This window comes from Crotalus tigris, unplaced genomic scaffold, assembly GCF_016545835.1.
Source record: "Crotalus tigris isolate CLP2741 ecotype Arizona unplaced genomic scaffold, ASM1654583v1 scf7180000024375.2447938, whole genome shotgun sequence".
In the NCBI taxonomy this organism is placed as follows: Eukaryota; Metazoa; Chordata; class Lepidosauria; order Squamata; family Viperidae; genus Crotalus; species Crotalus tigris.
Genome location: NW_024100545.1, coordinates 1,781,460 through 2,032,795, shown reverse-complemented (window position 1 = coordinate 2,032,795; position 251,336 = coordinate 1,781,460). Strand labels below are relative to the sequence as shown.

At 41.8% G+C, this 251,336-nt stretch overlaps 3 protein-coding genes across 9 annotated transcripts; 2 read left to right on the top strand and 1 right to left on the bottom strand.

The window, feature by feature from the left end:
* Positions 1–36,281: 36,281 nt before the first annotated feature.
* S1PR2 (sphingosine-1-phosphate receptor 2) lies at positions 36,282–129,888 on the bottom strand. Of its 6 annotated transcripts, XM_039328325.1 has the most exons (4): positions 129,300–129,888; positions 128,484–128,667; positions 43,815–43,932; positions 36,282–38,275 (listed from the first exon to the last, which is right to left on the bottom strand). In XM_039328325.1, the coding sequence occupies exon 4, from the start codon at positions 38,158–38,160 to the stop codon at positions 37,108–37,110; it is 1,053 nt and encodes a 350-aa protein (XP_039184259.1). In that variant the 5' UTR covers positions 38,161–38,275; positions 43,815–43,932; positions 128,484–128,667; positions 129,300–129,888; the 3' UTR covers positions 36,282–37,107. The 6 variants fall into 6 exon arrangements, with proteins under 6 accessions (XP_039184259.1, XP_039184256.1, XP_039184261.1 ...); XM_039328322.1 differs by lacking the exon at positions 128,484–128,667; XM_039328327.1 differs by lacking the exons at positions 128,484–128,667; positions 129,300–129,888 and adding an exon at positions 120,133–121,089.
* Positions 129,889–188,868: 58,980 nt separating this feature from the next.
* On the top strand, positions 188,869–200,253 carry MRPL4 (mitochondrial ribosomal protein L4). The gene is made up of 9 exons (XM_039328319.1): positions 188,869–189,027; positions 191,196–191,280; positions 193,520–193,688; positions 194,164–194,215; positions 195,406–195,523; positions 196,682–196,788; positions 197,513–197,622; positions 199,605–199,675; positions 200,022–200,253. Exons 1-9 carry the CDS (start codon positions 188,980–188,982, stop codon positions 200,165–200,167), a joined length of 906 nt encoding a protein of 301 aa, XP_039184253.1. The 5' UTR covers positions 188,869–188,979; the 3' UTR covers positions 200,168–200,253.
* An 11,599-nt stretch (positions 200,254–211,852) lies between these two features.
* On the top strand, positions 211,853–235,518 carry LOC120301285 (contactin-5-like). 2 transcript variants are annotated; one of them, XM_039328320.1, is made up of 5 exons: positions 211,857–212,185; positions 221,747–222,007; positions 226,323–226,616; positions 234,017–234,277; positions 234,583–235,518. In XM_039328320.1, the coding sequence occupies exons 1-5, from the start codon at positions 212,128–212,130 to the stop codon at positions 234,678–234,680; spliced, it is 972 nt and encodes a 323-aa protein (XP_039184254.1). In that variant the 5' UTR covers positions 211,857–212,127; the 3' UTR covers positions 234,681–235,518. The 2 variants fall into 2 exon arrangements, with proteins under 2 accessions (XP_039184255.1, XP_039184254.1); XM_039328321.1 differs by lacking the exon at positions 221,747–222,007 and having other exon boundaries at positions 211,853–212,185.
* Positions 235,519–251,336: the final 15,818 nt, after the last annotated feature.

The following is a 251,336-nucleotide window of genomic DNA, read 5'->3' as shown; positions in this document are numbered from 1 at the left end:
ATAGATTCCTTAATATATTTGGACTGTATTTGACTAATAGAAAAGAATATATGTACTTAAGAACTGAACTGTAGAATTTTTGGTGCTCTCTGAGCTTGGTTAGTTGCAGATATTTCATTACTAGTTCATTATACCCTGAATTATGGACCTCATCAATCTGTCTCACTACCTATTTTCAGTGTGATGGACAAATATACCAACAAATCAGAGGAACACTCATGGCATCACCACTCATCAGAGCCCGTAATGCAATCTCTAGATATAGCATTCCAATGCATAGAACTAAAAGACTGGACCTGACACCCTTGTCATAATAAAAAAAGAACAGCTAGAGAAGACACATGGAAAAATCAACATTTTTAAAGGAATAAAATTCACAAGTAAAGAAGAAAACAAGACTCTTCCTGGATATCCTCATAAGCAGAGGAAATGGCAGCAGATCAGAAATACTATTGAAAAATGACCCATACTAACCAAGTGCTCCATTATCAAAGTAACAATCCACCATAGCACACAAATCAACTAAAGCCCTCCAGAACATCTTAAAACCAAAAGACCCAGCAGCTCAAGAAGAAAAAACATGAGCCATTTACAACATACAGTTTAAGAACTGTAATAGCTGCTATGTAGGACAGACAGGCAGAGGACTAGCTGAGCACATCCATGAACATCAACTAACAGTCAGAAGACAGGATAAAAACTTAATTTCACAATACATGGACAGACTTAACCATAGTTTCAGCTAGGAAACTATCAGCATCCAAGACAAAGCTAAATACTAGGGAATTCCTGAAAATTTAGCACAAATTTAGCACAAACAACACCACAAATCAGCCATTAACAGGCACATAGAGATTAACCATATTTATGCAACATTCAAAAGAGACAATAAAAAGCTAAGAAGGAAACAAAAGACCAGAACACATCCTCTCCAGCAGCCAACACCCAGATAAGAAAGGATTAATACTAGACAAACCATCAGGCAGAAAACAATACCCTAATCAAGAAACTACCAAGTAGGCAAATAGTCAAGCAGACAATTGGAGAACAATACTCTAATCAAGAAACTACCAAGGCGACAACAATATCCCACCCACACTGGCAGGCCAAGCTTCTATATATAAATGGAGCAAACCCCACACTTACTAGCATTGATGAAATGTTACCTAATCAGGTAATTAAATGCTTGCAAACAAACAATTAAGATCAGAGCACCAAGAATTTGATACTGCCTTGGATCAATAGTGAGACAATTCACCATTCTGGATGCATCGGATTTGTTCTTTGCCAAGGCATGAGCTCCCAGTTAATTTCTCATATAAGCCAAACAGCAATTTTGACTTTTACAGCTCATCCCAAGAAAGAAGGTCAGAAGGCCCTCCTGGGCCTGTCAGCATTTTAATTTTTCTTTAGGCCTCTCTTTGTGTCTCTCCCACCCTCCCATTTATGTGGCAACTGGTAAAGGAAAGGGCAGGGTCACCATAGGCAAAATTGAAGTCTAATTGCAGTACTGTACTGTATAGGCTCAGGAATTCTGGGAATTGAAGTCCACAAGTCATAAAAGAGCCAAGGTTGCCTACCCCTGGTATAGGCAAAAGAACTATGTGAAGAACATTTCTCTACCCTCCAACCTCCCTGGCCTACAAAGGTTCAAGTAACAAAAGTAACTTAATCTGAAGATACTAAGCTAGCAATTGTTTGTTTATATGGGATGGGGTAACTCTGATCAGATGGAGCAGCACAAGAAAGAAAGCATTGAAAGGGATCACTAGCCACTGAGTCCAACCCCCTGCTCGGTTCTGGAATCCAAACTCAAGCATGCAGACAAATAGTGGGCTAGCCTTCACTTGTATAACTCCAGTGAAAGGGAGCTGACTACTTCACTAGATAATCAATTTCACTGTCAAAATATTTCTAGCTTGGGGAAGTTTTTTGGGTATTTAAGGCAATCTTACTTTCCTGCAGCTTAAATCCCTTTTTATGAGTCCTGTGTAGCCTTCACTTTTTTGACATTCTTTCCAATTTTAGGTTACTTGTATATCTTCTTCCTTGATGGTTTGTCCTTCTTTTCTATCTTCTGCATGTTTCTTTTTCATTCTCAGATCTTCATTAAAGGAAACTGAAGAGAACCTCCCTAAGATCATTAAGCTTAGTTATATATAAGTTCACATGAACTAAGATAACTTTGATGTATATCAGCAAGGACAGAACATGAACTGGATGTATGTTGTAGTTTCAGAAATATAACTCATATAGGCCAAGTAATTCTATACCATTGTGTTCCACAAAAAAAGTCAATTAAAAAGGAAAACTATGTAAGTGTTCTTAAAATAATGCAAAGGTGGATGTTACCTAACTATAAGAAAGTATTCTTTAAATTCAGACAATAAAACTGTTTAAAAGGAGAAGCTGACAAAATCTCACATTTAAGATTGTAACTCTGTCCAAGCTACACATTAAAAAGAAAAAGTAAGAAGAATATAAATGAAGGATCAGTTTGGTCCAGTCAACAACACACAGTAGAATAGACTATGTTTGGGGGAATCTTGGAGTCAACTGAGTAAAACTACACTTGGTCCAGAATTCACCAATTTAGGTAGTTTTCATGCTCCTTAGTCTACATGTATACAGTAATATTATTACTTCTGGATGCAATTTAAGTTGCTGGTTGTCATCTCTAAAATCTTTCATGATTCAGGGCATCTATAGAACTGCTTTCTCCCAATAAAGTTTGCTTCCCAATAAGATCAGGTGGAGTAGATGCTCTGTGCCATCTTGCTCAGGGAATACCATCTACAGGGGCTACAGAAATGAGCTTCCTTCCTTCCTTCCTTCCTTCCTTCCTTCCTTCCTTCCTTCCTTCCTTCCTTCCTTCCTTTCTTTCTTTCTTTCTTTCTTTCTTTCCCCAGAGGAAATAATAATGTCTGTCTCCCAGATAGTGGAATTTTCTTTTCTTTGTGGTGGGGCTGATTGGGTTTTGCTCCCAGGGATTTAGATGTATAATTGTAGGGATTTGGGTTTTTTTTTTTTTTGCATGTTTGGGTTTTGTTGTTTTTATTTTTATTTATTTATTTTTATCCTGCATTATTTTTACAAATAACTCAAGATAGTGAACATAATCATTTTAACTTAAATTACCAGGGGGTGGGCAAGGGAATTGTTCATCATTCAGAGCTGGTTGTGATTTCAGTAGCTGATAAGCCGTGTAAAATAAATACATAAATTATGAAGCTTTATTCTGCTCAGGAACTAAGTAATAAAATTGCTCAGTGGATTATGTGCCAGCAGTCACTGAGGACTTTTAGCAACCACAGAGATTTTCTCCAGTTGTTTGGTCCTCATTCTGGTCCTTTAGATTAGATGTTCAAGTGGTGCACCATCTCTGTTGTAATTGATTCCATTTGTCTTGTTGCTGGTTCTCTTCTCTTTCCTTCCACCAGTACAGTGTATTGTAGATTTCAATCTTTGCATCATGTATCGAAAGTATAATAACTTGATTGCAGTCATTTGTGTCTCAAATGGAAATTCTGGATAAAATGTTTTATTTAGAGGGATCTTAAAATATCAGATCCTTGCCCTCGTATCTGGCTTATCCAGTAATTAATACAGTAAGTATATGCAAATGTGTTTAAGAATGAAAATATTTATTAAAATGGCCTATCTAAACTTACGGCTTTTTTTTACAGAGAGTCCTACAAAAATTGATGTTTTGTAGATAGTATTTATATTACAATCTGATACAACTAATGATTTAAAATTCATCTGAGTGATCCAGAAACTCCTAGGAGAGGAATTTTTTTTATTTATGAGCCATAAATGGCAGTATAAAACACTTCTGAATGAATTTCATAGTACACATATCACAAGGAGATTTACATTTGGCATATAATATTTTAGTATAGCTTCTTTTTAAAGGTATTTATAGGAGAATATCAAATCTTGCTAATACTGTAATGTAGTTCTCCTTTGTGGAGGCATTAACAGAGTTGTAAAATAACCCCTTTGTTTTTCTCACTCTGAGATTGAGATGAGCGATACCTAATTTGTTTTATCGTAAGTAATAAAAAATGCTCAGAAATCTGAGGTAAATATTTCTGCCTATCATTATCAATCAATCATTCATTCAGATGTTGTCTGATCATGGCTTTGCTTTTGAGAATCTGACATCACGGGAACAAAGTGGCAGTGCCAGCAGAGTTCAGTTTTTCACTTAAAGCTCTTTTCTATGATGAATTAAATATGTCTGTTAATACCAACAGAGGAGACTATAAGCAGTTCAGGATTGCCCTGTAGAGCAGTGGTCCCCAACCTTTATGGCTTGGTGGCCCAGTGAGGGGGGAGAAGGGATCCAGCCTGCGCAAGTCGAGCTGCATGTGTGTGCCTGCCACCTTCTTGCATGGCCCATTTCTGAACAGGTCACGGCCTGGTAGTGGGCTGTGGCCCGGGGGTTCTGCTGTAGAGTTCCTCAGTGCTCTCTGAGCTTGACTGTTTGCTTGCAAACATTTTGTTACCTAGTATGGTAATGAAACATCTGAGAGCACTGAGGACTCCACATAACAAGACTGACCTAACAGGATGAATTAATTATTTAAGGCAGTAATTACATAAATTCACATTTGTGTCGCCAGTTTGCATAATCTCTCTTTAAGGCAAAGGGAAGTGTTTTGTCAGACCCAGCGTGATACCTACCCGGCTGTATTACAATATCCGGCGTTGCTTGAGCTGACGGTCGAACCAGAAGCTTCCAGGCAGCCCTGATGGAATGGCAAGCTACACCGTCGGCGTTATTCCTGCGTGTGGTCAGCAGATGGATCACGTGATCCCCTCACGTGGAGAGCAGCGCATGGTGTGGGAGCGGCTGTATTGATTGAGAGCAATGAGATACTGTTTTGAAAGAGACGCTGGGTCTGACAGGGTTTAGTTTTTGCGAGAGGAGAGGGACTGGTGGGTGGAGTTGTGCCACAGGGTCTGATGGTGTTTGGACTGATGGCGGAGAAACTACAGAGGGACTGAGGGGTGGAGTTTTATCACAGGGTGAGGTGGTCGGGCGTAGCATGGGTGGGGCTTCCTTATAAGGGATAATTAGGGTGTGTGCGGTGGGCGTGGCACGGTGCTGTATTTAGAGTACTGGGACGGAGTTTTTCCCAGGGCAAACTTTGTTTCCTACACAGTGTATTAAACTTTGTTGGATCCTGTAACGTTCCTGGAGTGTTGATTTTCCGCTTAACTAGGATGTTCCTTACAATAAGTTTGCCCTCAACAAATCCTTCCCGAAGCCAGCTGTCTGTAGCGTTATGGCGGAGGGAACGCAAGGGGCGGACCCGGTAGAGGCTGAGGAGGCGACGGAGCCCGACGAACAGCTGGAGAGCCCGGGCGTAAGTGACGCAGCAGGTACGCAGCCGGTGGTTCGACCGAAGGAGAAGGTTCGCATTCCTGTGGCAGTGGAACCAGGGTCCAGGCTGCAACGCTCGGTGGGTGCCGAGGGCGAGTGGTGGCTTAGCTCGGCATTGGAGTTTCCAGAGGACAGCAGGGGATGGAGGTTGGCGCCGAGTTTCACTGGGTGGAGAGAACGCCGGGTGACCGGAGACCGGGAGGAGGAATGGAGCTGTTCCACGGCTCCAGGACAGTATACATTAGATGTCCTTAGAGAGCAGTTCGGGGAACGTCTTCATCCCACTACGATCCGTAGTCCCGCTAAGGGCAGCCCGTCCTATTCCTCTCATTTCCACTTGTCGAGTCCGGAGATTAAAATGAAACCAGGTGACCGCTTTACGCTTCAGGACCCGGAAATGGGGCAGGCTGAGACAGAGCGTCCCCGTTATGGGCTGGGTGCGCAGGTGACGGGGGTTCAGCCGACAGGTCCTGATAGGCACGGGACGGGACCCATGGGAGCAGGATCCCGCCCTATATTACACCCAGAAGCTGCCCCGTACGGAGGCCAGGTGCCAGTCCCATGGCCCCAGAACATGATATGGAACCCCCCCCAATTATACTCACATTCGATGGTGACCCAGATCGCTTGACAGTATTCCTTAGCCATGTGCTCAATCATCTGGACCGCTATACCACCCTATACTCCTCCAATTGGGCAGTGGTGGTGGCGGTGACAGCATGTTTGCAGGGAGAGGCTGCTGCTTGGGCCGCTGACCTATATAGCGACCAAGCTAGAGAGCTAACTGATGTAGGTCTCTTCCTCAAGGCATTAAGGGCGAGGTTCGAGGACCCAACCCGTCTACAAAGGGCTGAGGCCCAGTTGGCGGGCTTACGGCAAAGGGGTAGGCCAGTGCAGGTCTATATCCGTGAGTTCCAAAAGGTGGCCGGGAGACTGAGATCGTGGCCGGATTGTTTGTTGATCCATCATTTCCAGGCTGGTTTGGATACGGACATACGTCGAGCCTGTGTAGTTAGAGGGGTCGTAGGGCGCCTGGTTGATTGGTTCAAAGCTGCTATGGAGTTGGAGTTTGGATTGAGGGATCGTCCCGGCGTACGTGAGGACAAACCGCAAGCATGCTGGACCCAAGACCAGTCCAGGGGCAGCACTAATCAGACCATACCAGGTACCGCCCGCCCGAAGCCCGTTTTCAGATGCTTCCGCTGTAACCGACCAGGCCACCGGGCTGCGGAGTGTGGGGTACCCGACATAACTGAGCTGACTGGCACACCAACGGCAATCGGTAGGCCAGGCGCTACGCCAAAGAAAACGGTGGACAAGTCACGAGTTGCCTACCAGACGGGTCAGATGCCGATCCAGCAAACCCCTGGCGATGCACCCCCGGCGCTCCACGAATACGAGGAGGAAGGTCCGGTGGAAGATCCGATGGTAAGTGAACCTATAGTCCCTTTTAATATCCCGGTAACATTAACAAGCCCGGTTACCGGGGAGTCGAAGCCCTTCCAGGCGCTGATTGATACCGGATGTACCAGATGTCTTATTAGCAAGGGGGTGGTGCAGCAGATGCGGATCAGGGTGACTCGACTGAAGTCTCCAATTCGCTTTGAGCAGGTGGATGGTTCCTTGTTAGGGGGGGCCCCGACCACATTAGTGACCGAACCCGTTAGAATGGAAGTAGGTACACATTGGGAGGTCTTAAGATTTATAGTGGTTCCTTCCATGTCCGAGCCCATGATTCTGGGGTTGGCATGGTTGGACAAATGGACACCAACTATATGGTGGGCAGATGGGTCCCGTCACCTAAGGCTTGCAGTAGGTCCTCAACCGCCGCCCCCAGAGCGGTATAACAGCGACAGGAAGGTGGAAACAGCAGATTCGCTACAGGAAGGGAGTCAGGCCAAATATCTATCGGTGTATGATGATCTCGCAGCGGTTTTTAGCGAACAGGAGTGCGACAGTTTATCTCCCCATAGACGGACAGATTGCGCAATTGAACTTATTCCTGACGCCAAACTGCCAAAGTCCCGAATGTACCCGATGACATTCGCGGAGCTACAGGAGATGAGGAAGTACGTGGATAAGAACCTGGCCAGAGGCTTTATAGAACCGGCACGGTCCCGGATGGCCGCTCCCGTATTGTTCCAGGGGAAAAAGGATGGGGGCTTAAGATTATGCGTGGACTTTCGGGGTCTCAATGCGGTGTGCATAGAGCAGGTTTATCCCCTGCCACTTATGAAAGACCTCCTGACCCATTTGGCTACCGGAAAAATCTTTACAAAGCTAGATCTCCGTGAGGCGTACTACAGGATACGAATTAGGGAAGGAGACGAGTGGAAAACAACATTTAACTGTCCGTTAGGCAGTTATCAATTCAAAGTGATGCCTTTCGGGTTACAAGGGGCCCCGGCTGTATTTATGCAGCTAATCAACGAAGTGCTGCACGACCATCTATACCAGTGGTTCTCAACCTGTGGGTCGGGACCCCATTTGGGGTCGAACGACCATTTCATGGGGGTCGCCAAACCACGTTGTCCGCCATTTTTTTCCCTTTTCCCTAGCTGACCTACTCCCTCTTATTGGTGGCCACACCCACTTGGGGGTCACCACAACATGGGGAACTGTATTCTGGGGTCACGGCATTAGAAAGGTTGAGAACCACTGATCTATACAGGGGTGTTCTTGTGTATCTGGACGACATACTGATCTATTCACAGACACTGGAAGACCATGTGAGATTGGTGCGCACGGTATTGCGAAAATTGTTAGATGCTAAACTCTACTGTAAGTTATCGAAGTGCGAATTCCACAAGGAACGTATTGATTATTTAGGATTCAGAGTTTCGGCAGCAGGGATAGAGATGGATCCTAGTAAGGTGCAGTGCGTGTTGGAATGGCAAGCCCCAAAGACCCGTCGTCAGCTACAGCGGTTCTTGGGGTTTGCTAACTTTTACCGACAATTCATCCCCTCTTTCGCTGATGTGGCCCTGCCGTTAACTCAATTATTGCGCACCAAGCATATAGCTGGAAAACCTCGCCCGGGGCAACCTCTAGCCTGGACTATAGCCTGTCAACAGGCCTTTGAGTCCCTAAAAAGACTATTTGCACAAGAACCCGTACTAGTGCATCCTGACCCGGGTCGGCCATTCGTTGTCCAGGCCGACGCCAGCGATGTCGCCGTTGGAGCAATTTTATTGCAACATAATGCTCAAGGTATGCTACAACCATGCGCCTATACCTCCAAGAAGTTCACTGACACGGAACGGCGGTGGGCAGTGTGGGAAAAGGAGGCGTTTGCTGTTAAATGGGCCTTGTCCACCTGGCGCCATTTGTTGGAGGGCGCACAGCACCCCTTCGAGGTGTGGACGGACCACCAGAACCTAACAGTTCTCCAAACACCAAGGAGATTGGCACCCAAACATGTCCGATGGGCGCAATACTTTCAACGATTTAGGTTCCACCTGAAAGTCGTTCCGGGAGGAAAGAATTTTCTAGCAGATGCACTGTCCCGGCTACCGCAGTACGATAGCAGGAGAGAACAGGTGATTCACGCCATCATACCTCCGTGTAGTCCAGGTTCCACACGGCTAGAGATGAACGCACAACTGATAACCTTCGAAGATGAGCTGAAATCGGCCTTGTTAACAGATCCGTGGATCCTAGCTAACCCCGGAGTATTAACTCGCCGTAATGGTTTGGCCTGGTATGGAGATAAGCTATATGTTCCACAGGGGCTAAGGAACCGGGTATACCACAGATGCCATGACTCTAAATTAGCAGGCCATTTCGGGTTTGTGAAGACGTTGCATTTAGTGAGACGCCAGTTCTGGTGGCCAGGGTTGAGGAAAGACATTGAAGAATATGTAAAAGGGTGTCATGTATGCGCACAGGCGAAAGTAGTACCGAAAAAGCCAATGGGATTGCTACAGCAGGTATCCGACCCAAACCGGCCATGGCAGGACATCGGGATGGACTTCATCGTAGACCTGCCAAATGTAAGGGGCTACACGGTTATTTGGACGGTAGTCGATCTATTTTCGAAGCAGGCTCACTTTACCCCCTGCAAGGGTCTGCCATCCGCGAAAAGGTTAGCGAAAATGTTCGTGCAACATATCTACCGACTGCATGGGGCGCCCCGTCGGATTATTTCAGATCGTGGTGTTCAGTTCACGGCTCGATTCTGGCGCCGCTTTCTAGCAAGTATTGGAACCACACAAGGGCTAAGCTCTGCGTACCACCCTTGTACCAACGGGGCGGCGGAACGGGCTAACGCAGCTATTGAGCGGTATCTACGCTGTTATGTGTCTTACCAACAGTCGGATTGGGTAGAGTTTGTGCCATTTGCAGAGCTAGCTTATAATAATGCAGTACATAAAAGCACCGGTTTGACCCCCTTTCAGGTGGTTTATGGGCATGACATGGTCCCCTTACTCAATTGTACATCACAGGACTCCCTCACACATCAGTCAGAAGACTGGTTGTCTCGAGCGAGTCAGGTATGGCGCACGGTGAAACAGGCGCTGGGCCAAGCGGAACAGGCAGCTAAATATCAAGCTGATAAGGGTCGTCGACAACCAGTCCAGTTACGAGTGGGGGATAGAGTATATTTGTCAACCAAATATATTAAGTTACAGGTACCATGCAGGAAATTGGCACCAAAATACATCGGGCCCTTCCGCATAGTGCAGGTCATCAATCCTGTAACGGTGAAGCTCGAATTGCCGAAACTACTAGGTAAAATACATCCAATCTTTCATGTAAGTTTACTAAAGCCTGCGGGAATAGACCCCCATGAAACCCCACCAGGTCCCGTCGCCCCAGGACGGTATGAAATACAAGACATAATTGACTCACGGCTGCGGGGGGGGGAAAATTGTATTACTTAGTCCTATGGAAGGGGTACCCCTTGTCCGATGCCTCTTGGGTACAACGGGAGGATGTGTTCGCCCCTAGCCTGGTCAGGAGATATCACAAGAGGTTACTGTACGGGGCGAGGAAAAGGAAAAGAGGGGGGGATTGAGTAGCGTATTACCCCCATAAATTGGACAGTGTGATTCATCGGTTACCTTCCATTTCAGGGGAACTTGTGGTGAGGGGAAGCCGAATGTCAGACCCAGCGTGATACCTACCCGGCTGTATTACAATATCCGGCGTTGCTTGAGCTGACGGTCGAACCAGAAGCTTCCAGGCAGCCCCGATGGAATGGCAAGCTACACCGTCGGCGTTATTCCTGCGTGTGGTCAGCAGATGGATCACGTGATCCCCTCACGTGGAGAGCAGCGCATGGTGTGGGAGCGGCTGTATTGATTGAGAGCAATGAGACGCTGTTTTGAAAGAGACGCTGGGTCTGACAAGGTTTAGTTTTTGCGAGAGGAGAGGGACTGGTGGGTGGAGTTGTGCCACAGGGTCTGATGGTGTTTGGACTGACGGCGGAGAAACTACAGAGGGACTGGGGGGTGGAGTTTTATCACAGGGTGAGGTGGTCGGGCGTAGCATGGGTGGGGCTTCCTTATAAGGGATAATTAGGGTGTGTGCGGTGGGCGTGGCGCGGTGCTGTATTTAGAGTACTGGGACGGAGTTTTTCCCAGGGCAAACTTTGTTTCCTACACAGTGTATTAAACTTTGTTGGATCCTGTAACGTTCCTGGAGTGTTGATTTTCCGCTTAACTAGGACGTTCCTTACATGTTTGGCCTACCTTGGGCCATCAGAGGTACCACCTCCTCCCTCTATTGCATTGGTTCTCAATCTTTTTAATGCCGCGACCCCCAACCGGTCGTAAGTCAAGGACTAGTCAACTGGTGCAGCACCATTTGCAGAATGGGACTTTTGGCAGGCTCAGCAGGCAGAGACAGCCTGGACAATTCCTATTGGCTTTTGAAAGCCAATAGAATTAGACTCTATTCAAGAGACTCTATTCTATTGGCTTTCACAAGCCAATAGAATAAAAGGGAGTAGCACAGCTAAGGAAAATGGGAAAAAAATGGCGGACTGCATTGTTTGGCGACCCCCGTGAAATGGTCGTTCGACCCCAAATGGGGTCCCAACCCACAGTTTGAGAACCACTGTTCTATTGTTTGGAGTGCCCCCATAAGGCCCAAGAAGGAACCTGAATAAATAGTTGACCTTGTGGTTTCAAAGTTTAAAAGTTGTTGGGGCAAAATGCTTAACATGAGCTAAATAAAATTTATGAAAGGCAAACTCCTTTGACAGTGGCTTGATGATTTTACTTTTTTACCAAATGTAAATAATATTACCCCAGTTAGCCAAAATTGGAAATGCTTACAGGCGCTATGCAAATATACCTTTTTTCCCTTGTATACTATATAGGGAAAATATATATTCTACATATAGAGGGTTTTCATTTTTTCCCAGCAAGATAGCTCCAAAAGTAAACGCCTTGTTCCTTTAGGGCAAAACCTATGGGCTCAAATCCCATTAAAGGGATGAACATAGAAGGTATAGAAAGGTATAGAAGGCATGGAAGCTTCCTATGCCTGAATAGTCCTCATAAGGAGGAAGCCAATCATGTAGTGCCTGCTACTAGTCAGGATTTAATATAACACTTTTTTTCCACAATCCTTTTTGTTCCTTCAAGTTACTGTTGACTCTTGACAACTGCCTGAACAAATCCCTGAAGTTTTCTTGGCAATATTTTTGGAAGTGACTTGCCCTTGCCTCCTTAGGGCTGAAAGAGTGTGACTGGTCGAAGGTCACCCAGATGGCTTTGTGCCTAAGGCAAATCTAGAACTCCTGATCTCCTGATGCCTTAATTGCTACACCAGGCTGGCTCTCCAAAATGCTTATTTAAAAATGCTTATTTTATCTCAGGGTCACCTGTTACACTTACTTTACTGGAGTTTCCTTATGTGATCTGTTATTTATTTGAATGGCCTCCTTGTTGCTGTATCTGTAAGGCTCTTCACTAAGCAAGGAGACGCTTGGGACAACATGGCGTCATCATCACAGATGGATGAAATCTTGAATTTTATTTCCAAGAATGTCTTTAGGATCACATGTTGGCAGATGCAGCCAAAGTCTTGAGAAGGGGATTAAGCCCTATACAATGGATGAAGGGACCATGGAAAGAAGGGCTCCATAATTGAAATTATTAGATGGGGAAAGGCTGTTAATTCAAGCAATAAATATTACTGTACAAAATATATTCCGAGGAAATTTCAGTATTTGGGGTTTTCCCCACAAACTTTCACTTGTTGATCATTCATGCTAGCAGAGCAGAAAAAAAGATACATTGATAGATGATATAATGAGAAGAAAATAGGTAGAAGAAACTCAAATGAACATTTTGGCATAATGCTCACATCATGCTTAATCCATAATGTGGTTTCTTTGGTTTTGAGTTTAGCATGTTGGGTAAGTCCACCCAATTGTGGTTTATTCATGAACTGTCATTAAGCAACCATGAGTTGAATACATTATGTGAATTTAACTGGTATCTTGTAAAAACTCTGGCAAAGCTTACTGCCTTGTTCTGAAGCTTATCTAACTGCTCAAGAAAAAATATCATAATATCTAGATGGCACTAGGCATAACCTAAGATCCTGGAAAATGTATTCAAGAGGCAGTGCCTGGAAAGAGAAGTGACATGGTCGGTCTTTGCAGTTTGTGTTTTGCTGCTTTGGTTTTTTGTTTTGTTTTTTACATGTTTTGACTGTATATCTGGCATACACTTTCTTTTGTTTTGCCCTTTTTCTGTTATGCTGGTTTTATCTAGATTCTATACGTGACAAATAGGATATATCTGCAATTGTAAGTGGTGGTGGTGTCCCTGCTTTTATTTGTCTTTGTAGAGATATGTAGTACAGATGGATCTTTTACATATGTGTATATCTACAGTTCTCTGAGCATCATTGGGTCTCTGTGAAACAGATAATTGAAATTCAAGTCTATCCTCTGAATTTAGGGGGAAAATTCTTTGTTTTTAAGTCTTTATTTCAGGAAAAAGAGTGATTTGGGCCCACCTATCTTTTCCCAGTGTGTCTTTTAAGAATGTCCAGAACACAAGTTCCAAATTCCTAATGTTCCCACTGGCTCCAAAAGATTGGAATGCCTGTATTTTGAAGTACAAAACTTAAGGAAAAAAAGTTATGAGGCATTATATAGGAGGTATTATGTTATATCAGACATGTCGAACACAAGGCCCGGGGGCCAGATGCGGCCCGCGAAGCGGGGGCCATTCCCTCACTCCTGGAAACAGTGAGGGAACGGCCCCCGCTGCCTTGGCCTTGGCCCTGGCCCAGGCCGGCCGGGAGCCAATGTACAATTTTGTGGTGGCCATCTATGCTGAAATGCATTCAGTCTTAGCTCCACAAGGCTGTCTAGAAACAGTGAGGAACCAGCCCCTGCTGCATTGGCCCCGCCCCCTGGGTGCATGCTGGGGAAGTATTACCCTTTGTGAGGAATGAAGAAATGGACTATGCCTTGACGCTTGCCCCAGTCCCACCCCATTCTGCTAGAGACCCTCAGATGTGTCCCACTCCTGCCCAGGCCCCCACAGGCACTCTTGACGCGAATGATGTAGAGCTGGCCATGCCCACCCAGTAGGCCACACCCACTCCATCCACGCCCACCCAGTAGGCCGCACCCACCCTGGGCACCCCCCCATCCCCCCAAAGGCAACCACAATGCTGATGCGGCCCTCAATGAAATTGAGTTTGACACCCCTGGGTTATATGATGGCTGTGTCATGGAGAGTGGTAGTTTAAATTTTGTAGCATTAAAACAGTCACAATGTGAAAAGAATACTATTGCCATTTCTACACTGTTGGTTTAATGCACCACTCTCCACTTCCTATGTGGTCAAAATCAGGCTGTTATAAAAGGGATGTGTGCATCACAAGCCCATCCTATGGCTATTGACATATTCTGCTTTGCAAATGTGCTATTCATTTCTGGCATGGCGATTGGTTCCTACCATAGTTCTGGGTTTAGTTCCCACCTCTCCTGTGGCACCAAACCAGCCAGCATGGAGAAACCTATTTAACAGGGAGATGTAATGAGAAAGGGGCAGATTGAACAAGAACAAGACAATGTGTCTCACCTCCTGAAGACTCCGAATTGTAAGCATGTGTTTAAATAAGGTTTTAAAATAACTAAATTGAGCCAAACAACCTGTAATTTGGACATATATATTTTGATACGTGTGGAAATGCCCACTAGGCGAAAAAAATATCAGAGGCCTGCTCTCGTGAGATGCTGCTGTCCCTAAAAGCTAACTAAATGAAACAGGATGACCACTGGGCAAAATATGAATGCAACTCCCAGCGGGAGAGCTGTACATAATCCAGAAAAGTACTTGGAAGCAGATGAAATTCAAAGCTCTTCTAATCCCTCCATTCTTTGAGTAAATATCTGTTCTTATTTTCAGAATGCTGCAAGAAGGAGGATTAAGGCTGGTGCCATTATTTTCAAGGTTGCATATATCTGTTACCCCCTTCCACCCAATATAATATGGCACAGAATCCATGTGGATAGTTTTTTTTAAAAAAAAAATAGTGATGTCCAGAAGAGCTTAGGATCTAGCTAAAAATGAATTGGCTGGGAGAGAAATCACTGAGGCTAGTTGATGAGCAGAAAGAAGGAGAGTTTGCACCTCCTGACCTGCTAAAGGCATGTTTTTGTCACACTTGCAACGGATTTCCTGATCTCAAATTTTGCAAAAAATGGCTGAAATTGCAAGCAGAGAAAGGGCCACATTTTGAACATGTGAAGATAGATGGGAACAGATTTATTTATTTTGTTCATTGCTGATGGAACTATGAATTGTTGTGGGGAAAAATAAGAGGGGGAAGGAATTTTAGGTATGTCTGCAGCTTTGACTTATTTATAAAGTAATAAAGGCACAATAAATAAAGTAATAAAATTTTGTCAATTTTTATTGGTATTGTTTGAAATAGAAAGAGTAGTTTTGGTAAAATTATTCATTTTCACAGTCGCTATTCTTCCCAAGATTGATAGTTGTAGATATTTCCATTTTTCCAAGTCTAATTTTATTTGTTTTAATAATTTTACATAATTATCTTCTTTTATTGTTGCACACCTTGCTGTTAGATATATCCCCAAGTATTTAACTTTCTTAGCTACTTGAAGGTCTGTTTTTTCTGATAATTAGTTTTTTTTTTGTTTATCTGTGAGGTTTTTAACTATAACTTTAGTCTTTTCTCTATTGATTTTCAGTCCTGCTACTTCTCCAAATTCTTCAATTTTTGCTAATAATTTAGGACTTGTCTCTAATGGATCTTCCAATATAAATACCATATAGTCATCTGCAAATGCTTGTAGTTTGTACTTTTCATCTTTTATCTCCATTCCTTTTGATCCTGTCTAACATTCCTGTTCAACACTTCCAGAGTTAAGATAAATAATAGTGGGGAAGTTGGTGCTTTCTATAGCATGCTGGATCAAGAGCCCTTTCAGCATTCAGTAAAAAAGCATTTACTGATATAAGCATGTTGCAGTTATACTTTATTATACTGACAGAGTTTTCAGATAATACAGTATATGTGGGCTCCAGAGTTGAAAAAGCTGCAATATTGTTTTGCCATCAGAAGATGGGGCTATTAACTTGATCTTAAAACCTTGAATTGCTAAACATTCAAATAGCATATATTTCTAGAAGAATTATGAACTAATGTGCTTTTAAGAAACTCTTTGCTTGTGGGGAGAAAAGGAGGAACATTTTAGAGTTTACTATTGGGGGTTTTATTCCCTTGTATAATTCTATCCAAGCTGGATACATTAGAGCTAAGAAATGGCATAGGAAATCAAAGAGAAGCTTGAGGTTTGCTACTGCTGAAACCAGCCATAAAATCTGAGTTAGAGAAAATAACTTTCATTCATCTTTCATTGATTAGGATTTGTTTTCTCTTTTCTTTTGTAAACCCACTTGGACTTGACTGACTGCATGGACAAATTTTAGGAATGGAGGGTTTGCAAATGTTCATTTGCTATATGTAAATGTTCAGATTATTATTTGTAAAATAAGAGCTTTCACACAATTGACTGTTTCCTGAGAGATATGGTAATGGCCAAGATTTCCCCAAGGGTACTGGGTTAGTTAAGTTGCTAACAACAACAACAACAACAATAACAACTTTATTTAATTTGCATGCTGCCTGACTCCCAGGACTAGGGGCGATTCTACAGTACAGCCAGCAAGCCTGGATTCCCAGGAATTGGCATTGGCTCTGAGAAATTATCATATGGCCGTTAAGAGGAATTCTCAAGCTGTAGTTTTTCCTATTAAAACACTTATGGGCAACTCAAAGCCCCAGCCACATGCAATCTCTTTTTTATATCTGTCCCCCAGCTAGAAACCCTTTTCAATGGATTGCTGAACATCCATGTCCTCTATTTTGAGACAGGAAATACATTAAACTGTTTTGTAAACTCTAGGCTTAGCACACTTTTAAAAAGATAAAGGCCACCCCACCCCTCAAAAGAAAAATACAGCTAATCCTAGCTCCAGTCACATGCATGACATGGCCCTGTTTGACCACCCCCTCTGTGCTGCTGCCTTATTTATCACGTACTTCTGAAAATTACCAAGCCTGCTAGAATAACAGATCAATTCAAGGAGTTGCTGGTGAACATCAGTCAAAGGTCCTCTAGTGTATCATCAGCAACTATGCCCTGGGAATCTATGAACAGTTGGGACAGGTTCACATCTTTAATGCCTTTGACAATTTTATCAGTGTTAAACTAGATATAGGATAGAGAAATTTATTATGGTTCAAGACCAGTACAAAAGTAACTTAACCAAGCAGGATCCAAAAGTACAATTAACAGTTTAGTAGCCTAATTCATGGAGTCCTTCTGTTAACAAGGCTAGATATGACATACCTTTATGGCTAAGGCATGCAATTTATCTATTAATGCACATATGGCATTATGTCAAGGTTGCTTTTTTGTAACGTTATGCACATACAGTCGTAACTGACAAAGAAGAAGAGGAATGCAAATTAATGGCAAGGAAAGAGAATCCATAAGAAGCAACCTGTTAAATCAGGTTGTGATTGGTTAAACTGATCTAGTATTTGGTGTTCCTAGAGTGGCCAAACAAATGCATTCTAGAAGCTTAGATATATGGCCAGGAAAATGCCAACCTTTTTCGTTGTCGCTTCCTAACAGCTGATATATAAAGCATGTTGCCTCTGATTCCCTGCATGCTCTGTTTTTTCAGTCCTAGAATTTTTGAAATTCTCTTGCTTCAACTGGGATAAGGATGTTTAATAACTTAAAGGTCCATGGGCTTCTAAGCAGGATAAATCTATGAGACAATGAGGATAACCTCATTCAGAAAATATCACCTATCAGAAGCGTTTTGGTTCAGGTCTAATTTAGTCCTGTCATTATGATATGGCAGTGGTTCTCAACCTGTGGGTCGGGACTCCATTTGGGGTCGAACGACCATTTCATGGGGGTCGCCAAACAACGCAGTCTGCCATTTTTTTCCCCTTTTCCTTACCTGTGCTACTCCCTTTTATTCTATTGGCTTTTGAAAGCTAATAGAATAGACCAGTGGTTCTCAACCTGTGGGTCGGGACCCCATTTGGGGTCGAACGACCATTTCATGAGGGTCGCCAAACAACGCAGTCTGCCATTTCCCCCCCCCCCCTTTTCCTTAGCTGTGCTACTCCCTTTTATTCTATTGGCTTTTGAAAGCCAATAGAATAGACTCTCTTGAATAGAGTCTAATTCTATTGGCTTTCAAAAGCCAATAGGAATTGTCCAAGGCTGTCTCTGCCCTGCTGAGCCCGCCAAAAGTCCCATTCTGCAAACGGTGTTGCATCAGTTGAGTAGTCCTCGACTTACGACTGGTTAAGTAGTCCTCGACTTATGACCGGTTGGGGGTCGCGGCATTAAAAAGGTTGAGAACCACTAGAATAGACTCTCCTGAATAGAGTCTAATTCTATTGGCTTTCAAAAGCCAATAGGAATTGTCCAGGCTGTCTCTGCCCTGCTGAGCCTGCCAAAAGTCCCATTCTGCAAACGGTGCTGCACCAGTTGAGTAGTCCTCGACTTACAACCGGTTGAGTAGTCCTCGACTTACGACCGGTTGGGGGTCGCGGCATTAAAAAGGTTGAGAACCACTGTGATATGGAAAAGGAGAGAATATTAAAGTTCACTGGTGTATAATCTTCTAGAAGTCACAGATAAAAGTAAGCATGATAGGCTAGTCAACTAAAAATCCTGACATGACCTAAATTTTGCCTGTGGGTAAGTTCTTTTCTATTCCAATTTCTTCATCCAGGAAGCTTTATGTAAAATTCAAAGGTTGAGGTTTTAAAACTTTGTGTCAAAAGTCCAGAAGTATCTACCTTAAATCATAATGGATATGGCCTACATCAGAAGAAACAAGTAAACAATCAGATAGTTTTATATATGGGAATAAACCAGTGAAATCAGAGGAAATGGGGAATACAACAAAGAAACAAAATCAGTGTTAAACTAGCCTTCCCTAACCTGACATCATCAGATGTTTTGGCCTCTGGTTGAGAAGGATGGAAGCTACTTTATATATCTGAAGATACTAGCTTTGGGAATTAGAAACTAGGTTGTGTTTTCCATCCTAGTATTTATCAGTTGCATTTGCCATCTTCAATCTTTGTTTTATTTATGTTTATTTTTTCTCCTGTGTTGCTTTACAATTTATTTCATTCTGAAGGTTTCTTTGTCCAGAGTGTGGTGGTTTAGAATGTTGTGTCCAGTTCAGGCCACATCCCTCATGGCCACATGAGCTCAGCATGGTCCTGGCTTGACAGAGGTTGAAATTAATGAAGCTGTGTAAATTGCCAATGACAAAAGGGATGGAGGGTTTTTCAGAAATAAAAAAGTACCTGGCAACTCCTCTGTCTTTGTCTGAACTACATAAATCCTCTTTTTAATCTCTGATCAGTCATTTCACATGGTGAAGCTTCATTTAGTAAACTACTCTAAAAAACATTCTGCCTGGTTTGATTTGTGAGTCAGAGAACATGCCCAAATGAAAGGGAAATTCCAGTGAAGGTCCTGATTCTTATTCAGAGTCAGAATTGAAATTAAATCTTAATACAGCCATAACTCTTGCTCCTTCATCAAATCTAAAGGAGCAATAGTTTGGTGAAAATTAATTTAGTGTTATGATTTTTGTTTCTTTTTTTCTATTTACATGTTTTCTTTTGTTGTGAATTAAAGCTGTAAAATCATCTCTTTTTTTAGAGTCTTTCTGGTCAAATGCTTCAATTTTCTTGCTGCTTTTACTTAGTTCATTTAAATTTTCTGAACTCATTTGTAGACAGCCAATCTGGCATTTTCCATAAGTGTTAGCTCCCACTCATCCTCCTAAAAGCATGGGAGTGATGAGAGTTGTAGACCAACACAGCTGGAGGATGCCAAGGACTTGAAAAAATATTAAACAAATGGCTGGCATGTGGTACAAAGAATGAGACTTGTGTACCTGCATCAGATGTCATTACCTAATTGTGACATTGGTGTGATGACATCATGGCACGTGTGTCATCATTTCGATTACTATAGATGCCTATAGCATATAGCATCCATATAGCAATGGAGATCAACTACAACTACAACCAGCTGCATTTTATCAAAGCATTATTTTCTCCTGTAAGAAAAAATTGCATGACTTACTAGGATGGGGTCCAGTTCTAGAGTACCCCACAAACAGCCTTGGGGTGAGGAATGATAGTCCTGATCTATACCTCCCAGCAGCCTCAGCATGGCTAATAGTGGAAGATGATGGGAGTTGGTGTTCAGAGTCCAGAGATTAATTTAATGGAATTGCTGTGGTATATTGCTGAAGATTTCTCCCTCAGCCAACTAGCTGTATTTCTCAGTAAGTGGCCAGCAAGCCCTGCCCTGTCTCCTCCCATCCCCAGTAACCTCAGTAGTTACCAGTGTCACAGTTCTGGCACCTTATCTGCTGCTGTCATCTGGGTCCCAGCTGCTCCCAGTTTGGTGAACTAGCAATTGCCTTTCCCTTAGTTGTCTGATGAATCACTAATGATAGCACCAGCCTCAACCATTCATGACTATATTGGCTTCAAGAAGAGATGATGTAGGGCCAACCCTAGACAGGTTGGGGCCTGAGAAAAACCCAACTGGCCCATTGCTCCTGGCTAGTTAAGACAAGGCACGTGACCATGCTCTCCAGTGGCTCTTGAACATTTTTGTGAGGCTTGCAGCAAAGAAGGTGCTTGTGCACTGAGCCCATCCATGGGTGCAGTCAAATGGTAGAACTCAAAACCTGGGTATTCTCCTAGCTGGAACCCTTCTTAGCATAACGTGCCCAATTCTTTGATATAGTTCCTGTGTTTTGAAATGAGCTGGCAGAGCATAAGCTTTGATTCAAAGCCAGAACGTTCAACAATTGAAAACCCTGGCTCAGTAGAAACACTGGATGTTTGAGGGCTTTGCCAGCAAAGAAGTCAAACTGTTTGACTTGGAGGCACAGTATTTTTCTTCTAGGCAAAGACATTTCCTGATCATTTGCATCAGGTGCTACCACACTAACGTTGGCAGCTCTCCATTCATGAGTCATTCATTCTCCATCCCCATTTTTCACCCCATGCAGCAATGGAGCAGCCACCAAGCAGGGTTAAAATAGGAAGCAGTCCAGTCATATTATGAAATGAAGCAATTAGTGAAACTGAAAGGGGATGACCTCTTTGGCTGCTTGTTGTTCTTTGACCTCTTACAACATGTAGTTAATGGGACTGAACGTCAGCATGCCTGGTAAGGTCTGTGAAGTGAAGAAATTGCCTTTGACCTGCATAACTCCTTCTCCTCCCTGACCACAACATTTAGCATTGCTTTGAGGTGATTCCACTGATCTGCAAGATCTACTTTATTGTTGTTGCTTGAAAGAGCAAGGAAATACTACACAGAACTGAGGTCCCCAAATGGTTAGATTTGGCTGTGTTAGTAAAACTGGCGTATTTAATGAATGCACTCATTTGGACACTTGAAATAGTTTTAGTGATACATCATTAAAAATCTAATGACAACATGTCCACTAAGAATTAAAATTGAGTAGAGAGGATGATGAAAGCTATATGCAAACTAGCGAGTTCACCCATATACCAACTCTCTTCAAAGTGCAAAAATTTGGCCCCAATGTAACTCTGTTGGCACTTCTCCATGCTAAATGTTATGTCTAACATGAGTGCAAATTTTTTTTTAACCATTGCAATGACTTATTTCTTGAGCTAGTCCTGGTTAATTTGGTATGTTATTGCTTTTAAGTTGGAAATAGATGGATTTGTGAATTTTATTTTGATCTATTTTACGTCACCCGAGATCTTTTCCTCCCCTACATGCTGATGTAGAATGTGTTGTAAACATATAAGAAGGGGGAGGAGTACAGCATGATCAGACTGGTGATAATATTACTATTTATTTAGATTTGTTATAGTCACCCACACCAGCAGAACTGGACAATTTATAAAATTCAAAACAGTAAAAACAATTAAAATATAAAGTAATAGAGACAGCCCAAACTAAAACAGCCATAACAGTAACAGGAAACCACAATAGGCCCTCACAAATGCATTAACCCACACCTGGGACCAGAGTCAGATCTTAAGGGGTTTCTAGAACACAAGGAGAGAAGGGTACCATCCATATATCTGTGGGGATGCTATTCCAGAGGGCAGGAGCCATGACAAGAAGGCACCCCTCCTTAGTCCTACACAATGACGAAAAATTAATAATAGAAGGGACCTGGAGGGCATCCACTCTGCCAGAATGTTCTAGGCAGGCTGAAACAATCGGAGATAGGCAGTCCTTAGATTCTGTTATTACACCCAATCTTAATAAAACTAGTTTTAGCCTTCCTATGGCATTGATATCCTAGTCTGGTCAGCCTTAGAGGGCTAACACCAGGAAAGAACAGATTTTTTCCAGCAACAGTTTCCTTCCTTCCTTCCTCCCTCCCTCCCTCCCTCCCTCCCTCCCTCCCTCCCTCCCTTCCTTCCTTCCTTCCTTCCTTCCTTCCTTCCTCCCTCCCTCCCTCTCTCCCTCCCTTTTTTGTTTTGGAATATTGAGCTTGGGTTTCTTATGAGAGAACAGCATTCCTTTTAGATGGCTTTGCTGGAGTTTAAATTTTTCCATGTAAGATGCTGGTCAGCCTTCTTCTCCACCCACCCCCTGGTTTTCTCCCTGTGTGAAAAAACACTAGGCAGGCAGGAAGAGGAGAGGATGAAATTAACAACATAGGCAATACCACCCTCTGTTGCAGAAAAGATCCCAGAGAGAATAGGTTAAAACTGATCAAGGTAGAAAATGGAGGAAATCGCTGCTGGGCCCAGACAACAGTGGTTGGTGTTTTTGCCAAGAAATGGACAGGATAGGCAGCCAACATTTGCACAGCTTAAAATTTCTTTATTTTCCCATCTTTAGTAAACATTCTACCATAGTGCACAAATTCATTGTTCCCTTTTTTTTACAGTTCATATATAACGTACAATTGTTTACTCCATTTTCCTTGTCAAACAGAACTACTTTTTAAAATTATCACTGCATGATACAATCTGTTCAGCATTTATTGCAAATCATGTTGTTCTCAGCCAAAACCAGGGGATCATTGGTATACAAAAGTGGATGTCCCCAACCAGTACACCTGTAATGTCACCACAAGCTCCTTATTAATTTCTCTATAAATATATTAACCAAGTAACAGGACTTTATCCATCCTTGTCAGAATGCTCAATGCTGAGCCATTCATTAAACAGTATAAACAGTAAAAATCTGACATGTATACTATTGTAGTCTGCAACCAACTTTCATATTCATGCAAAACATTCCATTATTCAAGCCAATTCACTTTTTCACGTCTTTTTCTAAATTAGCAGGCATTCATACCTTTTCTTGCATGCGTACATTTCTCAGTGATCTGCTAAAAAACAAAAATTGGGTCTGCACACTCATTGCCTGGCATAAAGCCACCCTGCCCTTTCCAAATTTTATTCATTGCCATCTTATATTTTATTCATCAGAATTCTGCCAAATACTTCTCAAACTGATCCTGCTGTAATTGCTGCATTTACTTTTGTTACCTTTCCCTTTGTTTAGTAGAACAATAATAACATTTGTCCAATTGTGTAGCATGGGTGCAGTCTTCATAAACTCGTCAAACAAGTCCCACAGCTACTCTCTAAAGAAGCCATGCTATAATTTAATATTTCACTAATTAAACCACCTAAATCTGCAGCCTTACTATTTTTCAACACTCTCACAGCATTTATGAATTTCTTTGCATTAATTTTTACTAGGACATTTCTAGCATTTATTTCAATGTCAACTTCAACATATCATTATCATTACCTGCCTATTTCTGCAGTAGCATTTTGTCACTCCAGTTTCATCCCAAATAATTCCCTTACTTCAGTGGTAGGATTCAAATGTGTGAACAACTCTGTGTGGATGCCGCTTCTGGAAGTCCATTCTGGGTCTGGGCAACAAAAAATTAGCTACCAGTTCTGCCAAAGTGGTGCGAACCAGCTGAATCTCACCACTGCCTTACTTTTATTTTTCATTCTGTTGAAGTCTTCTCGGTTAGCTCTACTTCCAAAACAGTTTTTTAAAACATTCATTAAAACTTGCATTTTCTCTTCCTCTTTACATTATAATCATTTCTTTCTTTGACAACTTTCTTTGCAAGTACCTTTTTCACCATATAAATATTTTACAAGATCTTTCACTCATCTTCATTTTTTTTCACTCTCAGCTTTTTTCATTTCAACATTCCTCAAATATCCTTTTCCATACTCCCATTAACCTAACTCTGTATGCTGCTGTGGCATTCTGCAACTTATTATTTTTGTTCTGTCCCTTGAATTTTCTATGTCCTCTTTCCTTGTGTTCAGTTCTCATTCATTATTTTGGAAGAGTCATCTTCTAATTTTTTTTATTTAAGATTTATATTTTGTTTTTCTGTACCCCTCCCCTCCCCTTCCTTTCCCTTCACTCTTTTCCAAAAATGTATTAATACCAAATCAATCTTCAAAGAAAATCTAGGTACAAAGGAAATTTTTCATGAATGAAATGATAAAATGCCTATTAGTATCATAAGGTGGAAAGAAAATACAAAAATAATTATTCATTCTCCATTATTCTGTACTTGCATTGAAATGAAATTTAGCAGAGCATCATTTACTTCAGAGACTTGCTATAAGAGACTTGCTATACGACTTGCTATACTTGTTTTTGTATTCCTTAAAAAGGCCTTGTATTGAAAAGATAGATAGTTAAGGAACAATTGAATACTATATACACATACACACAACCACATACATATACATACATATACATTACATATACATATAGGTCATCGGGTGGGAGCAAAGTGGCCCACATAAGATGTCAGATTTTTCTGTAACATTAAGGACTAGCAGAATGAAGTACTTCAAAGAAATCTTGTCCTTTTTTTTTTAACCTACGAAACTTTGGGTGCTAGATTCCTTGGCTGTGGTCCTAGAGTTCTGGAACCCAGGGATGGTTAAAAGCAGGGAGAACGATCAGTGCAAGCATCCTGAATAGGACTGACTCTTGGGTTGCTACAAGAACATACCATTGGTAGTTTAAAAAGTGACATGTTTATCATATGAACAGTTACTTATTGAAAAGTGAGATGAAATGTTTTTATCAAGTGTTATCAGCTATTGGTGCATGTATTTGGGGATGGGGGTATGAATAGGTAAACATCCCCTCCTTGCCCAGATAAAAGAAAATAAACAAAAACACACTGTTGCTCAGAGAAAGAAAAACAAGTTTTCTTGCTGGTCTAAGCCATATGTTGCCTGTGCAGTCAGGAAGAAGCCAGTGACCCTTATAGCTTTCCAGGGAATGTTTGTCTTTGGGGCTTGATTTTCAGCATAGCTTTCCTGCACTGAAGAGTGAAGACCTCTTGTTCAACAATCACAGTCAGGCAGAGGAGATGGGAGAGGCTGGAAGGAGGCAGCCTGCAAAAGCTGGACTGTCATTTACAAAGTGTGTCCCATTTGACCAATGTTCTCTCCACAAAGATTGCTCCGTTATTGCTGCCCCTGCTTTTAACCATCCAGCAAGCAAAGGGGAAGCACATCAAAGTTTCTTGCATGAGAAATATCAGTCAAGAATCAGTCATCTCAAACAAAGCAATAGATGAAACTTCACAAAATCCAGGAGCACATGTTGCTTTTTAACAGTAAAGATGTTTGGAGGATGATTATTTGGGAAATCTGAACATTAACAAAAATGGAAAAGTCTGTGGGCAGTCAAATGCCACCCTTCAAATATAAACTTGGGGAGGAGACTTGCAAATACCTGTTGCAAAGAAACAGGAATACTTTTGGATTTAGTGGGACATGTGACAGCACCCTACAAGCTTTCTTCACTTGCCTGCCTCCTCCCAACCTACTTCTTGAAAGGGGCATTCCTTTTCAAAATTAAGTAATCATAAACTTCTCTCTGTGCAGAAATCAGAGCATCAGACATTGTGACTTCTGCACAGAGCAGCCTCCATGCTGAGCTAGCTAGCTTACCTGGCCTTACATGAAACAGAAGCTTCTGGTTGACTAACCCAGTGGTCCCCAACCCCTGGTCTGTGGACCGGGACCGGGTGATGGTAGGCCAGCAACCAGGCCAGGCACACAAGCAAAGCCCCATTTGCAGGATTCAGGCAACATGTGAAACCATGCCCCTCCAGTCCACGGAAAAACCTCTCTCCATGGAACCAGTCCCCGGTGTCCAAAAGATTGGGGGCCACTGGACTACCCTGTCAGGGGCCATAGAGCTGTTCTGAACAGAAGACAGAACACAGGGCACTCAGTAGAGGACTCTGTGTTTGATATACTTTGTGGTGCCATATGCTGCCTGCTTTCTTAAAAAACAGGCTACAAGATTGGTCTTAAGCAGGGGTGGTTCTAGGCTAAGACCAAAATAGACAATGTCCTATGGGACCCAAATTTTAGGGGGTACTAAAATTGAAAAGACTTCTGAAAAACACAATTAAAAAGCGAAAAGCAATAACGATGCACTTTATGATCCAGCACACCTTGCTTAGGGGTTAAATATAATTTTGCAGAATTGTTGCCATATGCAAACAATGGGTGCTGATCTAATTAAAATTACTTACTGTATAAATTGCTTGAAAATGTCCCCTGAAAGAAAAAAAATGACTTGGGCTAAAAATCATGTGTGTAAAATTCAAAAACTGAAAGAAAGAAGAAAAAAAGAAAGTGGAAGGCATCTTTTAAAAATTGCTAACAATATTAGAAGATGAACCAAATCATAAGGAGGCACCAGAATAGGACTTTGTTTCTCTCTCTTTCTCTGTATATGCTTATGACTGTATTTAAAGAACATGAAAGGTCCAATGACTTCAGAAATGATGCTTTATGATTCATAAGGCACTTCTGGCCCTTGTAAAACTTTGTTTCCCCCCCCTTCCCCCCCAGCTTCATTATGATCTGGGTGCTGTTTACATTTACAATTTGCTAAGCACCCTGCAATCATGTAATTGCCATTTGCAATTTTCTCTGCTGGCTTTTCCAGAAAGTCAGTGGGAAAGCCAGCAGAGAAAGTTGCTAGCTGCTGCCCCCTGCTGAAAGGACTTCCTCTCATTTCTGGGGGCTGGCAATATGGAGATCTGAACTTCCTTCAATGGGGTAGAAAAATAAAGCTCAGATCCTGAAGATCTGAGTTCAGTTTCTGCAGCCTGCTAGAGGAGTTCCCTTCTGCGCATGGAGGGGAGCTGAACTCACCTCGCTGGTGCAGGAACAGAGCTCAGATCCTGAAAATCCAAGCTCTGCTCCTGCAGCCATCGGAGCAGGTCCCTTCCATCCACAGAAGGGAACTGTACTCAGCAGGCAGCTCTTGCGCTCCATCCACTTAACTACCCAAGACGTCGCTTAACAATCGCAACTGGGTGTACCAAGATTGTGGCAGTTGAGTAAAGCAGACACATGGGCATCTCACTTAACTAACTTAATTGCTCAACAATTGAAACTTTGGTCCCAATTGTAATAAGTTGAGAATTGTGCATGCCTATTAGGGTGTGCACATATCATACAGGTAGTCCTCGCGTTACGACCACAATTGAGCCCAAAATTTCTGTTGCTAAGTGAGACATTTGTTAAGTGAATTTTGCCCCATTTTACGACCCTTCTTGTCATAGCTGTTAAATGAATCATTGCAGTTGTTAAGTTAGTAACATGATTGTTCAATTTAATCTGGCTTCACCCATTGACTTTGCTTGTCAGAAAGTGAGCACATGATCACACTGCAGCCGTCATAAATATGAATCAGCTGCCAAATCTCTGAAGTTTGATCACGTAAATGTGAAAAACGGTCATAAGTCACTTTTTTCAGTGCTATTGTAACTTTAAATGGTCACTAAACAAGCTGTTGTAAATTGGAGAAGTACCTGTATGTGAAATCTCCAACCCATTACATAGCTTGCACTGAAAACATAGAGCTCAAATAGCTACCTAATCATATCCAAAAACTGCATCTGTAATTAGAGGTGGTCTTGCTCAATTCTGGCTGATGCCAATATGGATGTGGTCATTGAAGTTATATGAAGCCTATTATTCTAATGTTGCTTAGTTCAGGGTACTTAAAGAGCCATTTGTTCTTGCAGAGATGTCCAGAGGGAAACTGTTTTACTTCCCATCTAACTTTTTGAAACTAAGTTGGTGCCTATGTCAGGGGTAGGCAACCTTGGCTCTTTTATGACTCGTGGACTTCAACAGCTGGCTCAGGAATTCTGGGAGTTGAAGTCCACGAGTCATAAAAGAGCCAAGGTTGCCTACCCCTGGCCTATGTGGGTGGCTATGGTGGCCTTTTTCATAGTGTTGCCTGAGAACTTTAGTTGGTTCCTTGACAATAAAAATATATAACTGTATAAATATGTTAAACATAACTTTAGTGTTTAGCTTTCCTTCTTAACATTGCTTTTAATGGTTCTTTGAGGAATCTATTGTTGTGCTTTATGCTACAGAAACAGAGAAATGTCTGTGGAGATTCTCAGTCATCCGGGTCATCGTCCCAAAGATGCTTTTTCATGAGGCAACTGGACTTCCTTGTTTTTCTTTGAAGATGATTCACTTCTCATCCAAGAAGCTTCTTCAGCTTCAACTTCAAGAATTTCAGCTTCAAGAGCTGAAGAAGCTTCTTGGATGAGAAGCGAAAAGATTGCCTTCCTTGATTGCCTATTCCTTCCTCAGGGTAAGGGAAGGGAGGAAATAGCCTTCCTTTATAAGTGCTCTTAGCGAATGGAATGCTGCATTTTTTCCCTCACAAACCCTGTCTGGCTCAGGTTGTGGGAGCTAAACACAGTTATATCCAGGGGGACAAAATGATTGCGAAAGACTTCTCTTTCTATTTAAAAACATGCCACTGCCCCCGTCTCCCTAGAGAGATCTAAGTAAAAATCCTGCTGAGAACTGTGCTTTCCTTTCCTTGGGAAGGCTAACTTAAGAAGTTCAGTTTAAAGTGTGGGGTCAGGAGGGAGTGGTGGAAAATGACAGTTCTGTTGATGGAAACCAGGTTGGAGCTATCCAGAATCCTTGTGATGCAGTCCTTCAAAGGTGTCCACAATCCTCTCAGTGCAGTAGTTGGGTTGTCTGGTAATTTGATTCTCCACTAAGAACTTTAGTACAGTCATGCATAAATGAAGTCAGAAAATAGCAAAGGTTGCAAAGTTGGTTAGTCAAAGTAGGGAGGCAGGCAAATAAGAAAGGAACATTTCCTTTTTCTCAGTCTTTGCTGCATTAGAGTTCTTGGGTTTATGTGTGGGTTTATGCATGCAAGTATCTTAGGCAGGCAAACATCTTTTGGGGCTGGAAGTTTCCCATCCCAATATAAATCAGTTTCCTATTTCAGATATAAAGATATAGATAATGTATGGTCTTCCAGAGTGGCACGATGGCCTAGTGGTGAAGATGGTCACCTTCCATTCAGAGAGTTGAGAATCCAATCCTAGGTAGTCTTCCAGAGTGGCATGGTGGCCTAGTGGTGAAGATGGTCATCTCCCATTCAGAAGGTTGAGTTCAATCCTAGGTAGTGGCAGATGTTTCTCTCTCAAGAGCACAAAAAGAAAATATCTGCTGTGAACTCCACATAAGAGTCAGGAAGGGTATCTGGCCAATAAATGCTCCGCTCCATTTAGTTGCCCCAACTCTACCCCGAATCAAGGGATTATTGTACAAGGTCATAAAAAGGAAAGAAAAATATGGTCTTCCAAATACTAATTAGTCCGAGCCAGTAAAGTCAACAATAAGGAATAATGAGAATAATAATCCAAAATCACTCACCTACAGTCCCTAATGAAAATAGTGCTCGAAAGCATGATGGGTACAGCTTTATTAACATGGGGCACTGCTCATATTGTGTCATGGAATCTTACAATATAATCTTTTATATTGTGAGAGATGCATTTTCTAGTGTTGTATAAAAAGGAGTCCCTTGGGGAGGGGGCAGAAGGAACAAGGAGTAGTGGGTGGGTCCTTGAATATTTTATACTCTTAGAAGGTTGGCTACATTTTCCTACCTATCATCAGAAAGCAGGAAAACATGGTCTTCTGGATGTTGCTGGTGTAAAATCCTTAGTAATCTTAACTGGTGCAGCCAATGATGGAGAATGCGTATATTCATATCATAAACACTATGTTGTATTCATACTGTCTGCAACATTTATTATATTTGGTTTTCACTGTTCAGTGCTGTGAGCCCATGTGGAATGTGATGGTCTAAAAATAAAGTAAGCAAATAAAGAAAAATCAGTAAAGAAAAAGCAGCATCTCTAGACCATTAATTCCCCCGGCCTTTCCTTATTGCTTTTCCAAATGAGTGTATCTTCTGCAATGTGCACAAGGAGAAAAATACACAAGGGCCCAATTTAGAAGCAAACATTTTAATACACACATTATCTCCTTTAATAGGGACAGTTGTGTGTCTCTGTGTGTGTTTGTCTGTGCATGTGTGTATTAAAAAAGTGTTTTCACAGGGAAGATTCTGCTGGGACAAAGATGTATTTTGTGTATGTTTCAGAGACTGAAACATGGTGATATGAATGATGGATGCTCTTTGCTGCATTTGCTAGGGTAAACTTTGCTCCACAGACTGGCCCAGGGATTTCCAACTCTGTAGACAGAATTTATAGCAGAATCAGAATAATAGAGTTGGAAGGGATCTTTTAGGTCATCTAGTCCAACCCCCCCCCCAAGCAGAATACCCTAAACCATTTCTGACAGATGGCAGTTCAGTCTCTTCTTGAAAGTTGAGGTTGACCCCCTCTGTGACAGCCCCTCAAATATTGGAACATTGCTATCATGTCTCCCCTGGCCCTTCTTTTCACTAGACTAGCCATGCCCAGGTCCTGTAACCGTTCTTCATATGTGAAGCATAAATTATGTAATGTCTTTTAACTATTTGAAATTATGAGTGATTGCACAAAAGCTTGGAAATTTATTACGATTAGGTTAGTTGGTATACCACAAGATCTTTCCATATACCCTCCCCTGCCACCTCTGACTGCAGGGTTGCTACACTCAAGAGTGGGGCATGCTCTTCCTGTTAAAGGGATATCCACAAAGCAGCCGCCTGCAGGCTCAAGTGTGCTAGCTTTGTTTCCAGCTGTAGCCTTTCTCTCTTTATTTAATTTATATTTCACTTTATATTGAACAATTCAAAACAACATATGTGATGCACCCTCCTCCTGTTTTCCCAACAAAAACAACCAAGTGAAGAAGGCTGGGCTGTCACCCAACGGTTCCCATCCTTAAAAGGGGACTTAGAACTTGAGGTCCAGATGTAACCACTATACAGTACCAGAGTGGCTATCAGTAAGTCAGCATATGAAGGAACTGCTACATTCATTTTATGTGGGTGGAATGGGAAAACAATGAGCCACAGAGCATGGAATGAATGTATAGGTACTGTATATTTCAATTTGGGCATAGATTATAACGGATAGGGAGATATTTCATTTTTTCTCAGACTTGCTTTTTATAAATTTTATAATTTTTTAATAAATGTTATAAATTTGTCAGCTTCTCTGATTCTTGGTTTTTGCGGATTTATCAAACTTGAAAGTTTTTTCCCAAGTTTCCATCAAAAACTGAGTGTAGTTTAGTATACATTTATCCGATTTTGGTTGCATTTGGTTGATAATTTTGCCTAATGTTACATAGCTTCTACAAAAAACTTTCTTAATAAGATAAATTTGCGTACATCATTTTCATGAATATATGCATAAATGAATATGTACAAACTTGTGGCACCACAACATTTTTAAAAAGTGCATTTTTAAAACAGTTCAGAAATGTACAAATTCAAATGATAATGAAATCTTGGTATATTGGTTCAAAACATAAAAAAACCACAAATTGTTAAATTTGTACTGTATGGAAACTCAACTAATCAGGGATTGAGGATGGAGATAATAGCAAAGGATGGGTAATTTAAGATAATCAATATTACACATGAGCCTGTGTGCAAACATACACAAACACATACACACAAACACATTTTGCTCTATTAAAACAAGTTTTTATAGATTTTTGGAGATCTACAAGACCTCGAAAAATCTACCAGCAGAAACAGTGGATTAAATGGTTACAATTTGAGCAATACTTGTTCTTTGTCACTTTAAACTCTCAATCATATCAATAAGTAATTTTGCTTATATTTTCCTTTCAAGATCACCTGCAATCAACGGGAACGTGATTGTTACTGGTAAAAAATGGAGTCGGTTGCTTGGGAGGGGTCTTCCCCCCATAAAGGGGGAACATCCAATGATCAGTCTCTGATGGAAAGCACCCAGAGGTCTTACCCCAGATTTGAACCCACAGGAGGAGTGAAAGCAAGAAGGCAAGTACAAACTCTAGCCAAAGGAAGAGAGAGTCAGACATCTGGTGCATAGCATCCCTTCACGTATACAGAAATGTAATAGCAGAGCTCCTTCTTGCCAAAGGTGGGCATTATGCCATTCCCCTTCTCATAAAGACAAATAGGCCTAGACCCCAGCCTAAGTGTAGGTATGGGTGGCATTTATGTACATCATCGTATATTGATGTCAATGCAGGCATCAGGAATACCTCACAGAGAGACTATGTCACATATCCACATCAACTGGAGCTCCTATATTAACAATTACACACACACATATACATACATACACAGGACAAACATGGTGATACTTCATGGCTACGACAAGCAGCATAAACATACATGGTTTCATAGTTTAAGATTGCAATAGGACTCCAATACTCTGGAGTCCTATTGAACTTAATGGGACTTACTTTAGAGCAAGCATGTCAAAAATCTGCTTACGCATGCATGCGCATACAGAGAGACCTATTGTTATCCCACTTTATTTAAATCATTTCTCATATAACTGCTAAAGGTATATCAACAGGAAGGTAACTCATAATTCCTTGTTACTCTACCCCTGGACATTTTTCCTTGCCTTTCCGAACACCCCTATATGATACCCGTCGTTTGTAACATCATCTTGTTTAGCAATCATTTGCAGCTACAATGTTGATTAGGACTAATTCTTGCATTTATGATCTTTGCAGGTCTGTAAAGCAAAGGAAAGCTGCAGTAAGATCATGAGCACATTTGCAGTTTCACTTAGCAATGGCTTCACTTAGTGACCCAATGCCGGCCCCAGTTGTGGTTGCTAAATGAGTTGTTTGCAGGAACTCACTCCTCTAGAAGACTACTGTAGAGTGGGTGGCGGGTTCTTTAAATTACCTCCTCCAGAACTTTGGACTGCACAGCCTGTGCCTGAGGAGGGAAGAGATTCCCACGCCTGCACCTCATTCTGATTCATAAAAACATCCTCCTCTCACCCTCTTATGGCATGTTCCTACACATCATGCTGGGTGAATCATGGTTCCATGCTAGAACCAGCCATGCAAGCAGGAAACACCCACTTCTGGCTTTCTCCTTAAAGGCATTGCCTCCTTTCCTGCTTTTCATCACTTCTCTTAGAGATGCCCCAACCTCAGAAATCCACTCCCTGCAAGCCCCCCAGCACTCCTTTGTTTCCACATTACAGCTTGTTGTTGTCATTGGGACAGAAGTTAGAAAGCCTCTGTTGCAGACTGGAATTTCAGGTTGGGACAAGGATACTTAAGACAGACTGCACTGGTGTACAAACCTAGTCTCTTCACACAAATGCATAGGGCTAGTGATTATTCCGATGCAAAATCTTCTCTCAGAATTAGTGTCCTGGGGCATGGGGGTGGGAACCAGGGTATGCCTAGAAGTTGCTGCCAAATGCAGCTCTAGAACAGTCTTCACATCACCATTTCTTCCAAAAGGGACCAACCGTGGGCTGGTCATACACTTTCAACATGAACTGTCAGCAAGTCCTGTTGCCACCATCAGATTACCTCTATTGCCAGTGGGCTGGAACTTGGGGACTTGATCCTGCTGACAGAGCCATATTTGTTTCTAAAGGTCCTAATTGCTGATTTTCAACTGCAGATCTACTGCATAATCTGAGAAGGGATGTCCAGAATGTTAAGCTGAGGCCTCTCTGAACTCCATGCACACTAGGAACTGACAAGGACTTTGGATAGATGTTCTCTTAAGCATGTAATGTCTCAGCAGTGATTTTGTTCCCTGAGGTACCATCCTAATACGAGCTTTGGTTTACTCAGTTCATTGAGACAGCCATATGCCAAACTGGGAGTATGTTAAACTAAACATAATGGGGCTTATTTTTGTGCAGGCATACATACAATTGCAAAGTTTAAGAAGCTTTGGGAGATTTTAGGAACCTTTGTCCTGTCAATGCCTCTTAACAATACAGGTAGTCCTCGACTTATGACCTCAATTCAGCCCAACATTTCTGTTTTTAAGTGAGGCATTTGTTAAGTGCGTTTTGCCCCATTTTATGATCTTTCTTGCCACAGTTGTTAAGCAAATCACTGCAGTTAAAGTTAGTAACACGGTTGTTAAGTGAATCTGGCTTCCCCATTGATTTTGTTAGTCAGAAGGCTGCAAAAAGTGATCACATGACCCTGGGACACTGCAATCGTCATAAAAACGAGTCAGTTGCCAGGTGTCTGAATTTTGATCACGTGACCATGAGGATGCTGCAATGGTTGTAAAGTGTGAAAAATGGTCATAAGTCACTTTTTTCAGTGCTGTTGTAACTTTGGTCACTAAACAAACTGTTGATAAGTCAAGGACTACCTGTATGTGGGCGCAAAGGTACTGATCCTGGAAAGGAAACAGATCCCCCTAGAGGAGATGGGAAACTTGCTTCAAGGAAGTTTTCCTCTAGTTCTATAGAGCTGCAAGACAAAGTCAAAGCCTATGAAAATGCTGGTCCCAAAGTTGCTGGTCTGATTTTTTTTTTTTTTTTTGGTATTTCATTTCGGTATAATATATTTAATGTTCCTGAATGGTAATGTATTATAGTTGGTCTTTCTCATATTTTTTTTTAAAAAAGGCTTAGAGTCAGTAAGTGCTCATATTTGAATGGTATAAATTCCATTCATTTCAATCATGCTTCTGCAGGCAAACTTCCTCTGGACTGCATCTTAATAAATTAACTAAGGTTGGCACTTGCTTATAGGATCTCAGGCCAAAGCTGCCTATCTGCAAAACGGATTAAAATTTGTCTGTTATTAAAACTTTTTTGTTTGACTCCCGAAGGAAGATCAAAAAGATTAATCACTAATAATGACATCCATGCTGAAAACATAAAATGACAGCAATCATACATTGATGGGTTTTTTTTCACCAAGAGTTCTAGCAAATGCCAGCCTCATTTCAGCAACCTCTAAGTGAAAGAATAAAATTAAAACAGAAACGTTCCCTCCCTCCATTTAAAACATCGTTTTTTTTTAAGTCCACCCTTTCTTAATATGCATTAAGTCTATTCATACAAGAGAGCAGTATGGGTGAACACAAGCCTGCAGATTCAGATTGCTTGTGCAGGTGATGTTTTCAGGAAAATATCCCCTTAATTGCTCGTATGATTATATCTCAGTGTAGCTTCAAAAAGACAAGCTAAGGAAGGAAATCGGAAACCTACTTCAGGATAGGAAGGGGAAGGGGTGGCTACTGAAAGGTGGAGAAATGCTTTGTTATTGCGTTTGAAAACATTTTGAGCCAGATGTAAATCCAGTCCTGGAGAACATAAATGCATTCTGTTCAGTGCAAAATATGAAAAACTGAAATAATAAATTTAGTAGGGATTATGATAGTTTTGCAATTATTTCTCTTCACTATCCACAAGAGCTTGTTATGCATTTTTGTGCATTTATTTCATCAATGTGTATAACCTTTAGCACTTTTTTTCAACTTTTTTTTTTTCTTTCAAAATTTATTTGGCTTCCAGGTTACAGTAGAGGAAGAAGACTTTTTAAAAAAGAGTGATAAAAGTATCTTGGCAAAGATGTAGAGAACATATAGATTGGCATCTGTGATGTTATAGACAACATTAGCAGATATGTACCCCAAAAATACTTACATACATCTTTGGAACCAGCCTTTGCATCCCCCTCAGAAATTAATTTCATATTTATTTCATATTTCCAGCAGCAGAAGTATAATCAAAATACCCTCCATGCTTTTAAAGATAGGATTGTCTTCAACTTCAGTCACTATAGGTAGTCCTTGACTTACGACCACAATTGAGCCCAAAATTTCTGTTGCTAAGCAAGACAGTTAAGTGAATTTAGCTCCATTTTATGATCTTTCTTGCCACAGTTGTTAAGTGAAGCACTATAGTTATTAAGTAAGAGGGTTGTTAAGTGAATCTGGCTTCTCCCACTGACTTTGCTTATCAGAATGTCACAAAAGTTGATCACATGATCCTAGTACATTGCAACTGTCATAAATATGAGTCAATCGCCAAGCATCCAAATTTTGATCATGTGACCCTGGGGATGCTACAACGGTCATATGAAAGATGGTTATAAGTCACTTTTTTATGCTGTTGTAACTTTGAAGAGTCACCAATTGAATGGCTGTAAGTCAATGACTACCTCTACACAGGAAACCTAGGGTTCAAGTGGCTGGGATTATGAGCCTTGTATAGTGGTGGGATTCAAATATGTGAACCACCAGTTCTCTGTATGGATGCCACTTCTGGAAGTCCATTCTGGGCCTGGGCAACAGAAAATTAGCTATCGGTTCTGCCGAAGTGGTGCAAACTGGCTGAATCCCACCACTGGTCTTGTAGTCTTGCGTGCCTCAAACTGAAGACTGGTTTAAATCAATGAAACTTGCAAAGGGCTTAACTGATCAGAGCAACCAATTGCTTTCCCAGGAAGTGTGGGTGAATGTTTTTTGCAAAGAGGAGAAAGAATGGCTCTGAGATGTAGGACCCAAAAAATAAAATAAATAAAAAATGTGGGTCCAAATACAGGCAAGGGCAACTTTTAGAAAAGAGGAAAATTGTACCAAATCAGAATCTTGGTAGCTCAGCAGCTACCCACCGTCCCCATTTCATGTCACTCAATCATTCAGCAGCCAATCACTCTGTCTCACACACACTCCTAACATAAAATCATAATACTGTGCAGGTCTAGTGAACAAATGGACACCTCCATGTAAGTCCAAGGCAGGTTGATTTGACCACCAGGACAATATATTCATCAGGTTTGTACCGCTTTCTTAGGTCCAATCCCGTTCCCCTCCCCATTCTTTGCCATTGCCTGGCTGTTCCATAGTTCCTTTCTTTGTGTCTTTTTCACACAAACGTGGAATGTTCCTTCATGAAAGATAAAGTGGGAAGATCCTGTTTCGGAGTGCACCGCTCCAAGGAACTGGAACTGCGGAGAGGGATCATGCAACGCTCTGCCGGCTTTCCATGTCCCATCATCCCCCAGCAACAAAGCACCCGTAGGAACTCCTTCCTCATGTCTTTGCTGCGAAGGGTATAAATGAGGGGGTTAATGGCTGAATTGAGGGTAGCAAAGGCAAAAAAATACTTTGACTGGTAAAGGATGGGACAAGACTTCCTGGCGCATGAAGCGTCTATCAGGAGGATGGTGAAGGCAGGCAGCCAGCAGATGATGAAGGCCCCCAGGACAAAAGTAACTGTCCTGAGCAAGGCCATGGTCTGGGAGCTGGCTTTCTCAGCATGGCTGGAGCGGACAATGCGGTAGATCCGAACATAGAGGACCACAATGGAGAAGAGGATGACAGTGAAAATGGTAACCACGAAGACGATGTAGCTTTTAGAGTAAAGGGGCAGAACAGTGGAGCATTTCTCAAGATCAGACATGCAGTTCCAGCCAAGGATGGGCAGCCCCCCAATGGTGGCTGAGATGACCCAGCAGGCCCCAATCAGCAGCAGCATCCGGCAGTTCTTGTCACTGCTGTAGACCTTCATCTTGGTGATAGCCACGTGTCGTTCAATTGCAATGGCTAACAAGCTGAAGACCGAAGCGGCCAGGGTGGTAAAGGCAGTGCCTTCTCGCACAAACCACTGTATTGGAGTGAGGCGAAAGGTGGCTGGGCCCGAGAGCACGATGTTGGCAATGAAAGCCGAGCCAGCCATCAGGTCCGAAAAGGCAAGGTTGCCAATGAAGATGAACATGGCGGAGTGGAATTTCTTGTTCCTCCAGACTGATATGAGCACCAGCAGGTTCTCCAGGATAATGAAGCAACAGAGCACAATGATGAGAATGGCCGTGGGAGTCAGTGGAGACTCCTCGTCTCTCTCCAGCTTATCCTTAGTGTAGTTGTAGTGCTGGAAGATTTTGTCCTTGTTGAAGTAGTACTTGTAGACATTTCCCATGGCTGGTTACCGAGGTGCCCCCCTGGGGAGGTCTCTCTCAGAGGACATTTGGATAAGACACCAGCAGAAATGAGTTCATTTGGAACAGAGGAACCAAGAACCAACTAGGTGAAATCTGAAGATGAAAAAAAGACATAACAAATTCAGTCAGGCTGTTGCTTAAAACAGCAGGTGAAAAACCAATGTAGAACAGGCGAGGGAATAGGTAGAGCCATCTGTTTTAAATATGTTCATCTCACTTCATCAACATGGCCATCATATGAAGAGGTCTCCCTGTAGAATAATCCAGCCCCCACCTCAATGCTCAGATTTCATCTTTTGTTTTTTAAAGCAATCTTTTGGATTAATGGAGATGTTTGAGGTAGTTGCTAGCCAGTTCATCAGTTGAAAAACCTGAGCCTTGCTTTCTACCAAATTAATGACGTTGGAGTATACATAATTAAGTACTTTGCTGATTGGTGTACATTTCTTCTTAGTAGATGCAGTTTTGTATGCCATAGTTTTGCACAGAACTAAACGGCAACATTTTGAAATTATGAATTGTTAGGGACAGCAGCGTTTTGTTTCATGCAATGTCTAAAAGGCTCAGGATGATGTATAAAGTTTTACAAAGCTTAGGTCTTAGCTACTACAAGGGCTATCTCCTTCCCCATAGATCACCCTCACGCTCATGAGAGTGCCTATTGCAGGTCCTAGCAGATATAGGTATTGATCAGCAGTTCATTCTGCTTTTTTCAGGAAGGGTGCATGATGTTGTTGAACTTGTTACTGGAGTTTTAGAGGGAGTCAGAAAATATTCACAGAGGCCTTTTAACAGATTAGTGTTTTAATGCCAAGATCATGGTATTTGTATGTTTCTTGTTTTATCAATTTTTACAAGAGCCTGGAGCTGTTTTTCAGGAATGGGTGGAGTTAATATATAAATAAATACATGTTGCTATCTTTGCATCAAAATGGGCACCCAGAGCCTACTCATTTTAATATAGGCTTCTGCATAGCCTATCTCAGGCCTGCACAAGAAAATCATTTTCTGTCTATAAGCCCAATTCTAATACTGCAGTTATTAATAACTGGAAGGCAAAACTCCTTGGTCTACCTTAAATTTCAGGGCAACTGGTATGTTCAGAATCTGACCATCAGTCTCCTCTTTAGTTGATGCCTTGCCATCTCTCAAAATGGCAAACTCTTAGCAATTCCAAGTCAAAGGCTGACAGGCAATTTTTGTTCCTAGGATTGAGAACCGATATATTTCCGGGGCCTCCGAAAGTGCACTGAATCCTACAAAAGACTTAAGGATGAAATGTGCACATATGATTAGGAGCTTTCCCACTCTAACAGCAAGCATCTTTTTAAAGAACCATAGAACAGAAACATCCCTCTGCACAGGCATTACAGTACATGTACTTAAATACATCAGATCTTGGATCAGCCTTCCCTTCAGGTACCCATGTTGGATGGGAATTCTCACAGTGGCTGGCCCAATAAATCTGGGGAAGGTTGCCACAGAAAATGCTCATTGCACTTTAAAAACATTTGTCTTGGCCAAAAGAGCAAGGAAACTAGTAAACTATCACTTTGTTGATCTTTATTGATGCCTCTACCATCACTCTTGCCTTATCTACAGTAGGCCTCAGGCACAGCCTCCCTTGCAGGAACCTCCAAGGTTATATTTCACGTACCCCTTTGTGTCCCATCACTTCATAATGGTCTGGGGGTTGTTGTTGTTTTTGGGCTGGATCATATAGTTAAATTCATCATGCTTATAATTCCAGACACTAGCTGGGCATTATTATACCAGGACAGGTAGTTCAGTAAGCACTGTGCAAACATGGCCCAATAATCATGAGTATCCCTGAACTTGGCTTGATGCAATCTCTCCCCAGAAATGTCTAATCTTCCTCCACCAGCACAGGGGAAATCAGGGGCTTTGCACATTTTTGTTCAAAAGGCTCAGAGAATCTGATATTTGAAAGATAAAGGACAAAGCTAGAGAGATATGGCACAATGTCCAAGTAAAATAAAGTCTTCCATGAATCAAGTTCAACTTCCACTCATAACCATATGAAAGTGATTTGCTACTATTGCCTTCTTATGGGGATTCTTTTTTTTTTTTTAACTTCCCAATTTACAGTAGCCTACAGTCTTGGGATGTCATGAGGTGTCCCCTATTCAAGAACTAATTGTGTTCTGATATTGCATAGCTTTTCTGAGATCAATCAAGGTCAGCTACATGCTGCTGTGAGAAAGTCACGGGAGTTATAAAAGTTGACCAGTAATTATCTAAATGCTTCATGCATATTATCTCTGAAATCATCCTTGCAGCAGTGTTGCAAGGTAGGTCAGTGTTGTTATTTCCTCATTAGGCCAACTGTGAGAAAAATGTGGGTTAACTAAGGACACAGTTTTGGTGTGACTGGCAGTACAAACTTCCTGGTTCAAAACATCTCGGTCTCTTGGGGAAGATTTGCATCTGCTGTTAGAGGGCAAAAGGAGAAGAGGCATCCTGCTATGGCAGCAAGCTTCTGCACCATCTCTTCCCATTTCATGTGGGATTATTTATAGACCAGCTATGATTCCTTATTCTTGTTCAGACAGCGAGTCCATCCATGCATAGGATGAAGTCAGAAGAGGGATTTGTTTTTCAGGCCACATCAGCTTTAAGAATATATCCTTATTTCAGACCAAAAAAGCCTCTTCTCTAGAACTTCCAACAAACTTGGAATCTTCAATATGCAAAATATAAATTCTGCACTGAATTATTTCCATCAAACTGTAGCATTGGGGAAGGAAAAATCTCCCAAACACCTGATAGCATATGCTCAAATAGGAATGACATAATTGGTGTTCCAAGGAAAAAGCGATTTGCTACATTTGGCTGCTAGCTTGAAAAGAGGTCTAAAGCTTGGATTTATGGCATCATTTCCCCATTCTTTTAATAACTTTGACCCAATAAAGTCTCTTTTTTGAAAGGAAATGGATTAGGAACTAAAAACTAGATCAGGCATGACTAATATAACCCACCAATATGGTAGCCTTCTAGTAGAGTCTTGGGACTCTGGTTAGCTAAAAGTGTGTGGAGATTGTAAAGTGTCTGACCACTGTGCATGGCTGACAGACTGCATTGGCTCAGTAAACCAGGCCCAAGGCTTGAGGAAAGATTAGCAGAACTAAGGTTCAGATACTTAGGTCTGCTGAACACAGATCTAGCTAAAGAAGCACCACAAACATCACAAACTTTTAAGTTCCAGTTTCCACAACTCATGGCTTTGTTGTTTTCAGTCTGTTTTTAGACAATATACAGTAGAATGATAATGAGATTCCCACATTTAATCAAACATCTGTATAACAATTAAGGTGTGCCTTTGCTTACTTAAGGATATAACATGGTTGTCAAAGAAACAAGGCAGATATTCAAGTAATACGTTGCCCTTTTTCCCCTCATTAAAATACATTGTCTTTCAACTTTCACTTAAGTAGTAGGTTGGGAGCCCCACCTTCCCTTGAAACATAAGTCTCCAAAAGTTAGAGGCCTGAACCCCAGGCAGATTTGGGAGCAGCTCCTCACTCTCACTGTGTGTGTGTGGGTGAGTGTGTATGGAATACAAAGTGAAATTGCTTCCCTCCAACTTAAAAAACTAGGCAAGCCCTCTGCTTACTTTCCACCCAAAATTATTAATTACTTAAAAAGCAACAAGACATCAGCCCCTCCCAAGGTCTCTGGAAAGGAGGACGCCTGCTGGGATGGGCAGCACTGACGATGGGACAAACTGGTACATAAACAAGTACTTTCAGGCAGTTCTATCGCCTAAGCAAGATGATGTCATGTATTGCAAGAAGCAATGAGAATTTGGTCACGTGCACCAAATATTGACACAGCTATTATAGGAAACATTAATCACAGCTGGTAATTCATTTCCTTTCAGCTGTAGAAACATTTACCGTTCTGGATCTCTATTCCTTCATTTCACTAAGTTGCTGAACAAATCTGATTCATAGCAACAGGCAGTTTCACTGTATAACAACAGGAACAACAGGAGCCAAGTTGGCCCTTAGAAATTCTTCACCAAAGATGTGGGCAGAGAAATTGGGTGGGCAAGTTCTTCAAATGGCTCCAGACGGAGAACCTGTCTCAAAGATTTCTCAAGGGCAGGATTCCTTCTTAGCGGGGATGGTTGCACTGCTACTTAAGATGTTCTCCGGAGACGTTTGCTCATGATTACCCTTCCCCTATGATTGCATTAAAGTTGGGAAGTCAGGGAGGCTGCAGACCACGGGCTGAGATAATTGTAATGTATTGGTAGATAATGGGAAGGCAAACTACTCCTCTTTCTTGCTTTTGTCATTGCCCAACTCTTGAGTATGGCAGATAAGAAGAAAAATAGCAAGCCAAAGAAGCAGTAGACTCTTTTTGTGGTCCTGGGCAGATTCCTGATGAAGCAGAGCTCCGATAATGAAACCAGAGTTTTCAAGGACAATTTAAACGTTTCTTCACATCCTTGGATGGGGCCTTCTACTGAACCCTAAGTGTGTCAGGTACTACTCACCCTTGTTAAACGTTTCAGGTCATCCCAAAGGTGTCTCTTGAAGAGCAAGAGAGGCCCAGTAAGTCACTTGACAAGTCCTGCCTAACTTCTTGAAAAACTTCCAAGTCAGGCTTGCTCTACAAAAGAGATGCTTCACTCCCTGGGTCTTACAGGTTTGGATGTCCATGGGGATTCTCAGTCACCCAGGTCATGGTTGTCTCAAAGGTGCTTTTTTCAAAAGGCAGCTGAACTATTAGTTCTGGCTGGACAAAACTAATTAGACTATCAGAAAAATTACTTGGTCAGAACTAATTCTTCCATTCCCCCCCCCCCACCGTATCCAGCCAGAACTGATGAAAAGCAAAATGTCTTCTTCCTCAAGGAAAAAGAACACAGTCTTGTTGCCTTTTGAAAAAGCACCTTTCAGACATTACAAGTTTGAATATTTGAAAACTTCGTCTTTGTCTAGCTATCTCCACTCAGTGGCTGGGTAGAGGAGAGAACAGCAACTATATTGGATGGAAAGGATCACCTATTGCCCCTAAAAGTCAATGGCAGGACAGAGAGATTGGATGAATACCCATGGTAGTACCCACTGATGAAGAATACAGCTAGTTTTCTATGTACAACCATAATGGGATGTTGATTAAGCCATGATGAGATGTGTGGAGGAGGGTTTGGGATCCAGTGGGGTAGGAAGCAGGCCCAAGGCCTGTGGGCATTCAGATAGGGTGGGAAGTAGAGCGTGAGGTGCCAAGCACCACAATTTTATTCACTTGACTGTGGGAGTGCTGCAGCGGATATAACTTTGGGCAGGACTGTTAAGTCGCTTTGTTCAGAGCCATTATAATTTCAAATGGTCATCAATTGAGGACTACCTTCCTCTGTATCTTTAACCCCCTTTTCCCCCAAAGAGTCCCAAAGAAATGATAAAAAATAGTCTAATTCAGAAGACCTCTGTAGGAACTACAACTCTGGCCATATCCAGCAAATGGGGGAAAACAATTCCAACACTACTCCCCCTCCTGAAGGGCATCAGGTTGCATTGCCATTTGGATGATCGTGGGTAATTAACACATGCATGCACACATGCACTGCAGCAGTTCAGCCAATAAAAAGAAAGCAAGTTACCTGGGGAGGTCCTTAGTAAGGTGTGGAGGGACAGCTTGCTGGCCTGATTCAGAAAACCCAGGATTCATCTCTAGTTCGGATTCCCAGCCTTTTCAGCAACAGTCAGCATTACATTTTTCTGAGGAAATGTACAGAAAGCAGAAGAATTAGCAGATGGGTCATTCTGTGTCACTTCCAGCTTCTTACAGTCAGAAGTTACATTAAATTTCTACTTCACTATTAAACCACCTCATTGTAAAACAGCATACCGTATAACTAACTGAAACAATAAGCACTGAATAAAGATACAAATTCTGACTGTTTAAGATTATTGCCGTTGACAGCAAATATATGAGATCCCATAACTGAGCTGCAGATTGACATTAGTACAAAACTCCAGGTTTGCATCTTTAAACATGGCTTTTCTCCATTTCTGTGTAATGCAGAGAGAACTGCACGATGGTTTAGAGCAGAGTTCCCCAACATTTCCAGCTTTGTGGACAAGTGGGGGGGAGGGGATGGTTAACGCAAGTGGCTGGCAAGCGCATGTGTGCACGCAACTCCATTTCCACAAGCAGCGTGCATGCGCACCTGCCGCTCACAGAAATGGAGCACACAAGCACATGCTCACCTGCTGCTTGCACAAGTGAGGATGCGCATGCCCATGGCCCAATTGCAAACCCCTCACGGCCCACTAGTGGGCCACGGCCCACGGGTTGGGGACCCCTGGTTTAGAGCAAGATTTTTCACAAGGGCTTGTGATTTAGTGTTTCATGAGAACTTAACGGAGAAAGAAGAAAGTTCACTGTGTTGGTCAATCTTCTATCACTAGAGCTTTGTCTCTTGATTAGGGAATTCCTTTTTAATCAACAGGTTCCAAGGCCTGAAAAAGTTTAAAACCCACCTGTTCAGGGCACTAAAAAACCTTAAGATTGAATTTCTGCTTGATCCTTCCTGAAGATCATCTATAACTGAAGATCTTTGCTGATTTAGTATTCTAAGCAGTATGTCTCTCTAGTTCACGAAATGTTTACCTATAACACGTACCCTTCTGATTTCTACAAAATTGCTGCTGTTTTGATTTGAAAGATCTTAGCTCTCCATCATTTTAAGCCAATTTCCAGTCCATTTGACTGCAATTTACGCAGAAACATATTTGAAAATATACTGGGGGGGACCTAAAGGCAAATGGGAAACTAGACTTTTGAAAAGATAAAATCTAATGAGCAGGACTACAGTGTCTTCTGGTGTTCTTTCTTTTTATCCCTTGGTAGAAAAGGGGCGTTGGTCTTACCTGAACGCCTTTTCTCAGTACGGAGATGGATAATCCATGGATGGGTTTTCTCTGTCTGCCTGCTCTTGAGACCAAGTAGCCAAAACTTGACATGCCCCCACTTCCTGTGGAGTCCATTCTTAACGAGGGCGAATTGGCTGATGATTGACGAGGTATTGGCTCTCAGCTCCCTACTAGCGGCCTGCTGGCCTTGGGGTGGGTGTGGATTATCCATCTCCGTACTGAGAAAAGGCGTTCAGGTAAGACCAACGCCCCTTCTCCAGTACAGGAGATGGATAATCCACGGATGGGACGTACCAAAGCCTCACTGTCCCAAGGGGTGGGAAACAGATAAGGCCGGTAGATTGATCTCTGAGACAACTTGCTGGAGGACCCTCCTACCAAAGGAGGCGTCCGCCGATGCAAAGCGGTCTATCTTGTAGTGTCGTATGAACGGGGAAGGCGAGGACCATGTCGCGGCCCTGCAAACTTCCTCGATTGACACCTGGGTAGCCCATGCCGCCGAAGTTGCAGCGCTTCGGGTGGAATGGGCTGTGAGATGACTTGGGGGTGGCAGGGATGATACATTGTAAGCTTCTGCGATACAGCTTCGGATCCACCTTCCAATGGTGCCCGCGGAAACTTTCCGCCCCAAGGTGCCCGCTTGGAAGGACACAAATAGGGCCTCCGATTTGCGGAAGGGTTCTGTACGCTTTATATAACGCCGCAAGGCTCTGCGGACGTCCAATGTATGCCACTGCCGCTCCCGGTCATGTGTTGGATTTGGACAGAAGTTTGGGAGAATTACTTCCTGTGTCCTGTGAAAGAGTGAATTCACCTTCGGTATGAAGGAAGGATCTAACCTAAGGACCACCCTGTCCTTGTGGAAAATGCATAGGTCGTTTCTGAATGACAGTGCGGCCAGTTCCGAAATTCGTCTGGCCAATGTGATGGCAATCAGGAACGCCACCTTTAGCGACAGGTGTCGCAAGGAAACGGTCGCCAATGGTTCAAATGGTGACCATATGAGCGCGTGAAGGACTCGCGGTAGTTCCCAGGACGGGTACCTGTGAACTACTGGAGGTCTGGTGTTATAAGCGCCCTTGATAAAGGCGCGGATCCTGGGGTGGTGAGCTAAGGGAACTGAATCCGTGCAGGTGAGGAAGGTGGACAAGGCCGCCACTTGCCTGCGGATGGTCGCGGGGGCGAGGCCTCTGTCTAGTCCCTCCAAGAGGTAATCTACTATCTGAAGGATGTAGAATTTGTGTAAGTCAAAGTGCCGTTCCCTGCACCAAAGGCAAAATTTTTTCCAAGTGGAGTCGTAAATGTGGTTTGTTGCCGGACGGCGTGAAGCTTGAATTATGGTAATGGCCCCGGGAGAGAATAGTTCCTGTGCCACTATCTGGCGCTCAAGTGCCAGGTGGTCAGTTGTAACCATTGGGGTTCCGGGTGACTGATGGTTCCCTGGTGTAGGGACACTTGATGAGGGGGAATGTTCCATGGGGGCGACTGAGACAGGTTCATCAGGTCGGCGAACCACGGTCTCTGTGGCCAATATGGTGCTACTAGGATCACTTCTGCCCGCTCCTGAATCAGCTTTCGGATGACCGCCGGTATGAGTGGTAGTGGGGGAAAGGCATAAAGCAGACCCTGAGGCCACTGAGTTCTCAGAGCGTCCGTCCCCTCTGCTCGCGGGTTGAAGTAACGAGAGTAAAATCTGGGGAGCTGGGCATTGTCTGATGATGCGAACAGATCGAGGATCGGGTACCCGAACTTGCGGGAGATGTCTAGGAACAAGTTCGGGTGTAGCCCCCACTCCGAAGGGTCCACTGTGGTGCGGCTTAGGAAGTCCGCTTGCTGGTTGTTGACCCCCGATATGTGTTCCGCTTTTAGTGACTTCAGATTGGGCTCTACCCAGCTGAATAGGAGTCGTGACTCTGTCATCAGGGTTTTTGATCTGGTCCCCCCCCTGCCGATTGATGTGCGCCTTGGCTGCTACGTTGTCTGTTAGGACTAGAACGTGGTGGCCTCTGATTCTGTCTTTGAATTGTTGCAAGGCTAGGTGGATAGCCCTGAGTTCTAGCCAGTTGATGTTGTTTCTCAGATCCGTGGCGGACCAACGTCCCTGTACAAACTGGGAGTCCAGATGGGCTCCCCAACCATACAGACTGGCGTCTGTAGTGATGGTAAGTCTGACTGGTTCCTTGAAGGGTGACCCCTTGGTCACGGCCCGAGAGCACCACCAGCGTAGCGCCCTGCGGATTTGTGCCGTGACCCTGACTAGGTGGTTGGATGCGCTGGTGTTCTGCCGTTGGTAAGGGAGTAGAAACCACTGTAGTTCCCATAGGTGGAGCCTGGCCCAGGGTACAATGGCTATGGCCGATACCATCTTGCCCAATAATTGGGAAAGTGTTAGTATCGGAACTGAACGCTGCCTGTGAACCCAGCGAGCCAGTTCCCTGATACCGGCCACCCGCTCTTGGGAGAGATAGACCATATAGTTGGTTGTGTCTATCGTGGCCCCCAGATGCAGCAGCCTGGACGAGGGCACTGTCTGGCTCTTCCGAAAGTTTACTGAGAATCCGTGTAATTGGAGGACGCGAATGACGGTCCTTACGTCCGCCTGAGCTGCCTGTAGGATGTTGCTTGGATTAGTATGTCGTCTAGGTAACATTGGACGCGTATTGGGATTTTTCTCAGTTTGGCGGCTACCACTGCTAGTATCTTGGTAAATACCCTGGGTGCCGAAGATAGACCGAAGGGGAGGGCTCTGTATTGGAAGTGTTTTCCCCCGTAACAGAAACGTAGGAACCGGCAGTGGTTTGGGTGGATGGGGATGTGAAGGTAGGCTTCCGTGAGGTCTATCGATGCCAGGAAGTCTCCTTCTCTGATGCTTCCCAGGATGGACTGAAGGGATTGCATCTTGAATTTTTTGTATGTGATGTAGCGGTTGAGGTTTTTAGGTCCAGGATTGCCCTCCATCCTCCTGAAGTCTTTGGAACCACGAAGAGGATGGAGTAAAATCCTCTGCCTCTGTATTCCGCTGGGACCGGTTCTATGGCTTGAATGTCCAACAGGTGTTGGATGGCCTCCTGCATGAGTTTGCGTTTGGTGGGGTTCCTGGAGACCGAGCAGTTGATGAGTCGGTCTGGGGGTGTGACCAGGAACTCCAGGGACAGCCCGGACTGGATGGTTTGTAGTACCCAGTTGTCCGTGGAGGTCTGCTCCCACTGGTGGAAGAAGTGAGCTAGTCTTCCTCCAATGGGTAGGTCTATGTAGGAGTCATTTTGTCTTCCGGTACGGACGACCCGTTCCACGAAAGGGTCGTCTCGACTGGTTTTGTTGTCTGGGCTGGAACCCCGGTCTGTCGTAGGGGCGGCCGTACGGTTTGTTCTGCCTGGGAGTGAATGGCTTGGGTGCCTGACTGATAGGCGTGGTTGTCGGTTGGTGAAAGGACTGCCTACGAAAGTAAGGTGTGGTACGTTTGTCTGACCTTTTGTTCAAGTGTGCCATGACCTTCCGCTTGTCTTTGTTCTCTACAAGATAGGGGTCCAAGGCCTCCCCAAACAGACCGTTGCTTGAGTAAGGGGCGGTCGCTAGCCACCACTTAGCCTTGGTGTCAGCTTGCCAGTGTTTTAGCCATAGCATTCTCCTGGCAATTATGTTGGATGCTATGGATCTGGATGAAAAAATGGCCGATTGGAGCGTTGCGTCTGCAGCGTATTCCGTGGCTGCTACCATCTTAGCTGGGTCCTGGTGTGTTCGTATGTCATCCATAGGAACTATGGTTTGTAGTTGTTGCAACCAGATGAGGGTGGCCCGGACAAAAAAGCAGGCTGAGGTGGCTGCTTTGATGGCCCATGCCGCTGTCTGGTGGGTTTTGCGAAAGGCTTGTTCCCACTTTTTGTCATCTGCCTTAAGGGCCTCCACTAGGTCCCCAGCCATGGCTGTCTGGGAGACCAAGGGGGTCCAGGCTTCATCTACTTTAGGTATTTCTAAGGCCTCATTGAGGTCTGTGGCAGTGCTGTATAATTTTTTGTCCGTACCACTCACTGATGGGAAGGAAGCGGGAGAGTCCCATGGCTTCTTGATCCCTTTCAGGAAAATGGCGGGGCAAGGTATATGGTACTGTGTCGTCACCTTTTCTACGAATACGGGTCTGGATGTGGTGGCCGGTGTCGCTTGCAGCTGAGAAAACTGATCCGTCCCCATGTCCGCAATGGCTGTGGCCTTGCGTAGTATCGTGAGGAAGCGGTTGTGATTAAATAATCCCCCTGAGGGGGGCTCAGGAGGAAGCTCCTCATCCTCTGACATAGAGATCCCAGGTTGATCCTCCTCTTGTGGTGAAGAATAACCACTCATGGAGGACTGGGCCGGGGAGACGGGTTCCTGAATGCCTGAGGACTCTGAGGGGAGTTCCGAGTGTGGCATGGCTGAGATGGAGGGCCCCTGGTCGTGGTGGGCGGAGCGCTGTGCTAGGGCTCGGTCCACCACTTTGGTTAATAGGGCCTCTAGCCGTCCATCTGCCCAGATGTCCCCTATGTCATTACCTTTGGGTGTGGTGGCCGCAGGTGGAGAGGTGGACTCAGTGGTTGTGCCTGCCGCCGTGGTTGTTTGTTGGGCTGATGTGGATGGCGAATCCAGTGGTTGCGGTGTTCCTGGAATGGACCACGCGCTCTGGGTTGATGTAGATGGACCCAATGGTAATTCCATCTCGGTGGCCGCCATTTGAACCAATTCCAATTGGGCCTGCCTCTGCGCTCTGGAGAACTCCTTCTCCAGGGCCTGGTGCCTACGGCTGCCTTGCTTTTCCGCCAACTTGGAGGGCCTCTTGAGCGAGTGTTTTGTCTTCGCTTTGCACTTGCCTGCCGCCTTCTGGTCAGAAGGTGTGTTGCAGCCATAATTGGGAGATGGAGGGGTCGTGCTCATGGATTGAGGCAACGAGGGTCCCTCCATTCCGCTTGAGCAGTCCCAGAAAAACTGAGAAGACGCTCAGGCAGGCAAGTATTGGCAGGAGCGAAATTGGAACAAGTATCAGGACTGTTCCCCTGATCACCCGACCACAACAAAAATATTCTCTCTGGGCTAAGGTCACGGTAGCTGAGGGAGATACTGAAGGCACGTTTGGAACCACTCTTTGGGTTCCGCCCGGAGGCCTTAGGTGACCAGGCAACGTGCACCAGTAGAAAAAGGAAAAGGGAGGCAAAAAATATCAGTGCCGACCTCAAAAGGGTCTGTAGGCCTGACTTAATACACAACAAGGTATCAAATGGCGGTCACCTAGAGCGGAATTTATTCTTATTAATATTATTACTATTATACTAATAATAGGAACAACAATAATAATAATAAAATAATAATAATAATAATAACAACAACAACAATAATGGTGATGATGATAATATTGTGTGTTCTGCCTTTAGGCCTGTTGTCCTTGCAGTCGCTTAATTTTTAGCTTTAATTAATTTTTTTTATTTTTAAATTTATTTATTTATTTTTATTATTATTATATTTTGTCCTATTATTATATGTGTGTATCGGGGGTGGAGCGCTGGCTGTGTGCTCCTATTCCGCCTCTATCAGTGCTTCCAGATATGATGTGGAGCTTCCTTAAGCTCGGTTTGCCTTCCTCTGGCAAGAGATGGCGGCCGCGGCTCGTTTCTCTCTGAAAAAGGGCTTTGCGGATCCCAGGAGGGTTCTCTAGCCCCCGTTTCTTAGTTGGGGCTTACTCCCTTCCTGTGCTTCAGCTTTTTAAAAAGGAGGGTGGCCGCGGCTCGTTTCCCTCTGAAAATAAGCTCCGCGGCCTCCCAGAAGCTGCTTGTGCCCGGGGATTTAAATTTGGCGCGCTGGTGACATTTTAAGGGAATCCCAGTCAGGGATTGCCTTTGTTGCCTGAAAGCGGCAACTAAAATGGCGCCCGCGGTTGCCCTGGGCTGCTAGGGAATCTCCGACGATCCGAATTCAAGTTTGAATCCGGACCTGGAGATTGTTATTTTTTCTCCCAATTTGAGGAAAAAATCCCTTGGAAGGTTGGGGAGAAAAGCTCAGCAAGTGGTCTCTGCTGATGCCTTCTTCCCCCCTTTTCCACCTCCAGAGTTCTGGGGCTGGCTGGGATCCGTGGGGAGTTTCCCCACCCCCACCCCCTTTTCCAATTTTAATATAAGATCAGGGATGATCCCAAGGAAAAATTAGTGGTTGGGGAAAAGGTTAAGCAAGTAGTCTCTGCTGATGCCTTCTTCCCCCCCTTTCCACCCACCAGAGCCCTGGGGCTGGCTGATATCTGTGGGGAAGTTTCCCTCCCCACCAATCCCCTTTTTAATTTTAGGTTTAAGATCAGGACTGATCCCCAGAAAATTTTGTGGTTAAATTCCTATAGGTGGCAATTTTTTTGGAAGGGAAAGCCAATTATCAAGGGATAATCAATCAATGGATTTCTTTGTCTAATCTGATAAGCTGAGAGCCACGCCAACGAGTCTTCTCGAGCAGAGACCAAGTTAAGAATGGACTCCACAGGAAGTGGGGGCGTGTCAAGTTTTGGCTACTTGGTCTCAAGAGCAGGCAGACAGAGAAAACCCATCCGTGGATTATCCATCTCCTGTACTGGAGAACTAGCCAAAGTCAATTAGATAAGATAGTAGAAAAAGAGGAAGCCTCTTACATCTGCAGAAACATCAGTCTAGACTAGAGTACTTCCATTTTGAAAGCATCTCCAGATTTCTGATTTCATATGTCTGTCTTAAAATATGAAGATGATGTATTTCTGGTTCATGTATTTGAAAATGCAGTAAAAACGGCCTTTCTTTAAGTCACTGCCCCTCTATAGGGTTTGTGTAAAGCTCAGCCTCCCATTTGCAGGAACTTCTACTTCAGGGGTGTCAAACTGCCGGCCCGTGGGCCGGGCGCATCACATGGAAGCCGCACCCACCCCATTGCCAGCAATGGCAAAACCGGCCCAATACGTTGCGTGACATTACGTGCCATCGTGAGTTTGACATGTCTGTTCTATTTTATCTTATGATGTTTTGCATGCCAGGGAAGCTGGAACATGATCATTATATCATCATACAAATAATGCAGCTTACATATTTGCATCAGGTGTCATGACATTATTATGTAATAATGCCAATTAAGCAATGGCATGATGGCATATCTTATTATTTTGAATTGTCATGGTTTCTGAAAGATGCCATTGCTTCCCAGATTTTTTTTTTTTTTGCAGTCAGACAAATGCACAGCACATCCAAGTAAAAATATGGACATTTGTGTGTGTGTGCCTACACAAGCAAATTGCTTTATTTCTCTTTTGTATGGTATAGCAGTGAGAAGATCTTTATTATAGCAGTACTGAAGGCAGCTTGGGGATTTCTGCTGGGTTTTTTTCCCCCAGATGGGCTAAGTTAGCACATTTGAAGAGAATTGTGGGTTCCTCTTCAAGTTATTTTTGTGTGTTTGTGGACTAAGAAGCAATGCTACATATGGGCAACATACATAAATCCTTTCCTTCCCATCTCAAAATCTGTACATTTGCAAGAAAACACATGTAGAAGTTGAAGCTCTGTGCAAGTTCCATTTGTGTAAAAAGATAACATGAAAAGTTGTCTGAACCACTTCACTACATTACTGTAGTAATCTGTCTGTGAGGCAAGAATACTTGTGTATACTTCATGCAGGAGGGTAATGGTGCCAAATAATAATGAATTTGCATAACTAATTCAGCCATTCATGTAGGTAATTACCCAAGTTACATACCTTCTAGAACAGTGTTCTCAATCTTTTTAATGCCGCGACCCCCAACCGGTCGTAAGTCGAGGACTACTCAACTGGTGCAGCACCGTTTGCAGAATGGGACTTTTGGCGGGCTCAACAGGGCAGAGACAGCCTGGACAATTCCTATTGGCTTTTGAAAGCCAATAGAATTATTCAAGAGAGTCTATTCTATTGGCTTTCAAAAGCCAATAGAATAAAAGGGAGTAGCACAGCTAAGGAAAATGGGAAAAAAATGGCGGACTGCGTTGTTTGGCGACCCCCGTGAAATGGTCGTTCGACTCCAAATGGGGTCCCGACCCACAGGTTGAGGACCACTGTTCTAGAAACACATGCATTTTTCAGTCTAGTCCTAAAAAATGTAAATCATTAGAGGTTCACAGTCTGGGACAGCAAATGGCTGATAATACATAAAATAACAAAGTGTGCACTGATGCGAGTCTGCTAAAAAAAGCAGAAAACAGAAATCACGGAGGAAGGAAGCATGTCGTAAGTAGTTAATGCCCACATTTTCATTTCTACTTGTACTGAATTGGAAATGTTTTGCTATCTCTTCTCTCAGCTTAATAATTATGCTAAGCACAAGCTCATAGACAAGAAAAAAGAGAGAAAGAGCGCTTTTCTTCCTTCCTCTGTCTAGAAAATTCTAAAGAATGTAATTTAAGCTTTCACGCCGCTGTTATTTTACTACTAATTCCACTTCCTCTTAGGAAGATCACTGTCATTTTTTTTCTTTTTTAAAAAATAATGTTAATATTTTTACTATATGAGATTGGTTGCTTGCAAGATTTAGGGATAGTCTTCCCTAATGTCATGTCCTGGAAATGGGTTGCTCTGTCATATTCCTCATCCACAGCCAGCAAGCCGGTAACTGTGGGTTTTAAGAATTATAATCCAACCCATATGAAGGGTATTATGTTAAGGCTGATAGGCTCGATAAAGTCTGATAAGCACATTAGACAGGAAGGATAATGTTTTTCATGCTTTTCAATTGAAAATGTCAAAAGAAATCAGTTCAGAGCCCCATTTTTGCAAAATAGCCTTCTACTATCTGCTTGGATTTGTGGAACACTCGGATTTTATTTACATCTAACGTATCCCCACTGATGGCGGACATAGGACAAGGGAAATGAAAGAAGTGATCAGCCATTTTTTTGTCTCGCTTAAAAGGGTGTCCTTTTACCTTAGAATGTCCATCTCACAACAGACAACTCAACAAGTGTTTCATTTAACACTGAAAAACAGGGACATGAAATCATCTTCATAATAAAAGAGCAAATGAGCCACAGAGGGCATGAACACTTCTTCTTGCCCCCAGTTCAAGGGAAGGGAAAGTTTCGAGAGCAGGGGTCTTCAAACTTGGCCCTTTTATGACTTGTAGACTTCAACTCCCAGAATTCCTCAGCCAGGGACGCTGGCTAAGGAATTCTGGGAGTTGAAGTCCACAAGTCATAAAAGGACCAAGTTTGAAGACCTCTGTTTTAGAGGCACCCTTATCCCAACCTCTAATCTCAAATCCAGAACAATGCTTTGAGACAGCCTAGGGCAGTGGTGGCGAACCTATGGCATGGATGCCAGAGGCAGCACTCAGAGCCCGCTCTGTGGGCACTCGTGCCGTTGCCCCAGCCTCGCCTCCCCTCGTGACCCCCTCACCAGCAGCTCCCCTGGAGGGGAGTCTCCCTTGAGCGTGGCCCATGCAGAGCAGTGCAGCCAAGGACATGGCAGCCAGGCAGCGTGGACAAGACTCTACCCTCACACCCCATCATGCACAGTTGATGCTGCGGGGGCGCAGGCAGAGGCCGTGGCCTCCATGGTGCTACTGGGCTGCCGGGGCGATCTGTGACGGGCCCTGGAGGCGGTGAGTGGCCCTGCGGACAGGCAGGGTGGGGCAGAGCGGGGGCTGGGCAGGGGGTGGAGCAGGGGTGGGGCCAGTTTTTGGGCACTTGGTCTCTAAAAGGTTCGCCATCAGTGGCCTAGGGTATCCTTTTACCTTTGTTCAAAAGTGGCAATAGGGATGGTCACAAAAGCCAAGTCAGATCTACAGAACCTAGGTTTTCAATGGGAGGCCAAGCCAAGCCTTTTGTGCTGTAGAACAAGGCAGGAAGTCATCTCCCTCAGCTGGGAACAGTCAGCAAAGCTCACATCAAGTGCACAGCAAATTTCCCAGGTTCTTTTTATACCATCACAATGTGAGCTGAAATAAACAGCTGATTGCAACCAAAGACACACACTAAACTCAGCAAATCTGGAAGGGAATAAATCCATATACTATCCCAGAGTCAAGTGGAAATTAGTATCTGTGTATATTGTTTGAGTTTGTGAAAAAGTGTATTCTGTCATGGTGGCCAGGACGCCTAATTTTTGGTAACCCTAGCTCTAATTTGGCTGACAGTCCCTTAAAAATGGTTCTTCCACAAAATATAAGATGTACTGCTACCTACCACACTCTTATCAGGTTTATCCTTGCTTAATTCTTAATCTTGTGCCTAAGCCCCACTGAATTTCATAGGCTTTACATCAACACTAGTAAGGAGAATATTTGTAGCTCAGGGTTGAAATGAGGAGTCCTTGGTGGTCTCTGAGCTTGGTTGTTTTCTTGCAGATGTTTCATTATCCAAACTAGGTAACATCATCAGTGCACAGTACCCTAGTTTGGGTAATGAAACGTCTGCAGGAAAACAACCAAGCTGAGACAGCACCAAGGACCCCTCATTAACAGAGTACTATAACAATACAGTTCATCCAACAAAGCTATACCTAGAAATACGGTAGACATAAAGGTTGCTATCGTGGAACATGATCTTGTAGTCAGGTTCTGTCAAAAGTAACCAGTTTTCTGTCCCCATGGTCATCAAGCTAAATTTGTGGACATAAGAATGGCTTCTCCCCAACGTTTAGAATTTTTAAAAGGGATTTGGTTGAAGCTTCAGATAATTAAAGAATATGAATAGGTTTTTTTATTATAGTCTCTGACCAGAACAGGAAACAAAAACGCATTAAAAATAAAAATACAAACAAAACAAGATAGAACATTACAATTGGTGGAGGGTTCTTTAGTGGATAATCAAAGCCTGACCAATTTTATAGGTGGTATAACAAAAGTTAGCTATGTTCAAAGAAACTGAATCATACTGATGGGGCGTTGTCTTACCTGAACGCCTTTTCTCAGCAGGATGATGTAGAGTCCAATGAATGGGTTCTATGACAGCCTTCCTGCCCGGCAGACTGGGTAAAAACTTTGGCCACACCCTTCTTCTGGGCGTGACCCCAGTTTTGACTGAGGCGAGAACCTTGTTGGGATTGCTGTGTTAGCTCCTTGTCCTACCTGCCTAGACCTAATATCTGGGGGGGCTTGGACTCTACATCATCCTGCTGAGAAAAGGTGTTCAGGTAAGACAACGCCCCTTCTCCAGCAGGATGGCTGTAGAGTCCAATGAATGGGACATACCAAAGCCCTCATGTCCCCCTGGGAGGGAGTGTCTAGGCCACCGAACCTTGAGCAGATACGACTTGCTGTAGCACTCTCCTACCAAATGCAGCATCTGCTACAGCGAAGGAATCTAAACGGTAATGTCGGATGAAGACGGAAGGAGAAGACCAGGTTGCAGCCCTGCAAATCTCTTCCACCGACACCTGTGTTGACCACACCGCTGAGGTAGCCGCGCTACGTGTTGAATGAGCAGTCACATGTGCGGGCACTGGAAGTGCCTGCGAAAGGTAGGCTTGGGCTATGCATGCCCTAATCCACCTACCTATAGTAGAAGATGACACCTTCTTTCCCATAGTTGACGGTTGAAAGGAAACAAATAATGCTTCCGTTTTACGGAAAGATGAAGTGCGCTTCACATAGAAACACAGTGCCCTACGCACGTCCAGCTTGTGCCACCTACGCTCCAGTCCATGTCTGGGTCTCGGGCAGAAATCAGGGAGGATCAGTTCCTGAGATCTGTGGAAGATGCTGTTTACCTTCGGGACGAAGGCAGGGTCTGGTCTGAGAACTACCTTATCTTTGAAGAAGGTGCAAAGATCCTTCCTCACTGACAGTGCTGCTAGTTCCGAAATTCTCCTTGCTGAAGTAATGGCTACAAGGAAGGCTACCTTCAGCGATAGGTGGTGAAGAGAGCATGAGTCAAGGGGCTCAAAGGGTGCCGATGTCAAGGCATGAAGAACCTTGGACAAGCTCCAAGACGGGTACCTGTGTATAACCGGGGGCTTAGTATTCGCCGCCCCTTTTAAGAAGGCGCTAATCGCTGGATGTTGCGCCAGAGAGGATAAATTTTCATAGGATATTACAGTCGAGAGAGCCGATGCCTGTCTGCGAATCGTGTTGACTGACAGACCCTTATTAAGTCCTTCCAGTAGATAATCTAAGATATTGGGAATGGATACTGCAGTTGGATCTAGGTGAAGGTGGGCACACCACCTGCAAAAGCCCTTCCACGTAGCATCATAGATCCTGTTTGTGGAGGGTCTTCTTGATGCTTGTATGATCGCTATCACCCCTGCGGAGTAAGCTTGTTTGGTTAAGCTTTGCCGCTCAAATGCCAGGCGGCTAGTTGCAGCCATTGCGGATCTGGATGCAAAAACTTGCCCTGACTGAGAGTTACTCGGTCCGGGGGAATCCTCCATGGGGGTGATATCGAAAGATCCACAAGGTCGGCAAACCACGGGCGCCGTGGCCAATGTGGGGCAATGAAGATTACCTCTGCGCCTTCCCGGATCAACTTTCGTATGGTCGCCGGTATTAATGGCAGCGGTGGAAAGGCGTACAGGAGTTGTGCCGGCCACCGGCATCTGAGCGCGTCCGTTCCTTCCGATCCCGGGGTCGGGAACCTAGAAAAGAACCTGGGGAGTTGTGTGTTCTTGTGAGTGGCAAAGAGGTCCAGATGTGTCTGCCCGAACCTCCGAGAGATCTCCCCGAACAGAGCCGTATCCAGTCGCCACTCCGACTGGTCCACCTTGGCTCTGCTCAGGAAGTCCGCCCGGAAATTCGTCTCCCCTGAGATGTGTTCCGCCCTGATGGAGCTTACGTTGTTTTCTGCCCACCGCGCCAAAGCCAACGCCTCCTTCATTAGGTCCGCTGAGCGTGTACCTCCCTCTTTGTTGACGTGGGCCTTGGCTGCTATGTTGTCTGTTAACACGAGAACGTGTCTTCCTGATACTAAATGGGAGAATTGCCGTAGAGCCAGATGAATGGCCTGAAGTTCTAGCCAATTGATGCTGTGGGAAAGGTCCTTCTGGTCCCACTGGCCCTGTGCTATCTGGGTTCCCAGATGGGCTCCCCATCCGAATAGGCTCGCGTCTGTTGTGAGTGTGATCCTGTCCGGCTCCCTGAATATATTCCCCCTGCATATCATGGGAGATATCCACCATCTCAGTGACCCCAATACCTGTTTTGGTACCAATACCCTCCTGTTGGAGGTGCTGAGGTTCCTCCTCTGGTAGGGTAGAAGGAACCACTGCAACCCCCTCGAGTGAAGCCTGGCCCATGGGACAATGCCCATGCAAGATATCATCTTTCCCAGGAGTTTTGAGAGCTGAACCAAGGGCACCCTCCTGCTTCTCTGGACCTGGTGGACTAGCTTGGAGATGCTGGTCTGCCGCTCCTGGGACAGGTATACCCTGCACTGGTCCGAGTCTATCACTGCGCCTAGGTGCTGCAGCTTCCTTGAGGGGGTGAGGTGGCTCTTGTTTATGTTGACTGAGAATTCGTGCGCCTGTAGGGTTCGGATTGTGGTCTGGAAGTCTACTTTTGCTTGCTCCTGCGAGCTGGACTGAATCAAGATGTCGTCCAGATAAAACTGTACGCGCACCGGCGTCATCCTGAGGTGGGCCGCTATTACAGTTAGGATTTTGGTGAACACCCTTGGAGCCGAGGAGAGGCCAAAGGGTAATGCCCTGTATTGGTAGTGCCGGCCCGCGTAGGTAAATCTGAGAAACTTCCGGTATCTGGGGTGAATGGGAATATGTAGGTACGCCTCCGTGAAGTCTATTGAGGATAGGAGGTCGCCCTTCCTGACACTGGTTAGGATGGATTTTAAGGACTGCATCTTGAACCTCCTGTAGTTCACGTAATAATTCAGACCCTTCAGGTCCAATATTGCTCTCCACCCTCCGGATGCCTTTGGAATCGCGAAGAGGATGGAATAAAATCCTCTTCCTTCCTCTCCCTTGGGTACCTTCTCTATGGCCTGAATTGACAGAAGGTGGGTTATGGCCGAAGTTACCAACCTTGCCTTGTGTGCCTTTCTGGAGATGGGACATCTGATGAACCGGTTTGGTGGGGGAGAGCAAAAGTCTAGGGTTAGGCCATGCCTGATCGTCTCCAAGACCCAGGCGTCGGAGGTGGTCTGCTCCCAGACCTCGATGAAATTCCCTAGCCGACCCCCTATGGGAGCGTGTTGTCTGGCGTCACTTGGTGCGTTTAAAGGCTCTACCTCCCGATCCTCTATAGGGACGTCTGGATTGGAATTGGCCTCTGGCTCCCGTGTTTTGGCGATCCTGGGGCCGATCCTGCCTCGGGTAGAAGGATCATGAGCCTCTGGGCCAGTCCCAGGATTGCCCTGACCGAAAGGGCTGCCTCCAGTCCCAGGGGCTTCCTGGACGGAAACCCTGCCTCCGAAACTCCTGATTGTCTCTCCTGTCTAACTTCTTTGATGGGTGTACTAGAATCTTTCTCTTATCTCTACCCTCGCTGACATGTGGATCCAGTATGGATCCAAATAATAATGCTCCACTGTATTTGGACATCGAAAGACGCCACTTGGACCTCAGGTCTGTCTTCCAATTTTTGAGCCACAGTAGCCTACGCGAGGCCACTGTGGCCGCGATGGATCTTGCCGCATACTTTGTTGCGTACAACGAAGCATCAGCCATAAATTGAGAGGCCGCAAGGATCTTGGCCAAAGTTTGGTGTACCCTGACCTGATCTGGAGGCACAGTGTTTTGCAGCTCCCTCAGCCACATGATACAGGCCCTCGCGAAGAATGACGATGAAGTTGCTGCTTTGGCTACCCAGGCTGCAGCCATGTGAGAACGGCGGAGGGAGTGCTCAAATTTCTTTTCCTCAGGTTTCAAGGCCTCCGCCATGTCTCCTGGAATCGCAGAAGTAGAAAATAATGAGATCAAGGGGTTATCTACCGTGGGCACCTCTAACATATCCGAGAAGGAAGGAGAGACATTGAACAGCTTCCTTTCCACGCTATTAGGTGCCGGTGGGCTTGCAAGGGAAGACCATTGTTCCTCTATCGTGGTCAGGAAGACCTCCGGACAGGGAATGTATTTGTCCTGTGGGACTTTTTTGGCAAATAGAGGATTGGCCTCCTTGCTTGTAGAAGGATTCTCTTCCTGTACTGATGTCAAGTTGACCGTAGAGACTGCCTTTATCAAAAGTGATTTGAGTAGCACTGGATCAAAGAGGCCAGAGCTCGTCGCCTGCTCAGGTGCGGTGCCCTCGTCCTCTGAAAGGGGCATGTCTGACATGTCAAGGTCTAATGAGTCTACCTCTCCTATCTGAGAGGAAGTCTCAGAAATGTTAGTAGGGGGCGGCCTAATTCGTCCCTTATGGGATGTGTGGAAGGCCACCTGTCCCCTAGAAGCCATGAATTGGGAAAAGGCATCCTGCATGAATGCCTGAAATTGTGCCGACCATATGTCCTCCTGCGCTCTGTCACTGGACGTGGCTGCAGTGGGAGTATGGTCAGGTAAAGATGCTGGTGAGGAGGGATTGGAGGAATCCAACTGTTCAGTTTCCCCAGGAGGAGACCAAGTTTTGAGAACTTCCTGGGCAGAAGGTTCTGCCGTGGGTGCCGCCAATGGGACAGGGGAAACCATACTTGTCACATTGGAATTGGACCTCTGTGCCCTGGCAAATTGTCGTTCTAGAGCCAAATGTCTCCTCGAGGCCTCTCGCTCAGCCGTTTTAGATTGTCCCTTTTGAGTAAGATGCTTTGTTTTAGCCTTCTTTTTTCCCCCCACCTCCGGCTCAGAGGATCTGCGTTTTTGTTGTTGTTGTGGAGGGGATAATTGAGGGACCTGCATGGCTGAATACGAGACATTGTCTGCCATTGTGCCAGGTACCCCGAGTAGGCAATACCTGGAGTGGGGGAATAAGGTACGCAGATCAGTTGCAGATAATTGGGACTAATGTCCTCTTCTGCGTATACAAACAATGGCCGGACAGACAGGATCCTTTGGACAGGAAGATTCTGCAAGGCAGTGACTAAAGGTCACTATAGGAACAGTCAGAGAGAAAGTATTCCTCCTCACCTCCTCACCTAGTCCAGACCTGATATAATCACGATATGACTGGTGACTTTATTTCCCCCAATCTGTGGCTGTGAAAACAGACCACGATCAAAAATGATGGCAGTTCGTCTATTTCCCCCTCTTCCCTCTTCTTTGTTACAAAGGATTGTATGTGATCTCCGTCAGGCAGTTACTACAATTTTTCCTCTTCGTAATCAAGGGAAAACAACTCCGGATGGTAGACCCACCCACAAAAGGACGGCGGGTTAAATCCGCTTGTTTAAAATGGCGAATTGGAGGAAGCCACGCCCCCCAACAGTAACCGATGGAAGCCACGAGGCTCAAAATGGTGAATCTTAACTGCCGGCTCTGCGGTCTTTCCTATCCTCCCTGGAGCGCCGGTAGGAGGGAAGAGGAAAAAGCGCCGGTTAAGCGGCCCTTTCGGGCTTTAAAAGGCAGCGCCTCTCCGCTGAAGCGGCGAATGGCGCTGCGGCTCTGTCGGCCGATCAGGCCGCAAAATTCTCGCGCCGATCAGCTGCCGCAAAATTCTCGCGCCGATCAGCTGCCGCAAAATTTTCGCGCCGATCAGCTGTTTAGCGCCGAGCGGCGCCGTGGCTCTATCGGCCGATCGGGCTGTAATCCCCGTGCCGATCAGCTGATTAGCGTGCTGGAGATCGGCGAGCGATCCGGTGAGCGACCCGAACCCCCTGGCTAGCCGCCCTAGACCCTGGGGATACTCTCACCACTCCGACGATCCTCCGGTGAATGGAGATCCGGCAATGGCTCAGAGCCCCGAGCCAGCTGCTAGAGAGATTTTTCTATCTGCCAATTTAGGGAATCTAGGAAGAGGGAGAATTGTCTTTTCTAGGATGGAATCTTTCAAGAGCTGATTCTCACACTGCTACTGGGCTTCGAGACTGAGTCAAAACTGGGGTCACGCCCAGAGGAAGGGTGTGGCCAAAGTTTTTACCCAGTCTGCCGGGCAGGAAGGCTGTCATAGAACCCATTCATTGGACTCTACAGCCATCCTGCTGGAGAATTGCTAACAACTGTACATAAAAAATAACAGCATTTCCCTGGTGTTTTATCAGATAAGGAGTTAAAAGGCAGGTCATTGAGTCTTCATAGATGCTACACTATAGCAGGCCATGAGCTGGAATTTCTATAGCCCCTTGACCACAGAGATACAGACTTAGGTCACAGAGATATTTTTGTAATGGTCCTCCAAAATTGCTGCAGAAAGAGCATTGAAGTGTATTCAAGTTAGTGCTCTTCAGAATTCGGACACAGTTATGTGGTGTGAGTATCTTACTGGTTTTGTACAGAGAGGCTTGACTGCTCAGAAAAACATTCTTCGGTAGAGCAGACTGATCTGACAGGCTTCCAGTTCTTTTTGTTATGTTATTTAAATGCACCGAGTGCATACCCACCATCCATTATTAGGAATACCTCCCTAGAAAAGTCAAGATGTTGAAGTTTTTCTGAGATTGTTCTCAACGATATTGATTGGTAATTATCCTTAATAAGAAAATAACTCAAACCTATGGGAAAGAACAGTCATAGCACATTGGTTGCGCTCTCTCTCTCTCTCTCCTTCTCCCTCTCCCTCTCCCCCCCCCATTCTTAATACTACATTTGGAACACCTGGAATATAGCTCTTAAGAATTTAGACTGGACCCTTTCCAGAAGAGTAAAGGTAATGGAAGGTGTTAGCTAGGCACCAAAAATTAGTTGTGTACAATCCTTAGCTGAATGCTGCTAAGATATACTATGTTCCTCTGGCGAAGTGAAGAGTGACTAGCAGCTAGTGTTTTGACCATTTTGTAGGACATAATTTTGGAATAGACTATGTTTGGTGCACATATGGAAAAACATGCCCAAAAAATTAATCAGGGAATAGTGCTCTTTTTTTAAAGTAAAGGATATAATAGTAAATACATCCATATCATAGATCATTTTGAATACAAAATATATATATTTTCCTCTGTGCAAAACATCTATAGACTTCAGAATTTTGCGCCAAGAACAATTAAATTATTCAAACAAAAAACTCTGATCCAAAATACAATGAAAGTAAAGTATCTTGAAAAGTATTTTATGCTTTCCTTCTTTTTATCATGTTTGGCAATTTCTCAAGTTCAAATGTTTTAAGTACTCTCTTATTACCCTTAGCCAGCATTGCCAATTGTAAGAAAGGTTGCTAATAAATTTCTCCCATTTTTAAAGTTTTAATATGATTGTATATTACAGGGAAAAATGGATTATTATGCTAAATATTTCATGATAAATTATTTAATTTTCATTTCTTGTAAAATAAAATCTTATTCAGAAATATTACCAACAAATGGTATCCGAATTACTCCCCAAATATTGATCAGAATCACTCTTCAATTTGAAAACGTGCCAGATTTATAGAACTTGTATTCCACAGCATGAGCGAAGATGAGGGATGCTCAGGACTGTAGTTTATTTATTTTATTTGTATCCCACCTTTTCCTCTTCTTATTCCCCCCCACCACAATTCTTTGAGGAAGGCCCAAAGTCACCCAGTGAGCTCTCATAGCTGAGGGCAGACTAGAACCAAGTCTCCCAGCTTCTAGTCCAATCTCTTAATCATTATACCACCTGCTTCTGAAATGTATTTATGTCACATTTGAAAAGCTACAGGTTTTCCATTACTGCCTTAAAATAATCAAATTTCAAGTGCTCCAATTTACTGTGCTAGAGAATAATAAAGCTGCAAATGAATTGCTTGGACTTAAATTTCTTTTCAAACTTCAGTAATTTTTTAAATCTATGTACAGGCATACTAATGCATATACATAAAAAACACACAGAGGGTACACAAAATGTACTAAGCAGAAATGTGATTTTGTTTTGAATTAGTATGCTGTGTGGAATCCAGATTCTGTAGTTTATTAATCATGGTTTATAGCTCAGTAGGACTCAAGGGCTTGTTTAATAAATAACCAAAGGCATAATGCATATAGAACCATATAGAAGGCATGAGACTTAACTTTAGGATACATGCTGAGATGTATTAAGACATTAATGGTGGCTCTTTGGTGGATGCATATTTAATGCAATTGATCAAAATGGACTCCACATAGGAAAAAAAAAATAGCAATTCAGAAAATGCCAGCTGGCTATAGTTTTTATTGGCCAGATCAGGAAATTCACCTTTCCTCCCAAAGGAGTATTGCAACTCCTTCCCTTTTTCCCTTCCCTCCACATAATTCAGTAATAAATGCAAGTAAGTATTAGGACATACTGTGCAAGAAACTGAAAACTAAAGGACCAATTTACCAGAGGCAGGTGATCAACGCTTAAGACAACGACATCAACATTTTACAATGTGATGATAATTAATGGGGAGGGGGTAAAAACATACAATTTTACAATGTGATGATGATTAATGGGGAGGGGGTAAAACATACAGTTCACTTCTAATTTAATGTACAGATGAACCTAACCCTCCCCCCTTTCTGTGAACATTTGCATCAACAAGAAGATTTTGGCAGGCACACAAAGTAGCCTGATAAAATTCCACTGTACAGACTCCAATGTTTCAGTTCCCTTCCCTTTTTTTCAGACTGTAACATTGATTAGATTATCCACTGATTAGACTTTAATTTGATTGCCCATCTGACATCTTTTGCTATCAACTTTGTAGCGGAGAACATCAGTATAGTACTTGGTTTGACCTTAGTTTAATGCAGCAAATTATACAGTATAGAGTATATTACCAGTAAGGTGAAATCCATTGTATGGAAAGGCAGAAGAAAAAAATACATTAAAGGGTGTATAAACAGCAGGGTACACAATTATTACTTCTGCTATATATAAAAATGTATTCCATCTCCCCCTACCCTGCCCCCCCATTTCCTAGATGGTGCACATCTCAGCCAGTAACTCCCCACAGCTATGATGTCATAGCCGGGACTCCGTTTTAGCAGCAGTTATAGAATGAAAGAGAAGAAATGACTTCTGATGGTGGTGGTCTATTGGTTTTGACAGGTTGTTGTATAATCTTAGTATTGCATATTTCTCCCCCAAGGGACCAGCTTTAAAACTTCAGATTAAAGTGCTGTTAGGTTAAGTCAATCATAGGGCTTATCCACATTGCCCTCTTAAGCTGCTTCTATCCTGCTCTTGTCAGATTGATCCTGAAATGATTTAAGACAATCATTTCTAGACTTTAGCAATAGCTTGCAAGGGACTCAGTCTGGACAACAGGTAACCCCATCCTCCCACTGGACAACGTCCCAACTGATGTGCTTGTTGTGCAATTGTGGGTCTTCCTAGAGACGTATGCTTTTATGTTTGTGTATAGATCAGTGATGGCGAACCTTTTAGAGACTGAGTGCCTAAAAACTGGCCCCGCTCCCGCTCCATCCCCTGCCCCACCTGCCCGCAGGGCCACTCACCGCCTCCAGGGCCCACCGCAGATCGCCCAGGCAGCCCACCAGCGCTATGGCAGTCACGCTCTCTGCCTGCGCCCTGCAGCATCAACTGTGCACGATGGGGTGTGAGGGCAGAGTCTTGTCTATGCTGCCTGGCTGCCATGAGGGCCACGCTCAGGGGCGACTCTCCTTCAGGGGGGGCTGCTGGAGAGGAGGGGTCATGGGGGGAGGCTGGGGCAATGGCACGTGTGCCCACAGAGAGGGCTCAGGGTGCCCCCTCTGGCACCTGTGACATAGGTTCACCACCACTGGTATAGATGCATGTATGTGTCTGTGTGCACTGTGTACATATGGTTAATAATGCAAAATTAAATTGAATTTATATATACCGTACAGAAGTGAAGCATCAAAATTTATATAACATGAAAATATAACGATCAGCTTTAAAAAAAATTTCTTACAGCCTTGTTGGTCTCTCTTGTCTACTCGAGCTACTCTATTTAAAAAACACAGGGAAAAGCAAAGAAAAATAATTATAATACATAGACATTTCTGTTGGGTTTTCAGCTAGGAAACTTAGAAGGCAACTCTTCCATTGTGGTGCTATTAAAGCATGGTTGGCAAAGGTACCCCTAGAAAACATTAGAGACCATATTAACCAAAGACTTAACTGAAGGAACATTCCTACCATTGTACTCATTGTATTCAACTCATTGGTTGAGTATAGAGCAACACTGTTCTTCTTGCCCTCCGAAAATGGTTGTTGGTCTCTTCAAGCTATGGGGCAAATGGGCCATGTAGATAAGCCCATCTCTTCAAAATAAATCAGTAAGCATTAACCTATAAATAACGTCATCTTTTTATATCTCAGCCTAGGATTCCCTGCAACATCAATTCCCTGAAGAGAGAGATGGAAAACAACTCTTGCCCGAAAGTCTGTGGAGATTTTTAATTATCGAGGTCAGAGTTGTCTCAAAGTTGCTTTTTGAAAAGGCAACTGGCTGTTTCTTCTTGCAGAAGAAAACAGTCCAGTTGCCTTTTGAAAAGGTACCCTTAAGACAACTCTTGCCCAATATATAGAAATATCCTTGCTTTGTGAACTGGGCATTATTATTGGCCACAGAAGAGGAGCTTTCTCCAGACTTGAGTTAATATGACACAACACTGATGTCCCAAGATTCTCCAATACCAGAAGAACCGAAGAGCCATAGGTGTTCCCATATTTGGACAGCCATCCAAATTGCTTCCAGCTTTGTTTTGTTTATAGATGCAGCTGACTCCAACTTTGCTATTTCTTACAGCTGCCAAGAGCTTGCTTGGCTTATCTTCATCTACCCACAGAGAAAACATTACTCTGTCCTAGCAGAGACTTGTGCTTGCACATATACACACCCACGCATGCACACACATACTTCCACAAACACTCAGTTTCATAATTTTGGAAGCCTCCTCACTCAGTTTCTGAGAATCTCCAGGGGCAACTAGTTTACTTGCATGCTTCAGCTCAGTTCATGGAGCAGAGGGGGAACATCTTCAGATCAATAAATTATTCACAGTATAATTTGAGTATTTATGTCTGGTAGAATTTTTTAAAAAGTCGGCAGTATTGCTTATTTTAACCAAACTGAGTTTATGTGGGTAAGAAGGCTCTGCAGTGTTAAAATAAAATATTTAGGTCTAGTTTAATGGAGAAAGAGCAAGTGAGTTACAATTTCTTCCATGTAGCCACTAGTCTTGCTCTTCCTATTCTTTGCAGAAACTTTGTGCTATTGTGCAAATATTCTTGCTGCTGCACTCCATCTTCCCACTGAGCCAACCAATGCATTGAAGCTTCCATATCTCTCTGCTGACAACCCTGGACAATGAAGGTAGCAAAATCAATGCCCAGGAGCATTTGATCCGATTTCTTCCTTACCATATTTGCTTTTCATGGTAAGGAGAAAAAGGATGGGGAGTTATCATCCGGCCATTCTCTGAGGGAGCAGCAAAAGATGCCCTCAGAGTTGACTGAAGAGGTTGGCAAGGTTCTAGGACAGACCAAGGCATTTTACAGTGTCCGGGCCACATCCTGCCCTTTGGCTGTTCCTGTCTGGCCCATGTGAGGTCAATCGGAAATTAGAAATTAAATGTAAATACGCCTATGCCATGTGTGCAGTGTAACTGCATTGCTTTTATTTGGAAGACTGCCATTTCTTTTGGTTTAATTTACGTGTGTGTGTGTGTGTGTGTGTGTGTGTGTGTGTGTGTGTGCGCTCACACACATTCACAGCCTTATTGGTTTGACCACTACAACAATCCCATGTGGCCCCTTGGGAAAATTCATTGCCCACCCTTGTTATAGGTGGCAGAGGGAGAGGGAGTTTCTGTCAGTAGAAAATCCAAGAGAAAGAGAGAGAGAGAGAGAGAGAGAGAGAGAGAGAGAGAGAGAGAGAGAGAGAGAGAGAGAGAGGGAGGGAGGTAGAAAGAGAGGGAGGGACTTATAATGAGAGAGCAATAATATTGAACTGTGTCTTGCAGGAACCTGAGTTCTATGGCTTTGTGGAAGTAAAAAAAAATGACCAAGAATGTAGCAATAGGCAAAGATCCAGTTTTTCAAGAAGCTCAGTTTTTATACAATAGCAACTACGGGAGAAACAAGTTTGTACCTCCTATGGCTGGAGATATGTTCCAATTGAGTGGGCAATGCCTACTGAAATCTCCAAAGCCAGAGGGATAGCTCCAAAGGGCCAGAGTAGTAAAACTGGAATCACACAAAGGTTCCCAGGCTGCATCATAGAGAAAGGTCACAGAATCCAGATTTTCAGGATTTAAAAAAGAAAACCCACAACTGAACCCAAACAGGTTTTTAATTACATATGAAACACTCAGAATACAGAAAATAGCTTTTCATAAACATCTGATATATTTGGAGGCTATTATTCTGGCATAAAGGACCAATGAGAATCACATACGAGCTTTCAGAACCCGAGTAAATTTCCTCAAGAAGCAGAACAGAGTCAAAACTGCATTTAGAATCGGAAACTTTCCTAGTCTTGGACAGCCCCAAGACTACCGTGATGCAGAGCAGGCATCAATGAAAAGCAAGATCTGAGTTGCAGAAGCTGGTGAGGCTGGATACTGGCAGCCCATCCCACAAAACTGGCAGAAGGCCAGGAGTCCCGACGGAGTTCCCAGGACGGTCAAGGGAGGCTGAAGGGAACTCCCAGTGTGCCTTCTTGCTTCTTACAACTTCAGACAACCAGCAGACATCTTGTCTTCAAATCAGTATCTAATCCAAAAGAAGACAACCCTGAATTTAAGAACTCTAGTCCCCAAAACCAGGAAGAGAAGGCAGAGAAAAACATCACCAGTCTCTATTACTGTAGCCAGTACATCTAAAGACAATCTTCTCCTTACAGGTAAATTATCAGAGAAATATTCTTTTCAAGTAAGTGAAGTATTGTTCTGCATAAAACATTTCATAGCAAAGTTGCTCTTGGCTTCTAGCACTCTATGGCAGTTTTTCCCAAACTTGACAATTTTAAGGCATGAGGACTTCAACTCCCAGAATTCCACAGCCAGCAACGCTGGCTGTGGAATTCTGGGAGTTGAAGTCCTCATGCCTTAAAATTGTCAAGTTTGGGAAACACTGCTCTATGGCATTCACACCTTCCTTTCAATAGGGGCTACAGAAGAAGGAATGTCCATGGGCTTCACTCACTCTTCCAAGGCAAGAAAGAGGGACAAGGATTCTTTGACCTTGCTCTTTCTTAGAGAGCACATATGAGAAAGAGCTCATCCAGCCCCACCATTAGGTAGAGTGAGGCTACTCATTGCAAGAATCATAAAAGGGCCACAAATTGCTTGTCATTCACCATTTTGTTAGTATTACATTTTGATATGCTGGTCTATGACCATAATAAAGATTTGATTTGATGTTCAGCGAAGGAGAGGACTTTAAATTTTATGCTTCAAATTAATTCAAGTTCTAAGGCAGGGCTTTTCAACCCGTGGTACGGGTACCACCTGTGGTACATTGGCACCTGGCAGGTGGTACGCGACCATCCTAGAAAAGTAGCGGGGGAGGGGAATGAGCTGAACCGGTGGCAGCACCGCACAAGCCTGAGCGAGAGATGGCTGGAGCTGCAGGGCTGTCAGGGCTCAGCAGAAGCACCAGGATCAGTGCCGCTTTCCAGCTGATTGGTGCTTCTTTGGGGCTGTCAGGGCTCAGCCTGGAGCTTGGCGCTGACCCTGGCACTTCTGCTGAGCCCAGAAGAAGCGCCGATTAGGTGGAATGTTGCAGCTCTCCAGGGTCTTGTGATTTACATTCAGATGCTTGGCAACTGATTCATATTTATGACGGTCACAGTGTCCCAGGGTCATGTGAAGTGACCAAAACCTGCTGCAACCACCCAGCAGATGGGGAGAATAAAAACCAAACACCCCCCACCCCACTCCTGCTGCCAATCCTCAACAGAAATGCTCACAACAATGGAAACCTCAGACAGGAGGAAGAGCACCACCAGGTGGGCAGGCAGGTGTCTTGCTCGGCTGTGGCTTGGGGGGCACTTTTTTCAGTGCCATTGTAACTTCGAACAGTTACTAAGCGAACTGTTGTAAGTTGAGGACTACCTGTACTTTATCACTTTTTTCCCTTTTTTGGGGTCAAGTTTTTGACACCTTGCTAGGCGATGGGTGGTATTCGGATACTGCCATATCCTAAAAGTGGTACAATGGGTGAAAAGGTTGAAAAGCCCTGTTCTAAGGAACCTAACTATGGGAATAGGCCATTGCCTGTTCCATCCCAGTCTGTCCATCTTAGGGTGGCCGCATGAGTTAGCCCGTCACTTAGCAGAGGCCAAAGTCTCCTCGTTATCTGCCAGCTGCTAGCGATCATTGTGGCATTTTTCTTTTCATGTGCACCTCAGTCTTTTGCTCCACATTGCCCACACATTTGCCTTGCGGAAGTCAGCCAGCCGCCACTTTAACTGGAAAACAAAGATGTCTTACTGGAAAAAGGGGGCTTTATGAAAACATGTTGCTCCGTGGGGGGGAGAGGACTGTTGGGTCCCTCCAGGCTGAATGGAGCACTGCTCATAAAGAATGCTCTCCTTTCAAGAGGCGCATGGCGCGCTCCAATAAAGCCATGAAGGATATTAGCTCTTCCAGAGTTCTTTAGGCAGAATTGTCTTGTGAATGAGAGGTTTTGTTTGAAAAGAGTGCAAGACTAGTCCACAAAGCACTCCATTGTTTAGAACTGGAGCCTTATGAGTTCAGCATGCCGACTGATTCTTCCTTTTACTCAGGAAACAAGAAAGGAAAATAAGTAAAGGAGCCAAGCATCACAAGGCAAAACCAGGGCTCATGAGTTTAAGTTCGCTTCAAAAGAGCCACATGAGCAAAAAACGGGGCCAGGAGAAAATTGATTAAGGGTGATGAATATTTCCCTTCACTGTCATTTTTCCAGGACATATTCTTCCAACCATTTTAGCTCATTTTTCCACAAGCCGGATGCCAAAATTATCAATAAGTGCAACTGGGTGAAAAATAACATAGGGAAGGGTTTTGAATGGGTAAGTATACAAGTGTCAATGACTCCGCCTTCCCTAATATATGCCTTTCAAGTTTAGAATAAAACATCTAAATCAGGCAATCTTAAGTCAGATTTTTTTTTTTTAAATGCCCAGAACTAAAGCCAATTGCTTTCCTCTCAATTTGCTTCCTTAAAAAAACCTAGAGTTTGTTTGGGAACAGGAGAGAGGCTTTTCTGAGTGAAAGTGTACAAGGGCTTGCAGCTATTTCCAATTTATGTTTTCAGGAGTTATAATAATACTGTGGGACTGGCCAATATTGTTGCTGTTTTGCAGACTAGGGGTTACAGGAGTGGGTGTTGTGGTGTAGACTGAAGCTGACACAGTATGTTTTTCTAAAGTAACTGAATGAGTTTATGACTGGCAGGTTTTTAAAGGAAGGATTTGTCAGATCATGCAATGCACCTTTTCATTTCTTTAGAGCCGTTTATGCAAAGTGAGTCACAAAAGGCCTGAGTAAGAACTTGATCACTGAACAAGGAAAAATGAATAAATTCTTCTTGTACCTGCCATACCAACTGTATTCTCTATAAAGTCTAGCCAAAAGTAATAAGTTCTCAAGTTTCACTCATGGATAACTAATCCCTCCCATCCAAAGATGCTAAAGAATTAACAGTCCTGGACTATCACAGAGAGAAGAAAACAGCTGAGTATTAAGAGCTACGGTACTGGAGTGGCATACTCATAGCCACTAAATTGCAGCTTAAATGTGTTAAGTTTTGAATCACCATTTCTTAGCAATATTATCCTATTTATCTCTTGCTCAGTGTCACTGCAGACTTAAAGTCTGCTTTTATCTAGTTTAGTTTTGCTTGAGATATGAGACTTTCTGCCTTTTCCATAGAGTTGCTTCAGAGATAACAATACAGAGAAGATTTTGTTCAAACCTTCCCAAGATTCAAGCCCATTGCTATCTGGGAGCTGACTATGCACACAGAGAAGAAAGCCCCATTATTTCCTTGTCTTCACCCCAAGCACTTTTTCCATTCCAGATTAGACCATGCCCAACTATACATGTAGACATCTGCACATACATAGATCATGCCTCCTGAAGGCACTGGGGTTGATACAAATTATATCAGCACCTCCTCTCTAAATCAGATTAAAAACAGGAACAGAAACCCAACTGGGAGTGATACAGCTATATAGAAGGAAAAGATGTGTGGATAGAAGTGGGAAGAGAAGATGAAGAAGCTTAATAGTAGCATCTGATAAATTAACACACCTTTTTGGATAGTATCTAGCTTCAGGTGTACCGTACAGTACATCAGTTTGAGGTTTTATTTGGCTTTGCATGAAATGTCAAAGGCTTCATTAAAGTACAGAGGGACAGAATCAAAGTCAGTCAGTTTGATTCAGGGCACAGAGGGGAGTAAAGTGAAGAAATTAATGTCTTAAGCCTCTGCAAGACTTATTTTGCATCTTAACCTACATAAATGGACCAAAATTTGGAACCGAGATCATTTTAGGGAAGCTGTTCTTGGGGCCACAACAGATGGAGATGAGTTACTGGAGACCTATAAGATGCATTTTTGCACCTTGAATAGCCAATAAGATCAGGCATTCTCTCATTACTTTTTCACTAATATATAGCTGAACAAGGAAAAAACACAGTCTTCTACTAAAAATAGACCACTGACTCTCTAGATATCTTTACAACATACAGTAATGGCAATTTTATATGCACACTCATTTGGGTACATGTGATGATGAATAGGTAACACTGCTTAACATTTTTAAAATCAAGTAAAAAAAATGAGTAACAAAATGAGGAGGAGGAGGAGGAGGAGGAGGAGGAGGAGGAGGAGGAGGAGGAGGAGGAGGAAGAAGCTGAATGTCGAAATGCATTTCTGAAACAAGGAGCATCAGAAAAAATACAATACAAAACAGGGAATATCGGAAAAAATACAATATTAGGAAGAACAGAAGACTTAATACTAGGACTCCAACAAACAAACAAACAACATCAAGAGCTGCAATAAAGCTTTCTTACCACCAGTCTTTGGCAATTTAAAAACCCTGGAAGTGATGTGGGGGAGGCATTACCTTTTGAGGGGTATACAGATGCATGTTCTTTCCCCACTGACCACCACTTCCCCACCATTTTGCAGGTTTCCAAGCTCTGAAGTCTTGCCAAAGCAACATCGTACACCGAGGGAGAATGCCTGCCCAAAGGAGTGTAAATGATCTTCAGCTCACTAAAAGTTATTCCCAGCTTGACTGAAGCAGCAAAAATAAGTATGCTTTGTTCACTCCTTCATACTAGCAAAATAGGTAAGTGGGTGTGTGTGGCTATTTTCCATGCTCCTTCCTTTGCAGTTTTGGCAGGGATCATCTGCTGTTTCCATAGCATATAAGAGAAAGAGCCTAACATAAGCACCTTGTCTCCAAGAATGAATGCCACATGGCAACGGCTTTATTGGAACCACATTTTCCAAATATTTCCAATGCCCTTATCTAAGCCCTTGGAACTGCAGACTGAGACAGCGAGAAGCTACTACTCACATACTTTGAGCAGAAGGCAGCTCGATTCTCCACACCCATGTTTGTCGTCTCCTAGAAGCAGTGCATTGCAGACTCAGGTACACATCAGTACTTAAGTCCAAAAGAACAAGTCTGTTTTGCCCATGGAGACACCCACAAGTTGGGAATATTCTTTTTGTATGCTGTAGTAGCTGAATAGAGTCACACATATTTTGGTTGCAATTCACTAAGAGTGCACAAAGCAGACTAGATCTATATTTCATTTAAAGCTTTAGTAGAAGGAAAAGAAAAGCCCAGATTCCCTTTTTGTCAGAGTTTACACCAGGTACCACAGTTAAGTCCTGACATTCAGCCTTGTATTCAGGATCTTGCCTATAGCTGAAATTTCACATATATGAATGGGGTAGATAACTTGTTTTGTTGCAGACAAGAAAGACATGATATACCGTATACCTATACACATAAGAACTGCTTATTACAGCACACCAAACTCAAGCCCGAGGTATGTGCTAGTCCCAGGGCTTAAATTCTGCCATCTGCACCATGATGGAAAGCCTCTGCTTTCCGGTCTTAGCTCCCACCACTTCATAAAAACAGTGTATTACAAGCAGCCTTTTCCAGGATGATCTCCACAAATGGATTGCAACTGGCTGGGGTAATTGTTCCTGTAAGTCTTTTGGTTCATTGATCTAATACAGTGTTTCCCAAAGTGTGGTGCGTGTACCCCCAGGGGTACGGGAAGAGTTTGGTGGGGGTATGCGTTGCACCGGAGTTTAGTGGGGATCACATGGGAATATCCACTGCACCGTGCTTAGCTGCGCCCACAGAACAAAGAAAGAAATAGGTGCGTATCGCAGTTTTTACACGGGAACTGGGGCCATCATACATCGTATCGCAACTCATTATGACGGGAACTTCTGCGCATCCTTCGCGCAGCTCTGGTTCGGCCATTTTTAAACTGCGGGAACATTAACAGTTAACGTTGAGCCTCGGAGCTGTTTAAAAGCCGGAGAATTGCAGTGTTATCAACGGTTAGACAGTCTTGTGAAGCGTGACACGGCGTGAATATACTGCACTTCGTTATAGAGACAACTTACTTCTTTAATAGTTAGTTCCGGGCGCCTGTTATCATGCTTTAGTAAGTTCCACTGATTTTGATTATTTTTATAAAATACAATTTTTATCCCTAACAGAGATTATGGATCGCTGGTTGAAATCTGGAACTACTAAACCGAAAGAAAGTAATGATTGTAATAGCAATCAACGAACAGGAAATAATGAAATTAACGACGAATCAATTTCAATTCTGAAAGAACCTGTTAAGAAAAAAGCAAGGAAAACTCGCAAGTACGACAAAGAATATCTTAAATTTGGATTCTCATGGACTGGAGATGAAAATGAGCCTATTCCACTTTGTGTCATTTGTTTTGAAAATCTAACAAATGAAAGCATGAAACCATCCAACTTAAAGCGCCATTTTGAGACAAACCATAATCAGTACAAAGATAAACCCATAGATTTTTTTGAAAATAAATTTAAGGGTTTAAATCAGTCTCGAAAAGTAATGCAGGGTTTGACGGGAGGTGACAATCAAAAAATACTAGAAGGGGCGTTGACTTACCTGAACGCCTTTTCTCAGCACGGAGATGGATAATCCACGCAGTGGGTTGAGACTGTATTCCTGGCCAATCAGATCAGTCAGCCAAAGTTGCCACGCCTGTCCTGGACCATGATTCTCCAGTCTTGACACGAGCGCAGCCATTGACTGACAGTAAGACGTTTTGGCTCAACTAAATATACCCTATTATCCTAGTCTATAAGGGTGGGTGTGGATTATCCATCTCCGTGCTGAGAAAAGGCGTTCAGGTAAGTCAACGCCCCTTCTCCAGCACTGGAGATGGATAATCCACGCAGTGGGACATACCAAAGCCTATTGTCCCTTGGGTTGGGGAATAGACTGGTCCCGTGTGTAACTTTGATCTAGAACCTGCTGAAGAACCCTCCTACCGAAGGAGGCCTCTGCAGAGGAGTACTTGTCGATTTTGTAATGGCGAATGAATGGAGAGGGCGAGGCCCAAGTGGCTGCCCTGCATACTTCTTCAATAGAAGCCTGCATGGCCCATGCTGCTGAGGTGGCAGCGCTCCTTGTGGAGTGGGCCGTGATATGCTTGGGGACTTGCAAGGACTCCGCCTGGTATGCCCCAGTGATGCATGCCCTAATCCACCTACCGATGGTAGAGGACGAGACCTTCCGGCCCCTAGTAGCGGGGTGGAAGGATATGAAAAGCGCTTCCGAGCGTCGGAATTCCGCTGTGCGCGAAATGTAATGTCTTAGTGCCCTTCGTACGTCCAAGGTGTGCCATTGTTGCTCCAGGGGATGAGCTGGGTTTGGACAGAAGTCTGGTAGGACTATTTCCTGTGATCTGTGAAAAAAGGAGTTGACCTTTGGAATGAAGGAAGGGTCTATTCTTAGGACTACCTTGTCCCTGTGAAAGTGACACAGGTCCTTCCTCGTTGAGAGAGAAGCTAACTTGGATATCCGTCGAGCTGACGTGATAGCTACTAAGAATGCTACCTTATGGGTCAGGTAGCGAATGTCACATGTTTTGAGTGGTTCGAAGGGCGCTCTGGTAAGAGCTTGTAGTACTCGTGGTAGTTCCCACGATGGATACCTGTGCACGGTTGGCGGTCTGATATTCGCAACCCCCTTGAGAAAGGATCGTATTAAGGGATGCTTGCCCAAGGATTCACCGGGGCTGGCAGAAAGTATAGTTGAGAGGGCGGCGATTTGCCTGCGCAGCGTGTTTGGCGAGAGGTCCCTCTCTAGGCCATCTAGTAAAAATTCTAGGATCTTGGGAACTGTGATCCCTTCGAGTAACAATTCCTGTTCAGAGCACCATGATTGGAAGCTTCTCCACGTGGCCTCGTAGATACGGTTCGTGGAGGGGCGCCTTGATGCCTGTGTGACCCTAATTACATCCTGTGAGCAAGCCCCCTTGACTAAAATTGACCGTTCAAGAGCCAGACGGCTAGTTGTAGCCATTGTGGCTCTGGGTGGGAGATCTCCCCCTGTTTGAGGGAGATCCTCTCCGGAGGAATCCGACATTGATTCGTGCGGGAGAGACTCCTCAGGTCTGCGAACCAAGGTCTCCTTGGCCAATAAGGGGCCACAAGGATTACCCTGGCTCTTTCCCGCAGAATCTTGCGTACTACTGCCGGAAGGAGAGGTAAGGGTGGAAACGCGTACAGGAGTCCCCTTGGCCATGGGTTCCGTAACGCATCCGTCTGCTCTGCTCCCCTGGATGGGAATCGGGAGAAGAAGCGAGTTAGGTGGGCATTGGAAGGAGAGGCAAATAGGTCCACCTGGGGAAGCCCGAAGCGGTGACAGATCTCCCTGAAGATCTTCGGGTGTAGTTGCCACTCCGAGTGATCTATTGTTGATCTGCTCAACAGATCTGCTTGGATGTTTGCCTCCCCCGATATGTGGTCAGCCTTTATGGAGGCCAGATTTTGTTCCGCCCAGGCCCCCAGTAGGAGGGCCTCGGCCGAGAGCGAGCGAGAGTGTGTGCCCCCCTGACGGTTTATGTGGGCCTTGGCTGTCACGTTGTCCGTCAGGACCAGTACGTGCCCACCCTTTATGCTGCTGTGAAAATGCCTTAACGCTAGGTGAATAGCCCGTAGCTCGAGCCAGTTTATGTTGTGTCGGAGATCCACCGCTGACCAGCGGCCCTGTGTCCACTTGGTCCCCAAGTGGGCTCCCCAGCCAAATAAACTCGCATCTGTTGTGACTACTACTCTGTCTGGTTCCCTGAAGGGGGACCCCCTGAGGAGAGCTGGAGATAGCCACCACCTGAGGGAGTGTCGTACTCTCAGAGGTATGCCTACCCTCTTCCGGGATGCACTGATTTGCTGTCTCTGAAACGGGAGCATGAACCACTGCAGTTCTCTTGAGTGCAGCCTTGCCCAAGGAACTATTGCTATGGTCGATATCATCTTCCCTAGCAGCTGGGAGAGGCAGACCAGCGTCACTGACTGACCGCGGCTTACCTGTTTTACGGCTTTCCTTATGCTGCTGAGGCGTTCCTGTGATAGGTACACCTTGCACTCCTGTGTGTCTATGACCGCTCCCAAATGGAGTATTCTCGTAGTTGGGGTTAGGTGGCTCTTTGGAAAGTTCACCGAGAAGCCGTGGTCCTGCAGCAGCTTTATCACTAACTTTAGGTCCGCTTGAGATTGCTGGGCGGACGATGACTGGATTAGAATATCGTCCAGGTAGCACTGGACTCTGATCGGGACGTTTCTTAGGCGTGCTGCCAGAACCGCCAGAATCTTGGTGAACACCCTGGGCGCTGATGACAGGCCGAATGGAAGTGCCCTGTATTGAAAATGGTGCCCCCTGTAGGCGAACCGTAGAAAGCGGCGGTGAGCCAGAGAGATAGGGATGTGCAAGTATGCCTCCGTGAGGTCGATCGATGCCAGAAAATCCCCTTTCCTTACGCTTCCAAGGATGGAGCGTAGTGTCTGCATTTTGAATTTGCGGTATTTTATGTAGAAATTTAGCCTTTTTAGATCCAGAACGGCTCTCCAACCCCCCGAGGGTTTTGGGACCACGAAGAGGATAGAGTAAAACCCCTGGTCTCTCTGGTTCATAGGCACCGGTTCTACGGCCCGTATGTTTAGAAGGTGCAGAACAGCCTCGTTCATGAGCCTTCTCTTTGTTGGGTTCGTGGGACAGGGGCATGGGCGGAAGCGGTTCGGGGGCTTTGAGAGAAATTCTAGAGATAGACCGTGACGTATGGTGTTCCTGACCCATACGTCCGTGGTGGTCTCTTCCCACTGGGGAGCAAACCCTGCTAGTCTGCCCCCTATGGGAAGGTCTGGGTGGGAGTCATCTGGTACGGCGGAAGGGGCGGTTGTTCCCCCGAAAGGGCCGTCTTCCCTGTGTTTGCCTATTTCTTGTGTTCTGTCTGTCCCCCTGTCTTTCCCTATCCTGTCTAGCTTGGAAGGGTTGGGAATTTTGGAAGTAGTTGACCCTGGTTTCCGTATGAAAGGATTGTTTCCTTCCCCAGGAGCCGGGTCTCTTGTCCTGCCTTTTAAGCATGTGTTTAAGGACCTTGCGCTTGTCCTTGTTCTCTGTCAGGTATGGCGTTAGTGCCTCACCAAACAGCTTTGCCCCTTGGTACGGAGCCGAAGCCAATTTCCACTTGGATTTGGTATCCGCCTGCCAGTTCTTTAGCCAGAGGAGGCGCCTGCTCGTGTTGTTTGCTGCCATTGCCTTGGCTGAAAACCTGGTCGCCAAAAGTGTCGCGTCCGACGTATATTCCGTGGCCGCTACCATTTTGCTGAGTTCCTGGTGAGTGCGTATGTCCTCCATGGGAACCCGGCCCTGTAACTCACGGAGCCAACAGAGTGTGGCTCTGGTGAAAAAGGACGCGGAGGTAGTCGCCCTGGTAGCCCAAGCTATTGCCTGGTGCGTTCTCCTGTAGTTGGACTCACTCTTTCGGTCCTCGGCTTTAAGAGCCTCAGCAAAATCTCCTGATATGGCCGTGTCCGATATCAGGGGACCTATGGGTTCGTCCACCACCGGCACCTCCAATGTTCCCTCTAGCTCCCTTGCTACGTTAAATAGCTTCCTCTCTGCATTGCTAGGAAGCGGTAGGGAGGTTGGCGCTGCCCACTGTTTCCTTACTGTGTTTAGGAACATGGTCGGGCATGGTATGCGGTATTGAGTGGTTACCTTTTCAGCGAACGTTGGCTCAGCCTCCGTGTCAATTGTGACAGGCTCCGCTGGTGTCCCATGCCCCAGATGGGCTGTGGCCTCAGCCTTGCACAGAATGGTAACAAAAAGAGAAGGGTTAAACAGGCCGCTGAAGGACGGCCCTTGAGGTGAGGTGTCCTCCTCTTCCTCAGACATTTGAATCCCTTGTGACGTACCTGGCTGGTCCAGGTAAGCTTCCTCTGAGACCGACGAGTCTGAGAAGGAGAGGTCCTGATGGTCCCCGTTTCCTCCCGATGCCTCGTTCTAAGTCCTAGAGGCTTGGCTTTGGAAGTTTGAGCCCTGGCCTCAAATGCACGGTCCACTGCCTGTGCTATTAGGGTAGCTAGCAGATCCCCCGTCAATGCAGGAGGAGTAACCATTGCCTGCGACCCTGCAGGTGCTGTGGTTAGCATGGTCCTCGGGGTTTCCTGTAACCTCCGTGGGGAGGGGGATCGGGAGAGCGATGAGAATCTCGCCTATCCCGCCCTCTGTTTGGGACTGTGATGAGTTCCCTAATGACCAAACGGCCCGTGGGGATGTAGGGAGACCCAGTGGTAGATCGGGACCTATCCCCCCATTCTGCCTATTTTCAATTCTGGCCCTTTTCTGGGCTCTGTTGAACTCCTTTTCTAGGGCTTGGTGTCTTCTGATTGCCTGTTTGTCAGCCTTCTTTGATGACTTCCTTGCAGCCTTTCTAGGGGCTGCAGAGGATTCCGAATCCTCTGAAGCAGGTGCTCCAGAGGATGAAGGCAGGGCTCCAGTGGAGGGAATGATTGCTTCCTCCATTCTCCACTAACGCCGGGCCGCGATAGGGGGGACCCAGGTAGTAGGAGAGCTCCAACTTTGAGTAAGGACAGGCGCACTACTGGGGGCGTCTGGAACTCAGGAGCAGACTCTGCAAAATTGTCAGAGTTAGTCACTGTGCACGGATAAGAACAGGCACGCTAATGGGAATGCCTGGAACCCGGCTTGACTATGGTGGGTAAGGACAGGCACGCGACTGGGGATGCCTGGAACCCACCACTAAATCCAGAAGCGTACGGGCCACTAATGGGGGACCCGAAGTCCGGAAGGAGCCAAAGGCAACTAAACACAGTTAGTTATGAAAGGTTCTTATTTACTTTGGATTGTAGACACCAAGTCCTGGAACAAAGCAGCTATGTGTCTGATTTGAATGTCTCTAAATGAATAATAGATGCTCTAGCACCCTAGTACTGCTTGCCTATTCATTTACTCCAGTGGCTGGACCTAGACTTCTCAGGGAGCCTTGGATCCCCTGCTTGCACAAAATATGGCTGCCGCTGCCAGGAGACTACTGCACATGTGTTAAAGAAGCAGGAGACTACTTTGCCTGTGCTAAAGAGGCTGCTGGTGCCACGTGCGGTTGTAACAATGAGCCGCGCGTGCTCCCAGCTGCTCAGACAATGGCGCCTCGTTTAAAAGACCCTGAGCAGCCTGGTGAGTGAAAGAAACTGCTCCTTCGCTCGCCAACTGTTCCCGTAATCAATCTCCCTCCCAGCATGCATCCCCTTTGTCCTCCGCTTCCCTCGCTAATTGCTTGTCTTTCTGTCTTTTTTTTTTTTTAAACGCGAGGGGTTGCCCGAGCCTCCCCATTTGTTTAAGGCGGCTGCCGGCTGCTCCGGCTGTGGGAAGGTGGTTGGGGTTTGGGTGAGGGAGGGGAGTTAGGGATTTCCCCCTTTTAAGTGAGGGTGGTTTCCCCTGTAGGGAATCTGACTTCCTGAGTCTTACAATTTAGCAAGGAAATTTTAGAGTAATCTATTAAATTGAATTAAATTATCTCTAATTAACTTTTAAACTAAGCAATTTCAGCTACTAGAAAAAAAATTCCCCCAATGGAAAGGAACTATACCTGCCCAGGAGCCAAAGTTGTAGGTCTTTCTGTGTGGCCAGATCAGTCAAGACTGGAGAATCATGGTCCAGGACAGGCGTGGCAACTTTGGCTGACTGATCCGATTGGCCAGGAATACAGTCTCAACCCACTGCGTGGATTATCCATCTCCAGTGCTGGAGAAGCTTTGTATCGAGTGTCACTTTTAATTGCCAAATGTAGTGCAGCGGAAACCATTGGCAAAATTTTAATCAAGCCTGCAGCCAAGATAATGGCAGAAGTAATGATAGGAGATAGAGCGAAACAAACTTTTGACTGCGTTCCTCTCTCAAATAATACAGTTCATCGACGAATCATTGATATGTCTAATAATGTAAAAGGGGCGCTGACTTACCTGAACGCCTTTTCTCAGCACGGAGATGGATAATCCACGCAGTGGGTTGAGACTGTATTCCTGGCCAATCAGATCAGTCAGCCAAAGTTGCCACGCCCTGTCCTGGACCATGATTCTCCAGTCTTGACTCGAGCGCAGCCATTGACTGACAGTAAGACGTTTTGGCTCCACTAAATATACCCTATTATCCTAGTCTATAAGGGTGGGTGTGGATTATCCATCTCCGTGCTGAGAAAAGGCGTTCAGGTAAGTCAACGCCCCTTCTCCAGCACTGGAGATGGATAATCCACGCAGTGGGACATACCAAAGCCTATTGTCCCTTGGGTTGGGGAATAGACTGGTCCCGTGTGTAACTTTGGTCTAGAACCTGCTGGAGAACCCTCCTACCGAAGGAGGCCTCTGCAGAGGAGTACTTGTCGATTTTGTAATGGCGAATGAATGGAGAGGGCGAGGCCCAAGTGGCTGCCCTGCATACCTCTTCACCAGAAGCCTGCATGGCCCATGCTGCTGAGGTGGCAGCACTCCTTGTGGAGTGGGCCGTGATATGCTTGGGGACTTGCAAGGACTCCACCTGGTATGCCCCAGTGATGCATGCCCTAATCCACCTACCGATGGTAGAGGACGAGACCTTCCGGCCCCTAGTAGCGGGGTGGAAGGATATGAAAAGCGCTTCCGAGCATCGGAATTCCGCTGTGCGTGAAATGTAATGTCTTAGTGCCCTTCGTACGTCCAAGGTGTGCCATTGTTGCTCCAGGAGATGAGCTGGGTTTGGACAGAAGTCTGGTAGGACTATTTCCTGTGATCTGTGAAAAAAGGAGTTGACCTTTGGAATGAAGGAAGGGTCTATTCTTAGGACTACCTTGTCCCTGTGAAAATGACACAGGTCCTTCCTCGTTGAGAGAGAAGCTAACTCCAATATCTGTCGAGCTGACGTGATAGCTACTAAGAATGCTACCTTATGGGTCAGGTAGCGAATGTCACATGTTTTGAGTGGTTCGAAGGGCGCTCTGGTAAGAGCTTGTAGTACTCGTGGTAGTTCCCACGATGGATACCTGTGCACGGTTGGCGGTCTGATGTTTGCAGCCCCCTTGAGGAAGGATCGTATTAAGGGATGCTTGCCCAAGGATTCACCGGGGCTGGCAGAAAGTATAGTTGAGAGGGCGGCGATTTGCCTGCGCAGCGTGTTTGGCGAGAGGTCCCTCTCTAGGCCATCTAGTAAAAATTCTAGGATCTTGGGAACTGTGATCCCTTCGAGTAACAATTCCTGTTCAGAGCACCATGATTGGAAGCTTCTCCACGTGGCCTCGTAGATACGGTTCGTGGAGGGGCGCCTTGATGCCTGTATGACCCTAATTACACCCTGTGAGCAAGCCCCCTTGGCTAAAATTGACCGTTCAAGAGCCAGACGGCTAGTTGTAGCCATTGTGGCTCTGGGTGGGAGATCTCCCCCTGCTTGAGGGAGATCCTCTCCGGAGGAATCCGCCATGGATTCGTGCGGGAGAGACTCCTCAAGTCTGCGAACCAAGGTCTCCTTGGCCAATAAGGGGCCACAAGGATTACCTCGGCCCTTTCCCGCAGAATCTTGCGTACTACTGCCGGAAGGAGAGGTAAGGGTGGAAACGCGTACAGGAGTCCCCTTGGCCATGGGTTCCGTAACGCGTCCGTCTGCTCTGCTCCCCTGGATGGGAATCGGGAGAAGAAGCGAGTTAGGTGGGCATTGGAAGGAGAGGCGAAAAGGTCCACCTGGGGAAGCCCGAAGCGGTGACAGATCTCCCTGAAGATCTTCGGGTGTAGTTGCCACTCCGAGTGATCTATTGATCTGCTCAACAGATCTGCTTGGATGTTTGCCTCCCCTGATATGTGGTCGGCCTTTATGGAGGCCAGATTTTGTTCCGCCCAGGCCCTCAGTAGGAGGGCCTCGGCCGAGAGCGAGCGAGAGTGTGTGCCCCCCTGACGGTTTATGTGGGCCTTGGCTGTCACGTTGTCCGTCAGGACCAGTACGTGCCTGCCTTTTATGCTGCTGTGAAAATGCCTTAATGCTAGGTGAATAGCCCGCAGCTCGAGCCAGTTTATGTTGTGTCGGAGATCCACCGCTGACCAGCGGCCCTGTGTCCACTTGGTCCCCAAGTGGCCTCCCCAGCCGAATAAGCTCGCATCTGTTGTGACTACTACTCTGTCTGGTTCCCTGAAGGGGGACCCCCTGAGGAGAGCTGGAGATAGCCACCACCTGAGGGAGTGTCGTACTCTCAGAGGTATGCCTACCCTCTTCCAGGATGCACTGATTTGCTGTCTCTGAAACGGGAGCATGAACCACTGCAGTTCTCTTGAGTGTAGCCTTGCCCAAGGAACTATTGCTATGGTCGATATCATCTTCCCTAGCAGCTGGGAGAGGCAGACCAGCATCACTGACTGACCGCGGCTTACCTGTTTTACGGCTTTCCTTATGCTGCTGAGGCGTTCCCGTGATAGGTACACCTTGCACTCCTTTGTGTCTATGACCGCTCCCAGATGGAGTATTCTCGTAGTTGGGGTTAGATGGCTCTTTGGAAAGTTCACCGAGAAGCCGTGGTCCTGCAGCAGTTTTATCACTAACTTTAGGTCCGCCCGAGACTGCTGGGCGGACGATGACTGGATTAGAATATCGTCCAGGTAGCACTGGACTCTGACTGGTACGTTTCTTAGTTGTGCTGCCAGAACCGCCAGAATCTTGGTGAACACCCTGGGCGCTGATGACAGGCCGAATGGAAGTGCCCTGTATTGAAAATGGTGCCCCCTGTAGGCAAACCGTAGAAAACGGCGGTGAGCCAGAGAGATAGGGATGTGCAAGTATGCCTCCGTGAGGTCGATCGATGCCAGAAAATCCCCTTTCCTTACGCTTCCAAGGATGGAGCGTAGTGTCTGCATTTTGAATTTGCGATATTTTATGTAGAAATTTAGCCTTTTTAAATCCAGAACGGCTCTCCAATCCCCCGAGGGTTTTGGGACCACGAAGAGGATAGAGTAAAACCCCTGGTCTCTCTGGTTCATAGACACCGGCTCTACGGCCCGTATGTTTAGAAGGTGCTGAACGGCCTCGTTCATGAGCCTTCTCTTTGTTGGGTTTGTGGGACAGGGGCACGGGCGGAAGCGGTTCGGGGGCTTTGAGAGAAATTCTAGAGATAGACCATGACGTATGGTGTTCCTGACCCATACGTCCATGGTGGTCTCTTCCCACTGGGGAGCAAACCCTGCTAGTCTGCCCCCTATGGGAAGGTCTGGGTGGGAGTCATCTGGTACGGCGGAAGGGACGGTTGCTCCCCCGAAAGGGCCGTCTTCCCTGCATTTGCCTATGTCTTGCGTTGTCTGTCCCCCTGTCTTTCCCTATCCTGTCTAGCTTGGACGGGTTGGGAATTTTGAAAGTAGTTGACCCTGGCTTCCGTACGAAAGGATTGTTTCCTTCCCCAGGAGCCGGGTCTCTTGTCCTGCCTTTTAAGCATGTGTTTAAGGACCTTGCGCTTGTCCTTGTTCTCTGTCAGGTATGGCATTAGTGCCTCACCAAACAGCTTTGCCCCTTGGTACGGAGCCGAAGCCAATTTCCACTTGGATTTGGTATCCGCCTGCCAGTTCTTTAGCCAGAGGATGCGCCTGCTCGTGTTGTTTGCCGCCATTGCCGTGGCTGAAAACCTGGTCGCTAAAAGTGTCACGTCCGACGCATATTCCGTGGCCGCTACCATTTTGCTGAGTTCCTGGTGAGTGCGTATATCCTCCATGGGAACCCGGCCCTGTAACTCACGGAGCCAACAAAGTGTGGCTCTGGTGAAAAAGGACGCGGAGGTAGTCGCCCTGGTAGCCCAAGCTATTGCCTGGTGCGTTCTCCTGTAGTTGGACTCACTCTTTCGGTCCTCGGCTTTAAGAGCCTCAGCAAAATCTCCTGATATGGCCGTGTCCGATATCAGGGGACCTATGGGTTCGTCCACCACCGGCACCTCCAATGTTCCCTCTAGCTCCCTTGCTACGTTAAATAGCTTCCTCTCTGCATTGCTAGGAAGCGGTAGGGAGGTTGGCGCTGCCCACTGTTTCCTTATTGTGTTTAGGAACATGGTCGGGCATGGTATGCGGTGTTGAGTGGTTACCTTTTCGGCGAACGTCGGCTCAGCCTCCGTGTCAACTGTGACAGGCTCCGCTGGTGTCCCATGCCCCAGATGGGCTGTGGCCTCAGCCTTGCGCAGAATGGTAACAAAAAGAGAAGGGTTAAACAGGCCGCTGAAGGACGGCCCTTGAGGTGAGGTGTCCTCCTCTTCCTCAGACATTTGAATCCCTTGTGACGTACCTGGCTGGTCCAGGTAATCTTCCTCGGAGACCGACGAGTCTGAGAAGGAGAGGTCCTGATGGTCCTCTATTTCCTCCCGATGCCTCGTTCTAAGTCCTAGAGGCTTGGCTTTTGAAGTTTGAGCCCTGGCCTCAAATGCACGGTCCACTGCCTGCGCTATTAGGGTAGCTAGCAGATCCCCCGTCAATGCAGGAGGAGTAACCATTGCCTGCGACCCTGCAGGTGCTGTGGTTAGCATGGTCCTCGGGGTTTCCTGTAACCTCCGTGGGGAGGGGGATCGGGAGAGCGATGAGAATTCGCCTATCCCACCCTCTGTTTGGGACTGTGATGAGTTCCCTAATGACCAAATGGCCCGTGGGGATGAAGGGAGACCCAGCGGTAGATCAGGACCTATTCCCCCATTCTGCCTATTTTCAATTCTGGCCCTTTTCTGGGCTCTGTCGAACTCTTTTTCTAGGGCTTGGTGTCTTCTGATTGCCTGTTTGTCAGCCTTCTTTGATGACTTCCTTGCAGCCTTTCTAGGGGCTGCAGAGGATTCCGAATCCTCTGAAGCAGGTGCTCCAGAGGATGAAGGCGGGGCTCCAGTGGAGGGAATGATTTCTTCCTCCATTCTCCACTAACGCCGGGCCGCGATAGGGGGGACCCAGGTAGTAGGAGAGCTCCAACTTTGAGTAAGGACAGGCACACTACTGGGGGCGTCTGGAACTCAGGAGCAGACTCTGCAAAATTGTCAGAGTTAGTCACTGTGCACGGATAAGAACAGGCACGCTAATGGGAATGCCTGGAACCCGGCTTGACTATGGTGGGTAAGGACAGGCACGCGACTGGGGATGCCTGGAACCCACCACTAAATCCAGAAGCGTACGGGCCACTAATGGGGGACCCGAAGTCCGGAAGGAGCCAAAGGCAACTAAACACAGTTAGCTATGAAAGGTTCTTATTTACTTTAGATTGAAGACACCAAGTCCTGGAACCCGCAGCTATGTGTCTGATTTGAATGTCTCTGAATGAATAATAGATGCTTTAGTACCCCAGTACTGCTTGCCTATTAATTCACTCCAGCGGCTGAACCTATGCTTCACATGGAGCCTTAGATCCCCTGTTTGGACAAAAATATGGCCGCCGCTGCCAGGAGACTACTGCGCATGTGTTAAAAGGAGCAGGAGATTATTGCGCCTGTGCTAAAAAGGCTGCCTGTGCCACGTGCGGTTGTAACAAAGAGCCGCGCGTGCTCCCAGCTGTGCAGACAATGGCGCCTCGTTTAAAAATCCTGAGCAGCCTGGTGAGTGAAAGAGACTGCTCCTTCGCACGCCAGCTGTTTCCCTTAATCAATCTCCCTCCCAGCATGCGTCCCCTTTGTCCTCCGCTCCCCTCGCTAATTGCCTGCCTTTCTGTTTTTCTTTCTTTCTTTTTAATGCGAGGGGTTGCACGAGCCTCCCCGTTTGTTTAAGGCGGCTGCCGGCTGCTGGAAGGTGGTTGGGGTTTGGGTTAGGGAGGGGAGTTAGGGATTTCCCCCTTTTAAGTGGGGGTGGTTTCCCCTGTAGGGAATCTGACTTCCTGAGTCTTACAATTTAACCAGGAAATTTTTGAGTAATCAATTAAATTGAATTAAATTATCTCTAATTAACTTTTAAACTAAGCAATTTCAGCTACTAGAAGAAATCCCCCCCAATGGAAAGGAACTATACCTGCCCAGGAGCCAAAGTTGTAGGTCTTTCTGTGTGGCCAGATCAGTCAAGACTGGGGAATCATGGTCCAGGACAGGGCGTGGCAACTTTGGCTGACTGATCTGATTGGCCAGGAATACAGTCTCAACCCACTGCGTGGATTATCCATCTCTAGTGCTGGAGAACAGATGTTATTATCTGATATTTCTCAAAGTCGTTATTATGCATTGCAAGTCGATGAGTCCACCGGCATTGCAAATTTTGCAAATCTTATGGCGTTTGTTAGATATGAAAAAAATCAAGAAATTCATGACGACTTTTTATTTTGCCAGCCTTTATTAGTTCACACAACAGGAGAAGATATCTTTAATGTTATGAATACATTTATGCAAGAGAACAAAATTGATTGGAATAGATGTGTTGGAATAAGCACAGGTGGAGCAAAAAGTATGGTCGGAATTAATAAAGGACTCGTTGCAAGAATTCAAAATGTTGCTCCAAATGTCATATCCACACATTGTTGCATACACAGAGAGGCTTTGGCAACACGTAAGATGCCCGCTGATCTACAGAAAGTTCTGGATGAAAGCGTGAAAATAATTAACTACATTAAAAGCCGCCCTTTGAATGCACAACTTTTTTCGCAAATATGTGAAGAAATGGGAAATAGTCATACCCAGCTGCTTTTTCATACCGATGTTCGTTGGCTATCTCGGGGAAAAATTCTAAACCGATTGTTCGAACTTAGACATGAACTTCAATGCTTTCTTAATGATAGATTTGAGTTGAGAAATTGTTTACATGACTGGAAATGGCTTTGTAAACTAGCATACTTAGCAGATATATTCTCTGTTTTAAATTGCCTCAACTTATCGTTACAAGGCAAAGAAATTTCATTGTTTCACTTCAAGATAAAGTGAACGCTACCATCGCAAAACTAAATTTATGGCAAAAGAGAGTTGGTAATGGAGAAGTAGACTCGTTTCCCTCTCTTCATGAGTTTATAACAAGTTCGGCTACTAAAATTGAGGCTGATACTTTGAAATGCATAATACAGCATTTGGAGAGTTTGCAAGTTGGCTTGAAAAACTATTTCCCTGATTTAAACAAAAATATTGAATGGATAAGATATCCGTTCAACATTAACACAACATCCATGCCAGAAGGTTTGTCGCATGCGGAAGAAGAGCAATTGTTGGAGTTAGCTTCGGACGGATTCTTGAGAAATAAACATAAGGAGTGTACTTTAACATCATTCTGGTTACAAATGCAACATGTGTATCCGGTTTTAACAGAAAAAGTCCTGAAATACATCTTGCCTTTTCCAACTTCATATTTATGCGAAGTTGCTTTTTCTGCATTTGTAGACATTAAGTCGAAAAAAAGGAACAGACTATTGGATGTGGAACCGCATCTCAGATTAAAATTAAGAATCAGGGAACCAAATTATGATGATCTGTCATCTCAACATAAACAATTTCATCCTTCTCATTGAATCAAATAAATGTTCTTTATAATATAACTTTCGTTTATTTTGTGTATGTACAAAAAAAAGAAAAAATAAATATATTTTGATTTTTATTAAAGCATATGTTTTTTATGAGGGGTACTCAGCGTTACGAAAATTATAGAAGGGGTACACATATGTCAAAAGTTTGGGAAACACTGATCTAATACTATAATCCAATATGTACCTCATATACCAAGATGGGGTATGGGGAAGCATTCCGGGTCTAGAAGCTGCCAACAAAAGGCCACAGGATTGATCAATGCGGTTATAGGAAAGGATCCAATAAGTTTGGCACCCATCTCTTTAAAATATCTAAGGGGAAGAAAATAGGTACAAAACCAGACCAGAGGTCTTCAATGGAAAGTGGTGATGTGGATGATAGTTAACAGGCCTTTGCATAGTCCAATTGATCCTTAAGGAAGTGGAAAATGAGGAGAAAATGAGGTCTCTGGAATGGGAGAAGGCCTGAAAGTATTTCCAACGGGAGTAGGCAATAATTATAGATGGCCTAAACCAGTGTTTCTCAACCTTGACAATTTTAAGGCATGTGGACTTCAACTCCCAGAATTCCACAGCCAGCATTGCTGGCTGTGGAATTCTGGGAGTTGAAGTCCACATGCCTTAAAATTGTCAAGGTTGAGAAACACTGGCCTAAACTAATGGCATCTAAGTAGAGGTATGAACTGAGTTGTTATAAGCAAACTGAACAGGAGTTAAAAGATCAAGCCAATTATCTTTCTGTACATAGCAAAGAAGGTATTGTTTAAAGATGCATTTACACTCTCCGTTTTTCAGTGTGATTGAGGGAGAGATCAGATAGAACCTCAATACAATAGCTCTTATAAAGAAGTTTGACAAAATTTGTTCATCATAGATAGGTCACCCTGGGACAACTGTAGCAGCATTGCGGTCTGAGAAGAAGCACAGGAGGAGGTAGAGTAGTGAAGGCATGATAACAAGTGTGCAAGAAGAAATATGCTAAATTTTCTTAGTAAGTTGAATCAAGATTAAGAACAAATTTATAACAAAAATAGGAAAACCTTAGAAATACTTTATGTCCCTGATACTGCAGGGTTCCAAGAAAGCAAAATAGATTCAGCGTTAGCTGGATCCATTCTCAATTTATTTCAAGAAAATGCAGTGGTCCAAATAGTCCAAACCAAGTCTTAGATCAAAGACACATCTTTTGAGCTGAAACTGGACAGAAGTCATAACTGCAATTAACCAAATATTCTCAGTGTGGAGGACAAAGCCTTTGGTATAAATGAGCAAGTTGTCCAAATGCACAATAAAACAATTGTACAAATTCATAAAAATGTAATTAAAAAATCTTAAGAAGGCTAGCAGGCTGCATGCCAATCTTAACAGAATTACTGTAGTATATATTTGTATTTCCCATAATAAGAATCGAATGCAGTTAAGTCTTGTTGCCTGTCTTTAATATAGATTAGATCAGGGCTTTTCAACCTTTTCACCCATTGTACCACTTTTAGGATATGGCAATATCCGAGTACCACCAGTCGTCTAGCAAGATGTCAAAAACTTGATGACTAAAAAAAAAAAAGGAAAAAAGTGATAAAGTACAGGTACTCCTTGACTTACAACAGTTCGCTTAGTGACTGTTCAAAGTTACAATGGCACTGAAAAAAGTGCCCCCCAAGCCACAGCCGAGCAAGACACCTGCCCGGTGGTGCTCTTCCTCCTGTCTGAGGTTTCCATTGTTGTGAGCATTTCTGTTGACGATTGGCAGTGGGGATGGGTGAGGGAGTGTTTGGTTTTTATTCCCCACGTCTGTTGGGTGGTTGCAGCAGGTTTTGGTCACTTCAGATTACACAGGGACACTGTGAAAGTCATAAATATGAATCAGTTGCCAAGCATCTGAATGTAAATCACAAAACTCTGGAGATGCTGCAACATTCCAGCTAATCGGCGCTTCTTCTGGGCTCAGCAGAAGCACCAGGATCAGCGCCGAGCTCCAGCTGGAGCCTGGCGCTGATCCTGGTGCTTCCGCTGAGCCCTGCAGCTCCAGCCATCTCTCGCTCAGGTTTGTGTGATGCTACCACTGGTTCAACTCATTCTCCTCCCCCGCTACCACTTTTTTAGCATGTTCGTGTACTACCTGCCAGGTGCCAATGTACCACAGTTGGTATCTGTACCACTGGTTGAAAAGCCCTGGGTTAGATTATAAGCTCCCTAACACGCACGTTGTTAAAAATGTGCACCTTCTGCAGCCATTCCAATAGTTCAGAAATGTTGGGAAGGTGATAATAGTTAATAAGAGTTCAGGAGCCAATAATTATGGTCTCTCTATATGTGACCTATAGATAGAGGAACCCTGGTGTGTGTGTGGGGGGGGGAAGGGAGTAGATAAAGCCTTTTTAAAGTTCTCACTTGGCAGGCCAATACTATATTGAGCATTGGGTAAGGATATTTTGTGGGAATTTGACTTCTAGAAGGAGTTTGATAGTACAGTCACCGAACTGTGGAAGTGGGCAGGTCAACTGATCTTGTTTCCAAATTGATCAGTATAGTCCCCATATTTGGCACACAAGGCAAGAGAATAGCGAGAGATGATCCCAAAGCTCTATGTGTCTGAGCACCATTTGGTTTCTGGGTGCCCAGACTTCTAAATGATCGATTCATTTCCTAACAGGACAGATATGGGGCATCTGGTTACCAAATTCTTCCTTTCTCCACGATATGTACTTAATAACTTCAGAAGAAAAGGCAATTTCTTATCATGGCACTTACATGCAAGTGGCCAGGTTTTCCGCCAATATAAATACAGAATTTATGTCCAGGTAGTCGTCAGCTTATGACAATGGGAACTGAAACCTCCACTGCTAAGTGATGCCTGATTTCACAACCTTTTTTTGCCATCGTTGATAAATGAAACACCATGGTTGTTAAGCGAATCTGGCTTTGTTTGTTGGAAGTCCCCTGGGAAGATCACAAGTGGCTGTCACATGATCCCCCAAGGATGCTGCAGACATTGTAAATATGTGCTGATTGCCAAGTGCCTGACTTTCGGTTATGTAAGCCCCCAGGATGCTGTGACAGTCATACAATGTGAGGACTAGTCGTAAAACAGTTTTTTCCAGCCCTGTTGAAACGTCAAACGGTTGTTAAATGAATGGTCACAAATTGAAGACTACTTTTATGTCAGTTTAATTTTCATCAAGTAAAGACTTCTACTATTTCACAGCTCTAATGTCTCCAATATGTGGGGGAGGGGATGGAATAGAACAGAAAATGATACTTTCCTTTCCTATCCAGATTCTTTCACAACATCTCAAGCCTTTCACTGATATGCAAGCAGACATAAGTTAGGGCAAAGGCTTTGGAGTTTTTGAAAAATGTGTTTGCCTCATATTTCATTTTACAGGTAGTCCTTGACTTACAACCATTCATTTAGTGACTGTTTGAAGTTACAATGGCACTGAAAAAAGTGACTTATGACCATTTTTTACACTTACCACAGTTGTAGCATCCCCCATGGTTGAGGCACTTGGCAACTGCATGTATTTGTGACTGTTGTTGCATTGTCCTGAGGTCATGTGATCACCACCATTTGAAACCTTCCCAGCCATCTTGTGGAATGCAAAGTCAGCAGGGGTGAGGGGAGCCAGATTTGTTTAATGAATATGTGATTCTGTAGCGATTCAGTTAAGAATTACAGCCAAAAAAAAAAAAAAAACCAACCGAGGCAAAACTTAATTAACAATTGCCTTGCTTAGCAAAAGGAATTTTAGGCTCAATTGTAGTTGTAAGTCAAAGACTATCTGTACGTTTGAGTTCTGATATTCGGGCAATATTGGTGACTTGATCCATGGTTAATGAGGTTTGAAGAAGCTATATGTAACACAGACCACCCTTCCATAGTGATGCGATCATTGGCATGCAGATCTCATTCTCATTTTTATACCAGAGTTAGCAATAAATGTTACCCAGGATACTTGAGGAATTGCCTTTTGCTAAAAGTCTCTACCTGCAGATCCTGGCCGCTAGTGGAGACCAGAAGATGAGCTTTTTCTACAGCAGCCCCTACTCTATGGAACTTATTCTTCCTTTGGAGATCAGGGTGGCCCCAACCTTTGTTAGCCTTTCAAAAGGCCCTACAAACCTGGCTATGTTCCCATGTCTGGGGGGGCCACATGTGCCCGGGGCCCCGTTTCCTGGCTGTATTGCTAACTGGCCAAGTATCTCAGTTGCCAGGTCTATTTAGTCTGGGTACTTTTATTGTTTTTACTGTTCTAAAATGTTTTTAATATTTTTAATTGTAATATAGTTTTTGAATTGTAAGCTGCCCAGAGTCATTGACTGATATAGAAATTTATCTATGGGATTGGTTTGGTCAAAACTCAGCAGCACTTTTTCGTGCGGCTGCTGATAAAAACAGGATCACCAACATGATTGCCAACGTCGTGGCACAAGAAGAAGAAGATAGAAATTTAATTAAACAAACAAAGAAAAAAATACTACAGAAACTGAATTCTGTGTCCAAGAACTTGCTTATAGCAGAAGCCTCACATAAAACGTGTCCAAGTAAGTTGGTATATTGCAGACATGAAAATATATCTATAATGAACATGTCAACATTTACTCCCTTTCACAGATACTTAACAGACTTAACCTAGGATGGGATTAGTTGATGCATTCACTTTACTTTGAGGAATGATTCCTCTTTGGGGCTTTTTAAAAAATTAAAAAGGTTTCAAGTTTGTGATATGACAACAGCAGTCTTTATTTACAAAATGAATTAATATTTTAAGGAGAGGAAGAGTTTTTTTCTTTTCTTTTAAAGGCAGTGATACTTGTGTTCTTTTCGAATGTGCAATAGTACTCTGACTCACCCAAGGTTACCCCTCTTCAGAATACAACTTTTGAATTGTAATTACTTCAGATATCATGAAAAAATCCTGTTTATTACAACTTGAATACTAGAACAATTACAGTGTAGACTAATACTAGACTACGGTTTTCAGATTGTACTCCATGGAATTTGGTTTTCCCCAAGAATTTGATAGGCAATTTGATGAAAGACTAAGGGGGAAAAAAAATCACTCAAATGAAGGCAATTTTCTATTACGGTACTAGAGCTTTGTTTCTTAGAAATTTTTGTCATCTTTTTTTAACTATCAGGTTCCAAACCTCTGCACTAGACCTCATTTCCTGTTTTTATTCAGCCTTTTAGCTAACGTTTTGCTTTTGCAGGCAATAGAAGTGTAAAAGCATCAAGTAACTATCAGATTCCAGTTGCACAGTACTAAATATTTACATATAGGATACAGGGCATTGCATAGGTCTACTCAGTGGTACCCACAAGGAGGCTCAAAAATGAAGGTGGCACACATACAAAAAGCACAGGGCTTTGATTGCATTGCTATGCCCAACAACTTTACTTTTTCAATCCACATTTCCCATGGACGTTGCTGGGTTTACTCTGCCTTCAACATAAGAAAGGCAGGCAGGTTCTTGACATTCATCTCAAGGATTCTGAGATTATTGTAAGCTAGGAAACAGAGAGAGAGAGAGGGAGAGAGAGAGAGAGGGGGGTATCTGCATTGTGGCTATACTGTAGGCTAGTGTTTCTGAGGACCTCTGGGGTTCCCCCAAGGCCATCTAAGTGGTCTGCAAAATCAGAATTATCTGCCAGATATTGAAGAGATTTGCAAAAATTTAAAAGAATATCACTCCTCATTATGTTTTATTTTTTTAAAAAAGTAATCATAAAAATGTTATGAAAAAAGTAATCATTAAAAAAGTTGTCATTGAAAAACATTGTATTTATATTAACATCTAATGCAGAGGCACCCAACCTTTTGGGTACCAGTGACTGGTTCTGTGGAGAATTTTTTTCCCATGGACCGGAGGGGGCGTGGTTTTGTGTGCTGCGTGCATCCAGTGGATGGGGCTTCACTTGTTTGCGCAGCCTGGTGCCAGTCCACAGACTGGGGGTTGGGGACCCCTGATCTAATGGGTTTAACGTCATTTTTACATGGTTCAATACATACTCTGTAAATGCATCAACCTTAGTTTTTAAATGTTATAAATAAATGCTCTTTTGGAGCCCTCCATAATTATTAAAAGTGGGAAAGAGGCCCGAGAGCAAAACGCTGCTATAGATGAACTAGAGTCTCCAAATCCATAGTTCATGCTCATAACTGCTATGCTTCTCTGGCTCTTAAAACTGCCAAAATCTGAAGGATGCAAGAGGAAAAAAGCTCTCATATATGTAGTTGAGAATAATTGTATCTAGCCCAGTCTATTGGAACATGAAAGAAAATAGGAATAGAATGCAACAGTAGAAACCAGAATGTTCTACAAGTAGTTGAAGGCAGCTTTGGACAAATAAAACCATTTTGAATTCACTTGCCTAACAGCTGTATAACTGAAGTAGAGCTTGTTTGTGCAAATATCTGTCTATAAGGGAACATCAGTTTAAAATTTGCAGCACTAGGAACAGCAGATTCTGAAACTAAAATATCAAAATAAGAAAATGATTAACAAAAAGCCTCCAGGAAAGTCTGTGTTTGAAGCAAAGGCTGCCAAGAACTGCAGTTTTTGGAAAGGCATGAATATGAGATCTTGCACCACAAATGAAAGAAAGACTTTGAAGAAGCAAAAGAAGCAAGTAATATCCTGAATAAAATTTATATACTCAGAAAAAGGGTTATATATGAAAAGCAAACTGAGAGTCAAAGTGAAGGAGAAAACACAACCCTGTGGATGTGAAGGTTATACAGATTGCTTATTACAACACAGGATAAAATATGAGTGAATCTAAGTAAGATTACAAAGAGAATTCCAGTTCATACATTTGGCTCCGTAAATGATTAGATTTGTATAAGAAAAGTAGATATCAACATATGGCACCGATAAATGCATATCCTTCTTGGCATCCTTCCATAAATGGGGAAAAAATCACTTCTACATCCTAGAACTTTGCCATATAATTAGAATCCAGGTAAAAGAATGAATCTACGCAGTGAAGATCCATCCTTCCTCCCTCCCTCCCTCCCTCCCTCCCTTCTCCCCTCCCTTCCCCCATCTGATTCCAAAATAACTCTAGGTACCTTATATCAAATAGAAATAATAAAGAAATAATAATAACATGAAAAATCAATATCAGTCCTTCTTACAATGACATAAGTTACAAGGCTCCACTTTGAGAGATCTTATTCAAAAGGGCTTATTCTACTTGTGGTATGAATAAATATCTCAATAAAGTTAGAGAGAACATCATTTAACCATGGCACAAAGAATGGATATTTATTTATTAAACTTATATGTTGCCCATCTCACTGATAAAGCGACTGTGCATATTGCAGAGGAAGTGGCTACAATGTAATTGATAGGGATGACATGAGCAATTCAACACTGTAAAACTTCTTGCAAAGGCATTAACAGAATTACTCTGTGAGGGAGATGGGCACTTTCTAAATTTGGTACATAAATAAATAACTAAAATAAATTAAGACAGTGTACTTGAGAATAAAGACAACCCTCTTGGAAACAAAAACTTAGCAGTTAAAACTGCTACAGAAATAAGGGGTTGAAAGAAGATATAAAATGCATGATGTGATTTATGTACAGTAATAAAACTGAAAGTGTCAACTGTAATTAGCAACAAGAAATTCAGAACAGCTGAACTGTCCAGAATAAAACAATGACCCAGACATAGAGACTTGGGCCCTTTTCTGTTGAACCTAATGATGGGCATTAATTTTTCTTCCACTGTGTCACTGTTAACTTGCCTTCATCTCATCCTTGGCCCTTGGCCCTTAAAGGCAGCGGTCCCCAAACTTTCCACCTTGGCCCAGCCTGGTGTGAGGTATGTATGTGTTAGTGGCAGGCGCGCACGCTCCACTCTTGCAAATGGAGTTTTGCACATAAGCGAAGGGTGCTTGTGCTCGTGCATGAAACTCCATTGGTGCGAATGGAACTTTGTGCATAAGTGCCCTCCACTCATGCGAGTGGAGTTTTGCGCACAGGTGCAAGGACGCGCTGCTCACCCGAGTGGAGCTTCATGTGCGCATGCAAGCGCCCTCTGCTCACATGGCCTGGTTTGAAACAGGCCGCGGCCCGGTAGTGTCCTGTGGCCCCGGGGTTGGAGACCCCTGTCCTAAGGTGTTCTGAGGTCAAAGTAGCATTTATACTCGTATTAGGCTTTTTTCCCACTACATTGTTTTCCTGTATTTTTTTTCCTTTCAATTGTTTCTATTTACAACTTTGCTTTACAGAGGAAAATTCAAGAGCCCAAACCAAGAAAAACTTTACAAAACTGCACATTCTAATAAAACCATCTACAATTAAACAGCAAACTATCTACAATTAAACAGAATAAAAAAGGCAATTCAAATTCTTAGTTTTCAGATGAATGCAAATAATTATGCATGTAGTGATACCATTTGTATGGTAAAAGTTAAATGACCAAAATAAGGGACAAATAACATTTAAAAAAAAAAGAAAGAAAAGGAAGCTTTCTGAACTTTATAATAATGGACATGTAGTCAGTACATCTTACAGGGGAGTTAGGCATCTTCAGAAATTTTAATTAGATAGGGTAGGGATCCATGATAGGGATAGCACATTTATATGCCAGTATAGTTTTCTTCAGTTTTGAGGGTGGGAAAATAATACTTTAATTTGCTAATGGCAAAAAGCCACAGGAGTCCAATTTTGGCTCCCAAAGGGTAATATATGGAGCAGAAGAGCTGGGAACTTTAGTTTGTTCCTCCATTGGTTACAGGAGCAAGGAAACCTTACATGGTTTGGTGTTTTTGAGTCTACCTATCCCAAGTATGTTTTACTTCCCCAAACCAGGTGACTAGAGAAAACTTGTGGAGAGTTTCCTTCTCTGGTGAACTATAGTGGAAGGAAATAAAGAGATTAGCCAATGCTTGGTGGCAGCTCTACTCCTGTAAGGCAGCCTGCTCTGGAAGCCAGTGGCTCCTAAAAAGGGCTGGACCTGGCTTTTTCATAAAGTCTTTGGAGACTGAATTACTGAAACAGTTCACAAAGGGCCTTTGTACCTTGCTTTTATCCAAACTAAAATTTAGAATTAAAATACTTTATTTGGCCAAAGTGACTAGACCAGTGATCCTCAACCTTTCTAATGGTGTGACCCCATAATACAGTTCCCCATGTTGTGGTGACCTCCAAGTGAGTGTGGCCACCAATAAGAGGAAGTAGGACAGCTAGGGAAAAGGGAAAAAAATGGCGGACAGCATGGTTTGGCGACCCCCGTGAAATGGTCATTCGACCCCAAATGGGGTCCCGACCCACAGGTTGAGAACCACTGGACTAGACACACAAGGAATTTGTCTCTGGTGCAGAGGCTCTCTGTCTACATGTAAAGCAACAGAGTAGTAATAATCATAATAATCATACCAATAAGAAGGGGTAGTAAGGAAGATAAGAAGGATACTACTACAGCCAAACAACATGGATAAATATACGTAGACATTAGATAGTACTGTGAGAATTCACTGTTTCATTTCAAATTATGGTATTTCATTACTCTTACTCTTGCACTGTATACTGCTTACAGCCCTAAGTAGCAAAGTAGTGTAAAATTCTTAAAAACAAGCAAAACAAATCATGGCCAAGATCAGAATGGCCTTGAATTCCTTTGATTACAAACCTTTTGCTCATTCAAGAGTCCCAGGACTAGGTCTGCTAATTTCAGCTGCCATGGTTTAATTGTTTTCCTGTTTTGGTATCAAGAGTTGGATGGTACATTTATTGCAAAATCCATTGAATTGGAAGAACCAATATGGCCCATGAACACACACAGAAAGATGCACTTTTATACACAGAAGCCCTTTCTGTGGATCATGTTGGTGATGCCTCTGCTTACAATTACTGAAAAATGGAATATCCCAGGTCCTTCAATCCATACACCTGAGATAGCTGTATTTGGTTTATACCATCGCTCTGTTCTTATCTATATCAACCATATCAATAAAGTTCTTTTTCTCCAAAAGTTTGCTCCAAAGGATCTAGAGCCAATTTGGTGAAGTGGCTACGAGGCTAGGCTGGAAACCAAGAAGAGATCTTGAGTTCCAATTTTCTCTTAGGCATGAAAGGCAGCTGGGTGATTTTGGGATAGTCACTCTTTATCAGTGCAACCCACTTCATAAGGTTGTTGTTGTTGTGGGGAGCTGGAACATTTAGTTATGTATGTCAACTTGAATTGATTAAAAAAGGTAGAATAAAAATCTAATAAATGAACATTACAGTTGCTGGCACAGAAAATGTTTTTTGTTAGATATCAAGCAAAATTGAACTATTAAAAGAGCAGTGGCTAAAAACAGAATGTTGAAGAATCACTAATGGTGCCTACAGATGTCAGTATTACAGAATAAAAAGGACCCATATAAGACTTTCAATGCAGTGACAAATTACTAAAAGGATTGTATTGAAAATGGTTGGCAATCATCACTTTTTCCATTACAAAAACTGCTGGAATGACTTTTTTTCATCCTTTGCACAACAAATGTCTGAGTATCCATAATGGATTGTAACACTAATCTTACCAGCATCTGAAAACCTTTGGTATGAGGGCAAGGGGCAGTGAAGAACTTGGGCAAAATATATCTGATGATGAAGGTTCAATTATTTATTTATTAAATTTATATGCCTTTAGTTCCAGGAAATGCAATGGCCCATTGATATAAATAGGGAAGATGCTATAACAGAACTAGATTAGTAGACCATTACTGTGTCAAGGGACATGGCCCAGAGCAAAATTCACCTGATTACATGCCAGACGGATTTTCCTATCACTCAACTTCCTAAATGCTAAGGATGTAGAAATGGCTTGGAAGATAGTATATCAGATCACCTAAGACTAGTTTGGTTAGCTTGAATTTCTTCTTTGGAAGCAAGTCCCACCCACTCGTTGGGTGAAACTGTCCTCAAGAGTCTGGGGGAAATGTAAAGTTAGACTTCTGTAGAATCCCAAAGAGTTGTCCTATTAGTATAATGGAAGATTAAAGTTCATGATAAGATTACCTACAGTATAGTAAAGTAAAATCATTGTTTTCCTTTGTTTTAAATTGCAATTATTCTTTTTTATACCTCTCTGCTGGATTCTTCTGAATCAATGATGAATTGAAAATACAGATGTACCAATAATAGCTAATAGGAATCCATAACTATATAAATAAAAAAGTTATAAGAATATTTAACTAATACTCAGTCCAGGTTTGCATGATATTTGATTCAGTCTATCCCACCCCTGAGGAAAGGACTTCCCCAGTGGAATCAACTGGAATCCATACCTACCCAAATTAATGTCCAGAGCAGTTATCTTTGCAATTAAGGCAGCCTTATTTGTGGAAGTTGGCTAGCTACCTTTTTAAAGTTGACATTATAATAAAAGTAGACTTTAAAATATAGCAACCTTATACATATATGACTTTCTAGCTATTCCCTTTCAAGGTAAGCAGTCCTATTAACTCTATCCAGCCACTCAAGCCTTCCCCTCTTCTCAACCGAACCATCTTCCTTCCTTCATTTATTTTGCAATTCAGTCCGCATATTTTTTTCTCCAGATGATCAAATCACTTCAACATACTTTTTTTTTAAAAAAAAAAAACAGAATTAAAAAAATTATGTTCATTCATTTCAATCCACATTCATTCTTGAGCCCATTTCTTGCTTTATCATGAATGGTTTCTAAATAGGTTATTCAATTTTTATGCCTCTTGTCAAACTTTCACTTCTGTGTAACCGAACTAGAAGAAACACACTTTTACACATAGAGATATTGTTTCCTTCATTTCCCGTAACAGACCACATGCTGCCTTCTCCTCTTTTATCAGCATTTGGACATCTTAAAAATTCATTTTTCCATTTTTAGTAAACATCATATACAATTTAATATAGATGCTCTGGTTTTTGCCATGTATATATAAATTATGCTTGGTTAATAACACTAAAAATAGCTTGCTACTACACCTCAGTTAACCCAGAGTGGTACATGTGACCATCTTTTTTTTTTTTTTATTGAAAGTTTTATAAATTTTACAAAAAAGGAAAAATAATACAAAACAAGACAGAAAAATAAAACTAAACAATACATATATTAAATAAAAAAAAAAAAAACCCATCCCCCAGCCCTCCCAAAAAAAAAAAAAAAACCCTCCCTTCCCCCCCCCCTGAGCTTCCCAGAGCAGAATATAGGCTTAAAAAATAAAAATTAAAATTAAATTAAAAACTTTATATTTATATATATAAAAAATTATCTATAATATATATGAAAATAAAACTTATGAAAAAACTATATAATATTTTTGTATACCCAATCTAAATTGTATAAATTTTATCCATTTATCCCAAACAGCAAAAAACTTCTCTTGCGTTTGTTGCTTTAAGAAAGCCGAAATCTTTGCCATTTCTGCCAGATAAGCTACTTTAAGAAACCATTCCTGCAATGTAGGCAAAGATTCCTTCTTCCAGTATTGTCCTACTAACAGCCTAGCGGCTGTGATCAAGTTTAACATCAATACAACCTCCTTTGTATCACAATCTGTAACAATACCTAACAAAAATAATTGCGGAGTAAATTTTACCCTCCTTCTAAAAATTCTCTGGATATTCCACCATATTTTAATCCAAAATGCTTTTATCTCTCTGCATGACCACCAAATATGATAATAGGAAGCCTCCTTATAACCACATCTCCAACATTTGGGTTGCACGTCAGGATACATATAAGACATTTTTTGTGGATCAAGGTGCCATCTATAAAACATTTTATAAAAATTCTCCCTTAAGTTCTGTGCTTGAGTAAATTTGACATTTCTCACCCAAATAGTTTCCCAGGTGTCCAATGAAACTGGCTCACCAAAATTCTGCGCCCATCTAATCATACAATCTTTAATTAGTTCCGTTTCTGAGTCCAATTCAACTAAAACCCCATAAATTCTCTTAATGTGGGTTTGTCTTTGATCCTTCAGTTGCTTAATAAGATTTTCATCTTCTCTAAGAAAACCCACCTTACAATCCATCTTCCATCTATCTAATAGTTGCCTATATTGGAACCAAGAATAAGTAAAATTTTCTTGTGCTAACTCTTCCCGTGATTTTAATTGCCAGTTTTGTCCATCCCATTTAAGTAACTGTCTATAAGACACCATATCCATTTTAACCCCTCTTTTTATTCCTTCTATCGCATGCCAAGGTATAGCCCATAATGGTACTTTAAAATCACTTTTATAATATTTTCTCCAAATCCTAAGTAAAGAAATTCTTAAAATATGAGATTTAAAAGCCCAATCTATTTTTTTATTAAATATTAAATAGGCATGCCACCCATAAAGTAAATCCCATCCCTCTAAGTAAAGTATCTCAGAATTTGTCAAATTTACCCAATCACTAATTAATGTTAAAACCACCGCATCATAATATAATTTCAAATTTGGTACCTTAAGTCCACCCCTCTCACGGAAGTCTTGCATAATTTTAAACTTAACCCTTGGTTTTTTCCCTGCCCAAATAAATTTGTTGAGACCCTTCTGCCACTCATTTAAATTAATCTCATTTTTCAAAATTGGTAACATTTGAAACAAAAAAAGAAACTTGGGTAGAATATTCATTTTTATCACTGCAATTCTTCCCATGAGGGATAATTGCAACTTTCCCCAATTCTTCAAGTCCTTCTGTACCCTGACCCACAACCTTTCATAATTATTTTTAAATAATTTTGCATTAGAAACAGACAGCATCACCCCCAAATATTTTACCTTATTAACAATCTCAAAACCCGTCAAGTTGACCAAAATCTGCTTCTCCTGACTCGACATATTTTTAGGTAAAATTTTAGTCTTATTTACGTTAATCTTAAAACCCGAGACCAAACCATAATGATGAATCAACTGTAATAAGTTTACTACAGAATAATCAGGTTGCGACAAAGTAACAACCAAGTCATCCGCAAAAGCTCTCAACTTATATTCTTTTTTATTAACATATATTCCTTTAATTTCCTGAGACTCTCGAATTTTGATCAATAATATTTCCAATGTTAAAACAAACAACAATGGCGATAAAGGACACCCCTGTCTAGTACCTTTCTCTATTGTAAAAACCTCCGACAAACCTCCATTAACAATAAGTTGTGCCGTTTGTTTTTGATATATTACCGTAAGGGCTTGTAATATCTTTTCACCAAAATTCATTTCTTCCATTACTCTTAACATAAAATGCCAATTCAATTGATCAAATGCTTTTTCAGCATCTAAAAATATGAGCCCTGCAGGAACTTGGTTGTTCTTGTCTAAATATTCTAGTAAATTAATAATTTGTCTGACATTATTTTTCATATACCTTCCTGTTATAAATCCTGATTGATCTTTATGCACAAGATGATGCACCACCCTCATAAGCCTATTTACCAAAATTTTTACAAATATCTTATAATCCACATTTAAAAGAGATATAGGCCTGTAATTTTTTGGTAGGGTAAGATCTTGATCCTCCTTTGGAATCAATGATATAAAAGCACTACGCCATGAAGGAGGAATCTCTAAACCCTGTAAAATACCATTAAAAAGATCATGTAATGGTTGGATCATCTCCTCTATTAGAACTTTGTAATAAACAGCTGTTAACCCATCCGTACCCGGTGCTTTCCCTAATTTCAATTGTTGAATTGCTGAGGTAATTTCCTCCTTAGTAATTAAACCATTAATTTCATATTTCTGATCCTCAGTCAGTTTAGGAAAACTTGCCTCAGCTAAATATTTATTTATATCTAGCATTTGTATATTAGTAGATTTATATAGGTTTTGATAATAATCCAAAAAAGATTTTTTAATCAATTCCTTCTGAGAAACTAATTTACCCTTATAGTTTATTTTCTCTATTATTCTTTGTCTCTGTTTCTTTCTTAATTGATAAGCCAACCATCTCCCAGGCTTATTGGCATTACAAAATGTATTTTGTTTCATAAATAATAAGTTGGTTGCAGCTTGGTCTGCTATCAACATATTAAATTGTGACCTTAATAACTTTACAGATTCTTTAATACTCTCATCAGAAGGATTTAAAATCAAAGCCCTTTCTTTTAATTTAATTTCATCTTCAAGTTCTCTACGTTTCTGAATCTGATTTCGCTTATAAAAATTATTCATTTTTATCAAAACACCGCGCATAAATGCTTTACCTGCATCCCATACCATTGACATTGAAGTCCCCTTATACATATTCAAAGCAAAATAGTCCTTTAAACACTCCTTTAGTTTTTGAACATTCTTTTCTTGTCTAAACAAATTTTCATTAACTCTCCAAGATCTTCTTTCCTCTTTCTCTTGAATCAGCTCCATCCAAACTGGACTATGATCCGTCAGTGATCTAGGAAAAATCTTTACATTCTTTACTTTATTATACAAGTCCGTGGTAATCAAGAAAAAGTCAATTCTTGAAAAAGATTGGTGTCTATCAGAAAAAAAAGTAAAGTCTCTCTCCTCTTGATTACGTTCCCGCCAATAATCCCTTAATTCCCAGTCTTCTTTCATGTCAAAAAAGGCTTTAGGTAGCCTTGCTTGTTTAAGAAAAGGAGAGGAACCTTTCTTATCCCTTAGTGTATCTAAGACACCATTCCAATCACCCATTAATACCACTGATCTATAATCAAGCAAAGTTATTTTTTGATGTAACTGTTTATAAAATTGTTCCTGTTGTTGATTTGGAGCGTAAAGTCCAACTATAAGTACTTTCTTACCATATATACCAAGTTCAATCATCACATATCTCCCCTGGGGATCTGATTCTACCAGACAAGCTGGTAGGTTTTGTTTAACATATATAACAACTCCCCCTTTCTTCCCAGGAGCAGGAGATATAAAATGAGATCCCAAACGAGCATTAACTAAATATTTCTGGTCTTTAAGTAAAATATGAGTTTCCTGTAGACAAATAACATCATTGGTATGTTGCTTCAAATAATAAAAGATTTTTTTCCGTTTCTGAGGAGAATTCAATCCATTAACATTCCAGGTCAAAAACTTTGCCATCTCCCTTGGCACGCAGCCTGGAGAAGACACCATCAAAATCTGACAGAGCTGCGTGTGTTGCATAACTCTTGGGTCTTGCTCCTCCCACCGGCGGTGAAGCACTTCCAGGAGAACTCTCTTTGGGCTCTTTTTTACGTTGCTCCTTCTCTTTACGCTTATAGGCTGCACGAGTCATCCTCTGCTCTTTAGCCTCCGTCTGGCGTTGCTTTGCCGCTTCTATCATCCCTGCGGAAACCAAATCTAATGCCTCAGATTGCTGCTCAGCTTCCTTACCACTCAAAGATTTCCGACCAGATGAAGTTGAGCCTGCACCCAGGACCGAAGTATAAAAATCTCTAGCTTTATCAACTGTGTTCAATCTGTAGCGTGTCCCAGCATGGCTCAAAACAATACCCATCGGAATTTCCCATCTAAATGGCATCGATCTAGCTTTAAGCTCATTGGTTAAAAAAGCAAAGTCTTTTCTACTTCTTAAAATTTTGGATGGGATTTCCTTTAGAATGATGACATCTTGGGCGGCAATCTGAAATCTTTTGTTGTAAAAGGCTTGTATAATCTCATTCCGCAGGGACTTCTTTGTAAAGTAAATCACCACATCTCTAGGCAAATTCTTCTGCTTAGCAATCCAGGAGTTGAGTCTATAAATTTTTTCCACTTCTCTCTGTAATTCTCCTTTATCCATATCCAAGGCCAGCGCCAGATCAGTAAGGACCACCTCCACCAAATCTTGATTGATATCTTCCTTGAGGCCTCTAATCCTCAGGGCATACTCCATCTGTCTGTACTGAAACATCAAAATATCTTCTTGTGAGGAGTCCACCTTCCTTTCCACGTCTTGAATTTTGTCATCCAAAGAGTCAACTTTGTCTTCCACTTCCTCAAGCCTTGCGTCGAGCTTAACCACCACAGTAGCCAAACCTGAAACAGCTGCCAATATATCTTGTCGTAGTTCATTATTATTTTCTTGCAATTTAGACTTTATCCCCGTTATCTCTTCTTTGAGATCAGATTTAATTTCTGATTTAATCTGTGAAACAAATTGATTCATTTCCTCTCTCATTTGAACTACAATCTCTCCCATTATGCCTCTAACCTCTTGTACTGAAAGTCCAGGTAGAGGAGGGGAGGGTGGTGGCTGAGCCGGTGGTACATGTTTAGATTGTTGTTGTAGCTGTGCAGTGGAAGTTATAGGAGAAGAAATAACCTTAGGTGCTGAGGAAGGCTGCTGCCTCTTTGAAGCCATTTTAAAAAGCACAATTGTCACTTCCCTTTCCCCTCCAGCCAAAAAGGGAGGAGGAAAGAAAAAAAAAATTTTTTTTAAAAAGAGACAAACTATAGTCATTAAAAGTCCAGAGTAAATCCAAAGAATAAGTAGTAAAAGAGCAAACAGTTCAAAAGAAAAAATTCTAAACCAAAAGCAAAAGCAGAAGCAAAAAACAGTCCTTAGAAAGGGAAAGTAAAACAAAAGAGAAAGGAAAAAAAACTCCGACAGTTTCAAAACGCCATCTTAAATCCTTTCACTAGTATAACAAAAAAAAGGAGGAAAAATAGTAAAAATCAAAAGATAAAAAAATAAACACCTAAAATATAACAAAAAATCCTTTAAACTGCTCCGTCCGTTAGTACATGTGACCATCTTGACAACAGTTGGGCACAGGGGGGAGGTACTAGGGATGAAAGGGAAAACACTCAGAGAGAGAATAGTCATGCAGATGTGGATTGGGAGAAGGAGAAATGCAAACCACTAGATAAATCCGAGGGAGAGAACAGAGATAATCAGAGAGGCAAGGAGGTCGCTCTACCTACTTTAGAGCTCAAAGAAAAGAAGGCAAATGAGGACACACGCGGGGAAAAAAGGGGTGCAAGAAGAAACGAATCACCGGAGCGCAATCCAACCAATTAGGTCCGATGACGAGATCGAGGAGCCGGGCGCAGACTTTGGCTTGCTTATAAGAGACTCTCTCACTCCCTGGCGTTTTAAGCTCTGAGGATGCTGGCAGGTGACGGCGAAAGCTTGGCGTTTTTAAATTAAATTAAACTTTTATAGTTTTATTACCCTGGTGCTCACCTTATTTTGAATATAAAATTATGCTTGTTCACTACATTTTCTCTGTCCAACACATCTGCTTTAGTTTTTTATACATTAATTTTCAGATCCATAACTCTAGTTGCATCATGTGCTCTAGCATATCATTCAGTTTTCTGAGGGAAGAACATATTATCATATACTAGTAACACCTCCACTTACCCAACCAACACACTTCATGGTGTTAAATACAAGTATTCCTTACACATTTACAAAAAATACATTTTTATATTTTACATATTTGCATTGGCTGCTCAGTATGCACTACTGCACAATCATTTTGTTTATTTATTTCTGTATGAGTTTCATTGTATACTCTCTCAGTCAGCCACTTATCCTCCACTCCAAAGTCATAGAAAATATTCCATCATTCAATCCTATTCATCTGATCACATGGTTTTCTAAATCAACAACTATACAATAAACTTTCTTCCTTACACTCGGCAGTAACTTGATAGAGTAACAATTACCTGCACAGATTTCCATCCTGCATGGCCCAGGTACTGCTCACTTTCTCCTCTCATACCTTTTCGATCAGGAAACTGCCAAATGCCTTCTCAGGTACAATTAATAGCAATATGAAGAGCCCTCAGACTTATACTGTTTCATAGTGCTTTATCTCTAAGCAGTCAGCATATTGCCCCCAACAATCTGGGTCCCCATTTTTCCAACCTCAGAAGGATGGAAGGCTGAGTCAACCTTGAGCCAGTCAGGATCAAACTGCTGGCAGTCGGCAGAATTAGCCTGCAATACTGCTTTCTAACCACTGCGCCACCAAGGCTCCTATTAACATATTAAATCAATTAACATATTAAATACAACTAACATACTAAATCTCTCTTGTGGTTCCCCCCCCCTTTTCCACTTTTCTCTTTGTACATGGGAACAATAATTGATTCTTCCAAGCATCAGATACAGCTTTAGTCTTTAATGTTGCACAAGTCATGTCATTCAGTTAGCAAACCACATCCATATTTAAACATTTCTCCAGTTACACCAGCTGCACCTGTAGCCTTATCATTTCTCTCACATTCTCACAAAGGGAACCCACCTTTGAGCTTCTTGATCATATATGGAACTCTATGAGAATTATATGGGCACCCACAAAATGTTTCTAGGATCAGATAGCAGACAAAAACCTAGATTACATTTCATTTTTTAGAAACAAAAAATGAAATGGACTCTAGATTGGTCCCAAAGACACTGCAGAAGAACAAATTATGCTTGAGGCTAGTCCTTTGCAGAATGCCAGCTTATTTATCTCTTTTTAAAAAATGAACTTAAAAAGATTAGAATAATTCAAAATCTGCAGATTAACAGTTCTGTATAAAATTGAAGACAGGAATTGAATGGAGTGCCACAACAATCACTCTTCTACTGTTCAATAGTTTTCCTGATGTTTTAGATGAAGAAGTGGAGGAAATGCTTGTCAAATTTGCAGATACAACATAGGCAAAATAATAATAGTAAGAGGCACCTTGGGTGGAATCACAAATCATCTAGACTAGAGCACCACTATCAGCATTGACAAAATCACTTTCAATCAATTGCAAAAGGCAGTTTTACACTGTGGGCACAATTATTAGGCAAGCTGTATTTTGAGGGATTAATTTTCTTATTAAACAATTACAGTGCTCTCGGTCAATCCAAAATATTAATAAACCTCAAACCTAAATATTTAATAAAGTAAAAGTGAGGTTTTGGCTTTCTCAGGAAAATATCTATATATGCATAATTATTGGGCAACTATTAGTGTGCAGAACTAAATGAAAAATGAAAATTTGCTCATCTCACTCATTTATTTGCATCTGTTAAAGTGAGAATAATAAACAAACAACTCAAAATGTACAAATAAACATTTCTGACATTTCAAAAAAAAAAATCAGTGACCAATATAGCCATCCTTCTTTTCAATAACTGTCATAAGCCTTCCATTCATGGAGTCTCTCAGTTTGTTGATTTGTTGACAATCAACGTTTTGTGCAGCAGCAGACACTGTTCAGAGAGGTGTATTTTCACTGTAAATCTCCTGTTTAAGAAGGGCCCATAAGTTCTCAATAGGGTTTAGCTCAGGTGAGGAAGGGGAGCATGTCATTATTCTTTCATCTTTCAGGCCTTTACTGGCTAGCCATGCAGTAGAATACTTTGATACGTGCGATGGAGCATTGTCCTGCATAAAAATCATGGTCTTCTTTTTTCCTGTACCACTGCTTGAAAGTGTCTTCTGAAAACTGGCAGTAAATTTGGGAGTTGATTTTGAGTCAATCTTCAACCCCCAAAGGTCCAACTAGCTCATCTTTAATAATACCAGCCCATATCAGTACCCCATCTCCACCTTACTGGCATCTGAGTCAAAGTACCCCATCTCCACCTTACTGGCATCTGAGTCAATAGGCTCTGTGCCTATTACTGATCCAGCCACAGGCCTATCCATCTGGTCCGTCAAGAGTCACTCTCATCTCATCAGTCCATGAAGTCTTTGAAAAATCTGTCTTCAGATATTTCTTGGCCAAGTCTTGTTGTTTCAACTTATGTGTCTTGTTCAGTGGTGGTCAGGTTTCAGCCTTCTTTACCTTGGCCATGTCTCTGAGCACTGAACACCTTGTACTTCTGGGCATTCCAGGTAGGTTGCAGTTCTGGAATATGACAGCACTGGAGGATAATGTGTTCCTGGTAGCTTCATGTTTGATTCTTCTCAAATCTTTGACAGTTAATATGCGCCTTTTTTTCTCAACACATTTCTTGTTCCAGGGGACTGGAGGCTAAAACATATAAAGAACGGTTGCTGGAATTGGGTATGTCTAGTTTAATGAAGAGAAGGACGAGGGATGACATGATAGCAGTGTTCCAGTATCTCAGGGATTACCACAAAGAAGAGGGAGTCAAGCTATTCTCCAAAGCACCTGAAGGCAGGACAAGAAGCAACGGATGGAAACCAAAGAGAGAAACAACCTAGAACTAAGGAGAAAATTTCTGACAGTTAGAACAATTAATCAATGGAACAACCTGCCTCCAGAAGCTGTGAATGCTCCAACACTGAAAGTTTTTAAGAAGAGACTGGACAGCCATTTGTCTGAAATGGTAGAGGGTTTCCTGCCTGAGTGGGGGGTTGGACTAGATGACTTCCAAGGTCCCTCCCAACATTATTTTTTATTATTTTTATTATTATTTTATTATTTTTATTTATTATTATTATTATTGACAAAACATTTGATGGTTCTGTGATTATCTTAGTTATTTCAAGTACTGCATCCCTCTAAAAGACTTTTTATAATTTTTTATTTTTCAGAATCAGTTAAATCTCTTTTTTGGCCTATTTTGCCTGAAGAAAAGAAGCTGCCTAATAATTATGCACACCTTGATATAGGGTGTTTATCTTCTTAGGCCACACCCTCCCTCATTACATAAATACACATCACCTGATATGCTTATATCCACTAAGCATTGAAGTTTATACAGCTTGGAAAATATGCATGAAAATAATGATACAGTCAAAATATTCACTTGCCTAATAATTATGCACACGGTGTACTTGGAACAGCTTACAATATGTTTAATACAATCAAAAAACAACATCTCACTATCTTAGGTTCTTGAGAGGGATTTGGTAGGTGGATAAAAATGCCAAATCCATCTAAACATCTGGCTGACTGTGCAGCAAACCATAATAAGTTTTCACAAATAGGTTTTAGACTGTGAATCTAACTGTAGATTATGGAGATTCTCAGTCATCCAGGTCATGGTTGCCTCAAAGGTGCTTTTTCAAAAGATAATTGGGCTATATATTTTTTTTCCTTGAGGAAAAAGATGTGCTTCTCATCCAAGAAGCTTCATCAGTTCTTGTCCAAGAAGATGAAGCTTTTTGGATGAGAAGTGAAATGTCTTTTTCTTCATCTAGCGGAGGGGGGGGGGAAACATAGGTCAGTTGCCTTTTGAAAAAGCGCCTTTGAAACAATGTAGATTACCCACACATAATAGTAATAATAATCTGGTAGTGTGGTTAAATGGGATGAAAGTAACTGAGTGTAATTTAACAGGAGGAAGTATGAAATTCTTCACTTAGGACAGTGATGGTGGATCTTTTAGAGACCAAATGCCCCAAAACCGCCCCGTCCCTGCTGCGCCCACCCACTCTGCCCCTTCTATTGCTGCTCCAGCAGGGCCACCCACCACCTCCACAGCCTGCCGCAGCAGATCGCCCAGGCAGCCCTGCAGCGCCCTGGTGGCCACGTCCTCTGCCCATGCCCAATAGCATCATCTGCATGCGACGGGGCGCGAGGGCGGAATCTTGTCCCTGCTGTCCGGCTGCCATGTGCTTGGCCGTGTTGCTCCATGCGGGCTGTGCCAGGGGTTGACTCTCCTCCGGGGGGGCTGCTGGTGAGGGGGCTGCAGGGGAGGCGGGACTGGGGCGATGGCGCATGTGCCCACAGACAGGGCTCTGAGTGCTGCCTCTGGCATGCGTGCCATAAGTTCACCACCACTGACTTAGGAAATCAAGTGACCATAAAACTTGCTAATATTGTTTGCGAAAAAGATGAGTAACTAACTACAAACTATGTAGGAGCAAACAGTGTGATTTGGTTACAATGACAGTCAATGCTACTTTAGGCTGCCTTACAAGAAGTATCATTTACAAATCATGAGGAAGAATTATTCCACTCTATTCTGTTTTGGCCAGACATCATCTCAATGATTGTTACTAATCCTGAGTATCATACTTTAAGAAGTGTTCACAAACATTAGATAAATTAGCACTCTTCACATACCTCATGGCTGCAACACAGAAGAAGGACAAGGCTTGTCTCATTCCACAGTGCAGGACACAAAACATTGGACTTAAATTAGAGAAGTAGTGTGTTCCTCTTCACCAGATGTGTGAAAGTAAGTCTACACATTGACCTGTCTGGAATATTTTAATTTGGATTCCAGAACTGAGAAAGGGGATGCACTAATAGGCCTACACTGCCCCTTCCAACTATGATTAAAATAAAATAAAATTAGGCAACTTTAGAGTTGCCAAATATTCTAATAGTTTCAAAGAGGGACATACGTACCCTCCATTGTTTGAAATTATGAAGACTGCCTAATTTTATTTAAAGACACACACAGAATAGGACATTCATCATCAGCAGAAGGCACCTCTGTTCAGCCCCTGGCAACCTGGTGGATCTCAAGTAGGAACAATGCTAAACCCAAGGACATGGGAGAGCAACATGGAGTTGGCTGTATAATAGTGGAAGAAGGAGCCTCTCTTCTCTGGTAAAGCTATGTTGCAAAAATTCCTCTGAACTATCTGGGATGAGGGGGGTCAATCATATGCATGTCACCCATTCCTATGCATGCAATAATCAAATCAACCAATGTACCCCACACTTCTTCCACAGGCTTCAGTGAGCAGGAAGAGTGCTTTCTGATCCATTTCAAAGTAGGAGTTTTACAATTTTGGCTCACAAGACTGCAGCAGTCCCAGGAGCGAAGATACCCCTCCCTCTCCCCTTCAAATCTTCAAATGTTTCCAGTCTTACTTTGATAGAGGATCTTTGGGCACATCTCCCATCCTTGGTTTTGTCCTACCTGGAAAGTGGCTTACTCAGCGAGGGAACCAGCTGGTCACAAGCAATATGATCTGGTAAAATAACCGCATTAGCCCAGAATGCCAAGAGGTACCAGCATAGCCAGCCCAAAAATCATATTCAGGCATGTCCCAGCCTATGGCTTCAGGCTGTTGAGTCAGCAGCAGCAAGAAGGAAGACTTGTTTTGGAGTGGAGAATCAACGACTAAAAAAACCAGGAAAAGAGCATTTCAAGCCAGAGAAAGCAATCTTGCCACATTCTGTCAGAAAAAGCCAGCAAAGTTAAGAAGTTTAGAAGAATGTTAGACTCAACAAAATTGAAAGAGAGAAAAAGTAGGCGAGTGGCTTCAAAATACCTGAGCAGCACACCAAGCCAAAGTAGAAGTGGATCACAGTTTGAGAGCAAGAAAAATAATTTGAATATACCAATCTAGCAAACAAGCAAGCACAGCCAACCAAGAGATGAGTAAAGCCTGAGTGCCACAGCAGAGAAAGGCTATCCTTGCTCCAACGGTACAAGCAGCCAGCCGTTAATTGCGTATACAACCCTACACACCAGAGGGCAAGACCAACAGGGAACTTCATATGACTTTGCATATTTAAGCAAAAGGGACAATTACAAGAAGAGCAGAAGTGGTAGACTGGTGTTGCGAAGGAATGCAGTAACCCTCTCTGCATGTTTGTATGCAGATAGTTTGGCTGAAAATAAATGCCAGCCTTCATGCACTATAACTCAACACAAACTTGAGAGGTGCATCATCTTAAACAAGAAAAGCTTTGTACAAATAGATTAAATTAGTCTAATACAGCCTCAGTTCTCACATCATGGGAGAACCCAAGAGCTGAAATGTCTTATCATACCACCAGTAGAAATCTCACTCAGCAGGGCTGGAATCTTTTTTCACCTAAAAACACAGAGATACACACACATACACTTTCTTTCTTTTCTTGACTTTTTATCCACAAGTCCATAGCAGAAGCAGAAGTGAATCCTAGTGAGATAGTCTAAAGAACTGGTGGACTTAGCAGCATCTGAAGAGCCAGCTGACAACAAAACCAGCAGGACGTTACAAGGAGGGTTTCTGTTGGTCTTGAAGTCACATTTCCCCAACAAAGCTCAGTCACAAAAATATAGAAAAGCTTTTAAGCCAGTAACATCTCTCATACTCAGTTTGCATTCTGTAAAACATGATTCCAAGTGATGGTCCTTTACCAGAATCTAGATAGCTCCTAAAGTTAATGCATTTTATATAATAATCTAAAATATCAAGGTCCACAAGTTCAGTTCCTGGTAGAGGTTTTAAACCCCATGGAATAAAATTGGCCTCTACTTCTGATGATTTCTAGTAAGAATGAAACTGACCACCTACTGTCACCTGGTGGCCATTGTAAGAGAAAATACCACATAGGATATATACTATGGGGATATTATCAACTGAACATAAGAGCATTCAAACATGACATTTTGTAGGGAGTACATAGAACAAACAATTCCCATTATAATGCTATATATATTTTGGTTTAACTGGGAAAAGTTACCTCTGAAGACATTAAAAATCAAAGAGGCATGCAGATCCAAGCTCATGATGCCATCAAAACAGGGCTTGGGAAGGAATTCTTAACTTCTGATAGCAACATGAGAAGGAGGATCCCCAGTAAGGGTATCTTTCTGCAATTTGCCATCTAACATGGAGGAGATGGGAATCACATTGAGATGCTAAAGTTTGCAACAGTGAAATCCAAAAATGTACATATTAAACCTGCAGGATAATCATCCTAGAAATATTTAGTGAGCTACAGCACCTTGGATTATCAGGCTGATCTATGTGACGTGGAGTGGGGTAGTTAGTCTTGTCCTTCCCTACGACTGCAATAGCTCTACACTTTCTCTTGCATGAAGAGAAGCGTTCACTAGTTAAACTCTCATCCTATAATCTTCAGTAATTTACCTTGCCTTTGCAGTCAAGGGGCTCCTTGAAAAATGTTATAATACAACAGAGGATCCACTGAGGCAAAACGTAGTGCATCTTTCTCAACTGTACTTACAAACTTAATTCACCGGGATTGTGAATTGGTTTATATGTACTGGAGTGGGACGGCCCAGATACTGGCCTATGTCTTCCATAGGTATTGGTACTTCCACAGGCTCAGAAAAGATGACTTTCAATGGAAATGAGGTAGATTAGAAGGAAGGAGGACACAGGCAAATATTACAAGAGTCTTTCCCAATCCAATGTCCAATGCATGTGTCCTCCTGGAATGCAGTATATACACTATTTCCCACTGTAACAAGCCATAGAGCCTAAAGATGACCTTTGGTAGGTTTGCTGATTGTAAAGAATGCAAAAACTCTTCTTCTGTTCCAAAGATAGTGTATTATCCCATCATATGACAGTTGGCCCAATGGAAAGATGAACCTAAGCTGAAACCATGTAGGCAGCATCTTAACAATACCCGAGACAGATATGGAAAGCATGCCAGAGACAGAGAGAAAAGATGTAACATATTGTTGAATGGATTTGGTTTTGATTATGAAAATCCCAACTTCTTAAGCAAACACAGAGCACCTCAAGAATTCCTGCAATACTGGATCATGCTGAACAGCCTGCTTACCCCACAGACAGCATAGATAAGCAAAAAGATTCCTCAACAAAATGCTTTTTCAAAATCTGTAATGAGCGAAGCTCTCTGCAAACAGCAAGTCAACGCTACAAGGTTTGGATAAATCCATTTTTGGAAGATTCAAGGGGAATATGTTTCACTCCATTCCACATTTTGGATCCAGCTAAATCTCAACGTCGGAAAACTAAATTCCAAGTGCATTAAGTTTTTGGTAACCAAAGATTATTTATTTAAGGGATTTGACTGCGGCCAAATATAAATCCTATGCCTTAATGTTTAGATTTCACACGTTTGGAAGCTAGTAGCTTACTTTTTTATTAGATGAAAATTGCAAATCATCTACTTGATCCAGCAGTTATTGAACCATAAATCAGTGAGTCTGCTGTCACTATAAAGGCTGTTCTGTACCATCTTCTTCAAGCCCTTTATATGGACTCTTAAGAGGATTTTTACATGCAACTGAGATGCGTATATGTTGGAAGGGAGATGGAGATGAATTCTTTATGGGCTGGGCCATTCTTCAAGCTTCAAGAGAGATTGCAATGGAAAATGTCTTTCTACTTAAAGACAAACATGCTATTTGTAAAAGGAGATTGTTCTACTGCAACCCTGATTTTGCCATTTTTATTAGATCTACATCCCAGCAAATATAGTTGGGGGGGAAAGGCCAAACATTCTATTCCAGGTGGCCTCATGTGCACTATTTTTCTTGTTAAACCCCTCCCTCCTTCTTTCCCTCTCTTTATCTATCAACTAGTATAACAAACTCAGAATAATTAAACAATATTGGTTTCTGGAATCTGAAAGCGAAGGTGCTGGTGATATAATAGATGCTAGCAGAATCCTTTCAAGAATTAATTCTTTTCTTGATTAAAAGTAAACATTTGCCTTCTGAATACATTTTGACAATGTTTTATTCTTCTTTTTAGAGAATTTTACTGGAACCTGGTTTTCATCCTTGAGTGCCTCTATACCAGGGCTTTTCAACCGGTGGTAGCGTACCACTTGTGGTACATTAATGAGTGGCAGGTGGTACACAGCCTGCTTAGCCAAGTGTAGTGGGGGAGGGAAAGAGCCAGCACAGGCAAGGACTTACAGTGCGAGAGTCCTCTGGAGTTGCAAAGGCCCCAGGCTCACTTCTGGCTCACCCTCCCCCATGAGAAAGGAGGAGGGGTGGAGACAGGAGAGCCTATAAAAGGAGGCAGTTTGGGCAGGAGAGGGAGAGAGAGAAAAAAGCAGCAGCCTTGGGAGGAGGCAGAGTCAGCTGCACTGAAGGGGAAGAAGAAGAAGAAGAAGAAGAAGGAGAAGGAGAAGGAGAAGGAGGAGGAGGAGGAGGAGGAGGAGGAGGGTGGGGAGAGGAGGGGAGAGAGGAGATCAAGCAGGCCGGCCATGAGCCGATCTACAACTGCTGTGGCAGCCACCTGTGCTGGCAGCAGCAAACAGGCAAGAAATGCAGTGGGGGAGGGGTCACCCTCCAAGAGGAATGAAAAAAGGCAGCAATGGCTGGATGTGAGGCATGAGGGAGGGAAGGAGATGGAGAGTGGAAGGATTCTTATGTGCTTTTGTGACTTTGAAGTTCTGGGATTTGTGCAATGAGGGCTTTGTGTTCTTAAGGAGTGTTTGGCAATTTCTATTTGGCTGATGTCTCGTGTTAGCTTCTATTGCTCGGCTGTTGTTAGCTGTAAGTTTTGCTGCAAGGGATTTTTAAGTATTTTTCTCCTGAATGGATTTTGCCTGTAGCATTCCTTTACTTATGAATGGAGCCATTTGGGAGGTTGCCTTAGCCGGCAGCCAATACTTACATTTTTTTTTTCTTCCTTAAGTGCCGGCTTTCCTTTCTAGCCAGGAGCTAATTCTTAAAAGGGGATGTGCCTTTTTAAGCTAGTTCACTCAGCAGCTTGTCTTTTCTGTCTCTGGAAGCCTTTCCTTGTTTGATCAATATATGGAAGAAGGAAAATATGGGGGGGAGGGGGTTCAAATTCTTTTTTCAGAAGGAGATGGGAATGAGAAAAAGGGAGGCAGGGAAGGGAGGGAGGAAAGGAAGTCCCGCCTTAGCACTTGGCCACCAGCAGCTCTGCCATTGACTTTGCTTGTCAAAAGATTGCAGAAGGGGATCACATGACCCTGGAACACTGTGACCATTATAAATATGAATCAGTTGCCAAGTATCCAAATATAAATCACATGACCCTGGGCATGCTGCAATGGTCATAAGTGTGAAAAATGGTCATAAGTCATTTCAGTGCAATTGCAACTTTGAACAGGTTTTTTTTTTTTTGGTCATCAAGTTTTTGACACCTTGCTAGGTGGTCCTTGAATATTGCTATATCCTAAAAGTGGTACAATTGGTAAAAAAGTTGAAAAGCTCTGCTCTATACCATGAAGACATCAATTCAGACATGAGTTTATAAAACGAAGGAGAGACCACCAAGGCAATTAACATAATCCATCTCTCAGTCCCTGGCATTCATTGGTAGGGGGTATTGTAATAATGTGAGAACTTTGCATTCTTACAAAATGCTCCGATTTGTATTTTTCACTTCAGATCAAATCCTGTGTAAAATTAGCCCACACAATTGTGGAACTATCGTTATTGGGGAGAATTTCAGTAGTGAAGATGAGTGTTCTACCAAAGTTTCTTTTTTTGTTTCAGATGATACCCATTTTAAAGAAGGATGCTAATTTGGATGAGTGGCAGAAGGGTATTAATAAATTTATTTGAGGCGGGAAGAAATCAAGGGTTAAAGTTTAAGATTTTACAAGATGCTTGAGAAAGAGGTGGACTTAAAGCACCAAATTTGAAATTATATTATGATGCGGCCATTTTAATTTTAATAAGTGACTGGCTCAATTTAACAAATATAGATATTCTTGTTCTTGAAGGGTGGGATTTATTATATGGTTGGCATGCATATTTAATTTTTGATAAGAAAGTAGATGGGTTAAAGTTTAAGTAGTTCAGATAAAGTAGAAATAGTCTTATTGTATATAATAATGTTTTAATTTTGAGAGAGGAACTGCTCGGGCATTTCCCCTGGACTGCATCAAGAGGGAGGAGAAGAAGGTGAGAAGGTTGGGGTGAAGGAGGAGAGGGGGGTGGGAAGGTTGAGGTGAAGGAGGAGAGGGGGGTGAGTGAAGAAAAAGAGGGAAAGAAGTTGGTTTGAGGTGGGATGCGGTTTGGGGGGAAATGGGCGGGCAAGACCGAATGTGGTGTGTATCAATTTGTTTTATTTTTTATCTGAAGTATTTGTAAGATTGTTATGTATTGTAAAGTTGAAAATAAAAATTTTTACAAAAAAAAAATAATAATTGTGGAACCTACATTTTTGCCAGTCAGTTTAAAAATAGTTCTCTTCCATTTTCATTGCTGCATTAGTGTCACTGATATACTGGAAGGTTATCATGGAAGAGTCTCACTACTTCTCCAGGAAATTGTGCTCCTAGGTCTATTTCTCTGCAAACAGAGAATGCAAAGTAGGAAACCACCTCAAAGTCCTCCAGTATATCAACCCTTCCCCCAGTCAATTCCCTCACAACTTTATTTTATATTTATTTGGCTTTAGAGAGGGGAATGCTGTATCCCAGGGCCTGGATGCACTATGTCATCATTAATCTGAAATATCAAGTGATGACATGACAGGCAATACAGCAGCCTTCACAAGAATTATGAGCCCTTTCCTCCCACTTTTATCACCTCACATTACTAATCTGACATGATGAAAGTCACCACAGGGGACTGAGTCTCTACACCCTACTCACACAAGACTGATATATCTGTGAGAGCTTAGATGGGATGGACAGATGTAATGTCACAACAGTGACAGTCAGCTGAAACTCAGTAATTTTCCTTATATGTCGAATCTCTTGCATTTCTGGTTTCTTGAACTTCTCTAAAACAAATGGTTAAAAAAAAAGAAGAGATTTTAAGGTTTTAAGCAAGTTCTTCCTCCAAAAAACATTGTTTCAAAAAAAAAATCCCTCTGAAAAAGTCAAAAAACATTTTCTTGGCCTTCTGGAACATTAATTAGATCTTAACAAAGTACTCTTTGCAGATGAGGTCCAGTTTGTCTTAAAGCCTCCTAGACTAGGCCTAAGAGTAACTGAAGGAGCTTGGTGAGAAGTCAAATATATATCACACATCACACAGCAACTGGAATTAACTCTGAGATTGATGTGATCTGACTACTGAACTAGGAAATCCTTCCTTCCTTCCTTCCTTCCTTCCTTCCTTCCTTCCTTCCTTCCTTCCTTCCTTTCTTTCCTCCCCTTCCCTCTCTCAAAATTTCTGGCTTTTTACAAATCCACCAGTCATAATAAAAATGACCTTTTATGTTATTCACATTTCCGATATAAATTTGAAGTACCTTTACACAATCTAGACAATTCTTCTTGACTCATATACCAACGGTACATCATTTTATAAAAAAATCTCTTTTGGGTTATAACATAAATTAAATTTCAGTCCTTTTAACCTCTTATTTTCCCATTGTTCCATCAATATAATCATCCAACGTTCTTAATCCATTTTATCATGCAATCTTTCATTTGTTCTTCTGTTTCAAATTTCAATAAAAACTTATACATTCTAACAATTGCATGTTCATCATTTGTATGTAGCTCAAACTGTTTCTGCTGCTCAGTTTCAGATGCTTTATTATCTGCCCTAAATCTTTCTCTTAACTGTGCATACAAAAACTATTGCTAACTAAATCTGCCTGCAGCTAGTTGCTCTTTTGATTTCATTTCATATTCTCCATGTTTCTTTTCCAATAAGTCCTAGTAGTTAACTATTTTTCTTTACTTACTGTTTCTTTCCTGTAACATGCTTCTTGTGCTGAGACAGTGCAGTTTCTAATTATCCTGGCAGCTGCATGGCAGACTAGGTTTAGCTTCTAGATGGTCTCAATGATACTCCATCTGTTGTGAACGGCAATAGACCAACTGTGAAGTGATGAGGGCATGATCAGCTATAAGCAATGCATCCTGATCCAGGAAATGGCACACAGACATGGCTCTCATGGCCATGTTTCTCTCTGCTGTTCCAGCAGAAGTTCAGGAGGATTTCCAGATTGCAAATCAGTTGTCAGTCCTTCCAGGTAAATCAGTTCATAAATAAACAAAACAAGTATTCCAGGAATGCTACTTTAATGTTATGTAGAATAATAATAAAATCTTTGTCTCTCTTTTACCAAAGAGAATCAAGGCGGGTTTCTTTTGAGTTTTTCTTACGACGTCTCCTTTCCCAGGACTGAGCTGCCTGTCAGTTCCCTTTAATTATTCTTGCATTCCTTTATCAAGGTTATCTCTATATTCCTTCATACCAGTTCTGAAGAGGGGGGGGGAAGCATGATCGTGCCAGAAGGCCTTGAATTCAAAACATTTCTCTTACTAGGATTCAACCTGTTACTTCCCATCCAGACCCTAACCATCTCCAGAGATCAGGACAGGACATCCACTGCAATAAGTGTCTGGATAAGAGCTGATATGTTGAGCTGGATATCATTAGCCTATTAATGATTCCCTGGCCTATGAATGATCTTAATCAGGAGCTTCATGCAGATATTCTGAGGAACTTTACATTGGAGAAACTTGGGTTGACTTCATTTTCCAATGAACCGAGAGTGACTAATTAGGGAGGAGGAAACCCCTACAGAACTCATACTCCTGAAAGACTGAAGGATGGTATCAAAATCTGTTACCAAATCTAACAAGATCAAGAGTGTTGTCTATTCAAAACATCACCAAGATGGATCCTCAACTAGAAAAGAGACATCAGAATTGTCCTTATACATATATCGATATCCAGTGAAGATTCTATCTAGGACAGTGGTTCTCAACCTTTTTAATGCCGCGACCCCCAACCGGTCGTAAGTCAAGGACTACTCAACCGGTCGTAAGTCGAGGACTACTCAACTGGTGCAGCACCGTTTGCAGAATGGGACTTTTGGCGGGCTCAACAGGGCAGAGACAGCCTGGACAATTCCTATTGGCTTTTGAAAGCCAATAGAATTAGACTCTATTCAAGAGTCTATTCTATTGGCTTTCAAAAGCCAATAGAATAAAAGGGAGTAGCACAGCTAAGGAAAAGGGGAAAAAAATAGCGGACTGCATTGTTTGGCAACCCCCGTGAAATGGTCGTTCGATCCCAAATGGGGTCCCAACCCACAGGTTGAGAACCACTGGTCTAGGACATAAGGGAGGTAGCACAGTTTTACAAATGACATTATGTCATTCCCTTACACAATTACTAAAAAAAGTCAATTCAGAATTCAGATAATTTTTCTAAGGGATCCAGAAGCCGTTTACCATTCGATAAATTATTTACTTCCAAATATTTATGGGTTGAAATAAGTGGGGGCCAATTTTCGGATATCATACAGTGTAGGTTATGTTGAAAGGGATAGGTGAAATCAATCCAGGCGCAGTACTTGGAGCCAAGTCTTAAAACACAGCATTTACCATATCTCTGTATCACTGCTTGGGTATTTCCAAACAGAAGGATCTTAAGTAGAAGTTCCATCCTTATTTTTTTTTAACATATTTTACTGATAAGGAGAAAGAGAGAGAAATGGTGGGAAGGCATAAAAGGATTCTAAAGGGCACATGACATCACCTGGATCCTTATTAAAGTTCTCTGAAAAAACAGGGCAATTGCACAATAAAGTGTTCAACACTCTTCTTCCATCGCATCATGTGGTTAGTTCAGAGACAAATCTAGGGTGTTTTTTTGTATGACCTGTATTACAGGTCAGGAAAGCAAACTCTGCATTTTTAAAGGTGTTTGGTAGAATGATTGTTTTTTACAGTAAGGTAAGCTGCAGGAAAATAAACGCATGCATAAATGAGGATTTGTTTAGTCTTCGCCTTTCTGTTCCCCTTATGATGCAATGGACAGCATTCACCTCTCCTGAATTATTCTTCCTTGGCTGCCCGTCCCCTCTAAAGGTCGTCCCCTCTAAAGGTCAACAGAAGCTAAAGTGGCTATTCTTCCTTCTTAAGGCTTTCTCCTCTACATTTCCACTTGTATCTACTGTACCTTTATGGAAAACAGATTCCAGGAGAATTCCTTTCATCCTTTACTTTCTGTGGCTTCCCCTTCTCCATCCCACTCACATCTGATACTCATTGTATGGTAGCAGAACGATTTTTGCACTTTTCCTGTTTTGGTTCCCCCTTCCCCTCTTCAGGACAGTTATGATCTCTCTCCTCCTCCTAGTAGCCCTCATTCCCCCCCCCCATTCAAGTCCTGTTCTTCCATTCCTCTGCTCCTTAGTGAAAGTAAGTTTTGAAGGTCCATCTGGCAAATCTGCGTGAAAAATCACACAGGAACATAGAGGAAATTATGTGATGGGCCAGATGCCACCCACAAACAAGAACCTTCTTACCCTTTTTCCTGAAAAGAATCCACAACTGGAGCCAGATATCTCTTCAACCTATCTAAGGAATAAAGGAGAGCTTCCACTTCTCCACAGGAGATATTGTCCATTGTTGTTAAAGTTTTGTAACACAATGCCACTTTTGAATAATGTAAGAGCTCTTTAGGTATATTGCTTTGGATAAATACCTCTACTCCAAAATGTGGTATCTGCTATCTAGCATTCCTGACATTATTCAACATTCTCTTGATAAGCTCAAAGAAAGAAAGACCTGCTCCTTTTTACTTGCTCTCTCCAGTAGTGGAAAGTTTACTATTTAACCACAGAATTAATCTTTAACCATAAATCTATTTTCCTGAGTTTTTTGATAACTTATTTCTACCTTTATGTTCTATGTTCTCCTTGACATATTTTCCCAAAATTCTAGTTTATTTTCAATATTCTTTTTCTTACTTTTGTTGCCGCTTTCCTATATTCTTTTTAAACCTTTTGAACTTAAATACTATTGACCCCTAAAAATGTGTAATTTTTTTTTGAGAGAGAGAGAGAGAGAGAGAGAGAGAGAGAGAGAGAGAGAGAGAGAGAGAGAGAGAGAGAGAGAGAGAGAATGAATATCTAACTTTGGCAGTGCAGCAGTTCAAACCAAAGAGGAAAAGGCCTTTCAGAATATGCCCCACAGCTGCAAAAAAGAACTATGTTTGGTTCAAGGAATTGCCAAAAATTGTCACATGTGCTTACATTTATATTCTGAAACATCTTCCCCCTTCAGATTTGAAACTACACATTACTATTATAAACTGCTAAATGAACTCATCTACTTGGTATGCCTGTAAAAATAAGGAAGGGGTTCACTGATCTGTGTTGACAAGAGTGCTATAGTCTTCATGCATTTAAAAACTGCAATTAGTTATCTAAAACAGGGCTTTTCAACCTTTTCACCCACTATACCACTTTTAGGATATGGCAACATCCCAGTACCACCAGCAAAGTGTGAAAAACTTGATGACCAAAAAAAAAAAAGTGATAAAGTACAGGTAGTCCTTGACTTACAACTGTTCGCTTAGTGACTGTTTGAAGTTACAATGGCACTGAAAAAGTGCCCAAGTCACAGCCGAACAAGTCACCTGCCTGCCCATCCAGCGGCGCTCTTCCTCCTGTCCGAGGTTTTCATTGTTGTGAGCATTTCTGTTGAGGATTGGCAGCGGGGGTGGGCTGGGGGGTGTTTGGTTTTTATTCCCCCCCCATCTGCTGCGTGGTTGCAGCAGATTTTGGTCACTTCACACGACCCTGGGACACTGTGACTGTCATAAATATGAATCAGTTACCAAGCATCTGAATGTAAATCACAAGACCCTGGAGATGCTACAACATTCCAGCTGATTGGCGCTTCGTCTGGGCTCAGCAGAAGTGACAGGATCAGTGCTGCTTTCCAGGTGATTGGTGCTTCTTCAGGGCTCAGCAGAAGCGCCAGGATCAGCACCGAGCTCCAGTTGGAGACTGGTGCTGATCCTGGCGTTTCTGCTGAGCCCTGACAGCCCTGCAGCTCCAGCCATCTCTTGCTCAGGCTTGTGCAGTGCTGCCACCGGTTCAGTTCATTCCCCTCCTCCGCTACCACTTTTCTAGGATGGTCGTGTACCATCTGCCATGTGCCAATGTACCACAGGTGATGGGAATAGTACCACTGGTTGAAAAGCCCTGATCTAAAAAAACCTCAAAATGTTTCCTCACAATTTTTCTTTAATTGTATCTAAGACACATCCTCTGAATCTTGTTCCTCTCCACTTCCAAATCAAAAGTGGAATCTTGTCTTGCTCCTTTCCATCTTTCCTGAGATGTTCCAACCTGCACCCTCTCATGAGTAAAAGCAGTATATACACACTCCATCACTAAATAAGGGCAGAAAGGGGCTGCCACTATTGGTAGCAGGTAATCTTCTCCAGCTGGACAGTGTAAGGTACAGCATGAAAATAAACAAAGAAGACAGGTTTTGATGTTGAAGCATAATAATATTAAGAGAGATTTTATCAACAGGGAAGTAGTACCTAGTCTTTCTTCACATGTACCATTATTAGCTACTATTCCCATCACAAATCAGGAAGCATTCTTTTACTTAAAGTTGAAGCCGTGGCCTATTTATTCCATTTAAGCGCCAACATCTGCTTCCTATCTGGAATACCACAGGCAAATGCCAGATACCTGCTGAGTATTGGTTTCTGCATTAACCCACTTCTGTTTTCTGCTATCTAGATATTTTACAGAGAGCATGGACCCTTCTTGTCCACCCACCCATGTTGACCTCTGTTCCCATGCACAAGGAGCCAAGAAGGGATCTTTGTTCAGAAGCCAACTACCATGAAGCACTTCCTGTCCTATGGAAGTTAAGACTATCTGTAGGAGTTACAGGGTGGAGCAGAGAGATGGCTTATAATGGATGAAGTCATCCTACTGAAGAGAATTTCTTCAATTCTTAAATAGCATGAGTGGGTGGAGAATAGCTATATCTTCCTGGTCTGATTTTTCAATGCTAAAGGCTTGCCATCCAGCTCTTAATTTACTCATCTTGGGGATATGTACAGCATAGGGTAGGATAACAACTGCTGCATGACTGGCTTAATCAAAACCAGAGCTGCCTGACAACTCTAGGACATTCGTGGCCAGAAGTCCAAGAAACCACAGTTGTACTGGCCACAGATTACAACAGATGGTTTTTGTTGCTGGCTTGAGATTTGACAAGAGGCTTTGGGAAAGCGAATTACTCAAAGAGCGGGGAACTGATCTCTCAGAGTGGGAGTCTATGAAAGACAGAATGGGGGGGGGGGAGAAGAATGATTCATAGGTAGTTTTCAAAGAACCCTTAATTGGCACATAAGTAAATGAAGAAGGGGATCCCCAGCTGGCACGACAGCAAGCAGAGACCAGCTTGGGATGGGAAAGGGGACACTTGATAGGCAGTTCAAGAGTTTCTAAAACAAACAGCCCAGGTCTAGTTGTGGGTGGATGTGAATTGTTATTATCTCTCTAGAGGCTTTCATTGTAGAGATGTTTCCCAACAACTCATCCAGATTAAATAGACCTTTCCAAGAATGCAGAATCACCTGGCCTTTCTAAAACAAAAGAAGACAAATTGCAGTTCACCAGCCGAGATTCCTGCAAAATGATCACATGCTTGTTAAGTTTTATGTTATTGAAGAAAAGCAGTGGTTCAAGGTATTCCTCACAGACCACTCCACCAGGGCCGAAAGAAAGTTAAATGTTTTCCTCCTACAATATTTAAAAGTGCACTGGCAAAGATTTATACAAAGCAAAAGTTTTTCATGTTACTAAGATCAGTCTTCAGTCATACATTCTTTCAACCATAAGTCCAGCGACAGTGCCCAACTAAATGCATCCTGGAAACCTACAGCTATAGACAGGACAGCAAAAGCCTGTGGAAAAACTTCTCAGTACTGGGGACTAGAGATGGGAACAAGGAAAATGATTCTAGGTAACATGACACAAGTTTGAGATCAAAGAGTACAACTGACTGGCTGAAGTGACAAGGCAAACAAAAGGAAATTTTGCTCCATACAACACACAATTGGCCGAAAGAATGCATTGCTTCAGGATGTTGTGATGGCCGTCAACTCATGTTACACATGACACCCAGCTGCAAGTATCTTTTTTCTCAAGTCTCTTTTGCAGTGATATGACAAGTGGGGTAGGGTGGGGGGAAGGAAAGGGTTGTTTTGAGCAGAAATTGGCCTGAGGGAAAGAGTTAGAGACTTGGTCTCGGCTATATCTGTCTTTTGTTCTTGGATAGTACTGAACATACATATATATGCATAAAAAGAACAATAGGAAGCAGGATGGCCAACATGCACATCAAATGGCTTCAGATGTGGGCAGCTTTTTAAAGAAATAAAGTACTATGTATAAAAACTACCAAAGCATGCTATCTAAAAACAGAAAAATGCACACTATACTATAGGTGGTCTTTGACTTAGATCCACAATTGAGCACAACATTTCTGTTGCTAAATGAGACATTTGTAAAGTGAGTTTTGCCCCATTTTACGATCTTTCTTGCCACAGTTGTTAAGTGAATCACTGCAATTGTAAAGATAGTAACACGGTGGTTAAGTGAATCTGGCTTCCCCATTGACTTTGTTTGTCAGGTCACAAAAGGTGATCACATGAATAAATATGAATCAATTGCCAAGTGTCTGAAATTTGATCACATGCCCATCACATGCCACAACAGTCATAAATGTGAAAAATGGTTATAAATAACATTTTTCAGTGCCGCTGTAACTTCGAATGGTCACTAAATGAACTATTGCAAGTCGAGGATTACCTGTATTTTTTTTTAAAAAAAAAAAACACCTTAATAATTTCATCCCCTCAAACCTGCTTCAAATTGATCAACAGATTCTGAAAGCTCATCTGTAAAGGAGAGAACAAACAAATGAATTTTCTATTGGAAATTTTCTGTGGTGGGGCTGCCACTGAAAAAGTCACATCTTCTCTTCTGCTAATGTCAAACACTGGATTGCTGGGTCATTCAACCATAAGGTGTGGCTCTTTTCTGCTTTGTTCTCACATTCCCAGTCTTCCACAGGCAACTGGCTAGCCAAAGCTCCTCACTCTGGAATCAAGTCTGTTTGAACGCTTGCCATATCATTCATGCCTTCGCCCATTTCCAGACCTACCCAGTGCCTCCTGAAGGATACTGGTTTACCTTCCTTTGGCAGGGCTAACTCCACTGGACTCAAGTGAGCCCTAGGTCTAATCCTGTGAGGTTATTTTTAATGAGCCTAGAACCAAAAACTGGACATAGCCCTGGATATCCTGAGGGACAACTCTTCCCTGCACAATGGTTTGTCTCACTGAAGAAATGATTACTATCAAGGGAAATATTGTGGCTTCTTTCTGGTGCCTAATATTACATCTGTGATTTGAGGTAACCCATACCACTGATCGAAATCCCTGAAAAAGTCATTATGTGAATAGGCTGAAAATTAAAAGGCTGAATGTCAAAAAGAAGAAGAGGGCACTTCCAGCCACTTATGCAAAGGTCTAAATCTAGATAGGTCACCATCACACGTCCCAGTGGCTTCTTTTAACTCCCCTTCACATTTTACACAGCTACACCGAATAATTGCCAACTCCCCATCCTCAGTCTAGGTTCTCTTCTCAAGATCCCATCAGTAGGTTCAAAAATAGATTTTAATTGAAAGAGACAGATTTGCCCAACAGGCCCATATGCCTCGAGTCACGAATAGCCCTTAGCCAGGGCCTCTATTAAGAGAACAAATGCTTTGAATTAACTTAAACGTTTCTCTTTTTAAAAACCAAGATCTATTCAGAGAAGTTCTTCACAATCCTCCTCCCAAGCACAGCCTATCTCACCCAGGGAGATGACTTCAGAAAAGAAAATTCTGTTTGTTCAAGCCTTATAAAAGAATATTTTGCTGCCTGAGAAGGGCAAATGCACCCGACCAAGCCAAAGCATGCCCATAGCCAAGTTACTTTGGCAAACTAACACAGAAAGGCCACACCCCAGTGGTAAAAGCTAACTAACATCCCCAAGATTCTGCCTAATTATCCTGCCTCTCTGTGCTCAAGAACAGGATCTGGAACAGGCCAAAGCCTATTAATTCAACTTTCTGTTTCTCACAATGGACAACTCTATGGCTGTCTGTTCTGCTGCTTTCCTGCCAGCAGTCTCTGGAAATATATGCCCCCCCCTCCAATTCAGAGGTTACAGGGAATCTTGAGGACTAGCAGCCTGACTGACCTGACCTCCAGGAATGTATCCAGCCACTTGAAAAGCCATCCTTGTGTTGGCCCATTTGATACCACACTGCAGCCATCCTCAAGATTTGCTTTTCTCAGTTATTTTCATCCCCGTTTATTGTCTGGTACTTGTACCTGGAAAGCCCTTGCAACTGGACCATGTCCATAAGGCTGCCTGGAAGCAACAGGACTTTTGAAAAAAAAAAAAAAAAAAGAGTAAACTTCTTTTTTCACAAGAGCCAATGACTTTTTTTTTACAAAAGAATAAAAGCAACTGCGTGCATTCGGTATACAGTACTCAAAACCCTGCAGCTGGGAAAGAGAAGCCCAGCTCCAACACAGAACTGTCTGAACCTTCAGCAACAATAACAGTGACCAAGCCCAGTCGACGCAAATATAACATTCGAGAAGCAAAGGCGTTAACATCGCGGATTAATAATAGCTAAATTAGGCCATTCATCGGCACAATGGCAGAGAGTTGGTCTCCTCTCCCTCTCTCTGTGTGAAAATGGGAAGAAAGGATGCAGGGGACGTTGGAAAGAGCAGAAGCGATTTGCTCGCAGGAAGCGAGGGCAACCTGGGATAGGCTAGACTCCGGAGGCCGCATCCCGGAGCCGAGGACAAAAGTTGCAAGAGGGGAGGGGGGCCGGGGAGGGAGAGACAGGCGATTCTCTCTGGCCAGGAGGAGCGAGGGATGTCTGGACTTCCACAAAAGAGGGAGTCGGAGGATGCAGAGGGAAGAAGCCACCCCACGACGGCGGCAAGCAGCGAGAAAGAGCCGAACGAAGAGAAGGCGAGCGCCCCGCGCAGCCGCCGACTCACCTCCCGGCTCCGGCAGGCGCCAGAAAGCGGCGGCGGCGGCGGCGGCGAGGTCTCCTCTCAGCCGGCTGTCGAAGCCTGAGCGGCGACGGCGGCAGCAGCAGGCGGCAGCCGGGTCGAGCAGAGGGGCTGGCGAGTAGCCTCCATCGCCCGCCTGCCCGACCTCCCGCCCAGTCGTCGATGTGATCCAGCTGTGCCTTGGATGCAGCGGAAAGGAGGCGCGGCGCCCGGCGGGCTCAGTGGCGCTTCCTCCGGCAGGGGGTGCGCCCCTTTCTTCGACTGCCCGCCCCTCGCTACCTTGGCTCGCAGCGAGCCGGGGCAGGACGGGATTCGTGTGGGCTCTTCCCTCTTCTCTCCCTCACCCCGCCGGAGCCAGCAGCCGGCAGAGCGAATTTACCATAGGCGGAGGAGGGGCGTAGGTGGCAAATTCGTATCTCCCAAAGGCCGTTGATCAATAAAAAAGGAAAACACCAAAAGATTAAAATATCAGCACAGAGTAATGCTACCCCCTCCCACAAGCCCGACTACAAAAGGTGCACTTTCTAGTTGTTGCAATAGACGATCGGGGGAATCCAAACGCTAGCAACCAACACAACAACCCTGCAAGGTAGGTCGCGATTAACTTCCAACTGCGATAGAGGAGGGCAAAAGTTACCCGGCTTGTGATGGGTAGCGACAAGGCTCGAACTAGGGGACTCCCTGGATCCTGGTTCAGCCTCGCAAGAGCAGTTTTTCGAGATTAAATGCGGAAGGGGGAGGAGCGTTACAGAGAGTTGGGTCGCCTCTTGTACATTAAATTGCTTGATTGAAACTGTTAACGGTAACGAGAGCGATCCAAGAGGGCAGGAGTGGGATGGGAGAACGATTACTGACAACCACGGCCTCGCTTATATTAACTGGATCGCAACAGGCTCTTAGACCAACAACGTATCGCTCCTAAGTTCATTGAGAAATAACAGGCTACAAAATGATAGCCGCGCAGCTCAGCAGTTACATACATATACACATACATATACATATCCCGGTGTTCGACTACTTTTCTCAACACATATACATATATATATATGGAAAATAAACGGAAATCTTTGAGTCTTTCAATTTGGTCTACCTTAAACAGAATCAGACGAAATGACAGTCGAAGCGGGTTTGCTCCGAAGCCGAGGAAAAACAAAGCCAAATCTCAGCCCACCCGAAGTTTGGGTGAGCAATTGGGAGATTTCACCTTATGAAAAGTTGAGGGAGGGATGAGTGGCTTGAATGAGTAGCGCGTTGTTTTGTGGACAGGCGATTCTGCCTTCGTGATTTTAAAGAGCTTGGTCCGGACGGTGCTCCAAACAACCACCCACGAAATGCTTTTTGTTAGTTCCCTTCTCCATCGCTGGAGCTTTGCTCTGATACGGTGGCAAAATTCCTTGGAAAAAGCTGGATATTGCCCTTCTTCTCCTTGCTGCTACATGCTCTTCTTCCAGCAGCCTCTGTTGCCTTTTATTAGTTTATTTGCTTGTTTGTTCAATTTCTGACTGCTCGTCTCAGTAAATGACTGTGGGCAGCTTAAAATTCAACCTTTTGGTATTTTCTGTGTGTTTGGTGACAGATGAGCAGAACTTTTTTTAAAAAAAAAAAAAGTTGTAGACTTCCTAGCTCCCTAGTCCTTGCTGGGGAGATGTGCCTATTTATTTATTTATTTGATTCGTATGCCAGTGAATTGCCCAAGACTCGTAGCAGTTAACGACAATAAAATGATGCAATACAAATAATGAAAATGTAAATGCACTTAATATACAGTTATATAAAACAACACAAAAGAACCATCAGAAAGTAAATGCACAATTGATGACAACCCTTTACAGGCAATCCTTGACTTGTAACCATTCATTTAGCAACTGTTTGAAGTTCAATAGCACTGAAAAAAGTGATGTACAAGGAGTCCTCACACTTATGACCATCACAGTCATGTGACCAAAATTCAGGTGCTTGGTAACCAGCATATATTTATCATAGTTGCAGTGATTGCCAACGGAACCCTTCCCAGCCAGCCTCCAATAAGCAAAGCCAATGGGGGGGAACCTAGATTCGTTTAATGGCCATGGGATTCACTTAACAACTGTGCTATAAAAGGTTATAAAATTGGGTGCAACTCATTTAACAACCATTTTGCTTACCAAAGGAAATTCTGGTCCCAACTGGAGTCATAAGTCAAGAACTACATTTAATAGCTAAATGTCTTCTGGAAGAGTTACTTTTTAGCCAGACTCCAGAAGAGAACTCTAGAAGGAGCTAGTCTGGCTTCCAAGGAGAGACTGCCTCAAAGCATGGGGGCATTATCGGAAAGGATCTCCTAGCTCAGCTCCCTCCCACTTCATGAACATGGTACACCACTCACAGTTTTCTCTTTCATACTTGAATGAGTTGATGAGGTCGGAGAAGATAGTCCTGCAGGCCCTTGGGCTGTATGTAATTTTCACACCAGTAGGAAGATACTTGTTTCCCTTTTTAGAAAATCTTAGCTGGATAAGGTATCTAAAAATTTTTAAATGAGGCCACCTGACATTGGCTGTTCAGCACATGAATTTATTAAGAGAAAACATATGCATCCTTTTGCAATAAGAAGTACCGTATTTTACGGCATATAAGACGACTTTCTAAAGCATGCAAATCAGCTCTGAAGTCGGGTGTTGTTTTATATGACGAGTTGTCTAATATGCCGGAAAATACGGTACATCAAAGCCATTGAAAGGTCAAAGGATACTTAGTTCCGTAATACATATATTACATGTCACTTCTCTCTTCCTTTCCTCTCAAATCCAGCCTCTCAAAAATCAGACTATTTATTCCCTCCAAAAGAGGAAGAAAGGGGGAAACTTTTTTCTTTTTCTTTTTGACTAGAGCTAATCCTGGCATTGCATTAGACAGCACTTTTGGTGCGATGTTTTAGTTTAACACAGGGGTGTCAAACTCAATTTCATTGAGGGCCGCATCAGCATTGCGGTTGCCCTTGGGGGCTGGGTGAGTGTGGCCAGGGTGGGTGCGGCCTACTGGGTGGGCATGGATGGAGTGGGTGTGGCCTACTGGGTGGGCATGGCCAGCTCTACATCATTCGCGTCAAGGGTGCCTGTGGGGGCCTGGGCAGGAGTGGGACAGATCTGAGGGTCTCTAGCACAAGGGGGTGAGACTGGGACAAGCGCCAAGGCATGGTCCATTTCTTCATTCCTCACAAAGGGTACCCCCAGCATGCACCCAGGGGGCGGGGCCAATGCAGCAGGGGCTGATTCCTCACTGTTTCTGGATGGCCTTGTGGAGCTAAGACTGAATGCATTTCAGCATAGATGGCCACCACAAAATTGTACACTGGCTCCTGGCCGGCCTGGGCCAGGGCCAAGGCAGCGGGGGCCGTTCCCTCACTGTTTCCAGGATGGCTTCACGGGCCACATGAAACCACTTTGTGGGCCACATCCGGCCCCTGGGCCTTGTGTTTGACATGTCTGGTTTAACAGATGGTACTAATCCTTTACTTTTCACTGCTGAATAATCCCAGCTACACATTTTGAATTAGGGAGAAAAACTGCACCAAGATTTGCACCCAGTTATTAAGAGGGGGCGGATGGTTACTTTATTAGCCAGAAAAGATGGAAATGCCACACGTCATTTTAAAAATTCAATGTCAACCTGTCCCTCAGACAAGTCAGTCAAGCGAGGCAAATGTTGCTGAAGATCACATCTGGTTTTGTTTGTCACTGAAATGTTACAGACTAGCTCAATAGCATGGCTTCCTCAAGTGCAGCAGCAAATGGAATTTCCAGACTAAGCTTCTGACTCAAGAAGAACAATATCCTAATTTTTGTATTATCAAAAGCAACATATCTCACACGTGTCTCCTTCCCACAATACATATTGAGACTTACTGTAGATATGCTTCTTAGGAGTGCATAATGGAGAACATAAGGGAAGAATGTTTAGGATGTTTAGGAAATAAGTAGGATGGCTGTAGTTATTCCAGGACACACACAAATGGCCTTTTAAAAGTCATTACTAAATTTGTGGGCCATGTTTGGACAGAGCAAAACAAAGGGACTTGTACAGAGTTACATATTTTTCCTTCCACCATTTTTTTCACGATTGGCTTTATCTAACTTTATCCCTTTTTCAAATTAATTTTAAAAAATTGGCAGGAGCAGAAAGAAAGTGGGAGAGGGCATGCTTAGAAAAGTTTGGGGGCTACAAATGTCCCAAGGCTTCAGGTTATGCAGCTACAATTTCTAATACGATGTTCACGGATAAAGAACTTTGGGAAGAAGATCAGAGAATTAAATAATATTTAGAAAGTACAGTTTTATTTGCTCTTATCACAAGAGCTATATTTTAAAAGTACAACAGAGGAAACTTCAAATTCCAAACAAGCTGCTGTTTTTAAAAATAACATCTTTGAAGTTGGCTGGCGTAGTGTATATTCAGGAATAGACCATGCTTAATATAGACCTGATCATCTCTGGAACTGCATCACCAACTCAGTAAGAAATGTTTGTTGAATTATTTCTTTCTTTATTTTTATTTATATGTATTTATTTTACCATGCTTGTAGACTGCCACAGTCCCCCCCCCCCAAATGATGCTAGACATCTGGGTTCTTCCCTTGTGATTCTGCTCCACTGATTCTTTTAAAAGGAAGTCATGGGGAGGACTTTTTTTACATTCTAATTCCCTGAAGTTTCATGTTTCATAATCAACCTGAAGTACAGCAAATCATTCTGAGAAACATCCCCTTCGCCATTAGTGTAGGAAATTTTCAGAACATGAGAAACAGCTGGTAACCAGCTGCACTTAGAAGACCAAATTCAGGGTACTGATGGTGCTGAGGTCTGCATCAAAGAGAAGTTGAGAAAATAAACAAAACAGTGGTTTCATGGGAAGTAGAGGCTTTATAAAACTGATGTAGCATGAAGTATAAATCAGCTTATGAAAAGGGCTTTATTGTTTCTTTTAAATGATGTAAAAGAAACATATTTTAATCTCTTTTCAAGACAATAATCTTTCCAAGGCAGCTTTTATAGTAAGACAGTATCAGCACAGAATCAAATTCTCTGATATACCAACAAGTCTAAATAAAGTCCGAGTCCTATGTAAACAACTTTTAAACTTTCTATATTCCACACGGTTTTATGTATGTTTTATATGTTCTCCTCTCAGCACTGTCTATGTAATTAGATACTGAGCCTATAAGACAGTTTCTAGGTGCACTACAGGTAGGTACAAATTCATACAATTCAGGTTCTCCTGCTGAAACTTTAGAAACAGCCTAGCTTTTCAGTGTGACCCTGCCCCAGCTCAAGTAGAGGTTATTGACTCTTTCTCGAGGACAGGAAATACGATGTCCTCCTTATCACCCTCTTTTCCAGGGTAGATCAAAAGTGATGTTTCCTGACTTGGGTTGGCTCAGGAGGTGTTTTCTGTTTTGTCTGCTTTGTGGCTCATTTTAGGCAACTGCTCCACTTGGTTACTATGTGTTCTGGCAGGAATGTCCTCTCCAATCACTGCTCATCGCCTGCCATGGCCATTTTCTTTTTTACAAGTTCGACAATGGCTGAAAAGCTGGACGTAGGTTTTGTTTTTAGCCAGTACACTGAAAAAAATGCAGTACAATAAAAGGATGGATTTGTCTTTGTTTGAATCAGTTTTTTTTAAAGTTCAGCTACTTTCCCCTTCCAGCCCAAGAGATAGGAAAAATGGTTAAAGTAGGATATATGTATCTTTCCTTCCCTTCTTTTAACTGATTCGGGAGAGATAAAGAAGCAGATATATCCACCCACCTGGACTTGCAGAACATCAGGCCACCATTGTAACCAAAGTGGATGAAGCTGGCTTCATTTGCAGCTGGTTTACCAAGGAAATTCCAGTTTTAAAGCTGTTGTGGAAAAATGTCCTCTGGAAATCCCCACACCTCCCACCTCAGTCCAAATAAGAGTCGATATCTGAAGTATCAAACCTATATTGTCCCTATAGTTTAATGTGATGAAACCCATGGAAGGATATATGTGTAGGAGGTTGCTATAGTATTCATACTCTGCTTTTGGGCTCCCTGGAGACATCTGTCGGGTTGTTCTTATGATACAATGGCAGACTAGACTCTATCTGCTGTTGTTTCACTTAGCATATCTCTTCTTACCTTCTTCTGGTCCAGATTCCTGAATGGTATTTCCAGGGTTGATCATGCACTATGGATTATCCCTGATGATATCTGCAGTGGCAGCTGGAATATCCTCAATTGGATGGACCCTGGTATTCACTCAAACATGCCAAGTTATGACACCAGCTCTGAGCTGAAAACCAAGGTATTCATACTGTGGAAAGATCAAATGAAGGCAGACAGATCAGATCACAGCCTCTGGGCAAAGCAGGGCTAGATCAAGGCTTGGTTCAATAGCCAGTTTATAATACCTTAATAAATTAAAGAACATGTATGGGATGCGTTTCCATATTGATCTATCAGCATGGCATTTTTCCATGCATAAATTTAAGAGAACTGTATTTTCATTTTGCATCATGGTATGAGTCCATACTATGGCAGGAGAATTGTTGAAAAGAAACAGCAACCAGGGCTAGACTTCTAGTATTGCTCACCATCTCAGGATAGGCTTCCCCCCCTCCACTCTCTTTTTTCTATGATAATAAATATAGCTACTTAGGTGGACTATGTAGGAGTGGCAGGGTGGTTGAGAAATATTTTTAAATAAAATGTTAAAAATAAACTTTGTGAAAATGCAAAGGAAATCAAAATAATGCCAAAGATCCTGAAGATGGTGTACCAGATGTTCCTGGCATCTTGTATACTTCATTTGTCCATCTGTCTTCATGGTTTAAAAACTTTACAGGATTGAGCAAACTTCTGTGACTAAAGGCTCATGAGTCTACCCAGCTCCCTCCCTCCTTTTCAGATCATTCTACCACCTCAAGCAATGATGATAAAATCTGCAAAGAACTTAAAGGAAGTCTTACGCCCCCCCCCAGGGATTTTTAAAAAGACATTTCCAGTTAGAGAAAAATGATTATTTTACATATGTTTAATGGATTAACAGTGATAGTAAACTAGCTTTGCTTGGAGAAGAGTCATTATTTCCCCCTGTGATATTTAGCTATCAAACAAACGGTAGGAGCAATTCAGGATTTCTTCCTTGTATCAGTGATCATGGTATCTCCCCTGCCAGGTAAGTACTGTATATAATTGCATCCACTTCTACCCATTGATCCTGACTGTACTTGCTGTCTTTTATATATCTTTTTATTACTTTATGTTGCTGGCCATTGACTGAATAAATAAATACATTTCAAATTTCCTTGTGTCAGTGAAGTACCAATAGCAAGCATGGGGCATGTAGTTTAGATTGGGATGGTGATGGTGACAAAGTGTAAAACTCCAATTTCCCTTTCAGAATTCTGATTTGGGGACTGTGATGACCTTTTTCTTAGAAACGTATTCACAGTGTGGATACATATATGAGTGGTGAGTCAACTCTGAACAAATAATGCTGGTTGCAGTCTACTCTCTTAACTCCCACTCCATCACAAGCATTGCAGGTTCTTGCTAGCCCCATGGCACAGTCAAGGGTGCAGACATCCTGGGTGCCAAGACATCAAACATTATGGAACAAGTAGTTTCTCGTCTCTGAATGTTTGGGAAACCCCCCATATTTATGGTATCACCCACACAGGAATCAAGTAAAAATAGCTGCAAGGTAAGGTGGCAGTCAGGTTGGGAAGGAAATGCTGATTTTTCAGAAAAATGATGTCATGTCAAGATGCTTCCTGCACCCTCAGCCCAACCGCATCAGGGGCTGCAGCTCATCCATAGATCAACATGAACGAATTGCTGCACTGGTGGCTGTTTGGAACATTTTGTTGTCAGAGCAATGGGACAGCAGAATCATAATGAACTGCATGAAAATTCATGCTCACATCCACATTTATTCTATTTTTGAACAACTTCACCAAAGGTACATGTTGCAATACCTTTATTGTGTAATGCAACTTATTCTATGTAGATATGTTTGATATTTTTTTTAATTTCATTTTTTTAGTAAGGAATTGCATGCAGAGTTGGATAGATGTCTGGCTCGCAAAGGTTGGATCATTTTCTTTCCAACTATAAATTGAACAAAATTCTAGTCTGAGGTCAAGAAGTGCCTTGCCACTAGGTTCAGAACTGCTTTCCATGGAATAGGTTGGATTTACTTACTCAGCTCAAAATAATGGAGAGAAGACTCCAGACAGAGGTTAGAACAAACTACTTTAGGACTGGAAAAGTCTCAGAATTCAGCTTTGCACGTGAGATCTTGGTAGCAAATCAAATGCTTGACTTCAGAAGTTCAAAGGGCATCCAATGCACCCCTTCCTTCAATTTCTCATCCCAATAAACAATCCTATAAGGTAGGATGGGCTCAGAAAGAGTGAATGTTTCAAAATCCCATTTGTGCTTCAATGGCCAAGGTGGACTTGAACCTGGCTCTCTTGGTCTTAGTACCAGCTATTTCTTTTTGTGTCTGTCAATTAAGCTGCCAGTCTTTGCATAGATATCTGCTTTTATTGGCTAATTATTGAGAAATTGATGTCTCCTGAGCACCGGTTAGTCTTAGGCCACCTTAGCCAGCTTTTTCCCCCAGTTTGAAGGAATTGCTTTCAGCTCTTACCAAATTGTTTTACAGAGCTTGGCTGGGATAGGGAAAAGACAACGTGAGGATTTGCGTATACAAGGCCATTTTCTATCTGCTCAGGCTGCTTGAAAAATGTTGTGGTTGCCTTTTGTTCTTGGTGTTTTGCAGGATGGTGAGAAATTTCTCCCAAAGATGTGAAATCCCCCAAAGTCAGCAAATGCTCAGTTTCTGATAAGCTGGATCAATTCTAGCAGGAACTTTGTGGATTTTTTTTTCAGATATCACATCAGAATACCTTTGGCATAGACATAGGCAACATCAACACAGCCAAAAAGAGGGAGGAGAAAGAGGAGGAGGCTTAACTCATGTCCTACTCCCCAGTCATCCAAAGAGACTTGAAAGTGTATGGATAATATAGTATCTTTGAGGACAAAAGGGGGGAACTTTAATGTCCTACATTGTGTCTGGTTGTGGTTTTCCATGTACAGCAGGATTTGAGTTATGCTTAAATTATACAATTTATCTTCATTGCACAAATAAGCTTTTCTTGCTGCAGAACTGATTTTCATAGCTAATGGGAAAAAATGGGAGAACACAGACCTGATTATATTCCATTTTACAGATAAAGAACTGAGGCTAAATGCAGGATTATCCCTCTACGGTAAAGGGAGGCTTTGGATTGTTAATAGCTCTGGCTCTTTGCCTTTGCCTGTGAAGATTCTCCAGGCACAATCAACTCATTCTTGGATAAAGACCTGCAGCTGGTCACTTCTCCCTTGGTTCTTGAGGTGCCCCCCTTGATTATGATGATGGGATGCATCCAGGAAGAAAGAGCCCTACCCAGCATCATTGACTGAACCATGCATAAATGTCTGTAGGAGAACAATAGGCTCCTAGTGTGCTGGTGTCTGCCTGAGGGAAACTGTTCATAGGAGTTCAGTAAGGGTGTATGTGGGGCAGAGAGAAAGAGGCCTCTCTTTTGCATGGTCCACCTAGAAATAAAAAAACCTACACTGTGCATGCATGAAAAAATAGGGTCAGAACACATCTTTTGCTGCTCCAAGAGGCTGCCTCGCTAAATTTGAAACACCAAGATCTCTTGCCATAACAAGGAATTGCTGGATCAAGCTAAGGCTTCCCCAAGTCCAAAAAGAAGGATTCTCTCAATATTTTTCACCCAGCAATTGACATTCAAAAATAGATTCCTTCTGTACAAGAGTTTAGTATGGTGAGATCTGGATTTGTAACTAGCTGACAAACCGTACTCAACAAGTAGTTCTTAATGGTACTACATCTACATGAAGGGAAGTAAGCAGTGGGGTACCACAAGGTTCCATCTTAGGCCCAGCATTCTTCAATATCTTCATAAATGACTTAGATGAGGGAATAGAATGGGAACTCATCAAATTTGCAGATGACACTAAGCTGGCAGGAATAGCCAACACCCCAGAAGACAAGCCCAAGATCAAAAAACATCTTAACAGAGTTGAACAATGGGCCCTATCCAACAACATGAATCTTAATGTGGAGAAAAGAAAAGGTTTTACACCTAGGCAGAAAAAAACCAAAGGTATAAGTACAGATTAGGCAAAACCCAGTTAAAAACAATAACTGAGAGGGACTTGGCATCCTAGTGGATGATCATTTAAGCATAAGGGAAAAGTGTGCGGCAAGAGCCAAAATAGCTAATACAATCCAGGATTGTATAAACAGAGGCAGAGAATCAAAACCATGTGAAATAGTAGTACTGCTTTATAAAGCCTTAGTAAGACCACACCTGGAATACTGCATTCAGTTTTGGTCACCATATTACAAAAAGAATGTTGAGACTTTGGGGGGGGAAAAAAAAGTGCAAAGAAGAGCAACTAAGGTGATTAAGGGCCTGGAGACAAAAACATATGAAGAATGGTTGCAGGATTCGGGTTTGGCTAGTCTAGAGAAAAGAAGGACTAGGGGTGATATGTTAGCAGTATTCCAGTATTTGAGGGGCTGCTACAAAGAGGAAGGGGTCAACTTATTTTCCAAAGAACCAGAAATCAAGAAACAATGGATGGAAACTAATCAGGGAGAGAAGCAACCTGGAATTAAGGAGAAATTTCCTAACAGTGAGGACAATTAACCAGTGGAACAGCTTGCCTTCAAAAGTTGTGGGTGCTCCATCACTGGAAGTTTTTAAGAAAAGACTGGACAGCCATCTCTCTGAAATAGTATAGAGTCTCTTGCTTGAGCAAGGGGTTGGACTAGAAGACCTCCAAAGTCCTTTCCAGCTCTATTCTGATTGATTGATTGATTGATTGATTGATTGATTGAGAGTACTGATGCTCAACATTGAGACTACACAGCAGAGCTCTTTAATTACAGGGAGAGAGCTGTGCAAAATGGAAGGTGAGATTTTAAAGAATCTCTGAAGAGTAAGAGATCACCCTTTGCCTGATTTTGAGGAATCCAAGATGCAAAAGCATTTCAATTCAAAATCCGCTCTGTTAAAGCCATGTCAGCATTATTAGAATAAAAGTCTTGTTTCTGCAAACAAATAGCTTGGCACTGTGCTGGATGCAGTCTGCCTGATGCAGCAGGGATCGAGAATAGTTCCAGAACTAAGCTGGAAGATTCTAAATAACCACTGGATGGCACCAGTTTATTCCATCTCCCTTTGCTACCATGAGGTGGTCATCTGGAGCTTTGCAGATCTGACTGTTATGGTGTAGAAGCTTTGTAAAACCCCATCATGTGGAAGGAATTGAAACACTGATTAGTCAGCCATAAGCAACCAACTTTCTCTTTACCTAGTCCGAACAGGTCTCTTAATCTAAAATAAGGGAGGTGACACACATTCACATCATATCTGCAGAGACTAGAGCTGAGCTACACAGGATCAGTAAGAAGATGTGACACAAGTAACTGAAATTTGCCGTTTGGAATACAGATGGCAGTTCTGCTAGTAAAAAAAGTTCTTCCTGGAAAGAGACTCCTCATATTTGTAAAACTAGATGAGAATGTGAAATCAGGCCTTTTTCTTTAAGAGATTATATGAAGAGAGATTTCTTAAAAAGCTACAACAAGAAAAAAATAAAATTGAGTGTCCAGATACTATGATTTTAGCCTCGTGGTGTAGCTCTGCTGAGCTTGTAAAAATTCTAATTCTATAATTCATCATCCCATAATTAAGGTAGATCTGCTTTCTTGTAATCACTTATTGTGGGTCCTTGTCAACAAATATACAACAAGGGGCTGTTGTCTTCCACTAGCAGTACTACACAGAAGATTGCTCTCTTCCTCCTAAGTATAGAGCTTCCCAAAGCCAACATGTGTTTAGATAAGACCAAAATGGAAATGGTGTTCTTCTCATAGCTGTCTCTTTCTTAAAGGCGTGCTCACCCTGGAAGAAAAAAAAGATTTTTTCATTCTCTGCTTATTCTGAAGAATTTACTCCTTCCATGCCAGAGTTGATTTCTCTTTAATCAATGAGCTGGAAGTGGATTTTTCAATGGTGATTTTTGCACATGGAATGGCTGTATCATTTTTTCCTCATGGCCCCAATACTTTTCTAATGCTTATTCACACATAAACAATATGTTAGATTTAATAATCTGCTTTCTTTAAGCCATTTTTTTTCTCATTTAGTACAGCTGGCAAATTATTCCTGTACTTCTGAAAAGGGCAAAATTTAAATCAAATATTTCATTTCATTGTTCTTTCTTTTCAGTTGTTGTGCTTTTTTAGCATCGAAAAGCAAAACAAAGCAAAACAAAAAACAAACAAACATCCACCCCCCCCACACACACATAAACACAAACCAGATTAAAAGGAACCAGCAAATGATGCCCTATCATTGGGGGGACTCATGTTAACATGCTATGTGTCACTAATTCCCCAAATGTTAAGCAGAAAGCAAAACCAAGAAAGTTTAAAGAAATGAAATAATGATGAAACAACTTCTAAAACTGCGTTGCTGTTTTGCTTATCCAGTCAGGCAGTTGGCATTGCATTGCACTGTATTTTATTTCAAAATCATTACCAAATCAGATCTAAACAAACAAGAAAGTAATGCAGCTTTTCCGGCAGGCCTGGGGTTTATAAAACCTTACCCCTGGATGATTGTTTTTGTATTGTTGTTTTGTTATGTTTTATGTGTTTTTTATTGTTAGCGGCCCAGAGTCCTTCGGGAGTGGGGCGGCTTACAAATTTTATAAATAAATAAATAAATAAATAAATAAGGTCATCTGGATTTTCTGTAAAAAGAAACTGAACAAAGGCTAAGAAATCCTGGATAATCTTATTCTACGTCTGGTGTTGTAACTAAAAAAAGCATTTATTCTAAGAAAATTGCTTCAGCACAATGAGTTTCCGTGTAATTTCAGCTTCAGATTGAATCAATCTGCTAGCTAGATAACCACATCCGTCCCTCAGACCAGAGCTGATTAGTGACTGCTCTTTTTTTTTTTAGTGACACAATACTAATTCTTTTCTCCAGTCACCCAGGCAAGAGAGGTCCAGTCCAGCATGCAAATTGTCTAAGAGCAGTCCCACACTGATATCCTGAAACTGCTGTTCTCCCATGACGAAAATAGCTGGAAAATCAGATGGCATAAAACTCCTATTGTCCAGATTTCAGTCTATGTCTCAGTCTTGGTTTAGCTGAAATGCACTAAACTGAGATCCATTAAATGGAGGGTTTACTGTCTTTCTATAATTCCATTAAAAATCTAGACTGCTTCCCACTTCAGAACAGAAAGGAAATAATCTGCGATACTGATGCAAAGAAATGGATATTAAAAATAAAAATTAGAAAGTATTGTGCTAGCAATTATTAAGAGAAATGCAATGGGCATCTTGCTATTTTAGTGCCTTTGAATCGGTTTTGACTCCTAGTGACTTCCTGGACAAGTCTCTGTGGTTTTCTTGGCAAAGTTTTTCAAAAGAGCTCTGCCATTGTCTCCTTCTTAGGGCTGAGAGAAAATGACAGGCCTGAGGTCACCCAGCTGGTTTTGTGCCAGAGTGGGATTAGAGCTCATGGTCTCCTGATTTCTTGCCTAGTGTCTTAACCATTACACCAAACTAGATCTCACAACAGACATCTACAGAACTAAAATTCATATATAACTATTTGGAAATGGTTCTGTCTGGGCACATGAGTCTACCAGTCTTTTGAAAGACTAGTAATTGTGGATTTAATAGTAGATTTTCCAGTGGGTCTAAGGAGCCCAAGCCATGCTTGAATGATGCTTTGAAAAGTGTATTTAATATGCCTCTGTAGAAACTAGGACTCTGGTTTCTCTTGTAGTTCACACCAAAAGCCATAGTGGGCAACAGCCAATGACTGAAGGGGAGGAACAGGCCCAGAGGAACCTCTGCTGGCCAATAAGAGCTCAGCAGATGACAGACATCTGACCAAGACTGCGTGCATGCCAAATGCTTGCATGCCAAAATTATATCAGGAGAAAATAGAAAACACTGCTTTAAAACCAGAACGTCTAAGGAGCACTTTTTGCTGCCCTTACAGTGGACTGGAGGTGAATCAAAGGCAGCATCATGAGGTCCTGTCCTCTAAAGGTGGTTGATGTGACTTCTCAGTCCAAGGACTGAGAATGAACCCTACATATTTCCATACATTTCTATCCTTGCAAACTATTCTTGTTTCCACTATTTCTATCCATCCTGTCCTACATCGCCTTTTTTTCTTCAAACTTCTCACTTCTCTTATTTTGAGGATCTCAGTGCACCATCCAATCATGACTTTCTTGGTGTTCCTCTTCTTCTCAGCCATTCAGTTTTCCTGCACATATTTTGTTTCCCATAAAATCATAGAATAGCAGGGCTGGAAGAGACCTTGAAGATCTTCTAGTTCAATCCCCTGCCCAAGGCTGGAGTTCTTATACTATCCCAGATAAATGGTTGTCCAGTCATTTCTTGAAAACTTCCAATGATGGAGCACCCACAACTCCAGGAGGCAAGTATTCTATTGGTTCATTGTTCTTACTGTCAGGAAATTCCTCATTTCAAGATTGGATCTCCATCTGATGGACTTCCGCTCCTTGTTCTGCCCTTAGGTGCTGTGGAGAGTAATTCATACCCTCTTCCTTGTGACGGCCCTTCAAATATTGGAGGACTGCCATCACGTTTCACCTAAGCCTTCTCTTCATTAGGCTATACATACATAGATCCTTTAGCTGCTCATCAATTTAGTCTCCAAACCCCTTGTCATCTTTGTTGCTTTTCTCTGCACTCTTTCTAGAGCCTCAGCATCTTTTTCATATCATGGTGGTCAGAACTGTCAGCAGTATTCCAAATGTGGCCTCATTGGTGCAGTATAGAGCAGTACTACCACTTTTTGTGATCTATCTATGCTATCCCTCTGTTCATGCATCCTAGGACTGCATTAGCTTTTTTTGGAAGCGAGCACACTGCTGACTCATACTTAAGGAGTGCTCCACCAGGACACCCAGCTCCCTCTCACAGGCACTACTGTTGGGCCAGGTGGTGCCTATCCTATCCTGTCCCTGCACATCTGTTTTTTCCAGCCTAAGTACAGGACCTTCCTTTTCTCACCACTGAACCGCATCTATTTGGATAAGGCCCAATGCTCAAGTCTGTCAAGATCCTTCTGAATCTTAAGTCCCTCTTCCAAAGTGTTTGCAATTCCCCCCAGCTTGGCGTCATCTGCAAATTTGATGAGCTCTCCTTCAATCCCCTCATCTAGCTCATTTATGAAGAGGTGACATTTATTAATATGCTTATTGGAATATTCATGAGCAGGAAGAGTCATGTGATAACTCAGTCAGCCAATGTGAAGAAAGTGCTACTGAGTCTGTGCAAAAAGGTATTGAGTTAGAAGCTGAATTTTCAGTCTTGGGTTTGTCTCTGTATCTCTCTGTAAGAAGTCTTCATTGAACTATGTTGCTGTAAAGAAGAATGTATGGTATTGTAAATATTTTGATATGAATATAAAAAGATTATTTGAATCAGCTAAATGCAGTCAACTGTGAGAGCTTCTGATTTATTTTTCACCAACAGAGAAATTAAAATTCTCTAACAGGTTATGGGCCGAGCTTACTAAGGACTGCATTGTAATTTAAAGCTGGAAGAAATTGTCTGTGTTTAGAAAGTATAAGAACAAGGCAGAATTAGCAGAATGGCTGCAATGGAATTTAAGGAAAGCTCTGTGCCACGTTAGGGCCAGAAGAATTACATTGTGTGGGCTGCTAAAATGGAATGTTTGCTCAAGGCTAAAGAGCTGTGGTATATCGAAGAAAATCCACCACAAATGTTTGCAGCTGCTGATCAGAAAAGTCATGATCAAGCAATGGCTTATCTCATCTTGAATTTAGATGATGAACAATTTCTAAATGTTGCAAATTTAAAGACTGCAAAGGAGATTTGGTTGAAGTTGAGAGCTGTGCACGTGAATGTTTCTGCATGCAATATAATGCAATTGTTAAGAAAACTTTACAGGGCCTATTTGCAACCAGGTGAACCTGTGGAACAGCATTTAAATAAAATGCAAAGTTTATTTTTGGACTTAGAACAACGTGGGATTAAATTCCCTGAGTCCCATAAGGTTTTATTGGTGTTGAACAGTTTAGATAAAACCTGGGACACAGTTTCTGTGATATTTGAGTGTAAAAAAGAGCAAGACTTAAATTTTGAGACTTTAAAGGCATGTTTGCTTAATGAAGAAGAAAAGTGCCATTTTAGGAACAGCCACGAGGAGGTGAAATTCCTGAGGAGGGGGTCCAGATTGCAAGTCTCTGGAGAAGAAACAAGCAGATGGGATCAAGTTGCATCAAAAGAGAGATTTTGCAAGCAGAGAGCTCAGCAAGAAAAGAATTGCCACATTTGTGGAGCAAACAAACATCTGAAAAGGAACTGTTTGCAGAGGAACAATTTGCAGTGAAGGACATTTGTGCAAGCAAAAAAGACTGATTTGCAAAAGGAACATTTTGGTGTTGCAAAAGTTTGTTATAGCAACAACAGAGACAAATGGCTAATAGATAGTGGGGCAAGTCAAACAATTGTTAATGACTCTGAATTATTTTGCAAGTTTTTTTCCAGTAGCACAAGAAGCTGTGGCTTTGGCAAATGGCCAGAAAGCAAAAGTCATTGGAAAAGGCGATGTAAAAATTCCATATTTGGAATCAAAGTTTACCAATGTGCTTTGTATACCTGAGATGGAACATAATTTTGTTAAGTGTGTCTAATTTAGACAAACAAGGTTTTGAGACCATTTTTGTAAATGGGAAGTGTCTCATCAAAAGGAATGGGAATATTTGTGCAGAAGGCATAAAGGAAGATAATCTATATGTATTGCAGGGACAAAAGGTTCAATGTTCCCATATATTTAAGAATGTTGCAGAGCATGATTTGTGTGTTCATCTTCTACATGAAGACTTGGCCATGCAAGCTTTAAAGTTTTGCAGCAAATGCAAGAGTTTGCAGAAGGGCTAAATTTGAAAGGATGCAAAACATACTTGGACTGTGCAGTATGCAAAGCATCGAAGTCAAAGGCATTCCAAGTTAGTAAATATAGCACAAGACAAACAAAAAGAGTTCTAGAGCTGGTCCATGCAGATCTGGTGGGACCTATGCAAGCCAGTTTGGGAGGAGAAAAATATGCACTGGTAATTGTTAATGATTATAGCAGGTATTCATTTTGCTACTTGCTTAGAGGAAAGACAGAGGTGCTACAACAATTCAAACAGTGGGTAAGTTTTGTAGAGAGAAGGTACAGACAACAAGTGTGTCAGTTGCAAACTGACAGAGGTACTGAATTTATGTCAACTAAATTCCAACAATGGTTGGGGCAGTTGGGGATAAGACACAGACATACAAATCCTTACACAGCAGCAGAGAATGGTGTAGCTGAAAGAAGGAATGGTATTTTGCAAACAATGAAAGATTCATTATTAGAGGATTCTGGTATGAGCAGGTCATATTGGGGAGAAGCCATATTGACTGCCAATTATATAGTTAACAGGCTGTGGAGTTCCTCCATTAATAATACTCCATATGCCATTCTATGTGGGAGAAAGCCATCACTGACACATTTGAGAATTTTTAGAAGTACTGCATGGGTACATATTCCGAAGGCAATCAGAAGAAAGGGACAGCAAAAAGCAAGAAAGCTCAGGTTTGTGGGCTATGAGCTAGGGTCAAAAGGATATCACTTTAACGATGGAAGTAAAAGAATTGTAATTTCAAGGTCTGCTAATTTTGCAGAACAAAATTGGGACAAAATTAATGCTACTGAGTCTGTGCAAAAAGGTATTGAGTTAGAAGCTGAATTTTCAGTCTTGGGTTTGTCTCTGTATCTCTCTGTAAGAAGTCTTCATTGAGCTATGTTGCTGTAAAGAAGAATGTATGGTATTGTAAATATTTTGATATGAATATGAAAAGGATATTTGAATCAGCTAAATGTAGTCAACTGTGAAAGCTTCTGATTTATTTTTCACCAACAGAGAAATTAAAATTCTCTAACAATGCTCCTCTTTGTTTCTCTTCTTTACCATAACCAAATCACCTTTATGTATTTCTTTTGCCATTGTCACTGGCTTTTGTATTTAATCCATATTCATTCAGTCTTATCTCTTCTAGTCTACCACACACACTTCCTAAATATACCATTACAACTGTGTTCAACTTATTTTTATATTTCTCCTGATGTAGTCAGTGTTCATATCTACAGTATATAATGAAATGATGTAGCACATTCTTGTACACAAACATTTTGGTTTATTTTGACATTCAGTCTTTCCCCATCCCAATATATATTAGTCCTTTGGATTCAAAAAAGATGTGCTGTTGTGCAGTTCCTCTGTGGATATGGAAGTGATTGCATTCCAAGTCTGGAAGCATGGAACCTAGCACAGCCAGGGCAGGACTGATTGGACTGGAGCTAGCACACAACCCTGTTTTACCACATTACAAATGGCAAATGCAGCTGATGTGTCGCTGTTGTAAAGAATCTGTCATTCCATTGTGGAGTAGCTGAATCAACTCCACAAATTTCTTTGGCCATCCACAACATCTCAGGATGACCCAGAAAGGCTCCCTGTTTTCAGTGTCAAATGCTTTGTCAGGTCCATGAAGACAGAATACACTCAATGCACTTCTGGACTTGCCTCATGGCAAATATCATGTTTGCAGTATTCTGTTCTCGCTAAAAGCCACCCAGACTCTTGGAGGTTCCTTTCTGAGACAGTGTCAAATCTGTTTAGGAGAAAGTGAGCAAAGATCTTGCTTGCCCCGGACAGCGGTGAGATACCTCTGAAGTTTCCACGGTCTGATTTGCTTCCCTTGTTTTTATAGAGAGCCACAATGAGGGGATCACAGAAGTCATCAGATGTCTCTCCTTTGTGGACTAAATGTCTTCCAAGATGTCTTGAAATGTCTGCAAGGTGTTTGGACTAGTGCTTTGTTGATCTCAGTAGGAATCCCATCCTGCCCTCTTGCTTAATTTGACCTCATCTGCAGGATCACTTCCCTGATCTCATTAGTGGAGGGAGGCACATTTAGACTGGCAGCTAAGGAATCTGCTGTAAGACATCATGATCAACCATGGATGGCCAACTGAATAAGTTGGAAAAGGGTTCAGTCCAGCAGTCCTTCCTGGTCTTTGATCAAATTTTACCCATTAGATAACAGTAAAAGGGAGCATTCCCCTTACCATAAGGACCATATACTGATTTTATAGCACTGAAGAACCTTTTGGTGGCATGCATGTCTACATAGTGTTCTGCCCACTCAATCTTCCTATCACCACTCATCCTGCATTTCTCACAGTTCCACCTGCACTTTGGACTGCAGGTGCTTAAACTTGTCTTTCTTTCAGATGGCTGATGGATCCTTCTGCCAATCTGCACAAGGCCTACGTCTTGGCCTGGAGGGCTGATGAAATGGTCTTGTGGTTTTCATCAAGCCCAATCTTGATGCACCCAGGTTTTCAGTACAATTATACCTGTTGAAGTCTGCATAACATCTTGAAACTGCGTCCACTTTGCAGAACAGGTTTCTACAAGTGGCAAATTGTCTGAGAGTTTTTCATTAAGTACATCTTGGAAGTATTGAACTTGGTCTGAGTCTTGTAGTCTGCTGATTTTGAATGATACTTTAACTGACCTTGGATGTTTATGATGTAAGGGGGCTGTGTTTAGACTGAGGAACAATTGGATCAGCCTGTGATCTGTTCAGCTCTCAGCACCCTGCATGACACGGGTGATGGTGATGTCTTTAAAATCACACTGACATACTATGACATACCATGTTTCCCTGAAAATAAGACTGGGTCTTATATATTTTTTTGGACCAAAAAACCCATTAGGTCTTATTTTCAGGGGATGTCTTATTTTGCAGCTGCCTGCCTGCTCCCTCCCACTATCTGCTTGCCTGCAGCCGCAACGGCTTACAGGGCTTCCCAGGGCAGACACACTTTTTGCCCAGATGGAGAAATGACGGACACAGGAAGCTTTGTCTGCTTGCAAATGGGACACTTGAAAACGGAGCAATTCGCTCCATTTCAAAGCATCCCATTTGCAAGCAGATGAAGCTTCCAGTCTCCCTCTGGGTGAAAAGTGCGTGGTAGAGCAGGTGGAGGCAGAGGCATGGGGGAGGGAGGCAGGCGATCCCAACGTGCCACCCACTCCATCCCATCATCTCTCAGCTTGTCTGTGGCCATGCTGGGATCGCTTGCCTGCCCCCTATGCCTCTGCCTCTGCCTGCTGCCAGTGCTGTCACTCAAGCCTCCCATGAGCCAGGAGGCTACGCAGCATGTCCGGATCGACTGCCTCCCCCCCAGCTCTGCCTCCCCCTGGCTCCACCGCGCACTTTTCACCCAGAGGGAGACTTACCTGCATTGGCCAAGGCTGTGGCTGCTGTCGGACACCATTGGCCCCCACGTGCTCTCTGCCTCTTGTGCTGGCTACGCCCATTCCCCCAGGCTTATTTTTGGGGTAGGGTTTATATTAGGCCCACCTCAAAAAATCAGGCTCGGGCTTATTTTCTGAACATCATGTCAGTGATGAATAGGTTGTGTTCAGCACATTTGCTCAGAAGTAGCAGGCCATTTCTATTTAGTTTTCCCACGTCATGTCTCCCAAGTACTCTGTTGCAGTTGTTACTGTTTGTCCCCACACTAGCACTGAAATCACTCAGAATCACGAGTTTGTCGCTGGCAGGGGGGGTTGTTCAAATAATCTGGTTTAGGTCATTGTACAACCTTCCTTATCTTCATCTGGACTCCTGAGAACTGATGCGTAGGCACTGGCAGTGGTGATATACTGGGATATACTGAACGGAAAGTGGAACTTCATTATGAGTTCATTTATTCTAGTGGGTAGGATAGAAATGTTCTTTTGCAGGCAGTTTTTATTGCAAAATCCTCTCTGTGAGTCCTTTTGTCAGTCTGTGGTTTCCTTTTCCAAAATAACAACCAACCACTCGCTGCTTCCTATAATGAACTCTCGTCTGCTGGCCTGGTGCCACTGAGTGCAGCAAAGTTGATGTTATAATGGAGAAGTTCGGCTGCTATGAAACTGTCCATCTTTCAGGCTACGATACTTGTCTCTATCCAGCAAGGTCCAGATGTTCCAGGTTTCAAAAATGAGTTTTCCTTGATTTTGTTTTCTTGATTCTCGACTGCCAAGGAGATGATCTGCTGTTTGTGGTTAACTGTTGTTGTGACGTAGGCAATGTTTAGGGTACCTTTTCTAACCCCCTGACTCATGTGAGGGTGAACAATGCTATCCTAGAAAGGCTGCTCCAGGCACTGAGATGAATGACAACTGGTCCACATGCATTTTTATGACTGAACTGCCACTGGCTATCTTCACCTGTTGTTTTGCCACTCCCGCATCACTGCAGGACTCCACAAATTGGGTTTGGACTGGATGGATTTGCAGATGAGTTGTAGATGAGGACGAATTGCAAAAAACAGAAACCTACGTGATGGAGTTTTAAGTGGAACAGCTGTTGCACAGAGCAGTCCTGCTCTCCCTGCAGAAGAGACCTTAATCCAGTGGCACAGAGAACTATTACAGCTGGCGACCTCTTCTGCTACAGTGATGACCAGGACATCTAAATGTCTTGTCACGCTCTTAGCACTCCACAACGCCTGCTAGGACTGCCTTCTTGACCCTTGGATTGTTGATCAGTCTCTTCCACTCAGTCTGCCAGGGCTGATTTCCACACTGGGATAGACACCTATCACCAATAAATATGGTATGAAAGTATACTGTACAAAGTTATCTATTTGCTCTAGTTTTTTGGGTCATTTAGGCATAACTTGTAATAACCATTTTCTCTCTTTCATAATTGCTTTGGTCTTTGATCCCTCAATTTTCAGATCCATTTCAACAGACAATCTACCTATCATTTACAGCAATCATTTCCATTATATATGTACTTTGCCATCCCCAACCTGCATTTCTAATTTTATGACTTTATCGATAGTTCAAGGCATAATTAGTTAACAGAGAGTCAACATATGTGTTCTATTGAGTCATTCAATCATTATTTATAACAGAGGTGGGGTCCCAGGGCCTGGGTAGATTTCTTGAAAACCTTGGATGAAGCCCCTAGAGCAGGGGTAGGTAACCTTGGCTCTTTTAAGTCCATGAGTCACAAAAGAGCCAAGGTTGCCTACTCCTGCCCTAGAGACTTCCAAAGTTACATCATACCATAATTATTTTAGTCTGGTAAAAAGGGGAAATCAGGTATGTCTTCTGGATTTCTTCCCTTCTGAATGACAAAGCTACATTTCATTCCGTATTAAAGGAATCAATATAAATGGCATGAAATAGCTTTTTCTTTTTTTCTCTGCCAAACCCAATTCATTTTGAAATCTGGGCCCATTGGCACAGTGTTCAAAGACCAAGCATGGCCCTGGAGAAATGCCCTCCCTCCCCCAATTTAGAAGGAGGCAGTCTCTAAAATTTTCTGCAGCAGCAATTAGGGCCTAGAGAGGGCCAAGAGGAAACCCTACCAGGGAAGGAGTGGTAGGGCAGAAAAAGGGCCAGCAGGCACCATTCCTGGAAATTCCCTCTTTCCTTGAAGTCATGGGTTGTGGGTGTTTCTGGCCAAGCAGGTAGTTTTTCCCCCCATTGTTAGTGATTGGAATTTAGTTGTTAGGTACACTGGTTCACACACAAAGGCCTTCTGTGTTTGTATTGAATGGCAAAACTTGAAAGACGTATTTTTTCCTAAGCATACAGAGATGCTTTCCCACCTAACCCTTGCCTTAGTTCACAAACACCATTTTCCTGCCAATGTGTTTATCTAACAGTAAAAATTTGTTTTTCGGAGCTCTAAGCTGAGACCATTCCCTGCAGCAAAGTGGGGCAGGACACTGCAGCAAGAAAAATTCTATCCAGAATTGAAAGGAGGAGCTGGGGTAATTTTGTTTTATGCTAGGTGAACATAGACTTCTTGTTACTGTAACCATCTTCCTCAAGTAACGTAGGGTTATCAACTTCTGAACTTTGCTGCATATGTATATGATCCACATGTAGATTATCCTTTCCCATGTATTCAGTTTGGCATAATTCACCTACAGTTTTTTTAGTATTGGTCTCCTTAAGCACCATGTGCACAAAATCGGGTTGTTGGAGTGCCAGGATGTAACCTCTAGTGTGGATTTTTATTTTAATACATGAGACAAAGGAGAAAGAAATAGAATAGTTGAAATGCTACTATTGTGTAGTGGGCTTCAGTAGGTAAGGAGCAGACCAGCATAGTTACATTATTTATTGACTCAAACTAGAACTGGAGAACTGCAGGCAATTGCCTGTAATTTATACTCTGAGCCCACAGGGTCTTAACCAATCGCAATACTTGAAAAACCCGCCCAAATATGAATATTCAAAGTTTCCCTCCAAAATAGTTAACAGTCAGGGTCATCTAAAGGTTGGTTTCATTTTAGCTTCACAAGCAGTTGGAGTTAAGTTAGTTTCACTTTAGCAGGGATTAACACAACTTTATATATATTCAATACATAACAGCTACAACTCTCTTCAATAAAAATTGGAAGCACTCCCATATATATGTATAAGTGTGCATTGTGTGTTTTTCTTATTTGCCTATATTCAATACAGTTTTTGAGTGCATATGTTTTATAAATACTCCTGACCACTGAGTATTCCTGAGAAGCTTAGTTTCTCTTAAAAACACTTACCAAGCTCCTGACCCACAGTGTAAATAAATTTCTCCCCATATATATTAAAATGAAGGGGAGGTGGGGACAGGGGGAAAATGTCTAGTACTTGATGAGCAGTAAGTGAAACAAAACTGGCTGAAAAGGAAATAACCAGGCTAATAGATATAGGAATGCTAAGTAGACCTAAATTTATCCAAGACAAGCAGCCTGGTTTTAGTGCACGGTTTGGAGTGGTGAGAAAAGGGTGATTCATTCATTATGCTGGCTTTTTCCGGTCCAAATCTCCCTCTGCTTTGGCTTCCAACCTTTAGAGCAATAAAAAGAAGAGCTTGTAGTAATTATTTTATCATTTCCTTGTGGTCAATAATGCAGCTAGGGAGTACAGTGGTGTTATCACAACTTGAACCTACTGTTTGGATTAATTGACTTTTTTCCTTTGTTGCTGCTGCAATTAAGTTGGAATGTTTTCTTCTTTGGGATTAATTAGCACTTGTGTTGTCCTCTTGTCCCATGACATCTCCACCATTCCTAAGGAGAACAATATGTTCGCTCACTTGCTCTCCTAATGTTATTTTCCCTCAAGAAGATGCATTTCACCTGTAGTTTCCCTGCATTACTAAAACAAATGCTGATTATAACACTAACTAGAGCAGTGGTTCTCAATCTTTCTAATGCCGCAACCCTTTAATACAGTTCCTCATGTTGTGATGACCCCCAACCCCCCATCCAGCTGGCCGGGGAGGGTGAGCAGGAAGGCCGCTCTGCCAGCTCCGCCCAGCCTGGTTGGAGAAGCGCCATTCCTCTCCCTCTTTCCTCTCTCTTTCTCTTTCCTCTCTCTCTCTCTATTTTCTCTCTCTCTCTTTCCTCTTTCTCTTTCTCTCTCTTTCCTCTCTTCTCTTTCTCTTTCTCTCTTTCCTCTCTCTTTTCCTGTTTCTCTCTTTCCTCTCTCTTTCTCTTTCTCTTTCCTCTCTTCTCTTTCTCTTTCCTCTCTCTTCTCTCTCTTCCTTTCCTCTCTTTCCCTCTTTCCTCTCTTTTTCTCCTTCCTCTCCCCCTCTTTCTCTCTTTCTTTCTCTTTCCCCTCTCTCTTTCTCTCTTTCCTCTCTTTCTCTTTCTCTTTCTCTCTCTTTCCTCTCTCTTTCTCTTTCTCTTTCCTCTCTCTTTTCCTCTGTTTTTCTCTCTTTCCTCTCCCTTTCTCTCTCTCTCTTACGGCAGCATCGTCGGGGGTCCTGGCCATCCACGGCCTGGCCTCTGCCATGTCCTCAGCCGAATGGGCGGGGAAGGGGAGCAGGACGAGAGGCAGCAGCTCCAGTGGTGGCAGCATGGCTGCATTGTCGGGGGTCCCCACCACCCCGGGCCCAGCCGCTGCCTCCGCCGGGACTCTGCGCTGCCTGGCCTCGCCCTCCGCCCATCGATGGAGCCGCGGTGGGGACAGCGCCCACCCAAGCAGGAGGAAGAAGGAGAGGAGGAGGGCGAGGAAGCAGCCGCCCCAGCCAGGACTCCGCGCTGCCTGGTCTCACCCTCCACCCATCGATGGAGCCATGGTGGGGGCTGGTTCCGCATGGCCCTGCCAGCCCCTCTGCCAGCCTGGCTGTTCCCCCCCAGGTACCCCTCTTGTCCCGGTGCCTGCCTGAGTCACCTGGGGAGCAGCAGGAGGAAGAAGGGGAGGAGGAAGAGGAGGGCAAGGAAGCCACCGCCAGCTCCAGGCCCCAGGAGGAGGCTCTCCTCTCCTAGCATTTTTCCTTCCCGGCAGCCTGGACTCCAGCGCGCCTTCCCGGCCAGCAGGGCCAATGGTCAGGCTGGCTAGGGATCGCAGGGGCTGGTCTCCCTTGGGCTGCAGCTTGTGGGAGGGCTGGCCCGCTCAGCGGAGCCTCTAGCAGGCCATTCCCAGCAGGGATCCCGGGGCTTCCGTGGGCGGCTCCAAGGCCATGAGGCCCTGGCCACGCTTCTCCCAGGGGGTGGGGCACCTGGGCGCAGGGCCAATCAGGAGCCCTGCAGGAGGTAAGTCCACTTGAGAGAGAGAGAGAGAGAAGGGAAATGAAAGTGCCTCTCTGTCTCTCTCTCTCTGCAAATGGCAGAGGAGGCCATGCGGAGACGGATGCGGAGCGGTGTCTCAGTTCCTAAGACCACCGGAAATATGTGTTTTCTGATGGTCTTAGGCAACCCAAAGGGGTCATGACCCACAGGTTGAGAACCGCTGAACTAGAGTAAGCAGTTTCTATCATTCAGCTGCATGAAGGCTATAAATCTGGCTGTCAAAATCCAGGCAGCCACTGCAGGGCAGTGACATTTTCTACCAGTAGTCTGCCAAGGAGTGCTTGGATCAAATTACCCCAAACTGTATTCATTTATTTACTTGTATCCTGCCTTTATTACTTTTAGGGTTTTTATCAATTCAATACATCCCTTCCCAGATAGAGGAGCAGTTTTGGATGTTGCTCTGGTATTCAGATTACTCTGAGGAGTAGCCAGAGGTATGTACCAGTATTTGCAGGAAACATCAAAAGAAGACAAGATAATAACCACTATCTGACTGAAGGCTGTCCTTCCTCTTTACATGTGTGACATATGTAAAAGGAGATGGGGTTTCTATCACACGGATGCTCTTTTGACTATTTTGATGACTCATGTGGATCTCCTAAGAATAAATAATTTTTCTAGTTGGACATCATATTTAGTTCTAATTTGCTTTATCTCTCTGTTTAGAAGAGTTACTTTTCCTATTCTTATTTATCTGCAGAAGTAAGGCATTTTATACAATTTGAAACTAAGCTGAAATTTTACTGTCCTCTTTATTACTTTCTTGGGTACTAATGTGTAGCTGAACAGGTGTCTTTTCATCCCAAGATAACTACATCAAACAAAACAGATTATATTGGATCAGTACCATCTTGTAGTTGCTGAGAATGTGGGATGATGCATTTGTACAGATTGGCTTCATATTGTTTGTTTTCATTCAATAAAATTCAATTTTGTTTATGCCTTATGAGATTGATTTAACTCCTACAGGGTGAAACACTGAGACCACAGGGTGAAACACTGAGACCAATACTATAGTCATATATTGCACTTTACGTTGCAAGGATATGTGGGTATATTATTTAGTTGGTTCCATTTTTACCTTTTAATTACCACAAGGGCAAGAATAGATTCTAGGAACTCTATTTACCTCATAGGATTTTTCCTGCAAGATAGATGATACAAGTTGTAAGTACTGAGCATTTACACAGAAGGGTGGAGGCAGAGCTTTATAGTAAAGTGACCAACTTTTTTACAATGAAAAGGAGGACACAAATAAATTGAAGAAAAAAAATATCGTACATAAAAGAAACATTTTATTCATTGCAACAGTAATACAGAATACACTATAATATGATGAATGCAGAGTGGGCCCCACGGCTCCCAAAACACCAGCTGCACTGGCTCCGGCCCCGGGGGGCAACCCGCCGTCGACACACCCCGCCTGCAGCCGCCCCGCCAGCACCACTGCCACCCTGCGCAGCCCCATGTAGAGCAGGCCCCCGTGGCTCCCACAGCATGGGGGGACAGACAACCGCCGCCCCTTACACCCCCACCCACAGCAATCCCACCGCCTCTGCCTCTTGCTCACGCAGCCATTATTGCCCTAGCAGGGCCAAAGATCAAGAGAAACTTACCGCTCCAGTCTCTTCCAGGTATCTTCGGGACTAACTAGGAGATGGTGTGGTTGGGTAGCAGGGAAGGGTGCAAAGTTCCTGCCAATTCACCTTCGCTGCAGACAACTTGCATGTGCAAAGTTGCAAACAAACACATGTAAAGCAAAATTAGTAATGGCATTGAGTATTCTGCGAACTCACAGCAAAATACACTGGATGCTATTTGACATTTTATAGATACATATAAATCACATTTCAAAGATTTTATTTCATAAGACAAATATGGCTTCAGGGTTTATGGACAAATGGCCTAGAAAAAGCAAGATTCGCTTTTTTTCTTCTTCTTCACATGTATAGGTTACCATCCTAGGTACAAGGGGGCAAACCGAAAATATTTGAGTGGTGATCTCATGACTCAAACTCCACTCTTTATGTATGTGCATGTGCATGTGCATGTAATACTTGCTACTGTACGTTGGTAATAGCAATCTGTTGCCTCTCAATCACAATCTCTCTTGCCATTAGCCATGTTGGCTAGGAGTTAGGAGAGCTGATCCCTATCAGGAGGCCAATGGATTGCCTGCTTCTAAGGGTATAGAGCTGCAATTTAAACAAATATACAATATGTTCTGTTGATAGTTCAAGAACCTCAGACTAGGCAGGTACATGTCACCTTTATAAAAGAATGGAACAAAAGAAATATTTTGTACTGCTAGGAATGGAGAAGGAGGGGCCATGAGGAAAGGAGATCTTGGGAGATTGGGCACGTTCTGCTTTTTAATATTTTTTTGTCTTAAAAAGCGTTGCTGGGTACTGAAAGTCTCCCACTTGCTGATAGTAGGCAGCCGCTTAGAAAATGAGCAATCAAACATGGTATAGCAGAAACCCTTGTTCAGAGGGTCACAAAGAGTCAGAAGTGATTGAATGGCCATAACAGAAGATGACAACATTTCAGTAGGAGTTTGCTAATGTGGATTACTGGAAGAGACATTTGTGGGCTACCTCTAAACCAGGTGTAGCTAAAACAGAGTTGGCTGATGGTTCTCTTTCCAAGCAATACAGATGTCATAGAACAGTGTTTCTCAACCTTAGTGACTTTAAGATGGGTGGACTTCAACTTGGGGAATTCCACCCATTTTAAAATCGCCGAGGTCAAGAAACACTGTCATAGAAGGTATACCTCTCTGGATGATGAAATGTATGCATGAGCACAGAGATGTACAGTTTGCTTTAGAGGAAATTAAGTAAGGTTTCCAGAAATAAGAAAGAACTCTGAGTTGAAGTGATCGACCTGTGTCCCAGCTGCCTGGGAGAATGCTTCTCCATCCAAAATCTGGAGCAATCCTGAAATCCTGTTTTTGTTATGTCTTCCCACTGTAGCCCACTGAATGCCCTGCTGGGAAAAGGACCCTTCTTAAGCGCTGCATTTGAAATGCTTGCTGAACATCTAATAAATCTAACAAATAAAATACAATTCTGCACATGGTTTATGGTTCACTGAAGAGTTCCTTCATAGTCTCTACTTGATGTGATGCCTTTATTGAGAACGTATTGGCTTGTTGTTAACAACGTCTAGTACAGACATTTTATACATTTATGTTGGGAGAGTTTCATGATAATTTTGAGTGAGTTTAATATGTACCAGGGCAAAGCTGACCCATTCCCTTTTGCTTTAAGACTTCTCAGAGAGACATACCCAGAGACTTGATCCAAGATGAGCTAACTCTTCAATTGGACTATTACACTGAGAAAGCTGGAACAGGGAAAACATCCTCTGGGTGTGACCTTTTTGGGCTGCAAAAAGCCTCTCCTTTCCTTGTGTCCCAGTCATTAGGATCTCAGACCTGGAAGGTCACCTGGTCCAAGGCACAAAGCCATGGCACCTCTGAATGGGTGGTTGCTGTCCAGAATGAGAATTTGGAATAAAAGAGAGCCCATTGTTTTGCCAGGCTTCCTTTAAAAATAGCTCAGACCACCAGAAGTGCTTAGCTACAGTGCCCATTCTTGTAATGCCTTAGTTAAAGCAGGTTTCTCCAACATGATGCCTTCCCGATGTATTGGAATTGATTGGGAATTCTGGGCACCAAAACTAGAGAAGGATGCTGTTTAGCAGCAGAATAATTGCACCATCTCCTTCACTTATTTTAAGACCAGTGTCGCTGAACCTCTTAACCATCTGTCTTCCGGGCTCAACTCCTTCACACATGAAACTAGTTACTAGTTCTTTCATGGAAGCCTTGGGTGCTCCCAGCATGAAGTTTAACCTAGCTTCTGGGTCACCCAGCCTGCCTGCTTCCCTCTTTCTAACTACCATCTTTCAAAATCCACTAATCCGTGGGCTGCAAAGCTGGGCTTTGGTTGTGCTGATGACCCACAGCTGGGAAACCACATTCCTGCCTGTGCCAGTCCAGAGGCTGATCCCTAAATAAAGGGAAGTTATTAATTGTGCGCTAATGGAAGTCCATTGGCAAAGGCATTTGGCAGAGAAAGACATTACCGGCAGCTGCATGAAACATTTATCCTGGTGCAGCCACTGACATTCCACTAATTATCCAATTGAGGCAGGATAGTATTATAGGCTTAGAAGAATAACAGACTGGGAATGGAGCAGGGTCACAATTATCTAAATGTAATGGTGACTCAGGAGACAGATGAGAAGTTATGAGCTGGATTCCAATCTGTATATGTTTCTTTGAGATGGATAAGCTGATTGCAAAGGCGGCCCTTATCTAGGAAGGGAATGAAAAGAGGAGGGAGCATCAGGAAAACCAGTTCTGGGGAGACCCCTGTGCTAAAAAGGGTATCTTCTCTTAATTCATGTCTGCAGAATGAAAGGTCTCTCTAAGTCTAACCTCAGTCTTGATTTTGGGAAATATGTGATTCATTCACAATGTGCTGCTTTAAAATATCAATTGGTTGCATCTGCCTTTGTCTCTCTTAAATTGTTTGAAAATAAATCTGGAAAAGGGAGAATGAAGCCATGATCTTTCACCTGGCTGAGATGCCAGTGAGACACAATTAAAAAAAAAATGTAAATGAGCATCAAAAGAAATTGTTTCATTGGTTGCCAACAAAGCCTTGATTGGATTCACATTAAGATATAAAGTGGGCTCTTATTTGTTAGTGTACCATGTTGTAGTCATAAAGGCACTATGATCTGAAAACCATGGTTCATACTCAGCATGTTGTATGAAGTTAATTATGGTTTATCTAATAAAGCCGGTGTAAGCAAACCATACCAAGTTCAGTAGATGGCAGATGGTAACAACAGCTTCATAATGGCATGGTTCTGAGAAGGAATTTTCTTCTTAAAACCAACATTGGTTTGGGGAGGGTAAAGCATTTTCGTTGCAAAATATTCCCCAAGCTACCAGTTACCATCCAGCAGGATTCTTCCACAGTGCACATCCCAGAAAAAGCCATTATCATGGAGGAAGAAAGACTCTGCTGGATGCAGAGGGATGGCAAGAGAAATAGGGACATTTGGGATCCCTGCTCTATCCAATTTTCTATTCCTGCATTTATACCAGAACCTGCAATTATAAAAAATGTATATATAAATATACCTATTTATATTTTCCTCTGATGTCTGTGAAAAGAATGTGGGTTGCTCAATGCAAATCAACATAATGTGAAAATGAAAAAAAAAAGTTAACCAATAATTGTCCACTGCCATCTAAACTCTTCCTTCCTTTCATTTCCTTTCTTCCAAATGTTTGTCTTCTACAGCAATTTGACAACCACTCCCATGTCTTCCAAATGGTTGGCTATGCTGGTGATAAATTACAGGAGCTGCACTCCAACCCACCCATCTGAAAAGCTTCATGACGGGCAAGGCTGCCTTAAATCTTTCTTCCTTGAAGGGAAGTTAAAGCAGCTCTTAGATTTAGGATGAAGATCAATTTTACTCTAGCAAAAAATGCCCACTTGTATTGCAAATAAATACCTTTCTCCCCTGGCCCACATTTCAACCTCAGCCCATGAGTGAGGCAGTTTTAAGGGCTCTTCCTCTCAGCTGAGTTAAAATGCCCTTCAGCACTCCTTCAGGAACTTTCTAACAACAAAAGTTTCCCAGTGTGAACATGACTAGGTAAGTTTCATTACTGCAGAAAAGAAATAAGATGTACACACCCCAAAGATCTACTGATTGCCAAACATACAAATCAAGCCCTATTTATAAGTCTGTTCCAGGGTTTAAATTGTAGCCCTTTTCCTTCCATCAACTTTTGGCTGTTCTTTTCCAAGCCTGGAGTGTTGGAGACAGCTGCTCCCTATTTACATAACAGTTCTGTCCAGTCTGAGAAACGATATTCCCTCTCCGCTAGCTTTTGCCTTTAGATTAATACTATCATAACTGGAATGGAGGCAGCCAAAAGTCTCTTGCCCTCCCCATCAAGGGGATAAGAGCAATTGTTTTGCATTGCACAAGCTGCTTTGGAAATTCCGTCTTGGAGGCCATCTTGGGAAGTGGTGTAGTGGCTTCTGGGAACAGGAATGGGCAATGGGAGATAAGTGGGAAAACACCAGCTGCAGGGATGCTCTGTGTTTCTTAGTGTAAAAGCAGTTACTCTGAGAAGTATTCCAATGGAGGTCAGACAGTCATCTCTCTGGGATGCTTTAAGTCAGGTATCTGGTTCTTCAAAAACTAAAAACAGTGCAGGAGTTTGGATTTTCTCTAAAGAACACCCTGCTCTTTAAAGGTTGCTTTCCTTTAAACCATATTTTTAAAATGAATTTATTCCCCTTTGCAGTCCACATCAGTTAGATTTTTTTTTTTTTAAAAAAAAACCCTTTTAAAATCAACAAACTCCTTACTTTCTTCTCTCTTATGGGCCCTTCTACCAACACAAAGGAAATTATTCTGAACTCACTAAGAGTATCCATATCATATAGGTCAGGCTTATCAGAGGAAGGTCCCCTTGAGCTTCCTCCATCCTCCTCTTTTGGCCAGAGAAATGTTCTCTCCCAGGAATCCATGTCCTGGCTATTTCCAAGAAACATAAATCATCCTTTGGCACAACCTCCGAAGGGAAGCAAACTGAAAACATCCAGACTTGATGTGGCTGGAGTGCAGGGCACAGGAGCAGGCATTGCTCTGCCTCACTACATAGACCTCCCTAAGGAAAAGCAACTGCACACCCAAGGAGGTTTTTCAGACTTGTGGGAGGACAATATAAGGGTAAAACCTGCACTGATTTCATTCACTGCCTCCTTTATATGTCTTGCATGCAAAGAGAAGAGGCTAGGGCCGATAGAAGCCTGCTGCAGACTCTTCTATCGTCAGGTTCTTGTGGAATACGGAAGGACTCTTACGAATTCCAGAGGGTTTTAGCAGAAAGATTTATTGCGCAGGTTCAGAAGCAATAGCTACAGCAATTCTGAACCCCGAGGGCGGGTTCAGACTTCAGTTTTATACTTCTTTTTCTTAGGAACAAAGGAATACACATTGTAATACATTAGGTTTGTTTCTCACGGGTATACAATGGAGAGTTTGCTACATACATTGTATCCAAGTGCAATGACATTAGGTTAGTCACATACTACTAACACAGCACTATTCCAGTAATTATGCAGACACATCATTATTCTAGTGATTGTTCATTATTCCACATTATTGTGACATTTCATTGAGACCAATGGAGAAATCCCACCAGTGCAATGGAAGGCAGTATGATATTGGCCCTCACTTTCTCCCCAATTGACTACATTTCACACAGTCCTTGACTTACAACCATTCGTTTAGCGGCCCTTTACAATGGCACTGAAAAATCCCCAAATCAAAAGTGAATTTTTGTCCTTATCTTGTTAGAAATAAGATTGTGGTCTCCAAGTCTCAAGACATTTAGTCAAATTACTGCCTTTAAGCAAAGCAGTCAGTTTCTCCATCTCCGCTAACTCCCTTCTTCCATCATGCGTATATATTCCTCTTTCCATCTCTAGCTACAGAGCAGCCCTGCAGCTCATGTTATTTATAAACAATCAAATCCCGTGTTATCCTCCCACCTGTTTATCTGCCATCCCTAAGACAAAAACTTCAGGTTTCAATTTTCAACATTTTCTGAACTAGCATAGATGTCTGGTTCCAGAATTACTTAGACTTAGCTTTGACTAGAGGTGGCTCTAGCTTTACTTTTTCAACCCACTCACAGTAGATATCCCTGCCTAAAATTCTTTCTATCCCATCTTGACACTGAAAAGGTAGAGAAGCCACCACCTTAGCTGTCAGGTGCCCTTTAGTGGGCTTTTGAATAGCTTAACAAGAAGTGGCCCTTTTCTTCCTCACAGTGAGTTGCAAACATATGATATATGGGGGTGGGGGTGGGTGGCGCATGGCAGTGGTAGGTGGTCATATTTTTTTACTCCCCCATGGATGAGAGGAAAGGAACACTGACTGGTTCAGCCTGAGTTCTCAGATTGTTTCTCAGGGAACAATTACACCCAAATTCAAAAGGACATTTGGGAGATAAAAACACTGGAGGTATGGAAATGACTCATTGGTGACTAGCATGAAAGATGCAATGGAACCTATTAGGAAATAATCAAAAGCAATGGCTATTGTTGCACTCTCTGGAAACAACTCTGATGAAAGTACTGTTCTGGCTACTACATCACAAACATGCCAGAAAAAAAAAATGCAGAAAAGAGCAAGCAAAAGTATCAGCACAACCCATTCTATGTGGAGGAGCTATATCACTGTGGAGAGCTTTGGTTTCCCCCAACTTGATTTCAAAACTAAGGCTGTGTTTGGCTTTCATACTTCCTGGGTTCACACAATACTGAACCATAAATGGTTGGGTTCATCATTTGCTCAGTTAAAATGTGGTTGGCTTCCGTGATTCAGTGTGCTATGTGGACGCAATCCAAAATTCAGCTGGAGCTTTATGAGTAACAGTTCACAGGAATTGTGAGCAAAATCTCATTTCATAAAATTAGAATACGATAGAATCATAAATATGTCCTGGCCTTGAAACCCTAGATCAGTGTTTCTCAACATGGCTGCTGGAGTATTCTAGGAATTGAAGTCCACACATCTTAAAAGTTGACAAGGTTGAGAAACACTGGCCTGGATTGTCATTGAAGCCAGATCTCCAGACTGGTAGAACCCATAAATTAGGCATTTAGCCTGTTCGGCTTGAGTCATCTAGGTAGTCAGGATTTAGCTCTTCCTTCTTAAGGAAGGGAAGCAGCTCCCCCCTTTCTCCAAGTTTTTGGCTGGAAGGATCCGGTAGATCAGATTTCCTTGATTTCTTTCGAGGCTGGAGGGAAGAACACTAATTGGAAACAGCTACCTTGATGCTGCCATTTCTGCCCACTCGGCTGCAGGGAGGAATGACAGCAGTCTGAGGCTCCCATTTCAAATTTAAGGGGGAAGGGTCTGAGTTTGCAAAAGCCTCTGACAGATGGAGGCTGGGCTTTGGTCCAAGGCCTATAGGGTGAACGTAGGCAGACTATATACACACACAGCCCGGAGACCAAGGCGATACACAGAGGCCAGTACCCCTCCCAGCTTTGCAAAAGATCTTCACTGAGACCTCCCTCCATCTCTGTTCAGCTTCTCCTTAGCAGCTATTTCTTCAGCAAAAACCTTGTCAAGCAAAGGTTCATTTTATGGTACCTATTCCACTACTGCCATTTAATCCTCCAGTTTGAAAAAGGTTTCTGCTTGCAATCGGCTCCAGCATTCTTTGTTTAATAAGGACGCTCTGTGCTCCCTGAAATCCATTCTGGGTAAACAAATCGCTCTCTTGCTATTGTGCTTCTCTTTATCTTTAATGTGGGGATTGCTTGGGCTGGGGTGAGAAACAAAAACTTGTTGAGAGTAGCTTCAGGTTTCATTGTTCAGAGTTTAAACCTCTTGCCTTGGTTTTTCTGAAAGTTAAATCTCTAGGAGTCAAGTTACTTTTCTAGGGAATCCATTAAGTGCATTGCCTATAGCAGATACAGATGTCTTCCAGACCTTTTCCAACAATCCTGCCTGTGTTCCTTTTCCATTACATTTATAACTGTCACATGAGCATCAAGGAATGTGTGTGTGTGTGTGTGTGTGTGTGTGTGTGTGTTTTCTCAGCATTTTCATAAGTGGCTTGCCATTACCTTCTTTCTAGGGCTGAGAAAGAGCAACTGCCCAGGGTCACCTAATTTGCTTTGTGACTAAGTCAGGATTAAAACTCACAGTCTTCCAGCTTCTAGCCTGTTCCCTTTAGCACAACACCAATACACTAAAAAGTTCAGCTTACTCTAAAAGCAAAAATAAAAAATAGACAGCATTTAGTTCAAATTCCTGAATTCCCACGTAAACATTTTAAAATGAGGTTCAGGAAGCGTGCAAAACACCCACAAGAACTGGTCCCAAGAACTCAGAGAAGGGATTGGGGTGGAGGTGCGGGAAATCTACGAGCATCGCTAAAGATCTGGAAGTGTGAAACCATCCACGGTCAGATCAAGTGAAAGACACATTTATCACTAAAAGAAGGAATGCTGGTTCACCTATCCATTTTGCTATTTTCATTTAGCTCTGAAGCTCAGACTAAGCAGGTTATTGAGTTATACATATTTTTTCCTCCAGAGAGGCCAGAATGGAAGTCCCAAATGTTTTTAAAGGACAACACCTCATGATGCTGTCATTGTTTCATCCCCAGTTCACTTTGAAGGCAATTTAAATTCATCTTTACTTTTTCTATTTTTAAAGTAGTGTGCTCCCTCTTTTCTTCTGACACAAATGATCTAATGATCTTGTCTTACAAATGATCTAAAATATTTCACTGATAATATTAGTAATTATGCTGTTCTACTGGCCATTTGAGTATGCTTTGGACTCATCCCTTCCCCTCTGGTGATGGGCTGGTAGCATCCTCTATAACCATTTTGACTTGGATTGAAGAAGAGCCTGGACATTTGACCTCTGCAGAGAGATTTGCTCATGCTATGCATACCCAACACATACTAACGCTCCTGTCAGCTCTTATTTGGGCATCTTATATGCAGACATTTATTGTTGTTGTTTGCTATACATGTATCTAGCAGTTGTTGCAAAGGCTACCGAATCTGTACAGGAAAACAGGACCAGAGCTACTGGAAGAGAGTGCTAGTCCAGAAGGTCAGGGAAAAAGAAAGCTGGTTTCTGACACTCATGCAATTATGGTTTTATCCTAAAAGAATGTATTACTGTACAAGTTCTACGTTGGGTGACTCTGCTTTCTACCCTTTTTTTTTAGTTTTATCTATTTCAGAACAGTGTTCGTCATTGGGGCAGTACAATTAACGTCACCCTATTTTCCAGTTAGTTTGAAGACATCCATGCGTGCTAATGCACGCTAATGTGGCCATGATAAACAGCCTTCTTAATCAACTAGTGAGATTTCTGGATAAGGAAAAGCAGAATATTATTATTAAAAATAAATACAGTGGTGATTCTGCTTTTTATCTTAAATATGCTAAAATAACAACACATGTGTTACTTGTCTATGTATTCAGTCTCTAGGCACCTTCATTGTAAAAGGAGAAATACAATTATTGGGGAGAAATTGTGTTAGTGACCGCAAAACCTAGCCAATCAGTGTTCTCTATTTGCAGCCATTTCTCAATTCAAAGTGGTCAATTGCAAGGAAGGTTTTTTTTCAGAGTTCAGACTATGTATTTCCAAGAAGGCCAGTTCTGCAGCTTATGTTTTTTTTTTTCCCTGAGTGATTAACATAACAAATACCTGGATTGTGTCATTGGAATACTTTTTCCCCAAGAGATGATTTCATTGTTTCCTGCTGTAGAGCTGGTCCTAGTGGCTTTGTATTGCTTCTGAATAGCAAAACCTTGTAAAATGAAGACAAATATTCTGGTCAGAGAGCGGTTCCCTGAGGATGGGCTCCAGCACAAGTCCAAAAGCTCAGAAGACTAAATCTCTGGTCCCAGTGACGGATCCAGATTGGATCCTACCTTGGTCTACTCTGAGCCTTGGATGCATTTCCCACTTCTATCATTTGGGGTAAATTATTTCACAACTACTTTAGCTGAAGCCCAGTTGAGGTCACCCAACTAGAGACAGCAGCTGGCTCCAGAAAAAAAAAATCAAACATGCTGTTAGAAAGAGGGAAGATATTCCATTTGGAAAGCAGCTATGAAGGATTCTGTGAAACCGAATGACTGAAAGCAAATGCAGGCTGCTGTTGCTCTTCTTGAGTGGCGCCAGTCAAGTCTCTCAGCTTGGCATATGCTATACAATGTCTGGGCCTTAGAGAGAAAAAAATTGTCAAGTACCAAATTCAACCAAAAGGAAAATTGGCAAAGATACTGGGAAGACATGCACGTTGCTGGAAATAGCCACTCAGCCTACTTGCCTTTATCAAATTATTATACATGTCCCTTTATGCACATTGTACACACAAAATAGAACAATTTTAGTTATCACTAGACCTACATTTCCCAGCCAAGATGTCCTATAAACGTGTGGTCTTCATTTCCTATTATTCTCCGCAATGCTGGTTTGGAAATTGTGAGAGTTTATGTCCATGTTTAGCACTGATGATGTTACCCAGTTGGATAATGAAACATCTGCAAGAAAATAACCAAGTTCAGAGAGCACCAAAGACCCCACATCAAGAAGATATCCTAACTAGAAAGGGATAAGCTAAGCCAGGACAATTGGTTACTTTCACCAGAAACTGGCATATCCAAGGCTCTTAATCTTTATTTTCTTATGAAAATTGCAGAAGAAGCAAAGATCTGTTAATCAGATGTTTTCTTTCCCAACACAGATGACTAGATTCTTCCCTGCATTCAAGAACAAGGGATCAAATTGATGGTTTCTATGTTGTATGCAGATAAAGACCACTGGGGACCATAAACCTCTGTCAAAATGAGGAAAGCAGTGTTACACTGTCAAGCTGCAAGCTCTACCTCTTTTGTACACATATACAATATCATGGTGCTTTTGTTATTTCCTTCCCCATTTCCCAGGGCAATGCCTCTGTACATAAAGATGAATTGCCATGAATTGGGAGCTTCCAGTATATTAGTATTAGCATTAGATCCTCCCATGCTACGTAGCATATCGGGCAGCAAGGGATATCCAAGATTTTCAGGTATGGGTGAATACTTCAGTGTGATGTTTAGAGTCTTGAAGTCCTCCATGAATGTTCTTTGCCATGTATTTCAAGGATATCCTCTTAGTCATTTGGTATCATGGGAGTCCATCTCATTGCCATCTTGGGGATTCGATTGTTCTCCATAAGGAGAATATAACCTGCATGTTGGAGTCATCTGCATATGACAATGTTATGTAATTTGCAGGAGAAACTCTTTTGGAGCACTTTTTTGTTAGTAATATGGTCAAAATAGAGAATCTTTAAGGATTCAGCAAAGGCATTTTAGTTGAAAGCATCAAGTCTCTTGTTAAATACTTATTAAATACTCACTGACCCCTTCTAGGTCTCACTGGCATAAATGGCTTTTGGGATCACTATGGAGATGAGCTAATGGACTTTAAATGTCTGTGGAGATTCTCAGTCATCCAGGTCATGGTTACCCCAAAGCTGCTTTTCAAAAGACAACTGGACTTTCTTGGTTTTTTTCCTTGAAGACATTTTGTTTCTCATCTAAGAAGCTTCTTCAGAACTGAAGATGCTTCTTGGATGAAAAGTGAAACATCTTCAAGGAAAAAACAAAGTCCAGTTGCCTTCTGAAAAGCAACTTTGGGAAAATGGAATTTAAGTTTCAGTGATAGGTGACAAGGATCAGATTTTATTCATCCTCTGGAAAACAGTTGCTGCTTTTCCTATGTGGTACTTGATGTCTGTCTCTGCATCTCCGTTTTGGGAGATTACAGTATCCAAATAGGGTACTGTACCAAACTATTCTACTTCCTCAAGGCACTGTGATCCAAGTGGGATTCCCCGTATCTATGCCCTGGAGCTCATGTACCTGATATTCGATTTCTCGGCACTTATCTTGAGAACTATTTTGGTTGTTTCTTCAACTAAGGCAGTCGTCACTTTTTGTAGTTTCATCTCATCTTCCTCAGATAAGGCAATATCATCTGAAAAATCCAGGTCGCCAAGAAAAATGAATGCCTTTCCCGGTGCATGATGTTCATCACATAACATAGTTGAGGGCTATGAGGAAAAAAAGTGGTGATAGAATACAGCCTTGTCTAACTCCATTAATAATTTTGAAGACATCCATATGACCATTTTCGGTCTTAACACAGCAGCTTGATTTTAGGTATAAGTCCTTAAAGATAGTAATAAAGACTGTCCATACACCATATAAATGCAGAATCTGTCAGAGAGATTCTCAATTGACACTGTCAAATGCTTTCTTAAAATCAATAAAATCAATCACCAGTGGATGTTGATATTCAATGCACTGTTTCGTAAGGTGAAGATTTGTTCACAACAGGAACTTCCACAGCAAAATCTGGCTTGTTCTTTTCCCAGATGTTGGTATGTTGTAGTTGTCTAAGAAGAATTATGCGAAAGGTCTTTCCAGGCATTGAGAGGAAGGTAATGCCTCGCCAATTGGTGCCGTCTGAGATGTTGCCTTTCTATCTTGGGGATTTTAACAAATAGCTCCTCTTTGCCAGTTGTCTGGAGTTACACCATTTTGCCAACATTTATTAAACAATGTTGTCAGCTCTTTCATCACAGCCTGGCCATCATGTTTTAAGATCTCTGCAGTTATCTCATCTAAGCCAGCTGCCTTATTGTTTTAAGTCATCTAATTGCCATCACTCCACCACTGTTGGTCCCAAGCCCAGATGTGAAAAGAGGAGGGTTGGGCATCAGGCAAGCAATCCGTCCCTGTAAAAATTATAACTGCTACAGAAATAACAAAAAGAATCTCATCATTCAGTACACAGTTGCTGTTAATAGTCAGTGAGAGATCTATGCTCCATTAGTTGCTTTAATATATTTTAATTATTTAATTGCTTGTATTTTTAATCCTATTGCTGTAAATAACCCAAAGTGTTGGGAACTGGGTGTCATATAAATTATATGTAATAAATAAATACAAGAAAACAAGTTCTCTGCTGGAAGCCGGTGTGGCCACCAGTCCATACCCTGTACATGTTGAATGCAAAACTCCTCCCTTTTGTCAGTTTTAAACCTCAAAATTGGATCCACCGAGGCCCCTGGGTAACAGAGGATGATGGAAAAAGCACAAGGAACTGATTAGTGGCCGGAAATTACAGTCCCAACACGAGAAAGAAGTGTCGGGAGCAGGGTGAAGCCCTGGATTGGTTCCCTGCTTCCAAGACCCTTCTTCCCCTGACTTCTGCCCCTGCCTCTTAGAAGCCAGAAATCTTCTGGCATTTGACAAGAGGGCCTCATGCGTGGGTGGGAGGCTCCATAAATTGAAGCAGGAGTTCTGAAAGGGCCAGAACAATGCCTGGAGGAGTTTGTGGTTTTTTTTCCCCAAAGGTTCTTCCTTAGGCAGGATTAGTGGTGACATTTGGTGTTTTTGAGCAACAATTGTTTGAGGTGGAAGGAACACTGATTCCTTAGCACTTTGCTCTGTCTGCATTCCCAGTCTTGTTCTCCTTCCTTCTCCACTGACCATTCCCCCCCCTCCCAGCATTACTCAGCTCACATGGAATCCATTTGTTTCTGGCATAGTTCAGGCACATTTGCACTTGAGGGATTTATCTTGTGTTTGCCGAGCGGTGAAGTCAACAAACTCAGACGTGAAGTGGTCCCAGCTGTTTGCAAAGGTCCTATCCTGGCCCCCTCCTCAGCTGCCTTCTTTTCTCCAAGACAATGATCTCATGCTGGCAGAAAGGCCCAGAATGGTTTATGGGAAGGCTACTGTGTTAAATAGAGTGGAACTGGCTTAGTCCCAGGTTAACAAACTTAGAACGGACGACAATGAGTTGTTCTTAGGGAAGCGATGGGAAAAGGGTAAAAGCATCTGTAGCATTTGAAATAGGAATTCACTAGATTCAGGTTACAGCAGAAACAGCCCATGTGCTCACTGGCATCTGCCCACATACTTTATGATTCTAGTTTGAATGTCTCTTTGGAAGAGAGCCTTGACTTTGCTTGTACAAAATTTATGGTTCCTTTAAAATACGTTTTACAAACTTTTCTCAACCAAAACCCTCACAAAAAGCATTAAAAGGAAGTCTGTGGTATCTGTATCGCTGCCTTTAATTTCTGTTTTATTGTTTTTGCCTTTATGCTTTCTTTTATGCACAATGTTTCACTCTTTATTTTATTTCTCAGTTTATCTGTGATAATTTTATATGACAATTGATATCTTAATTTAAAATTAAGGTTGAAAATTCAGTAGGAACATTTTAAACTTCAATCCAGAAAAGAGTGAAACAGAAAATAAATAAAATCAGCAAAAACCTAGAAAATATCTGGATCTTCACTCTGAATTCAGCTATTAAGGTTTGTTCATCATGTTACATGTGAACCAGGCAATCATGCCTTAGTCAATAAATTGTGGCTGAAACAAACTGAGATACCAATGAATGCCCTAGGAGTAGTTTGCCTTGCTCTTAATTGTTCTTAGTCTACTTCCTGGTTTGGAAGATATCTTCAGTGGATTTCTTTAATTTGGGGGATTCTGCAATCAACTGTTATTTCCTAGGAACTTTCCCTGTTTTCTAGAATCTTCCCAGGTAAATTGTTTTATTTTATTGTATTGTATTATTTTATCTATATTCTGCCTGGCTCGTTGTTAATTGTTCCTGTGCTTCATTCTTGCTCAGCCTTCCAGATATGTTTTAGGATTAGAATATGCATGAAATTGTACAATGTATGTATAGATAATTTGGTCAAGAACTAGAATAGAATAGAGCTGGAAGGGACCTTGGAGGTCTTCTAGTCCAGCCCCCTGCTCAAGGAGGAGAACCTATACCATTTCAGACAAGTGATTATCTAGTCTCTTCTTAAAAACCTCCAGTGATGGGGCACCCACAATTTCTGAAGGCAAGCTGTTCCACTGGTTAATTGTCCTCACTGTTAGGAAGTTTCTCCTTAATTCCAGGTTGCTTCTCTCTTTGGTCAATTTCCAACCATTGTTTCTTGTCCTGCCCTCTGATGCTTTGGAGAATAATTTGATGCCCTCTTCTTTGTGACACCCACTCAAATACTGGAATACTGCTATTATATCACCTGTTTCTTCTTTTCTTTAGAGTAGCCAAACCCAAGTCCTGCAGCCATTCTTTATGTTTTAGTCTCCAGGCCTTTGATCATATTAGTTGCTCTTCTCTGAACTTTTTCCAAGGTCTCAACATCTTTTTTAGCATGTTGACCAAAACTGGTTGAAGTATTCCAGGTGTGGTCTTACTAGGGTTTTATAAAGCGGTACTAATACTTTGCACAATCTTGATTCTATGCCTCTGTTTATGCAATCCAGGATTGTATTAGCTTTTTTGGTGGTGGCTGCACACTTCTGGCTCATAGTCAAGTGATCTTGTACAATGTACAATAATGTACAATGATACTATATCTTCCTTTCTACTTTAACTACTTCAGTATGTTACTATATCAGTGATGGCGAACCTTTAAGAGACCGAGTGCCCCAAAACCACCACCCCGCCCCCCTCCCCATCCTGCCCCGCCCGCAGGGCCGCTCACCACGTTTATGGCCCGCTGCAGCAGATTGCCCAGGCAGCCAAGCAGTGCCATGGCAGCCACGCCCTCTGCCCACACCCCTCAGCATCATCTGCACATACTAAGATTTCTGTAGCTATTTTATATTCACAGTTTCACTTTGCTTCAGAAAGCAACAAAGGGAGATTAGCTTGGGCAGCATAAATGAATGTAGGAAAAAGTCACCCTGAGGAATGTTTCTTAAACAATGTCCCCAGATAGTATGCCTTTGGCCAGTGATTGGTCTTTGGAGGTATGAAGAACACAAAAAGTCTGCTATTTTCAAATATAAAATGGGAAAGGGTAAAAATTTAGAGGGGTGAAATATATATCATCTCACACTTGAAATGCCATGTTACTATAGGACACGCCTGAGGGAGAGATCAAATGGGTCATCAGTCTTGAGTCCCTTCATGCTCACAAAAGATCTAAATCCAGCCCTCTGTGAATTCCATTGACTCTTCTCTACCGCCAATTTGCTCTGACCTTTAGTAGTTCAAATTCTTGTACATAGCTTAAACTCAAAATAAACCCTTATATTAATTTTAACCGCCTGGGTTTCCTGATTATTGCACTTGACAGTTGCAAACTAGAAACAGCTGTAAAGAAGAATATTTGTAACTCAGATTTGAAATGAGAGTTCCTTGGTGTTCTCCTGGCTTGCTTGTTTTTTTGTAGACATTTCATTACCCAAACTAGGCAACATCATCAGTGCTAGCGATTATCCTGACTTTTCCTTTCCTTTCCTCCAGTCCTTCAGAAAGGGGCACAGCCTTGTTGTAGAAAGTCTTGAAACTTCAGCATTTTTTTTTTTTGCTTCACAACTTGACTTTTCCTTTCCTTTTGCCCAGTAACAATGCCATTGTAAAACAATTTTGGCTAATGTGTTGATGTCACAGTAACTTGGCAGAACAAAATCAACTGCACAACAAATGATTCCCAAACTATAGCCCATCAGGATTGCAAACAGATATTTCAAGCAACATTTTCCCCTAAACTTCTATTTGCACAAAATATCACCTCTCTCCCTGAAACATTTATGGCAGTTCTGGCCCTTAAAACATGTTTTTTTTTTAAACTGCTATCCAAATGTATCTTGGCACCAGCAGAGATGTATACGGAAAAGCAAAAATGGCAACTATGATTATGCAATTGAAGCCCACCTATTTTAAAAGTGTTATTGTGTATATAATGCATGTAAAAAGAAGGCAAGGATTGGATCATGCAGTCATGGCTACCCCCTTGACTTTACCACCCCCTTACCCCTGTAATACAGGTAGTCCTCAACTTACGACCACAATTGAGCCCAAAATTTCTGTTGCTAAATGAGAAATTTGTTAAATTTGACCCATTTTACGATCTTTCTTGCCACAGTTGCTAAGTGAATCACTGCAGTTGTTAAATTACTAACACTGTTGTTTCCTCATGGACTTTGCTTTTCAGAAGATTATAAGAGGTGATCACATGACCCCGGGACACTGCAATTGTCATAAATACGAGTCAGTTGCTAAGTGTCTGAATTGTGATCATGTGACTATGGGGATATACTGCAATGGTTGTGTGAAAAATGGTCATAAGTCACTTTTTTCAGTACCGTTATAACTTTGAACGGTCACTAAATGAATTGTTATAAGTCGAGGAGTACCTGCACTATCACTCAGTGGTGCTGCAACTGCATATCAGAAGTGGTTACATTGAATAGTTGTTGCTCATAAGATGGCACGGGGGAAAGTCATGAATTCATCATAACTCCTAGATTCGTGGAATTGAATCTAAAGCAGTGGTTCTCAACCTGTGGGTCGGGACCCCATTTGGAGTCGAATGACCATTTCACGGGGGTCGCCAAACCATGCTGTCCGCCATTTTTTTCCCTTTTCCCTAGCTGTCCTACTCCCTCTTATTGGTGGCCACACCCACTTGGGGGTCACCACAACATGGAGAACTGTATTATGGGGTCACAGCATTAGAAAGGTTGAGAATCACTGATCTAAAGGGTGGACAGTTTATTTGACATCATCAAGTTCAATTTCCTGGGCAGCAATTCAGTATGATATCATTAATGGCAGAATAGAGAGAACAGAAACCTACTAACTATTAGATAGTACTCTCAGCCACGTATTGCAGTTTGCTGTCAAAAGTCCCATTGCTGTTAGCAGGTTAAAAAGTCATTATTTTTGCAACAAAAGCATGGAAGGATTTTCTATTACAGGCAACAAATGCAAAGTAGCGGCTGCAGTTATTGCTCCTAAAGAGAACTGAGAGGAGCAATGCTGTCTCTGACATTGTCTTTCATTTTCCAGTAGCAATCAATGCAATATTTTGTATAAATAAATAAGCAATATTTTAAGGAGCTGGAGAGGCACTGAATACAGTAGCCACATCGATTTTCCTTTGGGAAAATAAATGTTACGACACTAGAAATGTAGAGAAAACAGGAGGGAAACTCTGTATTTTAGTCTTTTGATTTTACAAAATTATTTGTAAAACAGTGACATGGTGTTTAGGAAACACTTTTTAATAGAAGTGGTTGAAAAGAAATAAACTAAAGAATTTACATAATAACTGGGAAGCTTCTGATACGAAGGCTTCCCTGTTCTCTCAGCTACATTCATTCTCTCCTCTCCCAGCTGTGATAGGAAAATAATAAAATAAACTATTCAATAGGATCTGTTCCAGATATTACAAGATAATTTACATACTCAAGATGAATTATAAATGGTCATTCAGCTTGTATCTTTGCCTACACTGTGTGCTTTTCATCATTGTCAAGAGTAGAAACAGTTCCAAATCAGTCTCTCCCCCCCTAATCGTTTGACATCCCATTTCACTGGTTCCATTGTTGTATCTGCTCTTTGTGTTTACTCACTCTACCTTCCTCCCTTTCGGCTACCACAGTGGATCCCAAAGGGGGGGGGGAGCAGGACTACTGGACAATGTAACTGAGACCTCCGGAAGTCATCTAGAAAAGCACTTAGGAATGTCAATTTCAGTCTAGAAAAAAACCCAACAACCCAGAAGTATATTGAAAGAGCCTGGAAGTGACTGTAAACAAACGGCTCTTGGAAGGAATGGGAAGCTTTGAGATGTTTATCTGAACTGGAGGCTGGGCAGGGAGGTCGCAGACTCCTCTACCGAGCCAACGAAAGCACTAGAGACGCATGATTTCATTTTATTGTCATAACCTCTTGAACCCCTAGATGCTGTGGTGGAGCTTGCATTTCCGGGCTGCATTTTGGCTGAACTTTGCTTAGCTCACAACTAACAAAGTGGGACATTTGTGGGATTGAAACGCCTGCAGCATGACTCAAAGCTGGCACTGCCACACAAGCAGCTAAATGGCTGCTTGAGGTAAGACTATTTTAAAGGCCATCAGTCCGGTAATGAGCAAGACAGGAGCCATGTGGGGTGGGGGAAGGATTCCTGAATTACCCTTGGCTTTCCCAAGAAGGTTTTCTGAATAACTCTGCTCAGTGATCTTTGGGGGGAAGATCGTACATTTATCACAAATGTGGAGAATGTTCTTGGCCAGAAAGCACCAAATTAAAGAATGTATAGGTAGTCCTCAACTTAAGACCACAATTGCTAAGCAAGGTGGTTGTTAAGTGAGTTGTGCCCAATTTTACAACCATTTTTTGCCATGGTTGTTAAGTGAATCATGCAATTATCAAATAAATCTAACTTCACCCTTTGACTTTGCTTGTTGGAAGCTGGCTGGGAAGATTGCAAATGGCGATCATGTGACCCTGGGATGCTGCAACCATCATAAATACATGCCGGTTTCTAAGAGTCTGAATTTTGATCATGTTATTGTAGAGATGCTGCGACAGTTGTTGTAAGTCACCTTTTTAGTGCTGTTGTGACTTTGAATGGTCACTAAATGAATGGCTGTGAGTTCAATGATTATCTGTATGGTTCTGTAAATATTCTGAGCAATGCCCTTTCCTCAGCTCAGGATCCACAACCATGCTGAGGGTTGCTGACGTGACATAGTCCATACAGTAACAAAGGATCTCATCTGAACTTGATTTAAGGAGGAACTGCATTTTGGCTTCTTCAGCATTTCAAAATACAGCCTCTTTAACTCTGTTAGAGTCCAAATGTATAGAAATAAGCATAATTGAATTCGGGGTAATTTATTCTGTATGTCCACATAATAGGGTTTCACAGTAAACAGGGTTTAGACAATAACTCGTCCTTGTAAAATACAGTGTCCATATTTTCTTGGGGAAAAATAAAGGACGAACCTGAAAAAGGGGCAAATCTGAAACAGGTACTTCCTTAATCTGAAAGAGTTTACAGGGTAAAAAGTTTATTTTTATTTATTTTACTTTACAGTTCAAAATTCAGGAGCGAAAGCAAGAATACATTTTTATAAATGTATATACTAATAAAACATTCAAAATTAAACAGCATATGTAAATATATTTTAAAAAGACAATTCAATTTCCACACTTTGTTACATGAAGGTAAAAAGACAATACATTGAGTGGCTCCATTTGTTTGGCACAGATTAAATGACCAAAATAGAAGTGAGTTTTTGAAAAATAAATCTAAAGGGCAGTTTTCTGAAATAAAGGGCTATCCTTTACTATATAATAACTAAAGGATATATGGTTACTGTACTTTTACAGTGCAGTGCTATGTTCTTGTACTGTTCATGTGCCATTGGTTTTGGGGGACTAGCCAATAAAATGCTATCTTCGTTTGACTGTGTGGACTAAAACATAATAAATATGTGCAAGATGTCAGAGGATAAATGAAATATAGACACATATTACATAGTAATGAAATCTCTGATGTCATAAATTGACATTTTCTTGCTGGTTTTTAATATAATCTTGTTTTCAGCCAATGCACAGTACTATATTTTTTTTTTATTTTAGTTATTTCTGATAAGGAATAAGCAGCTAATGTGTTATGTATAAGAAAATCAAACTTCACAGTAGATTCTTTCAACTGTCCTCAAAACACAGGAGTTCAAGCCTGAAAATCAAACAGAAAGAGCCTTTCAAATGTTGTGACTAAAAAAAAAAAAAAAAATCCAATTGTTTCCTTTGACCAATCTGGTGCCATCTCATAAATCTGAGCTGTCTGGGAAAAACAACTGAACCATTCAGAAAATTAGATGTCTAACCAAATGGAAGCTCCATTTACAGAAATTTACAGTAGGGACTGAAACAACAAGGAGTTTCAAATTAAAAGATCTGATTGAAAACAGACATTAATGACTAAACTTCATTACAAACTTTGAGAACATCTCAGTTAACTTCATCTTATTGGGAATGGTTTCCTTCTTTAATAAGTATAAGAAATATTAATTATTTTACAACTCCCTTTTTGCAGCTCTAAAGTCTGTGTCTTGAATCTTGGAATCTGTTTTCCACACCAAGCCCCCATTCTCCATCCCCCAGCATCTAAAAGAAAACAGCGAATATATGCAGAGTGATTTCCACATTAATGTTTGCAGTTTTCAAGCATTTTGTTACTGGATATTTTGACATGTCAGCAGAGTAATACTGTTTTTTGTAAAGAAATATAAAAATAATGGTGTTGGCTGCAGGAACAACAGTAATATTCATTTTAGATAGTCCAATGCAACATTATTACCACTTTATCATGTCTCTGTCTGCAGTCAGCCTGTGTGATCTTCTTGCAGCAGCTAATTGTTTCTGCAGCTTCTTTGCAGAGGTGGCATCTGCTGCTATTTCAGAATCTTCTAAGTTTTGGTTTTGTATGAATTTGTTTTTAAGGCTTGGTCTTGTGCATCCAGAATTAGCCCCTCTGTCTCTTTCTTCAACTTTCCTGCTCTTAGCTATTGCCAGTTCTTGTTATCTGCTTTGCTGCAATTTTTTTTAAATGCATTGGCCATGTAATACTTTGCCTTGCCATGTCTCTTCTGTATTTGGTCTTTCTTGTAGGCCAGCTTGGTCTCTCTGGTGTTCAGTAAGCCTTCATGGTATACTATCTTCAGTGCATCTTCTTCATTGTCCTTCAGATATTCTTCCAATCCCCTTTTTCCTTCTTCAACTATCTGGTGTACTTCCAACATTCCACACCCATCTATTTTCCTTGTTAAGTAGAGTCTGTCAACATCACTGTATGGATGAAGGTCATGATTCATTGTCATTATTTTTCTGGTCTTCGTCTCCAGGGTTTTAAATTTTGCTCATAGTGGAGTCCAGTCCACTATTCAAGCTGCATATTTAATGACTGGAATTGCTAAGATGTTAATTACCTAGATGGTATTTCCTCCATTGAGTTTGGACTTTAAAATCTTCTTTGTTCTCATGATGCATTCACTTTTAATCTTCTTCTTGACTTCAGTGTGCTTGATGTTGTCAACCTGAAGGAGGCCCAGATATTGGTAGTGATTTATAGGAGAGACACTCTTCATTTGGCTCCTCTGATGAGGCCTATTCATCTGACATCTGACATAGCTCTCATCGTCCTCAGACCATGCAAGCCCCCCAAATCATGTCAAGGTAATGTCTCATGGAGGTTATTTTTTTATTATTAAAATTTTATCCTGTCTTTTATACATTTTGGGAATTCAAGATGGCAAACATAAAAAATATTCCTGCTTCCTATGTTCCCCACAACAATAACACTCTGAGGTGAATTGGGCTGAAAAAGAATGACTAACCCAAAGCCACCGAGCTGGTTTTTGTGTCTAAGTGGGAACTAGAACTCACAATCTCCTGCTTTTTGGCCAACACCTTCATCGGCATATCATACTGGCTCACTCTCTCACTTAAACATTGGAATTCACTAGTAGGAGATGTGTGCTGGATACCAGCTTGGCTGGCTTCAAAGAAGGATTGGATCAATTGGATCAATTCACGGAAATCATAGGGATCAGTAGCCATTAGCCTTGCTGGCAGCCTGAAGGCCATCAGCTGGGAGACTAGTGGGCCTCCCTGTGCAGTTGGTTGGCCACTGTGAGAACAGACTGCTGAACTAGATGGGCCAGAGGTCCAATTTAGCAGCGCACTGCTTATCTTCTTATGGCTGCCATTTTAGTATATTCTAGGAGAGCCCATTGCTGCAACCATTTCACGAGGGTGTCCACAACATGTTCTCAAAAGATCTAAATGAGACCGCTGTCACACAATAATTAGCAAAGTAGCCTCTGCTCTAATATGTATGAATAAAAAAAGTTACGGATTTCACATACAGGTTTGCTTATCTCAAAATGGGTTCCGGTTTCTGGTTGAAAGTTTTCTGAAAACTTACTTGTTCACCACAAACAGCTTTAGTGCTTTGGTAGGAAGTCATACTTAAGGCAGCTGAAAACATTTAGAACTGGTTATGCCTTGTGGTAAGATGCAATTTAAGCATGGTTTGCTGCTGACCAAAACTGGATGGGTTCAAACCCATCTATATGATCCAGGGACAGCCAGCCAATAAGATGTAGACTGCATGAATGTCAGATCCCTAGCATTCCCTAGCGCACTATTTTTCAGCAGTGGGATTTCATTTAAGCAACAATCAAAAGATGCAAAAGGTACTGCAGCATGTAAGTTTCTTTTTTATTTTTGTTTGTTTTAAGTTGAGCTTAGCTTCTGGAGCCTTTGTAAACATGACCATGTTATTTTTTTTGCCAACTAATGGAAAAGTGGTTTGTTTGTTATTTTTTCCCAAGATATTTTCAACTTCTTAGCCTACCTTCAGTGCTGGGGTTTTGGTGGCCTCCCAGGTATTAATTGAGATGACCCTCTGCTTAATTTTTTGAAATTTGATATGTGTATCATTCAGGAAGCTGAAGACCCACCCATACTGAGAGGGCACCCAGTTGAGAAAAGCTGATGTGGAAAATCCTAAGTTGAATTCTGGGTTTGATGGACTCTATATTAAAATCATGGTTTGCTGTATCGATTTGAAGAAATGACAGTGGCTAAGCTCACATCCTATACAATCATACTGTGGTTTGCTTGTTTGCTTTGGCTTTTTAACTTGGTCCATGCATGGCACTAATCCAGAGTTTGCTATAGTTGTAGACAAAGCCACAAATGGCTAGGTTCACACAACACACTGAGCCACAGCCAACCACATAATGGCACAATGTGGTTTGAATGCAGCTGTGGTCTGAAGCGGTTTAAAGCCAACTCAGTTGAGCAGTTCAACTGAGAAGAAGCACAAGATGAGATGATGCCACGGATTGCAGATGGCTACAGAATGGCTACGCAAAGGTACTTTTACATTGTTCCTTTAAGCAGCATACAGGAGTTTGAAAAGCTAAATGTGCAATTGCCAGAGAGGTCTGGCACACCGGAAGAAACAGGAGCCTCCAAAACAAACAGGACTAAAATTAGCATTTTGTGCTTTCTCGTGTTTTTTCAGCTTCTCAACAGCTTTTTTTTTGACCAGCAGAAAAAAACCTGTAAGAGACACCCAATTAACCTTTTCTCAGACTCCCCATATCTCCACTAAACTGAAAATAAAAAGAGGAAAAAGCCTGTTAGAAGCAACTGGGAAGCAGGGAGCAGCTTCTCTGCCTTATCATATACAGATGCTTGGAAAAGATCAGAATCTTTTGTTCCTTCTTGGCTAACATCATAAGCACTTCAAAGTAAAACTCAGATTCTGACTCCTCTTTTGAGCTGGCCTTGCTGCCCTGGAGAGGAAATTTACTTCAAGTCAGCAAATAAATGGCCTGATTAATCCACTTGAAAACCTTTAATCATTTGCCAGTGCTAACATTTTTAAAACCTTGTCAGCAGATAATTCAGATTAAATTTCTAATTTTGCAAGGAATTCTGTATGTTGGTTTCTTACATTATCTTTTGCAAAAGCCCATTCACATATTGTTGTACTAACTCTTTACAGTTTAAAATGCCAAATGGTTGCATTTTATAACTCTGTGTAAATAAATAAATAAATAAACAGGGCAGCAAGAATATTCATGCTGGAATAAAACACATATATTCAGGGCCAATGTAGGAGATTTGCCTTTGGCATATCAAATTTGGTAGAAATATGGAAAGGGAAGAAATAATGTTAGAAATAATTCCATTTATTATTCTATTTATTCCATTCTTTTTATTTATATTGCTTTCAGGTATGTTCCCAAATAGGTTTGGTTTTATAACCCTCTCTGGAGGGAATTTAACTGAATGTAGTATAAAATAAATAAATAAAAGACAGGCATCTATGGGGCAGAGGCCTCAAAAAAATCAAAACACTGGCTAAGATGGTTCAAAAAAAGAGGCAGGGCTTCAGCCATATGGTTTTAATTTTTTTTGAAACACCCCCTCCCCCTTTCCTGGATATCCCTTAGCTACATCTGTGAAATTGTAAAACCACCTTAACATAATTAATAGAATTAGTTGGTCCTCAACGTACAACAGTTCATTTAGTGACAGTTCAAAGTTACAATGACACTGAAAAAAAGTGACATAACCCATTTTTCACTCTTATGACCGTTGCGGCGTCCTTGTGGTCACGTGATCAAAATTCAGATGCTTGGCAAATGGTTCATATTTATGAGAGCTGCAGTGTCCTTCTGTGACCTTCTGACAAACAAAGTCAACAGGGAAACCAGATTCACTTAACAACCGTGTTACTAACTTAACATTTCCAGTGATTTATTTAACAACTGTGGCAAGCAAGGTTGTAAAATGGGGCAAAAAACTCAGTTAACAAATGACTCACTTAAGCAACATAACTTTGGGCTCAATTGTGCTGGTAAGTTGACGACAACCTGTACTTTTTTGTTTAAAAAAAATCAAAAATATTTTGTAAAAGCTTCTTTGATCCTCTTGCTGGTAGGTCTTCCCTTTCTGAGTGCAGTGCTTACAAAAGATCGTTGGCAAAGTTTTATAATGAGAGCAGAGAAGGTATGTGTGGGACAAGAGAGTTCTCAAATCACAACAGGCCTTTTTGGCCCAAGCTTTGGAATGAGACAGATATAATTTGTGATGTGTGTCTCTGCTGAATTCCTTCTGAATGTGCCAAATGCTTCCTTTTTTTTTTTCTTTCTTGTCCTTGACTTTAACCACTTTTCTTTTTCTTACTTCATTGTTGCAGGGTAGCAGAAGATGCAATGGATTTCGGCTGGCCTGCATTTCTCAGATTCTCTATAGAAGTGGTTCTCAACCTTTTTAATGCCGTGACCCCCCAACTGGTTGTAAGTCGAGGACTACTCAACCGGTCGTAAGTCGGGGACTACTCAACTGGTGCAGCACCGTTTGCAGAATGGGACTTTTGGCGGGCTCAGCAGGGCAGAGACAGCCTGGACAATTCCTATTGGCTTTTGAAAGCCAATAGAATTAGACTCTATTCAAGAGAGTCTATTCTATTGGCTTTCAAAAGCCAATAGAATAAAAGGGAGTAGCACAGCTAAGGAAAAGGGGGAAAAAATGGCGGACTGCGTTGTTTGGCGACCCCCATGAAATGGTCGTTCAACTCCAAATGGGGTCCCGACCCACAGGTTGAGAACCACTGCTCTATAGCTTTCCTGATTGGCTCCATATGTATCTTTTCAGCTGGTCCAAAGTTTTTAATCCTGAATACTTAATAGTGATGTTTACTTTTAAATAGGGGCACATAGGATTGCATTGCAACAACTGTCATTTAATAATGATGGTAATAGAAGTAGGATTCCCTCCCCCCTCCTTTTTTTTTTTTGTGTCTCCTCCTGACTTATTTTTCCTTCCACAAACCATTGTATGATAAGAAGACATCCAGTTAAGGTCAAAAGACAAGATGCCTGAGGAAGAGGAAATCACATGGATGTTATTTGGAATTGTTAAGTAAGAAGCTTCCTGCAAAGGTGAAACTTGCTTTCCAGCCAGCTGGTTGATGGAAACCTCCTCCATGTATTTGGTGTTTGAAGCAATCAGCCAGGCGTGTGTAGCTGATTTCTTTCCACCCGGGATGCATTTAGATGATTGACTGCAATTTGCAATTTTTCAGGAATTTCTAACTTGAGAGTGTTCCAATCATTTTTATTTTAAAGCCTTATTTTGCAGAGGGATAGAACTATCAATTACTGAAGGCCACATTTTAGTTGGCCCAGGATTATTGTATGGCGTAAAACTGGATCAAGTCTTGTTCTCCTGTTCTACATAAAGTATTAGGCAAGAGGAAATCTATCAGTTAGTACATTACTGCTCATTTTCTTCCCTATTTTACTATTGCATTCTAGGAAATAGCTAATTTTATTATATTTATACTGCCCTCTGCCGGTTCTTTTAAGTTCACTGAAATTGTGCTCATGTACAGGACATTTATTAACTATGGTTGAATGATATGCTTGTGTAAGAGGGATTTTTCTCTGCTGGTGAACAAAATTTGCCCACATGAATTCTTTGCAAAAGTTGATAACTTAAGCTGTTTTTTCTGTTTTTGTGGTTCCCCAGCAGTTTTGGCTGGCTCTGGAATTCTGGGAATTGAAGTCTACACAGCTTAAAGTTGCCAAGTTTGTGAAACACTGCTCTAAATCATTTGTTGCATTTTGAATACTATATGCTGCCTTGAGAACTGATTGGGAATTTGGAAGGGCAGGACAGAAATTACTTGAATAATTATAGGTCTGCTCAAGGCAAAGTCCTTTGAATTTAAGGGAATGTATTCATAAAATGCTAGTGGCTTTAATCTTCTTGCAGTCCATCCAACTCATGGGATGGGTGAATTCCATGTGGCTTTCTGGAGGGTGGGAGAAAAGGCAGGGGTGTTATGAAGAGAATTACTGCACGATGGCAATACTGGATATTCTAGAGTTGAGGCATACCTCTGTGGCCTAAGGGGATGCATTATCATGTGGGCTTTCTTCTATAACTATGTGTTTATAAAATCTGTCTCACAGGAGTTTGATAATAAAATGGGCACAATTCATGAAAACCTCTATTTAAAAATTAGAGTTATATTAGACAAAAATGACTTTAAAAAAAAATTGATGCTTGCTCCTGGGGAGGAAAGCTATGGCAAATCTAGACAGCATACTAAAAAACAGAGACATCACCCTGCCAACAAAAGTGCATATAGTCAAGGCCATGGTTTTTCCAGTTGCAATCTATGGATGTGAAAGTTGGACCATAAGAAAGGCTGAGCAACAAAGAATTGAGGCCTTTGAACTATGGTGCTGGAGAAGACTTCTGCGAGTCCCTTGGACTGCAAGGTGTTCAAATCGGTCAGTCCTAGAAGAGATCAACCCTGACTGCTCTTTAGAAGGTCAGATCCTGAAGTTGAAACTCAAATACTTTGGCCACCTAATGAGAAGGAAGGACTCACTGGAAAAGGGCCTAATGGTGGGAAAGATTGAGGGCAATAGAAGAAGGGGGCGACAGAGAATGAGATGGCTGTATGGAGTCACTGAAGCAGTAGGCGTGAGCTTAAATGGACTCCAGAAGATGGTAGAGGACAGGAAGGCCTGGAGGAAAGTTGTCCATGGGGTCGCGATGAGTCGGACACGACTTCGCAATTAACAACAACAAAATACTTTTAAAGAGCCAAATGTCAGTGCTGTTGAGAAGTCCAAAGGCTTGTCAATTGCTAATTCTGGATGATACATTTTTTTACTCCTCTCCTCTCCTCTTCCTTGTCAGTCAGTTCTTTATACCAAGTCCCGCACTTAGCATAAAACCTTCCTTCTGGTGAGGAAATGGTTTAAGATGGAGGGATCTTGAACCTAGCAAATTCCCAGCCTCTCTCCTGAAGTGCTTTGTTTGCCCTTCAACTTACACCAGTGAAGCAGCTCCAGAGGCTTCTGGTGAGAAGAATAATTCTTTCTATAATCTCAGAGGAAGCGATTCCAACAAATCCAGCACTCCCTGAGGGTTCATCTGGTACCAGAAGACAGCAACTTCAGCTTACAACTACATTGGCAGTCGGAGATTTAAGAGGCTGTATGAAAAAAAATATTTTGTATACTTGTCTTCTTATCACTAAAAAAAATGCTGATAGATTCTGTATGTTTTTTTTAAGTGACACTGAGACAAAAGAAATGTGTGAGGAAGCTTGTTTTAAGATTCTTTCAAAGTTCTATTAAACAAAAGTTGTCTCCTGTTTAGATTATAAACTATCAGGATCATAAGGTCAGTGCTCTATTTAGCATCATGGGGAAGAGAAGAACAAACACAAGCTGATTTGTCAGCAAGGCATTTTCTACGCCTCTGCACGTTGACCCAGCTGCCTAGGCAAGTAAGCATTCCCATGAAGGCTGCTCCTAGGATACTAGCGTATAAGAAAAGAAAATGTTTCTTTCTCTCACATACGCAAACCACTGGAAAACATTCTGGTATTGGGACTGCTTTCTTTTACAGGTCTTCATTGCATGGCTTTTTTGTACGTTATTTCTTTTTACTGCATTTAAAAATAATTTCCCATTAAAAAATCTGAAAGCTGTTCCAAATCTTGCACAGGGAAGCTTCTTGGTGAATCATGAGCTGCTTCTACACTGTTTTTCATCCATATGGATTCAGGCAGAATCTAGTTCAGAGGGAATATCTGTGATCCCTTTGAGTCACTTGATTTTAATAAAACCATTTTCCTGGAAAGCGGAAGGTCATGATTGCCAATAATGACTGCCAAGGAATTAGAGAACAAGAACTCCCTTTTCCTGCAATTGGAGCCCATAACAAGAACTCCTTTTTCCTGCAGAAAAATATTAATTTTTTTAAATAAACGAAACGGAACTGTGTATTAACTAATGGTTTGAAAACAAGAACCATGTTGGCTCACTCCAAGCCTCTTCCCACTACTCAAGTTTGGATTTGAGATTTCTCGTAATTTGAATATGCAAGCTACAGATATTCAGTACCAACAGCAGGAAGGAAGGCAGCCTCCAGAATTGAGAGGGATATTCTGGCTATTATTATGATACTGAGTGTTTTCATAGCTGGAGCCACAGGTCTACATGGTCTTTGATCCATGAGGCATCATATTGAGATACAACCAGCTTTTGACCTCGTGTTCCTTTTGTTGCTCTGGCAACAGCAGTGACAAATAACAGGGCTACAGTTATTTTTAAAAATGGGTGGAAAATGGAAGAGGTATTTGACACTTAAATTCTCAGTTGGCTTAGAGCAAAGTGGATATTACAGGTGATGCATTTCACAAGGCTGTTAAACCTGTGATTTTCCAACATACCTTTGGCTCTAGATGATTGTGGGCATTGATTTTAGGTATGTAAGCATAGACTGTTAATTATATTTTAAAATAATATTGTCACAGGAAATAGTTTATTTTTGCTTTGTTTTTCACTTTTTATACTCTTAGTTGATTGGGGTTATTAACAAATCTTATAACAATAAAAAAGTGTATAATAACAGAGGAAGTAGCAAGTGCTCCCCAAAAGATTAATATAATTGAAAAATGAAAGGCTTCCTTAGGTTTACACAAATCACCAGAGCTGAGGCTTAAATATCCTTCAGGGGATCTGTGAATGGGTAAAAAAGCCAAGATGGCAGTTACTACCACACAATCAAAGCCCCAGCCTTTTTAAAATGTGTTTCCTAACACATGTTGAAAAAGGATGAAGCTTCAGTCACAGCCACCATCTTGATTCCCTCCCCCACCTTATGCATCTGGATCATCAATTGCTCTTGATTCTAAAGTCAACTTGTGTTTTATTGGAGGTACCAATGTCCTGGCTTATGCCACTGCTCTAAAGAGGGGTCCCCAGGTCAGTGCATACCTCATCCAGAAATACAATGGTTGGGATCTCAGAGATTCAATATTTTCTTGTCTAGACAAACTAGAATTAATCTCAGCAAAGCGATGTTTCCAATTTCAGCATTTGAACAATGGTGTATCTAGATGGGAGATGCTTACATCAGAAGACTGATTGGTGATGAGATATGCCTGAACTTTCCAGAACTTTTTTTTTCTTTTGTTGTGCCTTTGAGTCAGTTTTTGATTCCTGACAACAGCCTGGACAAATCCCTGCAGTTTTCTTGTCAATAGTTTGGAAACAGTTTGCCATTGCCTGCTTCCTAAGACTGTGAGAAAAGATCTGGCCAAAGAGTCACTCTGCTGGCTTTGTACCTAAGGCAAGACTCACCGTGTCCCAGTTTCTAGTCTGATGCCTTAACCCCTACACCAACTGGCTACTCTCAGACTTTTATAGTAATTTTCCGCAATAGGGATGGGCAATCTGAGCCCTGCTTAGTCTCCAATCCCTGGAGCCATCTCAAGCCAGGTTCCTAAAATTGATGACACAATATCCTGCCACTCTGAAATGGAAACAGTAACTGAAATAGGCTTAATATAGTTGCAGTCAGAAAGTTGCTCCTTGATCCTCAGCTGTCACTTGATTCACAGGTGGCAGCTATAACAAGGATCACTTTTGGCCAACTAATCCTATGTCAATTGTTGCCCTTCCTGTGCAGGTTGGGTGTTTTTATCCAGTAAAGAAAAATGTTGGGATGTCTATGTAAAATAAATTAATGAAAGCAAACATCCGTGGTGTCACAGTGGTTAGAATGCAATATTGCAGGCTACTTCTGCGAGGACCCAGATTGTTGGGGGCAATATGCTGACTCTGTAAACTGCTTAGAGAAGGTCTGTAAAGCACTGTGAAGCGGTATAGAAGTCTAAGTGCTATTGCTATCCCCTCCTTCAGTTTTTCTTCTGAAAAGGCTGCCTTCACTTAATCTGCAGTATCACCATACATACCTACAATGTACATAATACATAGAAGCAGCATATTACAAATATATAGGAACACAGTCATGAATAAAAAGACGGGCACAACACAATTATTTTGAAGTTGCATTAAGGATATGGTGAACACAAAGAAAGGCTTCTTGGGGAGGGTTTTTTTTGTTTTTTTACTATTTTCATTGTTTGCTAACTTAGTAGCAAGCAAAAGAACAAATATATACAGGCAAAACATGCTTGATAATGACAACAATTTTATTCTTTCTATTCTATTATTCTATTCTTTTATCCCTATATTCTATATTCATTCTTTTATTCTTTCCTCTCCACTGGGAACAAAATATAGTGTCTGCTAACCTTTAATAAACATTATTTTGCAACAATCCTGTGAAGTGGGTTGGACACAGAATGAGTGACATCAGCCCAAGGCTACGTACGGGGATTTGAATGTGGATCTCCTTCAGCCCGACCTTCAAGTCACAGCATCACCCTGGGGAAGTGTTTCTCAACTTGGCGGCTTTAAGCTGTGGGAACCAACTAACAGAATTTCTCAGGGGTTTTACAAGTCAGCTTGGCTTTGCCCAACCCTCCCTTCCCGCCTTTCAGTCCTTTGGATTTGCACCTCCTCCCCCTCCTCTCCGACTTCCGTCTCGCTTTGAATCTAGTCCACGCCCAGTAGAACTTGAGCTCCCGCCACTAGCCTCCTCAAAAGGCGTTTAGCTTATAGGGATCATAGAGAGAGGCCGTGGTGAGAAAGAGTTAACTTCCGGTTTTAAAAAAACTACTTCCGTTGATGAAATACTATTAATATGTATTTACCGTATCAATAGACGTATTTATTTTATTTATTTTTTATCTGTTCTAGATGACGTGGAGGGAGCTTCCTTGCCTTTACAGTGTTTAAAATTAAGAATGCCCCCATTACTTTCCAGAACTTTCCTGCGCTTTTGAATGTATCTGCGCCGACACCTCCTTTGGGGTGACGTCATCACTCCGAGCCGGAAGCGATATGCCCCTCTAGTGTGCATCTATTTTGCTTATTTCGGGGCGGGGGGTTCGCCATTCGCCGCGATGATCCGCCTGCTGGCTCCGTTGTCCAGCCAGAGAGCTGCTTCACGGGTGAGAGAGATTGTGAAACCGGGCAGGAAGCTACCGGGGTGGCCGGGAAGGATTTATTGTGCAAGGAACGAGGTCCCCTAAGGGCCTATTAGATGACCCTTGAGAAAGCACAGTATGAAAGCTCCTTATCGTATTTTCTGTGCAGGGCGGAACTTGTGCAAACTTACCATAGGTTAATAGGTTAAATCATGATTGTGATCCCCCCCTTCATTAAATTATGTCCGATTCTCAGAGACTACCTGGACTAGTCCCAGCAGTTTTCTTGGCGGGATTTTTCGGAAGTGGGTTTGCCATTGCCTCCTTTCCAGGGCTAAAAGAAAGTGACTGGTCCAAGGTCACCCAGCTGGCTTTGTGCCTAAGGTGGTGTCCAGGTGTCTAGCCTGATGCCTTAATCACTATACCAAACTGATTCTATGTATGTGTTTTCCATGGCTATTTATGTTGTATGAGTACAGCCATGATGTTTACATCTTCTAAGGCAACGCTGGCTGTGGAATTCTGGGAGTTGAAGTCCACATGCCTTAAAATTGTCAAGTTTGGGAAACACTCTTCTAAGGTCATAAATATATTCCCTCTTGGCTATCCTGGGTGATCCCAAAGTTGATAGGAGTCTGTGCATAGAAAATCATTGCATACTCTCATATTGCATAAGAATTAATCCTTGGTCACAAAGTTTCTTTTCTTTTCCTTTTATTTATTTAGTAGCTGTTTATTTTATCTTTCTTATTAGCTTAAAATAATTTCTTCCCATGGTTCTTTTTATGAATAATCTTCATAACAGCCCTGTGAGACAATTAAATTGAGACAATGACTTATCTAAGATCACAACATAAATATAATATTTGAAGGGATTCATGCTTGTGACTTCCTGATAACCATCTATTTTCTACATCACACTAGTTCTCATTTAAGAATTGTCTGTTAATAAGAATAAACTCCCTTGATAAATAAGATCAGTCTGAATTCACAGAACACTTTAAATCAAAGCTTGTTTTGCTTTAGGGCTATGTATAATCCCAGTTAATTCTGTTTAATTCAGGTAATCTTGATTAAGATACTCATGTTTTAGCAAGTTGCATGAACATAACCTCTTTTTAAGGTAGCACTCTTTTGGAAGAGGTGCAACTTGGGATTGTGGGACTTGTCCAATGCATCTGAGCAGTGCTGCATTGAGAAGGCTTTGCAGGCTTTGTGGGAAAGTGATACCTTTTTCCATTGTACTGATGAAAAGGGTGTTCATTACTTATTAAGAACTGGTTTACCAAGTTAACCCTGGTTGCAGCAGCATTTGTGTGAAATGTTGAACCATAGTGAATCACACTGGCTGTGTTTGGACAGTGCTGAGTAATTTTGATTGGTAGTGTGTGGTTCAACAAATACATTAATTAGCAAGTGTGATTGACTTTTATATCCAATGAATTTTATAAAACTACATAGAAAAAATGTTGGCGATCATAATCAGAAAGCCTATTCCTTCTTCAGTGAGCTGCTCATATTCATCAGCACATGGGATTATGGAATGTGATAAGAAAGATGATGGCAAGGATAATGGAATGGATATAAAAAGACACTTCTTTTAATGTCTCTTCATCAACTCAGTACTGTGGGTAAAATAAGGATGCACAGAATTGGAGATTTATGCTGCATTTCATCTCAGATATTTTATTTGTCTTTGCAATGATTAAAAAGGTTGGGATATTCCAGGTATAAGTAGTAGTAATACAGACTAAGCAGTCTAATGACAGTCCATCCATAACATATTGATCCTATGAATCACAAGTCAGGGTTTTTTTCAGATGGTTTAACTTGGAACTATAGTTCCCCCATGGCCTGGCCTGCCAATATACCAATAGTTGGGCATTTTGTCAGTTATAGTCCAAAATATTTGGAGGCATTTTTCCTTTACTCAGTTGTTGAACAATTGAACAACAATTAACTACTGTTTGCTTTAAACTACAATTTCCAGTTTGCCATAACCAAAAGACAGCTGCTAAAGTAAAACTGAATTCTGGCTTATTCCTATTTAAGCAAACTGGGAGAAAGAGAATTAGCTATGAACCTGGTTATCTACCTATCATTTTTCCCTCTTGTGCTTTAATATGATTTATCATTTTGCTTGAGTACTATCTTTGGACTGAGATCATTTTTGTTTCATTTTCCATTCCAAGCTTATTTTTACATTCTCCAAAGAACAAAGTTTGGTTGGCAACGTAGATGGCTCAGCTGCTGTGGTGGATGAGTCTTCATTGCAAAGTAAGTATATTTCATTAGAGCATGGTTTACTTCTATGTATGTAAATTGATATTTATGAATCTTCCCCATTACCACAGGTTATTATAGCAGCAATTCTATGAACTAGCTTAGCCTGGGAGTTACTGGCTAGGGTAGACCATGGTAACTAACTGAATTCCATGGCAGAATGAAATTAGATTAGAAGCCAAGTTTCCTCAGCCTTAGGTCAATAGCATAATTGCTGTGCTATTGGTATGAGTTAATTGAATTATTATCAAATACTGGTGCTTGATTCAAGCTATGATGTGAGAAGGGAATAGGATTTGGGGTTTTTTTGTTTTCTTCCAGTATTATTTTGCAAAAATGTTTTAGAAATGCACAGTAACAAGAATCCTGAAGTAACCTTGTGAGAAATCCTATGGTCAGTTCTTCAGACAAAAAAAAAAAGATGCTTAACAAATATCAGAGGCTACTTTTTGTATATATAAAAAAAGATAACTCATCCTCTCCCAAATTGTTCTCTTCCAGTTGAGTCAATTACAATTTACATTATCCCCAACCATTTTTTTTTTTGTTTTAAGTGACTCAGATGTGTGATGTGATATCAATCAGTTTAGGAAATGAAAAATGTTATGGTTTAGAATTTCTCACAGAAAAAATTCATTGTTCATCCATATTTGGAGGTTTTTAGATGAAATGTTCTCTTTCCTTTTTCCAATTTCTTATGCCCATATTAGGGATGTGCAATGTGTTTGAAATAGGTTCTTCATAAAGCATATTATTAGCAAAACATTTGTCGATGAATGTGTTTATAAACAGAGACAATTTGAGAAGTCCCACAGGGTTGCTTTAAAGCAGTGGTTCTCAACCTTTCTAATGCCGCGACCCCATAATACAGTTCCCCATGTTGTGGTGACCCCCAACCACTTATACATCACCGGGTGCCAGGGGCGTGGCCAAAGAAAAGGGGGAAAAAATGGCAGACAGCCTTATTTGGCGACCCCCGTGAAATGGTCGTTCGACCCAAATGGGGTCCCGACCCACAGGTTGAGAACCACTGCTTTAAAGGCTCACATATGCATAATTGTGTAGGTACGCGCTGACATTTTAATTGCCGCTGCCCTTTTAAAGCTTTTGTGAAAAACACGTTTCAGATGCTTTGAAATGCCTTTGCTGCACAACCCATTACTACCAAAGACGAAAGGTAGTATATTCCATTTGGTAAGACAGGACAGCCTCTTTAGGAGAACAACTGCTTATGGTGGCAGCGGTTTGTTCTTGGAGCTTGCTGTTTAGCTTCCAGACTTTTCGTCTCCAGGCTAGGTAACATCATCGGTGGAATTTCGGACTGCTTCGGACAACTGCTTATACCAGTGTTTCCCAAACTTGACAATTTTAAGGCATGAGGACTTCAACTCCCAGAATTCCACAGCCAGCAATGCTGGCTGTGGAATTCTGGGAGTTGAAGTCCACATGCCTTAAAATTGTCAAGTTTGGGAAACACTGGCTTATACTACTCTTATTAGTCCTATATATTTGATGCGAGCCTGTATAAAAGGGAAATAAATGTTTCAGTTTAGTTATCTGTGAAGCATGTTGGTAATATTTTTCCAGTTTTACTCTGAATTCTTCTAATGTATTTTTGGGGAAAATATCCTGTTGCTGGCTTTTAAAAAGCCACCCACGATGAGGCAGCAGCATTTCCCCCAAGTAACAAAGAACACAAGTACAGTATTTATAAACTGGATAAGGAATACTTTGTTTCTTTCCTGTCATTAGGGATGTGTGTGTGAATAGATTGTTCAACATGTAATACAGATAGTCCTCGACTTACGGCAGATCGCCCAAAAGCTACTTGCAACCCAGTTCAGAAGTTATGACATTCACCGACTCCTCTCCGTGGTCATGTGACTGCATTCATGGCCATTTGTATTTCCCCGCGGTTATGGGATGGCAATTTGCGAATTCCCCCCCCCCCCCCGAAACTGGCATTTACTTTTGATTTCTGGAAGAAACTGCCCTGTAGTGAATAATGAATTTACTTAATTTGGGAAGTAAAGAGATCGTAAAATTGGGTCTGGTCACATGATAACACTCATTATGACCCTCATGACTTAACAACCATAATTGCTAGGCTCAACTGCAGTTTGTACCTTGAGGACTACCTGAATGAGTTAGGTATGATCTGTAACCGCTTTATCCCATTTAAAGGACCCTCTGCAATGATTGCCCTGTGTCTTTTTCTCTTTCTCTTTCTTAGAAACATCTCCTGAAGTAGTCTCCAGTGACCCAATTCTACGAAAGTGCAGCCTCCCTTTCCCCAAACACCTTAAGCCAGTCCAAACCTGGATCGAATCGTTGCAACATTACGATGCCAGGCATCTGGGCTTGGCAGACTTGCATCCAGATGTATTTGCAGTGATGCCTCGGTAAAGGCTGTTGTGTTATTCATTTCCACAAATTCCCATAAAGCTCATAACTGCAGAGATTGCTGAAACCGAGCAAGCTATCTCACTATCCCCCTCCTGAGAATAGGTAGGTGAGGGAGCAGGGAGTTACGGACAGAAGGGATGGGGCAAAGAACATAGTTAAATAATGATTACCAAGCAAGAGCTGTGGATATTTTAAAACATTAGGAATCCTCTCCAAGGGCAGCATCTGGCCCGCTTAGTGATGAATCTGTTCTCCTGGACCATACAATTCATATGAAGTTAGAGTTGTATGGGAGTGAAAATCTGGCATGTGTATATCTCAGCTGTTAGCGCTATGAGCAATTAGGAAATTCCAGGGCACCAATACTGTGCCTCTTTCTGTTGTTTGAGTGCACTTACCTTGTTTGCTTCTCATATATTTTGCTAGCTATTGCTTCTATCTGAAGCATGTTTCTGTATTTTTCCCTCTCAGCCTTGATATCCTACATGCAGTGGCCATCTGGCAGAAGAATTTCAAAAGAATTGTGAGTATTGGAATGTAGATTGCAACAAATGCCTTGGATGATCAAGTTGTACCTGAGGTTACCTATTCAGAGAGATGTCTGCAATAGGCTTGGAGGGGCACCTCTGCAAGAAAAGTGCTGCCATACCCAGACAGTCCTCCAGGATAAAGCTGGATATCTAAGTAGCCTTATATTTCTCTCGCTCCAAAGAAAGCACAAATGTGCCATGGCTCTCACCATTCTTAACCAATTACAGTTAAGAGCACTGAATATCAGTCCACAAGCACTGGAAAACTAGTTGACTTGTCCCTGTCAATAGCTATGGCTTGCTTTGCAGCCATAAAGATCACACGCCCGTTCATTTTCTGGGCACTAAGATGAGGATACAGGCAAGTGCCGCATGTGCCAGAGTGCAGATGAATGGGTGAAAAAGAAGCAGGAGCAGGGGTGACTTGATTTCCCATTTGGAACAAAACCTTAGAAAATGGAATCTTAGCCTTAGAAAATGGAATCCCAGAAAACGATTATTTCTTCCTCAAATCACAAATGGCCTTTGGTACTGAAAGTGGCGGGTCTTGTGGAATACAATTTAGAAACGCCAACATTTCTACCTTGTGAAATTCCATTATCGTTGGCTGGTTTTTGCAGGAGTTCTTGAGGGCTGTTATTCTGTAAAACTGCATATACCATAATTGTGCAGCACAAAATATTAAAAGGGACAACTACCATAATGATTGCGTGCTTAGGACGTCCTTTTTATAGCAACAGTGCTTAGACTTATATACTGCTCCATAGTCCTTTACAGCCCTCTCTAATCAGTTTACAGAGTCAGCATATTGGCCTCAACAGTCTGGGTCCTCATTTTATCGACCTCCGAATAATGGAAGGCTGAGTCCACCTCAAGCCAGTCAGGATTAAACTCCTGGCAGTGAACAGAGTCACCCTGCTCTGTGTAGATACAGAAATTGTGTGTCAGATTGATCATTCTGCCATAATTGTAAACATTTCTTAATACCTGGGAGTAAAAGAAAAAGGTTGAAGTTATCTGAAGAAACTGCTATGGGGAGTCCCTAGTTCAAATTTGGTTTAATCCATGTAAAATCATGAGAGAGTGAGTGAAATGAGAAGCAGGAACTTCATGAAACACTCTGGTGAACTTTCCGACACACCCTGGTCCAGCTTTAGTCTCAGATCTTACTTTTCATTTCCAGAGTTATGCCAAGACCAAGACACGTGCCGAGATGCATGGCGGTGGTAGGAAACCCTGGAGGCAGAAGGGCTCGGGTAGGGCCCGGCATGGCAGTATCCGATCACCTATATGGCATGGAGGTGTGTGAAAAGTTCTATCTCTGGCTCTCAGCTCTTCCCATTTCTTGTAGTAAAGTGGGTGGGCATGTGGCCATTACATCAGACCACAGCAGAGGAACACAAAACAGATCGTATCTAGTTTTGTAAGACATATTGTTTTGAGGTAAACATTGCTTCTTGCCTTGCCTTTTTTCATTTCTGCAAGTTTTCTTTTGATTTCACAGCTTTCCTGCAGACAGGAATGAGAATGTTTGTATCCTTTTGCTTTTGTAAATAGGCCCCTCAGGGAGTCTTTGTTTGGTTAAAAATGTTTTAAAGAACTAGAAATACATACGCCTGAAATACATAAGCCATGAAACCTGAACCTGTTTCGTGGTTTTTGATCAGAAGGATGAAATGATTTGTTTTCTCTGATTTTTCTCGGCACATTATAAAAGCTGCCATTAATTTTGTCTGTTTGTTAAAGTTCTGTCATTTTCTTTCCTCCAGAACTCAAGGCAGTCCAGATAGTCCTCACTTAACGAAGGCAATTGGGACTGGAATTCCTATGACTAAGTGATGTCCTAAAGCCTGATGTCACATGATTGCGCTGCTTAATGACAGAAATTCTAGCACTTCCAGTTGCCATCATTAAATGACTCCTTTGACATTGTTAAGTTGCCATTTGTGACTTTCTGCAAGCTCTTCCCGCTGACTTTGCATGTAGGAAGCCAGCAAAGGAGGCTGCAAACAGACCAAGGGATGGAGTGATGTGTGGTCGTTGTGAGCCAGGGGCCTGGATCACTTGACTACAGGGACACTGCAGTGGCCATAAATACGAGACCAGTCATAAGTACTACTTTCTCAGAACCTTCCAGTTCAAACTTGTGGTCATTAAATGAGAACCACCTTTGTACAGTGTGCATCCTGGAGGCAACATCACATGGCACTCTCATTTCTGATAGCAGCCTGGTGGAATACATGGCTAGAGAGTACATGACTGGCCACACGTACCCAGTCAGCTTCAGTGGCTGAGGGTGGCCTTGAGCCAGCGTTTCTCCAGTTTGAGCCCCGTTCTTGAACCCCAACATCACCCTGCCCCCTTGGTTTTACTGCTCACATCCAGCCCAGTTGTGTAAGAGTGGCGCTCTGGCAGGCAGCTCTTTGAGTTTCTCTGACTCTTCCTTGTTTTCCTTCTAGGTGGTAGGGCTTTTGGCCCCCGTGGCCCCACCAGCTATTACTATATGCTTCCCATGAAACAGCGGGTCCTCGGCCTCAAGGTGGCGCTGACAGCCAAGCAGATGCAGGTACGAGAGCCGTATTGCAGTGCGAAGGCCTGTTCTGTCCTGGTCTGCTTATGGGTTGATTCCTAGCTAGTTTTCCAATGGATGCTCCCTTTAGTAGGGAGTACTAGTAGGGAGTTTGAATGCTCCCTTTACCAGCTCTCTGCACAGTTCAGAACTGTTTTGGACCTCTCATGAGTCCACTGCAATTAATTAAAATGGGCATTTGTGTATGCCTGAGAAACACTCCCATCTGCCTTAAGGGATCTACATGTTAAAGTTAAAAGGCAACTTTTAAAGCAGCTGCTATGTCAGGCGGGCAGAGGAGGAAGAGAACTGATGGGCTCTGTTAACAAATGGTAGAGAATATACTTGGTTTCAAGCATTTTTGCTGAATTATTTTCTAAGCGTTCTACATTTAAATTGATGCAAGGTCTCAAAGGTTTCGGATATTTCAAATATTCTGCATGCTTTTGCACAGAAATCTTGAGTTAAGAAGGAGAGCAAGGGGTTTTGGAGAAGGAGCGTGTAGCTAAGCCTCAGGAGTGTGTTGCCATATTTTGGCTGAACTGATTGATTGACTTGGGGAAATATGGAAGCTTTTAATGGGCAGGAGTGTTAAAGCCTGAATCTGAAGCCTTTTTCTTTCATTCCCAAATGGTTCCAGAAACAGGGCTTCTGGTGGAATAGTTTACCTGTCTCCGGATGATATAGAGGTCCTTATTTTCTCCCCCCCCCCAACCTGCAGGGTGATCTCCACATTGTGGACTCTCTAGAGATGCCAACGTTTGATCCTCAGTATTTGGCGGACTTGGCTCGCTACAGGCATTGGGGAAGATCAGCGTTGTTTGTGGATGTGTGAGTTGATTTTGGTTGGGAAGTAACAAGGATGGCACGCGCATGCATGCACACACACACACAACCCTATGGAAAATAGCTTGTTTTGTCTAGGACTACTGGTCTCTTCAGTCATAGAATTTTTTTTCTGTAAATCTGTTTTCAAGCTTTATCTCAGGGGAACCACAGGTTAGCTAGTGGGAATCTGAGTGAGAAGATTATTGTTGCCTTGCAAGCTTTCAAATGGGAGTTTGTCTACTGGTATTCATCTTCCCGTGAATTGACAATCAGAGGGGCAATTTAATACATTGAGCTATAAGGATGACAGTGGTTGTAATCCACTCCTTGGATTACAACCACTCCTTTAGCAGCCGTTCAAAGTGACCATCGCATTGAATGAGAGTGATTCACACTTGGTCCTCAAAATTGCACCCGTCGCAGTGTCCCCACGGTCTCATGGTGCAAATTTGGGACCTTGGTAGCCACTTATGACAGTTGCAGCCCCCTGTGGCCATGTGATCCCTATTTCTGACCTTCCCTGCTGGCTTCCTACAAGCGAAGTCAATGGGAAAGCTAGCAAGAGGTTGCAACTCGCTCCTGCAAGTCATTCCTATTCCTGCTGCCTTTTTGCCCTCCCACCTGCATTCTGGTACATGTGGAATTTGCCCACTCACACTACATAATGCCCACCTGCAGCAATCCTCCATGCTTATAGTGCCACCTTGTGGTGCCCACCCATGCTCTGCAGTGCCCACTTGTCCTTGGCTCTCACCCACCAACTTCTGGGATTGCTTCCCTAAGGGACGCAGTCATGCGACATCATGCTTTACAACTGTATTACTTAATGATGGCCCCAGTGGCCATCGTAACCCAAAGACTACAGTATTTGTAAGGCCCAATAAGCCTATTCCTGAAAATGTCTTTAAAATTATATTAGAAAGTGTTATAATACATTGGGCTTTTCTGGCAGATGAATGTATTTCTTTCACAATAAAAAGTTTGTAGATTGGTGCATTCATGTTATATTAAGCACAACATTCTCATGACTGTTACTAAATCATTTCTTGTTTGCAGCAGAGCAGGGACTAAATCTGATTTGGGATACCTACTTTCTAAGTACATCAAATATGATATTTTAAGATCATGACATCAATCTGCCCCATATGGCTTTTGCTTCAGTCATGTACCTTATGATTTAATCCAGGTTTTGAAATACCCCCCATTATAAATGCCCCAGAGTTGCATTGTAAAAGTTTCTGATTTTACAAAGACTCCTTTAGAGTGCCAGAAATCCTGCATCTTTTGACTGTGGAGGTGTCTTCTTGCCCCTGCGGTATAATTAATGAAATGGCCTGGTGTTTCTTTTTCTACCTTGAAACAAATATTGCCCCTTTCCCTAATAAGAGTATTTGCATGCCAACCTTGTTCTGAAGTTCCAGAATTGGGGCATCCTTGGAGGCAATAAATGGAACGTCAGGAAGCAGGGCGTATGATGGGAGGAGAGAAGGAGAATCCCTGGGAACCTTTCTCTAAAGCAGTGGTTCTCAACCTGTGGGTCGGGACCCCATTTGGGGTCGAACGACCATTTCACGGGGGTCACCAAACCATGCTGTCTGCCATTTTTTCCCTTTTCCCTAGCTGTCTTACTCCCTCTTATTGGTGGCCACACCCACTTGGGGGGTCACCACAACATGGGGAACTGTATTATGGGGTCACGGCATTAGAAAGGTTGAGAACCACTGCTCTAAAGGTTGGCTGCCATTGCTAGTCCCTCTTCTAGAACCCTGATACCTTGCTGAGGCTTTTAAATCAATCTTAAGGAAGACTGGATTCTTTTGCTAAGGAAATGTGCCATTCATTTTTGACCCACTACTGAGAGATGGGAGAGACCTGAGGCAGGAGTCAGAGTTGATTCTACCCAACAAATGGCTAGATGTTAGCATTCAGGCGATCCGAGATCTGAGCTTGTATAACATACCTGATTCTACCTTCTTGGCTTTCAGAGGTGAAATACCTGAAAACATCCAGTCTGCAGCAAGCGGCCTTAAAACTTTTACAGTTGTGCCGGCAATAGGTGAGTTGGGGGCTGGATGGGTAGGATTCTTCAAAAGATGAGTCCTCGTCCTTATGTTTTGTTGAGGTCCTCACTGAGGCCAGCTCCCTCCCTCCCTCCCTCATTTAGAAACCACTCATCTCCCTCATAAAACAATTCTGGGTGATATACAAGATATAAAGTATAAAAGCTTTATATAACTATTTTTTATAAAAACAGTTAAAAACTATTCTGTAACTGGCATCTTCCAGTGCCAACAATGTTTCCAAACATTTCTGGTCCACAAACCCTTGGGGGACTCTGGGGCTGAGGACTGCTTCTTTCCTGTTTTTCATCTGTGGAGTCAAATAACTGTTTTCACCTCTAGGTCTTAATGTCCACAGCATGCTGAAGCATGAAACCCTGGTGCTCACCTTGGAAACCATCTCCTTCTTGGAAAAGAAACTCTTGTGGCATGACTCACGATACAGTCCACTCTATCCCTTCCGGTTGCCCTACAGTGATTTCCCCTAACCCATTTATCAAAGAAAGACTGACCATTTTGTGTGTGCGTGTGTATGTCTTTTAATATGTCCATTAAAACTAAACTTTCTGCCTGAGTCATCGTCTGTCCTTGAATATAGACAGCCTTGAAATAAAACTTTCAATTTAAAAATGATGCAATATCACAATGGGAATTAATTTAGGTGAAGAAAAGTGGAAACACTATATAATGTATTTCAGAGAAATGGTACAAATTGTTGTGTTTTTTAAAAAAAAATAAAAAAAAATCTGGAATCTTGTTTTCAGAAACAACCAGTGGCTACCTTGCAAAGCTCCTGAGTAGAAATTGGAAGAGTAAACTTAGGTTTTGACAGAATTAAGATTTTACAGTTTTTGACTGTAAGGAAAATAAAATGTTAGTTGTACTGAAGTGAAAAATAGACTTTGAGGGTAGCTGCTAGGAATGCTCACTGTTATGTTCTTCTGTGGAAAACAGTTCCCCCCTCCCCCACTGTAACTTAAGGTCTTCAATGTGGAAATCCATGATAATGTAGCATTGCAGTAACTGCCCTACTTAGAAAGAATTTCTTAGCCCACATAAGGATTTCTCTTGTTTTATTTCTTTTGTTTCCCTAGTTTGTCAGCTGGAAACAGAAAAAAAAAATCACTTGGAGGTGTAAAGAAAAAAAAAAGTCTTATGATACTTCCCTAAGTAAGTCCCAGGTATATTTGTAGGGAAGTGATTAAATGCAAACTATTTGTCAATGGCAGATAAGCAAAAAAAGTGATGGTACAACTATGGAATAAAGTGGCCTAATACAATGGCTGGATTTGTAACTTAGAAAGAGATGCAGAGAGACTGATCTTGCCCAGTTCAGTATTCCTGCTTCTGTCTTAACATAATGATGATGTTGTTGTTCATTAGATATGTTCTTATTTTTGCTCTGCAAGACATTAATAACAAAACTACTTATCTGGCTCACTAAACTGGGGAACCAATAAATATTTGAATTTGTAAAGATGTAATACTAAAAACGTCCCAGCATTGACATTTATTGCAAGTTTATATTGTTGAAATGTGTGCACACTTAAATAGAACATATACTTAGAACTAAATGTGCAAAATGCTTTGTACTTGAAATGCCACTTTGTTTCAGGTTCAAAACAGCTCATCCTGATCTTATTGGCAGCCTTCTGGTGTGGTTGGAGGTACAAACCCAGTGGTGCTGAGTTTGCGAAACCTCATGGCCTATTGACCGCAAAAGTGGGGAGGGAGGGAGATCTCCAATACTTTCGAATTTCAAAATTAAATACTTTGGGGGGAGGGGGAAGGGGCTGGGAATATTTTTGGAATATTTGGAACACCCCTAGTTATGTTTGAAGCAATCTGGTTTGAATTCAAAATAAGTCTGTTCAAATTCAGAATGACACTGCTAATGAAAGGAGTTTGCAGTAGGTTTCCTTTTTTATCTTAGTTTTGAAACGGAGATGGATGCAGTTATGCAAGCCTCAGTTGCCCATTTCAATGGAATTCCTTGGTAATTTTGTGAAATTGTTACAGTAATTTAGCTTAAAATCTCAAAGATAACATCAGCATGTAAGAGAAATATAGTGAAAGAGCAACCCTTAATCTATAGTAAAAACTTATTTGTGCTTAAATATATGTATTGAAGATACAAACAGCGAGAAATGGAATTTGAACCAGCACTAAATTAATCTTCATTTCGGAAGAGAAAAATCAGTTTCCAGCAATACCTTTAAAAGTTTTGCATTCCAACTTAGCAAAATTCTTCAGAGCAGAATGTTTTACACAAAAATTTGCTGAAATTACAAAAAAATAATAATTGTATGACTTCTGGGAAGGGTGTTCTTCTCTATCCATAGCTTACTTAGTCATGAATTCATGTACGTCCTGTTCATGCTGTGGGTGCATGTTGCACAGAGCTTGCATAATGGGAGGTTGAAATTTGGAGTTTTGGACTCAAAAATAAAGGCTCATATTGCAGAGCTCACTGGATGGCCTTGTTCAGTTGAGCTATTCTGAGATTAAATGGATAAACCAAGATATTTCTTGTAAACCAGGATGAGCAAACTAAAGTCCCAGGTCTCTATTTGTACTCATATCATTTCCTGTGCCTTTAAGAGACAATCTATGAACTATTAAAATTATTAAAATCTGACACAGCTATCATCTATCATTTGAAGGCAGCAAAATTAGCCTAAGTGGAAAATAATTTTCACATATCTTTTTAAAAAAAGGGAGAGGGAAATCTCTCCCTAAAAAGTCCAGTGAGGAAAAACGTCGATCTCATCTCCTATTTTGCATAATTGTCTTATCAATGAGGGTAGTGTATCTTACTAAAAGACTAATCACAGATCTCTGGAGGAAGGATTTAAGATTGCAATCACAAGTACAATTGGCTTCCTCAATAGCAAAGCAAGATCTGCCTCATTAAAAGGAAGTTAGTACTATCTCTGCGGTTGCACTCTTGTCATTGGTTGAAAGTAACAAAATCCTCCTTCCCAAATCACAAGAACCTAGTATGGATCACGTCTTGAAGAGCAACACAACCAGAAATGAAAAAGCTCTGAACAAGATCGTTTCAGAAGACAAGGGACAAGTCATCTGACCTCCATTTCTTTCCCAGAGAAAGAGGAACAGGAGACAACTAAGCAGACAGACTGAGGAACAAATGTAAGAGAAGGCATGGCAGAACCTGGAGGTGGAGTGGAAAGAGGAATCAGCCTAGATCAGTGATGGTGAACCTTTTAGAGATTGAGTGCCCAAACTGCAACCCAAAACCCACTTATTTATCTCCAGATGCCAGGTGGGCATGGCCCACTGGATGGGCATGGCTATGGTGGTCATGGCAGATTGGGTGGGTGTGGCCAATGTGGGTGTGATCACCTCAATGTTGCTCATGGGGAGTGACGTCTGTGGGGGCCGGGCAGGGTTGGGGGAGATCCAGGGGGTCCCTGGCAGGTGGGGCAGTGGGCAGGAGGCTCGTCCTGCGAGGTGAGGCAAGGCAGGGCAGGGGTGCCATTGTCACAGGGAAAGGTGAGGCAGGGGCCGGGGTGGCTGCTTCCTGACACCATCGGTCCCTGCACACAGAGGCCAGCGAGTGCATGGGTGCTGGGATGCATCCGGCCATGTGGGACCTCGGCCAATTAGCAGGCAGCTGGTTAAAGAGGGACGGTTGCCATCTCCGGGGCATGGTACGCGTGCCCACAGAGAGCGCTCTGAGTGCCGCCTCTGGCATGTGTGCCATAGGTTTGCCACCACTGGCCTAGATAAATCCCTACATAGCCACAAGTGAACCAAGTCCAACCTCTCGAGTTCCACTGAGCCTTAGTTAACCTGAATCAGGTGTTAACAGTTGGGAAGATTCTTATGCATAGGCATGATGAGCAATAAGTCAGTTTAATTGGACCTTAATATATGGACGCAATCGTTTGTGCCTAACAGCAACTCACAAAGAAGACAGATTTTTTTGTAAATCCACACCTGTTGTTGTTTTTTAAATAAAAAATGGGCATGGTGCCTAATTTTAGGGATTTCCAAACTATAGGGCCCCAAATTTCCTAGTGGTCCTACGTTAGTGGCATCATTTCTTGCCATGTTGCACTTGAAATCCTGGAGAAACGTGGCCTTGAACTGATGCATTTAACCTGCTGCTCATCAGACACATTAGGAATAATCTTTGGAAGGTACCGGATTTGGGAAGCTCTTCTATTATATTAGAGATTTAGAAGATCCAGACTGCAAACTAAATATAAATGAGATCTGTGGATGTTGTTATTTAGAAAATGACCCACAAGTACCCCATTTATCCAGGCTTAAATACCGCAATTCTTCGAATGTTACAGATCACCAACAGATGGCAGCACTGACATAGGACAATGTTTCTCAAGCTTGGCCATTTTAAGCTAAGTGGGCTTCAGCTCTCAAAAAGTTCTGGCTGAGGAGTTCTGGGAATTGAAGTCCATATGTGTTAAAGTTGCCGAGGTTGAGAAACTGTGTTAGGAGCTCTGGTATGTCCTTTAGCCTCTATTTTTCACTTCAGTTTGAAGTTGCTGTGAGAAAAGATTATGTTGCAACATAACAATGACATTATGGAAGACTGCAGTGAATACCATATATTCCGGTATAAGGCGACTGGGCGTATAAGACGACCCCCAACTTTTGAGAAGATTTTCAGGGTTTAGAAAGTCATCTTATACGCCAGAAAATACAGTACAATATTGAATTTCTGTTTATAGATGAGCACAATAGGAGCTCCTTTGCTGCTAGAAAGCTTTGTCCTGTTAGTGCTTATTTCTGTAAAAAAAATAAGGCTGGCCACTAGGGGGCAGATTGGTTTTAAATTCAGAGAACAGCTACCCGTATATTCCTGCGTATAAGACGACCCCTGACTTTTGAGAAGATTTTCAGAGTTTAGAAAGTCGTCTTATACACCGGAAAATGCGGACTTCTCAGTCCATATTAAGCAATGCATCAAGGCTGAATTTCTGACTGTTGAAGGAATCTTATTGAAATTGACCACCAGATGTAGGTTGTTTATGACAATGATTATGCTGACAAGAGTATTGTGCATCCCTGGGCCATATAATATAAAAAGTGGACTGGGAAGAACTGATCTCTGTGATCAAGAACAAAATGGATGACCTATGACAGCTGATGCACTTCACATGAGAAATTTTGATTTAAGGACAATTGGCAGATTGCTCAAAGTGAAAATCCTGTCAAGCTTGCAATTTACAGGAACATATGAATTACATAACTGAGTTCTTAATTTACAAGGTTTTTGTAAGATAGTTTTCTCACAAGCAGAAATGAAAGTTTAGGGTTGAATGGAATTTAAACATAGATCTCCCAGTTTCAGTCCAATCTCTTCAGTATTTGATGTTCATCTACTTTCATCCAATGTCTTAAATGTGTTGTTGATATTCAAAGTTGTCCCTTCGGTTCTGATGTTTTATTGCATTATTTCTCTCAAAATACCAAAAAATTCATAACCAGTATTTATTTTTATTTTTGAGCTATTTCTTTTGGTCTCAGTTTGGAGAAAAATAATGGTTTTTCACTCACTAAATGATTTTTGACTTGTACTCAACTTTTATTGTATGTTCAAATGTGAGAGGAGATTTATGCAAGGTATGATCTGGGTTTTCACAATTCACCAAAGCAGATTAAAATGGTAATTGCATTATTCCCTCTGCAACTCAATGGCTTTTCCCCATTTGCACATGCCAAGAAGCACTTTGTTTTGTAGAATTTGGAATAGGAACTGTCACCTTTTTTGTTTGAAAAAAAATATTTTCTGTGTCCCCATGAGAACAGAAGTTTGTACTGCTGATCTAACTGATTGAGTAGAGCTCATATATGCTGTCTTAGTGTCATGTTCCAACTTTCCATTTTCCCTTTCAAGATAGACTATAAATCTGAGAGATATCCAATGTCATGTCTTCAGCTAGGAGGGTCATAAGACCTGCTTTTGAAGATTCAGAAGACATAAGATTCAGAAGATTCAGGACAAGAAGCAACGGATGGAAACTAATCAAGGAGAGAAGCAATCTAGAACTAAGGAGAAACTTCCTGACAGTTAGAACAATTAACCAGTGGAACAACCTGCCTCCAGAAGCTGTGAATGCTCCAGCACTGGAAGTTTTTAAGAAGAGACTGGACAGCCATTTGTCTGAAATGGTAGAGGCTTTCCTGCCTCAGCAGGGGGTTGGACTAGATGACTTCCAACATTATTTATTATTATTATTATAAATTGTTTTTCCAAGGTCACCATTTTTTCCCTTGTATTTGAGAGACATAGTCTTTTCTTCCTACTCTGCTCTTGGGATTTTATAACCATCCATGTGATTAATCTGAATTCACTTTTTTTCCAGATGTGGCCCAACTTATTCTATTTGAGGGATAAATAAAGTTTATTTATTTAATCCTTGCTTCCGCCATTTCAAAATGATCAGTTTAGAATTATCGTCCTGTAATATTTTCTCTTGTGAATTACTTTGGGGATCATGTAGTATTTTAGATTCGGTTTGGTGTAATGGTTAAGGCACACCAGAGTAAAAACTAGGAGACTGGGAATGTTAGTGCTGCCTTAGGCACAAATCCAGCTAGGTGACCTTGGGCCAGTCATTCTTTGTCAACTCTAGGAAGAAGGCAAGGACAAACCACTTCCAAAAATCTTACCAAGAAAACTGCAGACATTTGTCCAGGCAGCCACCAGGTGTCAAGATTGACTGAAAAGCATGCATGGACACGCATGCAGGTATTTAAAATGAAGATGTTTGTAGTTTATATTCTGTTTCTCCTTTACTCAAAGATCAGCTTATGCTCACTTTAAACATAATTTTTAAATGATTTTAATCTAAAATACTGTACCATTTAAAAATAAGATTGTATGAACAGATAGTATATGTTTCTATATAGATAAATCCCAACAAACCCCTCCTGGGTGCTTAATTGTAGAATGATTATCACAAAATTACCAGTCATTTCTTTTTTATCTTACATTTTTGATAAGAAAGTGGCCAATTAAAATTTATGTACACTCCAGAACAATCTATGGTTTCATCATAATCTGGACTGCATGTGTGGCTCAGTTCAAAAGCAGCTACTTTATACTGTCTTCATTTCTATGACAACAGCTTGGTCCAACAGCATTTTTGAGTTGTTATTTTTTTAAAAACCAACATTATATAGATCAACATGTCTATATAATAATTTGTAATAGCTAATTGTATTTTCAATCTCTGTTAATCATACAGTGTCTTAATGTAAATTCTCCCCAAGGTCTTTCTTCCCTGGCATTCAATTTTTCCTGATACAGGTTTTAAAATTAAATTGCATGAACATAAGTCCCTTTATAAACATGGCAACTCATTACATGCAGCTTCTCTAAAATAAGTGGTATGTTTTTTCCCCAAATGTGGTTTTTTTTCCTTTGAACTTTGATCATGGAAAGATGAATACTAGGAGAATTTGTCTGATGCTAGAATTTATACTACTGTGAAACCTAGCGGCACCCAAATTTACTCTCAGTAAAATCCATGGATACGTTTAAATCCCTAGTCATATCTGTGAAATTCAGAAAGCAAACCTCCATGCCACTATATTATTTTAAATGCTTTGATTGTTCTTTGCCAATGTAACAGAAAGTATCAATAATAGATTTCATTTTATTCTACATTTTCATAATTTTTTTTTTTTTGTATCTCTGCATCCTAGAACTTTTGAAATTTCAGTAAAAGGCAAGAAGCCTTCTGTGGTCTGAGTTAGACACTGCTAGGGTGATCACCACTGCGACATTTTCATGGTGCTGCCATTCTGCTTTGCAGTAGGAACAGTGGTACATGGAAACAGGCTAAATATACATTTGCATGCAAAAGTAATATGCACATCTCTCTTGGTGACATTGTGCCCAGGTGCATGCAGACCAACAAAGACAGGCTGACCAGGTGACAGCAACTATGGTCATTCCTACCTGAATCTCCTGCATTTTAATGGCAGCATAGCTACTAATGAAACTTCTACTGTACAAGGTGTATTGTTATGGCCACAGGATAAAATTAGAGACATGGAAAGTGTGTGTTCTTAGAGGTTATAAAATTCTACCTATTCCTTCAGATTGCAATCATTGCAATGTCAAATCAATAGAGAAGCTGGCTAAATACTTTATTAGCAAAGGTGAGAATAGGTCATGAAAAATGGCCTGGGAACAAACATTGAAGGAATCATAAAGGAGAAGCTGCTGTATGGTGGGACATTTCACCTTGGCTATTTCAGAGAAACGAAGGCAGATTGGTTGTTGCAGCACTGCAATTAGGCTGTCACAGAGAAAGGATGCCAAGTAGTTACTGATAAAATACCTATTGCCTAAAATTTAATTCTGAATTAAAGTCTTCAATTGGCATGTATCACAGAGGTATGGTTGACATACTGGGGAGGGGGGAGAAATATTAATTTATCTGTCATCTTATTTTGATAAGACTAGAATTGGAGAGCAGGTAGATGGCTATTACAACAATCTGTCAGTTTTCAATGTACGCTGTTGGTGACAGGGACAGGGTAGAGATGCTGTGGACTATCCCTTCTGCTGCCTATATCTTCCTGAGAAATTAGATTTCCCTAGATTCCTTGTCCTAGGGCAGGTGTTCCCAACCTGGGGGTACGAGACGATATTCCAAGACGTGCGAAAACATGGGTTTAGAAGTTTCAACATTATAGTGTATATGCATAACCAGGTATTACTTTTGTAAGGGGTGCAAGAATATATCAGAAACATTCTAGGGGTGCGGGGTATAGAAAAGGTTGGGAACCACTGTCCTAGGGGATTTCAATTTCAATTTCAATTGGGAATAGCTCAACATTTCATGTCTTGTATGACAAACATGGACTAGCTTCAATTGATACCTGATCCCAATATGTAGCGGAGCACCACTGGATTTAGTTTTCTCCTCAGAGCTGTTGATTTAAAGATTAGTTTGCCCCATGTGACTCCATTGTGATAGTCACTCCAACCTCAGTTTTGTGCTGATGTGAATCCCTGCAAAGTTAGTTAAAATGGTCTAATCCAGGTCCCCTTGATGAATGTAAATGGTTTCCTGAGTGAATTTGGGGAACTTTCTACATTTTTTGCGATATTGTCAGCAAGATATTGGACATGAGAGATAGTGTCCTCTTCCTTTCCATGGAGTCAAATTGGCTAAGGATAGGGAAGAGGATGAAACTTCACCTGGAGTACAAGTTGGAGAAAAGGTCTCTTGGGCCTATCTCAATTTGTGAGGGTGTTTCCTTTTCTATAGCCATTGTGAAGTGTGTAACATCCCCACTAATGTGAAGGGAGAGCATGGAAACAGTTTGTGGCTTGAGGTGAGCTACTTGCCCTGGCCTTTTTCAATGAAGCTGAACTGATTGAAGAAGAAGAAGAATGTCTGCCTCCTTCTCCTCACCAGAATCCCATCCCTTGACGCCCATTGGAAAAAAAACAACTGTTGCATCTTAGAATCTTCTAAATCCACTGTACCCCTTCTTTCAATCTTTTTCACGTGCATTTGTCTAGTCAAAATACCTGAGTGATTCCTATGAATGGAATCAATCTGACTGCAAGACCCCATTCTCTCTGTCTCAGTTTTTAAAAAATCACTGCAGCAAGGAAGTCAAAAGATAGCATACCTGCAGTTTGGTAGTCAGAAGGCTTTGAAAATGGTTCAAAAAACAAAGTTACTCATTCTTGGGGCTGCAGAAGTGGGGAATAAAACTGGAACTGATCTAGGCTGTGTTTTTTGTTTATAGATCTTTGTAACTTTTCTGAGATGGAGAGTAGTTTATAAGCCCACGCACAATAAGCAGCGGCACGCTTGCCTTGACTCCTTGTGTTGTGCTAGAGTGATACTTGGACTTGAGCCGATATCTGTTGTCATCAAGGTTCCTTGAACTTGATCCCTTTGTTTGCATTGCTTATGGAATCTCAGATTCTTGGCTTCAATTATCATATCACCCTGCCTGGACAGAAAGCTGGAATTTGTTCTGCAGCTTGATAAACACGTTGCCTCTAAGATTTATGACCAGCCTGTTTATGTTGAACCGGAATTAAGTAAAGCAGTGGAAACTTGTTCCAGCCCTAAACCGAAAGTCAGGCGACACAGCTTTATAGCAGAAAAATAAACATCAATTAATTTGCACAATCAACAGCAACATTTACAGCTCTGTAGATACAATAGCTCCTCCTGCCCTCTTTTATCACTCTGGGAGTGCCCAGTCTTCCTCTGGCATTCTCCCCAAATATGAAGGTAGTGCATAGAAATGTCCTATATTCTTAGGCCAAGACATCTTGTTTTTACAGCTACAGTGGCTGCTGTATTCCATCTAAAAATCCTTGCCACCTAAAATTCTATTACTAACTGACTCAGCAGCTGTTTGGGCAATTCTTTATCTTTTAGAGCAGAGCCCATTTCTCTCATTTTTTGCAGGCTTCATAACATAAATAACAATACCTAACCAATTACAACCAGGAATGCATATTTATGTGTAGTCTGTGGTTTAGATTTTCCTGAAGCTGAATTAGACTGTGCAAAGCATGTTAGGTGGACTCAGTGTGAATCAGAAGAGCGAGTTAAATTAGTCAGAATGGAATAGGATCAAACTGATCTGGGGATTAAGATGGTATTAAACGGGTGTTAGACTTTAATCCTAATTCAGAGGGAGACTGGAAGCAGTCTGTGTTAATAACAGGTCTGCTAATTCAATTTCAGCTATGTGGGTCCAGTAGAAGAAGCTATGATGTGATTTGTTGGGTTTTGACAAAATAGGTTATCTCAACCCTGCCAATGTTGTATGTAAATGAAGGCTTATTGTGCATCCACACAGTGGGATCTAAAATATTGTAGGCCAGCTGCTACATCCCTTCCTGCTCCCAGGACCTTGCCTGACTTCACTCTTTATATTAAAGAAATATCTGATGTTTAGCAATGAAGAACTAGCATACTCTAAAAGAAAATGCAGTTTCTAGCATTATCTTGATTTCCCAGGATGTGGAACCAGGCACCCACATCCTTTCTCAGAAATAAAAATGAAGGGTGGCTGAAGATTAGTCTAGATCAGTGATGGCGAACCTATGGCATGCATGCCAGAGGCGGCACTCAGAGCCCTCTCTGTGGGCATGCCCATCGTCACTGCGCCAGCATCTCACACAGGTCCATTAGGCTGCTGTTGGCGCCCGGAGCAATAGCCCCGCCCAACAGAAAGGCGAAGCGGCTGGCTAGCAAGCTCAAATAGAGGTGGTAGAGCACTCCCTCATGCGCTCACTGGCCTCTGTGTGTGGGGGCCGATGGTGTCAGGCAGCAGCCACCCCTGCCTCGCCTTGCCCTGCAGCAATGGCACTCCCGCCCTACCCCCTGCCTCACCCTGCAGGAAAAGCCTCCTGCCCATTGCCCCACCCACCAGAAACCCCCTGGATCTCCCCCAACCCTGCCTGGCCCCCACAGCTGTCCCCACGAGCAACATCGAGGTGACCATATCCACTCTGGCCATGCCCACCCACTCTGCCGTGACCACCGCAGCCACACCCACCCAGTGGGCCATGCCCCCCCGCTGCCCCACCCGAGGTCTAATGCTGATGCAGCCCTGGCACTTGTAATAAATAAGTGGGTTTTGGGTTGCAGTCTGGGCACTCGGTCTCTAAAAGGTTCGCCATCACTGGTCTAGATGTTTGTCCAGAAAAGAAGAAATATAAGTATCGGGTATGATCCCGTAGAAGAGACAATGTCAAGGACCACTCTAGTGATCCCATCACTGGAGGTTTTTAAGAGGAGCTTGGATAATCACTTGTCTGAAATACTATGGGGGAGCAGGGGATTGGACTAGAAGATCCCCAAGGTATTGCTCTCTCCTTCAAGAATAGTTATTACACTCCAGACTGACTATTTTACACCACATGTATCTCTTAAAGATTTAAATGTTGCTCTCCCATCAGTCAGCATTAAGTTTCTCAAAATAAACAATTCTATCCATTGTAATATTTCTTTCACCTGAGTTAGTAGAAAAGTCAGAAAACTGAATAAAAGTGATCCATTGTCTTAAAGAATTCAGGAAGCCACCAACTGAAGGAAACGGTAATATTGCTTAAGGCAATAGTTTAAACAACTTCCTCAGGTGTGACCGACATCTAATAGAATTGTCTTGATGCAACTTTTAATGCTAAGTGGTGCATGGTAGTGACATTTAAGTCTGGGTCCCTTCATTTTCTGTTATTTAAGAATTGTAAATTCTATTGCCTTCCGTAGATTCTTTCTTTTTTAAAATTTCAGGGAAATAAGCACGTGAGCGGGTGGAGTAAAGGAAACACATATTTCCTGAAGTGACATGCTGTTTTTTTAGTACTGCTTTCATTCCATTTATCAAGCTTGACTGTCCTTCATCTGACTAAGTGAGAGGTTTTTTGTGCTTCAGTTTTTGGTCCCTCAAGCTGGTTGAAATGACAACTGTCCTGCTTCATATCACGACCGTCCTTCTCGTCTTCTGGGTGCCTACTAGTAAGTACTAAATATTCAAAACAACAATAACAACAACAACTGAATTTACATTTGGCGTAGCTGGTGAATTTAGAAGCTGACTAGCGAAAGAGCAAAATGGAACAAAGCACACGAAATGGAGAATCCTAATTTGTGTGAATGTTATGTATAATGAATTTCCTCCAATGAAAAGTTGCATGCAGTTAACATTAAAGGGTTGGCAATATACTAGAGTATATAGCAAAAAGGAAAAAAAAATCTTTGGTTTACCTGAGATAATGTAGCATATTTAACATTTTATAACATTTTCTATGGAAGGGGAAATTTCTGATACAGCTACAACTTACAGGAGCCTTAATTAGAATAGACAAATGTGAGAGTTGCAGCGAAGTATAGTATAATATTTGCAAAGTGTGTGCTAGGCTACACAGTGAGACTTTTTTTTTTAAAAAAAGAGTGTTCTTAGATTATAGGAAATAAGAACATTAAATTGCTAATATATGTGATTCTGATGCTATTCTCTGATGACATTTTTCATGCTCAGTCAGTAAGGATTCAGTGGGCATGCACTATGTGTGTGCATATGAAAATGAAATGGATTGAACAAAGCTTAAGGTTTCTTGGTCTATCAAAATATTTTACCTTAAGTTGCGGCTCCTCTCCTGGTTCAGCTGAAATGCCATCCATTAGTTCATCAGCCAGTAGAAAACAGTACGACATAAAATTTTTATTGTTGATCCTTGTCTTGCCATAGGAAGGATGCTATTGTATGGGGGTATTATTACATGTTGTGTGCAGGGGACATTAAAGAAAGATTTGGGTGAATTTCTTTGGCTTTCTTCTTGTCTCCTTCAATAAACATCACCACCCAGCAGGAAAATATACATCACTTTTCTGAACAACAAGGATTGTGAAATGCTTTTGGCCATAACCCCCCCCCCACACACACACACACAACTGATAGCTGTTAGCTACTGATTGCTGACCGGAACATGGGGGTGACATAGTGTAGTTCAGCCTTCCTCCTTCCATACTATATAGCTGACAGACATATGGGAGAGCTTGTGTGATGCTATATAGGATTCCTGGTACACCTTGCAACCTTCCCATGTCACCTGTGATCTCTTAAAGCAGGCTATTTTAAAACATGGGTTTAGCATACTACTGAAAGGGCCTTAAACCCATGTGAAGTAATCCAAGTCACAGTTTAGAGGATCAAGGGGATGGGTTGTGCAGTGCCGAGAAAAATCTACCTTCCAATTAATCACATAACTATCTTGTACTGCCTATCAGCGAATAAGACGTCTAGTACTACCTGGGTTCAAAATCTGACAGACAAAGGGAGAATTGCACCATGAAGCAGCAGCAAGAAAGTCCACTCTCTGGCTATAATTAGTGCATTGCTGCTGTCATCATTGGTCACCTGCTATTTAGGCCAATATATGTCTTCAAGCCAAGATTGGTTCACAAGTCTTGCAGATAAAGAGAAAGCCTGATTTGAAAGAACTAGATTCTCCTACTGCCCAAGCCAAATAACCATGGAGGACAATGCTCAAGATTACTACTAGCTGAGGGCACCTTAAGGTTGGCTCAGGTTTGGGTAGGGAATGAGTTGAAGGCAAACTCAAGAAGACACAGCAGGAAAAGGAGATCTCCAGAGCATGTTCATGGGCCATTAGGTGCAAATGGAGACTGCAAGGAAATCCAGACAGCATTATTTCTTAGTAATTTCTGAACATAAAGGTGGACTGCACCTTTATGTAAGCCTATGTAAGCCTTATTGAAAGAAAGTACAGTTCCCATTTGTTTAAAAGGGGACACAGTAATGCCAGGAAATACTGTATTTTGCTGGATTGTGTCCTGTTAGTAAAAACTCTATCACATTTCATGAAATTCAAAACCTTTCCTGTATATGTCAAGGGAGAGCAATTTGTTATGGTACCTTGCAGATGTGGTCATATATCTGCAACAGCAACCAAAAAAAGCCAATGCAATCCAAAGTTGCATTAACAGAGGGATTGAATCAAGATTGCATGAGGTACCAGTACCACTCTATAAAGGCTTAGTAAGGCCACATTTGGAATACTGCATCCAATTTTGGTCACCACACTATAAAAAGATGTTGAGATTCTGGAAAGAGGGCAGAGAAGAGCAATAAAGATGATTAGGGGACTGGAGGCTAAAACATATGAAGAACAGTTACAAGAACTGAGCATGGCTAGTCTAGCGAGGAGAAAGACCAGAGGGTGACATGATAGCAGTGTTCCAATATGTGAGGAGCTGCCACAAAAATGAGGGGGTCAACCTATTCTCCAAAGCACCTGAAGGCAAGATAATGGACAATGGACGGAAACTAATCAAGGAGAGAAGAACCTAGAATTAAGGAGAAATTTCCTAACAATGGCAACAATTAACCAGTGGAACGGCTTGCCTTAACCCAAACTGTATTCTAAGTCATTTTTTCCACTTCCTCATGACAGTTTGAAAACATCCACGATCCTTGCATTGCTGAGAATGAGGAACAAACAATTATTGTCCACTCTGTGTTGCCTAGGACTGGAGAGACATGTTGGTTCAAATCCACCCTTAGGCACAGAAGTTCATCATATAACGTTGGAACAGTCAAGCTTTCTCATCAAAGCCTACATCACAAGAAGCGAAGGGTGAATGGCAAGAGTAATTATGCCTCCACTGAAGTACAAGCTCTGCTACTTTTCCACATGTTCTCATGAGGTTGAATCTACAATATGTACAAAAGGGATGTTGCTGGCATCATGACATTGCTTTCATCATTTTGACAAAAGCACTGGATCTTTAGGATGCTTCTGTTCCCAAGGGTGTTGTTGGGGAAAAAAAAGGAAGAATAGAAGATTATGTACACCACCTTGTGCACCTGAGTTAAAGACAAGATGTGTTTTTAATAAATCTTTTTTTTCTAATTTTTTATTTACAAGGATTTATCTACTGCCTGGATTGTAAGATTCTGGACAGTTTGCAGGGCAAAAATATAATATTTGCACTTCAACACTGAGAGAATAGAATTAAAGCAGCTCAGTAGCAACAGCCAAGCAGACAATTGCAATTGGTTACCAATTTCTCCCTGCTTGGCCACATAGACTGGGCAGATGGCATCTGAGAGTAACCTGGAGTCAGTCCACAGAGGACTTTAAGTACAATTGACTAAAACAATTCAGACTTAATAAATAGTAAATCAGAAAATAATGCGTAATTCATAGATCCAAAAATCAGGATTTATTAATCCAAATCAGGAGGAAAAATATATTGAATTCACAATACCATATAAGGATATTTAGTACAAGCATTTTAAATACTCAAGAATATGGTGAAAATACAGCATCCCCTCCTGCAGTTGAAGCTCCAAATCCCTTGCATTTTCGATGCTCAAATTTCATTGGGCTGCTGCTATTTTTGAATGTTCATTGTCCAAGGTCATACCAATTAAGATTGATACTATTCTGATTGATTCCTAAAGCAAAACATTACGTTATTTGTTTATATAATTCCAAATTGGTCTTTTTGCATGTTTTGATATTTATTACTTTTTATACTTATATTTGCCATTTTTATAGTTACTGTTTTTAATCTATTGTTCTGCTCCATCCAAAGCTGCCTTCAGTGAGATGAATGGCTATGTGAATTTAATTAACAAATAAATAAATAAAACTAATTGTGGCAACCAAACTGAAGGCAGTATTCTAGGCGTTATAAAATGGTATTGACATTTCACGTGATCTCGATTCTATCCCTCTGTTAATGCAGCCTTGCACTGTGTTGGCTTTTTTGGCAGCTGCTGCACACTGCTGGCTCATATTTAAGTGATTATCCACTAGGACTCCAAGATCCCTCTCACAGTTACTACTATTGAGCTGGGTACCATCTATACTATACCTGTACATTTTGTTTTTCTTGCCTAAATGTAGAAACGTACATGTAGAAACAATCTAAACACATGCTTGCAATTTTTGTTTATTTCAAATGAGTGGTGTTGCTCCTACCACTCAGATCCATGCTGATGATACCTTTTGGAATTCTAATGGTGGTTGGTTAATCCTATTTGTCCTAAGATCATGTCTTTAGATTTTGGGTGTGGGTGGGTGTAGATTTTAGGAGTCTTTGTCTTTCTAATCCCATCAGATCCAAGCTTCCTGGCCCCAGTCTTCCTGAATGAATCACCAAATCTGCATTTCTAAAAACTGGTTTCTGCTTGGGGCAGATTGGGGGAGATGGTTTCTGTCTTTTTTCTCCATTTTATTCCTTTGGGGAAATATAATATTCTACTTTTTAATATCCCCCAAAATATTTCCTTCTCTGGGGTGTGTGTGTGCTGACTTCCTACAGTACCTTCCTCCTCCTCCTATTTTTCCCACCACAAACAATCTTGTGAATTACCAGGCACTGGTGAATAGATCTAATTTTGGTTTGTCTAGATCCCTTAGAAATCTCTGATACTATCCAGATCCATATGTCAGATTATTTATCTTTAGTGGAAGGCAGAGATGCTGAAGAATATTAAGCAGGGGTTTTTTTTTCCTTCCCCAGTATGGCTCAAATTGTTTGCTAACCCCAATTCTTCCGTTCTTTTTCAGTTGAGAGGGAGTAACAGCTCTCAAGCAAGGATGAAACCAAGTGACCTTTTTAAAAAATTCTGCTTACTTACAGTACACAAATGCCATGGCAGCACTTTTTTTTCCTACCCTAACATTATGGTGTTCCTTTCCTTTTTCACACCGTCCATGGGTGAGACCAATAAGTCATCCTTTGCTGCACCAGTTGCATTCTCCTCCTAATTCTGACACCATGTTCTGTCTTATCTATAATCTGTTAGGCTTTGTCACCCATTACTGGGTGGCTGACTATGAGTGGCAAGCGAGACAGCAGTTGTCATACTGACATAATTTCTGGTTGATTCAAGGATGGATGGAAACAGCCAACTCAGCAAATGAAATAGGCTGAGAATTTGGAAAATGCTAATCTCAATGTATCTGGAAGAGGGAGTCTGAGGAAAGATGGAACAAAATGTTTCAATATTTTGTTCTCTGTCTGCCACAGTGGAATGAAACTCCCCCTTAGTTGGATTCTCACAATGCAGGACAAGTTAATTCAGACTTCAGACTTCATTCCAGACTTCACTATTGCCCCTTACAAAATGCTAGGAGGTATCTCCTTCTCCCATCCCTCTTCTGTTACTTCTAATTTGGCACATATTCTTTGGCTTATTAATGTGTTCAATGGATCATGCTAAACAATCTCAAATGAATTCCAATGAAATTTTACTACACTATTAATTTCTTCATATCTGTGGAGATTCTCAATCATTTGGGTCATGGTTATCCCAAAGGTGCTTTTCAAAAGGCAACTGGATTTCCTTGATTTTTCTTTCCTTGAAAACATTTTGCTTCTTATCCAAGAAGGTTCTCATCCAAGAAGTCCAGCACCTTTGGGATATTAATTTATTCATTCTCTCCTGCCCCTGTCACTGTATCAATGCTGTCTAGGCAACCAAAGTGGAGATTGCTTTGGGTAATGGTGAACTTTAGGGGGTAAACATCTAGCCCGGTGTTTCTCAACCTTGGCGGTTTTTAGAGGTGTGTACCTTAACTCCCGGGATCCCCCAGAGTTGAAGTTCATGCCTTTTAAAGTTGCCAAGGTTGAGAAATACTGACCTAGCCTATAAAGTGTTAAAAACTGTCTCTGTGTGCTAACTACCCAGGTGCAGACAGATACTTACACTTGGCAAAAGACGTGGATGGCCAGCAGCACGGTGTGCTCTCAGAACAGAGTTGTACAAGGAAGCCAACTTAGCATTGATTGCCAAGAATTCCACTGCAAAATTTTTGTTTGTCTTTTTTCAGTGGGTCTGGCTCAGTACAACAATGGCAGGAAGACATTTCTATTCCAAGGGAAAGTGATGTGTGATTTTAAAGTGTGCATTATTTCTTGGCATGTTACAAAAAAGTAGAAAGCAAGAATGTGATCAATGTTACAGTAAAGGGGTTTTCATAGAGTTGACTGAACATGCTGTGAACTGATGGGAAACTATTTTTTTTTCTTGGAATCTTGCCCTTGGACCTGTTCGGGCAAGTTGTTTCCTTTTTGTCTTGGCTTATTCCACTCTGTGGAATAAATGTTGACAAGCAGATCGCTGCTCCTTTTAATGGGGCTGTAGTTCACCATAGACAAAGTGGGAAACTAACGGCTCCATATAACTGGCCAGGAAGGGAATGAAAGGCTATCACTCTGTGCTTTTCAGTCATGCACTTCTCTGCACAGAACTGTTCCAGCCTTGCCTTCCATTTGAAGGAGAGGTCACTGGTAACTCAGTGGTTACTCTCTGATTATTTATAATCACATGACATGACATACTAATGCGATTAATCAAAGTAAGGTGGTGACTTTGGCTAATGGATAAGCAAAGGTAAAGAGGTGGAGGTTGGAGCTGGGTGCTATACAGCTTGAAGGGTGCCCCTTAGCCCTCCAACAGTAGAAACTGGGGAGGAAGTGATGGCATTCTTCCCATTGCTAATCAGTTGGAGGACTGCCCTTTGGCTCTAGATCAGTGGTTCTCAACCTGTGGGTCGGGACCCCATTTGGGGTCGAACGACCATTTCACGGGGGTCGCCAAACAATTCAGTCCGCCATTTTTTCCCCCTTTTCCTTAGCTGTGCTACTCCCTTTTATTCTATTGGCTTTTGAAAGCCAATAGAATAGACTCTATTGAATAGAGTATAATTCTATTGGCTTTCAAAAGCCAATAGGAATTGTCCAGGCTGTCTCTGCCCTGCTGAGCCCACCAAAAGTCCCATTCTGCAAACGGTGCTGCACCAGTTGAGTAGTCCTCGACTTACGACTGGTTGAGTAGTCCTCGACTTATGACCGGTTGGGGGGTCGCGGCATTAAAAAGGTTGAGAACCACTGCTCTAGGTGTTATGGACAATGTTGTTTTAGTGTATATGCTGAGTTCAAGTCTCAGTCCATACAGAAAGGATGGAGAGTGCCCAATTGTCTATTCCTTCAGTAGGCATATTGGCTTGGGCAGAACTTAATATGCAGCAAAATATTTTAGACGGGTAACAAATCCTTACTAGGATGACTCTTTGCCATTAATCCAGTGGAACAGCTTGCTGTCAGAAGTTGTGACTGGAGGTTTTTAAGAAGAGACTGGACAGTCACTTGTCTGGAATGGTATAGGGTCTCCTGCTTCAGCAAGGGGTTGGACTAGAAGATCTCCAAGGTCCCTTCCAGCTCTATTCTGATTGATTGATTGATCTTTCAGCCTACAGTATTTTCCTTCCTACTGTGCTTATTCATTTGGTCTCAATATTGCAAACCCTGCCTCTGCCTGCCTTTTAAGGGAGACAAGGTAGATGGAAGAGCACCTTCTTTCCCAGTCTGTATTGGCTTCCCAATTATTCTAGGGAGAACTCAGAAGCAGAAAACCACTTTCTTGCTAATACTGTAACACACACAAACACACACACACACACACACAGCCAGGTAAACCTCTGATTAAGATTGTTGAAAATACTGTCATTTATCAGGACCAGCACAAAATGTTAGTGGAAACATAGAGAGTGGCTGGTCGGTAGGAGAGGTTATGTGGCATTCTAAGAAAGGTTACAGCTTGGGGTTCTGTAATGGCCTGTGGCAATGACTTTGGGAGACAGGAGGAAGAGCTGCAGACTAGGCAATGGTCTAGGCCAGGGGGAGGCAACCTTGGCTCTTTTATGACTCGTGGACTTCAACTCCCAAAATTCCCGAGCCAGCCATGCTGAGGAGAAATGGAGAGGTTTCCAAGCTGAGCCATGCTGTCTCAGGAATTCTGGGAGTTGAAGTCCACAAGTCATAAAAGAACCAAGGTTGCCTACCCCTGGTCTAGGCAGCTAAATTCACAGAAGGACAGGACATGGCAAATGCCTCAAAAAAACAACAACCCTCCCTAGTTTCTTGAACTGTATAGATTAGTGGGAGAGATGTACTTTCAAATCTGCAAATTTCCTGTTATTGTAACTTTACAGTAAAGTTACAGCTAGTTCTCGGGGTGCTTCTATCTGGAACACAGTACCTCACAAGGCTGATAAAAACTCATACCGAAATCCATACAAGACTTTGCAATTCTCTAAATTACAGTATATCATAAATCAAGCATTCACAAGGAGAGATTTTATACTTTATAGCAAGTTTTCTTGGGTTTGATGCTGGAAAATGCAGTACAGGTTTATCTAAACTGAATGATTTAAAACAGTGGTTCTCAACCTGTGGGTCGGGACCCCATTTGGGGTCGAACGACTATTTCATGGGGGTCGCCAAACAAGGCTGTCCGCCATTTTTTTCCCCTTTTCTTTGTCCACGCCCCTGGCACCCGGTGATGTATAAATGGTTGGGGGTCACCACAACATGGGGAACTGTATTATGGGGTCGCGGCATTAGAAAGGTTGAGAACCACTGATCTAAAATGTCCTTATAAAGTGAAAGATCAATGTCACAGCCATGTAACATCAACAATCTCTGTGGATGTAAAATAGATATTAAATGACAAAAGCAACTTTCTGCTGCTGGATTGTCACTGCAATCTCAATTAAATGACTTTCCAGGAATTATGGATCTATTTTTGTGAGTTCTCTGACAAACTGCATCAGTAATAGTCTTTGTTGCCAATGGAAGCTCCAAATTTAACCTTTGTAACATTTCGCTGTTGTCTGAATTGGTTTACAACAGGGGTAGGCAACTTTTATGACTCGTGGATTTCAACTCCCAGAATTCCTGAGCCAGCCTGGCTCAGGAATTCTTGGATTTGAAGTCCATGAGTCATAAAAGAGCCAAGGTTGCCTACCCCTGGGTTACAATACTCACATGAAAAATCTGAAATTCTTCACCACTTGACACAGTTGTTTTGAATGAAAAATAGCTACTTTGTGTTTGGATTGTGTTTTTTCAGATATCTTGGTAGTATTTTGAACCTATAACATTTCCCCTACATGCAAATTACCAAGTCAGCTGAAACAGTCTTCTCTGTACAAATGTCTCTTATCTATAGTCCTACCTAGAGCACAGGAAATGAAAAATTTTTTCCAAATTTTTTCCAGTGAAAGAAAGTTTTTTTAAAAAAGAAGCCTGATGCAGCTGCTTGGGAAATGTAAAAGAGCAGAGGAGAACAGGAAGAATAAGTATAGAGGAAGGGGAAAGTCATCTGATTCAGGGGATCCTCAACCCACAAGGAACTACTAATAAAGAATAAAATAGTTCTTCTTCTTCTTCTTCTTCTTCTTCTTCTTCTTCTTCTTCTTCTTCTTCTTCTTCTTCTTCTTCTTCTTCTTCTTCTTCTTCTTCTTCTTCTTCTTCTTCTTCTTCTTCTTCTTCTTCTTCTTCTCCTCCTCCTCCTCCTCCTCCTCCTCCTCTTCCTCCTCCTCCTCAACAAATGGTTGATAAATCAGGACTATCTGTAGGCCAGAATGCTTATTTAATTTTCATCAAAATATCTTTTTTAGAACCTGCTTCACATACTTTTAGAACTGCAGATCTTTTGGGTAACTTTTTCTTTGCATCCTGTTATTGTTTTTCTAGTGCGCTCATGTGAAGTCAGCATCCATCCCAAAGTAAATGCTGTGATGTTTGGGGCTTCTTTGAATCTGACATGCACAGTTTCATGTAGCAACTATTCTGAACTCAGATGGGAAGTGGCTCTTCCATTCGTGCTCAAGAAGGGAGATGGTTGGATTAATCTGTATATAGCCAGAGTGACTGAATGGTCACTTCCACTGTCATGCTTAGTTAACTATGGAGACTTTAATCAAACCTACACCAAGAAAGTAATTTATGTTTACGGTAAGTATTTACACTTTATGTTTACTATATATATTCCAAAGTCAGAACTAAAAGGTATCATAAGGCTTGAGTTAGATTTGGTTTTTGGAAAAAAAAATTCAGTAGAAGCACTGTGCTTATTTTTTCCCACCAACTATAAAATAGTGGCAAACTAGTGTTGCTGTGTCTTTGCATGGTGTTTAATGTTGTTGGTGGAGCTCAGAAAGGAGGTTCACGCAAGGCAATAATTGAGACTGATTTATGTTCACCTTTAGAGCCCTTTCCAGCTCTTAAAAGGATTTGATCTGGGAAGTCTGCAGGGTCTAACCTGGCTTCTGCCTTTCTGGTGATCCATGGTGATTCTGCTCTCGGTGTAAACTGACATCACAAAGGCCATGCAACAGTAGTTCCCACTGAGTGACCTTCAGATATGGTGGGATGACAAATTCCAGAATTTCTGACCATTATATTCTAAGGCATCAAGATCTCGAACCTCTTTTGGGCTGGGGGACACACTGGAATTTTTGAAAGTCTGTTGAGAACATGGAGAATGACCATTATAGGGAAGAGCTTAATCAGCCTTTAAGGTAGACAAGGTCAGGAAACAGGGGACACTAGTTTTCAAAAGTACTGTAATGCACTTAAGAAAATTCCAACAGAAACTGAAAATATACCAAAGCTTCTCTCTATTTCAACCTGTTCCTAACCCAGTCAGGGCAGAATTGTTTTGAATTTCTTGTGCTTCCTACGTCCCCAGGACTTTCCTGTAGCAAACTTCATACTCTCCAGATGTTCTCTCACATCCCTGTACCAAGTGGCTGCTAAGATGCTGTCATGAAACAAGAAAAGTCAAAAGATGAGAAAAATACATTGCAATTTGTTTATTAAATTAAGTATGCCATCCATCTCACTTTGCAAAGTGACTCTGGGCAGCTTACAATTAAAATGATAAATACTAAAATATTAAAAGGCAAGATTGATACAGTGGTGCCATCTTTTGTGTTAGGGTCCACCAGCCAGCTCCAACAAAGAGTGCCCCTATCAGGGCCCCAGGCTAACTATCAAAACTTGGTTTTAATGTCTTTCTGCTATGATTATACAGCAATTTAATCTTCTACTTGCACTGTAGTATTAAAGTAGTTTTATTGATATATATCAGTGGTGGTGAACCTATGGCACGCGTGCCAGAGGCGGCACTCAGAACCCTCTCTGTGGGCACGCACACCATGCCCCAAAGATGGCAACCATCCTTTTTCAACCAGCTGCCCTCTAACTCACTGAGGTCCCATGTGGCCAGATGCATCCCAGCATCCGATCCCTCCTGGCCTTGCATGCTCTCCTTTTCCCGGGCACAACCCACTGCATTGCCTCCTCAGCTGTTGTCCGTCCATCCAGATCAGAGAGCCCCAGAGTTCACCGGTAAAGGAGCCAGCAGGCTGTGGCTGCTGACAGACACTGTTGGCCCCCATGCGCTTGCTGGCCTCTGTGTGTGGGGGCTGATGGTGTCAGGCAGTAGCCACCCTGGCCCCTGCCTCACCTTGCCCTGTGACAATGGCACCCCTGCCCTGCCCTGCCCTGCCTCGCCTTGCCTTGCCTCACCCCGCAGGACGAGCCTCCTGACTACCGCCCCACCTGCCAGAGACCACCTGAATCTTCCACAACCCTGCCAGGCCCCCACAGGTGTCCCTCCCCATGAGCAACATCAAGATGACCACGCCCATCCTGGCCACACCCAACCAGACTGCCATGACCACCACAGCCATGCCCACCCAGTGGGCCACACCCACCTGGCACCTGGCAATAAATAAGTGGGGTTTGGGTTGTAGTTTGGGCACTCGGTCTCTAAAAGGTTCACCATCACTGGTATATATCAATAGAAATATGATTTTTCTCTATTTCCAATAGACATAAAACTAATTTTTCCTAGCTCTTTCATTTTTGTTTTTGTTTCAGCATGGTTTGTTATATAACCTGAATGTAGGATTTGTTTATCATACATACTCAGCATTTTGCTTGTTCCAGTTCAAGATAGCATTCAGTAATAATAATAACAACAACAACAACAACAACAACAACAAAGTTGGAAGGGACCTTGGAGGTCATCAAGTCCAACCCCCTGCTCAGGCAGATAACCCTATACCATTTCGGACAAATGGCTGTCCAGTTTCTTCTTAAAAATTTCCAGTGTTGGAGCATTCACCGCTTCTAGAGGCAGGTTGTTCCACTGGTTAATTGTTTTAACTGTCAGGAAGTTTCTCCTTAGTTCTAGGTTGCTTCTTTCTTTGGTTAGTTTCCATCCGTTGCTTCTTGTCCTGCCTTCAGGTGCTTTGGAAAATAGCTTGACTCCTTTGTGGCAGCCCCTGAGATATTGGAACACTGCTATCATGTCCCCCCTCGTCCTTCTCTTCATTAAAGTAAGCATTTATATATCTTGGAAATGAAACAAGAATCATTAGTTTATCTTCTTTTTAGGTTGGTTATGTAGGCTGTTCAGAAAAGATGGATTCAAACCAAGATAGTGTGAACCATATAAGTATACATTTTACCTCTCTGTGAGGTTATTTCTTATCAAAATATAATCGTAACAATGCACATGTGTATATTTGGAGTTTGAATCGTAATCTGAAATGAATTTGCTACCTTAGTTTTCTAACTCAGGCACCAGTAGAACACATTGTTCCAAAAACAGGGATATTAGATCTTAGATAATACAATTTCCCATCCATGCAATTAATATCAGGAAAAAAGGTCCCTGATGGAAATCTATTGTACCAACCTATACTTTCTTCTACATCTAACTTATATATATATATATATATCTCCAGGCATCAAGCCAAAAATTAATCAGCTATTTCAGACAAATAATCACAACCCTTCCACTTCCTCTTCCTCTTCCCATAACTGGAAATAAGCTATTAATCCTGATGGGGTCCATTATCCAGTTCATAGGATCACCACACCCATGGCAACAAACTTGTCTATACTGAATCGCCCTCCCTACTGCATAAGGAAACAGGAAACTGGAAACTCCAGAGGAAAGCAGCAGCTTCTGGCAGTGTCCTTATTTCCAAGAAGAAGCATCTATGGGCTCCACATAAGTCCTAGTGGTATTATTAGTGATTTAAAATAGAGGAAGGTTGCTCTGTGGTGCTTTATTTAGAAGGGGATCTATCTGTCTTGCCCCACAACAACAACAACAATCACCATCATCATCTGGGGTGACTAAGAGCATGCTCGTGGACCAGAACAGATATGAGGAAGCAACTTTCCACCTGACTTTTAGTAAAGAGATGGTTTTTTAGCAGGCATAAGCTGGTGCTTATTTTGTGGAGAAACAGGCCCCTCTATCAAGACAGTCATGAATTGTGAGAATGGCTAAATGTTGGTACCAAACCAACATGCCATCCTTTTGATAGCACAGTAAGGAAGGGATGCAAAAAGACATTTCAGGGATCTGGAATTTCAGGGAAAGAATATAATAATAATAATAATAATAATAATAATAATAATAATAATAATAATAATAATAATAATAATAATAATAGTAGTAGTAGTAGTAGTAGTAGTAATTGTAATAGTAGTAGTAGTAGAGTAATAACAACAATAACAACAACAACAACAATAATGTTGGAAGGGATCTTGGAGGTCATCTAGTCCAACCCCCTGGATAGGGTCCTTTGAGCAATGAGGAAGCAGTTGCCAACCGCAAGGAGAAACAGACATGATCTGAGGGCATAGCCCACTGGTTATTGCAATGCATTGAAGCTGAACACTTTGATGAGATAAATCCCAGGGATTATGCTTGGTGCTAATTAAGGAGGCTGAATAAGTTTCTCCACTTTAGATTTGGATTCATCCCTCGTTCTTTCATTAGACCAGTGGTTCTCAACCTCTCTAATGCCACGACCCTTTAATACAGTTCCTCATGTTGTGATGACCCCCAACCATAAAATTATTTTCGTTGCTACATCATAACTGTAATTTTGCTACTGTTATGAATCGCAATGTAGATATCTGATATGCAGGATGTATTTTCATTGTTACAAATTGAAGCATTATATGTAATTATGTGTTTTCCGATGGTCTTAGGCGACCCTTGTGAAAGGGTCATTCAACCCCCAAAGGGGTCACAACCCACAGGTTGAGAACCGCTGCATTAGACCATCTAGTGAGGCTTTTATAATGTCTGGAAACAACATGTTAATAACAACAGCATATAAATTCTTGATGGAATTACCACCTCTAGGAGGCCAAGATTGCCTAGCTCTTTGAAGCGCTAACTCCGGTTTATCTTTCCAAATACTGATCAACGCTATCTTTTGTTATTCCAATCTAGAATTCTCTACTCCAGTAATATATCCAGTTTCTGAAGTTCTGAACGATCATTTGGAAAAAATCGTGTGCAACGTCTCTAGCTTGAAGGTGAGGGGCTCCATCCCATCTCACAGCAACATTTCCCTGAGCAGAGATGGCCATACCCTGAACAGTAGCCATGGAAAACCATCTGTGGAGTACAATTTTGTGCCTAATTTAGAGCAGGATGATGGGGCTGAGATCCTCTGTGAGGCCAACCTCCTGTTGGGTGCACAAGTGCTGAGAAAAAATGCAAATCAAACTTTGAAGGTTGTGGGTAAGTTGCATTTATTGCATGACAGTTTAACTTTTTTTTTTTCCTCCTTCAGACTAGGGATGGTTATTTGTTATTAGATGTCATGCTTCTCTCCTGCAATTTGTCCTAGCTTGGAAAATCTAGGACTTGTCCTTTTTTTTTTTTTTTTTTTTTTATTGAAATTTTTCAAAAGTTTTACAAATAAAAATCCACCCCCCCCTCCCCAACCACCCCACCCCCCCCCCGACTTCCCAGAACTGAATATAGGATTATTTAACAAATATTTTAAAAATAACATTTGCAATTTATAAAATAATTAATAATAATAATAAAAATCACAGTAATAATATATATAATAATAATATACATAACATAAACTTTAAAATGAATAATATATACTAAAAAAGAAAAAAAAAAATAAAAAGAGAAGAGAGAGAGAGAAAGAAGAAAGAAGAAAGTAGACGAAGAATAAAGCATATATATATATAAAAAAAAAAAAATATATGAATAATAATACGTAAAAAATGTATATATATAAAAAAGAAAAAGAAGAAAGAAAGAAAGAAAAAACAATCATTACAAATTATAAAAAGGCTAAATAATATTTTTCCATATCCAAATTATGTTGTATAAAATTTATCCATTTTTCCCATACCGCAAAAAATTTTTCTTGAGATTGCTCCTTTAAGAAAGCCGAAATCTTTGCCATTTCTGCCAAATACGAAACTTTATGAAACCATTCTTGTAAAGTAGGCAAAGATTCCTTCTTCCAATATTGTCCTATTAACAACCTAGCGGCTGTAATCAAATTTAACATCAATATAACCTCCTTAGCATCACAGTCAATAACAATACCTAGTAAAAATAATTGCGGAGTAAATTTTACCCTCCTTTTAAAAATTCTTTGAATATTCCACCATATCTTAATCCAAAAAGCTTTTATATGCTTACACGTCCACCAAATATGGTAATAGGTAGCATCCAAATATCCACATCTCCAGCATTTCGGCTGTAGATTAGGGTACATAATGGACATTTTCTTTGGGTCAAGGTGCCATCTATAAAACATCTTATAAAAATTCTCTCTTAAATTTTGCGCTTGTGTGAATTTAACATTTCTTATCCAAATAAGTTCCCAAGTATCCATTGAAATCGTTTCACCAATATTCTGTGCCCATTTAATCATACAATCTTTAACTAGTTCAAGTTCTGAATCTAATTCCACTAAAACCCCATAAACTCTCTTAATATGGGTTGGCCTTTGATCTCTTACTTGTTTTAAAAAAATTTCATCTTCTCTAAGCCAGCCCATTTTACAATCCATCTTCCATCTATCCACTATTTGTCTATATTGGAACCATGAATAAGTTAAGTTTTCATGTGTTAACTCTTCCAAAGATTTTAACTGCCAGTCTTGGCCATCCCATCTTAATAACTGTACGTAAGAGACCTTGTCCATATTTACCCCTTTCCTTATACCTTCTATGGCATGCCGAGGTATAGCCCATAATGGTATTTTGAAGTCACTTTTATAATACTTTCTCCACACTCTTAGCAAAGAGTTTCTTATAATATGAGACTTAAAAACCCAATCCACTTTTTTATTAAATATTAAATAGGCATGCCATCCAAAAAATAGGTCCCAGCCTTCCAAATGAAGTATTTCTGTATTTGTTAAATTCACCCAGTCGCTAATCAATGTCAATACTACAGCATCATAATACAATTTCATATTTGGTACCTTGAGTCCACCTCTCTCACGAAAATCTTGCATTATTTTAAGTTTCACCCTTGGTTTTTTCCCTGCCCAAACAAATTTATTAATACCTTTTTGCCATTCATCTAAATTACGTTCGTTCTTTAAGATAGGTAACATTTGAAACAAAAAAATAAACTTTGGCAGGACATTCATTTTAATAACTGCAATTCTGCCCATAAGGGATAACTGTAAATTATTCCAGTTTTTTAAATCCTTCTGTACCTCCATCCACAGCTTTTCATAATTATTTTTATACAATTTTACATTAGAAGCAGATAATGTAACCCCCAAATATTTTACCTTATCAACAATTTCAAAGTCTGTTAAGTTAACTAGAGCCTGTTTATCACCATTAGTCATGTTTTTAGCTAATATTTTGGTCTTATTATTATTAATTTTAAAGCCAGAAACACGTCCATATTGTTGAATCAATTGTAATAATTTCACCACCGAAGAAACAGGTTGAGACAAAGTAACAACCAAGTCATCTGCAAAGGCTCTTAATTTATATTCTTTTTTATTAATTTCTATTCCTTTTATTTCTTGAGACTCCCGAATTTTAATCAACAAAATTTCCAGTGTTAAAACAAACAATAACGGAGACAACGGGCATCCCTGTCTTGTTCCTTTTTCTATTACAAAAGCCTCTGACAAACCCCCATTTACAATAATTTGAGCAGTCTGTTTTTGATATATATTGGATAATACTTGTAATATATTTTGTCCAAAATTCATCTCCTTGATTAAACACAGCATAAACTGCCAATTCACTTGATCAAAGGCTTTTTCAGCATCCAAAAATATCAGGCCTGCAGAGACTTGGTTATTCTTTTCTAAATACTCTAATAAATTAATAATTTGTCTAACGTTATTCTTCATATACCTTCCAGTTATAAAACCCGATTGATCCCTATGTATAAACTGCTGCAAGATCCCCATAAGCCTGTTAGCTAAAATTTTTGCAAAAATTTTATAATCCACATTTAAAAGAGATATAGGCCTATAATTTTTAGGCAAAGTAAGATCTTGACTATCTTTTGGAATCAATGATATAAATGCATTACGCCAGGATGGAGGGATCTCTAACCCCTGTAATAAATTATTAAACAGTTCACACAACGGTTGATCATCTCTTCTACTAAAGCTTTATAATAAATAGATGTCAACCCATCCGTACCCGGCGCTTTGCCCAATTTCAATTGTTTAATAGCTGTAACAATTTCTTCCTTAGTAATTAAACCGTTAATCTTTTTTTCCTGATCTTCTGTTAATTTAGGAAAGTTAACTTTGCCTAAATAATTATTTATATCTGTAATTTGAATATTAGTACCCTTATATAATTTTTGATAGTATTCTAAAAAAGATTTCTTAATCAATTCTTTCTGATAAACCAATTTACCATTATAATTTATTTTATCTATATTCCTCTGTTTCTGTTTTTTTCTTAACTGATAAGCCAACCATCTCCCTGGTTTATTAGCATTACAAAATGTATTTTGTTTCATAAATAGCAAATTAGTTGCAGCTTGATCAGCCATCAGCATGTTAAATTGTGTTTTTAACAATTTTAAAGCTCCTTTAACCTTTTCATCTAAGGGATTTGAAATTAAAAGTTTCTCTTTTAATTTAATCTCCTCTTCCAAGTCTTTCCGTTTCTGAGTCTGTTTCTGTCTATGCAAATTATTCATTTTTATCAAAATACCACGCATAAAAGCTTTACTTGCATCCCAGACCATTGACATTGATGTTCCCTTGTTCATATTTAAAGTAAAATATTCCTTTAAACATTCCTTTAATTTATGAACATTTTTTTCTTGTTTAAATAAATTCTCATTCACCCTCCAGGATCTCCTATCTTCCTTCTCTACAAACAGTTCCATCCAAACTGGACTATGATCGGACAATGTCCTAGGAAAAATTTTTACATTCTTCACCCTGTTGTATAAATCTGTTGTGATCAAAAAGAAATCAATTCTTGAGAAAGATTGGTGTCTATCTGAGAAAAACGTAAAATCCTTTTCTTCTTGATTACGTTCACGCCAATAGTCTCTCAATTCCCAATCTTCTTTCATATCAAAAAAGGCTTTAGGTAATTTAGCCTGTTTAAAAAAGGTAGAAGAGCCTTTTTTGTCCATTTGTATATCTAAGACACCATTCCAGTCTCCCATTAAAATCACAGATCTATAGTCCAACAAAGTTATTTTCTGATGTAGTAACCTATAAAATTGCTCCTGTTGCTGGTTTGGTGCATACAACCCCACAATAAGAATTTTCTTGCCATATAAACCAAGTTCAAGCATAACATATCTTCCGTAAGGATCTGATTCTAACAAGGTAGCGGATAGATTCTGTTTAACATAGATTACCACACCCCCTTTCTTCCCAGGGGCGGGAGATACAAAATGAGATCCCAAGCGAGGATTATTTAAATATTTTTGATCTTTAGCTGTAATATGAGTTTCTTGCAAGCAAATAATATCATTGTTATGTTGTTTCAAATAGTGGTAAATTTTTTTTCTCTTTTGAGGAATGTTTAATCCATTAACATTCCAAGACAGGAGCTTTGCCATCTCCCTTGGCCTTCAGCCTGGAGAAGATCCGCTCAAATTCTGCTGCTGATGAATATGTAGCAGAGCTTTTGGGTCTTGCTCCTCCCACCGGCACTGAAGCAATTTGCTGAGTAGATTCTTCAATTTCTTTTTCTTTTTCTTTTTTCTGTTGTTCTTTTTCTTTACGTTTATGTGCTGCACGGGTCATTCTCTGTTCTTTAACCTCTGGTTGAGACATCCATACCACCTGTCCAGCAGTCATCATCCCTGTACCTTCAGATTTCTGTTCCATCTCTTTGTCACTCAAGACTTTATGCATCATGGGCAAAGGAGAGCCTGCTCCCAGGACCGTTTTATAAAATTCCTTAGCTTTAGCAACTGTATTAAGTCTATAACGTGTCCCCGCATGGCTCAAAACAATGCCCATCGGAATCTCCCATCTAAATGGCATTTGTCTTGCTTTAAGTTCATTTACTAAAAAAGCAAAATCTTTTCTGCTTCTTAAAATTTTAGGTGGAATTTCCTTTAAAATAATAATATCTTGGGCAGCAATCTGAAATCTTTTATTATAAAAAGTTTGTAGAATCTGATTTCGCAAAGACTTCTTAGCAAAATATATCACCACATCTCTAGGCAAATTCCTCTGTTTTGCAATCCAAGAATTAACTCTATAAATTCTTTCCACATCCCCACGTAACTCTTCTTTATCAATATTCAAAATAACAGCCAAGTCATTAATCACCATTTCCATCAAATCTTGAGTTTTATCTTCTTTCAGACCCCTTATTCTCAAAGCATATTCCATCTGTCTATACTGGAACATAAGAATATCATCTTGTGAAGTCTCCACTTTTTTCTCCATATCTTGAAATTTATAATCCAAAAGTTCAACTGTTTCTTCAATTTCCTCTACTCTGGAGTCCAGCTTCACAACCACTGAGGCCATTCCAGATAGAGCTAGAAGTATATCATCCCTCAAAATAGCATTATTCTGTTCTAAAAGCTCCTTCATCTCTTTCTTCATTTCCTCCTTAGTTTCAGATTTATTCTGGTCCAAAAGTTGTTTCATTTCCTCCCTAAACTGTGAGACAGCACTTACCATTATTTCTTTAATGTCTTGTGCTGATGTGCCAGATGGGGGAGGTGAAGGTGGAGTAGATTTAGGTTGCTGCACTGAGGGTATTATTTTAAGTTGTTGTTGCACAGTAGAAGTAGCAGGAGAAGAAGTTACTTTAGAAGCTGCAGTAGCTGGTTGTCGTTTTGAAGCCATTTTAATTTATCTTCCTTTCTTCTTAAAAATACCGATAAAAATAAGTAATCCAAAAAAAAAATTAAAAATAAGATAAAATAGAATAAAATAAGATCAATCTAAAAGTCCCCAAGAATAAAAAAGTAAAAAAAGTAAAAAAAAAGCAGTATTAAACAACAATTCAGCCGATCCGTCTTTTAAAGGAAAAAAAACTTTCAAAACGCCATTTTACTTTCACTCTCACTTTTCCGCCCGAAAAAAAAGAGAAAGCTCAAAAAAATAAAAAAAAATCAGCAGATACTAAATAAACTAAATAAACTAAAAAAAATAAAATAAAGCTAAACTATAAATAAAATCCTTTAAACAGTTCTGTCCGGTTTAAGATTACTCACGGTTTCTTTAAGTACGGAGATGGTAGCGGCGTCTCGCTTTGTTTCCGAAGAAACAAAGACAGCTGAGAGGCGGAGAAGGCAATGAACTCCGAGGGAACCCTCTTTCTACCCCCCTAAAATAAAAATCCAGGGAGAGTTAAGAGGTTCTACCTCTATTCATGCGATCTCTACCCCTTCCCTTCGCCCGGGAAGGGGATTGCGAGCCGCGGGCCAGCTGGTAAACGCTGTGCTCCGCGGATCTGACACCTTCTCAGGAGGACGGCTACAAAGTAGCCGCCATCTCCACCGCTTTAACCACCGGAAGTCCCAGGACTTGTCCTTGATAGTGAGAGCAGCATTTAAGCAATCCCATCAAGCATACCTTTCTTTCCCTTCTTTCTCACAAAGACTATTGGTGAAGCCTATTTCCCTCTTGTGGCAGGAAAATATTCTTTGTCACATTGCTGACCAGATAAATGAGTGTGAAGATTTCAGAAGCACCATGGGCTTCTGCAGAAACTGTTTACGTATACATGTAATGACAATGTATCCCCAGGGCAAGGATGCTCTTGCCATCTTATTTACAATGGATATTGCTTGCCATCCTTGCCATGGTTGACTTACTGAGGAGGAATAGCTATGGGAAACCACTTGGTTTCATTCCTGGTGTTCAGCACAGTTAAGTGAGAATAGGGTGTAGCAGGCTGAGATCTTCTCTTCCACTTGACTAGTATAATTTGGCACAGACAACATGAAGCTAACTTTATAGCTTGTCCATGCTTGCACTTTATGTCAAAACTAGGGGTTCTTTTGTCCCATACTCTTAGGATCACACCCAATTCTGGTACACCTCACCTTCCCTAATGACTGGGTAATAATGGTGTTATACTGCATAGATCTTCTGGCCTGTCATCCATTACTAGGTTAGTTTTTTCAGTGTAACATCTTATAATTATTTTTTATGAACTCAGAAATTTCACTATCCATAGATTCATAGCAGGAGGAACACTAGTAGCATTGAAGTCTGGCTAATGTTCATTTTCCTCTTTAAAAAATTAAGATATTTGCTTAGATTAAAGCGGTACTCAAATCTCTTACATATACTTCTTTCATTATAAAAATGCCATCTCTAGCAGCCCATGTTTCATTGTTCAGAGGCTATCTTTCCTAAAGTGCTTCATGAACTGATCATGGAACAAAGCAATTACATGGTCAGTTCATGAAATGCTGTGGGAGAAGCATACTGAGGAATTTAGTAAAGAATTTCAGCTATCCTTTACTAAAATGTCTAGTGTTCATTCCACAGATGTTTAATGACAAATCCTTATTAACAGAACAGAACACAAAATAACACAAAATACCTGATAGGAAAGTGGTGTCTGAAGAGTAGACAGAGAAATCGACCAGTCTTGGTTGTTCAAATTTCTGAGCTGTCAATCGATGCTGAACATGAAATGGCAAATAGGACTAACCTTTTTGTTTTTTTCTTGCAGCTAGCCCTTATAATGTCAGCATATCAGCTACTCATGTGACTTACAAAGTGGATTCAAAAATTGTGGTGACATGCAATGCTAAAGGAAAACCCCATCCAGAATATTCCTGGGATCTTCCCTCCAAAGTTAATGTGGAATTTTCAAATAACAATAAGATAGTAACGGTTCATTCAGCGAAGGAGTTCCATAATGGGACTTACCGTTGCCTAATACATAATGTTTATGGCAAGAATTCAGCACAGGTTGACATTGTCTTTGAAGGTAAGATGAATGTTTTTACTTTCAGATTTTCACATTTCTCCTTTTTTAAACACTTGACTTGCAAATTAATAGGTGTGTGGGGGGGTTGTGTGATAATTCTGAAGAGGAGGAGAAATATTACTACAGAGGTTGGAGATAGCAATCTCATCAGCTCTGTGGTTTCCTCAGTCAAAGAACGAAATGGGGTTTTGGTTGAATTGGTTAGAGAAATATCAGCTTAATAGCAAAGTGCAATTACACATATGCAGAAAGTTGGGAAGCTCTTCTATAACAAGGTCCAAGCCATCCCTTATGTTCTATTGCAGGGAAGTCTCGCAACTGGGTTATAGCCCCGGTGATAACAATGTTAGTATTGGGCTCAATCATCATTGGTGGTGTCTTTTACTTTTGCCGAAAACGATAACTATAAGAGTGGGCAGATTGGCATTCCTTTTGGATGAAGAGGCAGAATTTGCAGGGGATCCCTTTCCAGCTACAGCAGAAGCCAGAATGAGAAGGAATCTTTGTTTTCATTCACAAGTCTACACAGCAGCACAGGCAGAATTTGGATAATCTCCTCTACGGTGCCTGATCTACATTCAATTACTGCCGAAACCAGAAAACGTTCCTCTGAGCACCTGAGGACTTTTAGAGAAATTGAAATGTGTGCCAAGCCAAAGCAAGAAGTTGGGTAGAAGCAAAACTTGTATCAGGTATGAGATTCAGGTACCTGAGTGCTTTACAGTTGGGAATAGGAAAAAAAAATGTTTCTAGTTCTTAGAGCTAAGTATCATATATATATAATATATATAAGGATTATACCTGCTGAAATCTCAGAATGTGAAAATGGATCCCCAGTGACTTCAGGTAGGATTCTTTAGTCTTCCCCAGAGTTATCAAAATTTGAATAATGTAGGCAAATTAATACGTCACACATTTTTAACTCCGTATTGGATTTCAATTGCTATATTTAATATATTATAAACAATTGAGTTGTCTACATTTTCTAAACAGATCTATTTTATCCTTCTCCCTTTTGCTTTGCTACAGCTCATACAGGCTGCCCCGTGTCAATTAATAAGTAAAGTTTACAAAATTTCACATCTTTCATTGAAATAATTTTAGCCTTTGGTTGCAATCTTATGCAAAATACCAGAGAAGTGAAACTAGAGATTATGACTACTTATTTTTAAATTCTTGCATTTATGGATGGTTTTTTTTCTATTTTGCTTCTATCAATAAAAATATCTTGTTTAAAATGATTTTAGACTTGTGGAAGTCTGTACTTTTCTTTGTAACTGAAGGCTCTGCTTGAAAGAAAAAAAAGCGTTACTCAAATTGTAGAAATGTATCAGTGATGCAGACTTTTTTTGCGGTGGGAGGTTTGTGAGGTGTGTCTGAGTATCCCCTGGAGAAGAGGAAAGCAATTTGGTCAGGCTGTTGTTGTTAATTGCAAAGTCGTGTCCGACCCATCGCGACCCCATGGACAACGTTCCTCCAGGTCTTCCTGTCCTCTACCATCTTCTGGAGTCCATTTAAATTCACACCTACTGCTTCAGTGACTCCATCCAGCCATCTCATTCTCTGTCGTCCCCTTCTTCTATTGCTTCTCAATCTTTCCCAGCATTAGGCTCTTCTCCAGTGAATCCTTCCTTCTCATTAGGTGGCCAAAGTACTTGAGTTTCAACTTCAGGATCTGGCCTTCTAAAGAGCAGTCGGGGTTGATCTCTTCTAGGACTGACCGTTTGAACGCCTTGCAGTCCAAGGGACTCGCAGGAGTCTTCTCCAGCACCATAGTTCAAAGGCCTCAATTCTTTTGCGCTCAGCCTTTCTTATGGTCCAACTTTCACAGCCATACATTGCAACTGGAAAAACCATGGCCTGGACTATACGCACTTTTGTTGGCAGGGTGATGTCTCTGCTTTTTAGTATGCTGTCTAGATTTGCCATAGCTTTCCTCCCCAGGAGCAAGCGTCTTTTAATTTCTTGGCTGCAGTCCCCATCTGAGGTGATCTTTGAGCCCAGAAAAATAAAATCTGTCACTACCTCCATTTCTTCCCCATCTATTTGCCAGGAATTGAGAGGGCCGGATGCCATGATTTTGGTTTTCTTAATGTTGAGTTTCAAGCCAACTTTTGCACTCTCCTTCTTCACCCGCATCAAGAGGCTCTTTAGTTCCTCTTCACTTTCTGCCATTAGAGTGGTATCATCTGCATATCTTAGGTTGTTGATATTTCTCCCGGCAATTTTAATTCCAACTTTTGATTCATCTAGCCCTGCCTTTCTCATGATGTGCTCTGCATATAAGTTAAATAGGCAGGGCGACAGTATACAGCCTTGCCGGACTCCTTTTCCAATTTTGAACCAATCAGTGGTTCCGTGTTCGGTTCTCACTGTTGCTTCTTGACCCGCATATAGGTTTCTCTTGGTCAGGCTAATCTAGGACAAATCACTTATCTGGGGAGGAAGTTTCCTTGATGCTTTTAAATCACGGGTCCCCAACCTTTCTGGCTTGGCAGACAGGTGGGGGAGGGGGAGAGGGGAGAGGGGATAGTTCTGTGTGAGTGGCAGGCGTGTGTATAAGCCCACACAACTCCATTTGCACATGTGGTGGGCATGTGCATTTGCTGCTCACATAAGTGGAGATGTGTTGCATGCATGCACACCCGCCGCTTGAGCATCCCAGTTCTGAATGGGCCACAGCCCTGTAGTGCAGCGGTTCTCAACCTGTGGGTCGGGATCCCATTTGGGGTCGAACGACCATTTCACGGGGGTCGCCAAACAACGCAATCCGCCATTTTTTCCCCCTTTTCCTTAGCTGTGCTACTCCCTTTTATTCTATTGGCTTTTGAAAGCCAATAGAATAGACTCTCTTGAATAGAGTCTAATTCTATTGGCTTTCAAAAGCCAATAGGAATTGTCCAGGCTGTCTCTGCCCTGCTGAGCCCGCTAAAAGCCCCAGTCTGCAAACGGTGCTGCAAGTTGTCTGCAGCGAAGGCGAGTGTCTGGAAGCTTCCACCCCTCCCTGCTGAGCAACTACTAAAAATGTAAGTAAAAGAGGGCCAGGGGTAGGAGGTGGGAGGCCGGCGGGTGCAGGGAGGGTTGCTGGCACGCGTGAGGCCCGGCAGGTGCCTTACCTCCCTTGGGCTGGGCGAGCTGGTGGCCCAGCCGGTGGTTGCCCTGCACCGTTACTGCCTCTTGCCAGCTACGCCTCGGCCGGTGCAGAGGGCGCCACCATGCATGTGCAGCGCTCCCGGGCAGGGAAAGTCCTCAACTTACGACCGGTTGGGTAGTCCTTGACTTACAACCGGTTGGGGTCGCGGCATTAAAAAGGTTGAGAACCACTGCTGTAGTGGGTGTGGCCCAGGAGTTGGGACCCTTGTTTTAAATCATTGAAGGCCAGGGTGTCCAGCTTGGCAACCATGCTGGCTCGGGAATTCTGGGAGTTGGAGTCCACAAGTCTTAAAGTTGGACATCCCTGCTTTAAGGCAAAAGAGGAGATCAAATTCTAACAGAAGCTCAACGCCATTATAGTTTGTAACCCTGTCCCCCGAATCACTTAGGTGAGATGGGCAGTGTAGAAATTTGATAAATAGGTAAACAAACATGTTTTATAGCCTTTATTTTCAGTTCTTAAAAATTAAACATTTGTATTGCCCAATTGAGTATTCCAAAATAGGGCTGGGGCAGGTTATATATGCTTCCCCCCCATGGGTTTGCAATTCCTGATTGTCTCAGGGCACAGACAAATATTAAACAAGATGCCCAGTTAAATTGTCAAGTAAATTCCGTCAATAAAAAAGGAAGTTTGGGTTGGGAAAAAGGCAGTGACCTTCTAATACGCAAAACAACCCACCCTAGGCTCAGCATTCAGCCCTGAGGCTCCTCCTTGAGTTGCCATTGAAAGACTCTAAAAAAGAACAACTTTTTTGGTGTGTGTGTGTGTGGATGCTATCTGCCAATTATGGAGAACCATACCCTATAACCAGAACTGGCTCAGAAGTGGAGAAAGAAAGAAATGGGTCAACTGACTGGGACCTATCTCTGATAGAAAAAACATTTAAAGAAAAAAGGGGCTACTTTAATATGCAAGAGGATAATTCATATTAGTCATTTGTGGTATCAGCTCTTTCTTGGTCAAGAAACAGCCAGAGGTCACTTTTCCACATCAAGTATAGATGGAGAACATTTGCAGTTTCCATCTTCTCCAGCCTCATGTCACATCTTAAACCAAGTCAGTTTTTTTTTTCCTGGAAAAGCAAAGCTCTTTTAAGGGGCTGCCATTAGAGCCCTTTCATGCTCCAAATCAGCCTTTTGCCTTTGAACCGCCAGGGCTGCAAGGCCCTAAAGAAGAACTATGAACAGGAGCGCCCTACGGTGTAGTTTTCATTTGCCTTGCATAGGTGTGCCACATGGTGGCGCTATACTGTTACAGGAAATTCAGTGTAATCCCTTGTAGTGTACAGTTATGGTGAGTGATTCAGTGTAATCTAAGGGACTTTCCCTGTGGTTTTCCAGAGTACTAGGCGCCAATGTCCGCCGCTGAGAGCCAATTACCATTTCCGGGTTGAGAGTGGTTTGAGTTGAAACCTCTCTTATTTGCAAGGCCCCTGACTGGGGAAACCCATTAGAGGCTAAGGCACTTCCCTTACCACAGGGACTTTTGGCCGAGAGAAGAAGTAAACAAGCAGAAATGCATTAGGAGAGGAGAAGCAATCCTAGCTGGATAAATGTTCCTTGTCACTTTTCTTTAGACCCCATTTATAGTCCTGGCAGATGAAGCACTCACCAAACTGTTTTCTAGCACCATAGTTCATTTTCCCTCAGGTTCTAGTACCGTGTTACAAGTTTCTCTAGTATAGAGTTGGGTTTTTTTTAAAAAAAATATTTGTCCACCACATGATCACTTTTGCAGTACTACTGAATCATATCCTGATTCCTGAATCTGCAAAAGTTCCTTCACTCAGTTTCTCTGGCAGATAAAATGTTTTCAGATGGGGGCTCTTATCAGGCTTATTTTCTTTGGGATGGCAGGTTTGCTGGAGGATTGTGTGATAGTTGCATTTTATCTCTCTGTTTCTACAGCAGTGTTTCTCAATCCTGACAGCTTTAAGGTGTCAACTCTCAGAATTCCCCAGCCACATACAAAAACATACATACATACATACATTTTCAATTGCTGTTTAACTTTCACAGCAAATACAAAAACAAAAAATCAGTGGAATTTCTTAAACACTAAAGACTTGATTTTTCCCCCCTATGTCTGTGTAATCCATGAGAATTAGGGTTAAATATTGTGACAAAGAGCTCAACCGTTTCTTGATGAAATGGATATTCACCATTTCTTTCTCAAAAGTTGCCATGTTGATTTCGGGGGTAGAGAAATATAACCCCCTCCCATCTTTTGGATATTGCTATTCTTGAGGTCAGATTTGTCCACATTTGCTCACATTTCCTGGGCGACTAACCAAGTGGATAAAGTCAAGTCATGTGAGCATTGTTTGATAGATTACCATGCATATCCAAACTGGGAAATGTGCAAGGCTATGTGCCCTTAATCAAGCTACCCACTGTAGCATAAGAACATGAGCAAAGTGATTCATTAATGCTGTTTGTTATATTTCTATGTGTGTATATAAATACACAAAAAGTATAGACAAGGGCGAACAAGTGGCAAGGGTGCTATCTGCCATCAAAGCCTCAGTCATTAATAACTCTTCAGTTAACCTTTTTCTGTGCACCTCCCCCTCCCCCTCATAGTTTTACACCCAAAACATGCAGACATCTGATTTCAACTCTATTTAAATGAGCGATAGGCTTTTTAATTTCTTCCGCTGTGCAAACAAATTTCTCCATGATGTATTCATATTTGATTTCTCTTGCATGTGACTCATTCTGTCATGGTTGTTTTCTGGCTACAATATACCTTTTGTGTAAATATTTCCTAAAAATATTTCTAAAGGAAAAGAGAAATGATTCATGTAGAAGCATTAGCCAACCTGGGAATGTTGGTGGAATATTTGTAAGATTAAAATAATCCTTACCAGAGGGTCAAGATTTCCTTTAGAAATTCCAAAGGGTTTTTTTTTTCCTGATAGTCAAGAACTTGCACAAGTATATGAAATGGTTGTTCCTGTTTCCCCTTTGTTTTGGTTTCCCTTTGCATCAAGAGATACAAGAGTCAAATCTGCACCACGTTCTCAGAATAAAGAAGTATTTCTGGCTCAGGCCATTTGCTATGCACAGATATTGCAGTTATTAGAAAGTAGTTCTCAAAGTTAGTTTTTATCCAACTGGAAATCTACATTATGGGTATCAGCAATTGTATTTTTATTTCATGTCCAGCAAGGTCTGTGCAATAATGCTTTGGTTAAAATAAATAAAGCAAAGGAGTGGAAGGTGTTCCCCTTTTGTTCATGTGAGTGCATTGGCTCGACACATAAAGAAAAGGAGTGGAGCTTGCATCACATTGGAACAACACCACTTTTATCATTTGCTCCCCGTTGATTCTCTGCCCACTACCCACAAACATCGCTGTTGAGATACATTTATATCTCACTTCAGCGCAAGATTTAGTTTTCACCCCACCCCAATATCCATGAAACCTGAATATACCTCATTTGTCTGAATATACCTCATTTGCATTGCTCTGCAGTTATGATAGGAATGGATACAAGTGATGTAATAGGGTCCAGATCCAAGAACTGTCAAATACCTTAGAAACAGATGTCTTAGAATGTCTTAGAAACAACAGGCTTGTGTGTACTTGGTTGTGTGTGTGTGTGTGTGTGTGTGTGTGTGTGTGTGTGTGAAGTTCTTTACTCTGAAGGCATTGAGGTTTCTCTGTATGTTTTTTTTTATGTTATTGGCTAAGCTTGTGTTACCTGTATGGATTGAATGCCCAGTTTAACTAGAAAAATCATTTTATTTGCCAGGGAGAAAATTGATTGATTGATTGATTGATGGGCTAAAACCATCTTACAGAGAAACAAACTAGAGCAGATCTTTTCAGGATCACAGGTCTTTTCCAACCCCCTATTTATTTTATTAAGAAGCCATATAGCACTTCTTTTTATCAGTCCCAGATTTCCTTGTATTTCAGTTTAATGGATGATTCCAGGGGGTTAACCCTGTATGAGAGGAAAATATCCTGCTGTCCATGCATTCCATTATGTATTACATGATTTTATATATAGGCAGGGCTTTTTTGTCATAGAACGCCCAGAACGGAGTTCCAGCACCTTTTTTGGATGGAACCTTGTAGGGTAGGCAAGGCGGGTTGTATGACATGTATGAGTTCTGGCACTTTTTTTTTTTTTTTTTTACAAAAAAGCACTGTATATAGGTAGACCTTGACTTACGACCACAATTGAGCCCCACATTTCTGTTGTTAAGTGAATTTTGGCCCATTTTACAACCTTTCTGCCACATATGTTAAGTGAGTCCCTGTAGTTGATAAGTTGGAACCCGCTTGTTAAGTGAATCTGGTTTCCCCACTGACTCTGCAAAAGGGGATCACGTGACCTTGGAACACAGGTCATAAATATGAATCAGTTGCCAAGCATCTGAATTTTGATCCCCTGATCATGGGGATGCTGGAAAGGTTGTAACTATGAAAAGCACTCATAAGTCACTTTTTCCAGTGCCATTATAACTCTGAACAGTCACTAAATGAACTATTGTAAGTCCTATACTGTACATCCGTTGTGTCTTACCCCCGTACTGTTACCTTTCTTGTAAGAGGGGTGCTCTAGTTTTCTGACTGTTTTGATTACTTTTCCTTTTGCAGCTCTACAATATCCTATTTTGAGATAAGTTGGCTAGATATGGAATAAAGTTCTACTAACATTCTAGACCAGCGGTTCTCAATCTTCGTGTGACGGCGACCCCCGTCACAGGGACGCGACGCGCATGCACGGCGGCGCCCCATGCACGGCACGCATGCGTGGCGCGACGTGCATGCGCAGCTCGCATGCGTGGCGGCGCCCCCATGCGCAGCGCGCATGCGTGGCGGCGCCCCCTGGGGGGGAAATGGCGGATCGCGTTGTTTTGCGACCCCCGTAAAATGGTCGATCGACCCCAAATGGGGTCGTGACCCATAGGTTGAGAACCGCTGTTCTAGACTGAATGGTGATGCCTCAAATCAATATCTTTCCAATGCCGATGTACGTACTCTATTTCGGACCCTTTCTGTAAATATATTAGATGATAAATTACCAAGCAGACAAAACTAGAATTGATTAATTAACTAAGGCAAAGAGCAGTACCAATAGTTTATGTACGAAAATAATTATCATATCTGAAGTTACATTTCTCAAGGAGCACATGAGCTCACACTATTCCTTTAATTTGGAAGACTTGGCAAAATATTGACAGTGTTGATTATTTTAATAAATTTGGTTTCTTTTTTTTTTCCTTTTTTTTTTTGAAGAAGCCTTGAAGAATGGCATGGTTCCTAAGATCAATAAATACTAGAAATACAAGCAGGTAACTTTACTTCTCTTTGGAAGAAGTGAGGAAAATCTGGATAGGCAAGTAGATAGTATTATATTGGTTGTCTTTGTGATAGCTAAAAATATTTTTTTCTGAGTACAAGACTTGTTTCTTAAACTTTTTTTTATAATTGTCAATCCAAATAAATCTCTCTCTCTCTCTCTCTCTCTCTCTCTCTCTCACACACACACACACACACACCACACACACACTTTTGATTTACATGTGATTAGTATTTCAAAATTTTGGGATGATGTTTTTTTTATGAAATCAGCCTTGACTAAACAAAACACTGAATATACTCCAAGTTAGATTTGCTACATATAGTCAGTAATAAGAGTGAAAAACAGAAAACCAAGAAAGGGCTTACATTCTTTCTATTATTAGTTAAACAAATTATTGCTCAACATTGAAAAATGCTTGATAATCATTCAGTTCAACTGTAGCTAAAGAACTAGTTGAAAAGGTTTTTTTTTTTAAATGTTGGAAAAACAAAACAGAGAAATATATCTTTATAAGAAACAATGTGATTTTGTTAAGCAAGCAGTTAAGCACAAAGATTATCAGGATTTGTAGGGGAAAATGACAGATTTCTACCAAATATGAAACAGATGTATAAATAATATTATACTGGACTTATATCCCCACAATGAAATCAAACTAATCATCCATCAGGGGACTTTATTGCCTCTAGCAGCTCAAACTCAGGCATCAGCCCAACATACACTGGAATAAAGACAAAAAAGCAAATACTCATTTTCATTTCTCCAAATTTTCCCCAAGCTCTTTAATCCCTCCCCCCCACACCATTAGTACTTCATTTGCCTTAGTGGCCTAACTGTCTCCTTGTTTGGTTTCCTGTTTAGAATATTGTAATAATTGTTGTTGTGCATCTTAATGTGCTTTGCCATTCCTTTGTATAACAATAACAGTGGTAAAATATGTTGTGTCCTGAGCCTGCAAAAGCAGGCGCGGGACGTTGCTATGGTCCCGGGCTGTTGCAAGCTGCCTGGGACCAGACTAAGCGGCGCCAGTCTGTGCGCATGCGCAAGGCGCAAAAGCGCGCCATTTTCTCATTGTAACCTTTTTGCCCGGGAATCCATATATTAGGGAGAGGCCTGTGAGCCTCTGAGTTGTTGTTGGAGTGAGCAGAAGAAGAATAAAGAACTGTTGGCTACAGAATGCGTGCCTTCTTTTGCCATTAAGGACTTAACAAAATATGTTCCTATGATTTCTTGGATTCTTCACAAACCTTTTCAATGTCTCAAAGGTTTCTCTGATCTTGTTCACTCACCATGACAATGTCATTATGGGCTGGCCTGGTTTTGGGAGGGTAAAGTCCATTTCTGTCATGGCCCTTTGGAACAATCACCAAGCTCTCTGAAGAAATGTATTTTCTGTCTTGATTCACTCTCTTTTTGACAGCTTCTTTCTTAACTGAACTCTATTCTTTTGTTTTAAGTCAACTGTGACACCATGTTGGGCTTCTTTGTCAGTAATCTACATGTATTATGACCACTTTTAAGAAATCAAATAATTTGTGAACAATGGGTTTCTCATAAATGCATTTCTGAGAAATACAGGTAGTCCTCAACTTACAACCATTCATTTAGTGACTGTTCAAAGTTACAATAGCACTGAAAAAAGGGAGTTAATACCATTTTTCACAGTTATGACTGTTGCAACATTCCTGTGGTCACAAATTCGGACACTTGGCAGCTGGCTCATATTTATGACAATTGCAGTGTCCCAGTGTCATGTGATCAACTTTTGCGACCTTTTGACAAGCAAAGTCAATGGGGAAATCCAATTCACTTAACAACTGTGTTACTAAGTTAACAACCACAGTGGTTCACTTAACAACTTTGGCAAGTAAAGTCGTAAAATGGGGCAAAACTCACTTAACAAATATTTTGCTAACCAACATAAATTTTGGGCTCAATTGTGCTCATAAATCAAGAACTATCTATATGTGGGATTAAGCCTTCAGTTGCATTAGAATGAGTAGTTGTAGTGATGTTTTTACACTTAGGCAAGAAAAACCAAATGCACAGGTATAGAATAGGTGGTACCTGGCTCAACAGCAATAACTGTTAGAGAGATCTAGGTGTCCTAGTGGGCAATCGCTTAAATATGATCCAGCACTGTGCTGCAGCAGCCAAAAAAGCCAACCTGACCTAGGTTGCATTAACATTATCAAGCTCACATGAAATGTTACTACCACTTTATAATGCCTTGGTTGGACCACACTTGGAATATAGCATCCAGTTTTGGTCAACATGATATAAAAAAGATGTTGAGACTCTAGAAAGAGTGTAGAGCAACAAAGATGATTAGATAACTGGAAGCTAAAATATATAAAGAATGGTTGCAGGAATTGGGTATGTCTAGTCTAGTGAAAAGAAGGACTGGGTGACATGATAGCAGTGTTCCAACATCTCAGGGGTTGCCACAAAGAAGAGGAGGTCAAGTTATTTTCCAAAGCACCAGAAAGCAAGACAAGAAACAATGGATGGAAACTAATCAAGGAGAGAACTAACTTAGAACTGAGCCGAAATTTCATGACAGTTAGAGCAATTAATTAATGGAATGACTTGCCTCCAGAAATTGTGGCTGCTTCACCACTGGAGGCTTTTAAGACATTGAACTGAAATGTTATTTGTCATTTGTCTGAAATGTTATTAGGGTTTCCTGCTTAAGCAGGGAATCTGGCAGCACCTTTTTCGAATAAATACATAAATAAATAAAGTATCTGGTTGAAAAAGTTGCTGCCAGAAACTTCTGATTTATTGCTTCTAACAGTTCCTTAACCAGCTTCTAAGGCAAAGATAATCATTCACAGCACAGCCTTACCCCAAATGCCTCATTCTGCAGAAAGACAGAAGCACCACAATGTCATGTTCTTCCTGGACATTTTTAGGGAGTAATAAATAAGATCTTATCAAGGAACAAAGGCATACTGGAAGATCTTTTCTAAGGCTGCCAAAATTCTGGATTATGGCAAAGAGAACAAGATGTTTGTGTTCTTATTTTACCTGAGATAATGCCCCTTTCATTTATTTTGTTTGATTTTTTGACATATTAAGTTTTGCCCAAGATCTTTAGAAACTTTTGACAGTAAACGGCCCCATTTTCTTGGAAAGGCATACAGTTTGTGATCGGGGGGAAAAAAAGAACTCCATGGATAATTTGCAGAATTGAAGAAGTGTTTGTTGCAACAGGTTGCATCTTGAGCTGTGTGACCTATTTTGTGGAGAAAAATAAGAACATGAAAAATGTATTCTGACTATCCCCACCGTCAGATGCTGCCCAGAAGTGAAGTAGTTTTTCAAACTGGCAAAAAAAAAAGAAGCAGGAACAAAAGAGAGAGAATGAAGTACTGAGGAATAATTTGTAGAAATTAGGTTGAGGTAAAATGGAAAAACTAGATTTTGAAGGAGTGTTAAAATGAGTCTTGAGGAAAACAGAGGAATAAAAGATTATCCTTTATTCTGGAAACAACAGGGCTTGAATTTATGTTCTATTATTTAAATTCAACTTCATGAAAGTTCATTCCCTCTTTCCTTTTGTTCCTTGAGAGTTTAATTGTGAGAGGTATGCAATTTGTCCTTCAGACATTTTGGATTTTGGTTTCTGTCAATCCCCAATATCATGGTAAATGATAAGGCAGGGTGGAGAACTGCCATTCAAAACATACTCAGAGATGTCCATGGGGTATGTGCAGTGATAGAATGTCAAGACTGTGATATAGATTATTAGAACTCCAGAGTACTCAAATTAGATCCAATCCATGATATTTAACTGCAGTAGTTGTACCAACATTTTAGGGGGGAAAAGTCAATCTCATATAAAAAGTGGAACAGTAAAACTGGCCAAATAATGCACTTTGTGAAAATCATTGAGATAGATTTAGAGTACGCAGGCAGGAAAATGGAAGATTCTGCAATCAGTAGAATTCTTGTATGAAGTACTAAAATGTAAATGATAAGGTGGAAATAATCTTTGTTTTAATACTTGGAAGACAATGTTCTGAAGAGTCTCCAGGGAATCCATTGTTTTAGTAATTAAGTGTTCTTTCAGTTAGAGACATGTTTCCCCCGAAGTTAGACAATAAAGTAAATGGGGTGGAGTGAGGACTTTATGAAATAATGTATTTTATCTGGCATGAAGCCCGAGTTTAAGTAGACAGCATATGTTGAGGAACATATTGAAGTTAATTTAAGGAAATAAAAATCACAGGGGGCACAGAAATTAGCCCTTTTTGAATCCTTCTCCCTCTCCAGTATTGAGGAAGTACATTGTTCATAGCAGCTCAAAAACTCAAAGTATTGCTAATGTAGACACAAGGGGATTAATAAGGCATTCAATAAAGTAGACCACAATCTACTGCTTGGTAAGCTAAAAAAGGTGGAATAGACAACATCACTACCAGATGGACTTGTAGATGGCTGGCAAACCATACTGAACAAGTAGTCCTCAATGGTATTACATCCACATGGAAAGAAGTAAGCAGCGGGGTACCACAATGCTCTGTCTTAGGCCCAGTACTCTTCAATATCTTCATCAATGACTTAGATGAGGGAATAGAAGGGAAACTCATCAAATTTTCAGATGACACTAAACTGGCAGGAATAGCCAACATCCCAGAAGACAAGCTGGCTTGGCGGAGGCAGCAGGACGGGGGGGGGGGGAGAGGGGATAGTTTTGCACACACATGCCACTTTCACCAATGCAGTTTCACATTTTTCAAATCTCAAAAGCCAAAGAAAATGTGATGGCTAGAATTCGTTGTGGCTGTAGAGGAGATTCAATACCTCATAAACTGCTTGTTTTACAATTAGTAAAACACAACTGCTTATTTTAGTAAAAGGGTGATTCTTTTTTGCATGGAAGAATTTCTGGACAGATTATTACAGGTAGTCCTTGAATTATGACCATAATTGAGAGTAGAATTTCTGATGTTAAGCAAGGAGGTTGTGAAGTGAGTTGTACCCAATTTTATGACCTTCGTTGTTCTGGTTGTTAAGAAACTCACTGAAGTTATTAAATGAATCATGCAGCCGTTAAGTGAATCCAGCTTCTCCCGTTGACTTTGCTTGCAGGAAGCCATCTGGGAGGGTGATCTTATGACCCCGGCACACTGCAGTCCTCTTAAATGCAAGCCAGTTGTCAGGTGTCTGAATTTTGATCACGTGACTGTGTGGATGCTGCAACAGTCATAAGTGTGAGGACTGATCATAAATATCTTTTTCAGTGCTGCTGTTACTTTGATTACTACTATTTTGGTGCTAAACAAATGGTTATAAAGTCAAGAACTACCAGTAAAGTACAAATAATTCTATACATATTTTTAGTTTCCAATTTAAATGCAAACGCTGTAGAAAAAGTATTCAAAAATAAACACAGAGAGCATAAAATAATAAGGTTGCAAGGCTCCTCGGAGTCCCTTCTAGTCCAACCCCCTGCCTATGGCAGGAGATCCCTAGACCATGCCGCACAAATGGCTGTCCAGTCTTTTGTTGAAAACTACCACTGATGGAGCATCCACAACTGTTGGAGATAAGCTGTTCCACTGATTAATTGTTCTCATTGTCAAGAAATTTCTCTTTAGTTCTAGGTTGAATCTCTCTTTAATGATCTAATTTTTACTGTAATTTTAATTATTTAATAAAATTTAATTATTTGTCCCACCCTCAGGTGCTTTGGAAAATAAGTTGACTCCTTCTTCTCTGTGATAGCCCCTTAAGTACTGGAAGATTGTTATCATATCACCCTTTGTTCTTCTCTTTGTTGGACTAGACATATCTGGTTTCCTAAATTGTTCATCATATGATTTAGCCTTCAGAACTCTTGTAGTCTTTGTTTCTCTTCTCTCCATTCCTTCCAGGGTGTCAACACATTTTTGTATCATAGTGGCCAGAATTGGATGCAGTTTTCCAAGTGTGGTCTCACCAATGCAGTATGAAGTAGAACTATTACTTCACATGATCTTGAAACTATCCCTTTGTTGATGCAATCTAGGACTGAATTAGCCTTTTTGGCAGCTGCAGCACACTGGTTCATACTTAATTGATGGTTTAGATCTCTCTTACAATTGCTACTATCGAACCAGGTACCACCTATTCCATATTTGGTTTTTCTTGCCTAAGTGTAGGACCTTACTTTTCTCACCATTGAATTGCATTTTGTTGGATAGGGCTCAGTGTTCAAAGTGTCAATATCCTTCTGAATCCTGAGTCTATCATCTAAAGTGTTAGCTATTCCCCCCAGCTTGGTGTTGTCTGCAAACGTAATGAGTTTCCTTTATATACCCTCATCTAGATCATTTATAAAGATATTGAGGAGTACTCAGCCTAAGAAAGAAGCTTGAGGTACCCCACTGCATGCTTTCCTCTATGTAGATGTGGTTCCATGGAGGACTACTCACTGAATACAGTTCACCAGCCAGTTGTGAATCCATCTGATATCTCACGTTGTTCTATTTTACCAAGAGGCAGGCTGTGGTCTATTATCAAATACCTGACTGAAGTCTAAGTAAACTATGTTCACACCATTTCCCTTATCCACTTTGTCAAATAAGATAATGAAGTTTGTCTGGCATGATCTGTTTTGACTGTTTGCTGGCTTCTATTAATTACTTTGTTCATTTCTAGATGCTCACAAAGGTGATGCCTTGCAACCTTGTTATTTTATGCTCTCTGTGTTTATTTTTGAATACTTTTTCTACAGCGTTTGCATTTAAATTGGAAACTAAAAATATGTATAGAATTATTTGTACTTTACTGGTAGTTCTTGACTTTATAACCATTTGTTTAGCACCAAAATAGTAGTAATCAAAGTAACAGCAGCACTGAAAAAGATATTTATGATCAGTCCTCACACTTATGACTGTTGCAGCATCCACACAGTCACGTGATTAAAATTCAGACACCTGACAACTGGCTTGCATTTAAGAGGACTGCAGTGTGCCGGGGTCATAAGATCACCCTCCCAGATGGCTTCCTGCAAGCAAAGTCAACGGGAGAAGCTGGATTCACTTAACGGCTGCATGATTCATTTAATAACTTCAGTGAGTTTCTTAACAACCAGAACAACGAAGGTCATAAAATTGGGTACAACTCACTTCACAACCTCCTTGCTTAACATCAGAAATTCTACTCTCAATTATGGTCATAATTCAAGGACTACCTGTAATAATCTGTCCAGAAATTCTTCCATGCAAAAAAGAATCACCCTTTTACTAAAATAAGCAGTTGTGTTTTACTAATTGTAAAACAAGCTGTTTATGAGGTACTGAATCTCCTCTACAGCCACAACGAATTCTAGCCATCACATTTTCTTTGGCTTTTGAGATTTGAAAAATGTGAAACTGCATTGGTGAAAGTGGCATGTGTGTGCAAAACTATCCCCTCTCCCCCCCACCCCCTTCCTGCTGCCTCGCCAAGCCAGAAAGGTTGAAAGCCACTGGCCTAATTGTAGCTACAGTGTTTTGGTAACAGCATTTTTGATGATTTGGGGAAGGGCGTGGAAAATATCAGATACCAGAAAATGTTGAGGAAGGGTCTCTTTATTAAAGCTGGAGTCTTCAATGGGATGTCCAGAACCTCAGTGTGACATGGACACTTTCTTTGGCATACATTAAACTCCTTGCCCCATCTGGTATTTAGAAATTACAATCTATTGTTACACTGTCAAGTACAAAAATGTGGATATTTTTAATAAATGCAAAGCAAAGGACCCACTTCCATCATCATCTTCATCTCCAAGAATCCTCTGAAACCTAAATAGGCCCAGGGCTTTTTTTTGTCATAGAACGCCCAGAACGGAGTTCCGGCACCTTTTTTGGATGGAACCTTGTAGGGTAGGCAAGGCAGGTTGTATGACATGTATGAGTTCTGGCACCTTTTGTTTTTACAAAAAAAGCACTGAATAGGCCACATGAAGATAAACATGATGGGGGCTGCCTCCGGCTGCTTTGTTGGATATGTATCCATAGTCTAGAAGTTGGACAAGAGGCAACATAGAATATCTTTCAATGATGGAGAGAACTCAAGAAATCATCCTGGTAAGTTTTCAAGTAGTTATATATCCTTCCGGGAAGCCATTTTGTGAGTTGGAAAGACATTTTGGGAGAATATCCACAATATGCTCACAAAATCTGCCAACAATCTTCCAAATTTTGGCCTAGAATTTGCCTTGAATATATTTCATTCATGTTGAATTCTGTTGTGTCAGAAATTATGAATTGGTCAGAAAGACAGTTAATGTTGCAGAATTAAGACATCATAACTGAAACATAATGGAAGATGTCAGTTAGCCCTTTCACCTTCCAGATAATCTCCTGATGTTTCCTTAAGGAAGCTGCTCATAAATTTGGCAGTTTTTGTCTTCTTGGCTGGCTGCTAAGTAGTAACCTCTTGATTCTCTGACTTCCCTGCTAAGTAGTAATCTTTTGATTCAAATAACAATGGGAAATGAGAAATTGGCCACACAGAGAGCTTCTCTTGAAGATGCCAAACTGCTGAGTTTGCCTGGAACACAAGAGCTTCATGTGGAAAAATAAAAACATTATTAAAATGCCCTTTGC

Coding starts and splice junctions, on each gene's coding strand:
- MRPL4 (XM_039328319.1), top strand. CDS start 188,980: ATGATCCGCCTGCTGGCTCCGTTGTCCAGCCAGAGAGCTGCTTCACGG. Junction 191,281..193,519: donor GGATGAGTCTTCATTGCAAA/GTAAGTATATTT, acceptor TCTCTTTCTTAG/AAACATCTCCTGAAGTAGTC. Junction 195,524..196,681: donor ATCACCTATATGGCATGGAG/GTGTGTGAAAAG, acceptor TTTTCCTTCTAG/GTGGTAGGGCTTTTGGCCCC.
- LOC120301285 (XM_039328320.1), top strand. CDS start 212,128: ATGACAACTGTCCTGCTTCATATCACGACCGTCCTTCTCGTCTTCTGG. Junction 212,186..221,746: donor CGTCTTCTGGGTGCCTACTA/GTAAGTACTAAA, acceptor TTGTTTTTCTAG/TGCGCTCATGTGAAGTCAGC. Junction 226,617..234,016: donor TCAAACTTTGAAGGTTGTGG/GTAAGTTGCATT, acceptor TTTTTCTTGCAG/CTAGCCCTTATAATGTCAGC.
- S1PR2 (XM_039328325.1), bottom strand. CDS start 38,160: ATGGGAAATGTCTACAAGTACTACTTCAACAAGGACAAAATCTTCCAG.